The 288,358-nt window shown below is 49.2% G+C and overlaps 1 protein-coding gene across 1 annotated transcript; it reads right to left on the bottom strand.

Annotated features, from left to right (window-relative positions):
- Positions 1 to 533: 533 nt before the first annotated feature.
- TMEM132E (transmembrane protein 132E) lies at positions 534 to 196,825 on the bottom strand. Its single transcript, XM_084823015.1, has 9 exons — positions 196,753 to 196,825; positions 65,471 to 66,377; positions 58,352 to 58,492; positions 38,894 to 39,086; positions 35,523 to 35,666; positions 19,847 to 20,052; positions 18,403 to 18,682; positions 9,902 to 10,093; positions 534 to 6,919 (listed from the first exon to the last, which is right to left on the bottom strand). Exons 1-9 carry the CDS (start codon positions 196,823 to 196,825, stop codon positions 5,885 to 5,887), a joined length of 3,171 nt encoding a protein of 1,056 aa, XP_084679141.1. The 3' UTR covers positions 534 to 5,884.
- Positions 196,826 to 288,358: the final 91,533 nt, after the last annotated feature.

Raw genomic sequence — 288,358 nt, forward strand, 5'->3', positions numbered from 1 at the left:
GCAGTCAGCCACTGATTAAATTATTTGGTGGTGGAGATGGCAGGTCAGAGGGTTCTGATCACCTTTGCAGCAGGCATCACTCTGAAATTGCTCTGGTGCAGCTCAGAGACTCAGAAACCCTGGTTTCCAGCTGTACCTTAGGAGCAAGGTTGTGATTACCGTGGTATGAACATGCACGGAAGTGAGATCAGGGCCACTTTAAATGATGCACACGGCTGCCTTGAACCAAGAGGCCTATTTGGAAATGGAGCTTAAAAATAAAGTTATTGCACATATTACAAAGCAAGCCCCAGGGGAGACCTCCAAACGGGCAGCACGCAAATGCCAGCCATTTCCAGAAGTAATATGCAGCAGATGCTGTCAGATCGGAGCAAAACCTCATGGCATTTGTCCATTGCTAAGAGAATTGGGAGGGGAGATGCAATCTTTAAACAAAGCGCTAAGGTTCCCATATTGTTTCGATAGCTTGGAACTGCCCCGATCCCAAGATGCCACCTTACATTTGCATGAAAAAAGAGACCCAGTTTCTGGATAAGGCGACTTTATTTTTGGCAAAACAGACACGACTCTTTTATTTCAGGGAGAAATGCTCAAGCACAGCTGCTAGTGAAATATTCAGCAGCAGGCTCGACAGTGAGCTTAGGATGCGGGGGGTTCTTTCACCTTCCATCTATTTCTTTGGGGAGAAACCTACAGCATGAACCATAGTCCATAAAGAGCAAGAAACAGGATAGTCGGTCGCATTTCATTTTCTCCTGCTGGGCAGCACCATTTCCAAAGCTGAAACTGTTTTAATATTTTTTGGTCCGTTTCAAAGGGATTACTGAAAACATTTCCATACCCCTCCCACTTTTCAAAATGTGCATTTCCTGAAGAGCCCATATTTGATCTGGATAGAGGAAGGGGCAGTGGAGGCTGGGGGGGTCCAATTTCAGTGGGGCTGTGAATCCAATTCTGTGTTGCAGTCAGAACCAGCCCAAACTCCAAAGGAGGTATCCACGGTGCTGAACTCTATCCCCAAATAAGGTTCAGCACCTTGGATAGCTCCTTTAGAGTTCTGGCTGGTTCTGCCTGAAACCCAGAGTGAATTCACTGCCTCACTGAAATCAGAGTCACCAGCCCCCACTGGGAGGAGGGTGTTTCATCCAAGGACCTCATGGGCAGAGGACTAAAATGAACAAATGACCCACCCCCACGAAGGCTTCTCGTCCCTCAGCCGTTACCACTAGCCACCATTGCAGCACGTGGTACTGAGGGAGATGAGCTACAGTAGCCTGTGTGTGGGGACCGACTTCTTGAAAACACCCTAAAAACAATGCAGCGATTATTCGAAGCCAACATGGATTTGTCAAGAACAAATCCTGCCAGATGAATGTGATCTCATTTTTTGATCACGTAACCTCCCTTGTGGACTGTGGGAATGCTGTGGACAGAATATACCTTAACTGCAGCAAAGCTTTCGACAAAGTGCCCCATGATCTCCTGATGAGCAAACTAGCTCAAAGTTGGCTAGGTGAAACAACAATCAGGTGGATCCACAGTTGGCTACAGAATCGGACTCAAAGAGTGCTTCTCAATGGCACCTTCTCAAACTGGGGAGAGGTAACGAGTGGGGTACCGCAGGGCTCAGTCCTGGGCCCAGGGCTCTTCAACATTGTTATGAATGACTTGGAGGAGGAGGTGCAGGGAATGCTGATCAAATTTGCAGATGACACAAAATTGGGAGGGATAGCTAATACTTTGGAAGACAGAAACAAAATTCAAAGTGATCTTGATAGACTGGAGCGCTGGGCAGAAAACAACAGAATGACATTTAGTAGGGACAAATGCCAAGTTCTGCACCTAGGAAAAATAAACCAAATGCACAGTTACAAGATGGGCGATACGTGGCTCAACCACACTGCAAGCGAGAAGAATCTTGGACTTGTTGCCGATCATAAGCTGAATATGAGCCAACAATGTGATGTGGCTGCCAAAAAGGCCAATGCTATTTTGGGCTGCATTAATAGAAGCATAGCTTCCAAATTCTAGGAGAAGTACTAGTTCCCCTCTTCTCAGCACTGCTTATGCCTCATCTGGAGTACTGTGTCCAGTTCTGGGCACCACACTTTAAGAAGGATGCAGACAAGCTGGAGAGGGTTCAGAGGAGGGCAACAGAGATGGATCAGGGAACTGGAAACAAATCCCTATGAAGAGAGACTGAAAGAACTGGGCATGTTTAGGCTTGAAGGGAGATAGGATAGTGCTCTTCAAGTCCTTGAAAGGTTGTCCCAGAGAGGAAGGCCAGGATCTCTTCTCAATCATCCCAGAGTGCAGGACACAGAATTACGGGCTCAAGTGACAGGAAGTCAGATTCCAGCTGAACTTCAGGAGAAACGTCCTGACTGTAAGAGCAATATGACAATGGAACCCATTACCTGGGGAGGCGGTGGGCTCTCCCATGCTGGAGGCATTCAAGACGAGGCTGGACAGCCACTTGTCAGGGATGCTCTGACTTGGATTCCTGCACTGAGGAGGGGGTTGGACCCGATGGTCTTGTAGGCCCCTCCCAACCCTACTATTCTGATTCTTTTACTAAGCTGCTCTAGGAGCCTCTCTTGGCTCAGCAGTGGGATGCAAGTCCTTCCCTCAGGGTCAGGTTGGGGCAGTGGGCTCCCAGAACCAGACCTGGAATGCGTGTTGACCCCGGACCCCCAGGGTGCCTGTCATTGGTCGCTGAGGCACACCTGCTACAAGATGGTGCCATCTTGACCAGGCGGGGACGGAGTGCCATCCTCTCGATATTTATACTAGGCCCTGCCAATCCACAGGCTCCATACTGCCTGCCAATTGCAGGAGCCGATGTTGCACACAGTTCTCTTCTGTTCCTCAAGGGGGAGCTGTAGCCCAGGGGCAACTAACCTACTGACGGGCTTCTACACAGTGACCAACTACTGTTATAACAGTATATAATGCCAAGAAGCTCAGATCGGTTTGCTTTTAAAGGGGGTGAGTGGGTTACTCTTTGCATGGTATTGAAAGGCCCTGTTGGGTAAAGATATGGGCCCTCTAATCCTCAAAGCTTGCTTCCAACAGTGGACAGCTGTGCTTTGAGGGAGCCCAAAAGAGAGGGTGTGAAACTCTTCCCCATCACTTGTCACCCAGTATTCAGTGATACACTGTGTCTTCCCTTGGAGGTTCCATCCCAGCTCTCACGGCCAATATGAACGCAAGGGTCTCCTGGATCAGGCTGAGGTTTCGTGTCATGCCGTGTGCCATCTTCAAGACTGGAGTCAGCCAGATTGGACAAGAGAGGCATGGGGTCACCAGCATTCTCCTCTTGTTTCCTCATCCCTCAGCCATTCCAGCCGGTGGTACTGAGGGAAATGAGATGGAGGTGCAAGGCCATTCCGCCAGCCCTGCCGAAAGACTGATTATTTTCCTCCCCGACCCCCCACCCACAACCACACATTCACACACAGCTACTGGCACTCCGTGGGATCCTGTCTCAGAGGAATATTGCTATGGTCATTCTCAGCTGGAGAAACAGGTAGCAGTGGTGTGGTAGTCATTTTGGGAGTGCAGGCGCTCCTCATGACAGCCCCCCTAGCCACGCCCCCAAGGAGAAGCCCAAAACGCAGGCAGCGCTGTTGATCCACATCAACAACGCGCTGCTAGCCATTTTCGTCTCAACCACGAGCAGGTCTTCAGTGCCCATTCCAGACCAAGCTGCCCCAAAAGACTTTGCATGATGACAGGGAACGAGATATTGTTGCTGGGAAAATTCATTTTCCCCAGTGCCTGTGAGGAAGGGAATGTGGAAGTCTGACCGGGGGGGGGGGGCAGGGGGGAGATGACGTCAGCTAACAAAGGTGTTGGTGTTGTGTCCCTGTGAGCTTCACTAAATAGACAATAGATTAGATATGGATGGTTGATGGATGAGAGAGAGAGATGGATGGATGGATGGATGGATGGATGGATGGATGGATGGATGAGAGACAAAGATGATGGAAATACCCGGCACCTACATTTTTAAAATACACTTCTCCCCCCCCCCGCTCCACTTTTTTCTGCAATCTATGCCAGAGGGGCCTATAAACGTGGATGAGACTCTCCCCGCCTCACCCTCCCTCCCCTGACAACTCTTGCTCTGTGCTTCTTTTCTCCCCACCCAGCCCTCCCAGATCCCAGGTGGAGTCCCGGGGCCTTGGAGGGATAAATGCACACTGCCATGCAGGGCAGCATCACAGTGCGGCCAGCAGTGCTCAGCTGCCACCCACCACCACTCCCTGGGGCGGCAAGGGCGCAGAACCCCGGCTTGCGTGGCCCCCCACTGGAGGGCCAAGTGAGCATGTCTGCCCGCCCGCAGCCACTCTCCCTCTGGGGTTGAAGAAGAAGCAGATTGGACAAAAGAGGTGCTGGGGGAGGATACGAGGAACAGAGACCTGTGGAGAAAAATAAGAATCCCGCAGCCAGCCAGACTGGGCTGAATAGTTTTTGTGTTTTTTAATAAAAATGTGAATTCCGGCCCTTCTCATACATTTGCCCACTCACAGCACACCCCCACCCCTCTCCTTGTGCCCCCATCTTCATCAGGGCCCCCGACCTGCCTTTCTTATGCAAATCCTGTCTCCTTGGAACATGCAAGGGCTGCGTTCCCTATATTCCATGACATCACAGAGGCTCAGCCAATGAAATGGGGAATAGGGGAATGCTCCAGAGAAGGGCCAGCCGGCCAGCCGCTCTCTCTCTCTCTCTCTCTCTCACTCTCTTTATGAAAAGGGTGTTGCCTCAGTAAGGACTAGCAGCACTGATGAACAGAAGGGAGCAAAACACAGCTGCTAGCATGGCCGTTGATGGATGGGAAACCTTCAAACCCAAATGAACCACACCTGTAAACCAGACCCAGAGGGATTGGGACTCTGTTCCTCTTCGAAAAACTAAACCGTTTCTTCCCAAGGACCAGCAGCATTGAGGGCAGGGGTCTGCATTGCCTTGAGGTTCCCGACTTCTGTCCTTTGCACCTCAATCCCCCCCTCCCCTCCAGGAAGCAAAGTTGCATATCAGGTACACGAGGCCAACCCTGGGAGAACGGGGACTGGGACTATGGCCAAGGCATCGCAGGCACGAAACAGGAGATGGGCTGTTCAGAACGGCAAGGGGGCGGTACTGTCCCCCCCTCCCCGTGAAGCAGCAGTGAGATTAAACTACTTTGCGCAGCAGACAGCAATCCGGCACAGGCCTTGTGTTTTCGGCTCGTGTCCCCTCCCTTCCCGTGCCCCGGTAGCACCATTCCACATGGGCCCCACTGGGCTGGGCAGAATCCCTGAATGTTGTTTATTTTAAAGAGTCAACATTTATTGTGCAAGGAAGAAAAGAAAAAGGAAAGGAAAGGAAAGGAAAGGAAAGGAAAGGAAAAAAACAAACCAACGAAACAGCCGAGGGACCAAAGGCAGCAGCGGATGTCGGGAAGGCAAGAAGTAACGTTCCCCCAAGCAACCAATCAGCAGCAAGGACTGATTACGCAGCTCGGCTGGTTCTGTGCCGCAGCTCAGCCGACCCAACGGTGCCAGCCCCCCGCCCCCCTTGAACATTTGGCTACAGGTGCCGGCACCAACCGGCCAGGTGGGGCCGTGTCCCCGCTCGCTTCTGCAGCTGCTCCGCAAGCGGCCTCCTGAAGACGGCTCTCCCTCCGAGTAAAAGGCTCCATCCCATCTCACGGGATGTCATATTTCCCTTTGTACGTCGCTGGGCCTGCCGTCGTCGGGCTTGTCCGTGGAGAAGAGGGCCTGACGGGGAGCCCGACGAACACTGAAGGGAGGCGCAAGCCAGCCAAGCCGACCCAAGGAAGCACCCCACCCAGCTCTTCCCTCTCCTTGGCCTGTGAAGCATCGGGTCCACCCCGTTATGCAATCTCCTTGATCCTATGGACGTAGCTGTGCAGTTCCTCGGGGCCCTGGAGTCCCATGTCTTGACAGACCCACTCCAAGTCCTCCTCGTCTGCCACAGGGACCGAGTTGTAGGCCAGCTCCTCGGAGGGCATGGTGGCAAAGGTGGTGAACTTGACCCGCTTGCGCTTGGACGTGGGGGAGTTCAGCGGGTCCTCGCTCTGGTCCCGGGTGGAGCCCCCCGAGGAGCCGTCCCCCCGGCCATGCACTTGGCTCTGCACGCTGGTCTGCGAGGAGCCGCTGCTGTGGTGGTCGCCGTGACAGCAGGTCTGCACGTTCTCCAGCGGGTTGCCCGGACTCTCGGGCTGAGGGGAGAGGTCGTTCTGGGCCCGCAAGGGCTGCCCGTTGCCCAAGAAGACCCAGTGGTGAGAGTGGTCCATGTTGGTCTGTCCTTCTGGTGGGATGCGTTTGTGCCGGTATTTGAGGACAAAGACGATACAGTTGATGAGGAAAACCAGGATTGCTAAGCAGAAGACACCCAGGAGGGCATACATGCCTATTTCCAGGTCTGTCAGGCCCCGGGTTACCTGCACGTATCCAGTGGGGATGGTGGGGAAATCCTCCGTCGGGAGGATGGCACTTGGTGCCCGGCTCTCCTGGCTGGGCACCAGGTGCCACTCCACTTCCACCCGGGGCGTGGTCCCGGGGGTGCCCTTCTCCCGTCCGGGCCGGCTCGGGGTTTGGACGGGCTCATAGTCGTAGGTGGGCTCCTCCTCGGAGCTGAACTGCACGCGAATGCCGGCCAGAGCAGTGGCCAGCACGCTCTTGCGCTTGGTCTTCTGGCAGGTCTCACAGATCATCAGCTCCACCTTGACCAGCTCGCCAGCCCCCTCCCCTTCGGCCCTCACCAGCGGGAAGGCCCGATCCGGCATCACAGACACCACCGTCGCATCCTGGGTCGTCACCACCAGCGTGTAGTCCTTTGGGTCGTACAAGGAGAGGGGGACCGTGGTGCCATCACTGTATGACACCCAAAGACTCAGCAACGCCTCCTAGGAAGAGGGACAAGACAGTGTTGAACCCCCCATGCTGTTGATACCATTGGTCGTTCATGTTCGAACCATTGCTACTTGTGAGACCCCAAAGGAATTTACACCGGCGGCCAGATCTGATCCCTGTACAGAACAGACTTCCCCAGGCTGGCTGTGGATGATGGGAGTTGTAGTCCTGCACATCTGAAGAGTGCAATGCCACCATGACGTTACTGCCAAGAGACCCTAGCACAGGCTAGGCAACCTGGTACCCTTCAGATGTTTTGGACTACAGCTCCCAGAATATCCAGCCAGTGGGAACTCTGCCCTAGCATGTCTCCTGAGAAACCCCTCACCAGCATTGTGGAAGACAATGCTCTTCAAGTCCTTGAAAGATGGTCCCAGAGAGGAAGGCCAGCATCTCTTCTCGATCATCCCAGAGTGCAGGACACGGAATCATGGGCTCAAGACGCAGGAAGCCAGATTCTGGCTGAACATCAGGAGAAAAGTCCTGACTATCAGAGCAATGCGACAATGGAATCCATTACCCTGGGAGGTGGTGGGCTCTCCCACACTGGGGCATTCAAGACGAGGCTGGACAGCCACTTGTCAGGGACATCAGACTTGGATTCCTGCATTGAGCAGGGGGTTGGACTTGAGGGTCTTACAGGCCCCTTCCAACTCTACTAGTCTATGATTCTATGAAGAGTCCAGAACACTGCCCTGGTGTCAACGGACAGTGCAGAAGATCAGGAATGGCAGTCGAGGGAAAAGCCAGGAAAACATTTCCACCCTTACACATCGCCACTTCGTGGGACCACCTCAAAAGAACCCCAGAAGAGAGTTTGGAAGCCACTGTTCTATATCGATCCAGCCTCCCCTACCCCCTTCAGCACCACCCGCTGCTCTTGCACTCAGCGTGCCCTCCCACCACTCAAATATCCAAGCTTCCATATTCTACAAAAGCCTTCCCCAACCTGGGGCCTGCCTGGCGCATTGGACTACAACTCCCCATCATCCCCAGTGGAGATGATGGGAGCCATAGCCTGACACATTGGGGGGCAGGTTGGGGAAATCTGTTCCTCGGCAAGCCCCCTGCCTTGCCAACCTCCCTTCACTCATCAATTCAACCTCTGCTCCAAGCCACCCTCTCCATTTTTCCAAATCTGGTCTTCTCCGACTTCCTCCCTCCCTCTACCACGCATTCACTGACTTTCAGCCAGAGAGGCCCTGAATGGTCACAGAGGTCACTCTTTGTTGAGGATTCAGTCTCGCGGAAGATGCTTGAAGCATTCCCCACAGGAGATCTTCACCCACCCTCTTTCGCATTGCTTTGTCGCAAAATGCCTGCCTGCCATTTCACACATGGCGGCTTTTGATCGGAACTGCGGCACTTTTGATCGGAACTTTTCCATCATGCTGGCAACAAGCTCGTGAGCAACTGGGACCAACAGCAATGATGTGACGTCACTGGGGCCCAAACCTCCAAAAGGCAGGTGAGATGGTAAACCCCTTTCCAAACTTGTACCATGTCAGCCAGCAGGGCGAAGCTCATGGCTCCTTCTTCAGTGCTCCTGCCCACCATTTTAAGTGAACTGACTTAATTCACACTTCCTGGATTAACATGTCAATGGGAACACAGTTATCCTTTTGAGTGTGTACTTCTCCAAATTTTGTGATGCAGTTCTTGGCTACGGATGTATGAGAATTTCATCTTGTTCACAAAACATGCAAGCATTCCCTGTTCAAAGTCCTGAACAAGCACCTGTCTGGCAAAAATATCTGCAAATTGTCAATCATGTCACATGCTTGAATTCATCTCAGTCCTGATTCCCAGTTTGATTTGCACAAATTTCCTAATTTGCGCAAATTTCCTCAGTCGCCTGAATCAGCCCTGCTTTAGTCTGTGGAGGAAATTTGCACAAACTAGGAAATTTGCACAATTGGGGAAGATTTGCCCTCTCTCAACCCTCCATTTGATCATTGCCAATTTGTGCAAGTTTTAAATTTGCACAGAGAGAGCTGCAATTGCAAACACAAATGGGAGTCAGGTACAAGATGAGTAGCGAGATGATATTCAGAGGATCTTGGTGATCTGGATCATCGCTCGTTCGCCCCTCCCTTTACTTGGCTCAAACAGTACAAAATGCATATGTTAGAGAAAGCGGTGTACAAAACTGAGTATGTGAGGGAAGGTAGCACAGAAACATGTATATGGTAGGGAATGTTGTGTATGAAAAGAAATGCAAATTTCCATGCACTTTTTTAAAAAAATGCAGACTGATGTGGAAACTGGATGGAACAGACTTATGATTGCGTCCATGAGAAACTGACGTGGACCGGAAATGGATTGATTTGTATTGATTTGCCCATCCCTAGGGAGTTGTGGTGCAAAATGTCTGAACAGCACCACAGTGGGGGAGGCTGATGTCGCATTATCCCAAAGACATTGTGTGTAGGGGGAATGGTTTCCCCCATTAGCAGCTGCCTACTCACACACACAATGCCCCTGGAGTGACTGTATGTCATGATGCAGGGGAACCCTGGCCACCAGCAGGCAGTTGCTGAGGGGAGCTTCTCCATCATTTATGCAGCAATATATAAATAAATTGAAAATAAGCCACCCCTGCCGCTACTGATTCACCTCCCCCCAAATTTTGAAGAATTTTGCACCTCCCTGATGAATCCATGAAATGAACTCTTCCCCACACCTCAAAAAAATACACTGCTCTCAGATGGACTGGCAAATTTGGGGGAAGCATTTTTGTCCTGCCTTAGCCTCCTCTTCTCCCTGGCAACCTAGAGTTCTACATGCAGGGAAAGCTTTTGTGCAGAGGAGCATTCTGTCATGTCAGCCTCTGCCTGCATCCTTGGGCAGGGGGGAGTTGTACCATCTCACTGGCTGCTTGCGAGGTCATGGCTTGTCGAAATGGCCTTGTGTTGGACCTTCTGGGGAAGATCGCCTAAGACGTTGCTCCACTGGAGTGGGCCAGCTTGGATTACCTGCTTGGAGAAGTTGAGAGTCTGCTGGGCAGTCGTCTTGGCCACGATGGTATGGCTGCTCCCAGGACTAGGGTGTAGCGACAGGGAGAGGTTCGAGATGATCTGGGCCTTCAGTTCTGTGATGCTGACCTTCTCGTCAGCCACCGTCACCAGGGTCTCCCCGAGGACCGCCTCCATGAGGGGAGATACTACCTATGGGAGAGGAAAATGTGTACCCTCATTAGCGAGGAGTGGTGATGTGGGAGTGCACATGATCAGATTTCTTATGCAGGCAGGAGGGGCACCAAAATGGAAGGGCAGAAGAATAGCCCTGTTGAATCAAGTCCATCTAGTCAACCCATCTGTTACACACAGCGTGGTGTAGTGGTTAGAGTGTTGGACTGGGATTTGGGAGTCCTGGGTTCTAGCCCCCACTCGGCCATGCAACTCATTGGGTGGCCAGTCAGTGTCTCTCAGCCTAACCTACCTCACAGGGCTGTCGTGAGCAGGGATGTGCAGAGTTTGTTAAATCCGTTCCAACTACTTTTCACGGATCCTCAGGCAACTCCCACACTGGAGGCCTTCAAGACGAGGCTGGACAGCCATTTGTCAGGGATGCTCTGACTTGGATTCCTGCACTGAGCAGGGGGTTGGACTCGATGGCCTTGTAGGCCCCTTCCAACCCTACTATTCTATGATTCTATAACTTTCGTTCCATCACCCGCTCATTAACAGAACCAGATTTTTCTCGATTCCCTGACCTCGCGTTCATGTTGGAAAGTGTGCGTGTGAGCAAACATGCACTTCTGAAAATGCGCATTTCCACAATTGCACAAATGTGCGAATCCCCCCCGCCGCCCCCAATCCAGTTTTTCATGCTTTAGCCTATGGGGGGGAAATGAACATTGTCAGGCAGTGCTTTTTTAAAAAATAAATGTATTTTTTGTATTCTTTACGACTAATTTTGCATACAATTCCAGAAAGTAAAACACCAGTCTGCAAGTCCGTGGAATCCACACAATTTAGGAAAACTGGGTTTGCACAGGGGCTGCATTAAGCCAGCATAACAAAGAGCTGCTGATCCTCATCAGGGTATTCATCTAACCCAGGGATGGGCAGCTTCAGACTCGTGGGATCTACCTGGGTTTTTACTTGAACCCTGAGATCCACCAAACGCAGCCAGGAGCAAAAGATGTAGAGTGAGCCTGGAAAGACTTTGTTTGGAGTACCAGGACTAAACGGCGCTCACAAGCCCTCCTTCAGTTTAGCAGTATCATTTATGGCAGGCGTGTAGAATATCAGCCCTGCAGGGAAACCTGAGTTTCCAATCTGGCTCTCCAGGGATCCCCAAAATGTCACACCCCAGCCTCTAAGAGCTTCTCTGAAACTGAATTCAGCCCTCAGACTGAAAGAGTTTCGACACCCCAAATTTGGGTGGGGGACAGTTTTGGGGTTGCTCCTATTGTGAAATCGCTGGGAATCAGAAATCCTGGTGGATCTACTGCAAATCACCCAGAGATGTACGAGTCAAATCAGATCTTCTTTCTGCCCACCCTTGCCCTAAGCCTTTTTAAAACCTAAGATAATGGCCGCAACCACAACCCTTAGCGGTGAGTTCCACAGATTAATGATTCACTGTTGTAGCTGTTCTTGTTGTTATCCTAAAACTACTTCCCATTTGCTTCATGGCCTGATGCCAAGTGGTTGTATATGGTGCAGGCAGAGGGGGAAAATGCTCTGTCTGCATTTTCCAGGCTGCGCATCCATTTATAAGCCTCTATCATATCCCTGTTTGTTTGTCTTTCTCCTAAACCGAAAAGTCCCAAATGCTTTAGCCTTTCCCAGTCAGTTGGGGTGCCTGTTTCAGCACAGGATGCCCCTATACAAATCTATGGTGAGACCACACTTGGAATACTGTGTCCAGTTCTGGTCACCACACTGCAAAAAAAGATATTGTAGAGCTGGAAAAGGTGTAAAAAAGGGCAACTAAAATGATCAAGGGGTTGGAGCATCTCCCCTGTGGGGGAAGGCTACCATAGCTGGGATTGTGTAGCTTGGAAAAAAGGATGGTAAGGGGAAATATGATAGAGGCGTACCAAATTATGCATGGTGTGGAGAATGTGGAGAGGAAGACCTTTCTCTCTCTCTCTCTAAAAATACTAGAACCCAGTGGGGTCATCCCATGAAGCTGACTGGTGGGAGATTCAGGACAGATAAAAGGAAGGGCTTCTTCGCACAGTGCATAGTCATACTATGGAATTTGCTACCACAAGATGTAGTGATGGCCACCAACTTGGATGGCTTGAAAAGGGGGTTGGATAAATGCACGGAGGAGAAGGCTATCAATGGCTACGAGTCCTGATGGCTATGTGCCACCTCCAGTACCAGAGGCAGTGAGCCTACGTACACCTTTTGCTGGGGAACATGGGTGGGAGGGTGCTGTTGCGCTCATGCCCTGCTTGTGGGTTCCTGGTTGACAGCTGGTGGGCCCCTGTGTGAACAGAAGGCTGGGCTAGATGGACCCTGGGTCTGATCCAGCAGGGCTCTTCCTATGTTCTTATGGAAGTTGGCCATGAGATGTGGTCCCCCACCACCATGAAAAAACCTGCCATAGCTAGTTTTCAATAGGGACTTGACACTATTCTGCATGGACTGAGCACCCCCCAGCAGTACCCATCTGACATGGTCGGCTTTTTTGCAATGGGAAGTCAGCCATCCACATTAGGTGCGGGCTTCAGAATTCTTAGCATCTTGACTTCCATTTACTTTTTCTAGAAGTCTCTAGCCCTTATGAAAATGTGCAGACAATGCCTGTCGAAATCTCAGAAGCCGGACCGGGGGGAGGGGAGCAGGATTCAGCCAGGGATTGCGGGTGGCATTGCAATGCCCTCCCTCCCTTTCTATGACAGTCACAAGCACACTGAATTATGCAGTGCAGAAGCCATGGTGTCACTGCCAGAATTTATCCACATCAGCTTTTTTTCCTGCACTCAGTTAGCTGCAGGGTGGAAGATGGTTGTTTTTTCAAAATAAAAAAGGCAAAGTGGGCAACCTCTTTCAGCCCAAGGACTGAATTCAACGTGGAAGAAGCTCTCGGGGACTGCATTCCTGTGGTGGGCGGGGCCAAATGAAAAAGGGCGGGGCTAAAAAAGCCCTGCCTATTGTGGCTTAATGCTCATAAGGCCAATAATGCAGCCTTAGGAGAGACATTGACTAGCAGTCAGGAGAAACGGGGGTGACCAGAAAAAGGGGAGGGCCAGATTTGTCCTGCAGAAGAGGGTGAGGACTCGCCCCAACCCAGGGAGCGTGTGTGTTTTCTGGCCGCGGGATTCTTGATTGCAAAATTGCCTCCGCAGATCTCCAACCACATCCTCTATTTCTCTCCTGGGACCGAGGCCTCAAATGCTAATGAACCGATGCAAGGACCATCTCCCATTCGTAGCCTTGTGCGCGCGCACACGCGCGCACGCACGCACAGAAGGTTCTCTCCAAAGCACTTTTTGCCAGGGAAGGCACACCGACCTTGAGCTGCTCCAGTCTTTGAAGACAGCATCTGGGAGCCGGGGAGTTTTGCTTAGGAAGGCAATCCGTTGCCGAAGCCTGAAACTAATTGCAGCTACAGAGATGCCTGGCACAGGCTCAAGCCAAGGTTGAGCAGAGAAATGTTTCAGGGACGAAAGGCGCAAGACAGAGGGGAAGGAGTGCGTGTTTGCACATGCAAAGCAGAGGCGGAGGAAAGGCATGCATTAGCCTCCGCACATAAGAACACTAGTGCGTCAGGGAGAGGGGTGGTGGCCTAGGTTTCCCTTGGCATGCTAGATTTTTATTTGCAGGGAATTGTTTTGAAGATGGAAGAACATTTGTTCATGCCAGTCCTCTCACGCAGAGTCAAGTGGTATAGCCCTGACAAATATTGCCCCCACCCTCCTCAATGAGAACTGGGCCTTGTTCCATCAGGCAGATCGGCTTTTCTTTGCTTCTTATCCTAGGCTGGAACTCAAGCACAAGAACACCTGGACCAAACAGCACTGAGCTTTCTTAAGGGTAAAGCCATTTTTCTAGCATCCTGAGACATGTGCTCTGTTAGCAGTGGAAAAATGAGACCCTGAGCAGGGATAGATGAGAAATTTGTTTCAGTTCGGTTTTATTTATTTATTATTTATTTATTTACAATATTTATATACCACCCCACATCAGAAGATTTCATAGCGGTGAACGACAAAAGTAAAAGAAAATATCATCAGGTTAAAACAAACTGCTTTAACCTGATGATATATTCTTTTATCTTTGTTCAAACACGTTAAACAAACCTGATCAAGGTTAAAACACACTTTTGATCAAGATTTACCCAGTTTGCACCAAACACGGTCTGAACATGGACTCAGATGCAATCTGTGGTCAAAGTCTCCACATTTCCAAACTTCCACTGCTATTCATGGACCCTGAAAAATGCGTACATTTGAAAAAATGCTCACAAATGCACTTTAATCAATGGGAGAAGAATGTGTACGTTCCAAAAATGTACACAACTGATGCACAGATTTGGAAAAATACGTACAAAAATACACATGGATTTTCATTCAAAAAGCAAAAAACGAAGCTTGAAATCTGATACGGATTCGAATTGGAATGAGCTTCAAGATGGAATGCAGAGAACTCCGGCCAGCTCGAGTTTTGCTGATTTGCACAAACCTAAACCTGAGTGATTTGCCAAGAGAACATGCTGATCATAGCAAACACTCTTTTCCAACAGCACAAGAGGCGACTCTACACATGGACGTCACCAGATGGTCAATATCGAAATCAGATTGATTATGTCCTTTGCAGCCAAAGATGGAGAAGCTCCATACAGTCAGTAAAAACAAGACCTGGAGCTGACTGTGGCTCAGATCATGAGCTGCTTCTTGCAAAATTTCGTCTTAAATTGAAGAACGTCGGGAAAACCACTAAACCGTTCAGGTATGACCTAAATCATATCCCTGATGAATATACAGTGGAGGTGAGGAATAGATTTCAGGGATTAGACCTGATAGACAGAGTGCCTGAGGAACTATGGACGGAGGTCCGTAACATTGTTCAGGAGGCAGCAACGAAATCCATCCCAAAGAAAAAGAAATGCAAGAAAGCAAAGTGGCTGTCTGATGAGGCTTTACAAGTAGCTCACGAAAGAAGGGAAGCGAAAAGCAAGGGAGAAAGGGGAAGATATACCCAACTGAATGCAGAGTTCCAGAGAATAGCAAGGAGAGACAAGAAGGCCTTCTTAAATGAACAATGCAAAGAAATCGAGGAAAACAACAGAATGGGAAAGACTAGAGATCTCTTCAAGAAAATTGGAGATCTCAAGGGAATGTTTTGTGCAAAGACGGGCATGATAAAGGACAAAGAAGGCAGGGACCTAACAGAAGCAGATGAGATTAAGAAGAGGTGGCAAGAATACACAGAAGAACTATACAGGAAAGATCTGAATGTCCCTGATAGCCATGATAGTGCGGTCACTGAACTTGAGCCGGACATCCTAGAGAGTGAAGTCAAGTGGGCCTTAGGAAGCATTAGTAACAACAAAGCTAGCGGAGATGACAGTATTCCAGCCGAACTATTTAAAATCCTAAAAGATGATGCTGTTAAAGTGCTGCATTCAATATGCCAACAAATCTGGAACACTCAACAGTGGCCACAAGACTGGAAAAGGTCAGTTTACATTCCAATTCCAAAGAAGGGCAACGCCAAAGAGTGTTCAAACTACCGCACAATTGCGCTCATTTCACATGCCAGCAAGGTGATGCTCAAAATCCTACAAGCTAGGCTTCAGTAGTATGCGAACCGAGAACTACCGGAAGTACAAGCAGGGTTTAGAAGAGGCAGAAGAACTAGAGATCAAATCGCCAACATTCGCTGCATCATGGAGAAAGCAAGAGAATTCCAGAAAAATGTCTATTTCTGCTTCATTGACTACGCTAAAGCTTTTGATTGTGTGGATCACAACAAACTGTGGCAAATTCTGAAAGTGATGGGAGTACCAGACCACCTTACCTGTCTCCTGAGAAACCTGTACGAGGGTCAAGAAGCAACAGTAAGAACCAGACATGGAACAACCGAGTGGTTCAAAATTGGGAAAGGAGTACGACAAGGCTGCATATTGTCACCCTGCTTATTTAACTTATATGCAGAGTACATCATGAGAAATGCCGGGTTGGATGAATCACAGGTCGGAATTAAGATTGCTGGGAGAATTATCAACAACCTCCGATATGCAGACGATACCACCCTAATGGCAGAAAGCGAAGAGGATCTCAAGAGCCTCTTGTTGAGGGTGAAAGAGGAGAGTGCAAAAGCTGGTTTGAAACTCAACATTAAAAAAACTAAGATCATGGCATCTGGCCCCATCACTTCCTGGCATATAGAAGGGGAAGAAATGGAAGCAGTGACAGATTTTATTTTCCTGGGCTCCAAGATCACTGCAGACGGTGACTGTAGCCATGAAATTAAAAGACGCTTGCTCCTTGGGAGGAAAGCTATGGCCAACCTAGACAGCATAGTAAGAAGCAGAGACATCACCTTGCCGACAAAGGTCCGTCTAATCAAAGCTATGGTTTTCCCAGTAGTAATGTATGGCTGTGAGAGCTGGACTATAAGGAAGGCTGAGCGCCGAAGAATTGATGCTTTCGAACTGTGGTGCTGGAGAAGACTCTTACGAGACCCCTGGACTGCCAGGAGGTCCAATCAGTCCATCCTAAAGGAAATCAACCCTGAGTGCTCATTGGAAGGACAGATAATGAAGCTGAAGCTCCAATATTTTGGCCACCTAATGCGAAGAGAAAACTCCCTGGAAAAGACCCTGATGCTGGGAAAGACTGAAGGCAAAAGGAGAAGGGGACGGCAGAGGATGAGATGGCTAGATAGCATCACCGATGCAATGAATATGAACTTGAGCACGCTCCGGGAGAGAGCGCAGGACAGGAAGGCCTGGCGTGCTATGGTCCATGGGGTCACGAAGAGTCGGACACGACTGAACGACTGAACAACAACAACAAAACCTGAGTGAAATCGAGCTTGACAAGTTCACCCATCCCTGCCTCTGAAACCGGTGAATATAACCACTCTGCATTTATTTTTCTTTCTCTTGATATTGCTCCAAATCTGTCCATTCTGCCTCTTGCATGGACTACCCTACACCACTGAAACACAACGTACCCTGATGCTCTTAGGCCTCCAAACATCGCCTTGCCCTTTTCTAGTACCTTCTTCACTCCTTTGCTGCACTATAAAACCACACACACACACACACACACACTTGTCTTCTCTTGCTTGATAACTATTTTCATAATAGCCTGTGAGTCCAGTGCTTTCTGTGAATGTCTGTGGCACAGTAAAGCATGAATGTTTCAAAGGTAGCGTCCTTCTGTTCTTGAGCTCATTTTTGTCACGTCTCTAAGGAGTGGCAGAACCAGCCAGAATTCTAAAGGAGCTATCTCCTGTGCGTGCACTACATCTCTGCAGAAGATCCCACTATTCTCGCATCAGTAAAGTCCACACCTATAGATGTAAGTTCTCATACACATGCATGAAGGTTTGAGCCCTATGGAGGCGAGGAAAAAGGTCAGACATAGAGGTCCGAAGTTTTTTGTTGGGAGGGGGTATCCCTGAGAGGAGTAGTTTCATTTCCCTAGTTAAGTTTCATTTTCATTTCCTCAGTTATGTTTCATTCCTTCAGGTCTGAAGCAGTACTTTTGGTTTTGGGGGGGAGGGTATAAAAAGAGGGAGTCAGAAAGACCAAAGAGTAAGACCAGAGTCAGGAAGAGCAGAGCTTGAAAAGGGAGCAGGAAGAAGCAACCTAGAAAAGTCTAAGTGCAAAGGAACTTGTGTTTTGCAACTTTTATTTTCTCTTAAATGCCTTTTGTATCACTCAGCTCTAGTCTGTAAATGCCTTTAGTTGTGTTTTGCTTGCTTTAATTTACCAGTAAACTGTTGTGATTAAACCCTGTATTTAGAGTGTCAATAACCTCACGTCTACAGCCTAAACCCCATGTTACTGGGAAGGGGAAGTTCAAAAGAAGGAAGGTGGGACTCTTATGGAGGCAAGACATCCTTAAGGGGTTGCTCAGAGGGTCCAGGTCACAAGGGAAACCCTGACAACATGTGATCAGGAAGCACTGGCATCAGTGGCGACTGGTGGCACTCATTTTGGTGGGGCTGTACATCCATTCCATGTTTCAGTCAGAACCAACCAGAATTCTAAAGGAGCTATTCAAGGTGCTGAACCATATACCCAAAATAGATTCAGCACCTTGGATAGCTCCTTGAGAGTTCTGGCGGGTTCTGACTGAAACATGGCATGGATTCACAGCCCCACTAAAATCAGAGCCACCAGCCTCCGCTGACTGGCATCACGTAATCGTACAAGCTGTTCACAACCCTGTTGCTCCGTTTTGGCGCAGCTGAAGTTCCCAGGCTGTCTTCAAGGGCAGCCCCACAGGTAACGCACTGCAGTAATCCAAACAGATGAGCCTTCCTTGTGTTCTTACCTTGAACAGGGTGGTGCCTGGTTCCCGCCCGGCGAGCGTGTTGCTGTCGACCATGTGTGCCACCCGGGGGTCATCGACCTTCATGAAGTCACTGACAAGGTCCGTGACCTCGACCATCCACTCAGGGCCTAGCATGGTGACCACTTGGTCGGTGCCCTCCGAGGAGGTGGTGTGGAACTGCGTGAAGACCTGCAAGGTGGAATGCTGGTACTGGAGAGCGCAGCCCCGGCTCTGCCTCCGCTCTTCCTCCTCTTCATCATCCTCACTTTCCCGGACTGACCTGTGGGAAGCGGCGGGACATCCACGGAGCAAAAATAAAGCTTGGTTTGCGACTGCTTTGGAATTTTCCTCTGAAAGGGGGGATTTCTTGCTAGCCAGGAATCATGTACGATGACTCCACTGCACCCTGTAGCCAACCGGGTTTGAATGACTTCACAAAGCCAAGTCAGAGTGACGGCAATGCTTCCTGGCCTGAACCTGAGTGGGGGAATGCTTTCACCCCATGTTCCACCCCCATCCCACACCATCACTGGAAGAAGTTGGCTTTTTTCATAGCAAATGGTGGTGAGGATGTTTTAAGCAAACTGTCACACAACCCTCCACCCGCCCCCCTTGTCAGCTCAGCCCAGATATTAATGGACAGGATGTCTTTTTGCTAATTAAAAAAGTGCTATCTGCAGTTTCCTATGCTGCATTGGGAATACCCCCAAAGTTCTCCCGAGTTTTGGGTTGACTGTGGTGGCAGCATCCCCAAAGATGCTCCCCAAAATGTTCCCCAAGTGAACCTTTTCTTCCCAATCATGGATTTAAAGCGAAGTCCATAAATTAACAAGCCCTGGGTTGCCACAGATACTCTAGAGCTGATGAGAATGAACACCGAATATGGAAAGGCTGTAATGCCAGAGGTGGGCGAATGGGCCGTGTCCAACATCGCCAGCATTCTCCAAACATCATCTCGCCACTCGTCCTGGGCCCAATTCCCATTCAGGGAAAACTTCCGCAAATCGAGCAGTGGTTGAACGGGAAATTTGTGCACATCTCCCAAGATCTGGGCAAATGAGGCAATTTGCACGAATTGAACTTGGAATCAGGAATGAGGGGAATGTGAGCATGTGTTTAACAATGTTGCAATCTTTGTAATCTTTGTAAATCACCCAGAGACCTTTGGCTTTGATGATGATGCAGATTTGCTAATATTTTCGACACACGCATGCTCACCCTTGTGCTCACATTTGGAGCTTTGGGCAGGGCCTGTTCACGTGTTTTGTGAGCAAAAATGACATTCTCATACACCTGTATGCGATGAGCTGGACCTTCTGTGAAATGGGTCCAGGAAAAGCTGCTAGTCCTCACTGTGTATGCATTAAGGCTCTCCACCTTAACCCTTGAACCTACTTGGACTGACTTCAGACCATCCCACAGCCTCCCCCTCTAACTAGCCTACCTCCGATCAGGTAAGATAGGCACTCGCCAACCCTTCACTTGGCTGAGCTGTGGGTCAGACAGCTCAATGCGCAGCGGGAGTTTGGGGACCCAGACGGTCATCTCCAGGAGAGCGCTGAGGTGATCGTAGCTGAAGGACACGCCAGCATTCATGGAGCCCCTCGACTCCTTGCCACTCACAAAGACATAGTCGCAGCTACTGGACACCTGCAGGAAAAGAGGGAGAAGAAGCCATGTATACAGTGAGGGAGGACCAGTTTTCATTAGACTTCTTTGGAGCCATTGGGGTTTTTGAGATGCATCCCTGGATTTTTCTTAGGACAAATGCCAGCCTTTCAAGGGCATGTTTTGGAGGAAACTTCCTCAAGCTGGTTCTCTCTGGATTCTTTGGAGTATAACTCCCATCATCCATGACCATTAGGTATGCTGGCTGGGGTTTGTGAAAGTTAAGAACATAAGAAGAGCCATGCTGGGAAGACCATGGGTCCATTTAGTCCAGCATTCTGTTCACACAGTGGCCAACCAGCTGCCCATGAGAAACCCACAAGCAGGACAACACCACCCTCCCATCCATGTTCCCCAGCAACTGGTGTACATAGGCATACTGCCTCTACTACTGGAGGTGGCATATAGCCATCAGGACTAGTAGCCATTGATAGCCTTCTTTTCCAGAAATCTGTCTACCCCCCTTCTAAAGCCATCCAAATTTGTGGCCATCTTGTGGTAGCAAATTCCATAGTTTAACTCTGTGCTGTATGAAGAAGCCCTTCCTTTTATCTGTCCTGCAGAAAAGGCAAACGCTGTTTTTGGGCTGCATGAATAGAAGTATAGCTTCCAAATCATGTGAAGTTACTACATTCTACCCTCTACTCAGCACTGGTTAGGCCTCATCTGGAGTACTGTGTCCAGTTCTGGGCGCCACACTTTAAGAAGGATGGAGACAAGCTGGAGAGGGTTCAGAGGAGGGCAACGAAGATGATCAGGGGACTGGAAACAAAGCCCTATGAGGAGAGACTGAAAGAACTGGGCATGTTTAGCCTGGAGAAGAGAAGACTGAGGGGAGACAGGATAGCGCTCTTCGAGTACTTGAAAGGTTGTCGCAGAGAGAAAACCTTCCTGACTGTTAGAGCAATGCAACAATGAAACCCATTCCCTGGGGAGGAGGTGGGCTCTCCCACGCTGGAGGTGTTCAAGACGAGGATGGACAGCCATCTGTCGGGAATGCTCTGACTTGGACTCCTGCATTGAGCAGGGGCTTGGACCCGATGGCCTCGTAGGCCCCTTCCAACCCTACGATTCTAGGATTCTGTGATTCTATGTACTGCTTTTTTTAAACCCAACATGTTATAGCCTGCTAGGGCCTTCTTCAGGGGACATGCTTAAAAATACTTCCAGAGATTTATAAGTATGTGTTTCCAAAACTCAAAATTGGCAAATGAAGTTGGGCTTAAACGCATTGGGCTCAACAATATTTTTTTTTTTTACAAAAATATGTATTCTTCAGTATCTTGAGAGACAGTTTCTCCTTTTGGGGGGGGGGTGTTTTTTCAATGCATGCTTTCTGGGGGTTTGCATTTGTCCAATCAGAAACAATGCAGACATCACCCCCACCCCCAAGGCCTTGACAATGTACCTCCATTATATCCAGTATTGGCCATATGGGAGAAAAGTGACGTTTGACCTTGTCGGGGACATAGCAATATTTGACCATTTTCCACCTCGATGCCCATCTCACCTCAGTCTTGATCTCTTTTTTTTCCCAAACAGAAAAAGCGTGCATTTTTAACACAACAAATGCACACTTTTCCAAGCACACACCCAACATGCACATCCCCCTCCCATGGGCTAAAGTGTGGAAATGCAAGTTTCGGAGGGATGCACATTTCCGGAAGTGCGCACTTCTGCCAGTGTGCACTTTCACATGCTAACACAAGCTCAGGAAATTACGAACATTTCCCAAGAGCTACGCCGCTGCTCGCATTCGTGTCTGGGGTTGCGAATGGGATGTGTTCACGTAATTTGTGAACAGGATCGAAATTGTCATACGTAATGAATCTCATCCATATCCAGGGTTTGCTGTGAAAAGGATTGCTGCTGATCACGTTACAGGAAGTTAAGGATGCAACGTCACTCCACTTGAATTCGAGCCCCTATGTGGCTCACAGATTTAGCAGCTGCTCAGGACCAATTTTAGCCATTTGCAGACTGCTACTTCCCAGTGGAGAAGATGCAGGACCTACTGACCCCAGTACCAGTGTCGGGTTGGGTGGTATGTCTGGAAAGGACAGACTTTTGCTTGTACAGCTGTGTGCACACAGGTCACCCTTTTTTAGATCTGCCAAGGATGCATGGATGTCAGGGTGGGAAGGAAGAGCCGCCAGGGCACACAACGTTGGGGTCGGGGCACGGTCCCCTTCCTCCTCTCCCTTCACATGTTAAGTCTATGCTTGGAGGCAACTGTCTGTCAAGGGCTTGTTTACCGATTGAAACTGAACATTCTGATCTAATGCAAATTCTGGCACATGCAGAATGCGAAGTGCTACCACCCTTCCAAATAAAAGCACTCATGAACGCATAGCAATAATAATGGCAGCAGCAACAGCAGGAAAAAAAGCTGTAGCTACCTTTCGTCACCTGGTGGACTTGGAAGAACCATTTTGCCACGCTCACTTTCCTGTTGGGCAGGTCTCAGAGGTGAGGCCAGGTTGGCCCTGCTCTTTCTCCAGCCAATGTGGAGGGGAATTTTCAGCTCCAAATTTGAGAGGTTTTTTTGGAGAGTGAAACATAACTGAAACCTGCAGCCCCTCCATCCCCCCACCACAAGCATCGGGGGTCTGCCATTCCATGCCAGCCCTGAACAAGGCTACATCACACACCACTGTTTATGTGGTTTATCCCTACCCAGGGATATCTGCACATCCCTGGGCAGGGATGTGCAAATCAGCAAAACCTGAGCTCACCGAAGTTCTCCAAATTCCATTTTGAAACTCATTCCAACATGAGCCCGTATCAAATTGTGCGCTTTTTTTTTTCTTTTCGCATGGAAATCCGTGCATATTTTTGTGCATGTTGTTGTTGTTGTTCAGTCGTTCAGTCGTGTCCGACTCTTCGTGACCCCATGGACCATAGCACGCCAGGCCTTCCTGTCCTGCGCTCTCTCCCGGAGCGTGCTCAAGTCCATATTCATTGCATCGGTGATGCTATCTAGCCATCTCATCCTCTGCCGTCCCCTTCTCCTTTTGCCTTCAGTCTTTCCCAGCATCAGGGTCTTTTCCAGGGAGTTTTCTCTTCGCATTAGGTGGCCAAAATATTGGAGCTTCAGCTTCAGGATCTGTCCTTCCAATGAGCACTCAGGGTTGATTTCCTTTAGGATGGACTGATTGGACCTCCTTGCAGTCCAGGGCACTCGTAAGAGTCTTCTCCAGCACCACAGTTCGAAAGCATCAATTCTTCGGCGCTCAGCCTTCCTTATAGTCCAGCTCTCACAGCCATACATTACTACTGGGAAAACCATAGCTTTGATTAGACGGACCTTTGTCGGCAAGGTGATGTCTCTGCTTCTTAGTATGCTGTCTAGGTTTGCCATAGCTTTCCTCCCAAGGAGCAAGCGTCTTTTAATTTCATGGCTACAGTCACCGTCTGCGGTGATCTTGGAGCCCAAGAAAGTAAAATCTGTCACTGCTTCCATTTCTTCCCCTTCTATATGCCAGGAAGTGATGGGGCCAGATGCCATGATCTTCGTTTTTTTAATGTTGAGTTTCAAACCAGCTTTTGCACTCTCCTCTTTCACCCTCAACAAGAGGCTCTTGAGATCCTCTTCGCTTTCTGCCATTAGGGTGGTATCGTCTGCATATCGGAGGTTGTTGATAATTCTCCCAGCAATCTTAATTCCGACCTGTGATTCATCCAACCCGGCATTTCTCATGATGTACTCTGCATATAAGTTAAATAAGCAGGGTGACAATATGCAGCCTTGTCGTACTCCTTTCCCAATTTTGAACCAATCGGTTGTTCCATGTCTGGTTCTTACTGTTGCTTCTTGACCCTCGTACAGGTTTCTCAGGAGACAGGTAAGGTGGTCTGGTACTCCCATCACTTTCAGAATTTGCCACAGTTTGTTGTGATCCACACAATCAAAGGCTTTAGCGTAGTCAATGAAGCAGAAATAGACATTTTTCTGGAATTCTCTTGCTTTCTCCATGATGCAGCGAATGTTGGCGATTTGATCTCTAGTTCCTCTGCCTCTTCTAAACCCAGCTTGTACTTCCGGTAGTTCTCGGTTCACATACTGCTGAAGCCTAGCTTGTAGGATTTTGAGCATCACCTTGCTGGCATGTGAAATGAGCGCAATTGTGCGGTAGTTTGAACACTCTTTGGCGTTGCCCTTCTTTGGAATTGGAATGTAAACTGACCTTTTCCAGTCTTGTGGCCACTGTTGAGTGTTCCAGATTTGTTGGCATATTGAATGCAGCACTTTAACAGCATCATCTTTTAGGATTTTAAATAGCTCAGCTGGAATACTGTCATCTCCGCTAGCTTTATTGTTACTAATGCTTTCTAAGGCCCACTTGACTTCACTCTCTAGGATGTCCGGCTCAAGTTCAGTGACCGCACTATCATGACTATCAGGGACATTCAGATCTTTCCTGTATAGTTCTTCTGTGTATTCTTGCCACCTCTTCTTAATCTCATCTGCTTCTGTTAGGTCCCTGCCTTCTTTGTCCTTTATCATGCCCATCTTTGCACAAAACGTTCCCTTGAGATCTCCAATTTTCTTGAAGAGATCTCTAGTCTTTCCCATTCTGTTGTTTTCCTCGATTTCTTTGCATTGTTCACTTAAGAAGGCCTTCTTGTCTCTCCTTGCTATTCTCTGGAACTCTGCATTCAGTTGGGTATATCTTCCCCTTTCTCCCTTGCTTTTCGCTTCCCCTCTTTCGTGAGCTACTTGTAAAGCCTCATCAGACAGCCACTTTGCTTTCTTGCATTTCTTTTTCTTTGGGATGGATTTCGTTGCTGCCTCCTGAACAATGTTACGGACCTCCGTCCATAGTTCCTCAGGCACTCTGTCTATCAGGTCTAATCCCTGAAATCTATTCCTCACCTCCACTGTATATTCATCAGGGATATGATTTAGGTCATACCTGAACGGTTTAGTGGTTTTCCCGACGTTCTTCAATTTAAGACGAAATTTTGCAAGAAGCAGCTCATGATCTGAGCCACAGTCAGCTCCAGGTCTTGTTTTTACTGACTGTATGGAGCTTCTCCATCTTTGGCTGCAAAGGACATAATCCATCTGATTTCGATATTGACCATCTGGTGACGTCCATGTGTAGAGTCGCCTCTTGTGCTGTTGGAAAAGAGTGTTCGCTATGATCAGCGTGTTCTCTTGGCAAAACTCTATTAGCTTTTGTCCTGCTTCATTTTGTACACCAAGGCCATGCCTGCCTGTTATCCCGGTGATTTCTTGACTTCCTACTTTAGCATTCCAATCCCCTATGATGAAGAGGACATCTTTTTTTGGTGTTAGTTCTAGAAGGTGTTGTAGGTCTTCATAGAACCGATCAACCTCAGCTTCTTCGGCCTCAGTGGTTGGGGCATAGACTTGAATTACTGTGATGTTGAATGGTTTGCCTTGGATTCGTACTGAGATCATTCTATCGTTTTTAAGATTGTACCCCAGTACTGCTTTTCCCACCCTTTTGTTGACTATGAGTGCTACTCCATTTCTTCTAAGGGATTCTTGCCCACAGTAGTAGATATGATGGTCACCTGAATTAAATTCGCCCATGCCTGTCCATTTGAGTTCGCTGATTCCCAAGATGTCGATGTTCAATCTTGCCATCTCATGTTTGACCACCTCCAGCTTACCTTGATTCATTGATCTGACATTCCAGGTTCCTAAACAATATTGTTCTTTACAGCATCGGATTTTCTTTTCACCACCAGACACATCCACAGCTGAGTGTCCTTTCGGCTTTGGCCCAGCCGCTTCACTCTTTCTGGCGCTACTTGGAAATACCCTCTGCTCTTCCCCAGTAGTATATTGGACACCTTCCGACCTGAGGGGCTCATCTTCCGGCATCATATCTTTTAGCCTTGTGATACGTTCCATGGGGTTTTCTTGGCAAGAATACTGGAGTGGGTTGCCATTTCCTTCTCCAGTGGACCACATTTTGTCAGAACTCTCTGCCATGACCTGTCTGTCTTGGGTGGCCCTGCACGGCATAGCTTATGGCTTCACTGAGTTACGCAAGCCCCTTCGCCACAACAAGGCAGTGATCCATGAAGGGGATTTTTTTTTTTTGTGCATATTTTCCAACTATGTGTATCAATTGTGCACATGGATTAAAGCATCTTTGTGCACATTTTTCATCTGTATTTTTCAGATGTAAACATGTGGTTGAGCATTGTCTTTGGTCCATGAATCACATTGTACACTCAAAAATGTATGGACTTCAACTTGCAGATTGCGCCCAAGTCTGTGTTTGGCCTGGAAGGTGCAAATACGAACGTTGGAGGAATTCGAGGAGTAGAGTACGATGAGCTTCCCTTGGTCCAGCCCTCCCAGACATACGGGCTGAACCAAGGATGTGCATCGAGTCAGGCCAGTTCACAGATGTTCCGTTTTGGTTTTTTTTAATGCACAAATTGCAGCCACAGATTGCATAATTTGTGCAAATTTCAGCCATAATTTGCACAAATTTCAGCAGTAATTTGTACAAATCTCTATTTGTGCAAAACAAAACAAAACAGAAAAAGTTCCCAGATGAATTTCTCATACATCCTTACTTCTGGGTTAAAAAAAAAAAAAAAGATGGCACGCAAGGGCCATAATAAATAATGTTAATAAATAACATTACTAGGTTCAGCTGGCTTTCTCAGTCTTGCTGCCCGCAATCCTTAAACTGGAGAGTTGAGGGACTTAACTCGGATGCCCTGTGTTCAAAGCAGGTGCTATACTACTGGAGATTTCAAGCAAAGGACAAAACGAGTTGGAAAAACCTGAACACTCCCTCCCAAATAATGTGATCACCCCCGGAAAAAAAATTTTTAACTGGGCCTTTCCATCTACTCCAGTTTGAAATGGAGTGTGTGTGTGTGTGTGTGCACTCATGTGGTAGACAGTGCTGAGGACTGATTGTTTCCTCTTATTCCCATAGGGCTACTTATGCTTGGTTTTTACATCCAAAAGACATAAGCTCAGCATGTCTGCAGTGACAATCTTGGCTCAGCATCAGAATAAAAATGAGTTCTGAAACGCCATCTCTGGATTTTCTGTTGTTTGTCAAAATAAAGACACCACACCGTAATGCACATCCCCTACACTAATAACCACACCCACCAACACAAGCCTTCTCCAGCCTTCACCAGCTGAGTAATAATGACATCTGCATTCTAACACTACTAGAGAGCAGGGATGAGAGAGTCAGCGCAGCTCCAGCTTGGTGGAGGTTCTCTGAGATCCACCTCATTCCTGTTCCCAAATGAGAGCTTCTTCTTCCTTCCTTTTGGTTCGAATGGGGAAAGTGTGCATTTACCTGTGCATCTTTTTAACGTACACACCCAAATGCAGTGCAAAACCGCATATTTTTCCCCTACAATGTGCATTTTTAAAGTGCGCATTTTTCTAACGAACCCAGTTTGCAGACACGGTTTTCAGTTCAAGAATAGGTAGGCAAGCTTTGCCCAAGAAAGGCTCTTGTGTTCAAAGGTTGCAAATGGGGCATATAGTTCTGATGCTAACTGAACTGAACTGAAATTCCCAAATGTGTACTGCTGAAGACACGCTATTCCTGGATGCAAAGAAAAGGAAATTTGGGAAGAAGAACCAATGGCACATGGTTCTATCGTTATTATACATTCCTAGCAAAAAACTGAGCAACAGGGAGGTGCGTCCAATGGGGATGTATGAGAATTTTGTTCCTGTTCACAAATCATGCGAACATGTCCCATTTGCAAGCCCAGATGCAAATGCGAGCAAGAACATAATTCTTGGGAAATCTTCATAATTTTACGAACGGGTTCTCATTTGGAAATGCACACTTGCACAAATGTGCACTTCCAAAAGTGTGCATTTGCACACTTCTGAAAAATCACAAATGCACAAATCCCGCCAAATCTACACGTTCGTGCTTTAGCCTATGGGAAGAAATGTGCATTTTTGATTGGGAAAAATGCACTTCAAAAACAAAAAAAAGACGCTCATGTTTGGGAATGTAAATGAGGTGAGATGAGCCTCAACGAGTTCAAAACATTGACACCCATGCCAAGGGATGCCCATTCCTAGGCATCCAACTCTGGTAAAATATACAAGAGATTTTTAAGCAAATTCTAATCAGATTCATAGAATTTCTTGAGTCAGTTGTCACTCGCTTCCAAGGCTGGGATACCTCAGGGAGCAACATCTTCCATATTCAGCCCTTCATCACCAGCTAAGGTCCTCTGGAAAGACCCTGCTTCAGGTGCCACAAACATCCAAGGAAAAGACAACCTCTACCAGAAACAATGCCTTCAATGTGGTATCTCCACCGCAGGCCTAGGCAACATGTGACCCCGCGTGGACATCATTGTGGCATGTGCTGTGTTCCTCTGCCACCAAAATCGCTCCACTTGCAAAAAATTAATGGCAATTTTGCAGGGAAGCAAGGCACACACACGCCCTGTTTGCAAGTCAAATTGTGTTCATGGAAGCCTTCCAGAAGTGCAGTTCTACGTATGGCCACAGTGTGCATTCCCTACATGCCTTCTTTCCCTGCAAAATCACTGCGATTTTGCTACTGCCAGGGCTGTGGTGAATTTAGCAGTGGTAGGATGGAGGCCCTCTAGCCCCCTGACACCCAGAAATTGCCCATCCCTGCTCTACTGTGAAATGTCCTCCTCAGGAAGATTTGCAAGATCCACCGAGATCTTTAGGACAGGGGCAGGCAGAAGGCAGGTCTGCATCTACTGGTAGATCTCCAGATGATTTGCAATAGATCAGCAAGGGTTTCTGATTTCCAATGATGGAACAATAGCAATTATACTCCCCTTGTACAAATCGATGGTGCGGCCACAGTTGGGATACTGTGTACAGTTTGGTCACTGCAGCGAAAAAGGCTATTGTAGAGTTGTAAAAGGTGCAGAAAAGGGTGACTAAAATGATTAAAGAGCTGGAGAAACTCCCCTACAAGGAAAGGGTATGAGGTCTGAGACTGTTTAGCTTAGAGAAAAGATGAGTGAGGGGAAGTATGACAGAGGTCTACAAAATTATGCATGGTATGGAGAAAATGGAGAGGAAGACATTTTTCTCCCTTTCTCATACTAGAACCCAACAGGGTCATCCTATGAAGCTGATTGGTGGGAGATTCAGGACAGATCAAAGGAAGGACGTCTTCACACAGCGCAAAGTCCAACTATGGAATTAACTACCACAAGACGTAGTGATGGCCACCACTTTGGATGGCTTTAAAAGGGGATTGGACAAACTCCTGGAGGAGAAGGCTATCGATGGCTACTAGTCCTAATAGGTCTGCTACCTCCACTATCGGGGCCGCGGTGGCTTAGTGGTTAAGACGCTGAACTGCAGACCGGATGGTTGGCAGGACAGCAGAACATGGGCGGGAGGGTGCTGCTTGTGGGTTTCTCATGGGCATCTGGTTGGCCACTGTGTGAACAGAATGCTGGACTAGATGGACCCTTGGTCTGATCCAGCAAGACTCTTCTGATGTTCTTAACAACAAGAAGCTTCTTTCTCTCTATCCTATATTAGGCTGGAAAATCAAGAAAGCAGGTGGGATAGATTAGTGCAAGAAAGGATTTCTGTGCAAGCCCCAGATCTGTTCCTGAAAAGAAATTCCTGGCCTGAGCTCCGAGGCCCCCTTCTTCCACAATCCTATGTCTGCCATCCTGAGCTGCCATTCTGCACCCGGTGGACTTCACAATTTTAGAGATTAATGAAGTCGATCCTGCAAGCTGAAATCCTACCCCACCCTTGCTCTGGGAGAACATTTGAAACATTTCTTTGTTTTGTTTTGACAGGACTCCAGAAAACTGGGTCTGTTTCTTCTGTAAATGGGAGGATCTCATGATATTTTCTTCTTCCTTTTGTATTTTAATGAATAGTTCTGATGACTTCCTACGGGTTATTTTAGGATGAGCTACTGGAGCACAGCACAGCCTGTCAATTTAAATATCAATAAAAGAAGTACCTCATCGTTTCCCCTTGCATTAATTACAAATCAGATCCTGGGGGAGGCTTCACCCATCCCTAGTTATCAATGAAGGCAGCTGACACAGCTTCCACAGAGGTATGAAAGTGGTGAACATAAAGTACAATAGTATGTTAATAAAATGAAACATTGCCAAGTAGGACCTTTGGCTCATCCAGCTGAGTAATGTCCAGCCCAAATCCAGCCCTCTGGAATTCCTCAGTAATCCTGCGTAACTGGCTGCTTTAGAGCCGCAATTTGCATAAAATTGGCCTTTACGAAAACCATGGTGAGTTCGCCCATCCCTAGCTTCAAGCTCTTGCTGGTATTTCCGGGAGGTTTGGCCTGCCCCTTTTGCCTCTGACCCCACCCACCACTGGAACGCAGCCCCTGAGAGCTTCTCTGAAATGAAATTCCAGCCTCAGGCTAAAAGATGTTCAACCCTGGTCTACTCTGAGTGGCAGTGTTTTTCTCCAAATTCTTAGACAAAGAGGTGTTTTTCCCTGCATCTGCTACTTGGAGACGTCATAGACTGAAGCTGGGAGCTTCTCTATGCAAACCTACTGAGCCATGGCCTCTACCCAAGCAGCTGGCTTATACAGAATCTGTCCTTTGGTCCATCTACCCTAGTATCCTCTACTCCATGGGCGGGCAGGAAGTAGATCTCCAGATGTTTTTTATGTCAACTCCCAACATTCCTGATTACTGGCCGTGTTGGCAGGGGCTTCTGGGAGTTGAAGTCCAAAACATCTGGAGATCTACCTTCTCACCCCAGTCTACTCTTACTGGCAGTGGTTCTCCAGGGCTTAAGCAGAGGTGCTGGCCCGGACCTTAAGATCATCCTCAGCGGCCCTTCTCCATGAGCCCCTGCCAAAGGAAGTGAGGCAGATGGCTACTAGGAGGAGGGCTTTTTCTGCTGTGGCACCCTGGCTGTGGAATGAGCTCCCTAGTGAGGTTCATCTGGCACCTACATTGTATTCCTTCCGGCACCAGGTTTTTATTTTCCCAGGCATTTTAGCATTTTAGCTTTCTAGGCTTTTAGCTTTGCTGTTTTAAATCTGTATTTTAAATCTCTGCATTGCTGCTAGGTTTTACTCTGGTTTTATTCCGGTTGTGGTTTTAATGTTTTATATATTTTATATTGTTTTATTGTGTGCTCTTTGGTTTAAATTTTTGTGAACCACCCAGAGAGCTTTGGCTATTGGGCAGTATAGAAATGAAATAAATAAATAAGCAAGCAAGCAAGCAGAGAGCAGGGGGCAGTTTCCTAGCCCTGAGATCAGAACCAGGTACAGGCTATCCTAAATACTAGCATGAACATTTGAGGCAAGGGATGGACAATTTCAGTTTCTCTCAGTTTTCAGTTCTCTCCTCAATTTTGAGTTTGCTTCATTGCCAACTTCGAGGATTTCTCCAATCTTAAATTCAGTTCATCCCAAGCTTTGAGTGTTTCTTAAAGTCTGCACGACAATTCATACATATTTCGTGTGCATTTCTCCCAATGTGTGCCTTTTTGGCCAAAACTTTGCCCAATTTGGCGAAAACTTTGCCCATTGCCCAAAACTTTGCCCAATACTCGATGGCCTTGTAGGCCCCTTCCAACCCTACTATTCTATGATTCTATGAATATACAATTTTTGGCAAGACTTTTTCCCAAATAGCATGCATTTCTGAACATTATTACCAACATACGTATCTCTGCGTGCACTTTTCCCGAATAGGCCCAGCTCTGTGCCAAAATCAGAGATGTCAGGATTTTCAAAGGAGAACTGACTTCCAGTTAGGGAGGTGTGAATGAGCAAAAGTCAAGCTTGCTGAAGTTCTTTTTTTTTTTTCCTTGTGGTCCCCAAATCACCTTGCAAGCTCAAAAACGTTGACTGCAAATTGCATCCAAGTCTGTGTTCAGTCCGAAAGGTGAGAACTGAGTAAATCCTAATCCAGCCAAATTGAAACAAATTTCTCATACATCCCTACTTTCGGTGCCTGGAAAGTGCAGGCAGGTGCTCCATAGCTAACCCATGGATTTCCCTTACAGCAAAGCAGGATTGCAGCCCTTGTGGCTCATGACTCAAATTGCCAGAGGCTTGTTTCTGGCATCCCTCAAGCCCAGAGATCGATAGAGCTACCTCTGTTGTTTATGCCCCCGTCTGCTGTACACACCCCAGGAGAGAGGAGATGGCCTGTGGATGATGCCACTGCTCTCCTTAATGCTGAATTATTTATAGTAACAGATAGCGGGTGGCCTGATGGATGGTACAGGTTTATCACCTTGACAGTTCAATTGCCCCCCTCCCATTCCCTCCAGGTAAGCGAGATCCCCTGCCAAAGACACCTCCTCACAGCACAGTTGGCATAACTCAGTGGCAGCAGCAGGAGAGTCAAAGAACTTAATGGAAAATGGAAGGTGAGGGGCCAGATGACTGGATAAATGATTCATCCCAACATGCATCCTTTGGCCATCTTGCACCCACCCTTCACCAGATCCAGAGAGATTTATGAGCAGGGAAGTAACACGCTAACCTATCAAAGTGTCTCAAATCCCTCTCCGGAAGTACATGATGGCTACAGGGCTTGTTCAGGCTTCAAAAGAAGCATGAAAAACTGCACTGATAAATCAAGCAGATTATCCAGATTGGGGAAGTGAGGGGAGAGGCGAGTTCTTCAGCAGGGGACAGGTTGGCCTCTGCAGCCTTCTGTGCCAAGGTATGGGAGAACCACTGATGTTCGAGCTCACCTAAATTCTCTGAAAACCACTTCGAAGCTCATATCAGTTCACTCCCGTTTTTGACTTAGTACTTTTTTCAGCTCACTCAAATGGGAAAATTGATCACTTTGAGCAGGAAAAATGTGCTTTTTTGTACATATTTTTCAGAAGGGTGTGTTGTTTTTCAGTCGTTCAGTTGTGTCCGACTCTTCGTGACCCCATGGACCACAGCACGCCAGGCCTTCCTGTCCTCCGCACTCTCCCGGAGTGTGCTCAAGTTCATTCAGGAGTGTATTTTTTCCCTATTGACTAAAGCATGGAAATGTGCATTTTAAAAAAATGCCCAATTCAAAGTGCGCGTTAAAAAAAAGACCATTTTTTCAACCTGATTGCAAATTTGGGAATTTGTGAGCATTTCTCGAATGTATGCATTCCTGTTTGCATTCAGGATTGTAACTGGGGCATTTTCACATTAATTGTGAACAGAAACACAATTCTTGTATATCCTTCCCTGCACCATGTGTACGTTCGCAGGGAAGGCATGGCATCTGCCCAGTGAAGGAAACGGGGGGTGTCCTATTTTGTTGTTGTTGTTCAGTCATTAAGTCACGTCCGACCTTGGCGAAGGTGCAGGAACGGGCACCAGAAATGATCAGGGGACGAAAATGTTAGGGGGTGGAAGATGACTAAGCCAGGGAAGGAGACATGGCTGAAGTTTATAAAATTATGCGTGGTACGGGAATGTGGCCTTCATCAGGGTGGAAATTTGGCTCATCCAATGCAATCACATGAAGGCAATTCAGGACTGGGGCTGTGAAAATCAGCAAAACTCAAGCTCACTGAAGTTCTCTGAATTCCATCTCAGAGCTCGTTCTGACTCAAGTCTGTATCAGATTGCAAGCTTTGTTTTTTTTTCTTTTCTCATGAAAATCTGCACGTTTTTGTGTGTATGCATCGATTGTGCGCATCTTTGAAATGTACACATTCTTGTCCCATCGATTAAAGTATATTTGTGCACATTTTCCGAAAGTATACATTTTTTAATATGCATTTTTCAAATGTATGCATGCAGTTGAATGCAACCTATTTTGATCCATGAATCACATTGCACACTCGGAAATGTATTGACTTCGACCTGTAGGTTGCACTCAAATCTGTGTTCAGTCCAGAAGGTGCGAGCTGGGTAAATCCTGATCAATAATGAACTGAAAAGGATTTCTCATACATCTGTATTCTGGACGGAACAAAGGAACGATGTCTTCAGTATTAAGTGACAGGAATTGAGTGACGGGATTGAGCCAACAATGTGATGTGGCTACAAAAAAGGCAAATGCTATTTTGGGATTCATTAATAGATGAATAGCTTCCAAATCCCGGGAAGTACTAGTTCCCCTCTACACAGCACTGGTTAGGCCTCATCTGGAGTACTGTGTTCTGGGCACCACACTTTAAGAAGGACACAGACAAATTGGAAAAGGTTCAGAGGAGGGCAACAAAGACGATCAGGGGACTGGAAACAAAGCCCTATCAGGAGAGACTGAAGGACCGAGGCTTGTTTAGCCTTGAGAAGAGGAGACTGAGGGGAGATAGGATAGCGCTCTTCAAGTCCTTGAAAGGTTGTCACAGAGAGGAAGGCCAGGATCTCTTCTCGATCATCCCAAAGTGCAGGACACGGAAGAATGGACCAAGTGACAGAAAGCTGGATTCCGGCTGAACATCAGGAGAAACTTCCTGACTGTTAGAGCAATACGACAATGGAGCCCATTCCCTGGGGAGATGGTGGGCTCTCCCACACTGGAGGCGTTCAAGACGAGGCTGGACAGCCATCTGCCAGGGATGCTCTGACTTGGACTCCCGCACTGAGCAGGCGGTTGGACTCGATGGTCTTGTAGGCCCCTCCCGACCCTACTTTCTATGATTCTATCATTTTATGACTGTATTGCCATAGGTAACCACTAGATTGGAGGGCTTTAAAAAGGGCCTTTTGTGGGAGGAGGTCTGTTCATGGCTATTCACGCTGAGGATTCTACGGAACCTCTGGGTTTGGAGGCACTGTGCCTCTGGAAATGCTGGAAAGGAAATGCTGGAAAGCAACAGGAGAGGATCTGTTGCTGTAAAGCCTTGCTTGTGAGCTTCCCAAAGGCGTCGGGATCACCAATGCTAGAAAGCTGTGCTTTCTTACATATTCTTATGCACATGGCCAAGTACAACATCAAAGAAACGTTCCTATTCTCCATTCTGCCTGGTTTCATGTATCAGTCCTCTTACACTGAACCTGTGCGAGACGGAAGAAGCCAAAACAGAAAATGGTGGCACTAGTCCCCATGGTCTTGATGGGCCTCCATTGCCCACCTTGACCCAATCCCTGACCATTTGCCTGGGCTACAGGGCCAGGCGGCTCTTCTTATTCTTATCTGGAATGTACTGCCATAATAGTTCATGGGGTCTGCCCACCACAGCACAAGGGCAGGCTACTTGTGCCCGAATTTCTCCTTTGAAACAGGTACCTGATTTTTGCTCTTTCTCCCCCCTCCTCCCTCCCAATCCCTTTTCCTTTTGCATTGTGTTCTTTAGATTTCAAGCAGAGATGGTCTTATTATTCATCTGACGGAAGCCACCGTGCAAGCCTTCAGGCACTCCTCGTGAGTTTCTGGCTGTCTGCAGTTGCGAACAAAATGCTTGGTCTGATCCTTGGTGTACTCTTGGTGTATTCAGAATCTCCCTTGCTATCACCAGATCACCCAGCTTTAGTCCATTTTTCCCTACTCCCTGGCCACCTCACCCACCTTGATTATGTCCTCGTTGCTGGACTTGCACACAGCCGTGTTCGTAATGTCAGAGATAACACCTGTCATCTCGATGGCCATGACCTTCACTGGGATGGCTACCGTCCTCCCTGTGAGGATGGCCGTGTTGATGATCTCCGTGTCCTGAGGGTGATAAACGTTACCCACATTAGAGTGCCTTTTTATTTATTTTATTTATTATGGCATTTACATTTGTATCCCACCTTTTCCCCTCTTGCAAGGAACCCAAGGTGCCATACATGGTCCTTCTCGTCTTCATTTTATCCTCACAACAACCCTGTGAGGTAGGTGAGGCTGAGCATCAGTGACTGGCCCAGTCACCAAGTTGGCTTCATGGCTGAGTGGAGACTTGAACCCGGATCTCCCAAGTCCCAGTGCAACCATCCTGCATCTCCCACTCTCTTCTCATCAGCTCACTTCTGCAGGATAACAGACTGGTCTCTTTGAGACAGTTCACATTATGGTTCTGTGCAAATGCCCCCCTTTTCCCAGGAATTAGGGTGGGGGAACCATTTCACCAAATTTTGCCAGAGGGAGGAGAAATTCTACAACACTTCCTTGGAGTTAACAAAGGCAGTAGCACAATTACCGGGGTGGGGCAGTTACGGCAGCAGGGAACAACTGTGATTTTTTGATCTCCACAATGCCCTGGACCTAGAACCATTGCTGGGAGGAAAAGGTACCTGCCAGAAAAAATTGTGGAGGAATATTTGGGCTGGGAGAATCTGCAAATTGGCCTTCTTGTGTGTGTGTGTGTGTGTGTGTGTGTGTGTGAGAGAGAGAGAGAGAGAGAGAGAGAGAGCGAGCAAGAGAGACAGAGACAGAGACAGAGACAGAGACAGAGAGAGTCAGGTCTCAGTCATTTTCTCAGAAAAATGTCTCTCGGGGAATTTTGGTTCAGTGCTAGTTTGCATTTACAAGCAATAGTAGTGATCACGAATTCTACCAGCTGTTGGTGTTGGCTGCTATGATTCTATGCTTCTATGGATGGGTAAGAAATTCAACCAGTTCGAATTGTTATGTGAATTTATCCAATTCACACCTGCTGAATCAGTGAACAAGCCGTCTTTTCCTCCAGGATAGACTTTTTTGTGGTACCAAAAAAAAAATGGAAAAAGCAGTGGGAAAACACAGGAAGGTTACAAGTGGAAGGTGGCATCATCTGCAGACACGCACATGCACAGAACAAACTTCCACAAATGAGGCTGGATGATTGCAAAATAAATTCCTCAACTGGCAGTACCCAGAGACCTGTGCGTGTGTGTGTTTTCTATATAGCAATGACATAGTGTCTCATAGAATCATAGCATAGTAGGGTCGCAAAGGGCCTACAAGGCCATCAAGTCCAACCCCCTGCTCAGTGCAGGAATCCAGGTCAGAGCATCCCTGACAGATGGCTGTCCAGCCTCATCTTGAATGCCTCCAGTGTGGGAGAGCCCACCACCGCCCTAGGTCATGGGCTCCATTGTTGCATTGCTCTAACAGTCAGGAAGTTTTTCCTGATGTTCAGCCGGAATCTGGCTTCCTGTCACTTGAGCCCATGATTCCGTGTCCTGCACTCTGGGATGATTGAGAACAGATCCTGGCCTTCCTCTCTGGGACAACCTTTCAAGTACTTGAAGAGCGCTATCCTATCTCCCCTCAGTCTTCTCTTCTCAAGGCTAAACATGCCCAGTTCTTTCAGTCTCTCCTCATCAGGTTTTGTTTCCAGTCCCCTGATCATCTTTGTTGCCCTCCTCTGAACTCTCTCTGGCTTGTCTGCATCCTTCTTAAAGTGTGGTGCCCAGAACTGGACACAGTACTCCAGATGAGGCCTAACCAGTGCTGAGTAGAGGGGAACTAGTACTTCCCAGGATTTGGAAGCTATGCTTCTATTAATGCAGCCCAAAATAGCATTTGCCTTTTTTGCAGCCACATCACATGGTTGGCTCATATTCAGATTTAATCATGGAATAAAACTGTGCCCGAGACCCCAAACGTTTAGGAATACAGGCTTAGCTAGGGATGGATCTGTCAATAACATTTTTGCTGAGATCGTCAGATTCTTAAGATCAAACCTGGCCCATCCCATTTCCGCATATGTTTGCCATTAAAAAAAAATGCATACAAAAATTCAAATATCCCCCAATGTATGCATTCTTACGAACATTGTTTTTAATGTGCACATTAAAGTGGTATTTTCCAGTACTGCAATGTGATTTTCTGCACAATTTTCTCATATATACGCATTTTCTGCATGTGCTTTTCCTGGGATGAGTTGTGTCGCAAAGCTCAAAAAAATGTGGATTTTGGATACGCAACAGGCTTGGAACATGAGAATTGGGTAAATCCATTTTATATATATATATATATATATATATATATATATATATATATCAGCACAATGCATTTCTCACCCATCTACAGGCTTAACTATATGAACGAGGGGTATTTCATCACCCTTCCCCAACTAGGGATGTGCAATGCAGGGCGCTCTATTCTCTTTAGGCCCGACAGGATATCGGGGCTAATTTTAGCCTCTGCTGGGCTAAAGCATAATGCTATGCTTTAGCCCAGCAGAACCATATTCCCTACTTGTCAAATAACGTCAATTCCCCCGCCCCGCTTCCCTTTTGTTGGGAAGTGCAGAAGGGGAGGATGAAACTGATACATTATTCAACAAGTAGGGCATATGGCTCTCCTGGGCTAAAGGAAGCAGTGTGTGGAGAGGATGAAACTGATAAGGATATTTACAAGAGGAGACTATGCCTCTGTGGGGCTACCTAGTGGACAGGCGGACTTGCAATCATGTGCACTTGGACAAGATTGCCAATAAAAATATATATTTTAAAGAAATTATGAGTGTACTAGCACAAGATAACCAATTTTAAAAAAATTAATTACGACCTCATGTGTGGAAATTTAAGGACCTTAGGGGGGAGAGGGGAAGATCCAATTTCCACAAATTGTCACCATTACAAAGAAAATGGAATCCGCATATTGGATTGACTTGCTACAGATCAAGTCACTGCCATGAATGAAACAAAATGTACAAGGCTGAACCAGAAAAACTTTCACCCCCAAAGTGGGATTCTCATACATAAAATAAAATTTCATGACAAATACAATGGAATTCCCATACATCCCTGTTCCCAACTTGGTGCGCCCAGATGTATTGAGCTACAACTCCCATCATCCCCAAGTCAAAATAGCACAGCTGGCTGGTGGGATTTGTGGTCCAACATATCTGGAGTGCACAAAGTTGGGGGAGACTGAATTGGATCAAGCAGCGGGATTTGTGTCTCGGTGCTAAGATGAGAGAGAGAGAGCCGAGGAAGAGCCTTTTAGTCCAGCTACTGGGACACACTCACCATAGCCAGCGGAAGGATGGCACGGATGTCCCTCTGAATTACTGTTAGCTCCGTCACGGCCTTCTCCAGGTCAGGTGGTGGGTTGCGGCTTCGGTAATCTATATGCCACATGATGCGCCGAGTCACTGATGGGCTGGTGAAGTTCTCCATTTCAAAGTCAAGCTGCATGATCTCGTAGGGGGAGCCATCATCCCTGCCAACAGTAGACAGGGGGAGTTTATCGGATGCCAAGGGGAGAGGTAGCACACCTGACCACACAGCCTTGAGAGGGGCTTTCTTTGCACATGCCGAAGTTTCCAAGCTGGTTCTCCAGAGATAAAAAATAAACCTGGCCTATAGAAGCGGGAAATGCCACGGCATTTCAACCCTGGCAAATATGACAGGTGAGGATAAGTTTCTCTAAAAGAAAAGTGGGACACCTCTTTCAGCCTCCAGGGCCAAATTCTACTTTGGAGAAGCTCACAGGGGCTGCATTCCAGTGGTGGGCGGTACTGGAGGCAAAGAGGGTGGAGCCAAAGGCAAAAAACGGTGGGGCCCAAAATACAAAACAACTCCCCCCCAAAAAAAAATACCAGCATATTTTATTTAAACCCCTTTCTTCCAGTAACAAAGCTTCAGGATAGGCATTCCACGTTTTGATAATGAGATGCAAACTGCGCCCAGACCAGAAAACTGTCGGGGCCAGTGGAAGGGGAAGTGACCAAGGAACCTTGGAGGTTCAGATCTGGCCCACAGGTTCGAGGTTCAACACCTGTGCTCTCACACAAACGTCCCCACACTCCAGGTGTGTTGGACTGTAACGCCAGTGGAGGCTGGTGGTTCCTATGTCAGAAGAGCTCTCCAAAGAGCTGACCCCTATCCCCAAAATGGGTTCAGCACCTTGGGTAGCTCCTTAAGAGTTCTGGCTGCTTCTGACTGGAACCCAGGGTGGATTCACCGCCCCACTGACATCAGAACCACCAGCCTCCACTGTACAACTTCCAGAATCCCAGAGCTGTGGGATCCTGGGACTTGTCGTCCAACACATTTGGAGGGCACCAGTTTGGGGAAGGCTCTCATAAATGACAACAGGGACCGGGTTGGAACACCCCTGTTCTCATAGCAACAATCAATGCCTCAGCCCTATGCAGCTCTGATACACATTTCTGAAGGCTGGACTTTGAACTGCTTGGCCTGCACTGAACTGAAGGTGGTGTTTGTTGTTTGGGTTCAAGATCTGCTGGGAAAATGATCTGTTGTCCTACAAGTTGCCCTCAACAGCTCGAGATGAACCTTGCCCATCTGCAGAACGACAGGCCGTGCGCCCTACGGCTCCACCATATTTATTTATTTAGGAAATGCATATGCCACCCTTCAAGGCGGCCCACGTTGAAGCGACAGCATGCAAAAACACAATTAAGAATTCAGTCATATTAAAATTTTAAAACCGCAAGGGAGCAAGAATCCAGCAGAATAAAGCAAGCTGTGGACGCCGGGCTTGCCAGCTCTGTGGCAGAGACATCTCGGGCACAGGAAACAGACTAGACATCACCCCCTTGTCTCTGCTGGAGCAGTGGAGGCTGGTGGCTCTGATGACAGAGGAGCGGTGAATCTGCTCCAGGTTTCAGTCAGAACCTGTCAGAACTCTAAAGGAGCTCTCCAAGTGCTTTTCACACACAATGGAGCCCATTTTTCCAAGAGTTAAGAACACAGGAAGAGCAATGCTGAATCAGACCAAGGGTCCATCTACTCCAGCATTCTGGTCACACAGCGGCTGTTATAGTCCAGGCCTGGCATCCCTCAGAGACCGAAGCCTCCAGTGACAGTGACCCTGTGGAGGCATCAGAACCAGTCCCTGGTCCTTCTGAAGTGGGGCCCACTGCCTCCATCCCAATGTCTTGTCCACGCAACCGCCAGGAGGTGCCCCTACCCTCTGACTCTGAGGAGCGGTCTTCAGGCTCCTCTAGTGAACAGGGAGACCCCGGGGAGCGCTCGCCAACTGGCTCCCTCCTTCTCCAGCTGCCATTCCCTAGGAGAAGCCAACGCCTGCAGGAAAGGGCGGCTGGCCTTTTAACAGCCAGATGCAGCCCCTGACGGGGTGGAGTTTCCAGAGAGACTCCCCTGGCCTGACTACAAAAGCCTGCCAGTTGCTCCCAGACTCTGCTGGAGACACTGGTTAGTTCCTTTGTTTCAGGTTTGCCGACCAAGGTGCTGAAACCTAACCTTTGTTCCAGATGTGACCCAGCCATCTTGACCACAGACCCTTGTTGCCTGAGCTGTCGCTCAGGACAAAGGATGGATTCCTTGAAGACATATGTCAGTGGCCAACCAGCTGCCCACAAGAAACCCACAAGCAGGGCAGGAGTGCAACAGCACCCTCCTGCCCATGTTCCCCAGCAACTGGTGTACATACGCACACTACCTCTGATACTGGAGGTAGCACATAGCCATCAGGACTAGTAGCCATTGATCGCCTTTTCCCCCAGGGATTTGTCCAACCCCTTTGAAAGCCATCCAAATTGGTGGCCATCACGACATCCTGTGGTAGTGAGTTCCATAGTTTGCACTGTGTGAAGGAGTCCTTCCTTTGATCTGTCCTGAATCTCCCACCCATCAGCTTCATGGGATGGCCCCATTGGGTTCTAGTATGATGAGAGAGGGAGAAAAATGTCTCCCTATCCACTTTCTCCACATGTTCAGTGTGGACTAGCTAGAGTCATTTCATGTTCTTTCTTTTTTTCCGTGTAATTATTCCTGCTTTGCATCTGACTTCTTCTGCTATTCTCTTTCATCAACATTCTCACTTAACTTGACTGGAAGTTTTGGAGTGTGATGGTTCTGATCACAACCAAGGGAGGGGGGGCGGTTCTCCTCTGACTACTTCGCAACACTACCTGAGATATTTGGCCCTGTGTCACAGGGTCGGGGAGGGGACAGAACATCTAAAGGCGTCTCCCCAGTCAAGACACACAATTAGCTCATGTTCCTGGAAATTCTCCCAGCCCAGAGTTATAGGAAATATGGTGGGTGGTTCAGTCTCAGGCTGTGGGAAATTTGGGTGGGGGGTGTTACTGCACTGGGGGTGCCCAGTTTCTCCCAAATCGGTGTGGTCATCTCAGACCCCTGAAATGGTAAGGCTGCAATTTCAGAATGCGAGGGTGTGAGAGACAGACAAACCGGTATGCCTGCATCTCCACGCTGCGAGGTAGGGCAGGCTTCTAAACACCCTTTTGTCTCTATTCTTCAGAGGTAATGGCACCACCACTCCCAGGTCTTCTTAAATTATCCCTTACCCTGCCCAGTGGAGAAGGCAGGCTTATGGCTTTGATATATGGAGGAGAGGGCCCTTTTCCAGAGCTGGTTCACATGTTTACCATGGACTCCTAGTGCCTGAGTAAGCCAAGATCCTGGCAAGACGAAGCGAATCAAATCATCTCCAGTTTCCAATATATTTATGAAAGAACCAACCAGAGAGATGTTGAGAAATGGACACTTGCTTTTAAAAATAAAAAGAAACATTGCATCAGCTCCCTAAACCTTACTGATCAAATCTGCAAGGGTAACTCACCAAAGCTGTTTATGGGAAGGGGGACGGGGCTGTCCCCCTGGGCCTGCAGAGCATGGAAGGGTTTTGCCTTGACTCTTTGCCAACCACCCGAAAAGACGAAGGAAAATCTCAAAGACAACAAGTATTTCTATGGGGCTGGGCAATTCCCAGAGAGGGAGCTTCAAACTAGGGGTGGCACAGGAGGGGATGGAGTCCAACAGACTCCCCCTGCCCCCTCCAGCCTCCCAACCCCACTAGCCGAGCTGTGGGGCACTGATAGACCTGGTTGCGGAGAGCCTTGCAGTTTGGTGAGTGGCTGGGAGAGGGGCAAGGACTCATCTTGCCTCTGCCAGCTGTCAAGGAAGCCCTTGACACCCGGCGCGGGCAGGAGGGGCCTCGGTGGGGCCCAAGTGCTCTAGCCGTGTCCTCCTTGGGTGGCGGAGAAGACTAGAGCACTGGGGGGGGGGGTCACGACGAGGAGACCAGCAGCCCTTATGCACGGAAAGCACAAGGGGTTGACTGCTGGAGCCCTTGGTGCGGAGAGGACACACACACGCTATATACATGTGTGTATATATATGTATGTCTGTGTGTGTATATATATATATATATATATACACATACATACACACACACACACACACACCTATTTAGATACATACATACACACACACACACACACATATACACACACACACACACACACACACAGTACTCATCTGGAGTACTGTGTCCAGTTCTGGGCACCACATTTTAAGAAGGATGCAGACAAGCTGGAGACGTTCAGAGGAGGGCAACAGGGATGGTCAGGGGACTGGAAGCAAAGCCCTGTGAGGAGAGACGGAAGGAACTGGGCATGTTTAGCCTGCACAAGAGAAGGCTGAGGGGAGATAGGATAGTGCTCTTCAAGTACTCGAAAGGCTGTCACAGAGAGGAAGGCCAGGATCTCTTCTCCATCATCCCAGAGTGCAGGACACGGAATAATGGGCTCAAGTTCTAGGAAGCCAGCTTCTGCCTGAACATCATGAAAAACGTACTGACTGTTAGAGCAATGCGACAGTGGAACCCATTCCCTAGGGCAGTGGTGGGCTCTCCCATGCTGGAGGCATTCAAGACAAGGCTGGACAGCCACCTGTCAGGGATGCTCTGACTTGGATTCCCACATTGAGCTCTGACTTGGATTCCTGATGGCCTTGTAGGCCCCTTCCAACCCTACTATTCTACGATTATACACACACACACACACACACACACACACACACACACACACATATATATATATATATATACACACACATACACACTCTCATACACACACACACTGAAGCTGTGTGCAATACACAATACAATATGTGCACTGAAGTTATAACTCTATGGTAAGCAGATCTACGGTGAGAGTGGAACGAGTGGCAGGAGGTATGATGCGCTTGCATAGGTGAGACGACTGGCTGCGCGGGCAGGGTGCGTGAAATGGTGTGTGCTATAAAAGCAGAGATTTGTGCTTGTGTAGGGCAGACAGGGAGCAGATAAGGAACAGACAGGCTTGGGAGGAGAGGGCGAGATAGGGTTTGGATAGGGTCTGTGAAGAGGCAGCTTAAGAAGAGATAAATTGTGATGAGATAGAGAGCGGCTGGGATTTATGCGTACAGGACTGAAGTGGAAACTAGGTGTAGGTGCCTGTGAGAGGTTATACAAATATAGAAGCTTTAAAAGTTACTTATTTGCGCCTTAACATCTTAATGTTGTCATTAATTAGTATTTCCTTGATTTATAAAATCCTACACCCATGGTTCGTGGCTCCAGAAGGGTGAAGTGATAAGAGGAAACGTGGGTCAGAATAAAAGCCAGGGTGTCCTCGTACCTCACCAAGTAAAAGGGCTGGACCTCAGGTAAAGGTCCCAGGGGCAGCGTTCCTGCCTGTGAGAGAGGCCTTATTGAGGAGAAATTCCCACTGGCCACAGGCAGGAGTTCCCCCGCTGCAGCCAGGGCAGGACGGCATCCTTGGCCAATGCCCCATCGACTGGGGAATGTTGTACATTTCATTTTCATTCCATTTCTTATGTTTCTACACTGCCCCATAGCCAAAACTCTCTGGGCGGTTCGCAACAATTAAAAACCATGCGAGAAACGTTATTCGGAGTGTACAACCATTTACATCAAAACATATCCACAGACAGCACGCGCACGCAGATAACTTGTATCTATAAACAGCAATTGAAACAATCAATCAATTACTAATTCCCTGGGGAGGCGGTGGGCTCTCCCACCCTGGAGGCGTTCAAGACGAGGTTGGACAGCCATCTGTCGGGGATGCTCTGACTTGGATTCCTGCACTGAGCAGGGGGTTGGACTCGATGGCCTTGTAGGCCCCTTCCAGCCCTACTCTTCTATGATTCTATGAATCAAAGACAAGCCAGGACCTGACCAGCCAGTATTTCTGCCATAAATATGGAAGATGCAAGAAAGAAAGTGTCTGTATGTGTGTGTTTCAGTGTGTGTGTGTGTGTGTGTGTGTGTGTGTGAGCGGGGGGGGCAGAGGCGGGGGGGAATGAGAAGCCTTTTGCTGTCCATTCCTGACCTTGGTTTATATCAGGCACAGCTGAGGGCCAAATTAATTTCAGATAAGTTCTTAGGGGCTGCATTCCAGTAATGGGTGGGGCCAAATGCAAAAAAAAAAAAAAAAACCCACCCCACCTGCATAATGTAGCTTAAGGTTCTTGCAGCCAGTATCTCAGCCTTAGGAGAGGCATTTCAAACTTTTAGAAGGGGCGGGGGGAGACTGCACAAAAGGTTTGAAACCACCAAACCGTCGGTGGTTGGGAGAAAGGGGGTGGGGCCGGGGGAAGGGGCGGGGCCATCTGGAGAACCCTGGTGGGCTGGACCCTTCAAGTCCTTGAAAGGTTGTCCCAGAGAAGAAGGCCAGGATCACTTCTCAATCATCCCAGAGTGCTGGACACGGAAGAATGGGCTCAAGTGACAGGGAGCCGGATTCCGGCTGAACATCAGGAGAAACGTCCTGAATGTTAGAGCAATACAACAATGGAGCCAATGACCTGGGGAGGCGGTGGGCTCTCCCACACCGGAGGCATTCAAGATGAGGCTGGACAGCCATCTGCCGGGGATGCTCTGACTTGGATTCCTGCACTGAGCAGGGGGTTGGACTAGATGGCCTTGTGGACCCCTTCCAGCCCTACTCTTCAATGATTCTATGACCCTAGGTGGGGGGGGTTCTTCACCTGGTTTAAATGTTTAATCCAGACCAGTGTTAGAGGCTGATGATGTTTTTGTTTTTAAACACACACATACACACATCACCAACTCACTCAACTGAAATTGAGGGTGGCGACACAAAGGTTTTCAAAACACCACTTTCCTGAGCATGCACTCCATGGGGTTGGCGTCATATTTAAAAGACTTATTCTGTGTGCCATCCAGTTCAGATGAATTGTCTGCAAGGTAGCTTGAGGTCCACCTTGGCCATAGATCAGTGGTGTGAGCATGTGCAGGGAGTAAAAGGGTCGCTCAGTATGTCCACACACCAGGGACGCTCACAATTAGGGATGGACACAGCCGTTTCACTTTTCATGATGTGCGCATGTCTTTTTTCCAAGCGCAAGATTGCTCTGTCCCATTTCCACATCAATTTGCAAATATCCCCCCCCCCCAACCTGCACGATAATTCATGTGCCTTTTCAGGCACATGACCATTCAAACACATTTTTGTATGCAATTTCCTCTAATCTATGCACTTTTCCCCAAGCACTTACCCCATAGATGCCTTTTTGGATGGAATTTTCCTGAATGCATGCATTTTTGTATGTGATTCTTCCCTAATGCTGCAGGCACATTCTCCTGATATATGGCTTTCGGTATGCAATTTTCCCTAATGTATGCTGCTTTAAAAAAAAGAAAGGACGGAAGTGGTGCCCCTTGGTTCTTCCTTCAATCCCCTCCCCCAATGTTGCCCTCACAACTGGACTATTAGACTAAGAACGGGAGTCGGGTCAGGGAGTTTTATGGTCAAAGGCAGATTGAGCCAGGAAGTCCCCACTCCTAGTCAGAAACTCTAACCCAGAGGGTTGGCATTCCCAGTGCTGTCCAGATCACTGGGGCCACAACTCCTATAATCCTTGGATATTCGCCAGACTGGCTGGGAGTTTTATTATATTTATTGTTACATTTATTATTCCTTACGCATACATTTATATCCCATCTCTTTTCCACTTGCAAGGATCTCAAGGTGCCCTACATGTTCCTCCTTCTCTGTTTTATTTTCACAGCAACCTGTGAGGTAGGTGAGGCTGAGAGTCACTGACTGGTCGAGAGTCACCCAGTGAGCTTCATAGAATCATAGAATAGGTGGGTTGGAAGGGGCCTACAAGGCCATCGAGTCCAACCCCCTGCTCAGTGCATGGCCACGTGGGGACTAGACCCTGGATCTTCCAAGTCCCAGCCCAACACTCTAACCACTACACCACGCTGGCTCTCAGGTTTAGTCCAAAACATCCATATAGGATCAGTGTGGCACAGGATTGCCTTCCCCTGTGCCACACTGCCTCTTCTCGTATGGTTCTTGTGACCCATGATTGCTGGCTAGGAATTGAACCTCCCCATAGGAAGGAAGTATACCTCTGAGTAACAAATCCTAGAGAGGCACAATGGTGGGGGAATGGGCCCACAACTCAACAGCTCCTCTTACTGCCCAACTGCTCCCATGGCACTTCAGCCCCAATGCTCCTTCACTCTTTTCCATGCTCTCTGCAGAGTGCTTGGATGCACGGAGTTGAAATGCCAAGACAAAACCCTTGATGTCCAAATCCCCGAGTGGTGTGTGCCGTGTGTGTGTGTGGGGGGGTGTGCAGGTGAAACAGCCCTCCAAAGCCATGCCTCTTTTCCACAGCCATAATATTTGACTGGGGCATTTTCTTAAAAGGTGATCATAATCACTTGGAATTCATCGCCCGCCTCTAACCTTTCAAGGCTGCGTTTACTCTGCAGCATGTGCTAATTAGCCATTTCCCCCTGGTTCGTGGCTAGCCCCATAGATAGATAGATAGATAGATAGATAGATAGATAGATAGATAGATAGATAGATAGAGACAGACAGACAGACAGACAGACAGACAGACAGACAGACAGACAGACAGATGAAATGAGGAGTTTCTGTTGGACTGACATTTCTGCAAGCCACAGATCTCCCGGGCGCATAATGTTGGAGGGATAGAAAGATGCTTGGAGTTGAACGAACTTCACCACCATAGACAAGATGGGAAGGTGGGTAATGGTCCAACCTCTCCTCCTTCTGGCCCATCAAAGTGGACCACTGACAAATCATATGGCCACTGCTTCTTACAAGTAGAATCTGAACATATATTTAGGAGCATGTCAAGGATCTGAACCCAGAACCAGGGAGTCCTGGAGACTCCTGTTGCCACCAGAGCATGCTACCCGAAATGCAGAGATTTTCCGTCACTGCAGCAATGGGGCTGTCAGGCAGCCTCCTCCTCTTTGCATTTAATTAAAAAGCAAGCTTCTAGTCCTCATGTCTCTGAAGATTGACTTGAAAAGGCCCCTCTTTACCAGAAGGTCTACTTTGATCTAAAAACAAACCAACGCTCCCCTTTACTCTCTGAAAAGTGGTTTAATAAAATACAGATGCGGCCAACTCAGCAGTCTGAGACTATCTTTGCCTCGTCACAGACCTCTGCATCGCATTACGACCTGCATCTTCCCCAAACCCAAGAGCCTTCATCACAAGCCTTGTGTTTGAACAACTGGATCGCGATTCTGAGCTCGGTGTTTTTGAAGCCCGCTCACGCTGCCAGTGTCTGTCTGTTCCCTCCCCTGCCTGCTTCCCCAGCTTTCTCTCCCATTTATCTCGGAGCCTGAGAAATGGCAGCTGGGCATCTGGGCCCTTCCCTCAGCTTAAAACAAGCCCCCTACAAAGGCTTATCAGTCCCTCTCCTGGAAGCCTCCTCGGGCAGAGAAGCCAGGCCTTTAATCCATGCCTTTGGCTTCACATTGCTTTTCAAGACGGCTTTATTATTTTTTAAAGCACGGCTCGGGTCGGGGGGTTTCGCCTTCTCCAAATCTCAGAGCGAGTGCCAAGCCTCACATCAGATCCGATTGAGCCCCAGGGCTGTCCCCGCTGCCGAAACCTTCCTCCCAGTCAAGGTGGGGTGCTTACCATGAGGAGAGCATGGGAGCAGGAAGATGCCATCACCCGTGGTATCCTTCTGGCCAGGTCAGGAGCTGGAGGCACTGCAGTGGTTCCGCTCCTACTTGGATGGGCAATTCCAGAAGGTGGTGCTGGGGGATTATTGCTCTGTGCCATGGCAATTGTGCCATGGGGTTCCACAGGGCTCTGTTTCATCCCCCATGCTGTTTAACATCTACATGAAACCACTGGGGGAGGTTATCCGGAGGTGTGGGCTGAGGTGCCATCAAGATGCGGATGACACCCAGCTCTACCTCTCCTTTTCGTCAAACCCAGGTGAGGCAGTGGCTGTTCTGAATCGGTGCCTGGGCACGGTAATGGACTGGATGAGGGCCAATAAACTGGGACTCAATCCAGACAAGACGGAGGTACTGTGAGTGGGTGGTTCGTCTGCCCAGCTAGGTGATGTCAACCTGTTCTGGAGGGGGTTGCACTCCCCCTAAAGGGATCAGGTTCGTAATCTGGGGGTGCTCTTGGACCCAGAACTGTCATTTGAGGCACAGGTGAACTCAGTGGCATGGAGCACTTTTTATCAGCTTAGGCTGGTATACCAACTGCGCCCTTATCTGGACAGAGATACCCTAGCTACATTTATCCATGCTTTGATAACTTCTCGTCTGGATCACTGCAGTGCATTATACCTGGGGCTGCCTTGGAAAACGGAAGACTATTAACGGGGACTGGCCAATGAGCTCATATTATGCCAGTACTTTTCCATCTGCACTGGCTGCCAGTCCATTTCAAGGCCCAATTCAAAGTGCTGCAGACTTCTCCAGACTGCTTCTTCCTGCTCCCTCTTCAGGCTCTGGTCTCGACTCTGCTCTTACTGCTCTGGTCTTTCTGACTCTCTCTTTTTATACCTTCCTCCCTCAAAACTGAAAATACTATTTCAAACCTGAAGGAATGAAACATAACTGGGGAAATGAAACTGAAACTTAACCAGGAAAATGAAACTACTCCTCTCAGGGATACCCCCTCCCAACAAAAAACTTCAGGCCTCTAGGCCTGACCTTTTACTTTTCCTTGCCTGTCTAAGCCCCAAACCTTCAAAGGGGCCCTCCTGATGTGTTGGAGTACAACTCCCATCATCCCCACAGCAGGACCCTGCTGATGGGAGTTGTAGTCCAGCACATGTGGAGGGTGCCGGGTGGGGGGGAGGCTGGTTGAAGGAATTCAACGCCGCAAGATGAGGTGATGTTTGCTGCCAGCTTAAGATGGCTTTTAATGGGATTTAGACCAATCCATGACAGAAGACGGATCTCTTGGTGGCACCAGCCACCATCACTAATTGGGCTTCCACATTCAGGAGCAGCATGCTGCTGAACTCCAGCTGCTGCAATGATGCCGCCGTGCCCTCCTGGCCCCGTGGGGCTGGCTGAGGGGGGTGGCTGAGCGTCAAAAGGGCCTGTGATCCTTCACCCATCCCCGCTTCCCTTGTGTAGAAATCAAACTTGCCCGTTAGACTGTGGCACGAGACCTCTGGTCTCAGTTTACTGTGCAGTGTTGCTGACCCACAGGGTGGCCCACTCCACCCCATCTCAGTTGGTCTTGCCCCTCCCTTCCCCTAAAGTTCACACTACTCTATCTATTACCCCTCCACCAACTAGGGATGGGGGAGAATTTATCCCCGAAACTTCGGGGGGCCGAGCGCCAACGCATTCGGCCCCCCGAAATCGGCGGTGAAATTCTCCGCCACCCCCCCCCCCCAGGATGGGACTTACCTTTCACGAATGTCCCTCCCGGCGATGGGTCCCAGCGGCGGTTCATTGGGTCTTCGTCAGGGGCGGGGGCGGGGGCGGCAGCCGGTCTTTCGACCAGCTGCCGCCGCCGCCATTACAAAGAAAGTAAAACAAAACAAAAAAACACCCGTGATAGGCTACGTAACGATTAACGTAGCCTATCATGGCTAGATCTCAAAAGTCAGCCGTGATAGGCTACGTAAATCGTCACGTAGCCTATCACAGCTAGATCTGCAAAGTCAGCCGTGATAGGCTACGTAAATCGTCACGTAGCCTATCACAGCTAGATCTGCAAAGTCAGCCGTGATAGGCTACGTAAATCGTCACGTAGCCTATCACGGGTGACTTTAAAAAAAAAAAAAAAAAAGCACGTACGCAAATGGCGGCCCCCATAGGGAGCCGCCATTCACGTTCCTTATTTGGTCACTGTAGTCTACGTAAAGATTACGTAGACTACGGCGAAAATAAGGGCAACGCAAATAGCGTTGCCCTTATTTTCAGAAATAGCGTTCTGGAGCAGATCATAAAGCAATCCATCTGGAAGCACCTTGACAACAATGCCGTGATTACTCGAAGCCAACATGGATTTGTCAAAAACAAGTCCTGCCAGACAAATCTGATCTCATTTTTTGATCAAGTCACCTCCCTTGTGGACCGTGGGAATGCTGTAGACATCATATACCTCGACTTCAGCAAAGCTTTCGACAAAGTGCCCCATGATATCCTGATGAGCAAACTAGCTCGAAGTGGGCTAGATGAAACAACGATCCAGTGGATCCACAGTTGGCTACAGAATCGGACTCAAAGAGTGCTTATCAATGGGACCTTCTCCAACTGGGGAGAGGTAACGAGTGGGGTACCGCAGGGCTCAGTCCTGGGCCCAGTGCTCTTCAACATTTTTATTAATGACTTGGAGGAGGAGGTGCAGGGAATGCTGATCAAATTTGCAGATGACACAAAATTGGGTGGGATAGCTAATACTTTGGAAGACAGAAACAAAATTCAAAGTGATCTTGATAGGCTGGAGCGCTGGGCAGAAAACAACAGAATGGCATTTAATAGGGACAAATGCCAAGTTCTGCACCTAGGAAAAAGAAACCAAATGCACAGTTACAAGATGGGGGATACGTGGCTCAACCACACTACGAGCGAGAAGGATCTTGGAATTGTCGTCGATCACAAGCTGAATATGAGCCAACAATGTGATGTGGCTGCAAAAAAGGCAAATGCTATTTTGGGCTGCATTAATAGAAGCATCGCTTCCAAATCCCGGGAAGTACTAGTTCCCCTCTACTCAGCACTGGTTAGGCCTCATCTGGAGTACTGTGTCCAGTTCTGGGCACCACACTTTAAGAAGGATGCAGACAAGCTGGAGAGGGTTCAAAGGAGGGCAACAAAGATGATCAGGGGACTGGAAACAAAGCCCTATGAAGAGAGACTGAAGGAACTGGGCATGTTTAGCCTTGAGAAGAGAAGACTGAGGGGAGATATGATAGCACTCTTCAAGTACTTGAAAGGTTGTCACAGAGAAGAAGGCCAGGATCTCTTCTTGATCATCCCAGAGTGCAGGACACGGAATAATGGGCTCAAGTTACAGGAAGCCAGATTCCGGCTGAACATCAGGAAAAACTTCCTGAGTGTCAGAGCAATACGGCAATGGAACCAATTACCTGGGGAGGCGGTGGGCTCTCCCACACTGGAGGCCTTTAAGACGAGGCTGGACAGCCATTTGTCAGGGATGCTCTGACTTGGATTCCTGCACTGAGCAGGGGGTTGGACTCGATGGCCTTGTAGGCCCCTTCCAACCCTACTATTCTATGATTCTATGATTCTATGAAATAAGGAACGTGAATGGCGGCTCCCTATGGGGGCCGCCATTAGCCGTACGCGCCTTTTTTTTTTTTTTAAGTCACCCGTGATAGGCTACGTGACTATTTACGTAGCCTATCACGGCTAGATCTCAAAAGTCAGCCGTGATAGGCTACGTTAATTGTTACGTAGTCTATCACGGGGGTGGGGTTTTTTGTTTTTTGTTTACTTTTTTTTTCGCGGCCGGGTAGACGGGGCGCTTCTACCCGGCCTGAATTTTGCTGGCGAGGGATGGGGCGCCTCCCCGCCAGCCTGAATCTCGGCCGGGCGAGGTGGGGCGCCTCCCCCCCCTCGCATGAACTTCGTGGGGAGAACCGAAGCACCTCCCCCCCACCGCGAAGCAAGCTTCGAGGACAGGTAAGGGACTTTCGTCCACCCCTACCACCAACCGCCATGACAGGGCTACTTTCCTGCCCACGGCCCCTCTCCATTCGAGCTCCCTCCTGGTCCTCTCCTCCTCTGTCCACTGCTGATTGGTCTTAGAGTCACAGAATCCTAGAAGAGTAGGGTTGAAAGGGGCCTACAAGGCCATTGAGTCCCCCTGCTCAATGCAGGAGTCCAAGTCACAGAATCCCTGAAAGGTAGCTGTCCAGCCTCGTCCAGAATGCCTCCAGTGTGGGAGAGCCCACCTCCTCCCTAGGTAGAGTCATAGAATACTAGCGTTGGAAGGGGCCTACAAGGCCATTGAGTCCAACCCCCTGCTCAATGCAGGAGTCCCAAGTCGGAGCATCCCTGACAGGTGGCTGTCCAGCCTCGTCTTGGATGCCTCCAGGGTGGGAGAGCCCACCGCCTCCCTACGTCATTGGTTCCATTGCTCTAACAGTCAGGAAGCTTTTCCTGATGTTCAGCTGGAATCTGGCCTCTACATGTGGAAGCTCCATGCTTAGCCACTGATGGACCTCTCTTCCTCTAGGGTGGCAGCAAATCCCGTACATTCAATACTCATTTGACAGGCAAGGCATCGCGGCCAAGAATGACTGGCCAGGGGCCACATGACGGCTCTCGCATTCCGCTCGAGTCCCCTGCACACCGCAGTCAAGAGGCGCCAACAGGTCCGGCACAAGGTCTGCAATGGGGGGCTGCCTGGGCTTTTAAGAACTGCACGACGGGCAGAAATACCCCACTGCTGAAGCACTTTCCCGGGCACTGAGACGCAGCCATTCTGTTCAAGAACAGGTTGGTTAGAGAGCTCCCCATCACCCCACTTCCTTAATTGTTCCACTCTGGCACATTCTCAAAGATGGAGAGTTGCAGGGCGGGGGGGGGGGGCAACAGAGCAGAGCAGAGCAAGCTGCTCCAGCTGGTCCAGGGACTACAGAAGCAGGCAAGCTCCCAGAGAGCAAGCGACCAGAGCGAGTGGACAGTGGGAGCAAACAGGAGTTGGCCAGGGGAGTTCGGCAGGGGAGGCCGAGGGGGAGGCCCCTAACATTTTTTTTTTTTTATTTTTTATTTTTTTAACAATGCCAAGTTCTGGACCTAGGAAAAAGAAACCAAATGCAAAGTTACAAGATGGGGGATATGTGGCTCAACCACACTACAAGTGAGAAGGATCTTGGAATTGTTGTCAATCACAAGCTGAATATGAGCCAACAATGTGATGTGGCTGCAAAAATGGCCAATGCTCTTTTGGGCTGCATTAATAGAAGCATAGCTTCCAAATCCCAGGAATTACTAGTTCCCCTCTACTCAGCACTGGTTAGGCCTCATCTGGAGTACTGTGTCCAGTTCTGGGCACCACACTTGAAGAAGGATGCAGACAAACTGGAGAGGGTTCAGAGGAGGGCAACAAAGATGATCAGAGGACTGGAAACAAAGCCCTATGAAGAGAGACTGAAAGAACTGGGCATGTTTAGCCTTGAGAAGAGAAGACTGAGGGGAGATATGACAGCACTCTTCAAGTCCTTGAAAGGTTGCCACAGATAAGAAGGCCAGGATCTCTTCTTGATCATCCCAGAGTGCAGGACTCGGAATAATGGGCTCAAGTGACAGGAAGCCAGATTCCAGCTGAACATCAGGAAAAATTTCCTGACTGTAAGAGCAATACGACAATGGAACCAATTACCGGGGGAGGCGGTGGGCTCTCCCACCCTGGAGGCCTTCAAGACGAGGCTGGACAGCCATCTGTCAGGGATGCTCTGACTTGGATTCCTGCCTTGAGCAGGGGGTTGGACTCGATGGCCTTGTAGGCCCCTTCCAACCCTACTATTCTATGATTCTATGATTCTATGATCCTTTGGTACCGCTACCAAGGCTGCTGGCTACAGGGAAGAGATCTCCAGGCAGCGGCTGGTGGGAGGCAACAAGGAAGCCTGTTTCCTGGAGATCACCAGATCGCCTGCTAGGGGGGTGGAAATCCACTCCGGACAGGGGCAAGAGGGTTATTGGTCACGGCTGGCACAGCTGGCTGATCGGAAGCCCCGCCAGACCATGAAATAGGAAGCTCTCGGGGAAGGGAGCCAAAATCAAGAAGGAACGGGAGGGGAGGCAGGGAGAATGTTTAATTTGGAAAGCACTTCACGGAGGTTGAGAAAAAGGGATGTGGTCCAGTGAAGCGATTAGACAGAGCTGAGAAACAGGGGACCGTTGGCTGAGATAATGAACAGCAATGGGTTCCGTCAGGGATGCTCTGAAATGCGAACAGCGGTGCCGGACGTGGCCGCAAGGCACACGCTGCATCCACCATGATGGAGCGAAGCAGGTCTGGGTCTGGCCAGTTTCTGGGTGGGCGACCACACGGGAACCGTGTGCATGCCGCTGCCTTGGCTTCCATGAAGGGGGTGGGATCAAAAAGGCACAGATAAATAAGCAAGCAAGTGCGAGGAGGGAAACAGAATCTGGCGAGCTCCCCCAGGACACTGCCAGACCCCAGATAACCCCATCTCTGGACAGATGCCCCTTACTGTGAAGAAAAGAGAATAAGCCCGTGTGGAATAGTGCTTACAGTGTGTGGTGGGACCGGGGAGACCTAGGTTCTAGTCTCCACTCAGCCATGAAACTCACCGGAAGACTTTGGGCCAGTCACTGACTCTCAGCCTCACCTACCTCACAGGGTTGTTGGGAGGATACAATGGAGAGGAGGAGGAGCACGGGAGACCCCTGGCCTCTTTGCAAGAGGAAAAAGAGGCAGGATATAAATGGAGTAAAAAACAAATAAGGAGAAGCCCGCCGGATCAGGCCAAAGGTCCTTCACATCCGGCATGCGATTAGCTGCAGTGATTAGCCACGTGCTTTTGGAAACCCCGCAAACCCCGCTCAGTGGCAGAGCCCCTGCTTGGCATGCGGAAGGTCCCAGGTCCAATCCCCGCATCTCCCGGTAAGGCAGGGAAAACGTCTTTGTAAACTGCCCAGAGACCTTTGGCTACTGGCCAGCACATGGGGCGGTGAATCTGTTCCAGGCTTCAGTCAGAACCCGCCGGAACTCTAAAGGAGCTGTCCAAGGTGAACCAGTTCTGACTGTTTCTGACTGACACCTGGAGCGGACCCAGTGCCCCGCTGGCATCAGAGCCACCAGCTTCCACTGTACAGAAGTCTAACGAACGGAACGAAAGCGTGTGCCTGCACCACAGAGAGAACCTTCTTCCGGACGAAAGGACGGGGCTGTCCCTACTGCTGTGCCCTCTGTCCCGGGGACACCTGGTTCTGTCCAGCACTACTGTTTCGCAAGGCAGGCAGATGCCTTCCCGGTTAGTGACACCTTTGAGCTCTGTGCATTCAGCCTGGCGTAGACCTGTAACTCCCCTTCATGCTCCTTCTTTGACTCTAAGCCTGCCGGCGGAGTTCGCAGGCTTTCCCCTGGACTTTGCGCAGCGCCTCATGACTTGAGTAGCTTATGAAATAATCAACGGGAAGCCTGCAGCCAAAGGATGGTCTGGTGAGCTCAAGCCCCCCTCTCTCTCTCTCGAGGCCGCTGCCTGGACCTCAGCCTGCTCCGGCAATGGAGCGGCCGGCACCGCAAAGAGCACGGACTCCTCTCAGTGCTGGCTCATTCCCTGACTTCATGCAGCATGCGTCATCTCTGTGGCGGTGTTCGTCGCCGCTCAAGACGGCCCTGGAAAGAGAGGCCGTTTTTCCCACACCAGCAGAGCCCCCCGCCACTTGCTGTTATCTCCGAGGTAACAGTGGGGATTCCTCCGTGGGGATTCCTCCGTGGGGGTTTCTCCTAGGGGTGGGGCTCCATGGATATGACGCAGAACCTCGGCAGGACAGATTACACCCACGGGCCAGACGTTCCAGAGCCTTGAGGGAGCCTTTTCCCCTCACCCTAGCAGGCAGTTTGAAAACCACTTTTGCTTCTCTCCCAGCAGCAGGTCTGCAAATACTCGGGCAGCTTTGTCCCTGTAGCTGCTGGAATATCTGCGAACATTCTGTGTCACGGGACTCTCACTCAGCCAATGGGATTGCGTGGCTTCACCGCCGCCACTGCGACACGACAAGGGGTGACGGCAATGGGTCGACGTCATCTTACCTGTGCGACAGCGCTGCGGTTTTTTTAAAAAGCTGTTTTTAACTTTGGAATACTCTACGGTTGTTTTGTCCCTGTGGGAAGGGATCATCAGTTAATTGTCTTAAAAACAAGACGATACATGCGGAAATAAAAAAAAACCCATGCTAACATCGACCAGGCTGCTTTATCTCCCACACGTCTAGGGTGACGAGGGATGCTTGATAATTCGATCCTTGTGGATTTCGACATGAAATAACCTGAACCGCACCCCTTGGGCTAACGCAAGGGTGTCGAACCGCTTTCAGGGACGGCGTCCATTTTGGAGATTTTATTTTATTTTATTTGTATTATTAAATTTATTAATCGCCCATCTGGCTGGTCACCCAGATGCTCTCAGGAGCTGTATTCCAGTGGTGGGCAGGGCCAAAGGCATGATAAAAGGTAAAGGTGTCCCCAACCAGTCGTGTCCGACTCTAGGGTGTGGTGCTCATCTCCATTTCTAAGCTGAAGAGCCAGCGCTGTCCGAAGACGCTTCCGTGGTCATGTGGCCGGCGTGACTGAACACCGAGGTGCACGGAACGCTGTTACCTTTCCCGCCGAGGCGGTGCCTATTTATCTACTTGCAAGTTCTTGCTTTCAAACTGCTAGGTGGGCAGAAGCTGCGACTGGAGACGGGAGCTCACTCCGTCACGCAGCACTCGGGTCTCGAACTGCTGTCCTGCTGACCTTCCGGTCTGCAATTCAGCGTCTTAACCACTAAGCCACCGCCGCAGCCCCTTTAAAGGCATGATGGGGGGGTACAAAAAATACCAGCATAATGTAGCTGAAGGCGCTTACTGTCAGTAACTCAGCCTTAGGAGAGGTAATTCAACCTTTTAGAAGCTGGGAAAGACTGCAAAAGCCGGGAAAACACCAAACGATTGGTGGTTGGGGGAAAGGGGTAGGGCCAGGGAGAAGGGGTGTGGCCATCAAACAGAGAATGGATTGGGACTGCAGGAGGGCTGGATTTGGCCCACAGAGCTGAGGGTCAGCACCTCTGGTCTACTCCAACATCCTGTTTTCCACAGTGGGGAAAAAAAGTTGCTTCTGGGAAGTCCTCTGTCGTTTGTCTCCAGCACCTGGTACTCAGATGTAGACTTCTTCTGAAACTGGAGGCTCCATCTCACCATCATGGCTAACATCGTGTAGCAGTAAATTCCTTAAATTAATTGGGCATTACATAAAGAACTCCTGTTTGTCTGCCCTGAATCTATTGGCAATTATCATATTCCTCTCTTTACACAGGCTTTCCCTGAAGTGTGACCCAGCCAGCTTTGCGTGGTAGCATACAGCAGAGTGTATGGTTGAATTGCTGATTAATTTGTATGGTGTTGTTTTTATTGTTGTATTTATTGTTGTTTTGATGCCATTGATCACTGCTTGGATACCTTTGTGGAGAGCAGTATATAAATTAGGGAGAAGGAGAAGGGGACAGGGAGGAAAGCAAAACAAAACAAGCCTTTCTAAACTTTTATCATGCTTCTCCTTTAGTCGTCACTTTTTTCTGAACACAAAAGCACATGAATTTAAATGAAAAGACAAGTTTCTGGACCTCATTGTGCAAAGAAAAAAAAGGCTCAAAAGCATGTGGACCAAAATCTCAAAAGCCGGATGGGAGTCCTACCTGGGCAGTGCACCGCCAATCCAGGCCACATCAACGGTTGACGTGGAGTGTTTGCTGCCAGTCTGAAATTCCGAATTCACGAGCCACTGGGTATGCCTGGATCTGGTCATGAGCAGGTTCACCCCTTTCTTGGCCTTTACCCTGCCAAGCAGCAAGAGAGGGAGGAGAGCAACACCCATTTCTCAAGGACCCTGCAATTCAACTCCCCCCAACCGCTCCCCGAACATCCTCAGGCATTTCGCTTCATCTTCCTAGGCTCTGTTGACTAAACTAAAATGGCAGTGGCAGGCTGTTTGTCTTTGCTGGTGGAGACTTCTCATAGTGAGTGGCTAAACCACAGACAGGGCCTTTTCTGTCATGGCACCCCAATTCTCTCCTATGCATTGGATTTCGGTTCCTCAAGATCCAAACGAGGACTGTATAGGACTCTTGTTAATTGTCAGTCTACACGAGAGCTGCAGAACCTCTGGTCTAGGAGACAAATCCACCCCTTCTGGTCTCAGCTGAACCCTCTGGGATTCCCCAGGGGGCCATACCCCTTCCCTGTCCCCGACCCCTTTCCCCGACCCCCAATTGTTCGATGGTTTCCTAGTTTTGTGCATTTTTTCCCCATTCCCAAATGTTGAAATGCCTCTGCTAAGGCTGAATTGCTGGCAGTAAGTGCTTTAAGCTGCAATCTGCTGGCTTACCTAGGGAGGCGATGGGCTCTCCCACACTGGAGGCGTTCAAGATAGGGTTGGCGGAGAATTTCTCCCCGAAACTTCGGGGGGCCGAGCGCCAACGTGTTCGGCCCCCCGAACAGGTTTCGGGGAGAAATCCTCCGCACACACCCCCGCACCCCGCACCCCCCCCCCGGGACGGGCCTTACCTTCGCCGAATGTCCCTCCCGGCGGTGGGTCCGGCCGGCGGTTCAGCGGGTGTTCGAGCAGGGCGGGAGCGGCAGCCGGTCTTTCGACCAGCTGCCGCCGCCGCAATTGCAATGAAAGAAAAAAAAAAAGCTATTTGTGTTGCCCTTATTTTCGCCGTAGTCTACATAAACATTTACGTACACTACAGCGACTAAATAAGGAACGCGAATGGCGGCTCCCTATGGGGGCCGCCATTAGCGTACGCGCTTTTTTTTTTTTTTTTAAAGTCACCCGTGATAGGCTACGTGACGATTGACGTAGCCTATCACGGCTGACTTTGCAGATCTAGCCGTGATAGGCTACGTGAATCGTCACGTAGCCTATCAGGGGGCGTTTTTGTTTTGTTTTTTTAAACTTTCACGTTCGCGGCCGGGTGAGGCGGGAAGCCTCCTCCCCGGCCTGAATTTCGGCCGGGTGAGGCGGGAAGCCTCCCCCCCCGGCCTGAACTTCGCGGGGGGACCAGCGAAGCACCTCCCCCCACCGCGAACGTCCTTCGAGGACAGGTAAGTGACTTTCGTCCACCCCTAGTTCAAGACGAGGCTGGACAGCCATCTGCCGGGGATGCTCTGACTTGGATTCCTGCACTGAGCAGGGGGTTGGACTCAATGGCCTTGTAGGACCCTTCCAACCCTACTATTCTATGATTCCTTGGCCCCACCTCTGGAATGCTGCCCCTGAAAGCTTCTCCGAAGTGGAATTCAGCCCACGGGCTGAAAGAGGTCGTGCACCTCTGCTCTAATGCCAGTGCAATGCTGCTCCACTGCCAATTTTAGCAGTCCATATTGGGCTGGGTCCAGATTTAGTGGCATGCAACAGTTCTGGTGGAAGTGGATTTCCCCACCCTCTCCCCCATGCTGGCTGCAGGTTTTGGAGGGCAAAGCACCCTCCATGGGCCCCCTCCCTCAGTGAGTCTGTGTCCTCACCACCATGGTCACCAGCGGCTCTCGCTCCCCCTCCTCCTTGCCACAACCGTTGTCTGGCCCAGAGAGGGAGGCAGGGGAAGAAGCAGGTTGCAATGGCGAAGAGGAGCAAGTCCAGGGGGCACCAGTTAGTGGCCCCTGCTGGGGTGTGGGGCCTTGGCAATTGCCCAACCATGCCTACCTTTGACGCCGGCCCTGATACCTCTCCTATGGCAGCCCCTCCAGCCCCCTAAAATGCTACACAGAGGATTGGGGGACCCTGCTGAATGGGGTAAGCTGTGGTGCAGAGGAGAGGGGGGCTCCCCAAAATCAGACAGGGGCACCTTCTGTGAGTGGACCCCTTCCATCGATCGAAGGCAGATCCTGGATCCAACCCTCTCTGCCTTTCATTTGATCCGTGTATTGTTTTTAACTCTTGTCATAAGCTTCCTTAAGGATTCACTGGATGAAAAGGTTGGGGTGTTCTCTCGCTAATTAATTGACAGAAACAAAGGCCAGGGGCTCAAATTGGGGTACAAAACCCTGCCTGCTTAAAACCTTGCAGTTCAGTTCTTGGATAATTCCACAAAAAGTCCAGCCCTGCAATTTGATCAAACAGGAATAAATAACACAGTGCATTTGCATCTGTTTTGCAGAGCTCTGCATTCCAGTGCCTGCAATGTGAATTTCCTTTTGCACAGATTGTGTGCCATCCAAGTGTCAGGCACTAAATTCTCAGGAGCCTCAGCTCTCATTTGGCAAAAGCAGCAAGTGGCTAGATCTCATGGCAACAAAGATTTCCTTGGAAGTGTCAGCGCTGGCTGCTAAAATCTCTGAAACCAGACATCTCATCTTAAGTGTGGCAGAAGTCATTTGAATGCACGTTCGCTACCCGCAGAAATATTTACATCACAATTCCACAAATGCGTGTTCCCACACAATTTAAAAGGAGTGTTTTTCTTCACCCTGAGATTCCCAGCAGTTTGTGTAGACAGCATCAGCAACCCGCATAACTCCTTGTCCCTTTCCAATCCTAATGAGTGATGCCAAACTGTCAAAGTGGTGCAAAATAAAAAGAGATGGGGCAAATGTCTTTTCATGGGCATAATTTATACAGGATGCAGACATCAGCTGTTACGGGTGCAGAACATGGATTGCAGACAGACCAGTCAGTCTGACATCAGTCCCTGGGAAAATTCTGGACCAGATGATAAAGCAATCCATCTGGAAGCACTTTGAGAACAATGCTGTGATTACTCGAAGCCAACATGGATTTGTGAAGAACAAGTCCTGCCAGATGAATCTGACCTCATTTTTTGATCAAGTCACCTCCCTTGTGGATTGTGGGAATGCTGTGGACATAATATACCTCGACTTCAGCAAAGCTTTCGGCAAAGTGCCCCATGATGTCCTGATGAGCAAATTAGCTCAAAGTGGGCTAGATGAAACAACGATCCGGTAGATCCACAGTTGGCTACAGAATCGGACTCAAAGAGTGCTTCTCAATGGGACCTTCTCCAACTGGGGAGAGGTAATGAGCAGGGTACAGCAGGGCTCAGTCCTGGGCCCAGTGCTCTTCAACATTGTTATGAATGACTTGGAGGGGGAGATGCAGGGGATGCTGATCAAATTTGCAGATGACACAAAATGGGGTGGGATAGCTAATACTTTGGAAGACAGAAACAAAATTCAAAGTGATCTGGATAGACTGGAGAGCTGGGCAGAAAACAACAGAACGAAATTTAATAGGGACAAATGCCAAGTTCTGCACCTAGGAAAAAGAAACCAAATGCTCAGTTACAAGATGGGGGACACGTGGCTCAACAACACTACAAGCGAGAAGGATCATGGAATTGTTGTCGATCACAGGCTGAATATAAGCCAACAATGTGATGCGGCTGCAAAAAAGGCCAATGCTCTTTTGGGCTGCATTAATAGAAACATAGCTTCCAAATCCCGGGAAGTACTAGTTCCCCTCTACTCAGCACTGGTTAGGCCTCATCTGGAGTACTGTGTCCAGTTCTGGGCACCGCACTTTAAGAAGGATGCAGACAAGCTGGAGAGGGTTCATAGGAGGGCAACGAAGATGATCAGGGGACTGGAAACAAAGCCCTGTGAGGAGAGATTGAAAGAACTGGGCATGTTTAGCCTGGAGAAGAGATGACTGAGGGGAGATAGGATAGCGCTCTTCAAGTACCTGAAAGGTTGTCCCAGGGAGGAAGGCCAGGATCTCTTCTCCATCATCCCAGAGTGCAGGACACAGAAGAATGGGCTCAAGTTGCAGGAAGCCAGATTCCGGCTGAACATCAGGAAAAACTCCTGACTGTTAGAGCAATACAACAATGAAACCCATTCCCTGGGGAGGTGGGGGGCTCCCCCACACTGGAGACATTCAAGACAAGGCTGGACAGCCATCTGTTGGGGATGCTCTGACTTGGATTCCCGCATTGAACAAGGGGTTGGACTTGATGGTCTTGTAGGCCCCTTCCAACCCTACTATTCTATGCCTGCCTATCGATGTTTAATTAGTATTTTTAGAACTGCCCTGTTTAAATCCATACATAGAGGGGGAGAGGGAGACCAGATCCAAGTTGTATCACCAGAAAAAGTCAAGACATATACTTGGCTATGAATTTTTAACTTACACTGTTGGAGAGGGGTGGGAAAATGCCTCCTGTCAACTACGAAGTAGGAAATAAGATTAGAACACAGTTTAGCTTGACCAAAATGTAAGGCCTTTAGAAACTGTGGGCATATAAAAAGAGGAAGAAGCGTGTTTCCCCACTTGAATAAAATATTTCTGTGCACGTTTTCGTAAGGAGAGCCAGTGTGGTGTAGTGGTTAGAGTGTTGGACTGGCACTCAGGAGATCAGGGTTCTAGTCCCCACTCAGCTATGGAAGCTCACTGGGTGACTTTGGGCCAGCCGCTGACTGTCAGCCTAACCTACCTCCCAGGGTTGTTGTGAAGATAAAAGGGGAGGGGAAGGAGGAGGGGGAAGACCTTGGGTTCCTTGCAAGGAGAAAAAAGGTGGGATATAAAGGTAAATATAAAGAATAATAAATGTAACAATAACTATAATAAAAACTTCCAGCCAGTCTGGCCACTATCCAGGGATTATAGCTAGGGATGTCACAGGCACCCGACTGGGTCCGGGAATCTGTTGGGCCCCTCTGCCCGCAACCCCTGCACTACGCCTGCCAAGATGCTGTCCTCGCTCGCCCCCCGCTCACACCTGCTAGCACCCTCCCGGACTCACTGCGATCCTGTCTGATGAGTACCTGCCATTTTCCCACTTTTGATTTCTACGTAAAAAAGGAATTTTAAAAATGCACATATTTAAATATGTGCGGTTTGGGGCAGGGAAAGCTTACTATGCGCAATATCAGAGGTATAATCCCTGTAATATTGCGCTTGCTAAGCTTTACTTAGGGCAATTCGCCGAGCTCGTGGGCGGCCCGAACACAGGTCCTGGGGGGGGTGCAAGTGGGGTGCCACTTGAGTGGGCGCCCAGAGAAGCCGAGCTGGGCGAGTTCTCACATCCCTAATTATAGGAGTTGTGGTCCAACGACAGGTTTTTTTGTGAGGGTACAATGGAGAGGACCATGTAAGTCGCCTTGGGCTCCTTGTGAGAGGAAAAAGGCGGGCTATAAATGTCATAATGAGGATAAAGACAATAATAATACATATTCCATGTTTGTGCTCGTATTTTGAAATACGTAACCCTGTTTGTGCACCTTTAAAATGTACGCATTTTTCTACACTTTGAAGGGGGGGTGGAGTGCATGGCGAACTTTGGAAGCACACAGCTTTGGGGGACAACCTGCGCTCTGGTTCCTGCTTAGGTTCAGGAAATGCGCAGGTGCTAAGATGACATTAAAGTGAGGACCGAACAGCGGTGTGGTGGGGGCAAGGCTCGCAGGGACCCCGCACCGGCGCTTCCTCATTAGCAGGGATGCTGGCATCACATGCCGCCCCCCTCAGACTTCCCTGATCTCTCTGGGCTGAGCTGAGGTCCTCGCGACAGCTGGGAGAGAAATGAATGAGAATATCTTGCTCCCTGTTGGAATGCAAAGCTTTTTGGGACTGGCTTGGTCTGGAATGGGTAATTAAGACCCTTCAGCTCGACAAAAGACCTGCTCCCGGTGGAGAGGAAAACTGCTAGAGCTGGCTTGTCGATACGGATCAATGCAGCTGCCTGAATTGTTGGGCTCTCCTTGAGGGCACGGCTAAAGGGGCTGTCAAGAGTGGCTGTGCTTCCAAATTTAGTGGCTGTGCAGATTTAGTGGCTGTGCAGCTGCCAAATTTAGATTTAGACTTAGTGGCTGCGCAGCTTCCAGATTTAGTGGCTGCGCAGATTTAGCGGCTGTGCAGCTTCCAAATTTAGATTTAGATTTAGTGGCTGTGCAGCTTCCAAATTTAGATTTAGATTTAGTGGCTGTGCAGCTTACAAATTTAGATTTAGATTTAGTGGCTGTGCAGCTTACAAATTTAGATTTAGATTTAGTGGCTGCGCAGCTTCCAGATTTAGTGGCCGCACAGCTTCCAGATTTAGATTTAGATTTAGTGGCTGCGCAGCTTCCAGATTTAGTGGCTGCGCAGATTTAGTGGCTGTGCAGCTTCCAAATTTAGATTTAGATTTTGTGGCTGTGCAGCTTCCAAATTTAGATTTAGATTTCGTGGCTGTGCAGCTTCCAAATTTAGTGGCTGCGCAAATTTAGTGGCTGTGCTGCTTCAAAATTTAGATTTATATTTAGTGGCTGCGCAGCTTCCAAATTTAGATTTAGATTTCGTGGCTGCGCAGCTTCCAGATTTAGTGGCTGCGCAAATTTAGTGGCTGTGCTGCTTCAAAATTTAGATTTAGATTTAGTGGCTGCGCAGCTTCCAAATCTGTCAAGAGCGGCTGCACTGCCAAATTTACCACTCCATCGCTGGAACCAAAGGAATGTCTCCCCTGTATCTATCCAGAGCTGTGTTGGTTCTGGACAGTTTAGCAGCCATGGACTCGGTTGCCAGAACATGCTAACCCAGACTCAGTGGTTGAGTGTGGCCTGTAGTTGAGTCATGGGTTCTTTGTGGTCTGAACCCGGGGCTTTTTCCACAGGGTGGCTTGTTAATCATGCAGTGTGGCTTCTTTTTCTTGAACAAGTCACCTTGAGAGCCCATGGTTTGGTGTTGGGTTGTTCAGGGTGGTTCACAAGCCATGCTGCATGGTTAACAACCCACGGTTCAACGACAGGCCTGGGATAGTGTGCTGTGGGAACAGCCCCATGGAGTTCGCCTTCGTGCCTGCCGCCCACGGGGCAGTGCTTACCTGAGGGTGAAGTGCTCCACTGTGGAGTTGCTCATCAAGTAAAGGATGACGCTGAGCACCTCGCCGGGCTTAAGGGGCTTCTCCGGGAGGCGGATGAAGACGTTGTCGTCGAGATGCTGCTCCTGCAACAGCTGGGTGGGCAGCGGCTGAACCAGCCTCAGGCTCCCGATTCTGAGGAGCGGGTGCTGCGTCGGGCCCTCGGTCCGGGCCCCAGCACTGCCTCTCCGCCCCGCCTGCTCACTCCCGCAGACCCCCATCCCGTCGGGGGCGTGGAGTGTGTAATAGAGCTCCACCAGCTGGACATCCCCAGCCGGCTCGATCCCCTCCAGGACTTTCCGGCGGCCCGAGGGGACGGCCGAGGGTCCAAACCAGGCCTGAGGCAGCTCAGCCTGCGCGAGGCAGCTGGCCAGGCCGCCCTGCAGGCGGCAGGAGGCCCGGAGCTCCCGGGCTTCACGGAAGGCGTGGAGCCGGACACAGGGCAGCCGCTCGCTCACATCGAAGTCATCCCAGTCACGCCCGGCCACGTAGAACAGCACCTGGGCCGTGGGCTGGCTGGACGGCACCCGTGTGTGGACGATAAAGGCCCGGACCTTCCAGTTGACCGTCAGGCGTTCAGGGATCTCCAGCGTGCTGGAGGGCTGCAGCAGCTCCTTGGCCAGTGCCTGGCTGGTGCTGAAAGGCCCCAAGGAGACATTGAGGACCGGCAACGCCTTGGTCTGGAACACGACAAAGGGCTCCGAGCGGGCCAGGACGGCACTGCCGTTCCCGCCTGGCGCCGGCCACGTCTCTCTGAGGAAGAAGGCCAGGCGGGTGTTGGAAAGGCGGAAACTCACCGGGAGGGTGGGTGCTGCAGCAGATGGGTGCGTCTCGGGTGGCTCTGAACTCGTGGGAACCACCTTGGTCTGAGCTGGAAAACAGGAGGGGGAGGTGCCATTAGAACAACAGAATCCTAGAGTTGGAAAGACCCTCAGAGATCATCTGCTGGGGACGCTGGTGGCACCGAAGTCAGTGGGATGCTGAATCCGCCCCAGGTTTCAGTCAGAACCAGTTGGGACTCTAAAGGAGGTATCCAAGGTGCAAAACGCCCTTCGAGTTCTGGCTGGTTCTGACTGAAACCCGGGCGGATTCAGCGCCCCGCTGACATCGCAGCCACCAGCTTCCACTGGCCCCCGCTCAATGCAGGCTCTCCAGTGCAGGGTACAAGTACGGCATCCCAGCGAGGTGGATGCCCAGCCTGTGGTTGAAGGCCCTTAGGGTCGAGTGGCCATTTATGAATGGCTAAGGCAGACAGACAGATTTTATTACGGCCATTCATCAGCACCTTACGTGTCCAAACCGTACACATCATGTGCATAATTATACAGAAACTCAAAATAAAACCTCACATGACCCCAGAGTATCGGCCTGGTGGAACAATAGCATTTTACTAAAAGTTTGCAGCAGGCACTAGCCACTGCACAAAACCTGGCCGCCTAATCTGTCATCTGAGAGTCCTCATAAGAAGGAAGAACAGAAACAAAAAAATCATTTGATCTGCCTGGCATTTTTTGAAAAATAGGTGTAATAAAAACACAGCGCATTTCTCAATAAAAAGAGCAATACAATAAAGCATGCCCAATGGTTTCCACTCCCCTCCATCACAGGGCCACGTACGTTCATGGTACGGGACCTTTCGATATCTTCCCTCTAAAAGCACAGATGGTAAAACATTAAATCAAGCTATTATAAAGCCGCTTCTAAATTTGGAAATTGTTAAACTGGTCAGATAATTTGCAGGCGCAAGTACCTTACGCCCAGAGAAGTGATATTTTGTGACAGAACTCAAAGAGCGATGTAGTTCTGTATCCCATATTCATTGTTTAATAGTTAGTTAAGCTTTAAAATATCGAGGGGCTATTAAACTGCCAGTTGTAAACCCGTAAGCCAGTAATTTCTCTGTCAACAACCTTCTCCATGTTGACTGAAAAGCATCTGTTATATGTCCAATCCTATACGGAATAAAACAAGTTTGAGCCAGAAGTTTATCAAAGAAATCCATGCCCAGGCCTCCATAGAAATTTGCCACTCCTGCAGGCCAAGAAATAGGAAGTGTATTTATCACCAAAAAAGAGGACAAAAGAAGGCACCAATTTGCATGAGATGGGCATATGCTCATTTATATGTATAGACACACATCTAAAAATAACAATTATAATAGAAATAGAATTACAGTACATCGCACTCTACTGTAGAAGATGGCGAGTAGGTGACCTGTCTGCTTTGCTCAATCTGCTGTCCAGGTGGGCAGTTTCAAGTAGGGATGGACGGACCACCCTGCGCCTGCCCCGTGCAGCCCTGGCTGGATCCCCCAGCACTCTCCCGACCCAGGCGAGCAGGGTGGGGCGAGCAGGTGCTCTGCAGTGGCACAGGCGTCCACCCCCTCGTTGCGCTCCACTGGCCACTCAAATGGCCACTCGTTCATCTTATGCCTGTAACGTTGGGGACACTGCCCTTGTAAGGGCCCCATTTGCGCAGATGGGATGCTTACAAAAGAGATCGAGCACCCATCTGAGTGCTCGACAAGGGAGCAGATGCCTGCATGCTTGCCCGGAAGGCATGTGCCAAGCTAGGCAGGTGCTAGGGGGTACAGACTGGCATTCGGGGGCTGAGCTGGCAATTTCTCACCAGGCTTCAAGCCCCAAACAGGTGTCCGCACCATCCCTCATTGCAAGGCCTTCTCGTGGTGGGTAACCTTTAAAATGAGCTTGGACTGGATACTCCTTCAAGTAGGGGGTGCCTTCAAAATGCAGGTGTCAGGAGCGCCCTAGCTGCCTCTTAAAGTCCCCTCCAGTAGCCAAAACATGACACAGAGAACAGGGATTCTTTCCAAGGCTTTATTCCTTTACCACTTAATGACTCTTTCAGATGCTAATTGCCAGCGACTAAGCAAGGAACTGCAAAGGGTATCTTAACAGAGTAACCTAAGCTCCATGTACGCAGTTGGTCCCTGTTTGAAGGAGAAGGGCGGGAAAGCCCTGAAACTTATGTGCTAGGAGGGGAGGCTCCCCCCTTACCCGTGGGCATCAGCACGCAGCCATTGCCATAGCGCCAAGCGGGCTGAGCCCCTCCTATCGGTGCCCTCCACCTCCCGCCTCTCTCTGCGCTGGCGCCTTGCGTCTAGCAACAACCGATCTCCCGCTCTTTCGCTGCCAGGGTCACTATCTCTCTCAGGAATGCGAGCGGGGGGGCCTTTCCCTGCAGCTGCGCCTCTGAGAGACGAGCGGGCTCCTCTCCCACGGGTTGTAGCTCTTCCTCAGGATCAGAGCTGCTTTGGGGCTCTATGGGCTCAGTTCCAACCCTGACATCAGGCTGCCTTCAAAGTAGAAGACAGTCCTTGGGCAGCCCTTCCACTAGAGGACTGTCTTCTGTAAAAGAGGGCACCTGTCCCCCCACCCACATTAGTGTAGATAACCTTTGGTGCTCTCCCCAACCACTAAGCGGCTGCAAGCCATCAACATTAATCAGACACTGGCTCTGTTCACACATAATGCTGATGGTTGGGGAATCTGTGCTAACCACGGTGACTTAGCATGTTGTGGGAGGAAGAAAAACCCATCAACCATGGTTCTGGAACCACCCCGGGCAACCACCCCCCTTCAGCAGGGTTAAGGGGCCCCAGGGTGTCTTACCGTTACATGTGGTGGGCTCTCTGGTGATTAGAACAGGTGCCTGGTGGTTTCTAGGCCACCATAGAGATGACCATTGACATGGAGGCCTAGAGTGTCCCACACCCCTGGTCATGTGACAGGTGTGCACATCATGGTTTCGCTATCCCCGCCCCCTCCATAGTAACCCTCACCACCACCACCCTGTGAGAGTCTGAACAGGATCACTGACAGTCAAATATTGGAAAGCCGTCCACCACCCACTAGGTAATACTATCCAACTGGGCTTCTACTGGCCCTCTACCCAGTGCAGCAATGGAAAGTAACTTCTGGCTTTGCAGATAAAAGGACCACCTGGGGGTCTCCTTCCTTCTGTGTCTGGCAAAAGAGCCACGTTTCCATCTGGACTCAAGGCAGAACCATTTGAGATTTCCAGGAATGGGGGAAGAGCTGTTCTTGGTTCTTTGTCCCAGTAGCCTTGGGTGGACCCCCCAATCTCCCTGATGCCTAGTAAGGCTAACCCAGCTCCTCCTGCGTGCCCTCTTAAGGGTGGCACAGAGAGCCGATTTTGGAGACAGAGCGTCACGCCTGGCTTCTTCTCCTACTCACACACCACTTTGTTTAGCGCCCAGCCTCACTGAAAATCCTGGAGAACTGAGGGGCTGGCGTGGTGAAGGTTTGGTTGGCCCTGATAACCGTATGGCCATTGGGTGGCTTCTGGGTTTTGTCTGAAGGGTCAGTGTGGCTACCTACACTGTTTGAATGGCTCAAATAGTTGCATGCTGGCCCAAATCACACGCATGTGAAAACGCGCACGCACACAAACACACACATTTTAAAGTGCTTGTATTCACCTTCCCGAACTTCAGTGGAAGACACCGCCTCCATTCACAAGTTATGTTATTTCCACTTTCCGTGTCTCACACACACACACATCCCAGAGTGTATGGGCGAAGCTGCTGAACCCACTGGCCTACAGGAGGGGCCGTAGCTCAGAGACAGAGCCCCTGCTTTGCATGCAGAAGATTCCAGGTTCAATCCCCAGCAACATCTCCAGGCAGGGCTGGGAAAAATAATGCCTGAGGCCCCAGAGAGCTGCTGCTGCCGGTCAGTGTTGACAATGCTGAGCTAAATGAACCAGTGATCTGACTCGGTGTAAGGCAGCTTCCGACGTTCCTGTTTCAATCTGTCCTTAATTCACAACCATGAGGACTAGAGCCTTACTTTAGTTTTAGAGGAAGAAACACAGTTCACTAGTGGAGCACCTGCTTTGCAAGCAGAAGGCCCCAGGTTCAAATCCTGACTTCTCCAGGTAGAGGTAGGAAAGAATCCTGCCTGAACCCCTGGAGAGCCGCTGCTGCCAGTCAGAGTCAACAACGCTAGAGTAGATGGACCAGAGGTCTGACTCAGGATAAGGCAGTTTCCGATGATCCTGCCTCAGACACCAACCTGTACGGCCCTCGGACTGCTGTCCAACTGCTAACTATGGGTGGGCAAATTCACACCCTGCCGTCCTCTCTTGTCTTAGGGTTATCTTCAGTCGGACAGCCCTTCGAACACAAGATGGCTTCAAGTCATCACTCACCGCCTCCTGATGGCACTTCAAGCATAGCAGCGGTGAAGAGAAGGCAGAACAAGATCAACTGGGAGATCTCTGGGTGATTCGCAGTAGGTCAGCAGGGATTGCCGACATCCCATTGCTAAATGATTTAGCAGCAACGCAATTACTGCCCCCCCCCCGCTAAATTACACTATGCTTGTGAATAATGTAGAAAGCTTTGAGTAACCAGGAGTGGCATCTAAGATCCACTCCATTCTTCTGGTATTCAAAACAAATCCAGACTCAAAAACATGATCCCTTAATTCTAACTACCAGGTTCCAGCTGGGGGAATGTTGGGGTTATAGAACATAGGCGAACCCACAAGAAGGGATATAAGAATTTTGTAAAATCCATTGTGTCGGCATTCCGCAGTGCCTTTCGTTTTGCCACCTGCTCATTGATGGAATCGGATTTTTCCCAATTTCCCGAATTTACACAAATTCGCATTTGCAAAAATGCGAAATTCCCTTCCCCCCTGCACATTTTCATGCTTTAGCTTATGGGTGAAATGCAGATTTTTGGCCAGTGGGGGGGGGGGTTCATGTTTTTCTAGGACTAAATTTCCATAAAATTCCAGAAAGTTTAAAAGCGGGGGGGGGGTAAGTCTGTGGAATCCGTGCAATTTGCGGGAAAACAGTCTGCTGTGGAATCCAGACTGGATTCATAGAAATCTGAACTCATTATATTCCATTGCAGATTTCTCTGCCATCCCTAGCCACAAGCCTGACATCTGCCCACCCCTGAAATAGAGGACTGACCCCTGCTAAGTAGGGCACATGGCCACCGGATTCCGAAGGCTATTCATCACCCTGACAAGGGAAGCATTACCAGCACCCTGGTTCCCTCCCCTCTTTCCCAGCACCCTAACTGTTGCCATCCTGATTAGCAGCTGACCGAGATTTAATGGGGTAGGGGACAGGTTATCTGTGGGGTCAGAAGGATTTCTGCAGAACAGTCAACAAACTGAAACCCCTGCCACTTGACTCCTGGAAGCGGCTGTGCGTAGGTGGCCACAGGTTGTCCCAAGTGAGCTCCCAACCTCTGAGGAAGAGTTAGAGGTATTAATAAGCAATCACCTTCATTAACCCCGTTAATTGCATGCAGATTGCGTCCCCCAATCAGCCGCTCTCTGTATAAACGGAGATGTCCTACCGCGTATTTATAGCTCACAAACAAACGTCTGTCAAGCCGATCGGAACAGAGGAGAGAAGTTGCTCACATCTGAAGGGGCTCACAGCAACTTAGCCCTGGAGAGAATTGCAGCATTTGGAAGGGGGCTCGCCAGAAGATACCTCCCCAAATATTTTGGGGCTGCGGCAGAAAATCGGGAGGGAGCTGATTAAAAATACAATAAAAGAAAAGAAGGGCAATACGGGCTTTTTGTTAATGGGGGTGCAGAACAGCTGGACACAGACTCCCATCAGCACCGCACGGCCCCATAGTGAGGTTGATGGGAGTTGTAGTCCAGCAACACATTGAAGGCCACACATTCCCCACTCCTGGTTGAATGGTACCCAAAACTGGACCCTTAGGTTCCAGAACCTTGCCCAGTCTAACGATAGGAAAGGCACTGTTAATTTAGGGTTCCTCTAAGCCCGGAAGTTAGATTGACTTCTTCCCCCTTGACAGAATAATCGACACCTGGATCATCCATGGCAGAGGTTTGCTTGGAAACATCCAAAGAAGAAGATGGTGATGAATTGTTTGCATTGCTGTATAAACCAGGGCTGCAGAACCTCTTGAAGCCAAAGGGCCAAATTCCATTCTGGAGAAGCTCTCAGGGGCTACATTCCACTGGTGGGCGGGGCTGAAAGCAAAGAGGCGGAGCCAGAACACCCAGCATGCCAACATATTTTAGCTTAAAGATTCCAAGCTGGTTATCCAGAGCTTAAAAAAAGAAAGAAACCTGGCCTATCAAAGGGGAAATGCCCACTGCGTTTCAACCCTGGCGACGAGACATCACGGTGTTTCTCCAAAACAGGAGTGAGGAACCTCTTTCAGCTCGAGGGCTGAAAGCTATTTCAGAGAAGTTCTCAGGGGCTGCATCCCAGTGGTGGGCGGGGTGAAAGTCAAAAAGGGCAGGGCCAAAATACCAGAAGCGTCATCATACTTTAGCTTCAAGCTCTCACTGCCAGTAACTCAGCCTTGGGAGAGACATTTCAACCTTTTAGAATGAGGGGGGGAAAACTGCAAAAGCTGGGAAACCACCAAATGACTAGTAGTTGGGGGAAGGGGGTGTGGCCATCTGGGGAAACCTGGAGGGCCAGCTTGGGACTTCAGGAGGCCTGGATTTGGCCCCCAAGTGTGAGGTTCTGCAGCCCTGATATAAACAGTTATACTGATGATAACGAATGATGATGACAACAACATCTTTATCCCAACTTTCTCCCAAGTATCTCAGGGGAGCATACATGGCTCTCCTCGCCCACATTTCACCTTCACAACATCTCTGAGAGGTAGGTAAATTAGGCGAAGAGACAGCAGCTGTATGTACATAAAGGAAATACATCAACATGCAGCATTTCTGGAAGTCTTTTTGGCCCCACCCACCTTTGCTTTTGACACCACCCGCTACTGGGATGAACCCACCCACCCCAACCTTCTCCAAAATAGCCTTCATGATGGAGCTGAGTTTGCTGCCTTTTGCATTTTTTAATGGTCGGACTGAATTTGGGCTGTGCTGTTTGATGGTATCTAGCTTAACGTCTTCATCTTTTTTAGAGGGTGAACTCTTCTTGTTAGTGGCTGAATCATGGGTTCGTCATGCTTGCACCCCACTTCAGGTGCAGTCCTCAGGCGCAGAAGATGAGGTATATAAAACGTAAATGACTAAAATACATCAGCAGGTAAAATTACCCAGGAAAGGCCACGTCCGAGCTAGGATTACGAACCCAGATCTCTCAGTCACAAAACCAACTCTCTAGCCTCTACACCAGCCTGGCTTCCATGACCACCTTGCAATAAGAAATCTGAAATGTCACTTCCATGATATAGCTTAGGAATACTTAAAAAAAAATAACCCTGACATTGCAAGTATCGATAAACATTTAAGGCAGAGGTGTTGAACGTTAGGCCTGTGGGCCAAATCTGGCCCACCTGGGGTCCCCAAGGGCCATGCCCCCTTCTGCTGGTCCCACCCCCTTTTCCCAAACTGCTGATAATTTGGTGGTTTCACAGCTTTTGCAGATTCTTCTCCCTTTCTAAAAGGTTGGAATGCCCCTCCTAAAGTTCAGTTGCTGGCAGTAAGACCTGGTGAGGGGTCATGGGAGTTGTAGGCCAAAACATCTGGAGAGCCACAAGTTGTCTGACCCTGTGCTGGGTAGTTTTAGACACTGTGTTTAATGGTCTGTATCTAGTGAGGTTCTTTTGATGGCCATGTTTAATGACTTTGACTGTGAAGCAGGCAATGAATGCCCCCGGGACTGCAGAGCAGGAAGGAGCCTATATTGTTGTCTGTTCTAATGCAAAATGTTTTGGGGTGGCTTGGTCTTGACTGAGCCACTCGGACCCATCGGCTTTACGGAAGACCCACTCCTGGTGGAAATTAAGCTGCTAGAAATGGTTTCTTGGTATGGATCAGCTGCCTGACGTTCTGGATTCTCCTTAGGGGTGTGGCTACAGGGACTGTCACTGATTAGGCCTCATCTGGAGTATTGTGTCCAGTTCTGGGTACCGCACTTTAAGAAGGATGCAGACAAACTGGAGAGGGTTCAGAGGACGGCAACAAAGATGATCAAGGGACTGGAAACAAAGCCCTATGAGGAGACACTGAAAGAACTGGGCATGTTGAGCCTTGAGATTAGAAGACTGAGGGAGATAGGATAGCGCTCTTCAAGTCCTGGAAAGGCTGTCCCAGACAGGAAGGCCAGGATCTCTTCTCCATCATCCCAGAGTGCAGGACACGGAATAATGGGCTCAAGTTACAGGAAGTCAGATTCCAGCTGAACATCAGGAAAAACATCCTGACTGTTAGAGCAATACGACAATGGAACCAATTGCCTAGGGAGGTGGTGGGCTCTCCCACACTGGAGGCTTTCAAGACGAGGCTGGACAGCCATCTGTCAGGGATGCTCTGACTTGGATTCCTGCACTGAGGAGGGGGTTGGACTCGATGGCCTTGTAGGCCCCTTCCAACCCTACTCTTCTATGATTCTATGAATTTTGAAGCCTGCACTTCAAAATTGGACACCACAGCCCAGGGAGGCCGTTGCACCCCTGCTTCCCAAGAGCTACATCAAGCAAAGCGGGTGACCAACGTGGCCCATCCATCGGCCAGAGAAGGAGAAGTTGCCGGGGCGTTGTTTCCCCCTCCCTGCCAGAAAAAACTCCCAGCACCCAACTTCCTATAACCCTGGGACTGCAGATGGATGGGGAAAGTACGCTCTCGCACTCTCCACTGGTCTAAGGAACAAGGACACCAGCAAGGGAAAAACAGCCTGGCCTGAAGTGTATTTAAATGCCAACGTAGAGCTCACCACCTCGTCCTTGCCTTGAAGAACAGATCACCCTCCTCTTCCTTTTCCCTCCGCTCCCCTTCCCTTAGGTGTCTCGTCGTTTTAATTTGTAAGCCTGATGGCAGAGCCCATCTCTCGCTTTTTTAATTGAGGTGAACTGCTTTAGGGCACACTAATTGTCTGAAAGACAGGATAAAATTGCAGTAAATAAATAAACAAATAAATACATTTTCTTCTCCCCCACATGCAGCTATTCCGTGCTTTACAACTGCTCCTACATTCTGAATAAATTTAAGACAAAAATATCCCCCAACAACCCCAGAACAGAACAAAACATGTTTGTCAACCAGAATTTTTTAGAAAACAACCTTTGAGCTAGGCATGTGCAATGTTCGAAATCGTTAGGATTCTCCAAACTTTCTCTCACCATTTATTTTGTGCCCAGTTCCCATTTGTGATCCTTGCTCGCTTTGCAGAAATGTGAAATTTGCACAAATTAAGCAGCAGTCGAACAGGAGCACAAATTTCCCACACACACTAAGGGCGCAATCCTATGTACATTTGGAGAGAAAGACCTACAAAACAGTCCATGGCTGGCTGGGGAATGCTGGGAGTTGTAGGACTTTTTTTTGTCTAAACATGCATAGGATTGTAGGGCTTCGTTCTGTCTCAACATGCATAGGATTGTGCCCTAAAGTTAGGCTGATTCAGTCGACTGTGGAAACTGGCGTACATCAAACTGGGAATTGGGAATGGGATAAACGTTGAGCATGTGTTCAACAGTTTGCAAATATTGTTGGCAGTCACATGCTCATGCTTGCATTTACAGCTTCAAACAGGGCATCCTTGCATGTTTTGTGAGCAAAAAAAAATGAATTCTCATACGTCCCTACTCCGAACATGTGCAGCTTTGCATTTTAAACTCATTACTGTTACTGTCATTACTACTACACCTACTATTTTATTAAATGTATTTGTCGTGCCCCACCATAAAAAGTGACTTATGGACACATACAAAAATCCACGATTAATATAACAAAAAGAGGAAGAGGAAGGGGGTGGGGAAAGCATAATCAATATAAACTATACCCAGCACAATAATGCAAATTAAAACAAATACCATAAAAACATAATCTGGAAACAAAACAGCATGAAAAGTGTTCATCCAAAATTGCACAAAATCTCCCCCCACTCACAGCCTAGAGTGAACACCACCAGTGCAGGCTGGTGGCTCAATGTCAGTGGGGCCATGCATTCGCTCTGGGTTTTAGTTAGAACCAGTCAGAACTCTAAAGGAGCTATCCGAGGTGTGAAGCTCTGACTGGTTCTGACTGAAACCCAGGGTGGGCTCATTGCCTCACTGACATCAGAGCAACCAGCCTCCACTGAACACCACAAAAGCAACCCAAAGCAACTGGACCATAATGAATGTCCAAATGCCTGGGGGAAAAGTTTTATTTGTTTGTTTGATTGATTGATTGATTGATTTGTACCCCACCTTTCTACCAAAAAATGGCACTCATGTACATCTTTGCCGGGTACTCAAAAGATGACCGTGTCGTCACCAGATGAGTTCCTTTCACAGGAGGTCACCACAGAAAAGGCCCATTCCTGAACGGACACCCCTGGGCTTCTCTCAGAAAGGGCCCACAGGAAAAGGCCTCCAAAGCTGTCCTCAGGGACCGAGTAGGTCCACACAGGGAGAGGAAGTCCTTGAGGTATAGGGGTCCTGATTTAGACTTTATGGGTCAGAAGCGGCACTTTGAATTTTTCCCAGAAATACATAGGCAACCAGTACAGGTGAGCCAGGACTAGACCTATATAGTCACATCGCCTAGTCCCAGTCAACAAGCTTCACTGTATTTCATTTATTATTACATTTATATCCCACTGTTTTCCGCTCTTCCAAGGAACCCAAGGCCGCTTACATGGTCCTCGTCCTCTCCATTTTATCCCACATCAACCCTGTGAGGTAAGATAGGCTGAGATAGGGTTTGGTGGCTTGAGAGTTACGAAGGACTCTGGGCAATAGTTTTGGGGGTGGATAGGTTCCCTGGGGGCAAAAGGAGAAGGGGACGGCAGAGGATGAGATGGCTAGATAGCATCACGGATGCAATGAATATGAACTTGAGCACGCTCCGGGAGAGAGCGCAGGACAGGAAGGCCTGGCGTGCTGTGGTCCATGGGGTCACGAAGAGTCGGACACGACTGAACGACTGAACAACAGGTTCCCTGGGAGGCAGAAGGAGGTTTGTTTATTATTTTAAAGACTATTATTAGATGGGATAAGAGTACGCAAGGATTTAATAAAAACGTCAAGCAACCATTCTTTACCACATGTTACACCAACTAATTTGAAACATCTTATCCTTTGTAAATAAAGTTTAATTTTTATTTTGTTAAAACAAACCACATCATTGCTATTAACAGGAAAAAGGTTTGAGGATAATAGGAATGTAATAAGCTAGAGTCACAATATCTACACACACAGAAACGGAAGGTTCTCTCCTAGCGAAGAGGAGAGTGGTGGCAGCAACAGTTTTAAAGGTTTGTAAAAGAAAAGACGTTTTCTCAGCAGTAGGAGAAAAACACTCTGTAGTGGGTTGTGAGGTTATTGTGGCTGTATCCCTTCCTCACACACTCGCTCTCTGGTTTTCCCTAAAGGAAGAGGTGGAGGGAAAAGAAAGGTATTAAGAATTCTAGAGTTAGAAGTTGTACCCGATGCTGTGGGGATTTTCATGAGGAGTGGTGATCAGATAATAATCTCAAGTTGGGAAGGGGCGGATACGCCACAGATACGCCACTAAGTGAGCTTCATGGCTGAGTGGGGACTTGAACCCGGATCTCCCAAGTCCGGGTCCAACACTCTACACCACACTGGTTCTCAGTAGGAGTTGGTCTAAAAAATTCTCGAAATACCTGCTCTATGCGGGACAACTGGGTTAAGCTGGCCTTCTAATTTCCCACAAGGCAACACTTGGTCAGAGGCATTGTGGGTAATGCAGAACGTGTCTAGATCCAGCAGCCTGGTGCTGTTCAGGATGGCAGGCCAGGAAAAAGAATTTCATGGGTCTCCAGGCCGGAATCAAAAGTGGATCCCGTCAGGGCCCTGGCAGCTGACCTAGTGGTGCCAGAGCTGTGAGCATGTCTTTGCCTTCCTCTACAACATCACACACCTCCCAGATGTGACTGTCATAGAATCTCTGGGGAGGGAGCCGAGCCCCAAAAAATGACAACAGCTTTAAGCAAGTCACAGAAAGCAACAGCTCTAAGCAAGTCACAGAAATATTTAAAAGCAAAGGTAGATTATGCATTGGCCATAAACAAAATCCCAACCTCCGTATTAGTGTTATACCTTTATCAGGCCAACCAGAATGCATGCAAGCTTTCGAGAGCTCCAGATAAGTTCATCAGGCAAGATGATACAAAAGGCAGGCTTTGCGGGGTGGGGGAATAGGAGGAGGAGGACAAAAAAGCTGACGTGATGTTCATGTCATGGTGTCCGCAGGATGGGTCTGGAGACATTTCTGAGGAAGAGCTGGATTTTGTATTTTGGGCAGGGGGATCAATGTGTTATGCCTTTCTTCCCCACAGCCGTCCTGGTGAAACTTAAAACCATCACATTACCTGCTCTAACCTTAGTTAGAAGTCTGCAGGTCCTTCCTCTCCCGTTCAGTCTCAGGACTGGGATCATATAGACCCATCAAGTCCACCCGTTTTTCTCCCCACCCCCCACCCCACCCCAGCTTTTTGTAATGACTTTCCTGACAAAGAGATCTGGAGATCTCGAAAGCTGGCGCATTTTTGGCGTGACGGTTTGGCTGGCCCACCCGAGGTATTACACTAATACAGATAACAGAAAGAAGGCGTCCCCCGACAGGGTCAAAACGCAGACAGGGTTCTATAGGGAGACGTCCCGATAAATAGGCAGCCGTTGGAACAAACAGGCGTATCAAGTTGTCAAAGCCCTTTCAGGATAAAAACACAAGCAAATTCAGCTCAGGAAGAAACGACTTGAGAAGCAGCAGCCAAAGGAACAGCCAGTTCCCTTGCCAGCAACAGGCATTTGATGCTTAGCCCAAGGCCCAAATTTGCAAAGGCTAGCCTGTTTCTCCACGCCCAGGGCTGATTTTCAAACCACACTCGTGCGTGGTGGTGGTGTTTTCCCCTTCCCTTTTTTTAGAACAAGCAAGCTTAGCACTTCAGTGCTGGGGCCTTTGATTCGGAAGCAGGTTTGCCTGAGTGCAGACAAGCTCTTTGGAAACGTGTTATGGAAAAGAAGAACGTAAGAAGACGCCCACAGTGGATTGCAGCAACGGACTATCTCGTCCAGGACCCTGCTCCCGATGGTGGCCAGCCAGGTGCCTCTAGGAGGCCTGCAAGCTGAGCCTGAAGGCAGTAGCTCTCACCCGCTGTTTGTCCAAAGCATCTCCTTTTCTGAGGTAGACTTCGCCACGGCATGGAGGTTCTACTTAGCTATCGTAGTTCCTAGCCATTGAATCAGTTAGTAGTCAGTCAGTTAAACAGCCGCTGACTGGTCTATCCTTCATTAAGAACCCAAGAAGGCCTCGGCAATAGCAGATGAAAGAATCATTTTTCCCAGCATCCTGTTTCTGACAGAGGAGAGTAAAACCCTTCCAAGAAGCCCGTGACCAGGGCATGAAAGCAACACACCTCCACCCTTGCTTGCACATAGATACAACATAACATTGTGTACATTAAGGAACACTTTGCATAGCTTGACTGGATTTAGTATTTCTAAATATAGTAAATAATTAGTTTTATTCTGTACAGTGCCATCTGCATTGATGGTGCTATATAAATTATTATTATTATTACTATTATTATTCTCAGGGGCAGAATTGAGCAAAGAGGAAGCACGCAAAAAGAGCTGCTCTGGATGAGATCAGGAGTCTTTCTCACCCAGCATCTCATTCTGAACAGTAGCAGGGTTTTCAAAGGCAGACTGTTGCTGAACATGGAGGCACCACTATCAGGGCAAATAACTTTTCATATCCTCTATGAATTTCTCTAATTTCCATCAATAGCCATCTAAAAGAGTGGCCATCACCCAGTGGTAGCTGGTTGCTCCAATTTTGGTGGGGCTGTGAATCCATTCTGGGTTTTAGTCAGAACCAACCCTATGATTCTATGATTCTGTGTGTGTGTGTGTGTGTGTGTGCGCGCATGCATGTGCGTACCTCTCTCTCTTTCTCCCTCCCCCCACCCGAGCAATCTGGGCTGATCCAAAGCCACTTCCAATCTGTCTTGCAATTAGCATCTGGAAATTAAGGCACGGCAACGTGCTGCTTTGCCTGGTGTTAATCGGTGGATGGCTTTGCAGCAAAGACCTTGAGGAGAGCCCGGATTCTGCCGGTTGATGCTCGGGAAAGATGCACACGAGGTGCTTCAGTGGAGGAAAGGGAGAATTAAAACCTCACAGAAGATCCAAAGCGGAGCTAAGCTTCCGTTCTGGCAGCTATCTATGAGATGGGGGAGAAATTTGTTCAGTTCACATTCTGAATGGAAACGTAGCTAGTTTCGCATCTTCAAGCCAATTTGTGAACTGAAACTCAATTATCCTTCAGCCCTTGAACTTTGCCGAATTTTGCAGTGGAGTGCTCCAATCAAACGTACAGGCAAACATGTATGTTAAGGGAAAGCCCACACAATCATGCATGTATTATCGAATATTTATTTATTATTTATTACATTTATAGCCCGACATTTTTCCTCTTTTAAGAAACCCAAGGCAGCGTACATAATCCTCTTCCTCTCCATTTTATCCTCACAACAACAACCCTGCGAGGTGGGCTGGGCTGAGAGTCTGTGACTGGCCCAAAGTCACCCAGTGAGCTTCCATAGCTGAGTGGGGACTAGAACACGGATCTCCTGGCTCCCAGTCCAACACTCTAGCCACTGCACCACACTATACCACACTGGCTATATTGAACAATATAATGTTCAAAAATGCATTGAATTAGGAAAATTGTATGAGAAAGAGAGAGGGGGGGGAGAGAGAGAGAGAGAGAGAGAGAGAGAGAGAGATGACAAAAGTACAGATCCAAACCCATGTATTAGGAGTAATGCACACACATAAGCATACAAATCTTCATGCAAATAGTTAAAAAAAAAAACACCGCGTTCAAAACGAAGTGAATTTAAGATTGGGAAAATTCTCAAAAGTTCAGGATGAGCCAAATGTAAGTTTGAAAAAAATGAAAAGCTGAAAGTAACAGAAATGGAGACGGTTGTCCATTCCTAACCATCACCGCCCACCCCACATACCTGCCTGCCTAATTTAACCCTTCATGCACCTGGTGATACACTTGTCAGCCTTTAAGGGACCACAGGGCTCTTTAACATTTTATTGAGGTATCCACGCAAAAAAAAAAAAAACAGGGACATGATTTCCCCAGGTGGGGCAGAATAAATCAAAAATCTCTGACTTGGATTCCTGCACTGAGCAGGGGGTTGGACTCGATGGCCTTGTAGGCCCCTTCCAACCCGACTATTCTATGATTCCATGACTCTCTTCTCGACTGGGACAGTCAGAGTGTCTGCGAACATGGCAAAGGTTCAACCGGCATTCCCGCCACGGGAACATGCCGTAGAAAGACCACTTGGGCCCCCTGGTGGGTGAGGATCCCGGGGCCAGACTAAGACATTTTGCAAGGACGAGATTCTGTCCAGCAACACTCGGACCCCAATTCCATGTACAGAAGCTGACCGGAATGGTAGCTGAATCTGACCTTAGCATCAGTGATGGGGCTAGCGGAGGCTGGTGGGGCCTCCAATGTCAATGGAACAGTGCATATGCTCAGGCAGAACCAGCCAGAACTCCAAAGGAGCTCTCCAGGGTGCTGCACCTATTTGGGGGATAGGGTTCAGCACCTTGGATAGTTCTTTTAGACTTCTGGCTGAACCCCAGAATGGATTCACTGCCCCACTGACCTAGAAGACACCATCCTCCACTGGATGGGGCTGTGCCCTCCTTCGCACCCGAGGTCAGCAGGGTAGCAGGGACACACAGCTCTGTCCTCCAAAAATGGCTGGGGTGGAGGCCAGCCAAGGGGCCTGCCCCTACTGCCCCCCCCCACACACACACACCAGAGACAACTGCTGGCTGAGACAGCCGCCTAATTTTGCCTCATGGTAGGGCCGGCCCTGGTGGATTGCCAGGGTCTCTGGTGAAGCAGGCCATTCATTGCATTCATTCCTCAGAACCTCCTGTGAAAACTTGGTTGTTCACTCTCTTTTTTCTTCTGTTTCTAACCATTACACATCTTCTGCCGGGGTCAGTGCTGTCCGTGATACCCATATTGTGGGGTGGGGAGGGAGAAGGCGGCTGCGACAAGCAGAGAATAGCTTATGCCAGCCCTGCAATGTAGTCTGCTGCTAATAATGCAGTGGGAGCCGGGGCTGGTTTGGGGCACCCCTCAGATTGCACAAAGGTCAGGCTACAATCCCTCAGGTTGTACAAAAGTCAGTCTATCACACCTCAGGTCGTACAAAGGTCAGCCTATGCCTAGGGATACTGGAGAAATCCGCCGCGGACTCAAATGAGGCTGGATTCCCAGAAATCTGACCTCCAGACTCCGCAGCGGACCAGCCACACTCACCTCCAGGTCCGGGGGAATTCCCGCAGGGCAGCTCTCCAGCTTTGTAAAGGACGCAACACGCTAATGGCAGCTGCCATTAAATTATATCAGGAAAGTTACAGCCACAAATGGTGTCTTGAATTCCATTTGCGGCCATAAAGCACTTACTTTTACCTGAATGCAGCTGTAAACAGCTGCAATTTAGGTAAAAGTGCTTTACGGCCGCCAGTGGTGTAAAATATGCCATTTGCGGCTGTAATTTTCCTGTGATGGGAATTACCCTGCAGCAGAGACCCTGGACCGGACCGTGGCGGATTCATACATCCCGACCTATGTCTCGGGTTGTGCAAAGTTCAGTCAACATACAGTCAGGGCCAGAAATATTGGAACAAGGATAACTGTTTGGGCAGTTGGCCTCTGTACACCACCACATTGACGTTGAAAGGAAACACACCCAGATGGGGGCGAAGTCTGACTTCCAGCTGTAATTCAAGGGGTGTTACAAAAGTGGGGCACCAGCCATTCAGGAAGGACAGCCAGTGGCAGACACACACACACATCATTGGTGGCTCATAAGTGATGGAACAAACCAACATCATTTCAAACTTAAGGATCGCCTTTAATACCTGGATGAAAATCCTTTGCAGCCAATGACTGCCTGAAGTCTGGAGCCCATGGGCATGACCAAATGCTGAGTTCCCTCCCTCGAGATGCTTTGCCAGGCCTTTATTGCAGCTGCCTTCAGCTGCTGCTTGTTTGTGGGTCTTTCTGCCCTCAGTCTTGTCTTCAGTAAGTGAGAAGCATGCTCTATTGGGTTGAGACCAGGTGACTGACTTGGCCATTGCAGAACATCCCACTTCTTTGCCTGGAGAAACTCTTGGGCAGCTTTTGCTGTATGTTTCGGGTCATTATCCATCTGCAATATGAAGCGGCGTCCTATCAGTCTGGCGGCACTTGGCTGAATCTGAGCAGAAAGTACATCCCTATGCACTTCAGAATGCATCCTGCTGCTTTCATCAGCAGTCAGGTCATCGATAAACACCAGTGACCCGGTTCCGTTGGCAGCCATGCATGCCCATGCCATAACACCGCCTCCACGTTTGACAGATGATGTGGTATGCTTTGGATCATGAGCTGTTCCTTTCCTTCTCCATACTTTTCTCTTCCCATCATTCTGGGACAAGTTATTCTTGGTCTCATCAGTCCAAAGAATCTTATTCCAGAACTGGGAAGGCTTTTTAAGGTGTTTGCTGGCAAAGGCTAATCTGGCCTTTCGGTTCTTGAGCGTTACCAGGGGTTTGCACCTTGTTGTGAAGCCTCTGTATTTACATTCATAAAGCCGTCTCTTAACTGTAGATGTTGACAATGACATGCCTACCTCCGCAAGAGCGTTCTGGACCTGGCTAGATGTTGTGAAAGGGTTCCTCTTCACCATGAGCAGCATTCTGCGGTCATCCACTTTAGTTGTCTTCCGTGGTCTGCCAGGCCTTTTGATGTTGCTGAGCTTGCCAGTTAATTCCTTCTTTTTCAGGATGCTCCAAACTGTTGTGTTGGCCACTCCCACTGTTTTTGCTGTCTCTCTGATGGGTTTATTTTGTTTCCTCAGCCTAATGATGGCCTCCTTCACTCGCATGGGCACCTCTGTGGACCTCATGTTGGGAGTTCCAGTGAACAGCTACCAAATGCACATGTAACACTCAGAACCACCTCCAGGCCTTTCATCTGCTTGCTTGGTCAGGGGGTACCCAGGAAACAGGCCACACCTGGCCATGCAGCTGCTTGCCAGCCATTCATTCCATTACTTATAAGCTACCAATGATGGGGGGTTGCATGCCACTGGCTGTCCTTCCTGAATGGTTGGTGCCCCACTTTTGTCAAACCCCTTAAATTATGGCTGAAAGTCCTGACTTCGCCCCCATCTGGGTGTGTTTCCTTTCAACTTCAATGTGGTGGTGTACAGAGGCCAACTGCCAAAACAGTCATCCTTGTTCCAATATTTCTGGCCCTGACTGTACCCTCAGGTTGTACCAAGGTCGGTCTACTTCAATTGCCTTATTAACCGCTCAATTCTGTGCGAAAGCCTCGAGCCCCATTGACAGAGAGAGACAGAGATTTGCATGATTAGCAAACCATTTGCATAGCATGCAAAATTAGGCTGCTTGGATTAGAGGAAGTAAAATAAGGCAACCTGAAGGGATGGCACCAGTTGAGGGCACCATCACTGCTGTGGGTCTGGAGGCGAGCAGAAAACTAGCCAAACTAGCAGAAAGGATCTGACCCAGCCATGCTTTTGAAGTGCTTGCTTTTTCCTTGTGGGGTGCCAGCGTAACTTTAACATGTGGGAGCATTTTAAACACTGTGTCTCCCCTAACCCCGCCAGCAGTCAAGTGGTACAGCCCCCTCTACCAGCTCAGGACTCTACCGCCCCATGCTGCAGCCTGCGAAGATCCAGCCTGTTATCCAAAGCCACCCGCCTGCTGCCCTTTCCCTCTCCTCCATGAGGGTTCATCCAACCAGCACGGGCTCCACTCAGCATTCAGAGCCGCAGCAGCCCTCTCCATTTGTCTGGGCCTAATCTCACCCAGGCGGACCATGCTAATATCCTGATATTCTTGGCTCTTGCCGGAGCAACAGCAAAAGGTCCCGATGGCCTCCTCAGCGTACCAAGGCCAGGCCTGGGTTCACTTTGCACAGTGCAGGAGGCTTATGAGGCAGATGTGTGCCAGCACCTGCCCACCAGTGTGTGGGGGGGTGGAGGGATGGGAGAGATTTAATTAAAATAGCAGATTGGTGGACCTCCAGCAAGGTTCAGGGACGGGTGAGCTCCCCCTCAATGGAGGTGTCCAAGCAGCCATCTGTTCGGCTCCAGTGCTGGGTTTCCGGCATCGCATTTGAAAGGCTGTCACATATACGCCACTGCATATTTCTCCTCTGTCCCTCCAGAGAGGAGGAGCTGAACTAATGGGCTGGAATGACCCCCCCCCCAAAAAAAAAGGATTTGAATGACACATTCGGAAGAACTTCCAGATGGGACAAGCTGTTGGGACAGTGGAGCAGCCTGCCTCGGGGTGGTTGGACGCCCGCCTGCCCGCCCCTTTGCAAGAAGTTCTTAAGCAGAGACTGGAGGGCCAGTTAACGGGGACGGCGTAGCGGCAGATTTACTTATTATTAACGTTTCTCTGCTGCTCTCCCTGCCAAAGCCATCAAATCCATGCGCAGCCATTTGAAACACTAAAACCTTGAAACAATTAGAAAAGAGCATTTAAACAGTACAAGCATTATGAACTGCACATTTTGAAAGGCCAGATGGAAAAGATGTGACTTCACACACTTTCTGAAGGCCAAGGGAGTGGGGGGCAATCATCATTCTTCGGGGGGGGGGGGTATTCCATGGTTTGGGGGCAACCCAGGGGAAAGCCTGTCACACATGCTGACAAACAGGTCTCTGCAGGACATGATGCCCACAAAAGACCCTCTCCTGCAAATCCTAATACCCGTGCAGGTTCATAGCGAGACGGGCAGTCCCTAAGGCTTGATAGTGAGACGAGCAGTCCCTTAGGTCCATAGCGAGACGGGCAATGCCTTGAGCAGAGCCCAGGAAGCAGTACTGTGCATGATGTAGCAGCCTGGCTGCTGCATTTTGCACCCACTGAAGCTTCCAGACCCTCTTCAAGGGCAGCCCCATGTAGAGTGCATTGTAGTAGTCTAAACATGATGTTGGACTAGATGACCTTTGAGGGATCCTCCAACTCTGATTCTTTTAAACAGGGATTTGGACTAGAGGGCCTCCTATCTCCCTTCCAACTCTCTGATTTTGTACTGATTATCTGCATCTCTCAATATTCTGTACTGATTATTAATAGTAGAGAGAGGGAGAGAAGCAGGCAAAAAGGATCCCGGGGCCAACTCCAGCTAGACTCCCCCACTGATGGGGGCACCCACCATCAACTGAAGGAACAGTTTCAGTGGCCTTATTTTCGCCCTTCCCTGCCAGAAAGAAAACCTACAAGAACTTTGAACCTGGTGCCCCAGTTCTGTTTTTTTCCTCCTCCTTCCCAATCCCTTTTCCTTTTGTGTTGCACCTTTTAGTTTGTGAGCCTGAGGGCCACGTCTGTCTTATTATTAATCTCTGGGAGCCTTTTATTTTTTGGCTGAAGAACATGAGGTAAATACATAAATAAAGAATACCTAAATAAACTGCCCTATAGGAAGAATTCCAAGAGGGAGAAAGAGGCAGATGAGAAGAACGCCAGACAACTGCTCCTTTTCCAGCTGTACTCTCCCTGCCCCCAGGGCCATCTCCCACCAACTGCCCTGTGGGAAGGTTCCGCATGATTTTTTTTCTTTTAATTGTTAATATTACATATTGCAATTTTATTATTTTTATGTGACTCGTAAGGCTACGTTGGTCGGATTTTTATCCTGGAAGGTGGCGTATCAATAATTGTAACTGATCAAGTAAAATATTAATGTTCATGTTGATATTAACATCAAGGAGGAGGAGGAGGAAAATTATTGTTATTATTGTTGTTGTTGTTGTTATTGATAATAATAGGCAGGGCCGAGATCACATCTATTCCTCTGGGCAACTAAAGGCTGAGCAGTGGGCATAAAGATTTGGCTCTGACAGAGATGGAATGACAGGTAAGTAGGAGTGATGTGTTCATCATTAATGAGCCATATATTGCTGAGAATTAAAAAATGCTGTTAACCCCAATCGGGTGGGTTCATGTTTCTGCCAAAGGTTTCATCCAGAAGGATGAAATACAGACACCTCCCAGCTGGAACCAATAGTTACCATGCTTATTTCTGGATGCCAGAATACTGAACGTAGGGATGTCGGAGAAATCTGCAATGGATTCAAGTGAGATTGGGTTTCTGTAGTCCTACGGACCGTTCGTTTACTTTGGGGGCAAGTGCGCAAAGGCGCAAGCGTGCAACGGCGCATTTGCAAATGAACAATTTTTGTCAATGAGCTGATGACAGAATGAAAGATGCTTGACAATCCGCAAAACACAGATGGAACAGATTTAACAAAAAAAAGGATGAGATAGAGGAGGAGGCCCAATAGCAGCTGGTGACAATGGCGGACTCATTGAGGGAGGGGGCCCATTGACAGTGTCTTGCCCAAGGGCCCGCAAGACCAAGAGCTGGCACGGTCAGAAAGGAGCCAGATTTGGCAAGGGAGCAGCCTGGAGACAACGCAAATCTGCTTCTTGATGTGATCCCTCAACACACAAAGCAACTTCCTGGAAAGCAGGCAGGAGACTAGACAAACTCATGGAGAAGGCTCTCAGTGGCTACTAGTCCTGATGACTATGTGCTCCCTCCAGTACCAGAGGCAGTATGCCTCTGTACACCGCTGGGGAACATGGGCAGGAGGGTGCTATTGCAGTCATGTCTTGTTTGTGGGTTTCCCTTCCACAGCTGGCTGGCCATTGGACTAGATGGGTCCTCGGTCTGATCCAGCAGGGCTCCTCTGATGTTCTGATGGTCTGACAAACAATGTCCAAAAGAAAACTCAAAATTCCAGGTCCTGTTCACCCAGATGATACACTTGAACACCGAACAACCTGAACAAACTAGCCGGGTTATTTCTTGTATTGATTTAAATGTTTTCAGGCAGCTTATGACCAAATATAGGAACAATATATAGACAATCAAGAAAACCATTTGCAAAACTGCCCAGACAAACCGCACCTCCGCCACCAGCAGTAATAACCAATGAGCCCAAAGTCGATACTCTGAAAGCTTGAGAAAATAAGACAAATACTTCTGAGAAAGGCATTTCACCATCAAGGTGCTGCCAACAAATAGGCCCTGTCTTAGGTTCCCGCTTACCTCCTCTCCAAAGATGGAGTCACTTGCAGCAGGGCCTGCTATGAAGATCTATGTCAGAGGGGCAAAACCTTAAGCCTGGCAGCCAAATTCAGGGTCCCAATCCATCCCTCCTCAGTTTCTCAGTTGGCCATGCCTCCCTTCCTCTGGCTGCTCGTCATTTGGTGGTTTCTGGCTTTTGTGCGGGGGGGGGGGGTTAGAGCTCTATGCAAACGGCCTCTCAAAATACTCCACCTCATTTGTGGGTAGAGAAATTAGGGGGTCCATTTCACTGAATGTCTCTGGGGAGAGGAGAAATGCTCAGCCGTTTCTCACAGGCTGGGCTCACCATTCGCAGAAGTTGTAGCACAGCTTCTTTCTCTTTGTTTTTGCACTGCCAGCACGAGCGGCAGCAGCCTGAACAGCGTCTGCAGCCTGGCCCCCATCTTTCGTCCTCCACAATGCAGCTGGGAAGGGGGCAGTGTTGTGCCCCACTCCAGGGAAGAGGGGGAGCGAGTGCTGAGCCACCATCTGTCCTCCAAGTTCCTGAAAGTTTTCTTCCCCCCTGGAAAGAGGCTTCCATTGTTCTGCCTCCTTCCCAGGGGGTTTTCGAATTCATTTTTGTGGTGCTTTTGAGCTCAACTAATCTTTGCAAGGTGGCCGGGCAAACGGTGTGTGTTTTCTTTCTATTTCACACGTCTCCACGTCTCTGCAGCCTCCCGGGCTGCCTGCACTTCCTGATCTGAAAAAGCCCTATGGGAGGAATCACCCCATGATGTCCTCCCCTGGGCTTTAGTTGAAGTGTGGGAAGCCGAGGAGGCTACAGGCCGCAGGGGAGATGATTGTACAATGAAAAGCAGGAGACGTGCCTACTCCTTGGCCACCTCCTAAGTAAGGGAAGCACAAGAAACTCAAACCCAGCCTTTGAGAATTTCTCCACGATGTTCTTCACCATTGAATTCCAGTTAGGAAGCAATTTCTTTTCTATTGTTGCAGAAATTGCTACTACACTATGAAACTGAATGAGAATGACTGAAAGAAATGTGGCAGAAGGTTTTGGCAGAGTGCTAGCTGCCCCCCCCCCATTCAAAGATTGAAATGCCTCTCTTAAGGCTGAGTTACTGGCAGTATAAACTAAAATATGCTGGTATTCTTTGGTTTCTTGACTCCTTTTGCCTTCGGCCCTACCCACCACTGGAATGCAGCCCACATGACCTTCTCCAAAATAGAATTCACCCCTCAGGCTAAAAGGGGCTCAACACCCCTGATCTAAGTAAAGTTGCGGGTTCTTATGAGAACAGATGGTCCTTCAGATTAAGGAAATCTGTCATGGTTGTGTGCTATCTTGCATAATTTGATCTCTTCTCTGCTTTTTATGACATGGGGAGCTGAGTGCTAATCATGGCCGAGTTCTTCCTGGATGCAACTCAGATTAAGCCAAGCTATGTCTCCCCCAAAATTTGATTTGAACCCCACGATGGGGAACATTTGGAATGGATGAATCTGATAAATTTGAGTCCGTTTGGTTTCTCATTTTTCCTACATTAAGTTAGGTCCATCCTGTTTCTGCACTGGTGTGTGATATATTTTTTTTTATGACTCTGCACGAAAATTCATATCCATTTTTGTGTGCACCTCTGAAAATGTATGCATTTTGTACACATTTTTCAATGCATTTTTTACACATCTTTCCAATTAGATGCTTTATTTTCCACAGGCAATTTCCCCTAAGATAAAGCATTCTTCTATGGACATCTCTGTAATATATGCAGCTTTATGCATACTTTACAGTACTATATGGCTTTTTGTACACACTTTTTTGATGTGCAAACTTCTGGAAAGTCCAGATATCGATATTCTGGTTAATATAGGGGTTGCAGTAGGGCAAATTTGGTAAGTCCTGCATAAGCATAAAGGTAGAGGGCAGAAGGGGTTTGAAGGATTGTATGTGAGACAGAGGGTAAGAGAAAGGGAGCTTAGGAGGAGGAAAAATAAATCCATCTTTGGTTTGGATTAAAATTCAGCCAGAGAAAAATTCACAATATTCTGCTTGTATTTGCAGGGAGCATTACAAGCCCCAAAGCCCATATTTCTGACTCTTGGCAACATCGCAGGAGCCCCGAATCCTTCTCCCTTGACCATCCAAATTTTATTCGACCGTTCCCAGCAAGAGTCACATCCGCTCATTATGCTTCCAGCGTCACATCCTCCCATCCCATGTCCAGACAAGCTTTCCCTTCCGACACCCTGCTAGAGGTGTGAAAATCAGAGGCATGAATTATCCACCATCGCTCCTCGTGGCAATAGCCAGAAGCCAATTCCAAAGCGGCCTGCTCCTTGCAAATCCGACACGCATTGCAGCACATCGAATTCTGCCCACTGAGTTAACTAGCTGACCGTCCTCCTGCATTCTCTGCTGGCTCGGGTGCCGACGGCCGCCTTCTTCCCTGCCCCACACGCAGGAAGCGGATTCCTGATCTGTCACCTTCCTGATCTTTTAATCAGGATTACTTCGTGACCTCCCAGCTGTGCACTGACCTTCTAGATGGACCGTAGCACACCGAAATGGGTTCCTGGGGGTTTATGCTATCTCCTGAAACCAGCTTTTACACAAAGGGGGAAAAGATAAGCGTGCTTTCACAGTGGGGCAGAGTTCATGTCAGCAGAGTAAACACGCAGAAGAGGGTTGACGGTGTGGGGGAAGATGTTTCCAATCACGATTATACGTTTAACCAGAGACCGTTGTTTTCTGAGCATAATAAGCCTGAACTTATTTGAGAGGGCGCCGTGTTTAATTGGCACAGACAGCCCAGATCTTCAGAAGTTGTAGTGAATGTGCAGAGCATCCAGTTATTATGCACATGAACCACTCTGCTCACAGATGTTAGGGGTAATGTGAGTTAAAGGGCTAAAGTGCATAACAACTGCATATTCACGAAGCCAGAAGACGGAATTGTGCACATTTCCTGGTCAATGTACTGCCAATATGCTCATGTGCATCAACTAAAATCAAGTACTCTTCAAGTACTTGAAAGGTTGTCCCAGAGAGGAAGGCCAGGATCTCTTCTCGATCATCCCAGAGTGCAGGACAGGGAAGAATGGGCTCAAGTGACAGGAAGCCAGTTTCTGGCTGAACATCAGGAGAAACGTCCTGACTGTTAGAGCAAGACAATGGAACCCATTACCTGGGGAGGCGGTGGGCTCTCCCACACTGGAGGTGTTCAAGACAAGGCTAGACAGCCACCTGTCGGGGATGCTTTGACTTGGATTCCTGCATTGAGCAGGGGGTTGGACTCAATGGTCTTACAGGCCCCTTCTTCCCCTACTATTCTATGATTCTATTATTCTAAAAATAAAGGACACTTTTGGTTTTAGAACTACTGTTTTCCTTGTATGAAAATTTAATTGAGGAATTAATAAATTTTCAGTGCAATCCCATACACAACTACTCAGAAGCAGGGATGTATGAGAAATTTGTTTCAGTTCATTTTTGATCAGGATTTACCCAATCTGCACCTTCCGGTCTGAACACAAATCCAGACACAAATCTCTGGTCGAAGTCCATACATTTCCGAGCTTGTAACACGAATCATGGACCAAAATAAATGCATTTGACAGCATGTGGACGTTCGAAAAATGTGCATGAGAAAAATGTGCAATCTTGAAAAATGAGCACAAATATGCTTTCGTCAATGGGAGGAGAATGTGTACAATTGATGCGTACATTTAGAAAAAAATATGCACAAACATTAGCATGGATTTTCTTGCAAAAAGAAAAAGACAAGGGTGCAATCTGATACAGACTTGAGCTGGAATGAGCTTTGAGATGGAATGTGGAGAACTTTGGCAAGCTTGACTTTTGCCGATTCACATATTCCTACTCGGAAGTAAGCCCCATTGAGTTCAATGGGACTGACTCCCGTGTAAGTGTGTATAGCAAGTCTGGGGGGCAAATCTGTTCCCCTTGGGGTGCAATCTGTCTTGCCATGGTTCCCTTGATGGCAACACAACCTTCTCATAGAATCATAGAAGAGTAGAGCTGGAAGGGGCCTGTAAGACCATCTAGTCCAACCCCCTGCTCAATGCAGGAATCCAAGTCAGAGCATCCCCGACAGATGGCTGACCAGCCTCATCTTGACTGCCTCCAGTGTGGGAGAGCCCACTTTCTCCCTAGGTAGAGGGTTCTCCTGACCACGCCTTTTTCCCCCAGCCACCCTAACCCTACCTCTTCTCTCCTTCCAGCAAAATTCACACACACACCCCAGAACCACAATGCTTCTGCCTTCCCTCCCAACGTAAGAGACAGTATGTCCACAAATCAATCCCTGGCTCAAACACATTAATCTTTCCCCTTCTCCCATGCTTCAAGGCAAGCGGTCTGTCTTTTTATTTTTTCAAGCACATGTATTCATTTAAAGATTCATTTGTGACTCCCTGCTGCCTAAGGGCAGGGGCTTTTTAAAGGGCTGTGGCACTCCTCCGGATCGGGTTGACTCCTGACATCGTGCCATGCGACTGAACCGTGCTGGATAATGCTGGTTTCTGTTGTGAACGAGCAGAACCATAATCCTCCCTCACACACCCTACTGCAAGCTTATCTGGAGAGGTAATGGTTCATTTGAGTGGGACACTGTGAGAGATCATGGGACGGATCCAGACTTAGTCAGACTTAGAGGAGACCCATTTAAATCATTGGGACTTCAATGAGTCAGTGTGGTGTGGTGGTGGGACTGGGGCTCGGGAGACCCACTCAGTCATGAAACTCACTGAGTGACTTTAGGCCAGTCCCTGGGCCCATCTATACCCGGCTTTTACTCTGGGGCGGGTGTGAGTCGAGGTCCCTTGGGACAGATAAGGCAGTCGCCACTTCCAGCCATCCGTGGTTTTCGCCCGGGAAATGCAGATTCTCAGGGAGGCGTTTTGCTGTGAGGTTTTTGCTTTGCTGCGGGTTTCCCCGCAGTTGTGAGCCGTCCGTCCCTTCCCCAAACCAGCTTCGCATTTTGCAGTGGGCGTGTTGTAGCTGTGCATAGTGCTTGCGTCACCCTGTGACGCCCCTTTGCTCCTCCCATCCCTTTGCGGCTGCGCAGTTACGGAGGCACAGAGGGGCGTTTCCATATTTAATCGCAATTTCGCGCTGCTTTGCAGCATCGTAACTTTGCGACGGTTGCTTTTGGACTCAGTGCCCAAGGGCCAGGGGACAGGGTCTTGGGGGAGGGCCAGCATCTCTCTGGACACCATTTCTAAGCACTGGGTAGGCACACAGCTCTCACACTTGTGAGCGCGAACCATCGTGGGAGTCTCATGCTGGGCAACTGATAAACAGACGTTGCGGAAATCAAGGAGCACAAAACACCCACTTTTCACCTAAAAAGGGACGGAAAGACACAGAGGAGCCCCTCAAATACAAAACTGCACAGCTGCGCACTGAAGAATAAGGGGGGGAAGGGCACAGTGGAGGAGTCTGTTAGGGAAGCGTGCAGTAAATCGCAAGTGTATAGTACCAGAAGCTAATTCGGAGCTGCAATGCTGCGCAGTTCCTACGGAGTGGAGGGTGAAAGTGGTGCCTGACTCTCAGCGATCACAGGATCGTTGTTACGATAAAATGGAGAGAAGCAGGAGGAGGATAATGTCAGCCACCTCAGCGATGGAGGCTGGAGGCTCCAAGGTCAGTGGGGCACTGAATCTGCTCCAGGTTTCAGGCAGAACCAGTCAGAATTCTAAAGCAGCTCTCAACACAGGAGAGCTCCTTTAGAGTTCTGTCTGGTTGTGACTGAAATCCGGAGTGGATTCCCCGCCCCACTGGCACTGGAGCAACCGGCCTCCACTTCGCCTTGGGTTCCCTGCAGGAAAAGAAGGCAGGATATAAATATTATGAATAAATAAATGGCTACCTGAAGCACCATGGATTTCAAAAGAAAGCTCTGTGGGAAAAGTCAAAATGGCTCTTGCTGACCCTCTCTCCCAGAGCATGGAGGTACGGAGCTAGGGATGTCAGAGGAATCTGCCATGGAATCAAATGAGCCTGGATTTCTATGAATCTGACCCACAGATTCCACAGGGGACCGGCTTTTCCCAAGTTGCACGGATTCCATGGGCTTGCAGACCGTTTTTTTCACTTTCCGGAATTTTACACGAATGTAGTCATAGAAAAATATGTCAAATAAAAACACACCAGCTGAAAATGCACATTTCCTCCATTGGCCAAGGCATGAGAATGTGCATTTGGGGGAGAATTTGCCCATTTCGTGGAGGATTTTCCCATTTGGGGGAGGTTTTCACATTTTCGCGCATGCGAATTTGCACAAGTTTGGAAAATTGAGAAAAAACTGATTCCGCCAATAAGCGGACAATGGAATGAAAGGCGCCTGATAAGCCACAAAATGCAGGCGGAGCAGATTTTAGAACATCCATACATCCCTAACATGTGGGTCAACTCAGCCTGTCCTCGCTTCCATCCTTCAAGCTCCTTCTGTCCTCTGTTCTTTGGATGTTATTCCAAGAAATGTGACCACCGCTGACCAAAAGCTCTTCAGCTTTCCTACGCCTAAGGGTGGCATGGACAATGCAATCCCTCAAGGGCAGGGCTGTGTGCTGTGAGTCTGTGGAAGAGCTGGGAAACCACAGTAGGTTGCATTGCCTGCAAAATCCCGCTTCATTACGATTTACGGACTTATTTATTTAAAATATTTTTTTTAATCTGGCTCCAGAACTAAACAGACTCCTAGAGCAGCTTACATATACTCGGTAAAACAGAGCATTTCCTGACCGCAGGCTTGCACTCTAAACGGACATGACACACAAGTAAAAGAAATGGGGAGGGATGAGGAAAAATAATAATTAGTCTTTCAGCAGTTCCAGAGGAGACAGAGCTCTCCCACAGCCCCAGATCCTTAACTGGAGATGCCAGAGACTGAATTTGGGAGCCACTACAGGCAAAGCAGGGGCTCTATCTTTGAGGGGTGACCCCTCCCGTAAACACCTCCATCCTTCCCCTGAAATGCCCCTGCTCAGGTCAAAATACTATCCCTGGATCCAATTTAAAATGAAAAGCGGGGAGGAGAGATGAGGTCACAAATCTCCTATATCATGTGCTTTCATTTTAAATCTTGAATAAAACAAGTTCCTAGCCCCCATGGTTCCTAGCCCTCATGGCAGGTAGTGCTTGGCAAAGTCTCAAAAATGAGAGGCTTTTGCTGACGAAGGGGTTTTTTTTCAGCATTTGAGGGGGAGGCTTCAGTACCCCATAAATTTTATTTTTTTTCCCCACAAAGTACATACAGCCCCAATTGTTGGGTTCTGCAGGGTGGGGGGCTGGGAAGATGTCCTCCCCCTGCCCCCACGGTCTCATGCACTGAGCTGACAAAAATTCGCACCAGTCCTGGCTAAGACTTTGACTCCCATCCCCACAAACATGCACACCTTGCTGGAAGAGGCTTCATCGTCCGTCAGATAGAGGGAGAGAGCGAGAGCCGGTCTTCAATCAAACCTGTTAAATATCCCGAAGCATAAGACTGTTTCACTATTCCCGGGAGCCAGCTAGTAATTCAATTAAAAGCTTCATAAGAAAGCCGCCCCAGACGCTACCGGTTTATTTCGCAACAAGGGGCTGAGAATTTTCAATAAACCATTTGAAATTTATAAGCATGATAAACGGCCCCCACCATGACATGGGGGGGGACACACAAAACCTTTTTGCTGGGATTTGAATCCAGGATAAACAACCTCATGCCCTCCAGCTGTTTTTGACTACAACTGCTAGAAGCCCTGACCATTGGCCAGGCTGGCTACAGCTTATGGGAGTTGTAGTCCAAAGCATCCAGGCAGCACCCCTGGAATATATGAACCTGCCCATTAATGAATCAGACCATCTAGCTCAGTACTGACTGTGGCTAATGGCAGTTTTCTGTGGTCTCAAGCAGAGAAAAGTTTTCCCAGCTGTACTTCCAGGGGTCCTTTCAACCATCAATGCCGAGGATTGAATCTGGAACATCTGGCATGAAAAGCATACGCTCTGATCCAGGGCTGTTCCACATATGGATGTCGGACGAATCCAGTTATGGTGTGGAGCTCATCAGCTCAGCCCCCTAACTTTGACTCATCTTCCACTAGCTGGCTAATGGTCAGGGATTCTGACAGGGTTTTTTAATTTGCACAAATAGAGATCACTGAATCATCAAATCATCAATAGTACGGTTGGAAGGGGCCTACAAGACCATCAAGTCCAACCCCCTGCTCAATGCAGGAATCCAAGTCAGAGCATCTCTGACGGATGGCTGTCCAGCCTCGTCTTGAATGCCTCCAGCGTGGGAGAGCCCACCGCCTCCCCAGGGAATTGGCTCCATTGTCGCATTGCTCTAACAGTCAGGAAGTTTTTCCTGATGTTCAGCCGGAATCTGGCTTCCTGTCACTTGAGCCCATGATTCCGTGTCCTGCACTCTGGGACGATTGAGAAGAGATCCTGGCCTTCCTCTCTGGGACAACCTTTCAAGGACTTGAAGAGCGCTATCCTATCTCCCCTCAGTCTTCTCTGCTCAAGGCTAAATATGCCCAGTTCTTTCAGGCTCTCCTCAGAAGGCTTTGTTTCCAGTCCCCTGTTCATCTTCATTGCCCTCCTCTGAACCCTGTCATTTTTACATAAATCACACAAATTGCAGCCAAAATTTGGACAAATCTCAATTTGTACAATTTAATTTTTTTTTTAACAACGGGAAAAGTTCTGGATTGCGGGGGGGGACTACAGCTCAGCCCACAAACATGAGCTGAGTCAGGCATGCAAACGACATCCGTAGTCCCACAACGTTTTGCCTGAGGTGAAGAACAGACTTCACTCTTAGCTTGGCTGCAATCCTCACGGTAGCTGGGGGAGAAATGAATTTTCCCAGAAACAATAACGTGTTCCCTGTGGTAGTGCAACGTATTTTGGGGTGACTTGCTCTTGAATGGGCAAATAAGATCCATTAGCTTGACAAAAGCTCCTGCTGGAGGTGATCTCTCCTACATCTGGTTTCTTGACATGGTTCTTGTCAGTGGACTGCTTCTGGGGTGTGGACCCTCCGAAGGGGCCCAGCCCTACCTACCCTTGATGCCCTGCCATGAGGCTTCCCAGAACACAGAAGAGATGACTAACTAGAGAACTGACTGGACCGCCTTCTTTATTATTAGAACTTCCACTTTTAGGCCTGCCTTGCCACCCGGAAGGTTTCAGGGATGGTCTCCTTAATACCATCTAATTTAAACTGAGTTTGAATTTTAGTTAATTTTAGAGCTGTGCACAAATGAACTCTTGAAATTCTCCACTTCACTTGTGGGCAGAGAAATTTGGGAGACAATTTCACCGAATTTCTCCAGGGGGAGGAGAAATTCTCAACTGTTTCTCCCAGGCAGGGCTCTCCATTGGCAGGGATTGTAGCACGGCTTCTTTCTTTTGGGGTAAGGGTTTTGGGGGCCTTTGCACTGCAACAGCATCAACTGTCTTGGCAGGCCAGCCCCCAGTTTGCATCCACCACAATGCAGGTGGGGGCAAAGTTGTTCTGGCTCCAGGGACGAGGTGAAGCTAGTGCTCTCCCAAAATCTGTCCTCCAATTTCCTGATTGCTTCTCCCTCCATGAAAGAGGCCTCCATTGTTCTGCCTCATTCAGGATGTTTTATCATTTATTTTTGTGGTGTTTTTAGCTTACCTAATCAAGGTCAGCCTCCCAGGCTGCCTGCGTGTCCTGATCTGAAAAAGCCCTATGGGAGGAATTACCCCATGGCCTCTTCCACTGGGCTTCGGTTGAAGTGCAGGGAACTGAGGAGGCTTCAGGCTGCCACAGAGATGATCATACCATGAAAAACAGGATATTTGTGCTCACTCCTCAGCCACCTCCTAAGGAAGGGAAGCCCAAGAAACCTAAACCTAACCCATGAGAATTTCTCCGAAATTTCTCAACCAAGTTCTCTTCCATCAAATTGAATCAGACTGGTCAAAAAAGAGCAAGGGAGAATTTTTCGGCACAACACTAGTTAATTTGCTAGGTAGGCTGCTTTGGGGACCCCTCGTTCACTTTGGGGTACAACTACACTGTTTATTTCTGGGGCACTCACCCAGCCACTCCACTTTCTCTCCTCAGGTTGGGGACACTCTGACTGGGTTTGCATGATCACGGTGGGGAAATAAGCCATGATGGCTTATTTCCCTCCCCGTGCATGTGCTGGTTGCATGCCAGGGGGATTTGCATGATAATCCTTGGCAGTGCGGCTTCTTGTGTCATGCGAACCCAGTCGGGCGTCTTGTTGCCATGGGTAACAAGCCACCCAGAACCCTACAACTGCCCAATAGGGTCAGCCACTGAAACTCAATGGTGGAAGATTTGGGGCAGATAGAAGGAAGTCCTTCTTCATGTGGTTATGGGATTTGCGCAAGACGTAGTGATGGCCACCAACTTGGATGTTTTTGAAGGGGGATTAGACAAATTCATGGAGGAGGAGAAGGAGGCTACCAATGGCTACTAGTCCTGATGGTGATATATCACCTCCAGTATCAGAGGCAGTCTGCCTATGTCCACCAGTTGCTGGGGAACATGGGTGGGATGGTGCTGTTGCACTCATGTCCTGCTTGTGGGTTTCCCATGGGCAGCTGGTTGGCTGCTGTGTGAGCAGAATGCTGGATGAGATAGAACCATTGGTCTCATCTTCTTATGTTCTTCTTATGAGAGTAGTGGTTCAAGGGTTGGACTGGGAGTGCGGACACCAAGGTTCTAGTCCCCACTGGGCCATGAAGCTCACGGGGTGACTCAGCTTATCCTACCTGACAGGGTGGTTGTGAGGCCAGAATGGAGAGATGGAGGACCAGCCAGCCACTTTGGGTTCCTTTCCGGAGGAAAAAGGCTGGCACATAAATGGGATGCTGATGATGATCTTATGACTTCAGCCTGCGCTGGTCCCATCACTGGCCTACCCTTCTGACAGTGTCCATTTTCTCAAGACCTCTCACTGGGGTCACTGCCGTGTATCAGTGACGTGAATTATTCATCTCCATTACATGCAACAGCTCAGGAACTTCTCCTCTTGTGCCGGCGAGATTAAAAAGAGCCCTTTGCTATCTGCCATCTCCTCCTTGCAGCAGGGGGAGGAGGGGGGGTGCTCCCACCCTTGCTTGGCTTTCCATGTGATTCACCAACTCAACGGAATTCCCTCAGTGGTTTGTGAGACACAGGGACCTCCTCCACAGGGTTGTGAGAGAGAGAGAGAGAGAGAGAGAGAGAGAGACGCCCCATGGATCATGCAGCTGCTTGCAAGTTGCTCCCTGGAACCGAAAGCACAGCCTTTAGCTGTCTTGTGTTCCCCACCATACCGGCTTGGAACCAGCCAGGCAGAGCCTCAAAGCCAATGCGGGTGAGGAGAAATAACTGGCGGAGAGCTCCCCCCCACCACCACCCCTGCATTTGCATGGATGGATGGAGCTGCTGAGGCTGAGTGTTTAAGGTTGAGCGATAAGCCCATTACGACGGGGGCTAATGGCGCCGTCTGGGAACCCTCTGTGACACAGGCGAAGCAGTGTGATAATCAGATGCTCCACTCCAGCGGACACCGAGGTCGATCCATCACAGGCACGCTGCCCGCGCCCACCCCCTTTCACACCCCCGCCCTTCACGACCCTGGCAGCTGGCCCAGGCTGTGCCGACCCCCATAGGCGGGGACCGCGAGATGTTTGGGTGCCGGAGGCAGGAACTCCAAACAGCTCCTGCGTGCAAACATGTAAACACACACGCGCAAACCAGCAATGAATACAGAACACAATTCCTCCTGGGGCATGAATGCAAGAGAGAGACAGCGCAGTGCAGTGGTTACCGCTGGGGTGCGATTACGGAAATCCACTCAGCTGCAAAACTCAGTGGGGCCCACAGGCCAGTTTTTTTTGGGGGGGTTGCAAGGGTAAATATGAAGAGGGGGGACACTAGGCACATCACACCAAGCTCCTTGGAGGAAGGGTAGAATGTGAATGCAATAAAGAAATACAAATGTAGAATAGCTCTGCCATCGTGGCACCAGTATCTAGAATGTCCTCCCTCAGGAAGTTTGCATAGAGCCAACCCTGTCTTAACCCTCTTGGCAGCTATGTTGGCTCAATATTTTTAAAAGAGGCTACTTATCGTTGGCTACATAGTCCAGCCAATCAGGGATCATGTAGCCACAGCACCATGTGGGCAATGAGCTTTGGAGATGCGATGATGTCACCAAGTCAAATCAGAGAGACAGGCAATACTTCCTGCCCTTGTTCTGAAAGGGAGAATGTTGTTCCCCGTTCCCCTTGCTTGAAGGGTCAACCACTTCACAGAAGGGACAGATTCCACCCTAAACTTTGTCACAGCTAATAAAGCATAAGAAAGGCACTGGATGGGTTCTGCTTGTCCCTAAAGTGACCCAGTGTGGAGGCTGTATACGGGCGCATGGTCACCAATTATCTTCCCAGCCCTTTCGTGAGCCTTGATGGCATCGTCATGATAACCCAGGGAAGATGTAAAGACTGCATGCAGGTGTGGCCTTGGCCCTGTTTCCTCCTCAGGCTGAAGCTGCTGGACTGTGAAATAGCTTCTCCTTCCCAGCATCCCCTGCCAGCTCCTTCTTGGCTAACCTGATTTGCATATTTCTCTCTGGTGCATGAAACATAGTCAACCAGGAATGGCAAGGGTTGGAGGACAAGGAGGGGAACGCCACGGGGAAGCATTGGCACCCCACAGGAGGCAGGCGAGCAGCACTGAAGGGCCTATGTGGCTTTTCCTGGATTGAGAAAAGGGGCACCAAGAAGTGGGTGATTTGGGGGGAGGAAAGAGGCTACAATCCTCAACAGAGCCCAAATCCTTGGACCAGAGCTGGGTGGACTCTGCGAGAAGCCGTCCCAAATGCTGCCTCCACGTTTGTGCCTCGTTGTTCCAATGTGGCACATTTTCAGTGGGCGGACTGAGAAGCATGGATGCTCCCCCTCACCAAAGCTTGGCTTACACCAAACGGATGACAAAAGGGGTCGATATTGGGCCTCCCTCATTCCTGGGGTAGCACTGCTTAGGTTTGGTGGAGGCATGTGGCGGGCATAAGGACAGAAGAGCCATGCTGGGCAAGGCTGGCGTCAAGGGTAGGCATAGTCGGGCCACTGCCGAGGGCCCACACCTCAGCAGGGGCCCACTGACAAGACCCCCCTGGACTTGCTCCTCCTCTTCGCCATTGCAACCTGCATCTCGCTCTGGCCCAGACAAGAGCTGACAATGCAGGGATGTGTGAAACATAGATTCCCCATCCCTTGCCCCAGCTTGAAAAAGGTTGTTACTCAGCATTCTTCTAGCATTCCTCAAAAGTTTGTGCAAAGCTTTACACCGAGTGACACTCTCCAGATTAGCTGCTGATTTCGTCTCTTGGGGAAAAGTCAGCTACAATCCAACCCATACTGAACACAATGGGATTTACGTCCAGGACACTTGGAAATGACATTTCCCTGGGCATCCAAATCTTTAGTGGGGAGTTGGGCACCCTGCAAACTACATTTCCCATCGTCCCCCTGGTGCCTGGGACACTGTTGCTGCAGCATTCCAGGATTACCATCTGAGCCAGAGACGGGAGAACCAGGGATACTCAAGCTCAACAAAATTCTATGAACTTCACTTCAAAGTTCAATCCATCTCACTCCAGTTTTCATTTGCAAAGTTTAGGGGTGTACAAAACCCCGCTTACCTGGCTCCACCGGGTTCCACAGGTGGGGGGAGGCGATCCATTCCTCCCCCCAGAATCCTCGACGGGGGGGAGGCGATCTGTTCCTCCCCCCCAGAATCCTGCCCGGCTGGCTCCACTCCGTGGCCAGGCCGCAGAGCCGCCGGCCGGGCCAACCCACAGCGGGGCCTCCAGCCACTGCCGGGCTGGTGCAGACGCAAATGGCGTCCTGTGTAGGGACGCCATTTGCGTCCCTACACTGGCCCATGATAGGCTACGTAAATATTTATGTAGCCTATCACGATAAAAACAACAACAGCGAATGCAAATGGCGGCGGTTACGGCGGCCGCCATTTGCGTTCCATTTTTTTCCCGCCGTGATAGGCTACGTAAATATTTACTTAAGCCTATTACGGCAAAACAGAGGGGTGCAAATGGCAGCCACTACACCATTTGCGCCCCTCTGTTTTGCCATGATAGGCTATATTTCACCTATCACAGTGAAAAAAAAGGGAACGCAAATGGCGGCCGCCATAGCCGCCGCCATTTGCTTTTGCTGTTTTGTTTTGTTTTTCGTGATAGGCTACATAAATACTTACATAGCCTATCACGGCTTCTTCAGGGATGCAAATGGTGTCCCTGCGTTAGCTGTGATAGACTACGTAAGTATTTATGTAGCCTATCACGGCTATATGGAAGAAGCGAATGGCGGCTGCAGACGCGGCCGCCATTCGCTATGCAGCGCGGATGACAGCAGGTAGGTGCTCCATTCCGGGCCCATTTCGCGGGGTGGGGGTGGGGGGGCTTCGTTCCACCACGGATTTCGGGGGACCAAATGCACTGGCATTCGGCCTCACCGAGATCCATGGTGGAATTCTCCGCCATGCCTAGCGAAGTTGCTGTTTTTTCTTTGCAATCAAATGAGGAAGTGTGCATTTTGAATGGCAAAAGTGTACACTTTCCCCCCATTGACTAAAGCATGAAAATGGGAATTGTGCATTTTTAAAACTGTGGATTTTTAAAAGTGTAAATTTTAAAGTGCAGGTTTTTTTAAAGTGCAGTTCTTTTAAAGCGCACATTTTTTAAGTGCACATTTTTTAAAGTGCATATTTTGCAAATGCAAGTTTGGGAATTCACAAACATTTTCAGAGAACGTGCACCCCTTTTCACATTCGCTTTCGGGGTTGTGGATGGAGCATTTTTTAGTGGTTTGCGAACTGAAACGTGATCCTTGTACATCCCTAATCTGAGCCGGAGAAGAACCTCTGGCCATCTTCAAAACTATGCCTGATTCCTCCATGGAGAAACTGAATCTAATTCACTGGTACAGCACACCCAATGGCTGACAAGTTAAATGCAACATTTAACGAACAGGCAGAGACAGAAGGAGAGGAAGGAGAGGGGGAAAAACATTCATTTGCATATTCATTGATCCATTAATTTGAGGCTATTGCCTGCCCTGACTTGAAAGCAAACGGTGGGTAACGAAAGATTAAGAGGTGCAGAGAACGTATCTCGTTAAATTGCAGCTCAAATCCAATTAAAAACGGCTGAACACAGAGCGGTTTTGGAAGCCGCTGCCCCCCTGCTGAAGAGTAGCTCTCCCAGCTCCAACAGGATTCCGGGACAGTTCAAAAGCCTACAGCCAGTTCGCACACATCAAGTCCCCACCTGCTAGTTCATCCAGGTCTAATTCGCACATCTATGGTACTTGCTTGAGAACTGACCACCGCCGAGAGAGAATTCTCCTCTCCCCTAAGACACAACATATTTTCAGCAACACCAATTCAGCCAATTCAGGGATGTGGACGGCATGAATCTCCAGATGTTGCGGGTTTGCATCACCTATCATCTCTCACCACTGGCTATACTGGTTAAAGCTGATGGGAACTGCAGTCCAACAACAGCTACGGACCCACATGGCGCCCGCCCTGAGTTAGTTCCTTATTTTATTTACATTCCCCACACATACTTTCCTCCAAGAAGTTCTGCAGTATACCCAATGGTTCTCCCCCTCCCCTCATTATATCCTCACAACACCCCAGTAAGGTCGGCTAAGCAGAGTGAATAACAGGCCCAAGGGACTCCTGAACTTCCTGAAGTCCCGATCAAGAAAATGAGAAACGGAGTGAAACTGAAACAGAAGGATTTGCTGCATCCCTACAAGCTCTGGCTCCACTATCAATGGCTACTAATCCTGATGGGTCTATGCAGTAAGCCTCTGTACACCAGTTGCTGGGGAACATGGGTGGGAGGGTGCCGTTCCACTCCTGTCATAGAATCCTAGAATTGGGGTTTCCCATGGGCAGCTGGTTGGTCACTGTGTGAACAGAATGCTGGACTAGATGGACCCTTGGTCTGATCTAGCATCAGGGTCTTGTTATGGTCTTACCGTATCATTAGTGCACATGCGCATCAATGTGAGTGCACGAATGCTCAGACGCCACACAAAGCTCAGCCTGCAATTTCATACCCTGCAGCCACTTCATTGTGTTTTGGGAGTTTCTGATGACATACTGTAGGACAACTATATTTTCCTAATTATATATCTTTAACCTTGGAAAAACAAATGGACCCTTGGTCTGATCCAGCATGAACATAAGAACATGAGAAGACACATGCTAGATCTCGCATCAACCAGCTTCAGGAGATGGCCCCGGGTTCTGGTATTATGAGAGAGGCAGAAAAATGTCTCCTTATCCACATTCTCTGCATCATTGTGTACACCTCTATCATGTCTCCCCTTACTTGCCTTTTCTCCAAGCTACACAATCCCAGCTGTTGTAACCGTCTCTCATAGGGGAGATGCTCCAGCCCCTTGATCATTTCAGTTGCCCTTTTCTGCACCTTTTCCAACTCTACAATATCCTTTTAGAGGTGCCATGACCAGAGCCATACACAGTATTCCAAGTGTGGTCACACCACAGATTTCTATAAGGGCAGTGTGAAAGGCTCTTGTGTTCTCATGTTCTTATGAAAATGACTCCCCGTCTCTCTCCTTCGTTGTCACCTCTTATCCTCAGCTGCTGCTGGTGACACTCCTAGAAGGGCGGGAGTGGAGGACTGCAACACCCAAGGTGGCCGATATGGGAGAAAGTGATGCTTATCCCCACACCATGACAAGCTCCACGGGGCTGATTGCCGCACCAATCGCTGAAGTTTGAGGGATAGCAGCACACCAGGCTGGCTTTTCCTGGTCAGTTGGCAATAGTGTAATGGAGGAGGTTTCAGGGGCCAGAAAGGATGGAATACACATCGTCCAGAGACTGCCTGTGTTGAGCAGTGCAGCGGAACCAGGGCTCAAGGGACGCAGGGCCAGCACAAGTTTTAACTAGCAGGGACTCTGACTAGGGATGTTCAAGGATGTCATTTCTGCTTGCAAAACATGCGCGCATGCCCTCTCCGCAACCCTGAACGCAAGCGTGAGCACAAGACCGTGTCCACTGGAAATGTTCACAAATTACCAAACGTGTCCTCACGTTTGCTTTGCGCAACTTTCCCAACTGCAAATGTCCAGACTCGCCCAGGTTTTAGAATCAGCTCTGCTTCAGTCTATGGGAGAAATTGGCACGACTCTGGAAATCTGTTCGATAGCTGTTCATTTTGTGCAAGAACTTTGGCGGGCTTGAACATCGCTCGTTTGCCCATCCCTAACTCTGACGTCATCTGCCACCCCCCTCCAAATCCCCTGTTCCCTCTGAGCTTAGCTGCAATCTTTCCACTAGCTGGGGGCAGGAGGAGAAATGAATTTTCCCACCAAGAATAACTGGTTCCCTGTGGTAGTGCAACGTATTTTGGGGTGACTTGCTCTTGAATGGGCAAATAAGATCCATTAGCTTGACAAAAGCTCCTGCTGGAGGTGATCTCTCCTACATCTGGTTTCTTGACATGGTTCTTGTCAGTGGACTGCTTCTGGGGTGTGGGCCCTCCGAAGGGGCCCAGCCCTACCTACCCTTGATGCCCTGCCATGAGGCTTCCCAGAACACAGAAGAGATGACTAACTAGAGAACTGACTGGACCGCCTTCTTTATTATTAGAATGTCTGCTTTTAGGCCTGCTCTGCAACTCGGCAGGTCTTCTTAAGACTAAAATCGTTTAAATTTCATTTGATTATTTCTTAATGTGCTAAGTAGGCTACTTTGGGGCTCCCGTATTCAGTTTGGGGTACAACCACACTGGTTATTTCTAGGGCAGCCAGCCAGCAGCCTGCATTTTTGGCCTCTCCTTGGGGGCCTGGCTAGGGGGCCTGTCATAGTGAGCGTCTGCACTACAGAATTCACCACTACGCCACTGCATGCAACTGTCTGGCTGGGGATTATGGGTGTAATTCCACTTGGGGAAGGAGCTGTTAAGTGGTGCAACAGCTAGCGGGGGGGGGGGCAGGATTTAAAAGATGAGCAACCTGAGACTTCTTTCACCCATTCAGCCCAACTCTCTCCTGTGGGCACCTCCCAGGAGCGGAGGGAGGGAGGGAGGGATGGTAGACCTGGAATCTATTTACGATCCAGCCCATTAGGCAGCTTGTGAATAAACATGGTTCACTGGCATTTCTGGGAAGTCAGCGCTAAAAGAAGCGCGAGGAAAATGGCTGCCCGGGGAGATGCCATCAATCAGGAGCATTAATTGGAAGCATCCACATGCCTTGCTTCCTACAAGCAGGTGGGTCGCGAACGACGCTCATGGGGGACCCTGGGAGGGTCCTGGGAAGCTGATCGGCACGTCTGTCAGTACCAATCTCTTCCCCACCCTCACTCCCTGCCACCTGGCCAAATGCAGCTGTGAGAGGACAGGTGGGCATCTCGAGCAGCTTTCCCCAACCTGGTGCCCTCCAGATGCTTTGGACTGCAGCTCCCATCAGCCACAGCCAGCAGGGCCAAACGTCAGGGATGATGGGAGTTGTGCCCCCAGACACTTGGATGGCTCCAGGTTGGGGAAGGGTGCTCCAGAGCATCCTCCTGGCATGCACCAGGTGAAGATGAGGACCAACCAGTGGAGGCTGGAGACTCCAAGGTCAACAGGGTGTTGAAATCACTCCAAGTTTCCACCAGAACCAGTCAGAACTCTAAAGAAGCTATCCAAGGTGCGAAGCACCTTGGATAGCTCCTTTAGAGTTCTGACTGGTTCTGACTGTAACCCAGAGTGGATTCCTCACCCCACTAACATGGAAACCTTCAGCCTCCACTGGGACCAACATACCTCAAGGAGCAGTATCGAGGGCTGTTAGGCATAATGGTTAGATGGAGCCTCCAAATGTAGAGGTATTCTCTGAATATCGGAAAGCGGGGACAAAAAAGAAGGGCTGATTCCTCATGCTGTGCTTCCTGAAGACATCTGGTCAACAAGGATGTAAAGGATGCTGGGTAAGATCATGCCACCATGGAGCCACCTTCCTTATGTTCTCACATTCATGCGCAAACAGAGCCCTTCCCTAAAACACACACACAGCCCCGAATCCTCCATAATGCTCATGGAAGACCTGTAACCAGCAAGGCTTCCTCAGCATGCAACCATTCATGATGCAACTACTCATTGCAACTACTCATGAACTACTCTTTTGGGCAGCACCAAGAGATGCTGCCAAAAATGGTGTTCCCCAGGTAGACTTCTCCCTCCACCCCAGAACTAGGGATGAGGGAAGCAGGGATTTTTGTGCTCAACAACATTTCCCAAAATTGACTTCAAAGCTGGTTTCTTGCTTGTTCCTGTTTTTGTCTGCAACCTGATTTTGGCTCATTCAAATGCAGAAAGTGCACATTTCCGTGTTAATTTTTCAGTAATGCACACTTCCCTTCCCTTGAGTGTGTTGCTGTTGTTTTGAAAAGTGAGCATTTCAAAGTGCGCTTTTTTAAAAATGCATTTTTCTACCACGATCGCAAATTTTGGGATTTCCGGACATTTCTTTTTGAAAAGCCCTCCTGCCTGATTCAGGATTGGGAACGAGATATGTTCGCATGATTTGTGAGCAGAAACAAAATCCGCATACATCCCCAGAACAGTTCAGGGATACTTACCCCCACACTGCATACCTTCCAATGGTTCACAGATGAAAATAACAGAGGCTTGCTTGCAAAGCCTCAATTCTTATACCACGACACCTAGACACACACACACACACACACACAGAGTGATGCAGCATTGCCAAAAGCTTGACTCCAGCTGCCGTGTGTGTTGCGTTCATTTATTATGCCAAAGGTTGGCCTGTGCTTATCTTACAAACTAAGGAGGATGTTTGGTGGTATGTTTGTTTTTCCCAGTAAAAGATATATAAGTAGGAAAATATCATTGTCCTACAGTATGTCATCAGAGGCTCCAAAAAGACACCAAAGTGGCTGCAGCATATGAAATTGCAGGCTGAGCTCTGTGTGGCATCTGAGCATTCGTGCACTCACATTGATGCGCACGTGCACTAGCAATATGCTAAGAACATAAGAAGAGCCCTCCTGGATCAGACCAAGGGTCCATCTAGCCCAGCATTCTGTTCACACAGCAGCCAACCAGCTGCCCACAGGAAACCCACAAGCAGGGCATGAGCGCAACAGCACCCTCCCGCCCATGTTCCCCAGCAACTGGTGTACATAGGCTTACTGCCTCTGGAACTGGAGGTAGTATAGAGCCATCACAACTAGTAGCCACTGATGGCCTTTTTCCTCCATGAATTTGTCTCACTCCCTTTTAAAGCCGTCTAAATTAGTGGCCATCACTACATCCCGTGGGGGTGAATTCCATAGTTTAGATATGTGCTGTTAAATACATCTACCCATTCCCCCTCCTTGCTTGAATATTTAGCTGCCTGACACTAGTTCAGACTTCTAGTCTTACTCAGTATTGCCTACCCCAGGGAAGGGGGGCGGACTTCAGAGTTGCAGATTCTAGAACCCCAAGATTGCAGTCTGGTGCAAAAGAAATATACTTAGATTTAAAAATTTCTGAGCCCAGGAATTTGTTTTGAGGACCAGAACTGAAGGGGGGGTCATTTTGTTGTTGCTATTGTTAACTGAGAGTCAGAGATGCTTGAGGATCTACTGCCATCACCCGGAGATCTACCAGTAGGTCCGGCTCTGTCTTCTGCTCAACCCCTAGTCTACACTGATGGATAGCGGTTCTCCAGGGTCCTGAGCAGAGATCTTTCTGGTTCGGCTTCTCTCACTTCAGATCCTTTTAGCTGCAGTCTGAACCTGAGATCTTCTGCAAAGCTCCACCCCCTGCCCGGGGAAAGCTGAACCCTGCTGAACGTGAGTCTACCAGCCCACACTAGCAACTTTTGAAGAAGGCAACCTTCAAAGGTAAAAATGTGGGGAGAGGGGTTACAAAATCACAGTAGTTATTTAGCAAGCAGAGAGACCATAAAATCGGGACTGTGCCAGGCAAGCAAGAGCCAGTAGAGTTATGTGGTGCTGGGATGTTGTCACAGTAAGCCAGCCTTCTCTAAGCTGGTGCCCTCCATATGTGTTGGACTACAATTCCCGTCATTCCCAGCCAGCACTGGCCACGCTGGCTAGGGTTGTGGGAGTTGGAGTCCAACACATTTTGAGGGCACTAGCTGGGGAAGGCTGCACTAAGCATCCCCCCCCCCGCCATTCTGCCCTCCTGCCCCCTTCTCACTTTCCCAGTCTTCCTGTGGCAGCTAAAGCAAGAGCAGCAGCAGAGGAGGGCAGGCGGCTGGAAGACTTCCCTGATCCCTCGCACCTGGAAACTACATCTCCTTCCTAGCACTACATCTGCCTAGCACAACATTTCCCTTGCACCTCAAAACTACATCTCCTTCCTAGCATTATATATGCCTAGCACTGTATCTCCTTCATAGTACCTGAAAACTACATCTCCTTCCTGCCTGGCACATCTGCCTAGCACTGCATCTTCCTAACACCTGGAAACTACATCTCCTTCCTAGCACCTGGAAATTACATCTTCCTAGCACCTGGAAACTACATCTCCTAGGGTCTCTGGCACCTGGGATACTAACATTCCAGGGAAGATGGTGTGTGTGGGGTGGGGGGAATTCAGACCTTCAGATCTCCCCCTCCGCCTCCTCTTTTGCTGTTGTTTCCAGTGCCACCAGGACATCTGACAGGGTTAAGGGGCAGCCAAGGCAATGTCCAGGGGGTTGTGGGATTTTCCAGCTGGAAATCCCAATGCATGATACTGTCAGGCTTTCTGACACTGTCCGACAAATTGCCACAACTCACAGATAACAATGAAGCTCTTTACTGCAGTAGATCAGCTTACACAGATCAGCTTTCCAGAGCTTGTGGCAGAGCTTCAACATTTATAATCCCCGATAAATCAAATAGCCTAGGCAGAGGCTACTGGGACATCGCTTTGTTCAAGAGGCAGTCCCAAGGCTACAATTCATACAGAGTCAGAGTCCTAGCAATAGACTGCAAGTCAGAGATTTAACAATACAAGATTCAAGGCAGACAAGAGGTGAAGATAAGTCCAGGCAAGAAAGTATTCCCAGGAAATCAGAAGACGATGTTCTCAGCAAAGGCTCTTCAGCCTGAGCACCATCTTAAATACAGGGGAGGGGTGCTAAAGCTCCCCCTTTCATGCTCTCTCCTGACAGGGGCATCTGGCCCACAAATGCTCACTACATCTGAGGGGCCATCTCTGTCCTGCCCTTTTCAGTTGGCGTCATAACCTGGGTGACACACCTGGGTCAGGAAGTACAGATTGTGTGAAATCTGTCCCGTCTGTGTTTTGCAGGTTGTCAGGTGCCTTTTGTTCCATCATCTGCCCATCAATAGATTTGGATTTTTTTCGTTCCCAAATTTGCGCAAATTCACACATATAAAAATTCCCACAAAATTCGCATTTTCACACTTTAGCCTATGGAGGAAATGCGCACTTTCAACCAGGTTTTTTTTTATTTTTGCATATTTTTCTACAATAAAATTTGCACAAAATTCCCAAAGGTTAGACAAACAGATCACAAGTCCTCAGAATCTGCCCAACAGGAGAAAAGCCGGTCCTCTGCAGAATCCATGGGTCAGATTAATAAAAATCCAAACTCATTTGGTTCCGTTGTGCATTTCTCCAACATCCCTACCCCTGAGCCCCCCCTGCCAGATGGCAGGAGGTGGACACCCAGGTTTGCACATCACTGCTGCAAACTGTGTCCATATTCTTGCTAGTGTCTTCTTTTTCTCTCTCAAATCTGGCTAACAGCGCCCGCTTTGGTTCCACCACATTTAAAGGAAGGCACTCTCTTTATTATAGCCCAAATTTCAGAGCTAAGCCTGGGCCATAAAAATAAGCACAGAAGGCTAAGCCTTGGTGAATCCTGACTCAGAATTAAGCCCTCTTAGCCTAGTGGCAAAGTTCCTTGAACATCTGTTTAGAAGATGAGTTTTCCCCAATTTGCAAGCAGCAGCACAAGCTAAATCCCATGCATTGAGGAACTTTGGGGACTTAAAGAAGAACCAAGGGGGTGAAATTTGGAGTCCCCACAAATGTGATTCCTGCCTTCTTCCATGATTCCTGATCTCATCGTTTGCATCAGACAGTCTCTGATTCTCCAACAGACTGGGCAGTGGGAGCAGGGCTGAGGGGCCCTAGGCCCTAGATCCAAGCAAGATTAGTAAAGGAAAATCTGGATCATGGCACCAAGTGGACTTGATTTCCCTTTAAGAAGAAAAGGCATTTAAAATACACCCGTAATCTCTCTGCCCAGAAGAGGGCAGCTGGCAGGAGGGAGGAGGGGAGAGGGTAGAATAATAGAGGAAGGGGGACACAAAGCACCCGGGTAATCCAGCTAGGAAGTCGTCTAATCTTCCAACACCAAGCCATGCAGGGAACAAGGAACAGGAATCACGGCCGGGTGTCGACATAAGGGGCCGACAATGCAATTGTCGCCGGCGAGATCACATCACTGCAGTGCTGAAGGAGTTGCACTGGTTACCAGTTGTTTTCCGGGCCAAATTCAAGGTGTTGGTTTTGACCTTTAAAACCCTATATGGTTCCAGCCCAGCCTATCTTAAGGAGCGCCTCTAGCAGCACCAGACCGGCCGCTTAACAAGATCAGCCTCGGATGGCCTTCTCTCTGTCCCATCAGCCAGGACAGCTAGACTGGTGGGGATGAGGGAGAGGGCCTTTTCTGTGGTGACCCCCACTCTGTGGAACTCCCTCCCTAGGGAACTCCGCCATGCCCCCTCTTTAATGAGCTTCCATCATGCATTAAAAACGTGGTTGTTCAGGCAGGCATTTGGGGTGGGCTACGGTATTTTAGAAAATGTTTTTATTGTAGAATTTTATTGTTTTAAACTGTTTTATGGTATGTTGTACATCGCCCAGAGTGGCTGGGTGACCAGCCAGATGGGCGATTAATAAATTTAATAATAATAAATAAATAAATAAATAAATGCATATGTGCCCCGGGTTGTTTATGGAAGAATGCTGCTGCCCACGAGAAGTGGGGACTGGGCTGCACTGACGGCCTGGGATGTCGGAGAAATCTGCAATGGAACCCACGGAGTTCAGATTTCTATGAATCTGAGCTGCGGATTCCACAGCAGACTAAGTCGCACAGATTCCACGGACTTGTGGGCCAGTTTTTTTAACTTTCCGGGATGTTATGCAAACGTAGTCATAGAAAAAATGTTCTTGTTGTTTTAAAAGGGCCAAAAATGCATACTTCCCCCATAGGCTAAAGCATGAAAAAGCGCATCTCGGCAGGAGCTGCGCATTTTCGTAAGTGCGAATCTGCACAAATTTCGGAAATTGGAAAAAAAATCCAACTCCATCAATGAGCAGATGATGGAATGGAAGGCGCCTGACAATCCGTGAAACACAGATGGAACAGATTTCACAAAATACACACATCCCTGCTGAGCGCCACACACTCTGAGCTGTGTGCCCTTCCCCCCAGTACTGTGCAGTGCACGTTTGTATTTGGAATGGGCATGCAGGAGTCACTTGCCCCTAAATTACAGCTACATGCATCCTCCTGTTTTGCACACGAATAGGACCACAGTGTGGACTTTTACAGAGGGGAAATGGCCGTGCGCCATCCAGTGAAGGACAGGGGCCATGGGTGCTTGGCCGAAAAGAGTGCACAGGGCAAAGCAATATTTCTCTCAACCCAAAAACACCTGCAGCAGCCAATCCAGGAACAACAACCGCAATGCACAAAGATGGTCTTCTTTTCCATCTTTACAACAGGGGTGTTGGACCTCAGGACCATGGGCCAAATCCAGCCTGCAAGGGGACAAATCTAACCCTTTCGAGTTCCCCCGAGGGCCATGCCCTTTCCCCCAACTGAAGAACATTTCATTTCATTTGTTACATTTCCATACCGTGCAATAGCTGAAGCTCTCTGGGTGGTTTACAAAGATGAAAACCTTTAAAATACATTATAAAAACCATTACATACAAACATATAAACAGACAGCACTCACATATATCATAACAATTTTAAATGACAATAAATCATTTGACAGTTTCCCAGCTTTTGCGCAGGTTTTTCCCATTCTAAACAGTCAAAATGCCTCTCCTAAGGCTAAGCTACGGGCTGTAAGAGCTTCAGACTAAACTATGCTGGTGTTTTGGTCCCACCCCTTTGCCTATGGCTCCACCCCTTTTGCCTTTGGCCCCACCCACCACTGGAATGTTGCTCCCCCAAGAGCTTCTTCAAAGCTGAATTTGGCCCCCATGTTGAAAGTAGACACCTCTCCCTTACAACAACCCCTTAAGGTCGGTCTGGAGTAACCTCTCCACCTTGAATACAGAGGAGCAAAAGGGAGACTTGCCAAAAGTAACTGAAGCAAGATTTAAACTGGTGATCTGTGGTTCAGCCCCTGAGCCACTATGTCAGCAGCTATTCGCAGATGGGAGAAAGAACAGAGAGAGACAGAGAGGTTTAAAATGTCGTGGAGATGGCCATCAGCGGAGATGAGAAATGGAGCAAGGGATCAAGAGCCTTCTCGCGGAATGTGTCGCACACCCGTAACTGGGTTCAGCTATCTTTAGGGACTGCAAGATCTAGGCATCCGTGTTAGTTCCATTCAAGGAGGTCAAATTCGACCACCCTCGAGCATTTCTTGTCTCTGCTCCTTAAATCACCCAATACAGTGCAGTAACCGAAAAATGCTGCGTTGGTCAAAAGGGCACAAAGCCTGAAGTGAGCAGAAAGAAAGATTTACGGGTGCTGATGAAATCTTCCCTATCTTAATTTCCGCCAAATGCACACATTTCAGTGTGCAGTTTTGCAACTAAATGCATTTCCTCCACTGAATGAATTTATGGATTTTTGCGGGCTCCCCCACCTCTGTCCAAAGATCTGGTCCTGTTTGCGAGCAAAGAACAGCTCACCGTTCTTCCATTTCCAGTTTTTGCTTTTATCTTATTTTTGTGCAGGCCCCAGTCCATGTGCAGCCTGTCCCATGGGTTGCTAGTGCACATCAGTGCTTTAGTTCAGTCACAGGTGCTTCCAGGGAGTGAGGGTTGGCCTCAAGCCCAGCCCATTGGAGGAATGCCTGCTTGTTATCACCAATATCAGACTGGAGATAACAGTGGGGAGGTGGAGGGTGGGAGACTCAGCCAGCTCTGGGAAAAGCTGCCACTGCTTACAGCACCAGCTGAGTCCCTTTGGATGGAGTGCAGCATGCGTAGCCCCCACACCCACCCCAAAAGAGTCCTGCATCCCTGTCCTAGCTAGATATGCCAGGGACTGAACCTGGGACCTTTGGCATGCAAAGCATGCGCTCTTACCACTGAGCTACAGCCTCTCCCTTGGGACCAGGGTAGTGGGGGTGGGGAGTAGTGTACAACAGGCAGAAATCCCAATAGGAAAAGCACCTCCCTAAACTGCTCCTGCATAGAGGGGAAAAGCTTAAGCCACCCCCAAAAATAAAGACAGAGGAGCAGTGCTATGTCCAAGTTGCGGAGGGCCTTGGGCAAGGCACCCTCCATGGGGCCCTTCCCTCAACAGGTTGACCTTCTCACCGCCATGATCATCAGCTGCTCTTGCTTCTCCTCTTCCTCATCATTGCCCCCCCTTGCTTGCTGGACAGGCGGAGCGCCAGGGAGCCAGGGGGCCGCAGCATCTCCTGCTCCTCCTCCTCACCACCACCGTTGTCCGGGCCAGAGAGAGAGGCAGGGAAACACGCAGGTGGCCATGGGGACAAGGAGAAGAAGCATCTCTGTCAGCCTCTTGTCAGTGAGCCCCTGCCGGGATGCGGGCCCCTGGCAGGTGTCTGACCATGCCTACCCCACCCCTGCAGAGGAGCCCAGCTGGGGAAAAATATGTGGCACCCTCAGCAGAGTGACTACAGCCAATAAAGTTTCTGAGCTGGAGGAGAAGCGTGGCGAAACTAGCAATTTGCAATGGCCGTTGTGATTTCTTCAAATCAGGGCTTGGCCGAGATTCGTGATCCCTTCACGGCTTGACCCGCACGCTCGTGTCCCCCCCCCGAAGCGCCACAGTCTCCATGCCTGCCTGCCGGCCAGCCTTTGCTCTTCTGCTCTGAACCCAGCCGCCCTTCCCCCACTGCAGCCCACCCCGCAACGTGCACGGCGTACCAGCTGCCTTCCAAACAGCCCTTTGCAGCGCTTGGCTGTCTGAGTGGCGGCCTCAGCAGACTCAGTCTGAATGCTAATGCTGCTGCACCACTTCCAGGCAGGCCCTCCCCACCACCCCGCACACCAAGCCGCTGAGTCTCGCCGGCCTCGCCTTTCTTCCTGCCTTGCACTCACAGTTCAGTTCAGAACTGGGAGCCCTGGTGCCGAGCAAGAGCCGGCGTCCGAAAGTCCACATTGCTAGGCAAGTACTTTTCAAGGGATGTGCTCAAAAGCAGGTCTGAGTGGGGGCGGGCTCACTATTTTCAACAGCATCGAAATAGGCCCCCTGTTTGGCGGTCAGGAGCATCACCCTCACTCTGAAGTGATTTCATACAGGTTTGTGCCCTGGGGGCCTGGGAACCAAACCTTTCAAGTGCCAAGCAACACCTCTATATCTATCTATCCATCCATCCATCCATCCATTGGAAAGGCCAGCAAAGCAAAAGCCACAGAGCAGGTAGAGATGCTGGAGAAATTCGAGACGGACTAAAATGAGATCGGATTTCTAAGAATCTGCCCTGCAGCATCTGCTGCAGAGCGACCCCCTCCGGCTGCTCAGCGTTCGTGGACTTTCGGAAGCCTTTTTTACTTTCCTGAAATTTACACATATTTTTCCATAGAAAAATACATGCAGACGATACCACCCTAATGGCAGAAAGCGAAGGGGATCTCAAGAGCCTCTTGTTGAGGGTGAAAGAGGAGAGTGCAAAAGCTGGTTTGAAACTCAACATTAAAAAAACTAAGATCATGGCATCTGGCCCCATCACTTCCTGGCATATAGAAGGGGAAGAAATGGAAGCAGTGACAGATTTTACTTTCTTGGGCTCCAAGATCACCGCAGACGGTGACTGTAGCCATGAAATTAAAAGACGCTTGCTCCTTGGGAGGAAAGCTATGGCCAACCTAGACAGCATAGTAAGAAGCAGAGACATCACCTTGCCGACAAAGGTCCGCATAATCAAAGCTATGGTTTTCCCAGTAGTAACGTATGGCTGTGAGAGCTGGACTATAAGGAAGGCTGAGCGCCGAAGAATTGATGCTTTCGAACTGTGGTGCTGGAGAAGACTCTTACGAGTCCCCTGGGCTGCAAGGAGGTCCAATCAGTCCATCCTAAAGGAAATCAACCCTGAGTGCTCATTGGAAGGACAGATAATGAAGGTGAAGCTCCAATATTTTGGCCACCTAATGCGAAGAGAAAACTCCCTGGAAAAGACCCTGATGCTGGGAAAGACTGAAGGCAAAAGGAGAAGGGGACGGCAGAGGATGAGATAGCTAGATAGCATCACGGATGCAATGAATATGAACTTGAGCACGCTCCGGGAGAGAGCGCAGGACAGGAAGGCCTGGCGTGCTATGGTCCATGGGGTCACGAAGAGTCGGACACGACTGAACGACTGAACAACTGCTGAGGAAAGGCTGAATGGAATGGGGGACAATACGCTAAATGTTACATACTAAGGTAAATCATGTAAATTGTTGCAAAACCTCATACATAATCATTTGCGTATTTTTCCACATGATGGAAAAAAAACTGCATCCATCTGTGAGAGGACAATGGAACAAAAGGTGCCTGACAATCCACAAAACATAGACAAAGCGGAGTTTACACAGTCCGTACATCCCTAAGTACATCTTCATGTGATACATCAGAGGCCTCTGTGCAAATGCACCAACATACAGGAGTCACGCAGAGAGGCCCGCTGATTTATTGGACGTCGATGATGTTTTGGGGCCCAGAAGAGGGGTCTCGGAATCCAGTGGATCCCAAAACTCCGCCCAGATGCTTGGACAAATTATGGGGTCATGTCTCCTGAATGGAAGGTCAAGTCTCATAGAATCATAGAATAGTAGGGTTGGAAGGGGCCTACAAGGGGCTTGGGGGGGGGGCATGCACTCTGCATCAGGCAAATTCAAATGATGTGCCAAACAAACCTGGATTTGGGGACGTGCATGGAGATGCCACTGAGATGCCACTAGGTGATTTCCCACACACTCTCAGTATATCTTCCCAACCATAAGGACTAGAAATGTGTTTTTAAAAGAAAAAGAACGAAAGCTGTGATTCCCACATAGCTGGACCACCTTCTGCCGATTTCCTACAGTTATCTCAGATCTGAGACTCTCCTGTAAATCTCCAGTCCTACACAAAGTTGTCACTCAGCAAATGGGTGGTCTTGTGTTCTGGAAGGAAGGGGGCTCTCTTTCCCTATGGGGACAGCCTTTCTGCCCTCCTGGAGAGATGGAACTGGTATCTGGGCAGGTAACATCAATCAATTTCAGATGTTTAAACTTAGAAGTACAACCCCCCCCCCAAAAAAAAACCTCAATGCTCGTGGGGATTAAAAGGTGGTAATCTCAACAGACTGATTCCCATTCGCACTTTGGTGAGCCGACTGCCCCCACCCCAAACGCCTGCCCACCAGATGGTCTATTACACCCCACAGGAAATCGGCTTAGGCCGTCTCGACTCCCCCACCCAACACGCCCTTCGTATTCCATATGATCTGCATTGGATTATCCGATTACAGACATTAATGCTGGAAAGTGCCCCTTCCCCATATATAATAAGTATAGCCATCATAAGACATCCAACAGTTGTCACAGGGAGTTTGGGCTAATTGCTGATGGACCATCCATTCTGGAATTCCTGTGGGCTTTGGGGCTTGGAGGGGTATTTTATAGGGCTGGGCTGAATTTTCATGGGTGCAGAAAAAGGAGTTTCAGGAACCTCAAAATGTTCTCTGAAAGACCCTTTCCACGCACACATACAGAGAGACCACCAGCACCACCAAATGAACTCATGGGAACATAAGAAGAGCCCTGCTGGATCAGACCAAGGGTCCATCTAGTCCAGCATTCTGTTCACACAGTGCCCAACCAGCTGTCGACCAGGAACCCACAAGCAGGACATGAGTGCAACAGCACCCTCCCCCCGCTGCCCATGTTCCCCCTGCAACTGGTGTACCTAGGCAAACTGCCTCTAATACTGGAGGCTGCATATTGCCATGAGGACTAGTAGACACTGATAGCCTTTAACCTCGAGGGAGTTGTCCAATCCCCTTTTAAAGCCATCCAAGATGGTCCCCATCACTACATCTTGTGGAAGTGAATTCCATAGTTTAACTAGGCACTCTCCATGAGGGAAAGGCCTGCCCCTATAGGGAGAGAGAAGCACCTTCCTCCAGAACTCATCTTTTTTGCCTCATCGCACACCTGTTGCTGCCCCTCTTCACATCTGCTTTGGTGTCATTTCTTACCTTTTCTTAAAGAAAGAGGGTTTTTCTTTCTGGCTCTATGATCCAGCCAATCGGGGATAATCACTGAAAGATGATGGAATTCATCGTATGCCACATAGCCAATCAGATTGAGTTGCCATGAAGCCAAATCAGAGGAAAAGCCTGCAACCCTCACTCAAAATAGACATGTTTGTTCTCTTTCAAAAATATTTTGAACTTGAGTGGGAACTGGAGAAGGAATTTTTCACAAAACATTCCCTCCACCCACACACATGCTTAATTCATCTCTGGATCATACAGGTTTGGAGGAATCATTTAAAGAAGATCCTTTGTGCTCCTGTCCAGTCTTTGAATTCCAAGACAATGAGGGACATTGTACCACTAGAATGCAGGCTGCAGTGGGCTGAAAGAGACTCTCCACTTCTAATATAACGTTATAGCATAACCATGTTCGCCTTCTCTTTACAAATTCAAGGGTTACGTGTAGCACAGTTATAGACTAACTGTTTCCAATGTTCAGATAGTTTAATAAATTAGCATGAGCTTCCATGGGTTACAACCCACTTCAACAGATGCTATAAGTGGAACTGGAGGCTTTGAGTCTGAAAAGACTATTAAACAGGTAGAACTGCAGGAAACATCCCATTCTCTTAAAGCAACAATTACAAACCACAAGATGCACTAATAGTCTTAATAATGTGCATAGAAACCATTGTCCTTATTGAGGCCCTGATTAACACAATCACATTTCTGTATCATCTCTTCTTCTGCAATCTCACAGTCCAAACGAGCCCCTGATTTCAATTTCTCACTAGAACTGCCACCTTGAGGTCCAGAGAGGTTAAAATGTTCACTGACAGGTTTACTGATGCTCTTATGCTTGATGTCTTATTTGTGCCCATTTAATGTTTGCCTTAAAGATAGATATCTGAACAACTGAAACAGTGTATATTTGTGCCACACTTAACTCTTGAACCCTTAAACCCCCCAGACATGTTTTCTGCCTGGGAATTGTCCATAAGGATGTCCATCGGCAGATGAACAAAGCTGTTTGAGGATGCTGACGTCAAGCACGGGGATAAACCGAATTTCATTCCTGTTTCCAACCCCAAACATGAGCAGGACCATAATTAGCAGGATTTTTTTGCGATTTCCCAGGTTGCGTTTGCATTCAAAAGCACGCACTTCAGAAGGTGCACACTTTCCCGAAATAGCCCCATGTTCGCACTTCAGCCTATGGGGAAAAGTGCACATTGGCGGCGCACACTTGGAAAAGTGTGCATTTTTCATATTCAAAAATGCACACTTCTCTTGTTCGGGGAAAAAAGACGCCAGCATTCAGGAATAAGAATGACGATGAGATGAGCACTGAGGTGGAAAATGGAGAAACCTGACATTGCTCGTTTTCCCATTCCTAGCTGAGCATACTTCTTTGGAGGCCCTGAAGAAAAATCTGTCTTGGAGTGCTTCAGCTTCCATACCCTTTCTTGGCGCCAGAAGATCCAGGGGAGAAGGAAGAATTCAAAGGGATGTGACCACATGCAAAGGAATAATCACACACACCAGCAAGGACTAGACCAGCTTCCTCAATGGGTTTTGAGCTACAACTCTCATCAGCTCCAGCCAGCATGTCAAGTTTGGGTGCTGTAGTCCAAAACATCTGGCGGGCACCATGTTGAGGAAGGCTACACTAGACCAAGGGATGAGATGAGGCCTCCCTTTGATCCCCTTCAGGGGGAGATAAAGCACCCTCTGCCCTCCAAACCCAGTGTGGCTAAAGCAATCCCTGTAGGGGAAACCGTCTGGGTGATGGATAAAACTTGATCTCTTGATTACGGTGGTCTTATAATAGGGGGAAGGGTTTAAACCCTCAGGTCCCTCGTAGTCTTAATCAAGATCCTTGTGGGGTAACTGCGGGCTTGAGAGGGAGAAATACGGGCTTGTGTGGGGAGGGGAGATGGATGTTAGGGCTGGGAAGCATCAGAGCACGTAGAGTGAGCTAGAGAAAATACGAGAGGTGATCTGAAGTGCCAGTGGAGGACTGCAGGGCTGAGAGTCAGTAGGGATGGTGGTGGGATTGGAGGCCTAGCCCACTTCCTCCATGTTGTAAACTAATTCTCCATGCCACAATAAGGACTAGGAACGTGACTTTTGAGAAAAGTGCATTATGCCGGTCATCCCGATAAAAGCTCAGCCAACTGCCCAGAGAGCTTCAGTTATTGGGTGGTATCAAAATGTAATAATAAATAAATAAATAAATAAATAAATATTATAATCTCTCTCTCTCTCTTTCTCTCTTACACACACACACACACACATACACACACATTGAAAATTGGGTGGGACTCAGGCCAGTGGGAGAACAGCTTGCCCAAGGCCATTGGCATGACTATATTGTCATCCAGCTACCTTCTGCACCTGATTGTTGCTTCCCATTTCTTATTACCTTTGTCCTGTGCTCCAAACTACCCCACCGCTACCCTAGCTGGTTCTGTGGCTGCCTCCCTTGGGAGGGAGTTCCACAGCCTGGGAGCCACCACTGACTCGGCCCTCTCTTGCGTCACCACCAGACATGCCTCCAATGGTGCTGAGACCAAGAGAAGGGCCTCCCAAAATATATTTAAACTCTGCCAGGCTCATGCGGGAGAAGGCGGTCCCCCAGATAGCCTCGTCCCAAGCTGCATAGGGTTTTATAGGTCATAGTCAGCATTTTGAATTGTGCCTGGAAACAGGCCGGTAGCCAGTGAAGCTGTTGTTAATAATAAGAATAACAATAACAAACAACAACAACAACATTGCTATACCGCCCCATAGCCAAGGTCATGACAAGGGAGTCACGAGCTATTTTGATGTTATCCTCCATTCCCTTATAAGTTTGGCTACTTATTGCAATATCATCTGCAAATGCCAGGGAACACACTCTCCAGTCACGCTCTGTGACTCCTTCCCCACAGCTTTCCAGTTTATTTAAAGGTGGTTCTATTGCCTGTACCCGGCCCTGGTCAAAAGTCTGGCCACAGCATTCTCTTATAAGCATTTCCTTATATCTCCAACTCTCTCCCCCACTGGAGGCATCCAAGACGAGGCTGGACAGCCATCTGTCAGGGATGCTCTGACTTGGACTCCTGCATTGAGCAGGGGGTTGGACTCGATGGCCTTGTGGGCCCCTTCCAGCCCTACTCTTCTATGATTCTATGATTCTGGACTAGCTAAAATTTCCAAAGTGTTTCCAAGGGAGAGCCCCACGTAGAGCATGTTACAGTAGTCCAAATGGGATGTTCTTAGGGCATGAGGGACCATGACCTCTAGGAACAGGCACAGGTGATGCACTAGCCTCAGCTAATGCCCTTTTGAGAAACTGTGTGTGTGTGTGTGTGTGTATGTGTGTGTGTGTGTGTGTATCTATCTATCTAACCACTTCCCTGAGCAAATTTAAATTGGAAGCAGTGCAGAATCCCTAATAGGCAAAGCAATTCTGGTTCTAGCTGTAAAAAGACTTCCAGCCAGCACTGCCTCCCTCCTGTACTCGAGGAACAGAAAGGTCCTTGGCCCGAATATCCCAGCCCACAGCTGGAAATAACATCTGCCCTTCTAATGCAGCTCCCAGACTGTTGCCGGGGGGGAACGCCACCGGATCATTCCCTGGCAATTCCCAGGAATCAGACTGGAGCAATAATCCCCTTGTCAACGGAGCCGAAAGCATTGATCTGCACCCATCCAGGCTCTCCCAGACCGGGCCTGTCGAGAAACCCCATTCAAATGTCAGAGGGCCGCACGTGATGTAGAGTGCGCCAGACAGAGTGCTGAACGGAGCCCTGCTTTTCAGAGAGGGCGGCCTCTCACACGTCGCCAAAAAAGAGGCAATGCATCGCCAAAAAAGGAGATCGAAAGAGGACACCAATCTGCATATCTGCATATGCTAATTCACAATTTGCATATGCTAATTCCCATGTATAGGTGCCAATCTAGGAACTGTCATGATAATTTAAACGCAAATGCAATACGTCTCCCCATACAAGTATGGCCAGGAGACGCGAGTACCTTGCTCAGTCTGTTGTCCAGGTACTAAGTGTGGATGGGTAACCAAAGGCCCATCTGCCTGCTCTCCCTTCTGATGGTTGCTTATCTTCAAACCAGATTTGGACTGGAGAGCCCTTCATATACAGGGAAGTCCTCTGCCAGCTCTCCAAAATATAGGACTGCCCTCTGTAAATTAGTACACCTGGCCACCCTATTTTTGGAGCACGTGGCTGCCATTTTGTTCAAGCTGTGCTGGCTCCCAATTTGTTTCCAAGCCCAGTTCGAAGGGCACAGCAACCCTTGTGAGACGCTGTGACTGGTCCACAGTGACCCAGTGAATCCGATGGCTACGTGGGGATTGGAATGCAGGTCTTATTCCAGCATCCCATCAATAATTTCACGTTGGCACCTTAATTTCTGCTATTCCACAACGAGGGTTGCCTGGTGCCCAAATTGTTCATAAGAACATAAGAAGAGCCCAGCTGGTTCACACCAAGGGTCCATCTAGTCCCACATTCTGTTCACACAGTGGCCAACCAGCTGCCCATGGGAAACCCACAAGCAGGACATGAGCGCAACAGCACCCTCCCGCCCATGATCCCCAGCAACTGGTGGACATTGTCATACTGCCTCTGATATTGGAGGTGATATAGCACCATCAGGACTAGAAGCCGTTGATGGCCTTTTCCTCCAAGGATTTGCCTAACCCCCTTTGAAAGCCCTCCAAATTCAAGTCCATCACTACATCTTGGGGTAGCAAATTCCATTTTTTAACTATGCGCTGGGCATCAGGTGAACACCTTTTTTTTTCAACATTTTCCCAAGCTTTTCCATTTTAAAAACATGTTTCCTTGCTCTCTGGACCTCTGGGACTGCTATCACTGGTTTGATGTTGATGCTGTTCAAACATGTCTTTTAATTATACGTTCCTTTTGTATTTTTATATTTCATGGGTTTAATTATCTATCTCGCTCTCTCCACAGTCCTGAGAACTTATTGTTAATGAGTGATATAAAAACGCCGCAAATAAAGCAAATATATAAATATTACTCTGAGGCTGAACGCACACATCATCCTCTGACAACATGCAGGGCTGGATTTCAGCCATCAAAACGCAACCTTTCCTGATCTGCGTCGTTTCCCTCTTCTTTTGCAGTGCCTCCACGCTCTGCTCCATGTGGGTCTGTGCTGCACGAGAAGTAGGGGACCCAATGGGTCAGTTTAGAGGGGAAGGAAATGTGGATTGGAAACCCGGTTCACCTTTTTTGGCTTTATGATTCAACAAGAGCCACTCAGAAGAATTCACAACAGACTGTGTTTGCCCTACAGGGCCGGCGTCAAGGGCGCCTGCTCAGGGCCCACACCCCAGCAGGGGCCCCTGGCAAGAGCCCAGTAGAGTTGCTCCTGCAATTCCCCATTGCCACCTGCCTGCTCCCCTGCCTCTCACTCTGGCCGAGATGAGGGTGGTGGTGAGAAGGCGGAGCAGTAGACGCCGTGGCCTCCTGGCTCTCTGCCTGTCCAGCAAGAAAGTGGCTGCCATGAGGGGAGACAAGAGGAGCGAGAGCAGCGGTTGGCAAAGGTGCTGAGAAGGTAGATTCACTGAGGGAGGGGGCCCATTGATGTATTTATTTGTTTGTTTGCTTGTTTGTTTGTTTGTTTATTACATTTATATCCTCCTTTTACCTCCTGCAAGGAACTCAAGGTGGCTTCCATGATCCTCCTCCTCTCCATTCCATCCTCACAACAACCCTGTGAGGTAGGCTAGGCTGAGAGTCAGTGACTGGCCCAAAGTTGCCCAGGGAGCTTCATGGCCGAGTGGAGACTAGGACCCGGATCTCCTGAGTCCCGGTCCGACACTCTAAGCACTGCGCCACCTGGGTTCTCTCATACTACCCAAAGGCCCGCCAGAACCCAGAGACAGCACCAATCACCCTGTTCATTCACGCACAGAAAGCAGGGAAATCCATCCCCGCCTTCCCTGATGTGGATTAAGGCAGCAAAATCTCAGCCGCCGGCTGTCTGCTGAGTTCTTTCCTCCAAAAGCCACTAATTGGGGCCAGAGTTGCGCACCTCCCGCCCACCTGTGGAGAAGCCGTCTGTCTGCCCCCCCCCCGTCCACCCAGCTGCTGCTCCCTCCCCAGTGCCGGTCAGGTGCTCACCTCCACACCTGACCGCACCTGAGGGGATGGGGAGGAAAGGATGCAGAACTGGGGGAGCCCAAATGCAAAGCAAATTCTAAGGGGAAGAGGGCAGCGACACAGAGAGTCAACTCAAAACCTGCAGCTGTTGTGATAGCCCGCAGGGCTCAAGCAAACCCAGCAAGATTAAGAGGGGGAGATATTTAAGGGCCAGGCAACGTGGTGTGATAAAACATGCCTTCTGAAAAGTGTGTTTTTTTATTTTGGAGAAAAACCAGATGCAGGGCCCAGATGCAGTTTCTGTATGAAAATATCCCCCAACTGCTTTTTGCCTCCAAAGGTGCTATTTATTTCAAACGAACAGGAAATTTTGGAGGCGAAAAACAGCCCCGGGGGGTGGGGGAAGCAATTTTGCCAGAATCCAGATTGACAAGAACACATTCTGGCTTAGGGTTGTATGAGAATTTAGTTACATTTCGCAAATCACCCTGTTCGCAGACCCAAACACGAACAGGGTTTTCGTTTTAATGGTTCACACGTTCCTAAACTTGCAGTCTTGTTCGGAAAATGCATGGGTTTAAACCAAAAAAAAAAGTGCAGTTTAAAACGCACTTAAAAAAGGGACAGAGGGAGCATTTTCCTGCTTTAGCCAATGGGGCAAAGTGCACCCTTTTGACAAATATGTACAAAAATGTGCACTTTCCCCATTCAAAATGCACATTTTTCTTGTCTGAAGAAACCAAAAAACAGGTTGCAGATGAGAAGAGGAGTGAGACAAACTAAGCTTTGATGTGAAGTTCAGAGAACTGTGGCATTTCTCCTGTCCCTGTTCTGGATTGGAGCCCTGTTTTTCCTTCACAGTACAGACGTGGCTACCCTAAGCAAACTCCAGTCCTCTTTTCTTTCTCCCTCACTGCACTATATTCCTTGAAACTCCATCCCTTAACACCTCTGCGATGCTGCCTCTCTCACCTCTCTTGTTGTTTATTCGGTCAGTCGCTTCCGACTCTTCGTGCCTTCATGGACCAGCCCACGCCAGAGCTTCCTGTCGGCCGTCGCCACCCCCAGCTCCCCCAAGGTCGAGCCCGTCACCTCCAGAATATCATCCATCCACCTTGCCCTTGGTCGGCCCCTCTTCCTTTTGCCCTCCACTTTCCCTAGCACTTTCATCTCTCTTACATCCTTTAAATCCTTCCACAGTACGCACCTTTTCCTTTAAGGCTTTGGTACAACCCTCTGGCCCCCATAACCTAATTGCAGCTCTCCAGATATTTTGGACTACTAATTCCATCAGCCCAGCCAGTTCCATCCAGGATTATTCAAGTTGTGGTCCAACCCATCCGGGCAGCACCAGGGTGGGAAAGCCTGTTCTAAGAACTGGGAGGGGGGAAATTAGAAAAAGTGAATTCACATTTCTAATGTCCATTAAAACACAGATCATTGAGTCAGACTGAACCACTGGTAAAATGGGGGGGGGGGGAACGGGACACAGGAGAATGAATGAATTTTAAAAAACTGAAAGAAATGCTACCGTCCTGGTCTCCTGGAAGACAATACTTTACACGCTGATGCTTTGGAAATGTGCAAGGTTTTTTCCCAACCCTGCACAAAATTTGGCCCCTGAAATTCTGATAGCAGTGCTTCTAGATTTTGAAAGAGAGATACACGGGTTGACTGCACCTAATCCCATAGCCTTTGGTCACAAGTAAAGTCATAAGGAAGAAAAGTAATGACCACACTCCCAGAGTGCACCCCACTGAATAACACCCCCAGACATTATCCATCAAGGGCACAACCTCCAGGCAGGCATGAGTCGGAACACTTCTCATATGGGGGATTAAGCCCTGCAAGAGGGAAGGAGAATCATAGCATGCGGGGGGAGAATCGAAGCCCTCCAGTGTCAATCCAGCCCTCCAGGCCCCCTCACCAGGCCCCAGCCTCTTTCCCCCAACCACCGCTTGTTGGTTTCACAGCTTTTCTGCAGTTTTTTCCGCAGTTTTGGAATGTTTTGTCCCTTTCACATTCGGCACTGGCCATCACTGGAATGCAGCGCCCAAGACATTCTCCAAAACTGAGCTATCTAAGGTGCTTAATCCTACCCCCAAACTAGGTCCAGCACCTTGGATAGCTCCTTTGGAGTTCTGGCTGGTTCTAATAGACAGACAGGCAGACAGACAGACATGACTGACAGACGGGGGGGCAGGTTGTGTGTCTTAAAGCTACCACCCGGAATCATTCCATGAAACTAAGCAGTGAGAGATTCAAGATACATAAAAGACGAGACTTCTTCACATGGCACATGGTTAAACTACGGAACTCGCTACCACAGGATTAGTGATGGCCACCAATCTGGGTGGCTTTCAAAGGGGTTAGACAAATTCCTGGAGAAGGCTATGAATGGCTACTAGTCCTCATGGCTATGTCCTATCTCTAGTATCCGAGGCGGTATGCCTCTGTACACCAGTTGCTGGGGAACATGGGTGGGAGGGTGCAGTTGCACTCATGTCCTGCTTGTGGGTTTCCTGTGGGCAGCTGGTTGGCCACTGTGTGAACAGAAGGCTGGACTAGATGGGCCCTGGGTCTGATCCAGTATGGCTCTTCTGATATTCTTATGTTCATACTGTACCAAGCTCCTGCTGCAAGGAAGGGGTAAGTTATGTGCCTTTTAAAAGTTTTATTTGCCTTTTTATGTGCTGGCACCATTCTAATCGCACACAAGTAACCAAGGACAATTCCCCAGTTTTATTAAGAGGCTTAAATCAGAGCCTTTCCTTCATAGCCAACCACCCACAGCTTTATGATGGTGAATACAACTGCTTTTGGATACGCGCCTGCTTTCGGTTCAGAACAAGCCCCCCTTGGGTCCGCTGCATGGGAGGCAATGAATATGCTCGCCCAAGCCTTGACCAGACAAGGCAGGTGGGAAAGAGATGGTGACCCAAGAAATGTTACTGGCCTGATGGGCTGCAGCGCAGTCCAGGAGATTTATTCATTCAATTCCTAGGCCATCCTACAACATTCTTTGCATTCCAGAATCCCTTGCAATGCCATCCAAGTGAAAAAGGTATTTGTTTCATTTTATTTACTAGACAGAGCTGCTCCATAACACAAGTTCTCTGAGCAGCTCACAAAGTAGTATAGTAATAATGACGAGGAAGATGAATGCAAGAATTACTACAAGGAATAATAAAGGTGCAATCCCATGCATGTTTAGACAAAAAAAAGTCATACAACTAGGGATGTCAGAGAAATCTGCACCATGAGTTTGGATTTCAATGAATCTCACCTGCTGGTTTCACAGGGTGCCAGCTCTTTCTGAGTCATGCAGATTCCACGGACTTGCAGATCATAGAATCATAGAATAGTAGGGTTGGAAGGGGCCTAGAAGGCCATCGATCGTTGTTGTTGTTTTAACTTTTGTGGGGGATTTGTGCAAATTCATGCTTGCACTAATGCACAGATGTGCATTAGCGCTAATGTGCACTACTGCAAATGCGCACTTGCATTAAAGCACATTTGTGCAAGTGGCCTGAAATTCTCATATATCCCCACAAAAAAAATCAGATTCTGCCAACGAGCAGACAACGGAAGGAAAGACACCTGACAATCTGTGAAACACAGACCCAATGGATTTAACAAAACCCATACATTCTAACCTACAACTCCCAGCATTCCTTAGGCAGCCATGCTGGCTGGGGAATGCTGGGAGTTGTAGGACTCTTTTCTATATAAACATAGATAGGATCACACCCTTAATCATAATGAAAACCCATGTCCCTGTGATGAAAGGCTACCATGTTTGGGGCTTGTTAGCTTAGAAAAAAATATATGGGTGCTGGGGCACATACATGATAGAGGTATATGAAATTTTGAATGGTGTAGAGAAATTGGGTAGAGAGATCTTATTTCCACTCTTTTAGAAAACTAGAACTTGGGATTGCCCAAGGAAATTGATTTGCAGTAAATTCCAGGCAGGCAAAGGAAAGGACCTCTTTGACATGAGCCATAAGTTACGTGGAATGCACTGCCACCCCCTCGGTGGTAGACCAATCTCTTAGATGGCTTGAAATGAGAATCTGAGAAAGTCATGGAGGGAGACAGGTCAATAGCAGTGGGACAGAACCTTTTTCAGCCCCGGAGCCAAATTCAATTTCGGAGAAGCTCTCAGGGGCGGCTTTCCAGTGGTGGTTGGATCCAAAGGCCCACAGGCTAGGGGATGCTGGGAGTTTCTGTAGGGCACCAGGCTAGGTAACGCTGTCCAATGGTCCTCCAAGGGCCTGAGTCAAGCCTTTGAATCCACCCTCAGCCAGTCTTAGGGCAATTAGATGGGAGATTCACCAGTTCCCAGACTCCCCCTTGCCTCGAACACATTTAGTGCCTGTGGAGATTTCAGAGATAAAAACTTTCCTGCCAATAAATTTCCAGGGCCATGAAGAAGAAATTGAGCTGGCATCGGCAAGGCAACCCAGCCTGATGGATGGTCCCAATTTGTTCTTTCCTCCAAAGTAAATGCACTTGATGGATCTGTCCAAGGGAACACCGAGACACTCCGCCACGATAAGTACTGTTTTCTCTGCAGCGCAGCGCTGGTTGCTCACAGGCAACCTTCAAGTGACGCTTTTATCAGCCTGTCAGTAGCACGGCTCGCTTTCTTTTTGTCTCTCTTGATGACCCCACACACCCCAAAAAGATAAAATCCAGCCATCTCAAAGAAGCGGTCTCTTTTTTCCTTATTGATCCTTTCTTTTCACTGAAGGCCCAGGGCAGATTTCATCTCCATCAGAACAGCCTTTTAACATATCATCTCCCAACGCATCCAATGGCCGTCTATCACGCCCCTTGCCGGTGATAATTCAGAATGGAACAACCGGCGTTCTTGGCTGACAACAGCATCATGTGCGACCTTTACTGACAGATTCGCAAAGGGCCCCTCACCGACACACTGACAAGCCCTCTGGCTTTCAGGCACATAGGAGAATATCAGCGGTACAGTGTGAGGGGAGGGGTGTTCAGTTATTTACATTTTCTCCAGTGAAGAGATGTCTGCTTCTTTTACTGGTGCACAACAGGGAAAATTTCAGCACCTCCCAGCACGAAACTAGGAAGAGATGTCCCTTTTCATCTTATGCATGATATGGAGAGAGAGGACAGATGGACAGCTTCAAACAGGGTTGGGGAAACTCTTTCAGCCCAAGGGCTGGATTTGATTATGGAGAAGCTCTCACTGGCCATAAAAAGGTAAAGCTGTCCCCAACCAGTCGTGTCTGACTCTAGGGTGCGGTGCTCATCCCCGTTTCTAAGCTGAAGAGCCAGCGCTGTCCGAAGACGCTTCCATGGTCATGTGGCCGGCATGACTGAACACCGAGGTGCACGGAACGCTGTTACTTTTCCCGCCAAGGCGGGACCTATTTATCTACTTGCAATTTCTTGCTTTCGAACTGCTAGGTTGGCAGGAGCTGGGACTGAAGACGGGAGCTCACTCCGTCACGCAGCACTCGGGTCTCGAACTGCTGTCCTGCCGACCTTCCGGTCGGCAGTTCAGCGTCTTAACCACTAAGCCACCGCAGCCCTTCACTGGCCATAGAATCATAGAATTAAGACGCTGAACTGCAGACGGAAGGACAGCAGTTCGAGATCCGAGTGCTGCGTGACGGAGTGAGCTCCCGTCTTCAGTCCAAGTTCTGCCAACCTAGCAGTTCGAAAGCAAGAAATTGCAAGTAGATAAATAGGCACCGCTTCAGTGGGAAAGGTAACAGCGTTCCGTGCACCTCAGTGTTCAGTCATGCCGGCCACATGACTACGGAAGCGTCTTCGGACAGCGCTGGCTCTTTGGCTTAGAAATGGAGATGAGCACCACACCCTAGAGTCGGACACGACTGGTTGGGGACAGCTTTACCTTTTTAGGGTTGGAAAGGGCCTACAAGGCCATCGAGTCCAACCCCCTGCTCAATGCAAGAATCCAAGTCAGAGCATCCCTGACAGATGGCTGTCCAGCCTCATCTTGAACGCTTCCAGTATGGGAGAGCCCACCACCTCCCTAGGGAATTGGCTCCATTGTCCTATTGCTCTAACAGTCAGGAAGTTTTTCCTGATGTTCAGCCGGAATCTGGCTTGCTGTGACTTGAGCCCATTCTTCCATGTCCTGCACTCTGGGATGATCAAGAAGAGATCCTGGACTTCCTCTCTGGGACAACCTTTCAAGGGCTTGGAGAGCGCTATCCTATCTCCCCTCAGCCTTCTCTTCTCAAGGCTAAACATGCCCAGTTCTTTCAGTCTCTCCTCATAGGGCCTTGTTTCCAGTCCCCTGTTCATCTTCGTTGCCCTTCTCTGAACCCTCTCCAGTTTGTCTCCGTCCTTCTTAAAGTGTGGTGCCCAGAACTGGACACAGTACTCCAGATGAGGCCTAACCAGTGCTAAGTAGAGGGGAACTAGTACTTCCCGGGATTTGGAAGCTATGCTTCTATTAATGCAGCCCAAAAGAGCATTTGTCTTTTTTGCAGCGACATCCCATTGTTGGCTCATCTTCAGCTTGTGATCTACAACAATTCCAAGATCCTTCTCGCTTGTGGTGGTGTTGAGCCACATACCCCCATCTTTGTGCATTTGGGTTCTTTTTCCTAGGTGCAGAACTTGGCATTTATCCCTGTTAAATGTCATTTTGTTGTTTTCTGCCCAGCGCTCCAGTCTATCAAGATCATCTTCCAAAGTATTAGCTATCCCGCCATGTTCCAGTGTTCAGAGGCACCGGGACAAACATACAAAAGCTACCAGCATGTTTTAGCTTAAAGCTCTTATTGCCCAGTAACTATACCTTTGGAGAGACAGTTCAACTTTTTAGAAAGGGGGGGGACTGCACATACGCAGGGGAACCACCAAATGATCAGTGGCTGGAGGAAGGGGTGTGGCCAAAGGAAGAGCGTGGCCATTCGGAGAACTCCAGAATGTCGCATTTGGCCCCAGGTCTTGAGGTTCTCCCCGCCCCAGCTTAGCAAATGTCTAGAGAGCGGGGGGATATATTAGAACATCCCTACCCAACTTGGAGCCCTCCAGAGGTGTCAGACTACAACTCCTGTCACCCCAGTCAGCACCACCATTGGCCTTGATGGCTGGGGATGATGGATGTTGTAGTGAGGGACCCAAGGTTGGGGGAGGCTGTGTTAGAAGCTTATAAAATGATGCGTGGTGTAGAGAAAGAGAAGTTGCTACAACAATGCAGCCAACGGAGCCGCCTGGCAAGAGATTCAGGACGGACAAACAAATGGAACAGCTTGGTCATGCAACGACTAATAATTACCTGACAGAATTTGCTGCCACAAAATGTGGCACTGGCCAGTAACTTAGAGATGGCTATGGAAAGGGATTAGACCAGCCCATGGAGGGAGCAATGGCTCCTAGCTATATTAGCTTAACAGAGCCTCCATATTCAGTCGCAGTCTACTTGTAAATACCATTTCCCATGGAGCAATAGTGTGTTGACATGGAAACTCTATGGCCTTCATGTCTTGCCTCTGGTGAGACACAGCGAGAAGCAGGATGCTGGAAGAGATGTACCTTTGGCCTGATCCAGCCAAGCAATTCTTCTAGGTCTGTGTAGCCTTCCCTCGCCCAACCAGCATATTCCTGGAAGGGATGCTTTCACCCCACACCTAGCAGAGTTGTGACAACCAGTGTATTTTGGTGGCAATGGCAACCAGAGAAGCCCTGGGTTCAATTATCCATCCAGCCATGTAGCTCAGTGACCTGTAGCCAGTCTCTCGCTCTTCCCCTGCCTAACCTACCTAGCAGGGTTGTCCTCGGGATAAAATGGCTGGTGGGATTTTACATGTCCCACTCTTGAACTCCTTGGAGGAGACCTGCATTATAGACATGTTTGAGAACTATTAGGCACTTTGAGCACTATATTTGGATGGAAAGGTCAGATGTTTATCAATTGCTGTTTGTATCATATTGGGAAATGGAAAAAAAATTGAAAAATGCACTGCAAATTTAAAAAAAAACAAAACCTAAAATATAAAATTGCAGATTAACACAGACTTAGAAATCCAACTGGCATGGACTGGAAATAGATGATCCATCACCCACAGTTATCATCACTGCTCCCCCCACACCCCGGTCATCTCCACGCTACCCAAGTTTTGACTGCCAGCACTTCGGATCTTGCGGATGTTGCTGCATTAAAGAACGTCATGCGTCAACAATGCTGCATCAAGAAAGGTGCAAACCTGTACAGGTGACGCCTTCCTGTCGCAGTGCTGAGGACAGCGTCAAAATCTCCGCTAGTTGCGGAGAACTATCAATCCCATGCACACGGAGGACTGTTCAAGCAGCGCTCAATGCTATCTGGATACATGCCTGGCCAGCCACTGGGCTCCTCGCCACTTTGGCGGCCCTTTGGGCCCGTAATAAGATTCGTGCCAGCTCCGTCCCGACGCCATCCCATCGACTTTGCTGAGGAAATTGCGGGAGATGTATGAGCGAGACCTCTTGAGTCCGGCTTGGAGAGATCTTGGAGGTGCCTTTTTCTGAAGTTCGCGGAGTGTGTTGGAAAAATCTGTGCCATTGGATGCTAGGCGCCAGGTATGAAGTGACTGCTGTGTGTGACTGTACCACAGGAACATAGGGAACTGCCTTATACTGAGTCAGACACTGGATCCATCAAGCCCAGTACTCACAAAACTGCCTGGCAGTGGCTCTCTAGGGCTCCATGCAGGATTCGTACCTTGCCCTCCTTGGAGATGCCATCAGGGATCGAACCTGCGACCTTCGGCCTGCAAAGCTGGGGCTCTACCAATGAGACACGGCCACAGAGATCGTCTTTCATTCACTCCCAGCCCGTCCTTGAGCTCTCGGATGAGAATATGGATTTCACTGCCGAGTTACTCACAGTCTGTTTCCTGGAATCACGAAAACGCCGCTTCCTGGGGGGTCTGACACATCCCACGGTGCCAATCAACCCCCTCCAGGCTTTGATTGGATGTTGGGTTTTAGCTGTGGCAAATCCAGACTATGGCAAAAGGAGCACATGTCCCATCAAATGCCACCCGGCGCTTGATTCCCGCTAATTCTGCATTGTGTGAAGAAGAATGTTCTTTTGTCTGCCCTGAATCTACTGACAGCCCAGGTCACTGGGTTACCCATGAGTTTTCATGCTACTCAAGAGGGAAGGGAAAAGGTTCCCCATAGCAATTCTCTCTACACCTTCGTAATTTTATAAACCTCGGTCATAGCTCTCTCCCGCTGCTTCCCCCTTCAGGGGTTGGTTTTCAGAGGGATGCCATGGGAAGGAGGAGCTTGGTCAGATCCTGTGTTCTTATTCAAAGGGGATTATGCAAATTCGTGGAGAATTAGTCTGTTGCCCACAGTGGCTAAATGAAACTTCCATGCCACAAGGCAGTCTACCTGTGAACACCAGTTGCTGAGACAGATGACAGGAGAGGCTTGCTACCTTTTCTGATGCCCTAATGCAGGGACAGAGAACAGCCCCCCAGCGTTCTCCACATAGTCACCCCCTTCCTCTGGCCATACCCCCTTTCCTCTGACCACTGATGGATTAGGAGTTTCTGGGCTTTGGTGCAGTTTTTCCCCCATTCTAAAAGGTTGAAATCCCTCTCCTCTGAGGCTTAGTGGCTGGCAGCAAGGGTTGGAAACTAAGATAGGCTGGCAATATTTTTTTTCCTTTGGCCCCACCGACTTTGCCATAAGCCCCTCCCACCAGTAGAATGCGGCCCCCGAGAGCTTCTCTGAAATGGCATTTGGCCCTCAAGCTGAGAGAGGCTCCCCAACGTGGCCCTAGTGTATTTAGCAAACAACAAAGCTAAGAAATATGATTTACATTTTTAAAAAATGCATCTCTTAATGTGTTTAAGACAGCAGCCCTATGGCCCTGGGAGAGCGTCCCAGGAACTATACGATGGCTTGTAAAACCCCTCCAAGGTCAGAGACAGCTCTCCAACCCCAGAAGGGGGAGTCAGAGATCCGACCCCAGACCTCTCCCCCTCACAGCCAGCATGGAGAGAACTGTGCCGGCCGCCTGTTCGAGGTCGGAAAAGCGGCCTTGGAGCTTCCGGAAAGGGGGCGTTCCGGTGGGCTGGGAGGGGAGGAGACTGGAAATAAGTTATCCTGAGCCTTCTCCAGCCTCCTTCCCTCCCCTTGAAAAGCCCGTCTAGTGGAAATACAGGAGGACGGGGAGGTAGAGATCACCTCTGCCATCCCTCCCGCCCTGTTGGCTTCGGCCCAGCAGGGCACAGGAAATCCAGAAGCCTCCGAATTGGGGGGCTTCCGAGCAGCAAGGGTGAAATCCGTAAGACTGCGCTCTGAGATGTCATAATATGTAGGCATTTTTATTGGAATACTTGCAAAGGTTTCAAGACGATCGCATTTCAACCTTTTACATCTTTTAAATTTAAAGGGAAAGGGGTACTGAAAACTCTTGATGCACTAATACGATTTAGCAACCCCAAAAACTGTGCACGATACGCAGACAATCATTCATCTATTTCATCAGAGGCCAGCTCTCTTCCGCCAAGGTGGCTGGGGCACCATCAGTTTGCCTACCATTACGTACTGGTTCTACTTCACACAGAGACGTAGCGGTATTTCAATGACATGCATGCAGCCTCTCATATACTTGCTAGGGAAAATCACCTGAAAACCATGAATTAGGACTTTGAAACGGCCACGCTTGCCTACGACTGGATTTGCTGTGGGGACCCATTCGTTCACTGCCTTATTTTACTGGCGGATCGTAAGCCGCTCCTGTTGAGAGCAAGTTAAACATACATCAAATTATTATTATTAATAATAATTGGTACTAGTGAACTGATGAAAAGGAAAAAAATATGTGGAAAAATTAAGCAATTAATCCCAGAAAGTTTTCAATTTAGGAACATTTTACACCCCACCTTACTGCCCCCCCCCCCCACACACACACACACCTCCCATCCTGTTCCCCCGACAAGCATTTTCCCATTCTGGACTGCAGTGCGTAATGAAAGAGACCCAGGCTCTAAATCTGCCGGGAGTTGGCCGCTCACAGGTGATGGATAATAAAGTAACTCCCTCCCCATGCCTGCTGTAGTTTTCTCTCCCAGCGGCTCCTTCCAGATGAATTTATTGGGGGCTCTTCATCATGATGTCAGCTCCAGTAATTGCTTTGCAGACAACTTTTACAACTTCTTCCAAGAGGGACCAGCTGTTGGCAGGGACGGAAAGGGAGAAACAACTGTCCTTCAGGAACTGCTGGAGGTTATAAGACTCCAGGGTGAGAGGTTCGTGGGATCCCCTGCCGTCAAGGCCAAGTCTACAGCTCATGGCTAGGGCTGGGCAAACAACCGACGTTCCAGATGGCCAGGATTCTCCTAATATCCTCTCCCCGCTCATCTTGCGCTGGATTCCTGTTTGCGTTTGTGTCTGCTGCTCGCTCTGTGCGCACTGGAAACTTGCGCAACTTGAGCAGCGATCGAACGGGAGATTTGAGCAAGTTTCCCCAAATTTGCGCAACTTTCCAAATTTGCGCAACTTTCCCCCCTAGACTAAAGTGGGGCTGATTCAGTCTCCTGAGGAAATTTGTGCAAATTACAACATTTGCACAAATTGAATCGGGAATGGGACAAACATGAGCAAATTTGACCGTTTATGAATATTTTCAGCAGCCAGGCACCCACGCTCATATTCAGGGCTTTGAACGGGGCATGCTTACCTGTTTGACAAACAAAAACAACCTCTCATACATCCCTGCATGGCTTCCTTGGGTCACCAAAGGAATGAAAGCAGACCAGGCTGCCACCTTGGCTGCAATGGATGAGGCCATATATTACACAAAAGTGCTAGACCAACCATTTCATTTCATTTAGTATATTTCTATACCACCCCATAGCCAAAGCTCTCTGGGCAGTTCACAAAGATTAAAAACCATTAACAATGCATTATACAAACTGCAAAACTATTTAAACGGGCAGTACCCACACAGACAACACCTATCTAGAAACAATGTTTAAACAATCAACCAAAGGCAATCCAGGACCTGATTAAAAACTTATGATATGCTACCAAATGCCTGAAAGAAGAGGGCAGTTGTACCCTGGCGCTGAAAAGATAACAATGTTAATGCCAGGTGGGCCTCATCAGGGAGATCATTCCACAATTGTGGGGCCACCACCGACAAGGCCCTCTCCCTTGCTGCCACCCCCTGAGCCTCCCTCGGAGGATGTTGATCCTCCACTTCAGCCATTTTGCAGAAGCTCTCAGAGGCTGCATTCCAGGGGTGGGCGGGGCCAAAGGCAAAACAGGTGGAGCCAAAGGCCACGGGGATGGAAACAACATACCAGAAATCCCAGCATATTGTAGCTTAATGCTCTTCCTGACAGCTGCTAAGCCTTAGAAGAGGCATTCCAACCTTTGAGAATGGGAGAAAAACTGAGCCAAAGCCAGGGAAACCACAAACAATTGGTGGTGGTGCTGGGGAATCGCCAGAGATGTCTTCTCAGAGGCAGATCTCGATCTCCAAGACCACAGGCATGGAGAGGAGCTGCCCCTGCTAACGGGAAACGCCAGGGGTTGAGCTTGTGGCCTCACCCAGCCAGCTGTATCCCGCACTGGGGGGGGGCAGAATTCCAGGGGACCACCAAATTCCTGCTGATGGCAATAATAAAAAAAACTGGGCACAGTAGACAGGGCTGGCCTCAAGGGGAAGCACAGCTGGGGCCCTACTGAGGGCCCCCATCCCAGCACAGGCCCACTGGCATGAGCCTCTGCAACCTGCTTGTTCTGCTGCCTCTCGCTCCGGCCCAGACAACAGCGCTGGAGAGAAGGAGGAGCCGGAGAGGCCATGGCCCAGTTGCTCACTGGCTCTCTGCCTGTCCAGCAAGCAAGTGGGAGCCATGAGGAGAAAGAGGAGGAGGAGGCCGGAGCACTGAGGGAGAGGCCCATGGGGGGGTGTTGGCCAAGGGCCCCCCAAACCTACCCGGTGAGTTGTGGGCTTGAGAGAAGATCTGAACCCAGGGCTCCCTAGTCCGCTGCCCAAACACAGGCCCACCCTCCCTTTCTCCCCGCAGCGTTAGATATATTCATTAGCACTGTTCCGAATTTTTCGACCTCTTTCTTTCCGACCACTTGGGGGAGGGAGGGGCAAACAGAAACTGCGCCCGAAAACCGTGGGAAGGCGTGAGCATTCCAGAGACATGTCTCAGGGCGCAGGGCTCTGGTGCTGACCTTACTGGAAGGGGGGGCACACGGGCTCCTGGGTGCTCTTCCTTGTACCACCACCACCTCGCACCCCATTCTGTCCCTGCAGCCACCTGAGCTTCTTGGAAAGCCCCCGGGAGGACTCAGCCAGGCCGTCCCCCCGGGGGGCTCCCCTGTGCTGCTGCCTGCAGGGCGCCGGAAAGCAGAGGAAGGACTTGCTGGTATTCTTATTGTTCTTGCTGTAGTTAAAAGGACTTTTAATACCAACGCAGGAACATTTGAAGATGCCTCTCTTGGCTTCCAGGACTCAGCAGGCAGCAGCTCCAGGAAGCCCCCCGGGGCGACGGCCTGGCTCAGCCCTCCCAGGGGCTTTCCAAGAAGCTCAGACAGCTGGAGAGGCTGCAGGGACAGAACGGGGGGGAGTGGTAAAAGGAGGAGCACCCGGGAGCCCGTCCGGCCCCTTTCCGGCGAGGGAAGCCCTCCAGCTCCCTACCCTGAGAAATCTCGGGGAAATTCTCTACATCCCAGCAAAAGTGGCGGAAAAGAGACGGCCGCTTCCGCAGGGAAACAAAGAGGTCGTGAAAGGGCAGGTGGGCTTTCGGCACAGCATTCATATGCACGCCCAGACCCTCCCTGTCCGCACCGTGACGGTGTCGTGGTTTCATCCCACAGTAACCGCAATGTTTTCTAAACACTCCCCCCGCTTCCTTTTACACCCCGCTGGGCCCTGGCCCAACTTCTCTGGGTGAAAGTGGCTTCATCCCACCCCACTGCCAGAACGCGGAAGAAGTGACTGAAGTGGGATGTGAGGAATGGCGTTGCCTCGCTAACCGATATTGAGTGCACCCTCACCTACCCCTTGAGGGAAGCAATGTTCTATGAAATCAAGGAATCGCTCCGTCGAAATGCTAAGACTCTCTCGTGGCGAGTGGGAAGCCGCTCTCTTCCCCCGAACTGTGGCGCTTTATCTTGTCAAAGAAACAGCGTTTCACGTCTCATAGGCTGCCCACATCTTTCACACAGAGATAATTGGGTTTCCTTTCCCCGTCTTTTTGGTTCATAATCAAGGGATAACTTTGCACTTCCCACGGGCGAGACGGGAGGGGACGGCATGCTTTGCCGGGTTCGGAAATCCAGGAGACCGCCCAGTCGCCTCACTGGGCGTCACTCCAGAGCAAAGGAAACGTCAAAGGCCCAGATCCACGGCAAAGTCAGACTTCCCCTCCCCACCCCTAGCACAATTCCCTCAGTGGCTCCTATTGATTAGATGGCTCTCTGGAGTCCTGTGAGTTGTCATCCGTGATGGCAAAATAAAACCCCCATGGTTAGAAGCAGTGTACCTCTGCATCTTAATGTGGCAGGGGCAGGACAACACTGGAGAGCCCCCACGACATTGTTGTTAAGGAAGTGCTCTCCAACCTGGCACTACAGATGTAACAGAATTTCAAATTTGCTCACAAAACGTGCGAGCATGCCCCCTTCGAAGGGGCCCTGAACACAAACCCGAGCTCAAGCATGCCTCCGCTGAAAATACTCACAGCCTGCCAAACATGTGCGCATATTCGTCTCGTTCCTGATTCCCAGTTCAATTTGCGCCAATTTCCTAATGTGTGCAAATGTCCTAATTTGTGCAAATTTCCTCAGTAGCCTGAATCAGCGCCGGATTCCTCTGTGGAGGAAATTTGCACAAACCTGGGGAGATTTCTGTAAATTTGGGGAGATCTGTACAATTTCCCATTCGATTGCCGCTCGATCTGTGCAAGTTTCCTGTTCGCACAGAGTGAGCAAGAAGCACAAACGCGCCCGGGAACCAGGCACAAAATGAGCAGCACAAGAATGTTTGGAGAATTCGGGCAATTTTGAACATTGCTCGCTCACCCATGCCTACTCGGTGCCCTCCAGATGGGTTGGACTACAACTCCCATCATCCCAGCACAGACTGGGGATGGTGGGAGTTGCAGCCAAACCCGTCTGGAGGGTGCTGGGGGGCAGGCTGGCTCAGGGCCAAACAGACATTACTTTGGATGTGTCGAGCAACTATGTCTTCTCGATTTTACTCTAGAATAGGTACAGGGGTCTGATCTAGATCATAAAAGCCCCACCCCACCCCATGCTATCTAGATTTGGGGGCCCTGAAACTACTCTAGAGTAAAAATGAAGGGGAATAAAAGAAGTAACTGCTAGACACAGACTTACAGTCATGTCTTTTTTGATTTTTAGACTGTGCGAAGAAAGCTAAGCCATTGCTTTGATCAAGGACAAGGGAACCTTTGGCCCGGCGGACAACTCCAGTCTTCCTGGAGTCCCAATCCAGGGATCCCCAGCTGACCACGCCTCCTTCCCCTGGCCCTACTCCCTTTTCCGTAACTGCCAGTCATTTGATGGTTTCTGGCTCTTCTTGTGCAGTTTTCCCCCCCATTGTAAAAAACTGAAATGCCTCTCCCGAGGCTGAGTTCCGGCAGTGAGAGCTTTAAGTTAAAATATGCTGGCAATTTTGTTTATCTTTTGGCTGACCCCCTTTTGCCTTTGGCCCTGCCCCCTTTGCCACAGGCCCCACCCACCACAGGACCGCAGCCCCCAAGAGCTTCTCCGACATGGAATTCAGCCCCCAGGCTGAGAGGGGTTTTAAACACCCCAGATTATTAGCTGTGGCAGCTAAGTGGAACCTTCATGTACAGAAGCAGTCTACCTCTGAGCACCAAGTGTGGAGCGTGAATATCAGGGGAGGCTCTTGCTGGGCGGCTTCTCAGAGGCCTCTGGTTGGTCCGCTCAGCCTGACTGGCCTTTACCCTGACCCCACATTGCTCCTCTGATGCTCTTCTGCTTTCAATTTGATTCCAGCGCCAACAGCACCGGCCGAGTCACAGCACACCAGGACACACCCACAGCTGCCCTCGCAAGAAACCCGCGTGGCCGTGCTGAGAACAGCAGCTTCCTTGCAGCGCTGCTCCCTTCCGCCGCTCCCTCTCCCACCTGACTCTCTCATCCGCTGGAGCCCTGGCAGCTTCCTACCCTCGGGGCTCCTTGACGCGCGTCCGCTAGAGCAGCCCCGCTGCAGGGGGGCAACTGGCAGGTCAGCTCCCCGTCAAGCCGGCCTGCCTGTGAGTTGCCAGCAGTTAGCGCATCGGTGCGCCTCGCAAGGGTACGGTGCACAGACAGAACCAGTTCCATGCAAGGCGGCAGGGACGTGCGTTCCCATTAGAGGGAGAGGATGATGCTTCGCAGCCACAACAGGCCACAGAATTGGCAGAGGCGAGCTTGGGACTGCAGGCACTCGTCCTGACAGTGCCCAGAGCCACGCCACCAAGGAGAGTCGAGGAGTACCTGTCAGGGTTGGATCGGAGCCCAGAGAGCCCCAAAGCAGTTCTGGTTCTGAGGAAGAGAGAGAAACCGCGGGAGAGGAACCTGCACGCTGTTCAGAGGAGCAGCCGGGGGGACAGCCCCTCCCTGCTCACATTCCTGAGAGTGGTAGCGATCCTGGCAGGGAGAGGGAGGCGCAACAGCAGTTTCTGGACGCTAGACGCAGGCGCACCCTCAAGCACGAGATGGCGGGCGCTGAGAGGAGGCGCTCAGCTCACTTGGCGTAACGGCAACAGCGGCGCCCCGATGCCCCATGGGAAAGGGGTGGACTCTCTCCTCCTAGCTCATCAGTACAGAGGTTTCCCACCTTCCCCTCCAAATGGAGATCAAGCTGTCAAGGGGGTCGCCCCTGCTTCCTTCTGAAATCTTCAGGTAGCCAGAATCAACACGAGACAATAGGGCTCTTTTCCAAGGCTTTATTCCCATTCAACCTAATGACACTTGCAGATGCTAATTGCTTGATCCTACGAGTGAGACTTAAGAGAGCTGCCTACTCGGGGGTTCTAACCTTAGGAATCAGTCGATCTCCATTTGGAGGTGAAGGCGGGAAACCTCTGAACTTATGCGCTAGGAGGAGAGAGTCCACTCCTTTCACGTGGATCATTGGGGCACCGCTGTTGCCGTCGCGCCAAGCGGGCTGAGCGCCTCCTCTCAGCGCCCGCCATCTCGCGCTCGAGGGTGCGCCGGCGCCTAGCATCCAGACACTGCTGTTGAGCCTCCCTCTCCCTGCCAGGGTCGCTACCACTCTCAGGAATGTGAGCAGGGAGGGGCTCTCCCCCCGGCTGCTCCTCTGAACAGCACGTGGGTTCCTCTCCCGTGGTTTCTCTCTCTTCCTCAGAACCAGAACTGCTTTGGGGCTCTCTGGGCTCCGATCCAACCCTGACAGTACCAGCCGCATCAGTCAGTATCAACAAAGCAGTTCTAGAGGCTTAATCTGCACAAGAAGCAGGCCTTTGGTGAAGCTGATGCGTCTTAACTGCCCGTTCCAGAGCAAGACACCGCAACGGACTTTGCATCGCAAGAGGGAGCAATATGGCGCTTTGGAGAGTTCATTCCCCCACCAGCTACTGTGAGAATTGCAGCTCAGCTCAGAGGGAACAGGGAAGTCTGTGGTGGGGGGTGGCAGGTGACGCCAGGGTCCCTGCTGATAAAAAAAAGTGCCGGTGCTGTGCCCCCCTCTCCGAGCCCTGGCTGCGCTCCACCACTGGGAATAGGAGACAGGCCGGAACATCAACTTACAGTGCGACACAGGCAAACATGGACAGTCTCTGACCCCAGGGAACTTACAGTCTAAAATCCATAATGGAAAGAACAAATGGGAGGGAGAGGCAAGGTTAAGGAAGGCAGAGTGTGGACAATGGCAGCTGTGCATGGCTAGAGCTTGGAATGCAACCTAGAGGCAATCCCTTCAGCTTGTGTTCCAGCCCAGGCCACAATTCCACAGGAACAGGGCAACAACATGAAATGCAGAATCTTGCGTGGGGATCACGTCCTGAGAATCTCAGCTGTTAAAAAAAACAAGCTTCTAGTCCTCATGGCTGGGCCAAGATGCTGGGAAGAGTGTCGGCAACATCTTCTGATCAATCTGAAGCCAAAGATGCCCTTCAAAATATAGAAAGGAGACACTTTTGTGGGGCTCTTCCCAAAAGAAGCTTAAAGGCAGGGGTAGACAAGCCAGTGCCCTTCAGTTGCTTTGGACTACAAGTCCCATAATCACTGACCATCAGCCACGCTGAACCGATAGGGATGATAGGAGTTGTAGCCCCAAACATCTGGAGGGCACTTCCTTACCCCATCCCATTCTGGCAGGACCAGAATAAATTCTGCAAAACAGTACCAAAATCAGAATGCAGAATGAGAGTCGCTTTGCAAGCTGCCCTTATTTACAGAGGTCCCAGAACTCAGATTTCCCTGGCGCAGAATTTTAATGCTTTTCATCACTCCGAGAGAGAGATCCCTGCTCAAGCCTCAGTCAGATACAAGCCGAGTGCAAGGCCTCGTGGCGCTGCATCTGTTGGGTTTTCCCCGTATTATTATTCCCACCCACCCCTTCTTTTCGCAAACTGCTTGAATGGCGCTCCAAGCAGCCGATTAACTCAGGGTAGGCACGCTTCGGCTGACGCAGCTGCTACTCGCGCGGGCCTCATTCAAGCAGCCCGGTGCTGTGCAATGGCGGCAAAAGCTCCAGGGACCGCTCATCTGGGGGCATGAGTGCTCCAGCGTCCGCTTCACTTGGTTCGGAGCAGCGCGGCACATCTTGAAATCAGCCTCCTTATCGGGGTGCCTGGATGGGCTGTTGCAGCCAAGGCGCCTCGCCTCGGGCATGCCAGTCCCGCTCGCCGGAGTTAGGGAGGGGCTGATCTTTCCAGGCATTCCCAGGGAAGGGATTTAAAAGAGGCCAGCCTCTGAGTGACGGAGGGCGGGGGAGCCAAGGGACAAGTAAAAAGCATCTGCTTATGCTCACAGGTAAAACAGGCAAATCTGCTCATGTTACATCACGACTGCATCACTTCACGTGTTCCATGTGCAAAGCGCCTTCCTGGAATGCAGTGCTGGCACATCTTTATTACCAAGGATGCCAACATCATCTATCACACCCTCGGTCCTCCCTGTTCACTCTGAGCTCAGCTGCAATCCGCACAGTAGCTAGGGGAAAAGAAATTTCCCGGAAACAATATAAGATCATAAGAGGAGAACTGCTGGATCAGACCAAGGGTCCATCTGCTCCAGCATTCTGCTCACACAGTGGCCAAACAGCTGCCCATGGGTAGGGATGGGCGGCCGCCCCCCTCATCCAGGTTCTCCGGGCACCCACCCAGCCCCTGCCCCCATGCGCGTACACCTGGACCCCCGCTCCAGCTCATCGCTCGCCAAACTGCCCGCACTCACCCGGGTGGCCGTGTTGAGCTCCGCGATCGCCATGTTTGGAAAAATAAAATGGCGCTCGCAAAAATGTGCATATTTGCATATATGCAAATGTAGCCAAGAACCACCCACAAACGCAAGATTACAGGCATTCGCTTGCCTGTGATCTTGCGTATGTGGACCGATCACAGCCCCATTTTGCTTATATGCAAATATGCGCATTTTAGCCATCGCCATTTTATCTTTCCAAACATGGCGATCGCGGAGCTCAACGAGGCCACCCGGGCGAGTGTGGGCGGCTCAGCAAGCGTGGGCAGGGGGCGAGCAGGGGCTGGGGCGAGCACAGCTCAGGGGTGCAGGTGGGGGGGGGTTCCCCCGGATGCCCACAGGAAGCCCACAAGCAGGGTATGAGAGCCGCAGCACCCTCCCACCCATATTCCCTGGCAACTGGTGTCCATAGGCATACTGCCTCTGATCCTGGAATGGCATATAGCCATCAGGACTAATAGCCACTGAACTATTATTTATTATTATTCTCCAGGAATTTGTCTAACCCCCAAATGGGTGCCCATCACTACGTTTTGTGGAAGTAAATTCCGTGGTTTAACTCTGCGCTGTGTGAAAAAGCCCTTCCTTCAATATGTCCTGAATCTCCCACTTGTCAGCTTCATGGGATGACCCCGTTGGGTTCTAGTATTATGAGAGAGGGAGAAAAAGATATCTTCCTCCCCACTTTCTCCACACCAGGCATCGTATCTCCCTTCCTTGCCTTTTTTTTCCAAGATAAACAGTCCCAGCTGCTGTAACCTCCCCTCATAGGAGAGATGCTCCAGCCCCTTGAATTTTTTTTTTTTTTTGCCCTTTTCTTCACTTTTTCCAGCTTTACAATATCTTTGGGGGGGTTCCTTGTTGTCATACGTAGTATTTGGGGGTGTCTTGCTCTTGAATGGGCAATTAAGACCCACTGACGTTACCAAAGAGCTCCTCCCGGTGGAGATGAGGACTGCTAGGACTGGTTTGTTGATATGGATCAAGACAGCTGCCTCAGTTTCTGGACTCTTCTCAGGAGTGTGGCTAAGGGGACGATCAGGATGAGTGGCTGCACTTCCAAAATGACCACCACACCACTGCCAGTAACTATTATTCCTGCCTTGGCACTCTTTAAGATGAGGCTAAAAATGGAATTAAAACCTACAGAAGCAAATCGTTGGCAGGGAAACCCATTAGAAGAACGACCAGACCTGGCACCTTCCTCGACATCTGCTGAAATGCAGATCTGTGGACATGCAAGCATTCCTAACAAGATGGCCTGCGAGAGATTGCTGGAGGATGGCACTCTTCTCCTAATGCCCCAAGGTAGCTTTGACGGAGAGCACAAGCAAGCACGTCGTCTCCCCACACTCACTTAGAACATCCAAAATGGTGTCTTCGTATCTCCCACCACCTCCCCGCCCCAACACACACACTCACTTCCTGGGGACTTTCTCATGCACTTTTTAGCTTCGGGCTAGACCTGCCAAACTGTCTTTTTGGTTTTCTGGTCAATACCTCATCCTCAGGGCAGGACCGAGACATCTTGCTGCCTGAAGCAGAGCAGCAAACGGTGCCCCTCAACCACTTGAGCCAAGGTGCATAGGACACAAAAGGCAGGCACATTCTTTGAGCACATGAGGCAGAAAATCCCACAAGCTGTCAAGGGCTCCTTGGAGGCCTCTCTCAGTCTAATCCAGTAGCCAAGTCCAGACACAGACAAAGGGATTCTTTTCAAAGCTTTATTCCTCTTTTACAACTTAACTCTACTGTTAGCAACTAGATATGAGCAGCAGAGTACCTATGCCCTAAGTTGGAACTGTTGGTCCCCATTTGAAAGGGAATCACTTGCAGACCCTGAACTTAAGGGCTAGGGAGAGTCCCTCCCCTTTTCCCTTGGATCCTCTGGGTGCAACCGTTGTTTGCGCGCCAACCGGGCACTATGCCTCCTTTCCGCACCCTCCATTTGGCGCCGCTCTCTGCATCGTCGTCGCACGTCCATCAAGTCTGCTTCCCGCGCTCTCTCACTCCCGGGACTGCTATCTAAGCTAGGAATGCCGGTGGGAGGAATCTCCGTCAGCTGTTGGCCCTGGGAAAGAGGAGCGCGCTCCTCTTCCAGGAGCAACTCCTCTTCCTCAGAATCAGAACTACTCTGGGATTCTATGGGCTCAGTGTCCACCCTGACACAAACACCTTTCCTCATCTCTAGCAGTAACAATACAATATTAGCAAACTGAATAGCTAACGATTTGTTGCCCTTTTCAATCTGCTGCCTGAGGCGGCCACCTCACCCTGCCTCATGGTAGGGCCGGCCCTGCTCATCCTGTTTAGCTAGCTCTATCTATGTATCCATTCGTTCATTCGTTTAGCTCTGCATCCCATTATTCTACTTGAGTCCTCAAAGTAGACTTACAAAATACAACCAATACAGCACGAACTAGCACTGTGCCGAAATTTTCTCCCACGTTCTTTTCGACTGTTCTCATTCAGTGTCATAGAAATTGCTTCCTAACTGGAATTCAATGGTGAAGAACATTGTGGAGAAATTCTCAAAGGCTGGGTTTGGGTTTCTTGTGCTTCCCTTACTTAGGAGGTGGCCAAGGAGCAAGCACGTCTCCTGCTTTTCATTGTACAATCATCTCCCCTGCAGCCTGTAGCCTCCTCGGCTTCTCACACTTCAACTAAAGCCCAGGAAAGGACATCATGGGGTAATTCCTCCCATAGGGCTTTTTCAGATCAGGAAGTGCAGGCAGCCCGGGAGGCTGCAGAGATGTGGAGATGTGTGAAATAGAAAGAAAACACACACCGTTTGCCCGGCCACCTTGCAAAGATTAGGTGAGCTCAAAAGCACCACAAAAATGAATTCGAAAACCCCCTGGGAAGGAGGCAGAACAATGGAAGCCTCTTTCTGGGGGGAAGAAAACTTTCAGGAACTTGGAGGACAGATCATGGCTCAGCACTCGCTCCCCCTCTTCCCTGCAGTGGGACACAACACTGCCCCCTTCCCAGCTGCATTGTGGAGGACGAAAGATGGGGGCCAGGCTGCAAACGCCGTTCAGGCTGCTGCCGCTCGTGCTGGCAGTGCAAAAAATCCAAAGCCCCTTATAAAAAGAAGAAAGAATCCATGCTACACCCCCAGCCAGTGGCGAGTCCTCGTTGTGAGAAACTGTGGGAGAATTTCTCCTCCCGCCGCTGGAGAAAATTCAGTGAAATTGTCACCCCAATTTCTCTGCCCATAAATGAGGTGGAGAATTTTGAGAGGCCGCATGCACGCAGCTCTAGCAAGAACCATATGCTCTAAAAGCAAAAGCTGAATAACTCAACCAGCTCCACTGAAGCACAAGCCCATGTCCCATGTTCCTTCCCACAGGGCAGCTGATGTCATTTGGGGACAGTCCAAGCGGAGCAGGTGTGCTGATGTCCCTTTTGCCTGCTCCTGTCTCCCTCTACTCTTCGCTAGGGAGGTACATTTTTATGTTGTATTCTGTGGTTTTAGTTTTTGTGAACTGCCCAGACAGCTTCAGCTGTTGGGCGGTATAGAAAAGAAATGAATGAATGAATGAATGAATGAATGAATATACAGCTTTTAAGTAAATCCATTCTCTCCATGTTTTGTGAATTGTCAGGCGTCTTTCATTCTCTCGTCCGCTCACTGTGGAAATCTCCTTTTTTTAGGGATGTACAAGACATTCATTCCTATCCGCAAATGTGCATTAGCGCTAATGCAGACTTGCGCTAATGTACGGATGCATACTTGCACTATTGCTCAAAGGTGCATTTGCGCAAATCCCTCCCAAAAGTTAAAAAAGCATCCACAAGTCAGCAGAATCCACATGATTCAGAAAAAGCCAGCCTGCTGCGAAATCTCCAGGCTGGATTCATAGAAATCCAAACACATTTAAATCCACTGCAGATTTCTCTGACATCTCTACTCTTAGCAGACTAATCCATTCTGTTTCAATTCGCTGGCAAATCCCATTACCCAATATAGACTTGGAGGGTTACAGGCAAAGCTTTGGCTGGTTCATTCAGATCAATACATGAGTGTACGAAGCTGCCTTCTACCAAGCTCATACCCGCTGAGCCAACCTGACAGTGGCTCTCTGAAATCCCTAGTAAGAAATCTTTCCCCATCTGCCTTCTACCGCAAGCTGAACCTGAGATCTCCTATATGCCAAGCATGTGCTCTCTCCCTGAGCTACGGATGCTGCAATCATCACCTTCCCAGCAGCATCTGGCCACAACTATCTCTCCATCTCTGCTCTCTCCCCCTTTTCCTTTTGCATCCATCCCCATTCCTCTAGAGTACGGATGTATGAGAAATGTGTTTCAGTTGATTTTTGATCAGGATTTAGCCAGTTTACACCTTCCAGACTGAACATGGACTCAGATGCAATCTGCAGTCAAGGTCCATACATGTCCAAGCTTGCAATATGATTCACGGACCCCAAAAATACATTCAACAGCATGCATACATTTGAAAGGTGTGCATGAATAAAATGCGTCCTTTTGAAAAATGCACACAAGTATGCTTTAATCAATGGGAGAAGAATGTGCACATATTTCAAAGATGTGCACAATTGATGCATACAAGTGGAAAAAACTACTCATGAGAACATGCATGGATTTTCATGTGAAAAGAAGAAGAAAAAAGCTTGCAATCTGATATGGACCTGAGTCAGAACAAGCTTCCAGGTAGAATTCGGAGAACTTTGACGAGCTCATGTTTTGCTGGTTTGCACATCCCTACTCTAGAGCAAGGGCAGACACCCTGGTGCCCTCCAGATGTTTGGGGCTACAGCTCCCACAATACCTGACCATTGGGCATGATGGCTAGGGCTGATGGGAGTTGTAGTCCAGAACAGCTGGAGGTCACCTGGTTGCCTCCCCTGCTCTAGAGCAATCTTCCTGCTCATCCTTCCCGCTTCCCCTGCTTATCCCAGAGTGCAGGACACGGAATAATGGGCTCAAGTTACAGGAAGCCAGATTCCGGCTGAACATCAGGAGAAACTTCCTGACTGTTAGAGCAATACGACAATGGAACCAATTACCTGGGGAAGCGGTGGGCTCTCCCACGCTGGAGGCATTCAAGATGAGGCTGGACAGCCATCTGTCAGGGATGCTCTGACTTGGATTCCTGCATTCAGCAGGGGGCTGGACTCGATGGCCTTGTAGGCCCCTTCCAACCCTACTATTCTATGATTCTCCAACCTGGTGCCCTTCAGGTGTTCAGGACCACAACTCCCATCATCTCCAGCCAGCATGCTCTAGATTAGGGGTGCCGAACCTTAGGGCCAAGGGCCAAATTTGGCCTACCTGGGGTACCTTGTCTCAGCACTGCCCTGGAGCAACTGCCAAAGCTGTGTGGCCTGGGCTAAGCAGTCAAGACTAAAGCCTCAGGCCTTGGATGCTGCATGTGGCCAGTTAAAGGGCTGGTGGCTTTTGATGCAGTCTCCCTCACACAGACACATGCCACTCTCTCACCTTCTCACACACAGGGCCACACACACACACATATGCACAAACTCAGTGCATGGGTAGCTTTAATCCTCCTCCACCGGTGTTGTGTGATCTCGACATGTGCCTCTCCCTCATTGTCCCTCAACTAGGCAGCAGATGGGGGGGAGTCATGTGGTGATGGGATCCCCGAGATCCCCTTGCATGCCTTCCCCCCGCTTCCCTGATGACTGGTGCACTCCTCAGCTGTTTCCAGCACCACTCAGCTGGAGAGAGAACCACAGGTCACCTGGTGTGTTTTGTGCTGTAGACGGTGGGGTTTCAGGTTGTAGGGACTTCTTTGGGGTACGCTCCTCCAGTTTTTCCAGATCCTCCTTGGTGCCCTAGGTCCAGTCATCAGGGTCCAGAGGCAGTGGGCCCTCCTCGAGGTTCAGGAGATGAAGGGTGGGTTCTGGTGCCCACAGATCCACTTGAGAGCAGGCTGGGGCATGGGGCTGGCTCCTTCCCTGGAGCTGCTGTTGTGCAAGGGTTCCACCCAAGGATTCCTGGCCCCCATCTAGTCATTCAGCAAGTAGCAGCCATGGCCCTTTCAGCCTGCCTCACCCCTCTATGACATAAAGGCAGCCCAGCCAATTACTGCTAGAGGGTTTCATCTTTCCCACCACAAATATCCCTTGGCCCAGGGATGGGGAAACACTGGCCTGGGAGCCAAATCCGGCCCACAGAGGTTCCCCTCCTGGCCTGTAATCTTCTTCCATAAGTCCCAGCCCTTCTCCCTCCAGCTTGGTGAAGGAAATCCCCATTCTGATCTCTGATAACAGTGATTCAACGGCATTTAAAGTTGGAATACCCAGCTGGGTATTCCAACTTTAAATACCTTTACATTTTAGAACGTGGCTGTACTTTGCATGCCTGGAAGCCTTGGGGCTTCCTTCTGAGGAGACATGCACATCAATGAGCTGTGGCTTGGAAGCTTGGTGGGAAAATGTCCACGTTGGTACGAATTACATCTGGCCCTGCCTGCCCACTTGCTTTGACCCCAACCCACTGTCCTTGGCAACACCCCCAAGACCCCTCCCAAAATTGGAATTTGGGCCCTGGGCTGAAAAATGTTTGCCACCCTGTCTTAGCCCATGACAGTATCTATGTCATTTTATAGTTCCCCCAAAGGGAGAGATTTTTCTCCCTGTCTCATAATACTAGAACCCAACAGGGTCGTCCCATGAAGCGGACGGGTGGGAGATTCAGGGCAGGCAAAAGGAAGGGATTCTTCACACAGCACAGAGTTAAACTATGGAACTTGCTACCACAGGATGTAGTGATGGCCACCAATCTGGATGGCTTTCAAAGGGGCTAGACAAATTCCTGGAGAAGGCTGTCAATGGCTACTAGTCACGAAGGCTATGTGCTACCTCCAGTAGCAGAGGCAGTATGCCTATGTATGCCAGTTGCTGGGGAACATGGGCAGGAGGGTGCTGCTGAGCTCAGGTCCTACATGTGGGTTTCCAAGGGCAGCTGGTTGGTCACTGTGTGAACAGAATGCTGGACTAGACGGACCCTTGGTCTGATCCAGCGGGGCTCTTCTTATGTTCACCATGAAGTGTTCTCCGGGGAGAACATCCATGAAGTGCTTTGAACCCTGGGCGGGGGAGGGTCCATGTTATCTTGCCACAATGGTGGCTCCCCAAAGGAGAAAGCCTGGAAGATAAAACCAGCTTCATTTCCTGCCAGTTTTTACATTGACATGGCAGGGAACATCTTACTTTCCCTCTCTCCCCTTTTCCTTTCTGCTTTGTCTGCTGCTCCATTCAAGCCAGAGCAAGCTTGAATATCAATCCAGGGTTTGCCTTTGAAGGAGGAAATTCGCCAAGCCCACCGCTGAGCACTCCGTTGCCCCCTGATGCAAATGTATTGCATTCCAAGCACCATCACTACATCCAGATACAAATGGGGATGCTCAGCTGGGGCCGCATTTCAAATCCCTGCTCAGAGAGAGCCAGAGGATCTGAATAGTAAGAGTCCAGTACTGAAAGCAGCAGGGTGGGAGGGGCAACACAGGTCAGCCCTTGCTATACCAATCCATGCTTCCAGGCTTGACTACTGCCGTGTGCTGTACATGGGGCTGCCCTTGAAGGCATCTCAGAAGCTCCTGAAGCTATGCATCTTCTATCGGGTGTGTAACCACTATACCACACTGGCTCTCAATGTGCTTCTGCGCCTTCCCCTGTGAATCTGCTGCCAAGATTTGGAATATGGGTGGAATGCTCTAGGCCTCCCGCTTCAGAACCCCATACAACAAGTATTCCAGTGTATTCCAAAAACCCATCGTATTTCAGACATAGCTGCTTAGGAAGCATGCTCAGGCAAGCAAGTATTCCATAAACTCAGAACCTCTGCTCTCCAGCGATCACTCAACCTTTCAGGGCCAACCCACTGCAAAAAAATTGATCTTCTATGCATCACTGGCACAGTTTTGTCACTGTCAGATGTTCTGACACATGAGGCGGCAAGTACCCAGGAGTGGACACATGTCCAGGCACTCTCCTGTTGCACGGGAATATGTAATGGCCTCTCTCAGTGATTAGATGCCCAGACTGAAGGTGTAAAGCATATCTGAGCTATACTGGCAGAGCTCAAAGCAAATCACAGGCATTAGCACAGTAATCTTACCACAGCCTTGTAAGGTAGTCCACTATTTGTCCCCTTATGGCATATTGTGGAGATGAGGGGGCTCAGAATGAGAGAATACTGGGTGGCCAAAAGCCGCAAAGTACACTTATTTCCAATACAAGGGTTGAAATGGAAACTTCCACGCTCCCATTCTTAGACCCCGGCCACACCAGCTCCTAATCTAGGGATGTATACATTTTGTAAAATTTGTTCAGTCTGCGTGCCATGGATTGCCAGGTGCCTTTTGTTCCATCGTCAACTCATTGACAGAATCAGATTTTTTCCCAGTTTCTCAAATTTGTGCAAACTCACATTCACACAAATGTACAAATCCCACCTCTGTGTACAAATCCTCCCAAAATGCACATTTTCATTCTTTAGCCTATGGGGGAAATGCACATTTTTGACTGGTGTGTTTTTTAAATTTTACGTATTTTTCTATGACTCAATTTGAATAAAATTCCAGAAAGTAAAAAAAGTGGTCGGCAAGTCCACAGAATCCGTGCGACTCGGGAAAAGTCGATCTGCTGAGGAGGCTGTGGGCCGGCCTCACAGAAATCCAAACTCATTTGATTCCGTTGCAGATTTCTCCGACATCCCCATCCTAAACCACGTCCATATTTTATTTTATTTTTATTTATTTATTATTGCATTTATATCCTACCTTTTTTCCTCTTGCAAGGAACCCATTTTACATATGTATTTATCACATCAACCGTGATGGAGCCCAAAGCTTGAATTAGAACAGTGCCCAGGAGAGCCTCTTTTCTGTGACAATTCCCAGACCGCTTTTTCTGCACTTGGACGGCGTGTGCAGGCCTTGCATTTTGAGAACTGCCAGCGGACTGGCTCCTTGCCCTGTGCAATCTCACATCTTGACAGCTCCTAAATATTTGAGTTCATGGAACAAGAACGCCTTCTGGGCTCCAAATATACACACAGCCACAGAACACCTTTCAAACGCATTTGCTAATCGCGCTCTCTTTATCAGACGTTTCCACCAAGAGCACTCTCCCCTCACACTCGTGCCCAGCACTAATTCTGGTTTCAGTGACGCACTGAAGCCAGGCAGAAAACGACCACCACTCCTCCCTATCGGCTTTTTGCTAGGTCAAGCAACATGGGACCTTGTACAACTAATCCAGCCAGCCCAATATCGTCTCCTCTGTATGGCAATGGTCGTCCACGGTCTTGGGTAGACATTTTTCACTTCGTCTTCTGCCTGATTCCTTTAACTCAGGAGTGAAGGACATTTTTTGGCTCGAGAACCAAACTGGCTCCAGGCAAGCATGTCAGGGGCCACATACCAGCTACAGAACACAAACCCCACAATAATTCAGCAGGATTCTTTTCTCACTAGCAGATCATTGCCTCCTTGCTGGGAACATCGCTCCATTCCATTAACCTGCCCACCTGTTTTGTCTGAAAGCTGCCACAGCGATCGTCCCGGTGCAAGGGTAGCTGAGGGCACCCATAGCATCACAGCACCAGGGTTAGCAAGTTGGTAGATGCACAAAAGGAGGCAGACAAAGGCACGTTCAGCCAGCCCACTGCCAAATCCGGTAGAGCCAAGGGTATAGTGGTCCAATCCGATTCTAACAGGCACCAAAAACATGGTTCTGAGCTCCTGGAGAAGCCAAGAAGCTGGCTTCCCCCCCCCTCACCCCATGTGTGGGCAACCTGGCTACCACCTCCTCCTCTTACTTTCTGGACCCCTAATCCCAGCCCGCAGTCAGAAAAGCTCCTGCATCAGTAGCAAGGCTTTCCGGAGAGGTGCGGAGCCCCGGGCCTCTCAATACCAAAAAGAAGTGGCAGAAAGAGCTGAGAAGGTGCCGGCAAAAATCAGGCCTCTCTTCTTCCTGGTGCACTCAGATCTCCAACATTTCCAGCTCCTAAGCCAGATCTTTCCCTTTGAAAGATCAATTTGTCCCCCAAATTTTGCAACACACATTTGCGCCCCTGTGTGACACTGCGGCTGAGAGAGCAGCTAGAAATAGCTGCAAAGGCCCACAAGGAACAGACCTCCAGCTTTTCTTGCTGGCAAAGAATACAGTCAAGTCAGTTGCTCATGAAGGACCTGAAACTCTCTTCTGGAGCAACCTCAGCCCTGCTCAGCCTCACCTGCCCACAGGCATCAGAGATGGGAAAGAGAAGGAAAAGGCCTGGCTTTGTCTCCAGGAAAGAGGCTCAGTGGCTGTTACTGTTAAAATGATAGTTCCATCATCCGCACCTTGCCCATGCTGTACTGCCTTCTTCTGCAATGCAGACAAGCTGGAGAGGGTTCAGAAGAGGGCAACAAAGATGATCAGGGGTCTGGAAACGAAGCCCTGTGAGGAGAGACTGAAAGAACTGGGCATGTTTAGCCTTGAGAAGACTGAGGGGAGATAGGATAGCACTCTTCAAGTCCTTGAAAGGTTGTCCCAGAGAGGAAGGCCAGGATCTCTTCTCGATCATCCCAGAGTGCAGGACACGGAAGAATGGGCTCAAGTTACAGGAAGCCAGATTCTGGCTGAACATCAGGAGAAACTTCCTGACTGTTACAGCAATACAACAACGGAACCCATTCCCTGGGGAGGCGGTGGGCTCTCCCACGCTGGAGGCCTTCAAGACGAGGCTGGACAGCCATCTGTGAGGGATGCTCTGACCTGGATTCCTGCATTGAGCAGGGGGTTGGACTCGATGGCCTTGTAGGCCTCTTCCAATCCTACTGTTCTATGATTCTATGATTCAACTCCATGTTAACCACTGAAATTTCTGCACCAAGTAGGTTCCGTTCTGTGACCTGATTTCTGAGGGTTTCACCAGAGTTCCACACACTTCCAAGCTTCTCTTTGCAATCGTAAGGGCTAGAAAAGTCACTTTTAAGTTGTTGGGCTTCTTTTATTATGTCCAGGAGAATGAATGATTTTTTCTCTTGTTTGGCATAATTTATTCTGCATGTCCGCGCCATTTTGCATAATCTCCGATGCTTCTGCTGGTTGTTGCAATACCCCCTTCTCGCCACCCACTATGGTGGCACTGCTGTGCAGGTCAGGCCAACGGTGCCCCCCTCTGTACAGCTAAGATGTTGGGACAGAGAGTAAAGCACTCAGGTCCCGTCGCTAGAGTTCTCAGTTCGAGGCCCACAACATTTTACACTAGGGGTGTTGAACCTAAGGACAGAAGGACAGAAGAAGAGCCATGCTGGATCAGACCAAGGGTCCATTTTGTACACACAGTGGCCAACAACCGGGAAATCCACAAGCAGGACATGAGTACAACAGCACCCTCCTTCCTTTGATCTGTCCTGATAAACTTGGATAGGGTCCTGACCGGTTCTGACTGAAACCCAGAGCAGATCCACTGGTGGTAGGTCATGATGTCCACAAGTTGCCCACCCTGGCTCTGATTCATCCCTTGAGCATCTCAACAAAAGGACTCAAAGGACATTGCAAGAGGGCATCCAAAGCTCTGTGCACCTGATGATCGCCCTGTGCAAAATGTGCACGAGTGGATGTTGGCAACTGAGCTCACAAGAGGAGAAACAACAACAAAACACGTTTTTCTTCTGCAAAGGAAACTCAGGTTATATCCAAGGTGCCTTACCACTGTGGTGCCACCGTGCCATGCTCTGCTTCTTCTTTCATATCAGCAACAGTTGGATCATGAGAAGTGTGTGTGTGTGTGTGTGTGTGTGAGAGAGAGAGAGAGAGAGAGACTTTCACTTGAACAAACACCTCAGATTATCCACGAGAGCATCTGGGAGATCCCTTTGAGCCGATGTCAATGCCTGTCCCCTTTAAAGCGTTCCATGGGATTTCTCCCCGGAGTGAGGACTCCTCCTCTGGCACAGAGGCATTCAAAGCCTCTTTGTTACAATGGGAAGAGATTGCAGCTGGCGAGAGGAACCTCGTCACATTTCAGTTGGGAGACTTGTAGCCCTGTATCGGTTTTTTGCTGAGTCACCGAATGACTGGGCACAAATTCCCCTGTAATAGACTAGATCCCTTTGCCCTTTTCTTTTCTTTCAAATTGATCTTTCATAAAGTTTCCCAAAAGAAAGAAAGGATTGTAAATAATTATCAGTTCAAGAAACAGTGTGCACTCAGTCACCACAGATCAGCCTAAGGCAAAAGTCCTTTCTATCTTAAGGCCTGTGCTAGCAAATTCACGTCTCTGTGTGCCTCTGTGGCTGAGGGGCTTGCCTCTATCCTCTTCCCAAAATTCAACAAAACATTGCTGGCTTTCTAGAATCATCTCTCTCAGCCTTCCCCACCAGGTGTCATCCAGATGTGTTGGGACTACAACCCCATCATTCCTAGCTGGGGATGCTGGGAGATACTCAGGAAGCTGAAATCCGCAGCCAGCGACAAATTCTGCACCTTTTCTGAGCTAATGCAGAATTCGGGATGGATGATTTGGCCTCAGTTCAGTCCATTCCGATACCTAGTCTGTTCTGCTTGAACCAGCATGTGCAGATCTTTGCCAATGTGGAATTCTTTTTAAAAAGAGAGAAAAAAATGGTGCATTTGCAACAAGTTCACAAAGTGGTCCAAGGTTGCCTCTTAGCATTTCAAATTTTTAAAGAGTTCCTTAGGAGCTTGGAGCTGCCATGCGGGTTGAAACGGGGCCGGGAGGGGATGGTAGATGTTGATGCACCATTCCTTGCAAGGACATTGGAGGGGGGACAGGGGCTGCCTTTACGTAGCAATGGGGACAGCCTCTTGACTGGGGGGTCTTGCACTCTCCCTGTGAGGGATGGTCCCCAACCAGTTCCTCCAAGTTTCGCTCCCCAGGGCAAGCCAACGCTTGTGGGGGCTTCACAAGGGCTCTCCTGGCCTGACCATAAAGCTTGCCAATTCCTCCAGGCTGGTGCTGGGGCGACTTAGCGGTTCCCGAGCTCCAGGGTTGCTGTCTGAGGTCCTGAAAGTAACGCAAGTCCCGGAAGGAGCCCAGCTGCCTGAGCCTCGTCGCTCCTCCTCGCCTCAGCCATCGCTCAGAGCAGAGGATGGATTCCCCAACGGAGCAAGACAACGCCTTCAGGAGGGGGGAAACGCCAACGCACTCACCAGTCAGCCCAGGGCTGGGCTCTGCCAGGACGTTTTCCTGCACATGAAAAATAGCCTTCACGAGTTGCACAATCTAACCTTTCCTTGCAAGGGGACTTGCACCGGAGAATGCCCGGTGGATTGTGCCCATGCATCAGATCTGTTTTGGCTGTTCTTCATCATGCAGTGGCGTCTTGAGATGACTGCAGCCTGGACTACGCATGCAGTAGAACAGAGTACTATATCACTACAGTGGGAGTGAGGAACCTCTTTCCGCCCGAGAGCCAACTGCAATTTCAGAGATGCTCTCAGGGGCCACCTTCCAGTGGTGGGTGCAGCCAAAGGCAAAGGGGATGGGGCCCAAAATTCAAAAAAATACCCCCAAAAAACAACATAGTTCAGCTTAAAGCTCCTACTGTCCACAAATAAGCCTTCGGAGAGGCATTTCAACCTTGTGGAATGCAGCGGAAGCTGCACAAATGCCAGAAAGCACCCGATGACTGGCGTCCAGGGAGAGTGGGTGGGGCCAGGGGAAGGGGGCATGGCCATCTGGGGAACCCTGGAAAGCCAGAATGGGGCTCCAGGAGGGCCAGGCTTGGCCCTTGGGCCCCCAGCTCCCCACCCCTGCAGCACAGACTGCAGCTGTGGGGTAAGATTTTTGCATGCTCCCTCTGTGTATTTATTTTAAAGTCTTCCTGCAAATAGTATAAAACTAGCTGGCAGAGCAAGGAGATTAAAATCCTGTTGTGCTGGTCTACTTGCAAGTGTCTGGGGGGCGGGGGTGTAGGAATGTATGGATAGTTCATCCGTTCCATCTGTGTTTCATAGATGGTCAGGCACCTTTTGTTCCGTCATCTGCCCATCAGCAGAATCAGAATGTTTTTTAGTTCCCGAATGTGTGCAAACCTGCACATGTGAAAATGCACAAATTCTCCCAAAATGCGCAAAAATCCCCCAAAATCTTTGCTTTCATGCATTAGGATATGGGGGAAACGCTTGGCCACGGTTGACCATGCTCTGATCCCTTCCCATTTAGATGCTTGCAGTGTATTGTATGCGGGGCCAGCTTGAAAAATGGTCTGGAAAGTGCAGTTGGTCCAGTGGTTAATACCACTGAGCCAGCATGGTGTAGTGGCGACAGTGTTGGACTGGGAGCTGGGAGATCTGGGTTCTAGTCCCCACTCGGCCATGGAAGCTCACTGGGTGACTTTGGGCCAGTCACAAACTCTCAGCCCAACCTACCTCACAAGGTTGTTGTTGTGAGGCTAAAATGGAGAGGAGGGGATTAGAATCATAGAATCATAGAATAGTAGGGTTGGAAGGGACCCACAAGGCCATCTAGTCCAACCCCCTGTTCAATGCAGGAATCCAAGTCAGAGCATCCCTGGCAGGTGGCTGTCCAGCCTCGTCTTGAACGCCTCCAGTGTGGGAGAGCCCACCACCGCCCTAGGTCATTGGTTCCATTGTCGTATTGCTCTGAGTGGCTTTCCTGGTGCCTCCTTCGGCTCCAGCTGAAGATCTTTGTATACTCTCAGCCTTTAAAAATCTATGATTTTGCGCTCTGTATTTTTACCCCAACTCCACATAAATTGTGTCATTTTAATCCACTGTGTTTGGTTTTAAATCCCTCTCTGCTGGAACTTTTTAGGCAGCATCTGCTTTTATGAGTTTTTGTTTTCATAGAATCATAGAATCATAAAATAGTAGGGTTGGAAGGGGCCTACAAGGCCATCGAGTCCAACTCCCTGCTCAAGGCAGGAATCCAAGTCAGAGCATCCCTGACAAATGGCTGTCCAGCCTCGTCTTGAAGGCCTCCAGTGTGGGAGAGCCCACCGCCTCCCTAGGTCATGGGTTCCATTGTCGTATTGCTCTTACAGTCAGGATGTTTTTCCTGATGTTCAGCTGGAATTTGGCTTCCTGTAACTTGAGGCCATTATTCCATGTCCTGCACTCTGAGATGATCGAGAAGAGATCCTGGCCTTCTTCTCTGGGACAACCTTTCAAGTACTTGAAGAGTGCTATCATATCTCCCCTCAGTCTTCTCTTCTCAAGGCTAAACATGCCCAGTTCTTTCAGTCTCTCTTCATAGGGCTTTGTTTCCAGTCCCCTGATCATCTTTGTTGCCCTCCTCTGAACCCTCTCCAGTTTGTCTGCATCCTTCTTCAAGTGTGGTGCCCAGAACTGGACACAGTACTCCAGATGAGGCCTAACCAGTGCTGAGTAGAGGGGAACTAGTACTTCCCGGGATTTGGAAGCGATGCTTCTATGAATGCAGCCCAAAAGAGCATTTGCCTTTTTTGCAGCCACATCACATTGTTGGCTCGTATTCAGCTTGTGATCGACAACAATTCCAAGATCCTTCTCACTTGTAGTGTGGTTGAGCCACGTATCCCCCATCTTGTAACTGTGCATTTGGTTTCTTTTTCCTAGGTGCAGAACTTGGCATTTGTCCCTATTAAATGTCATTCTGTTGTTTTCTGCCCAGCGCTCCAGTCTATCCAGATCACTTTGAATTTTGTTTCTGTCTTCCAAAGTATTAGCTATCCCACCCCATTTTGTGTCATCTGCAAATTTGATCAGCATTCCCTGCACCTCCTCCTCCAAGTCATTAATACAAATGTTGAAGAGCACTGGGCCCAGGACTGAGCCCTGCGGTACCCCACTCGTTACCTCTCCCCAGTTTGAGAAGGTCCCATTGATAAGCACTGTTTGAGTCCAATTCTGTAGCTAACTGTGGATCCACCGGATCGTTGTTTCATCTAGCCCACTTCGAGCTAGTTTGCTCATCAGGAGATCATGGGGCACTTTGCCAAAAGCTTTGCTGAAGTCGAGGTATATGATGTCTACAGCATTCCCACGGTCTACAAGGGAGGTTACTTGATCAAAAAATGAGATCAGATTTGTCTGGCAGGATTTGTTTTTGACAAATCCATGTTGGCTTCGAGTAATCACGGCATTGTTGTCAAGGTGCTTCCAGATTGCTTTATGATCTGCTCCAGAACGCTATACTTCAACGCTATACTTTCAGTCTTCCCCAGCCTGGTGCCTTGCAGATGCTTTGGACTACCTGTCCCAGCATTCCTGACCACTGGCCATACTGGATGGGGTTGATAGGAGGTGTAGTCCCAAACATCCAGAGCCACCAAGTTGGGGATGGCTGCTGTATCTTATCATTTTATCTTTCTGAGCTGCCCAGAGATAGGCGTTCGGGGGCGCCCTATATAAACACCCTTGATAAATAACTAAGATATACATTTCATTTGTGGGAAAATAGTTCTGGCCCCACATTTCAAACCTTCCATGTTTTGATGGCCCCCCTGTTTGGAAGCTGAGTTGCTTCAGGAACCCACGTTAGCAATTCACCTTCCCTTATCCTGCTGTTGCCAGAGTTCACTGCTGGTCTCATGGGACCCAGCGCGTAGAATTCTTCAGCTCTGACTCATCTGGAATTCAGAAGCACCAGTTCCCCTCCATGCCTTGGTGGAAGGTAATTATTACGTTTGTAACAATTATTCACTTAATTGAGTTCCAATTAAAGAGGAGGTTTTTCGGCACATTAAAGGGAGCTCTTTGCCATGTTGTCCCTTGTATCACATTTCTAATTGGCTTGCTTCCTCTCATTAAAGGGCATTTTAGAGGGCCCAGGAAGGGTCCTGAGGTTGATTCTTTTCATCCCTTCCCAGAGGCAGCCTTACCCTGAGGCCAGGCGAGAAGGATCTGATCTGGTCTGTACATGCCTTGAGAAGAGAAGACTGAGGGGAGATATGGTAGCGCCCTTCAAGTACATGAAAGGTTGTCCCAGAGAGGAAGGCCAGGATCAATTCTCGATCATCCCAGAGTGCAGGACACGGAAGAATGGGCTCAAGTTACAGGAAGCCGGATTCCGGCTGAACATCAGGAAAAACTTCCCGACTGTTAGAGCAATATGACAATGGAACCAATTACCTGGGGAGGTGGTGGGCTCTCCCACGCTGGAGGCATTCAAGACGAGGCTGGACATCTGTCAGGGATGCTCTGACTTGGACTCCTGCACTGAGCAGGGGGTTGGACTCGATGGCCTTGTAGGCCCCTTCCAACCCTACTATTCTATGATTCTATGATTCTAGGCATCACAGTGAGGTGGTGGAGTCCTGATGTGGTACAGTGGACTGTACCACTTTAGACTCTGTGTGTGTGTGTGTATACAGTGTTAAACAAATGTAAATGTAATAAACAATGTAATAAAATGCAAATAAACTATACTGTATACCTACTAAGAAATGGTTGAATTGAGAAGGGGGGAGCCAAAGAACAAGGCAAGGCAAGGAAACTAAACTACTTCTTACATTGTTCTTTTTTTATATAAAGAATCAAAAGAAAGAAAGAAAGAAAGAAAGAAAGAAAGAAAGAAAGAAAGAAAGAAAGAAAGAGGAAACTACTAAGAAATGGTTGAATTGAGAACGGGGGAGCCAAAGAACAAGGCAAGGCAAGGAAACTAAACTACTTTTTACATTGTTCTTTTTTTTATAGAAAGAAGAAAGAAAGAAAGAAAGAAAGAAAGAAAGAAAGAAAGAAAGAAAGAGGGAGGGAGCGAACGAACCAATAAGAATGGTTGAATAATTCAGAAGGGCACAGGGGGGAAACAAAGAACAAGGAAAGGAAAGGAGGAAACTAAAGTACTTTGTTTTTGGTTTTTAAAATAAATAATCTAGAAAAGAAAGAAAGGGAATAGTTGAATTGAAAAGGGCTGGGTGGGGAAGAAGAAGAATAAAGCTGCAGAACAACACACACACTCACACACACACACACACACACCTAGCCAACAAACTAATCAATAACAGCTCTCTCTAACCACCACCTCTAACAGCACTCTCTCTTGCAAGGAAACAAATGCAGGCTTTTCTCCAACATATACAGTATTCCCCCCACCCTCCTCCACCACTGTCACTGAATGGAGACTATTGGGTTAAGTTCAGCCCTAAATTGGCAACTAGAGTTGTCATTTGCCAAAGCTCACTCCCTTCTCCCCCTCCTCTCCCACTCCCTGATCTTTCACAAGTTGATACATTTAGAGACAGGCTGTCTGGGCTTCAGAAGGCATCAGAGTAGCTCCAAATCTCTGAGGCAGACCGAGGCGCTTTGGTGGTGACCCACTTTGCTTTGGAGGCAAACCGAGGCGCTTTGGTGGTGACCCACTTTGCCTCTGTGCTGGTCTGATCTGCTTCGGATCTCACCGAGGCACCCCCGAAGCACCCCGCTTCACTTTGGTATTTGGATTCGGCACCGAAGCGATGCACAGCCCTAACTGTATTCTCCATTAGAAAAGCAGCTTGCAGGAGGGAGGGGGCAGAATGGTGGTGGGTAAAGAGTTAAGCCCTCTACTCAATGTGACACCAAATGGCAGAATATTTATATTGTAATATTTGTATATTTGTATTTATTTGTTTAAGTACTTTGTACCCTGCCTTTCTACCAAGAAAATGGCACTCAAGGTGGTTTACAATCCTAGATAAATAAAAATGGATTCAAACACTAATAAAACAAGTACAATAAAACCTAATGAAAACATAACAGTAACAGAATAAAAGCAGCACCCAACCCAATAGACTCACTTACATGCCAAAGGCCTGCTTAAATAAAAAGGTCTTTGCCTGCCAGCAGAAGAGCAACAGAGAGGGAGCCAATCTAGCTTCCCTTGGCAAGAAGTTCCACAGGCTGGAAGCGGCCACCAAGAAGGCCCTCTCTGGCATCACCACAAAACACACTTCTGATGTTGGTGGTACCAAGGAAAGGGTGTCCCCTGAAGATCTACGGCTACGGGGTACAGCTACCCTTGAAAGACCAGGTCCGCAGCCTGGGGGTCATTTTGGACTCCCAGCTGTCCATGGAGGCTCAGGTGTCAGCTGTGAGCCGGACAGCGCTGTATCAACTCCATCTGATACGGCGGCTGCGCCCCTTCCTTCCCGACCATCTGCTCCCATCGGTAGTACATGCCCTGGTCTCCTCTCGTTTAGACTACTGTAATGCGCTCTACGTGGGGTTACCCTTGAAGACGGTTCGGAAGCTGCAGCTGGTACAGAACGCGGCGGCTCGCCTGATTAAAGGCAGCTTAAGGAGCGCCTCCAGCAGCACCAGACAGGCCGCGTAACAAGATCAGCCTCAGATGGCCTTCTCTCTGTCCCATCAGCCAGGACAGCTAGACTGGTGGGGACGAGGGAGAGGGCCTTTTCTGTGGTGGCCCCCACTCTGTGGAACTCCCTCCCTAGGGAACTCCGTCATGCCCCCTCTTTAATGAGTTTCCGTCGTGCATTAAAAACGTGGTTGTTCAGGCAGGCATTTGGGGTGGGTTAGGGTATTTAAAAAAAAAAATATGGTAGAATTTTATTGTTTTAAATTGTTTTATGGTATGTTGTGCATCACCCAGAGTAGCTGGGTGACCAGCCAGATGGGCGATTGATAAATTTAATAATAAATAAATAAAAATAAATCTTAAGACCCAGGCAGGCTCGTATGGGAGAGCACACTGTTTCAGGCAGCCTGGTCCCAAGCCGTATAGGGCATTATAGGTCATAGCCAGCACTTTGAATTGTACCCAGAAGCAGACCGGTAGCCAGTGCAGCTGTTGTAACAAGGGAGTCGCGTACTCCCTGAAACTGGTCCCAGACAACCATCTGGCTGCAGCATTCTGGACCAGCTGAAGTTTCCAATCAGTCTTCAAAGGCAGCCCCGTGTAGTGTAGTCCTGCTTTTTATTTTTAAAAAACACACACACAGCTGGGCTAGATGAACCCAAGTATATATATAGACTCAGTATATAAAGTCACAGTGCCCCTACAACATTTCATTCAAGATCCGCCGCTTCCCCCTCCCCATGCTCAATTAGCATCTTCATGCCTCAGTTCCTGAGCGCTTTCATCTTTTCAGCCCCCTTCCATCTAAGTGCCTTGCCCTCCAGCTCCCCCACTTCCTGGGACCACTTTGCCAAACTCACCCGAGAAAGCTACAGTTGTGCTGTCCTTAGCGCCTGCATCAGGCTTTAATACCAGCCAAACAGATGGCTTTCCCTTCACTCACAGAAGCTGGACTGCAAACATTTAGTCAGCTTTGTTCCTCTTGAGCAGTTGGAATGTCTGCGACCATTCTGTGTCATCGCATCAGCACCTAATGAGTGTGAGAGGCTTTGCTGCGACGCCTGCAATACAATATAAATGTGTAACACTTTATAACCCTGGTGTGTGTCAATTCATAGCTTTTCTGCTGTGGACACAGCAGCCAGGCCTCCAAGACACCTCCCGAATCACGCTCCAATGGACGACCTTAAATATAAAAATACAGCTGCCGTTTTGCTTCAGTTCCCCCAGTTGCACTCCCTGCTTCCAGGGCCTGTTGGTGCTCAGAGAGCTGTTTTATTACTAATTACTAATAAAGCCAAAGGGGTGGAGAGAAGCAAGGAAGGGACAATGCATTAAAAAATAAAAAGGAACTCCAGCAAATATATCCTGTTCATTGGCAAAGCTTTTATTTGCTAGCTACTTAGAGCAATTTACACAAATCATTCTGAGGGCAGAGATTAAAAAAAATAGAGAGATGCCTTTTTTATCTTAAAAAAAAAGAAATCACAAGAGTCTGGGCTCATATTAAACTAAATAGGCTGGTAAACAGTTGTGTAAGTGGCAAATGAAAAGGGTGGGGGATGAGAAACACATTAATGCCCTTCCTTTCTTTACAAAGCAGCAAGACAGCAAGGAATGAGCCCTGCGGGCCAGGAAAAGCGAGCCTCGGCATTCCTTGAATCAGGCTAGACCAGGGTGGGGGACCTCTTTCAGCCCAAGGCTGAATTCCATTTTGGAGAAGTTCTTGGCGGCTGCATTCCAGTGGTGGGCAAGGCCAAAAACAAAGGGGTGGGGCCAAAAATACAAATAGCTTTAAGCCTATTGTAGTTGAAAGCTCTCACTGCCAGTCACTCAACCTTAGGAGGGGCATTTCAACCTTCGAGAATGGGGGCGGGGGACCACACAAAAGCCCGGAACCCACCAAACAATCAGCAGTCAGGGGGAAGAGGGTGAGGCCAGGAGAAAGGGCATGACCATCTAGCGAACCCCAGAGGGCCAGATTTAGCCCCTGAGACTGAAGTTCTTCACCCCCAGGCCAGACGTTACCGATTGCCCAACCTTGCTGTCTGCCATCACAGTAGCTCAGCCAATCAGCATCACAGAATCATAGAACAGTAGGGTTGGAAGGGGCCTATAAGACCATTGAGTGGAACCCCCTGCTCAATGCAGGGATCTAAGTCAAAGCATCAGAGGCTTCACCTCCACAACAGCAAGACAATGCAATGGAATTGCCAAAACATAGCCCTTTGGGTTCCCTCAAGGAGGAGATCAACTAAAATAACTGATTAAGTCATGACTGAAAACTCACTTGAAAAAAAAACTACACTTGTTTATTTCACTACAGAAATTTCTATCCTGAGCCTTTTATCACACTGATGTCCACTACAGCTTTATTTCTATCAAGGTTCCAGGACTTATTATGCCTTGATTTCCTTAACAAATCCACATTCTGATTGGCTTCCGTAATGAAGCAAAGCTCTTCGCACTATGATCCTTCTTTGGTTCACTCCATATGCATGCAAGAACGCTGAACAGGATCACTTGCTTGAAGCCCATGTGCCCAGAACTTTCCAGAAGTTTACTTTAAAATACCAAATCCAGGAAGAGTCGCTCAGTCTGAATTCCTGGCTATGCCCCCCTCAGCAATATCATCACCTAAGACTCTTTGCCCCCAAACAGTTCCAAGAGGTTCTTGCAGCTACTCAGGAACCCCCAGACCAGCACACTGGTGCTTTAAGTTATGCACAAATTGCAGCCAAGGGCCGGATTTCTGACAGTCATCAGCCCCCAGCATTAGCTTCATCAGACCCACAAATCTGCTACACATGGAGAAGTCCAAGGTGCTGAAGATGCTGCCACTGAGCAAAGGATCTGGTCATCCTGCTTCTGTATCACCAGTACGGCCACCTTGGTGGCAACCCCTTTCTCTCTGGCCGTTTGGCCTTCAAGTAACTAGTCCTCAGTGCTGTGAATGCTGGAAACATTAGGAGCAGCTCGGATTCAAATAAACAGACAACATATGAGAAGCCACCTCTGTCTCTGCAACCTCCTGAGGTCTTACCAAGTACCCAGGTCTCCCAACCGCAGATGGTAAGGCAAGTGAAGACAAAACTAGGCAAACGGTCTCAGCTCATCCTAATTTTGGGAAAAGGCAAGTTTTCATGCTCCTCCCAAGGAGACCACAGATTCGCCAACTCCAGTTAGCCAGAGGGGGTGTCCGCTGGATTTTCTGCCTTAGGCACCAAAGGGTTCTAGGCCGGCTTCAACTCCAACACCATCCCCATCCTTGAGTTAAGGAACGGCTTCTTTTCCTCCTCTTCCTCAGATCTCCTGGGGAGGACACATCTGCTGCTGAAAGACATGCAGCCGGTGGAGAACTGCAGCCAAGCCGCTCCACTAACAAGCTCCAGCTCAAACACCCCGCTGAGAAAGAGACAGCCTGCACAAGCACGGGGAACCTGAAGAAGAACCAGGCGGTACAGACTCCCTCTCCTCGGGAGATCAGGAACTGCAACTGAGCAAATTCCCTATGGACCTGCTCATTCAGAGTACACAAGAGAAAACTTGGAGGGGAAACCCTCTCCAGGAGAAGAAGCTGAGAGGACGACCTATGGAACAAGCCATTGAAAGCAATAACAGGCACACCTACCAGGACTCAATTTTAAAAAAAGAAATAGATGCTGGTGTTCAGTCCAACCTAGAAGTCATAAGTTTGGGCCAACACCAGCTCTTTCCCTTCTTCTCCCCACCTGATTCTTCCTTTAAAAAATGAAGTGTGCATATTTTTGTATAACAACGTACAACTTCCTGTTTGCATTAGGGATGCACATCCGATTCAGACAAAGTCCAAAGCCTGAGCAGAACTGAGCCACTTTAGTCTGGTTCTGTTTGGTCCCAAGGTGAAGCGGGTTTCCCTCCGAAACCAACAGAAGGAGGCGTTGGAGACACAGCAGACTTTATATCTCCAAATGGTGTCTTTCGCTTTCATTTCTCTAAACACGGGGGGGGGGGGGAGAGGGAGTGCAGATGAGTGACTGACAGGTCCATCTTTCAATCACTGTGCTTTAGGAAAGGGCAGGGATGGGATTGTGAGATGGCAATTCCTCCTTTGACTATGAAAAATCCTTAAACTGGCTTTTAAGCATCATAACTCCCTACCCCCTCCACCTCTCCTTCTGAAGCTTTGCAGGTTTCTTGCCTGGAGACATCTGCCATTTTCATACAAACTGACCAAAAAAAAGACTTGGGGGGGAGGGAAGGAAAGGCGAATCACTGCCCCTCGCAAAAAAAAAAAAAAAACAGGAGAGTTTCAATTTTCACATGAACTGTTGTGAAACTATCCTTCTGAAACTTTGCAAGTTTCTTACATAAGGACACCTCTAGGCTGCGTGTAATTCTCAAAGAAGTGGCGCACAGGGAACATAGATAAGCACATCCTCTTTTGGAGACCCTCAAACTGTCAAATCTGCTCTTGCACAAAAACCCCTGTGGCTATCATTCTGAAATCTGGCAAGCTTTCAGAAGAGGCAACTAGACTTGCGAATTCATGCAATTCTGCCAAGAAATAAAATTATTGGCACTTGCTTTTGAAAAAAATAGAAAAGCAAAATATAAAGGTATGTAACACAAAAACCCCTGAACCTATTTTTCTGAGGCTGGGCAGGCCTAATTCCCTCCTAAAGGGCTACTATGCCTGCCACCATCATCCAATTCTGAATGAGAGAGAAGAAGTCATAGCTGTATTTTGATATCTCATGTTAGTCAATGGGAAGCCTCGGTTTTCCAAACCTAAATTTGGGTTTACTATTGAGTCAAAGCAGACTGACCCCAAATCTCTAATTTGCATAGATGCTCATTTTCAGCTTCCCCAACCTGCCAACCTCCATATGTTCTAGACTACAAGTCCCATCAGCCCCAGTCAGTATGGTCAGTGGTTATACTGTGGTATGGCCATTCCTGGTTACCCCAAGCTTTCTTCATTTCAACAGTATATTTTTGGTGTGATGGGGGGGGTCATTTTATTGCTGCTGTCTTTAAAGAATTGGGAGTCAGAAATCCTTCCCAATCTACTGGAAAACACTCAGAGATCTACCAGTAGATCCAGATCTACCTTCTAGCCACCCCCAGAATTATGTGATATCTGAAGTCAGACGTAGTAACCTACGAAGTGTTTTCTGCAGACATGCAAAACAGTTATCTGTAGAAGCATTCCAGGGAGAGAGAAAGGCATTGATGAAACTCACTCTTTTTTATCTCTGGGGTCTCAGGAAAGAGGTTGCTCGGGAGTCATGTGGGAAGGGGACCGATCAACCAATCAGAGAGAAGCCAGCTCTCCTTGGCATCCCTAAGAGTCATCACAGTGGTGAAATTGACCATTAACACTTCCCAACAACCCAGTTAGGCGGTACAAGAGGTGTGAATGGGAACCATCTCCTCCTGGCTCACTGTCTGGCAGAATGTAATTAGAAACTGGGGGAGGTGGACTATGTCTCAGCCCCCTAGCTCTGGGGGAGGGACAGAACGAGGGACAGAATGAAAGAACGGATGGGGCTTTGGGCTTCCGTCACAGCTCCACAGCCAGATGAGACAACAAAGAATCTGGTGGCACCTAAGGCCCAATCCATAGCATCACCGATGCAATGAATATGGACTTGAGCACGCTCCGGGAGAGAGCGCAGGACAGGAAGGCCTGGCGTGCTATGGTCCATGGGGTCACGAAGAGTCGGACACAACCGAACGACTGAACAACAAGGCCCAATCCTGTGCATTTTAAGCATGGCTGGCTGGGTCATGCTGGGAGTTGTAGGACTTTCTTCTGTCTAAACGTGCACAGGATTGTGCTTGTAAAGGCCAACACATTTATTCCGGCATAAGCTTTTGTGAGCTATATAACCCACTTCATCAGACGCATGGAATATTATGGAGAGTGTCAGGTTGTTATACCGTATATATATATATATATATATATATATATATATACACACACACACACACACACACACACACAATTGCAAACAGTGAGGTCAGAAGGAAATTCAGTGCAAAAAGTACTGAGACAATCCCATTATTAACGCTGGTCATTTACAGCGTGGCTGTTGCTGATAACAAACATCCTGGCATGAGGTAAGCCAATTAACACATATAGTATGATTTTTTTTAAGCCATTATCGCAATTCAAGCCTCTGCCAAGAGAATGAAACCTGTTGATGAGTACTCAGCAGCCAGATTTTTTTTTTAATTGCATTTATATCCCGCCTTTTTTCCTCTTGCAAGGAACCCAAGGCAGCTTACATTTCCCTCCTCCTCTCCATTTTATCCTCACAACAACAACCCTGTGAGGTAGGCTGGGCTGAGAGTCTGTGACTGGCCCAACGTCACCCAGGGAGCTTCCATGGCCGAGTGGGGACTAGAACCCAGATCTCCCAGCTCCCAGTCCAACATTCTGACCACTACACCACACTGGCTCTCAGTGTGAGATGAATATATCTACATGACAAAATCACGGAGTCCGCCCAGTTGGCACGGAGCTCAAGGATGAGATCGCTCCACCTGCTATTTTGAGTAACTGTCTGTAATGGAGTGGCAGGGAAAGAATTCCCATCAATCAGACCTTGTCCACACATGCAGGGTTACTCAGCACTTAATGACTCTTGACTGAATGTGTGAACAGATCCCTTTCCAAAAGCACTTGCTTCAGGTTATATGAACACAAGAAAGGATATCATGAATTATTGTATTCAGCGATTGTATCTGGGGCAGGGAAGGTGTGGCCCTCCAGATGTTCCTGGACTACAAATCCCATCATCCCTCCCTGTTGGCCATGACGGCTGGGGCTGATCAGAGCTGCATTCCAACAAAATCTGGAGGTCAGCATGTCTTTCCCCCACCCACCCACCCCAGTTAATATAAGGCTTTGCAGCGCTCAAAGCGTTTCAAGTATATTATTTCGGGATGGTCTACAACAACCCTGTAAGTTAGGGCAGGATTATTATCCCCTTCTTACAGAAGGTGACTTGAGCTGACACAGAAAGAGGCTTCTCTGCCACGGCATAGATGGGATCTGAAACAAGAACTTTCTGGTTAAGACACCTCAGCCTTTTAGCCACTGTGCTATGTAGTGTATTTGATCCAGAGTGACCTGTCCTAACATGCTGTTCACCATACCCTACAGCAAGGGTCCCAACCTTTCTGGTCCCATGGGCACATTTGGGAATTTGAGACCATGCTGTGGGCACCATCACGAAATGCTTCAATGGATCATGGCTTTGGCATCTACCTGTCGCATCTACAGATCTTAGGGTGTGTCTTATTCAGAAGAAACTATTGTTTCATGTCTACTGGACACTGCAATGTCTCTTTAATAGGGGATTATCTAATTCAGCTAATTGCTGGCGGTGCAATGCAGCTCATGCTTCTTTTAAACACATGTTTTGGCCATGTCCAGTAGTTGCTTCTTTGGCGGGAGAGGTAATTACACAAATTAATGTTGTACTGGAACAGTCTTTAATATTCACGGATGTACACGCCCTTTTAAATTACATACCTGCTTCACAAAAATTAACAAACTGTCAGTGTAAATGGATTCTCTGCACCCTTTTGAAGGTAAAAGACTGACATTAAAACATTGGGAGGATAAATGCTACCCTCCTGTAATGCAGTCGATTGACGAACTTAGACTTTCGACATTTGAATGGGTGGCATATAGATGCCACCTTCAAATGGATATTTATTTGGTCCGCTTTTGTTGAAGCCTACGTCGAATTGCTAGAAAGTTGTATGCATGTCATCTTTCTTCACTGCTATGGGTATATACAGATCCATGTACATACATTAAACAAAGTAGGAAAATGAATTAAAAAATAAGTTTTGTGGGAGGCTGCAGGCACTGTGTTGGGTACCCCTGCCCTACAGGGAGGGGTCCCCAAGAAGCAAGCCAAGCTTTGGTGATGGCAAAAGCATTTCCTCATGTGTTTAGGGAAGCAAGGGAGAAATAATCTGTGTGTGTGTGTGTGTGTGTGTGTGTGTGTGTGTGTCTTTGCAAATCCGTCTTGAAAAAGTTTCCACACACACCCAACCCTGTTCTGCTCCTCTCCGGACTTAGCTGCATTTCCACAATGCTCTAGGAACTCAGCTTGAACAAAAAGCCCAGATCAAAGAAGCAAATGATTCCTCCATCCCTCGGGATTTGATGTTTCTGCCACTCATGCATGCGCATGGGAACTGGGGGCAGCATGTTGCTCGTAATAGTTTGTCATCCTACCAATTTCATGCTGTTTTGGTGATGCGATTGCAGACGATGAAATCAAGTTACGCCATGTAAGCATCCCAACAGCCCCCAACCATTCATCTTTTCATATTTCGCTGCAGATGCAGAGGAAGAGGCGTTGCCTCTACTGTTCACCACCCATTTAATCCTGTTTCGGATGTCAGAACCGTAATCCTGGGGAGGCAAAAAGGATCTTTCAAGGAAGAGGAAACGCAAACTGGGTTATTGTAGCCAGCTGCGGACGGAGCAGGGTGGTTTTCACAGGCCTTCAGCCCCATAAGAACACAACATCTCCACCTCCCACCTGCCTCCGAAAGACAAGTAATGCGCTTGCACACCGGCACTGGAGGATGAACGAAGGGGAGAAAAACCTACATTCTTCTCCCTGTGGGAAAAGGAAGTCCCTGGGGACATGAGCACATCAGAGGAGGTGGAGGAACGAGTGACTGTTGCCAAACATTGTGTCTCAGAAAAGCCAGAATCTCAGCTGGATCCTAAAAGGGGCGGGGGGGCAGGGTTTGTTGTGGCAACCATGGTTGTGGTGTGGAATATGCCTTTTGTGGAGCAGCCCAGAGAAAAAGCAGTGCGGGAACAAAGTTAAAGACAGGGTCAGGAAAGGAAGGTAGGAAGGAAGATAGGCAGAACGACAGAAAGATGCTGTATTGAGATGCTTTAATTCAGCCTTCCAAGTAGAGGGAGAGACTTGGCAGAGGTACGCAAAATGATGCATGGTGTGGAGAAATTGGATAGGGAGACATTGTCCTCCCTCTCTCACAATACTAGAACCCAAATGGGCCATCACTACATCTCGTGGTAGCGAATTCTACAGTTTAATTCTGCACTGTGTGAAGAAATCCTTCCTTTTTCCTGTCCTGAATCTCCCACCAATCAGCTTCATGGGAGGACCCTGCTGGGTTCCAGTATTATGAGAGGAGGAGAAAAATGTCCCCCTATCCACTTTCTCCACACATCAGATTTCCCATGTGTGTGTTGTGTTCAGTGATGCTGACAGGTATGCCTAATTCCCGTGCATAATGGGAAACCCGTCCCATCCTAATTCCAGCTAGGAGTGCCAAGCTCAGACAGCACAGAAGATAAACTTAACAATTCTCTCTCTTTTTTAACATTTTAAATATTTAATTTTCCAACCATATTTGCTAAACATTTGCCTGCCCACCAAATGAGGCAAGGAGGGTGGCTACAAAGGAGAGGGCCTTTTCAGTGGTGCCCCCCCACATCTGCAAAATGTTCTCCCCAGAGAGGCTTGCCTGGCCCCAACATCGTAGTCTTTTCAGCAGCAGGTCAAGACCTTTCTTTGCAATTCTCCTAGGCACTCCATGCAGAGAAAGAGCTGGATGCGCCTGATCTCATTCGATCTCAGAAGCTATGCAGGGCCAGCCCTGGTTAGTACTTGGATGGGAGACCGCCTGGGAATCAGGCTTCCTGCATTGAGCAGGGGGTTGGGCTCGGTGGTCTTGGAGGCCCCTTCCAACCCTAGGATTCTATGAAATTCTATGAAATTTAAGAACATTTAGATAGTTGGACTTTTATTTTGCTCCATTTTAAACTTTGGTTTTATGTGCTGGGCTGTGGCGGCATCTCCTGCTCCTCCTTCTCACCCCCGCCATTCTCCGGGCTGGAACGAGAGGCAGGGGAACGACCAGGTGGCCATGGGGAGGGGGAGAAGGAGCAGCTCCAGGGGGCCCCTGTTGGGGAGTGGGTCCTCGGCAGGTGCCCAACCATGCCTACCCTTGACCCAGCCCTGTCTTTCATATCATCATCATCATTGATAATAATACTTTTTATCCCACCTTTTCTCCTCTTGCAAGGAGCCCAAGGCAGCATAGATGGTCCTCCTCTCCCTTTAATCCTCACAACAACCCTGTGAGGTAGGTTAGGCTGAGAGTCAGCCAGTGAGTTTTGTGGCCCAGTGGGGACTCAAACCCAGAAATGCACTTATTGATTATTGCATTTATATCCTGACTTTTTTTCCTCTCTCAAGGAACCCAAAGCAGCACATATAGTCCCCCTCCTCTCCCATTTACCCCTGCAACAACCCTGGGAGGTAGGCTAGACTGAGAGTCAGTGACTGCCCCAGAGTCACCTGGCGAGCTTCATGGCTGAGTGGGGACTAGAATCCCAGTCCAGCACTCTCACCACCGCAGCACTAGTTAACCAAAGCAGCAAACACTGCCTTGGATTTTAAAATGTGCAAGGCGAGAAGACGGAAGACGGAACGAATACGAGACACCCAACCCAGGGCCCTTCAAATGTTTTGCACCATGACTCCCATCTGCCCCAGCCAGCATGAGCATTGGTCAGGCATGATGGGAGTTATAGTCCAAAGCATCTGGAGGGCGCCAGGTTGCCTACCCTATCAGAGCCTTCAACAGCATGTAATTATTTATTATTTATTATTTATTATTTCCTTCTAGCATTTTTACACCATTGAAAAAAGGTGTTTTTTCACCAAAGCAGCTTGCAAAGGAAGACAGTCCCTGCCCTGAGGCTTAAAGTCTAAAAGATAACAACACAAAAGAAAAAGGGGCTGGGAGGGCAGAGGAAAAGAGCAAGCTCAGGCACTGGTCCTTAATTACAGATTGAGTTCATTCCCAGCACTCCAAAGACCTTCTTGGAAGTAGCTAATGCAGCAGGGTAACAGTGAGGGTGAACACTGCCTCGCGTGAACTGAGCATGCCCCCTCAAACATATCCCAGAATACTCCACCACGGGGCTTGACTTCCTTGGCAGAGGTTCGACATCTCCTTCAGAGCCAAATTCATTTGGACAGGATGCCCCCCAAACCTGGAAAATCACCTGATTCCTCATTTGAGGAGGAACGCGCGCGCACACTTGCTAGAAGAGCGTTGCCAAAAAAAACCTCCACAGACCTTCAAGGCAGTGCAAGAGAACATATATTTATGGAGGAAAAGCAGCCACGCATGAACGTAAGGAAAGGCCAGATTTTTGGCTCTCCTTGCGCTGGCTGAGGATGATGGGAGTTGTAGTCCAGCACCTCTTCAGGGCCCCAGGTTGGGGAAGGCTGCTTTACCAATTTCATCGAGGCAAGCTGCAGCCCCAGCCAACTTAGACGGCTTTGTGAAAAGAGTTTCACCACTTAAGAGCTCCATGCAATTAATGAATAAATAAACCAGCCTCCCTGCGACCTGACATCCTCCCGATGTGCCGGACTGCAACTCCCATCGTAGCATGGGCCTGGCTGGGGTGAAGAGACGTGGAGTCCAACCAGGGCCAACCTCAGGGGCGAGTGCGCTGGGGGCTCCCCCTGGGTGCCAAACTGGAGGGCGTGCTGAACAAATCACAGAGTCACCGAATTTGCCGAGTGAACTGTCTGCAGCGAGCTCTGGCAGAGGAAGGCAGCACGTGCTCGTTCTACAGGTTGCTTGGGCACTGGCTGTAAAAATGAACTCCCATCAATTAGTTTTGAAAGACGTTCCTTTTCCAATTTCCAGTTTAACGTCACTTGTTCCAGATAGAAATCAGCACAAGGCGGTTTTACTTAGAGGCAACATTACCAAGCGCTCTAAGAACGGCAAATAAAGGAAGCAGGGCCATTCTGCCAGCCCTGCTGAAAGACTGCTCTTTTTTCCCCTCTTCCCTCCCCACCCCTTTTTCCTCACCTGTCATGTCTTTTTAAATTGTAAACCTGTGGGGAAGGGCTGATTGCATGTCATCAAGGCTCTGGAAGCCCTTGTTGGATGATGAGAGGGATAAAAATACTCCATGGGCGCAATCCTGTGCACATGTAGACAGAAAAAAGTCCTACCATCCAGTGCACGTGTAGACAGAAAGAAGTCCTACCATCCTGTGCACGTGTAGACAGAAAAAAGTCCTACCATCCTGTGCACGTGTAGACAGAAAAAAAAGTCCTACCATCCTGTGCATGTGTAGACAGAAAAGAAGTCCTACCATCCTGTGCACGTGTAGGCAGAAAAAAGTCCTACCATCCTGTGCACGTGTAGACAGAAAAGAAGTCCTACCATCCTGTGCACGTGTAGACAGAAGAAAAGTCCTACCATCCTGTGCACGTGTAGACAGAAAAAAATTCCTACCATCCTGTGCACGTGTAGAGAGAAAAAAGTCCTACCATCCTGTGCACGTGTAGACAGAAAAAAGTCCTACCATCCTGTGCACATGTAGACAGAAAAAAAGTCCTACCATCCTGTGCACGTGTAGACAGAAAAAAAGTCCTACCATCCTGTGCATGTGTAGACCAAAAGAAAAAGTCATATAACTCCCCGTTGGGAGTTTTGGACTTTTCTCTGTCTAAACCTGCATTGGATTGCACTCTAAATAAATTAAACAAATCAATACTACAAAGGACTATAGATAATAATAGAAGAAATTGCTGGCCAGGCAGCATACTGGGAGTTGTAGGACTTTTTTCTGCCTAAACATGCATAGGATGGCACCCTAAATAAATTAAATAAATAAATACTGCAAAGATCATAATAGAAGAAATTGCAAACTGACCGGAGGGCGCTGATGGCAGGGCACTATTGATTCTAGGTCCAGCTCTGAGCCCAACATACCTGGAGGCTGGTTGAGGCTAGATTGGGCATATTCATGGAAGGAAACTCCTAACAGCAGCTGTCAGGAGTTTCCTTCTATGAATACAGGGGCTAAATAGGTAGCCTGCCTCTGAAAACCAACCCCTGGGGCCATACAACGAAGGAGCGCTGTTTGCTTTGCACCCTGCTCAAAGGCTTCCAAACTGGAGGCATCTGGCCGGCTAATGCTGGGCAAGATGCCTCTTGGCATCTGGTCCTTATGTACCCACCACCCGCCCTTCCCTGGAGCTGCTCTACCAATTAAATCAGGGGTGCAGGACTACTCTTGGGTGAGGGGCCGGACTGCCCCCACACACCCGAGGCCCTCCACAGGCCAGACGATGTCAATGAGCACAGCCACGCCCCTTGGCAGCATCACAAGCTCCGCCCCCTGGAGGAACCCAAGGGCCTCCGGGGGCCAGTCTCAAGAGTCCTGCAGGCCATGGGGGTTCTGCATCCCTGAACTGAATCAGCTGGCACAGAGGAGGACAGAAGGAAAGATTTTGCAGGAGGAGCGCGCCAGGGGAGGTCGCTACGGCTCTTAGTGCAACCTCGGAACACGGACCAGCAGCAGCCTTGCGGTCCTCCCACCTCTTGCCTCAGCAGGAGGCGGGCAGCTGCCAAACGGCTGACCTGGCAGAGACTAAAACAAGCGTCCTTCCAGGCCCTTCTGCTCAAGGAACGCTTGGCAGCAAGGAGCAGACTTCCAGCAGCTGGGGGAGGCCAGCCCTGAGCGCTCAGGAAGGGAGGCACAAGGCAAGCAACCTTGGGCAAGTGAGAGCCCAGGGAAAGGCGAGGTATCGCGCTGCCTGGCTGGGACGCACGCACGCACGCCCACACAGTGGAGGCTGGTGGTTGTGATGTGGCTCTCCGGGTTTTGTTTCCAGCCTTATCTGGAGATCCTGGCAACTGAACCTGCGAGCTCCTTTCTGTTCATTTGCCAGGGGGAAGGGAAAGGAAGATCTTTCATATAATCATAGAATAGTAGGGTTGGAAGGGGCCTACAAGGCCATCGAGTCCAACCCCCTGCTCAGTGCAGGAATCCAAGTCAGAGCATCCCTGGCAGGTGGCTGTCCAGCCTCGTCTCGAATGCCTCCAGAGTGGGACAGCCCACCACCTCCCCGGGGTCATTGGTTCCACTGTCGTATTGCTCTAACAGTCAGGAAGTTTTTCCTGATGTCCATCCGGAATCCAGCTTCCTGTCACTTGAGCACATTCTTCTGTGTCCTGCACTCTAGGATGATTGGGAAGAGATCCTGGCCTTCCTCTCTGGGACAACCTTTCAAGGACTTGGAGAGCGCTATCCTATCTCCCCTCAGTCTTCTCTTCTCAAGGCTAAACATGCCCAGTTCTTCCCATCTCTCTTCATAGGGTTTTGTTTCCAGTCTCCTGATCATCTTCGTTGCCCTCCTCTGAACCCTCTCCAGCTTGTCTGCATCCTTCTTGAAGTGTGGTGCCCAGAACTGGACATGGTACTCCAGATGAGGCCTAACCAGTGCTGAGTAGAGGGGGACTAGTACTTCCCGGGATTTGGAAGCTATGCTTCTATTAATGCAGCCCAAAATGGCATTTGCCTTTTTTGCAGCCACATCCCACTGTTGGCTCATCTTCAGTTTGTGATCGACAACCATTTCAAGATCCTTCTCTCTTGAGGTGTTGTTCTCCGAAGGGAAGATCTTATTCGTACAGCGTCCATTGGCTCAGGTCATTGTAAGTTCTTATCCCCTCCGCCTCCCATCACTAATCTCTACCCTGGTCTTCCCAGCTGAGAGTGCCCAGAAAAATTCTGTTGCGGGTAAGCCGGGGTCGCATCTGCCACCACTGCTCTGCTGGAATATCAGGTGTACAAACGGAAGCCTTTCCCCTCTTATCCAACCTCCCTTTTTCCCTTTAGCGCTGAGGCTGGCTTACGAACAGTGGCGGCTGGTGATTCCGATGCCAGTGGGGCAGTGGGGCTGCTCCGGGAGCCGAAACCCGGGGTGGATGCACCACTCCAGTGACATTGGAGCCACCAGCCTCCACTGTGCGCACGTACACACCTAACAGAGGATCGGCGAGTGCCTGCCCTCTTGATGCAGCGCAGTCTGCTAGAGGCCTGTGGCAGGAAATGGGCCTGATCCACCAACAGCTGAGCAACAGCAGCTAAGTGGGACCTCCGTGTTCACTTGCTGGATGGGATGGGATGATGCCATTCTGACCAGGGTGTTGCAGCTCAAGCCTGTGGGCCAAACCCGTCCCACTCCCCAGAAGACCACGCCCCCTTCCTCTGGCCCCGCCCCCTCTCCCCCAATCACTGATCCTTTGGGGGTTTTCCAGCTTTGATGCATTCCCCCCCCCCACATTCTAAAAGGTTGAATTGCTTCTCCTGTGGCCGAGTTCCTTGCAGGAAGAGCTAAAAGGGGCTGGTACTTTGCCCCTATGGCCTTCAGCTTCTGCCCACCACTGGAATGAGGCCCACCTAAGAGCTCCCCTGAAATGGACCTTGGCCAGCCTCAGGTGGAAAGAGGTTTAACAGGCTGCGCTCTACACCCTCCTCACACACTTCCCAGGGCCAGCAGGCAGGATCAGGCCGATGGGCTGGGATGGATCACTGACTCCCCCAGCAAAGCAGCTCTTTTGCAAGGCAGAGATTGCAACATCTACCAGTGATGCACCCAAGAATCCATACAACTGGGGTAAGCGCCCCATTCATTTACAGCGCCAGGGATTGCAGCGGGTCCAACGGTCATGTCACCCTGGCCCCACCCTGGCCTGCCGCCCCATCTCTTGCAGGGAACGGGTCCTTGCTCCTTTCCCTTTCTGGAGAGCCTGAATGGTTTCCCCATCTCCTCTGGAAGCTTCTTCTCCTTCCAGTCCTCCTTTCTAGGGCTAAATTGGCAGGGGCTGTGGCTCCATGGAGGAGGCCCTGCTTGGGCATGCAGAAGAGACTGCTGGACTGGATGCACCCGGGTCTGACCTGGCACAGCTCTTCTTAGAATCATAGAATAGTAGGGTTGGAAGGGGCCTACAAGGCCATCACGTCCAACCCCCTGCTCAATGCAGGAATCCAATGCAGGAATCCTTATGTTCCTACGGCAATTCCAACCAGGGAAGGCTAAACACCCACACACACACACACTTACTTTAATAGGTGAACATGGTTGGGAGGATCCACAAAGAAAACTTCACACAGGGCTTAAGGAAAGGAGCGAGCTCCTAGGAGAAATGGAACGGACAGGTGTATTGGAGGGAGAATGCTGAAGAACCAGAGGGGGCAAAAGAACCACCCACTGCTCAGAAATCCACAGATTCACCAGGATCAGTGACAAACACTAAGCACGTCTCTAGTGCACTCAGGGCCCTCCTCATATGTCACCTCAGGCACCGTGACAACAGCCCTGTGGGGTGGGCCAATGCTGTTACCCATGTCCTTCAGAGAAGGGCCAGCACTGAGAAAAAATCACAGCCTGCTTAGGGCTGCCTACAGAGTTTGCAGCCGGGACGGAGGGGTGAGATTCGAACCAGGAAGTCCCAACATCAAGCTCTCACCCACCCTGCCAGAAGCAGGCAGGTTGCTAATCATTTGTTTGACATCGAGGGTCGGAGAGGAAACAGAGACCCGGGGGTGGGGGGGGGCCTTGGAAGCATCCGCAAGCCATCGGCCTGCCCGCCACCGCCACCCCTCCCTTGAAGAGCCGTCTGTTCCGACAGGCCGCTCAGGCTTCTATCCAGCCAAGGGCACCTCTGCTCTGCCTCACCAGCTGGACTGCCACCCAGCGTGGCAATCCCTGCCGGAACGGAAAGCAGCACGGCGGGGCTGCCAACCGGCTCCTGGGGGTGATGGTCATCCCTCGATGCCAGTGCCAAGACCAGAGCCAGACGGAGATGTGCGTCCCCTGTTGGAGAACCCCCCCGGCCCCTCCAGCCCACCGGGGAAGCCACAGAAGGGCAAGCAAGGTTCTTTGGCAGTCCTGACATAGCCGCCGTCACGAGGAAATCCTGGCCCTTGGCCTCTTCCGGGATGCCACTCTGCCCAGCCTGGCTCAGCACCTGTGATGCGTGGGCATCCATTCCAGGCAATGAGGCCTCGCCAGAGGGAGGGTGGCCCCTCATGATGAAAGCACGTGGGGCATTCTCCCTCGAGGAAAACAGACTGAAGCAGATGTGATCGAGGCCAGACGTTCCCAGCCGGGTGCCCTCCAGCTGTGTTGGACAACAACTCCCAGCATCCCCCAGCCAGCACAGCTGGCTGGGGGATGCTGGGGGTATAGTTCAACGCAGCTGGAAGGTGCCAGGTTGGGGAAGGCTCCTATAGCACCTCAGACTGTGCTGGGATGAGTATGTCATACAGCTGAATGGTCCCTCACATTAAAAACACATACGTGTGCGCACGCGCACGCGCACAGAGACTGCAGACACAGACAGAAAGAGACACGGATACAGACAGAGAGAAGCAGACAGACAGACAGACAGACACAGAGAGACAGAGACAGACAGAGACGCACAGAGAGAGAGACACAGCGAGACACAGAGACAGACACAGAGAGACAGACAGACACAGAGAGACAGAGAAAGAGACACAGAGAGAGAGAGACATAGAGAGACACAGAGACAGGCACAGAGAGACACACAGAAAGACAGACAGAGACAGACAGACAGACAGACACAGAGAAAGAGACAGACAGAGTGAGACAGAGAGAGACACACAGAGAAAGACACAGAGAGACACCCACACACACAGAGTGAGAAAGGAAGAGACAGACAGAGACAGACAGAGAAAGAGACACAAAGAAACAGAAGGACAGACACACACACACACACAGAGAGACGCAAACAGAGAGAGAGAGAGATGCAGGCAGAGTGAGACAGACACATGTACAGAGAGTAAGACAGAAAGAGACAGAGAGACAGAGAAAGAGACACACACAGAGGCAGTCAGAGACAGAGAGACAGACACAGGCACAGAGAGGCAGGCAGGCAGAGAGAGACAGAGGCACACAGAGAAACAAATACAGAGAGAAACAGACAGACAGACAGACAGACAGACAGACAGACAGAGAACGAGACACACACAGGGACTGGGGGATGCTGGGAATTGTAGTCCAACACATCTGAGGGTCCCAAGATGGGGAGGGCTGATCTAGTGATATAATGGTGAGCAGGGAGTGGAGAGAGAAACAGAGAAATCCTATCCACAAACATTTGGGGTCAGCCAGTGAAACTGGTGGGCAGGAGATTCAGGAGAGATGAAGGAAGAACGTTCTTCTTCACGCGACCCCACGTCATGAACTCACGGACCTCACTGCCCCAAGGCGCAGCAACGGCCCCTGGCTGCAACCCTTCCAACAGGGAGCCGGGTGAATTCACAGGAGGCGCGTCAATCAGCACCTACGGCAACACAGTGGCACCTCCATGCCCAGAAACAGTGCGCCTCTAACCATCAGATGCCAGGGACAGACAGCCAGGAATGGCGGTTCACACCCTTCCCAGTGTCATCCGATTGGCCAATGTGAGAGGAGGAAACGCTAGGCAAGACAGAATCATAGAATCATAGAATAGTAGGGTTGGAAGGGGCCTACAAGGCCATCGAGTCCAACCCCCTGCTCAATGCAGGAATCCAGGTCAGAGCATCCCTGGCAGATGGCTGTCCAGCCTCATCTTGAATGCCTCTAGGGTGGGAGAGCCCACCTCCTCCCCAGGTCATTGGTTCCATTGTCGTATCGCTCTAACAGTCAGGAAGCTGTAAACAGTCAGTCACGGAGAGGGCTTTCCCAACATCTGGAGGGTGGAACCCCAGTGAAGAGGAAACCTGGTGGGACATAGCTATCGTGTCCACGCTGGGTTAAGGCAAGAGCTGGGGGCCTTTGGACAGACTGCACAATGCAACAGCTGGCTTCTGACCTCTTCAAAGTGAGGTCTCCAGTATGTTGCCCATGGGCCACTGTGTGTCCACAGAAGCATCTCTTAGCACCTCCCCCCCAGACATCCTGCCCCTCCTGATTTTTATTTTACTTCTTAAGGTTTTTTAATGTATTTATTTATTCATTCATTCATTTTAACTGGGAGGCTGGTAGGATGCAAAGCCAAGTGCTGCCCTCCAGCACCATCTTTATTTGGGTTCAAAAGAGCGTGTTTGTGTTTTGGAGCTCACAAACCACCCCAGCCTTGTCCTGAGGTCTTTTAGTCCCACCCGTTTGCCTTCTGGGAGATGCGTGTTTTGTGACTGGCCAGCCCCCTCGTGGCAGCCATTTTGTGAGAGCACCCACCATGTTCTCAAAAATCCCAAATCCACCCACTGACCCACAAAGGTCAGAGACCCCTGTCTTAAAACCATCCAAAATAGATTTTGAATTTTTGAACCTTTCCATGACATCCCACAAAGGATGGGGATCCCTGTCTGAAAACAATGGAATATCGTTTTAAAATTTTTTTGACTGTTTTCATGACATCCCCAAAACGTTCCCTGCCTTAAAACAATGGAATGTGACTTTTACATTTGTATAAGTTTTTATCCCTGTTGTAAGATGCCTTGGGTCTTTTTCTGAGAAAGGCATCTAATGAATTCAAATTACCATCACCATCCATTCATTCATAGAGAGCCAATAGTTATGTCTGTGCTCCTGTGCAAACACCAACAGGTTGTGAGGTTGGTCTGGCTGTCAGCAAAGAGATTTCTATTGCCCAGGGTGGTAACTCTATTGCCACCGGTAGTAACTCTGAGAGGAACTCACTCACCCTGCTAAAGATCATCTGCTGAAGAGCATTATTAATGGCAACATGGCAGAGTAACGGGGAGAACAGCAGTGATGGAGAACTGGCCACCACATTTAATGCACACCCCTGTCTGCAAGCCTTAACATGCAGGCTTCCTCTTTGGCTACAATCAGTCCCATTTCCAGGTATGTGAGGGCAGGTGTGGGGAGGAAAAGCAAAGCACAGACAGGGGAGCAACGCATTTTCCAACAGATCTTTCCAACAAATAACATCCATGCTATTACCTTGCCCCATGCTCTACATCAGTTCCTTCTCTCCCCCGCTGCTCCGAAACACACACCTCCCTTCTCTCTCCTCTCCCCCCACCGACCCACCCACCCCCACCCCCAGTACACAGAGAGCTCTGGGCTGGAAGGAACCTCGGCAAAGAAAGTGGGCAGATGTAATATTTTAACGGCGCTCTCGGAGGGCGGGTGAAATACAGCAGCGGCGATCTCATCAGAGGAGAGCAATTGCTGGCACTGTGCCGGTGCTTTACGATGCGCCCGTTTGATAAAGATGACAGGTCAGTCTATTTCTCTACCAGCCATGCCATGTTCTCACCTACGCAAGTGGGGGAGGAGAGAGGGAGAGAGAGAGAGAGGAGAGAGGGGGAGGGAAGGGTTTACCAGCTGTTAGGCGAGATCCAGCCAGCAGTCCGTTTCCAGCACTGCCCAGCCGTACGCCTCTGGAGAGGGAGAGGTTCACAAGCGAAGTATGAAGGTGAAGCTGTTTTCCCTGTTCTTTGTCTCTGGCCTTGGATAGTCACAGATATGCCGCTTCTAAACATGGAGGTTCTGTCACAGAAGGGTTATGCTAAACATCCCTTTCTCTTTCTGATAGGAAATTGTGCTTTGGTCTGGAGAGAGAGAAAGAGAGAGAGAGCGCCTGTGTGTGTGTGTGTGTCTGTGTGCGTGTGTGTCTGTTTGTGTGTGTCTGTGTGTGTGTTTTTAACATGAGAGAGCATTCAACTGTATGATGCAATCAACTTTCACCCACCCCACTCCGGCTGAAGTGCTACAGGACCCCAACCTGATGCTGCCAGCTGTGTCGGACTATAACTCCCAACATCCACAGGCTGGACTACCATACAGAATGCCACCACTTCTTTCCAAACCATGCATAAAATGATGCTAACTTAACCAGCAACCATTACTGCACCTTGTGGCAGTGAGTTCCATTTGCTAGATATAGATTCCACGAAGAGAACTATATCTAGTTCTTGCTTTCTTGCTTTCCTTCCCAAACACTTTGCCCAAGTTTCTGTCAGTGTCCTTGGGTGACTCCTCAAGTCTTAGCAATATGAGGGAGAGGGGGGCAAAAACTCCCTTTCCGCATCATTCAGAATTTTATAAACGGCTACTAAGCACTCCTTCCTTAGGCCAAAATCACGCATACATTTTTAAATACTTTAATGATTGTTGAGGAATCTTCCCCCCATTTCAGTTAATTCCCCCATTTCAGTTAATCTTCCCATTTCAGTTAATTCCCGCATTTCAGTTAATCTTCCCCCCATTTCAGTTAATTCCCCCATTTCAGTTAATTCCCCCAATTTCAATTAATTCCCGCATTTCAGTTAATTACTGTTTACATCAGCAGTAGACAACGTTGTGCTCTCCAGATGGTTTGAACTACAACCCCTGTAATCCTGCACCATGCTGGCTGGGGATGATAGGAACTGTAGTCCAAAAACATCTGGCGGGCACAAGGGTGCCAGCCCCTGCTTTACAAGTTATGCCTTCCCTACTTTAAAATGTCGCCATGCCCCCTTCAGCTAGTGCAGCAGAAGACACACACACACACCTCCCTGCCCCCAGAATACAACGCAGCAACTAAATCCAGATGTAATCCCACCACAACGTGGCTGGCCACAATCTGACAGTGTGTAACATCCCCTCCCTCTCTTTCTGCAGTGCCTTTCTGGCCATCCTACCATTCCTTCACCACCACCATCCCAACGGACTCCAGTGTAGCTGAAAAGATTGGTGGTGAACCTTGCCAGTTTCAATTCTGCCCCTCCACACCGGGGAAGCTGAAAGGGCCAGGGAAACTGACAGAGAAACTGGCAGGGAAACACCTTGTCACTTTTATTGATGTAGATTCCCTTCATCGCTGCCCCTTACACACAGACACAGACACAGACACACACAATCTCTCTGAAACTAACAAAACTGGAAGAGAAATCCTGATCAATTTGTGCAACACTTCATCAGCTGGTTAGCTTATTTGCTTAATTCAAATCTTACTCTGTGGACCAGTGTCTGTGCATATACATGCCGCTTTTGAAGAAACAACACAAGCCAATGAAATTAAAGAGACTTTCCCCCAAACCTTGTCACTTTCAGCACAGACCAATGAGGAGGGATCCCTGAAGGAAATGGCTGCACTGCTGATAGAAAAAGGAGGAAGAAGCAATTGAGACAGCCATGGCTGTCGAAAGCAAGATACTACCATAAAGTTTGGCGAGGTGCAGATATTTATTTATTTATTTACTTACTTACAACACTGAGATACTGCTCAATCTAAGCAGATTCTGGAGCAGCGAACAATAAAAGATAAAAGGAATAAAACACCACATTAAACGTTGTTGTTTTAAATAGAATACTATTTAAAAACGGTAACTAGTCAATTGAGGAAGGCTTCTTGAAATAAAGATGTCTTCAGCAGGCACCAAAAACAACACAATGTTGGTGCCTGCCTGACCTCCAGTGGCAGGGAGTTCCACAGAAAGGGAGCCACCACACTGAAGGCTCTGCTCTTCAACTGGGCCATAGGTCCACCAGGAGCACGCCATCTGATGACTTCAGTGGCCAGGCAGGTTGATAAGAGAGAAGGTGCTCTCTCAAGCCATTTGAAAGAAAGCCATGGCTTTAGTCTACAAAGGACTCAGAATGCACTTCGGACTGAGGACATCTGATAACAGGCAAAGCCAGGAAGGCTGAAAAGCAATTGTAAAACCACCTTCTTGCATATGGCCCTCGATCTGCTTCAAAACCTGTTTCAAATACATTTGAAACAGCAATGCTGCCTGTGCCATGTGCAAACCAACAGCTAGAAAGCCCTCAAAAGCACTTTAAGATGGATTTCACACAGACCCAACTTACTTGACTGTCAAGCAGTTGCAACAGCAGCCAGACAGATAGCTCAAAATGTGTCAGATGCAGGAAAATTAGACAAAGGAATGACACTGGAACACAAGGATAACAGCTTGCCTGGGAAGTGGCTGTCCTCCAGGGACCAAAACCTTTCAAAAAGCCTCGGAGGGTCTATTGTCTCTTTGCTCGCAACCATTGCAACATCCTGCAGCATTGAGTTCCACAGTTTTGCACAGGGAGAACGACCTGGTTTTGTTTCCTTCTTCGACCCACTGCCCTTCCATTTCCATAGGTCACCCAAGGGCATCTTTTGTGCTGGGTAACGAGTTACCAGGAGAAGATAAGGCTGGAATGACAGCCCATGGCAGTGCTGGCTCGGGATCATGGGAGTTGCAGTCCAACACATCCAGAGAGCACCGGGTTGGGAAAAGCTGGTCGACAGTAACAATGAATCCTGTGGTCCAGTCCTCACAAGCTCTTTGTCAACTGCCTGGCACCAATTGGGTGTGACTCTATATTCCTATGAAACTATGAGTTCCACCTGGCCAGAAAAAAATTTTAAAGCCTTTACAAACTTTGGGAACACACATCCCTCACTGATCTGTCTCCTCTGCACATCGCAAAGAATTCTGAGAAGTATTTGCGGTGCGCACACCAATCACACCGGTGTGCTGGGCCTCACTCTGGCGCCACAGGGCCAAGGCAACCTGGCGCTCCCCCAACGCTCCGGCACAGCTGCGTACCGCCAAGGGAAACCTGCAGAGCAGGGTGTCTTTGCAGGAAGCTGGTCTGCCATTTGTGATCTTCTCCTTGAGGAACTGATAAGCTCCTGGAAGATCAGGGGGTAACTCCCCACTAGTGATGTTGTAGTCAATGCTGAAGTGCAGGCAATCCTTGTGGCAGCCCCCCCAGCCACACCCCAAGGAGAATTCAAAAATGTAGGCTGCTGTGTCACTCCACCTGTGCAATGCCGGCTCTAGGTTTTGGAGGGCGCTTGGGCAAGACACCTTCAATGGCCCCCCTCCCTCAGCGAGTCGACCTTCTCATCACCACTGTCCCCAGCTGATCTTCCTCCTCCTCTTCCTCATCATGGCTCCCCCTTGCTTGCTTGGCAGGCAGAGAGCCAGGGAGCCAGGAGGCTGCAGCATCTCCTGCTCCTCCTTCCCACCACCACTATTGTCTGGGCCGGAGCGAGAGGCAGGGGAACAGGCAAGCTGCAATGGAGGAGAAGCAGCTCCAGGGGGCTCTGGTCAGTGGGCCCCTGTTGAGGCGTGGGCCCTGGGCAGGTGCCAGCCATGCCTACCCTTGACAAGGCCTTGCATCTGTGTGTCTGTCTATTATATGTCTTTTCTAGGTCCTTGGTAAAGCTAGTGGGTCTTAATTACCCATTCAAAACCAAGCCGCCCCAACCATATATTGCCAAGCACCTTGGAGAGCTCCTTTAGAGTTCTGACTGGTTCTGAATGAAACCCAGAGTGGATTCAGAGCCCCCCTGTCATCGGAACCACCAGCCTCCACTGCATCCAGCTCTCATGGAAATGAGCAGGCGTTGCGTAACAGTGCTACTGCTCATTGCTAGAAAGCACGGGCAAGACAAATTGCATGACTCTGTGTCCCCCGCCTCCACCACCCTTACTCCAGTTCCTTGCCTCACCACATGGGACGACTTCAGTTCTGACTTCAGTTTGGTTCCCCTTCAAGCCCCCATCTGCCCCATCCCAGATCATTGGAAGAAGCCAGAGCACGTCCACAGGTTGTCAACCCAGCATAACGGAATGTATAAACAGGATGTTCCATTGATTCAGCTTAAACCCCAAGGCAAATTCTTTGCAGTTGCATAAGAGACAAACTGATGGATTTCCAGGAAGGAGGCAAACTACACTTCTTCCCTCCCACCCCAGCTCCACCGCCAAGGCCTTACTGTGGGGGGAAAGAGCAGCCCATAGTGAGAAAGACGGAGCACAGAGCCTCTCCAAAATGAAAATTACTTTGCCTCCCATAGATAGATAGAGTACTGGGACTCGATTAAAAGCTATTATAATTGTATATGGATATTGAGCATTCTTTCCCAGTAGCAACGTATGGCTGTGAGAGCTGGACTATAAGGAAGGCTGAGCGCCGAAGAATTGATGCTTTCGAACTGTGGTGCTGGAGAAGACTCTTACGAGTCCCCTGGACTGCAAGGAGGTCAAATCAGTCCATCCTAAAGGAAATCAACCCTGAGTGCTCATTGGAAGGACAGATACTGAAGCTGAAGCTCAAATATTTTGGCCACCTAATGCAGAGAGAAAACTCCCTGGAAAAGACCCTGATGCTGGGAAAGACTGAAGGCAAAAGGAGAAAGGGACGGCAGAGGATGAGATGGCTGGATAGCATCACTGATGTAATGAATATGGACTTGAGCACGCTCCAGGAGAGAGCGCAGGACAGGAGAGCCTGGCGTGCTATGGTCCGTGGAGTCACGAAGAGTCGGACATGACTGAACGACTGAACAGCAACAACAAATTGAGCAATCACCTGAAATGATAGCAAACACAACAGAGAGTCCTGTAGCACTTTGAAGACTGGCTGACCTGGTTAACACAATCACCACAGCCCGCCATGGGTTGTTGTGCTGCGCAGCTCTTGAATATTCAAGCCCCAACCGCAGCTTCTTGTGTCGTCCCAACCCACCAAAGGTGGGTTGCGCAAGGGTTAAACAACCCTCACATTGTCCTAAACAAACCATGGGTTGTGTGAGGGTTGTTTAACCCTCACACAACCCACCCCTGCTGGGTTCGGACAACACAACACGCTGCGGCTAGGGATGTTAGAGAAATCCACTGCAGATGCAAATGAGGCCAAATGCTTTGGAATCCGGCCTCCGGAATCCGCAACGGATCAGCCCCACTTACCTCTGCTCCAGGAGGATTCTGCGCAGAACAGCTCCAGCTCCTTGCTCCTGGACCCATCCCATTCACCTCCGTGCCAATTGCCATTTTTTAAAAAAAAATGGCGATCAGCAGGATGTGCCCATAGACTTATACGCAAACTAGAACTGTAAATCTTGCATATAAGTTTATGTGTTTAAAAAAATGGCAGTTGGAGGAGAACGGGACAGGTCCAGCAGGTGAGCGGCCCTTAAGCCAGGCGGATCCACGGAATCCTCACAGAGCGAAGCCACGCCCGAGGATTCCGGGGGGGGAGGAATGGATCGCCTCCCCCCCCCGGGCAGATTCCCCACCGGAACAGACAGTGGGGAATCCGTAGATCCCTAGCTGCAGCCACAGCTCAAATATTCCAAATAGCTGCCCGTACATGCTGCAGCCCACCGTGCCTTAAATAAGCCACAATGGGCTCTTTGATTGTGCGAACCAGCCCATAGTTTCATTATGGCTTAAGCTTTTGTGGACTGCATTCCACTTTATCAGATGCAAGATTGCTAGCATCTTGCGTCTGACAAAGCACAAAAGCATATGTATAATAAAATGTTAAGTCTTCAAAGACGCTATATCACTCTGTCGTTTTTGCTGCGACATGCTGCTACCCTTCTGGAAGCTAGAAACTGTAGACAACACAATTTGTTCTTCCACATACGAGCATAAGCGCATCAGAAGAGCCCTCCTGGATCAGACCCAGGGCCCATCTAGTCCAGCATTCTGTTCACACAGTGGCCAACCAGCTGCCCGTGGGAAACGCACAAGCAGGACAGGAGTGCAACAGCACCCTCCTGCCCACGTTTCCCAGCAACTGCTGTACACAGGCAGACTGCCTCTGATACTGGAGGTAGCATCAGGACCCGTAGCCATTGATAGACTTCTCCTCCATGAATTTCACCAGAATACTGTTTTGTGGAGCTGTTCCCCTATGAGGGAAGGTTACAACAGCTGGGATTGTTTAGCCTGGAGAAAAGGAAAGTAAGGGGAGACATGACAGAGGTGTACAAAATTATGCATGGTGTGGAGAAAGTGGATGGAGAGACATTTTTCTCCCTCTCTCATAATACTAGAACCCAAGGGGGTCACTCATGAAGCTGATTGGGGGGAGATTCAGGACAGATCAAAGGAAGGGCTTCTTCACTCAGCACAGAGTTAAACTACAGAATTCACTTCCGCAAGGTGTAGTGATGGCCACCAAGTTGGATGGCTTTAAAAGGGGGTTGGACAAATTCCTGGAGAAGAAGTCTATCAATGGTTACTCATCCTGTTGGTTATATGCTACTTCCAGTAGGAGAGGCAGTGAGCCTCTGTACGACAGTTTCTGGGGAACATGGGCGGGAGGGTGCTGTTGCACTCATGTCCTGCTTGTAGGTTTCCCGTGGGCAGCTGGTTGGCCACTGTGTGAACAGAATGCTGGACGAGATGGACCCTTGGTCTGATCCAGCAGGGCTCTTCTTATATTTCTTATAAGTTCTTATATTTTCAAACGTTCACCCAAGTTGAACTATCTCATCGGGGGGAAAGTTTAGCCTAGTTCTCTCCTTGATTTGCTAGCTTACTTCATATGGGGAGCTTTCTATGTGACGGAGCAATTAAAAATACTAAACAAAAAGACACACACACACACACAGACCAGTATTCTGAAGTAGTACATGCTAGAATTCCAACTCACTCTGAGTGGCATGTAAAATGGATATGAGCTATCACAGATCTAGGACCACCAGTTGAACTTTCATACCACTCAACATCACCATCCCTCTCATCAGCCCAACCATCAGCATTATAAGGAGAAGACTAAACCACCTTACAGGGTGGTTGTGAGCATTAGTGGGTGCTTTGAACACTCTAAAGCTTTCTTAGTGTGTGATCGCTCCCTCTAACAGTGGACTCAGATGGTGAATGCCAACAGAAATAGAGCCAAAACAGGGCCGTTGAGAAACAAGAGGCACGCACAGGGGTACGGCGAGGTTTTCAGAAGTATATATTTAAATAAAAAGAAGGGGTGAAAACAAAAAACCCTCATCAAGACTGAATATACACAGTAACTACAGAACGCTGAGTGTCAGCAGGAAAAGGGAAACTTGGCAGAGGTAGGTGTACCCTGCTTGAACGTTACAGCTTATAGTATCCTGGTTACACAGTTACAACACTGAACAGAAGTGCTTCTACTAGGAGGTGATGCGATACTGCAAACTTTTGTTGCAGGACTCACTTGTTATTATCCCTGCATAATCCTTGGTTAAACCCTGGCAATTAAAAGCCCTTTTCTGTTCCTGCCCTGCTGGAGCAGACTAACGTCTGGCATTTTCTGTGGCCAGCAAGAAGCAGACACCTAAAAAAAAAAAATTCAGTGCATTTCAAGTGAGCTGTCTCTTCTCTGGGGGAAACTCAGTCAAGAGCTACAACCCTGCTCTCTTCCTCTCATTGGTTCCCAGCATCTGGTATATTGTCTCTGAACATGGAGGTTCCATTTCCACATTGGGGCTAATTGCTGCAGATCAGCATATCCTCCATGAATTTGTCTAATCCTTTTTTCCCCCCTTCCTTTCCTTTTCTAAAGCCATCTCAGCTTGCAACGTTACCACGTCAGGTGGCAGTGAATCCCGACCACCAATTAATGCTTGTGCAAAGTACCAATCGCAGTTAAAAGGTTGGCACACCGACAAGAGATGATCAAATCTATCTTGGAAGCGGCCTTCTCTTTATCCAGATTATCAAGTGCTGTGATAACAGAGGAAATATGGGTGATTCATCTGAAAGACAGAAAGGACAAGGAAGGGAGGAAAGAGCAGGGAATATGCTCTGATTTCCAGCTCCTTTGGTCCTAAAAAAATCAGGACCATAAACATTAAATATAGCACTCTTTCCACACACACCCGCCACCAGGCCACTCCAGTTTTCAGCCAGCTCTGGTCCCTTGTCATCCAGCCTCATCTGCCATCTGCTGGGGGGGGGAGAGACAAACGAGCGCCTGGCTACTTGTAAACTTAAGCGCGTAGAACAAGACACAGCAGTAAAACCCAGCGCTCCAACCCAGAGCCTTTTAACGCTTCATCGTGATATATTATTAATCGTTTTTATAATGTGATTCCGTAGATTGCAGTTGCTCTGGGCTTCATTCCATTCCTGAGGTTGGCTAGGGAAAGAAAGAAAAAGGGGGAAGGCTGATCCCCCCCCCCACCGCCTTTTTTCCATGGTGGAATCAGAGAAGGCAGCTGTGAAAAATCTCACACACACAGTCTGTGTCATACTAGAGGGCTGCACACATCGCACACTGCAGGCTGAGCAGAAAAGCTGCAAGGGAGAGAAGGAAGGAAAGGTTTTGGAAAGGCAAAGTTTTCACGTCTGGCTCGGATCAGCTGCGAAATCGCCGCTGGGAGCAGCTTTTGTTCCAGGTCAGAGAAAGGGGGCAAACAAAGCCAGACGCTTCTGGCAAAAAGAGAGACAGACACAGACACACCACTCAATTTACACCACTTTCCCAGACCTCTGTAAATCCAGTTTTCCTTGAATTGTGGAGACACGAGAGAGAGAGAGAGAGAGAGAGAGAGAGAGAGAGAGAGAGAGAGAGGACACTCAATTCCCTTCAATTCCGATGACATCACCAGGGACCCAAACAGAGGTCCTTTCCTCTGTCCCCCCCCAATTCACCCAGATCTCTCCCCCGCCTCAAAAGAAGCATGGGCAGGAAAATGCCCCTAAGCTCCAGTTTCTAAACCACAGTCAATTAGCTCTCTTGACTCACAAGACCAGAGTTTGCCAACGCAAGACAGCACAGAGTCTATATGGAGCTACAATACGATATTCAGGGTGGAGCGAGCATTAATTCCAAGGAGTCCTGGAAGCACCACCACAAGCGGGCACAGCCATGATGAAACACACTTAACTTCCAGTGACACCTTTTTTTAAAAAAAGAAAAAATTAAAAAACAGAGTGCAACACGCCCCCGCTGAAAACAAACAGCGAGACGTTACATCGACAGTCCATACAAAGCTTCCACAACCCGGCACCCTCCAGATGTGTTGGATTACAACTCCCATCACCCGCAACCTGATAGCTGGGGGAGATTGGAGTTGTAGTCTAAGACATCTGGAGGGTGCCAGGTTGGGGCAGGTGGCTCGGGACCGTGTCTACAGATTCTAGGCAGGAAACATTATCATCAACATCTCTCTCACGCACCCTTGCTGAAATTTTCCTTTTGCGATCGAAGTTGCTTCTTCTATCCACCCTTCCCCAGCACAAAGGACGGGGGCACTCTTGTGACCCACCGAAGAAAGATCAGAGGACCCACTGCCTTGATAGAAGATGGCCAAAATGATACCAGGATGTCTAGCGGCTATGTGGGGGTTTGCAATCACAGCTCTTGATTAAGAGACACAATTGGGGGGAGAGAGAAAGGGGAGGCATCCGCTCTGAAGAAAATTGGCAAAAATCGAAACAGGAAGAGAAAATAAACATTGCCTAAGGAGCAAAAGAGAAAGAGAGACCCGCAAACCGCTCCCAGGGCAGACATGAAGCCTTGAAAGCACAACCTCAGTGTGGACAAATCCAGGCTGTAAATGTTGCAATCTAAGCCAAAGGTGACATTTTTGGTGAACACTCAGGCTGCCAGTGACTTAGCCGCCCCCATGAGGTTTTTAAGCGCCAAGTGCATTAAATCCCTGGGCATGTGGAGAGTACACTGCCTTCAGTAATCAGCTACAGACTGTGATCCATCCGTCCCAGTCCCCCACACATCTTGGGCAGGGCTTCCAGCCAGCTGAACCCCCGAACCTATCTACTCCGAACTTCCCCCCACCAGGTCCCCTGCCATTCAGACGGTGGGCACTCTTCCTGGTTTGGGAGCATGCAGCAGTGCGGCAGGGGGAAGAGAGATCTGAAACAGCTCTAACACTCGCCGGCACAGAGGTGGACGTGATTTCGGATGGATGAATCTGGAGCGCGAGGCTGCGCTCTCCGGTTTATCTATGTCTGCACTGAGGAAGCAGGCTGAGCGCCCTCCTCAGCAACGCCCGGTCCGTCTTCCATTCAGAAGGAGGATCTGTGGATCTGTCATTATGCTAAGCTTTAAAGAAAGGCACGCCTCTTCCTTGGGGATTGTGGGGAGGGAAGAGGGGGAGAGAGGGAGGCAAGAAGAGACAGGATGTGGCAATAAGCTGTGCCAGGGGAAAGGAGAAGAAAAGGATTAGGGGAGCACACCAGGCAGTCAGAGGATGAAGTAGGCATACCAGGAGGCAAGGAAGAAAAGGAAGAGGCAGACTTCCGTGTAAAACCTCCATGTTCAGCAGCAGTGTACCAGACGCTTGAGAACAACAACAAGGACAGACTGCTGACTTCATGTGGACTTCCGAAAGGCATCTGGTTGGCAGGAAACAGGACCCCGGAAGAGCTGGAGACCTGGGTCTGAGCCTGCAACACTGCTTTCTGTCCTGATCACTAAATCAGGCCTCCATGTTCCAAGGCAGTTTAGCTCCAAGTGCCAGAGGATGTGACACAAGTAGGAGGGTTGTAGTCGTGTGCTACTGAAGGGCTTCCCAGGGGCATTTTGTTGGCCTCTGGGAGAAACGGGATGATGACCCAGTGTGGTGTAGTGGTTAAAGTGCTGGACCAGGACGCGGGAGATCCGGGTTTGAGTTCTCACTGGGCCATGAAGCTCACTGAGTGACATGCATCCTGAGAGTGCCCTGACTCTCAGCCTAACCTACCACACAGGGTTGCTGTGAGGATAAAATGGAGAGAAGGAAGATTATGTAAGCTGCGGTGGGTTCCTTGCAAGAGGAAAGAAGATGGGATATATATTCTAGACAGACTGCTGTTCTACATGGACCTACTTTGGCCTGATCCAGCAGGACTCTTAAGCACATCAGCGGTGCCCTGCTAGATCAGACCAAAGGACTCTCTAGTCCAGCATTCTGTTCCCACAGTGGCCAACCTGATGCCCCAGTGGGAAGCCCATAAGTGGGACATGGGTGCAATAGCATCCTCCTGCCCATGTTCCCCAGAAACTGGCATGCAGGGAGATACTGCCCAATACAGGAGGCAATATATAGTCATGGTGACTATTCCTCCATGCAATCCCTTTGTCCACCTTTAAAGCCATCCACGTTGGGGGCCATTGCTACACCGGGTGGTCACAAATTCCACAGCTGAGCTATGCACCAGAAGCCAGACACCTGGCAAACCGGAGAGAAGGACGGGGGGGGGGGGACACCTAGAGTCATGTGCTGTTTGTGGCTGGTCAGCAGGTGGTTCTCCGCATGACCCAAAATGTGGGAGTCCAAGTGGCCTGCCATCATTTGATGGTGAGGTAATACACTCCACTTATGCTCAGAGGTGACACTTCAGGCAACGAGACCAAGCACTAGCATTGAAAACAGAGCTTGGGGCTGAGCGGGGCCTCAGGCGCGCCCAGGTCTTCACACAGGCGAGCACCGAGCTGTCACCCCAAAATGGCAGGGCAGGGGAACCCATCTGTGATGAGGAAAGGGCACTCTGCGCATGCTCCATGCTCCTTTTTCCCCTTAATCCCAGGGAGCTACTCAACCCTAGCTGCTGCCCGTTGTCAGAGACGCTCTTTACAATCATGTCTTCTGCAGCAGAACTGAGCTGCAGCCTCCAGCTCAGTCCTGCCTTCCGACTTAAATTAAGCCCTGCAAGTCGGCCCAGGAATTCATTGCGGCAGCCTCCCTCGACCTGGTGCCTCCAGGTGAGTTGGACTAACACTCCTATCATCCTCAGCCAGCCCGGGAGGGGTGTAGCGGGCTGGGTAAGATCAATGCTTGAATTAGCTCAAAAGCCTTCCCTCTCCCTGGAAGCCCCAACTTTGCTAACTTCAAATCTATAGGAGCAGCGGGGATGGAGATGGCACTCTGCACATGCTTACATGCCCTGGCACCAGAACAGTTAAAAGGCTACCCACCCCCCAACAGGCTGCGGTTAACTCAAGAGAGAGGCGCTTTCTACATATGCTAAGGGACACCCTCGGTTGTTTCCAGGTGCACTCTGCACATGCTTAAGGTACACACGCATACAGCTTTTCCAAACATTTCTGGTGCTTAACCAGAGTGCTAAAGGACAGTTAGCTGGCTGGAGTTCTACGGAAGCCCCCCCACACACACACTCAAAAATGTGTGGCCAGCTTGGTGCCTTCTGCATATCCTCAGAGACACTCTCGTCTGTTTGCCATTGCTGGAGAACTCGCAAAACCTCTTCCACACGCCTCAGCGTGAAAGCCCAGGGCTCTTCCCTTCCCCCGCCATCAGCGGGGACTCACCGTGGCTGAGCAGCGCCCCGATGCAACAGAGCAGGGCCGCGGGTCCGGAGCGGGTCCTCCTCTCCAAGGCCATGGCGGAATCCGGGGCGAGGCCGGGAGAAAGCCGAGTCCGCGCACGTGGGATCCGGAGCGGGAGCCAACCCAGCGGGGGGGGGTTCTGGCCAAGATCTGGGGCGGGGGGCGCCCAGGGGGCGATGGGCAAAGGAGGGGGGACCCACCTACCGCTCCCTCGAGTCGCCCCAGGTTTCCACCCAAGGGGGGCTGCCCCCCTCGCCTACCGAAAAGCCAGCAAGCTTGGACTCCGTGTTGGCCGGGGGGGGCGCGGGGGGAGATGTCAGAAAATTCAGAGGCGGGGTGGGCGAAGAAAGCAGCAATGCCGGGCTAATATATATTCGATCCAAATGGGCGTAGAAAGCAATCGGGGAGGGGGCGGGGATGGAACCGCGAGGCAATACCCCCCCTCCACACACACAAAAAACAGTTCCAGAGGGCGGGGGAGCCAGAAGAGAAGGAGCTCTTGATGCAACCCCCCCCCTTTAAAAAAATTGGGGAGCAAAGGCAACCAAGTGCGGGAAGGGGCGCACCAAGAAAGAAATCTATGAAATAACTGAGATTCGCCCATCCGGGGGGGGGGATGAAGAATTGGGAGCAAAGGAAACCAAGAGGGAGGAGGGGGGCGCCGTCAGGAGGAAAGATGTAAAATAAGAGACCCCCCCAAAAAAGAGGGAGAGGGAGAGGGGCCGCTGCTGTAATCCCAGGGCGGGCGGTCCGTCTTGGCCGGGGCGTCCGAGGAGGAGCGGGCACGTCGGATCCGGTGATGGAGGAGGAGGAGGAGAAAGTTCGCGGGGAGGGGCGGGGGCGCCGCCGCCGGAAAGCCCCCGCGGCCGACTCGCGCCGCCGCCGCAGCCCGCCCTCGTCCGGCCGGCCCGCGATCGCAGAGGGCCGCCGCCGCCGTCCGTCTCCGCGGCGAGGATGCGCCGATCTGAGCCGCCCCCAGCCGGGCGCAGCAGCCGGGCGAAGCTCCCTCCGCCCCCTCCCGCCGGCGCCCCCTCCCTCCGCCTCGTCACGTGTCTTCCCGGGAGTTTCCGAGCCGCCGCGCGCGCGCCCCCGGCCCCCGCCCCCGACACGCGGCGAAAGCGGCCGTGCGAACCAGCGGCGGCCGGGATGCGCCTCGCCCGGCGCCCGTGCCGGGCGAGGGAGCGAGCCGCGCGCGCGCGAGCTAGGGGGCGGGGCAGGCCCGTGGCCAGCCTGAAAGTTTTGCGGGGGGGCGCCCAAAAATGGGGGGGAGCCCATCTGGTTCGCAGGCAGCATTATAACGTGTTTTTGCAATGGTTTGTGTAAAAAAAAATGGAGCATTTAGGAGGGGCGAGCCCCCCCAGCCACAGGCCTGGATTGGGGGAGTCAGTCCTTGGGTTGTGGGAGCTGTAGAAGAGAGTGCCAGGATCAGGCCAAGGGGGGGTCATCACAGGCAGGCCCCTGCCCCCCATGGCTGGACTTGCGTAGGACGGCTCCAGAACCAATACACTGTTTTCACAGACCGACTTCACGCGCACGCAGGATGTATCATCCGTGTAAAGTGAGGCGGAGGGAAGTTAACTGGTTTGAAAAGTGAGCTCAGTCGGGGGCCAGCCTTTCCACACGCGCGCACCACGTCCCCTACATCTGGCACCCTCCGGATGTGTTGGACTACACGTCCTATCACAACATCCAGCAAACAAGGTTTTGGTCGTGGGAAAAGAGGTTTTAGGGTGGGAGTGCAGAGCAACCCTGCTTCAGAGAAGGGAGCCCCGCCCGGACTGAAGGGGCTGAGCAGGACGGTCCAAGAAACCGTGCTTCCGGAAGGCAAGGTGGTGCGCACAGAAAGAGAGGCAGAGAGACGTTCCTTCCCATTCCATCTACAGAAGCCAACTGGACCTGCAACAGGAACAGGGCAGCCATGGGGCACACACAGTTCTGTCCTCAGTCGCTGGGGTGCCGTTATGCTTAGGGCCACAGAGGCCCAGGCCCCGACCCTTTTCCCCACGGCCCTGGGTCTGTTCCAGACAGTCCTAAGTAGGGGGTTTTGCTTTACTTAATTTCTTTGCAGAGGGGAGTTTCCTGGGGGTCACATTGGGGAGGGAAAGGTCATCCCTCCCCTCCCTGTGCACTGTGCCCCTTTCCATCCCACCCCCCAGGGCAATTAACCATAGGAAAGCACCCCAGTTCACGTTTCACCTCGGCGGTGAGCCCTGGCCTCGGGCAGGCCTCGCCTACTCTCTGCCTCAGCTTTCCTATCTGCAGTACAGGGGAAAGAACACTGGCCTTCCTTGCAGGGTGGTTGTAAGGATGAGAAGAATAATGCATAAAATGCTCTGGACACTCTGAAGCAGGGCTGGGGGCCCTATTTAAGCGGGGGGCGAATTGGCCTCTGCAGACCTGATGACATTGGAGGGCGTGGCTGCACTTACTGAGGCCATGCCCATGTTGCGCAGATGCCTGTCTCGGCGCAGAGCGAGGCACAGAGCATCCTACCTCTCCCAGCACAGAGAAGGGACTCAGCTGGCCCTTGGAGCGCAGCTCAGAGGCGGTGAGCAAAGGCCAGGACCTGGAGGAGTGGCGAGCCCTGGCTTCGTGTGCTGGACATCTCCTGATGGGAATGGCGGATGGTGTGTGAACAAGCTCTGTGGCTACTAGTTGACCTTGCACGCCAGCCACAGCCGCATCACCTCCGATCTATGATCCTGAGGGTGAGTGGGGAATCCTCGCTCTTGTCTCCAATCACAGATCGGAGCGGGGACTGCTCCGGAACATGGAAACAGCAGGGATTCCTCCAGGGCGCAGGGTTGCAGGCCACACTTTGCCCCCCGGAGGAACCCAATAAGGCTAGATGGGGAACCTGGGCAGGCCGGAGTTGACCCACGGGCCAAACATTCCTCATCTGTGTTCTAAGGCCCTGTATAAATGAATTATTTATTTAACTTCTTTATACCCCATCTTTCTACCAAGAAAATGGCACTCAAGGCAGCTTACAATCAGAGATAAATAAAACCTGGCTAACACAGTAATAAAACAAAGATACTGAAACAATTAAAAACACAACAATAACAGAATAAAAACAGCAACCAACCCAACAGACCCACGTACACGTATTATTATTAATAAGAATAATCATAACAACTTAACAAGAGTGATGCTAAGTCAGACCAAGTGTCCATCTAGTCCAGCGTTCTGTTCACAACCAGATGCCCCAATGGGAAGCCGACAAGCAGGACATGAATGCAACGGCACCTTCCCGCCCATGTTCCCCAGCAACTGGTATACAAAGGCCTCTGATACTGGAAGTAATATATAGCTTTCATGACTTAGTAGCCATTGATAGCCTTCTCCTCCAGGAATTTGTCTAGTCCCCTTTTAAAGCCATCTAGTTTGGTGGCCATCAGTATGTCTTGTGGTAACTAACTAGGTTAACTGTGTGCTGTGTGAAGAAGAAGGAGAAGGAGAAGGAGATATGGTTGCTGCATGGATGATCACAAATCAAGCATCACATAGAGAATGTTGTCATATCACTGCTTTGGTGTGTTCACACAGCCAGCTGCCATGCAAACAATAATGAAATGCAGAGACACTGAGAGACAGTAAAGTGTAATAGGTACAGTGTTGGATTGGGAATTGTTGTCGTTCAGTCGTGTCCGACTCTTCGTGACCCCATGGACCATAGCATGCCAGGCCTTCCTGTCCTGCGCTCTCTCCCGGAGCGTGCTCAAGTCCATATTCATTGCAACGGTGATGCTATCTAGCCATCTCATCCTCTGCCGTCCCCTTCTCCTTTTGCCTTCAGTCTTTCCCAACATCAGTTCAAATCCCTCCAAGTATGCATGAACCAGCCCCAGGAATTTGTTTGTTTATTACATTTCTAATCCACCCAATAACTAATGTTCTCTGAGCAGATAACAACCAGTTAAAAAACTGAAACACCATTTTAGAACACAGTTTAAAATATAAAACACAGTACAGATATTTAAAAGAATAAGATGCAAATACAATATCATACAAAACAACAAACAGCACAGGAATCAATAAAGCAGCCACAGCAACCTAGAACTAGATCTCTAAAATGCCTGGGAGAAAAGAAAGGTCTTTGCCTAGCACCAAAAGGTAATAACGTCACTGCCAGGCGAGCCTCTTTGGGGGTTTTATTTGGGAAGTGGGGTGCCACCGCTGAGAAGGCAGCCTTGTAGCCACCTGCCCAGCGTCCTTTAGAGTGTCAGTCTCAGTGTGTGGATGTCATTCACAGGTAAGCAACTTTTGACCCTGAAGTTCTGTCTAAGGCAATTGATCTGCACTGGCAGTTTCACACATGCAAATCATCCCTTGAGTTTACAGCTTCTGGCCAGTGAACCTGCATTTGTGAATACACCCAGAAATTTTGAAAGGGGGTCGAGTGGCAGGTAGATCTTGTTTTTGCTGTGTTGCTACTGCCGCAAGTGGGAGCAGGCTTTGACAGTGGCTCATTTGTAAACCGAGAGCGCATGGCGCTTGAGCGTGTTCCTCGAGCACTGAATGAGGAAGTGATGAGCAGAAGAAACTCACCGTTGAGGGCACTGATGGACTCTGCGCATGCTCTGGAGCAGATGTTACTTCCAGAGCCAGCCCAGCTATACAAACAACCCAGCTGGTTGCTCAAGGGATCAATATATTTAGTGTTGCTAACGAAGCAGCCTGTTCAAACCCCAGCAACTCACTTTTCCTTTCCTTCCGTTGCCACCAAATTAACTGCTATTGGAATGCCTAATCGCGGCTGCCACTTGTAAAACTTCCCGATGTCAGCACCATAAAAAAAAAAGTCCAGGATATCAGAGGGCGGTCAAACACTCACAGTGACAACTTCCATTCAACCCAAATCTTGTTTAGGTAATTGGATGGTTCCAAAATTAGAAGATGGGAAATTTCACACTGAATTTGTCACGTCACACGTATTTGTTGAATCTGACAGCTCCTCTCTATGCGGCCCGATGGAAAAACCACTTGGCTTAAAGCCAGTTCTGATGTCACCTGTGCAGGGAGGGGGCTGGTCATGGACCAGTTCCCACACGACCCCAAGAGCATATGGCTGTATACGTGAGCGTGATAATACTTTAAAGTTTGTGAAAGGTGTTCAAAGTGCTTTTCAGGCATTGTGTCAGTGAACCTTAGAACAAGCACCCTTTAAGGAAGGCCAGTACTTTTATCCCCATATGTAGCTGAGGGGATATGGTTGTGAGACAGTGATTAGGCTAGTGAAGTCATTGCAGAGATGAGGTCAGAACCAGATTCAAAGCTTAGGCTCTTGACCACTGTGCTATATAGATCACCTGTGGTCTGGAAAGACGATGATATGAGTATAAATAAAATTTGTATTTTAAACTCCTGCACTGCTGCTAGGTTTTATTGTGGTTGGATTGTTATATTGTGGTTTTAATGTTCTGTATATTTTAAATTGTTTTATTGTGTGTTGTTTGGTTTTAATTTTTGTGAACCGCCCAGAGAGCTTCGGCTATTGGGCGGTATAGAAATAAATAAATAAATAAATAAATAAATACCACGTTGCCTTCTCCTGGCTCAGACCACTGGTCTAACTAGCCCAGTATGACTCTTCAGTGACTGGAAGTGGCTTTTCAAAGGCCGCAGGGAGAGAAGGATGTTTCCTAGCCCTCCTGCACAGACCCTTTCAGTTGGGATTTCCATCCTAAGACGACTTCTTGTGTGAAACTGATATGGTGGAGGCAAAACCATGTCATAGAATCATAGAAGAGTAGGGTTGGAAGGGTCCTACAAGGCCATCGAGTCCAACCCCCTGCTCAGTGCAGGAATCCAAGTCAGAGCATCCCCGACAGATGGCTGTCCAGCCTCGTCTTGAATGCCTCCAGTGTGGGACAGCCCACCACCTCCCGAGGGAATTGGTGCCATTGTCGTATTGCTCTAACAGTCAGGAAGTTTTTCCTGATGTTCAGCCAGAATCTGGCTTCCTGCAACTTGAGCCCATTCTTCTGTGTCCTGCACTCTGGGATGATCAAGAAGAGATCCTGGCTTTCTTCTCAGATCCTGGCCTTCTTCTCAATTCCATCGAAGCTCAGGGCATCATTTAGGGGTGCTAATGAAATAGCCTGCTGGAACGCCAGCACCTCACTTTTCCTTTCCTTCACTGGAAAGGAAGGTCCTTCACTGTCCCCTTTCTCTGCTGTGTGGTGAAACTGGGTCAATATCTAGGGTACGGATGATGGAGAAATTCAAGACAGACTAAAATGAGCTCAGATTTCTAAGAATGAAACCTGTGGACTCTGCTGCAGACTGGCCTCCTCAGGCCGTGCGGAGTCCATGGATTTTCGGATCCTTTTTTTTTTTTACTTTCCCAAAATGTATGTTTGTTTATAGGAAAATATGCAAGTTTCTGCTGAGACTGGTAAATATACATGGGGGGAAAGTTGAATGGAATGGGGAACAATATGCTAAATGTTACATACTAGGGTAAATTATGTAAATTGTTGCGAACCCACTTACGGAATTGTGTGCGTATTTTTCAGCACAACGCAAAAAAAATTCGGATCTGCCTGTGAGCAGATGATGGAAGAAAAGGTGCCTCACAATCTGTGTAACACAGATGGAGTGGGTTTTACACAGTCTGTTCATCCCTAATCTATGGTGGGCAGGTAGAGGGATGCTTCCTCCCTCCCACACTAGCTGCAAAGGGACTTGTGATGTTTAGACTACTGCAGTGTGTTGTAACTGGGGTGGCCCATGGAGACAGTCCAGAAACATCAGTTGGTACAAAATATGGTGGCTAGGTTAATGACTGGCAATGAACAGTCTCCCAGATCATTGCCAGGCCCAATTCAAGGTGTTGCTGTTAACTTATAAAGCCCTTCATGGCTTTTGGAACCAGTGTTTGAAGGAACGCCTCTTCCCATATGTTCCTACCCATGCTGTGAGACTATCATCTGAGGCCCTGCTCCAAGACATACTGACACATGGTAGGTGGCTACTTTTGAGCAGGTCTTTTCTGTGCTGGCACCCAAATTGTAGAATGCCCTCCACAAGGAGGCACCTACTTTGTTGACTTTTCAGTGCCATGCAAATAAGTTTTTACTCTCTCAGCCCTTTTAATTGAATGTTTTTGCTGCTGCTTGTTTTACTTTTCACAATATCTTCGAAATTGCATTTTCAAATTGGCCTTCTTTATGTTTTTAGCTGCTCCAGGCCTTTTAAGTGCTTTGATATTTCTGCTGTTAAAATTATTGATTTTAAATTCCTTATTTTTAAAGTGTTATTGGTGGAGTTATTGGTCTGATTGTGTTTGCTTTTATTACGATTGTGTTTGCTTTTATTATGACGTATGTCACCTTTAGTGCTTTGGCTATGGGGTGACTCATGAACTGAATAAAGGAAGGAAGGAAGGAAGGAAGGAAGGAAGGAAGGAAGGAAAAGAAAGAAAGAAAGAAAGAAAGAAAGAAAGAAAGAAAGAAAGAAAGAATAAGGGGGGATATCATAACTTCTCGGCAGTGTCACACGTTAACTGAAGCTGGTGGGGAAGATTCCCAAGTAATCACTACGTGTACACACTACACTACACATGCACAACCACACACACACACTTACACTGGCTGCACAGTTACAAGATGGGGGATACATGGCTCAACAACACTACAAGCAAGAAGGATCTTGGAATTGTTGTCGATCACAAGCTGAATATGAACCAACAATGTCATGTTGCTGCAAAAAAGGGAAATGCTATTTTGGGCTGCATTAATAGAAGCATAGTTTCCAAATCCCGGGAAGTACTAGTTCCCCTCTCCACAGCACTGGTTAGGCCTCATCTGGAGCACTGTGCCCAGTTCTGGGCACCGCACATTAAGAAGGATGCAGACAAACTGGAGAGGGTTCAGAGGACGGCAACAAAGATGATCAGGGGACTAGAAGCAAAGCCTTACGAGGAGAGACTGAAAGAACTGGGCATGTTTAGCCTTGAGAAGAGAAGACTGAGGGGAGATAGGATAGCGCTCTTCAAGTACTTGAAAGGTTGTCACAGAGAGGAAGGCCAGGATCTCTTCTCGATCGTCCCAGAGTGCAGGACACGGAATCATGGGCTCCAGTGACAGGAAGCCAGATTCCAGCTGGGCATCAGGAAAAACTTCGTGACTGTCAAAGCAACATGACAATGGAGCCCATTCCCCAGGGAGGTGGTGGGCTCTCCCACACTGGAGGCACTCAAGATGGGGCTGGACAGCCATCTGTCAGGGATGCTGTGACTTGGATTCCTGCATTGAGCAGGGGGTTGGACTCGATGGTCTTGTAGGCCCCTTCCAACCCTACTCTTCTATGATCTGATGATTCCATGTATACACGATTAGACAGAATGTTCATATCCAAGGATGCCAGTCTCAGACAAACAGCCATCAGAAACGTCACACCAAGAGAATAAACCCCCATCAACTGGCCTTATGACCAGCATCCCCTGCCAGCTACTGGAGTCCAGCCAGGTAGATAATGAGTAGGGGTAGGGGTAAGTTTGTGGGATCACCTTGACCTTTTTAGAGGGTGCAAAGCACACAAGACTTTTCGTCTAGCATTGCTGTGGCATCCGACCGTAAGTCCCCTGTATGACCAGATTGGTCTTTTTCAAGCTGGTGGAACATGACCAGCAACATGCATAGCATCCTACTCTAAGGCCAGTTGCCATCAGCTGGGCTGCTACCCATTTTTCCTCCTTATTTTTATTTACTTACCTTTTTATTCAAGCAGGCCTTGGCGTGTAAGCTGGTCTGTTGGGCTGGCTGCTGTTTTTGTTCTGTTATTGTTGTATTTTTATTGGGGGTGGTTGTTTTTTTTATTAGTTCCTACGATAGTTAGCTGCCTTCAGTGCCATTTGGCTGAACACTAATCAAATACATAAATAAATTTACATGAGGAAAGAAAGAAATGGCAGATTGCCAGAGTCGGAGGGGTGGCTGTCATTGTTCACGATAAAAGAAAGGCGCTCTGAGCATGCTCAGAGGTCATGTGAAATAGGATAGGTTCAGAAAGCACACCTCTCACAAGGTCACCCAGTGACCTTCATGGCTCAGCAGGGATTTGAACCCAGGCCACACTGATATGAGTCCAATTCTCTATCTACAACGCCACGCAATCTCTCTGTGTCTACCATTGATTTTTCTGCTCAAGTTGCGGTGATTGATTTACCAGACTGGGTAGCGGTTGGAATTTCGCTCAATTGGAGGTTTTAAGTTTTGCTGCCGGGATCCAGTTCCCCTTTTCTTGCCTGTATGTTTATCTTTGGCAGCTTCCTGGCACTGCCTGAAGGGTAGCTTGATTATTTTTCCAATCCTCTGATAAACTACTATTTCATGTGCGCGCATACACTCAGGCCACCCTCAGATCTGGATGTTATTTATGGCTCCTGTTTTGACAGCTGCTGGAACCGGCCTGAGACTAAAAGGGAGGCCCAACCCACTGCTTTCTTGGGCACTGATAGAGATCTTCCAGTCACCCCTGATTTACAGAGATCCCAGGCTCCAGCTTCAGATTCTGTGACCATAGTGGGCATTGCATCTAGGATAAATGATGGAACCTTTAAAAAATAAAAACTAAGGTCAAATTCCAGTGCTTTCTTTGAATGCTCACTGTGTCATGTTTGCCTCACAATGATTTAGGTAGCTCTAAATAATGAGAGAGAGAGAGAGAGAGAGAGAGAGGTCACGGGGTTGGCTATTGTGCCAGGCCCACCTGCATCTCAGCCCTATTTGCATGTCCAGCAACCAACACACCTCATCTAAGGAAAGAGGCAGAAAACTGCTGGGCTTAACCAGCCTGGAAGCAAAGAATGAACACAGAGAGGTGAGCAAGAAGTATGGTGTGTGTATAGAGTAGGGATGTCAAAGGAATCCAGTTGCGGGTGGAGTTCAATGAGCTTTTGTCAGCTTGGCCCCCCAGACCACATTCTGTCTTCCGTCAGCTGGCCCAACACAGTGTGCAATGAGTCAGGCCAACTGGCAGAATTTCCAGAAATTATTATCCTTTGCACTGTGCACATTTGCACAAATTATGGCCATAAATTGCATAATCTGCATGAAATAGGGCTGCGGTTTGCGCAAATTACGCAATTTATGGCTTTAATTTGCGTGGATTATGCAAATTTGCAGCTGTGATTTACGTGAATCTCTATTTATGCAAATTATGGCTGGGACCCCCCAAAATGTGTAAAACGTCCCCGGAACCTGGGGACACTGCATGGCTTGGCTCGCAAAAGCAAGCCAAGTCGTTCGTGCCATGGAAGTCTGGTGAGCCCAAAAAGGGCCGGATGTCCCAGTGACAGACATCCCCAGTATAGAATGATGTAGGTGTCACAGCGCTGGACTAGGGAAGCTTGAGTTCAAATCTTTACTCAGCCACAAAACATGCTGGGTGACCTATCTCATAGGGTAGGAGTCTAGGTAAGCCACTGGGCTGGCATCAAGGGTAGGCCTGGCCAGGCACATGCCAAGGGCCCACACCTCAGCAGGGGCCCAGTGACAAGAGTCACCTGGACTTGCTCCTCCTCTCCCCCTTGTTCACCTGCCTCCTGCTCCAGCCCAGACAACGGTGGTGGCGAGGAGGAGGAGCGGTCCTTGCCACGGCCTCCTTGCTCCCGGGCTCTCTGCCTGTCCAGCAAGCAAGTGGGAGCAAGGATGAAGAAAAGTGATAAGGAGCAAGGCCAGCTGGCAGGAAGGCTGATTCACTGAGGGTGACATGCCTAGAGGCCCTCCAAAACCCAAAGCAGCACTGGAAACCACCTTGAGTTCCCTAAAGTAAAGATGGGGCAGAAAGTGAATCCTATAATTGTGACCCTCGGGCCACCCATGGGTTCATCAGTTGCCGCAGGTTTTTCTCACTCCCCTAAGGCCCACTGCAGACAACCTGGGAGCCAACCTGACAGGGCATCTTGTCCCACCAGGAGGATATAACGTCAACCGTCTCTTCACACCAACACAAGAAATAAAAGAGAACCACGTTAAAGTGGTAAAAGAGTCATTCTTTCCTTCCTTCTTGTGCATGTGTGCGCGCACACCCAGGTCTCACAGAGTCTGCTCGTTTTCTTGCAAGCAAACTGCTGCAACCACATGGGGGTGGGGTGACTGAGAAGCCAGCAGGCTCAACCCCTTCAAGAACACGGTTCTCCAGTCAGCTGGAGACCATGGTGCAGGGTTCCCACTGGCACCTTGGAAGCTGCAGAAGGGTCCGGATTCCAGCTTGCTCTCCAGTGATATCAGGGAAAGGAGAGAATTCCAGTCAAGTTGCCCTCCTCTCCTCATAGTCTCTGGGGATGTCGGAGGAGTCCATCTGGGGGCGGAGCTCGCCAAGCTTTCATCAGCTCAGCCCCCTTGGACTTTGGCTCGCTTTCCCGCAGGCTGACCTGATTCAGTCTGCATTGAGTTGGGCCAGCTCACAGATTTTGTTTCATTTTTTAAATTTGCATAAATAGCCATTTGCGCAAATTTCAGCCAAAATGTGCACAAATCACACAAACTGCAGTTGCAATTTGTGCAAATTGCTATTAACGCAATTTTTAAAAAACCTTCAGCTTCAGCTAGGGATGTATGTATCCCCTACCTGCCGGGGGGGGGGTCCGCAGGGTGGGGAGGCGATCCGTTCCTACCCCCGGAATCCTCGCTGCCCGGCCGGCTCCGTACAGCAAGCGATACAGCCACTATTGCCGTGCCGTATCGCTGAGCACTCACTGCGGGAAAGGATCCGGACGCAAATGGCGTAGCAGACGCATCCCTGTTTTTTCACGCGATAGGCTACGTATTTGTATTTACGTAGATATTTGCATAGCCTATGGTGTGAAAAAACGTCCACCCCTGCAGAGTCAAGAGGCAGAGCTGAGCCTCCACCACCCTCGCCCCAACTCCCATCCCTGATCTGGGATCAGATAAACACAGGGCTTCCTCCAGGGGTGGATTCTTCCATGGGGGAGGGCATGGAAGCTAGGGGTGCTGGAGAAATCTGCTGCAGACTCAAATGAGGCTGGATTCCAAAGAATCTGACCTCCAGAGTCCACAGCAGACCAGCCGCACTTACCTCTGGGTCCGGAGGAGCTCCCACGGGGGTGGTGCTCCAGCTTCCTAAAACACGCAATACACTAATGGCAGCTGCCATTAGCTTATCGCAGGAAAGTTACAGCCGTAAATGGCATATTATATGCCATTTGTGGCCATAAAGCACTTCCTTTTACCTAAATACAGCCATAAACAGCTGCAATTTAGGTAAAAGTAAGTGGTTTATGGCCACAAATGGTGTAAAGTACGCCACTGATGGCTGCTATTTTCCCAGGATAGGCTAATGGCAGCCACCATTAGTGTATCATATTTTTTAGAAAGCCAGAGGGCCGCTCCACCAACTCTGGTAGACACAGCAGGGCTCCGGAGGACACTGCGGGGGGCCAAGTGGCCCGAATTGCCCCACAGTTGCCCCCTCCCAGACCACACAGTGGGGGGTCTGTCCATCCCTATTGGAAGCTCATCCCTGCTCACCTGGGCTCCTGCCCAAGAAGGCTCCACGTTCCAGATACTGAACGTCCCTGGGCCATATGAGGTCCACACCCCTAATTTAGGCTTCCTCAGACAGACCCCTCTCTAGGGAGCACAGCCAGATTCCGACATGCCAAACGGATTTTCTGAAACATGGCTCACCGCTAATGGGCAGCTTCCAGCTTCCTGACTGAAGTCTTTTGCATTCCCTCCCAGGGTGCAAACAGAGCCTTCCCAAGACTGCACACCTTCCTCTCACTGGCTGCCGCTCAGACTTCTCCTTCCTCCTTCTCTCAGAGGGGTGTGCGCACTTTCACCAGGTGGGAGAATGGAAAGTGCCACGGCCCAAACCCTTTGGCCTACACAAGCTCTCAAATGGTCCTACCTCCTCCTCGCCAGGCAGCTGGAATCTGTGTCACCAGAGGTTTCATAGAAGGTGCAGTGAGGACACCAGACTCTCCTTTGTCCAAGGTCAACTCAAGTGCAGCCAGAATATCTCTCCAGAGGCCAGAGTGGAAAGGGAGCAGGAAATCAGGAGAACGCCCAGAAGCACCAGTGAAGCAGGGGGTGCAGGAATGACTGGGAAGGAGGAAGGATGGGTGTACTAATGAAATGGAAAGAGCGGGTTGAATCGAGACTTAGTTGTACTTCAAGTAGACCCGCCTTCCCCAACCCGGCGCCTTTCAGATGTGCCTAAGGGGCGCTGTGCAGAAACGTCTCTTGCATAGGCCGCATGAAGTCTGGCATGGTGTTGGCAAAAATCATGGAAATAGGAATGTCATGGCTGTTCTAACAAACCGAGAGCCCCAGGTGAAGCAAGTCTGGGGATGTCAGAGGAATCCGTCTGGGGGATGGAGTTCGTGGAGCTTTCATCAGCTCACCTCCCCAGACTTCAGCCAGTTTCCCCACAAGCCTTGATGCAGACGCGAGTCTTGCTGCAGACGCGATCTGCATCCGGTTCAGCCAGCTCATGGATTTTGCATTTTAAAAAAATTGACGTACATAGAAATGTGTGCAAGTTCTGGGGCACAATTTGCAGATTTATGCACATTCTGGCTGTAATTTGCATAAACTGCTGCCAAACGTGCATAAATCATGCAAATTGCACCTTGCAATTTGCACACATTTCTATTTATGCACTTTTTTAAAAAAATTGGGAAAGTTCCTGAAATTCAGGAAAAGCCTTGCAGCTCGGCCTCCAAATGCACGCCGAGTGGCATGCCTGCCAGAAGTCCATCGAGCCCCTAAAGGGCCAGATTCCGCAGCAACTGACATCCCTAAGCAAGTCGTTCTGCCAAAGCCCCCTTTCTGCGCACTCACTGCTTGTGCACCACCGTGGATGCGTGCATGGGTGGGTGCAGGGGGTAGTTCCCCCTGCCAGTTCAGCCCAGCCCAGCCCTGGGCAGGCCAGCCATAATTGCTCCCTCCTCCCTAGACAGCTCTTTGCCAATATCTTCCAGGCAAGTCACCACCGGATGGATCTCCAAGGCCAAAGAGGGGCACAGCGCCCCTGGCTGCCAACAGAAGCACTGCAGGGGAAAGAACTTCACTGCTGTTGCTGGCTTAGGCCGAGGCTCACGTGTTCTGTCTCCAGAAGATGCAGCTGCCATCCAGATACACCTTGGAAGCTCACAGGCAGAGCAAGAAAGTGGTGTTGTTTGTCCAAAAAAATCACATATACTTCTTCAGTACATGGGGGGCCCATCCAATTGCTGAAACTAAGAGCTATTAGTTGACTGATCCTCCATGAATTTGGACATAGGCTCCATTTAGTCCATTTAGTCCAGGAGTGCAGGACTTCAGGCCCAGGGACCAAATCCAGCCCCTGGGGCTTCCCAACATGGCCCTGCCCCTTCCCTGGCCCTTTTGCCTTCAGCCCCGCCCACCACTGGAATGAGGCCCCCAAGAGCTTCTCTGGAATGGAATGTGGCCCTCAGGGTGAAAGAGGTTCTGCACCCCTGTCGTGTAGGGCCAGGCCAAGACTGTTTGCTGCCTGAGGCAGCAAACCCCCCAAATCAATAGTGCCCCTGAACATGAACAGAACTGGCTTTCAAAGAACATTGGATTTCAGATCAGCAGACAGAGCAAACATCATCCACACTGTGATCCACCTGGCTGGCTCTTCCCCTAGCCTGAGGCCAAAGATACCACCACCAGCACCCTGCCCACAAACCCAAAGAACTGAGGCAGGAGCAGAGGTAAATATTTGATGCAATGCTTCCCCCACCCCACCCCCAGTTTTTGCTGCAATCATCCATGTGCAATCAAGTGTGCAGCCTGATTCTATCCATGATAGGTGGGGGATCTGTAGGGATGTCCAGGGAAGGGGCTGCAGGTTCAACTCCTCCCACCTGAGGCAGCCACATCACTTTGTCTCCTGGTAGGGTTGGTCCCATAGGAATGGCCAGGGAAGGGGCTGCTATTACAACTCCCACCCTGGCAACTCATATCTGAAGGTAGGCTGCCCCTTCATCGAGCTATTATAGCTAACAGCTGATGATTGACTTCTTTTTCCCATGATATTATTGTTGTTGTTGTTGTATCCCGCCCTTTTTCCTCTTGCAAGGAACCCAAGGAAGCTTACATAATCCTCCTCTCCACTTTATCCTCACAACAACCCTGTGAGGTAGGTTAGGCTGAGTGTCACCGACTGGCCCAAGTGAGCTGCAGCGTGGTCGGATAGCCGTACCAAAGGGCCCCTGCTTTGCATGCCAATGAACCCATGCTCACTCTCTGGCATCTCCAGGTAGGTCACGGAAAGAGCCCCATCAGAAACCCTGGACAGCTGCTACTCCCAGTCAGTGTAGACAAAACTGGGCTAGATGGAACCAGGGTCTGACTCTGTATAAGGCAGCTTCCCACATTCTTATATAATGTAGCGCTTTATTCAGAACAATGAGGCCTGGAATCTTACATTATTTTTAGGGAAAGGACTATATTAGCAATAGACAGCTTTTCTACATGAGGCTGTTAATTGGCTGTTAATCCGCTGTATCTACTTTCGATTTCGTCGCAGAATTAAGATTCGTGCGCTACACAAGAGCATTTCCTTTCCTGCTTTTCTACATAGCCTGTGTGGTATAGCAGAATAGCGCAAATACACAAGTGGAGAAAGCATTTTCTTTCTCTTTCACAATTAAATGCTGCATTTTCCCTGCTCTAGGGATGTACGAATCCTTTACCTGGCTCCGCACCTGGCAATTTGCGGTGGGGGGGAGGCACTCCATCCCTCCCCCTGGAATCCTCGATGGGGGGGGAGGCGCTCCGTCCCTCCCCCCAGAATCCTGCCCGGCCGGCTGCGCTCCGCAGCCAAGCCACGGAGCTGCCGGCCAGCTCCAGCCACCCGCAGCCGGACATCCAGCCACTGGGCAGCCCTGCAGGGACGCAAGTGGCGGCTGTCGTAGCTGCCACCATTTGCGTCCCTGTATTGAGCCATGATAAGCTACATAAATATTTACGTAGCCTATCACGGCAGAGGGTAAAACCCCATCGTATGCAAATGGCAGTAGCCGCCGCCATTTACGTACGCTGGGGTTTCCCCCCCCTGCCGTGATAGGCTACATAAATACTTACGTAGCCTATCACGGCCTCTGCAGAGACGCAAACGTCCCTGCGTTAGCCTATCATGGCTATTGAGAGGAGGAAGCGAATGGCGGCTGCAGGACGGCCGCCATTCGCAAAGCAGCGCGGACGGGAGCAAGTAAGTGCTCCATTTCGCACACCTTTCGTGGGGTGGGGGCGGCGGGGACTTCATCCCGCATGCCTTTCGTGGGGTGGGGGGGCGGGGGCTTTGTTCCGCAACAGATTTTGGGGAGCCGAATGCACTGGCATTCGGCCTCACCGAGATCCGTCGCGGAATTCTCTGACATCCCTAAAAAAGGTAAAGGTGTCCCCAACCAGTCGTGTCCGACTCTAGGGTGCGGTTCTCATCCCCGTTTCTAAGCCGAAGAGCCAGCGCTGTCCAAAGACACTTCCGTGGTCATGTGGCCGGCATGACTGAACACCGAGGTGCACGGAACCTTTCCCGCCGAGGCGGTGCCTATTTATCTACTTGCAATTTCTTGCTTTCGAACTGCTAGGGTGGCAGAAGCTGGGACTGAAGACGGGAGCTCACTCCGCCACGCGGCACTCGGGTCTCGAACTGCTGACCTGCCGACCTTCCAGTCCGCAGTTCAGCGTCTTAACCACTAAGCCACCGTGGCCCCTGACATCCCTACCCTGCTCTAAAAAAAAAACTAGCCAAAAGGGCTCGTAAGACACAGAAGTGAAACTGGAGGGTTATCCGTCATTTAAAGAACCCATAAACCGCTGTGAGTAGGGAATGACAAGCACACGATAAATGCCTCATGTAGAAAAGCCCAGAGTCACCTTGAGCGCCAGTTATCCACGCACTAGTCACATCCAGGCTGGACTACTGTAATGCACTATACATGGGGCTGCCTTTGAAGACGGTTCAGAAACTCCAGCTTGTGCAGAATGCGGCCGCCCGAGTATTGGTGGAGGAGAGGTGATTTGATCATATAACGCCTATACTGAGCCAGCTGCACTGATTACCGGTGCATTTCCGAGCCCAATTCAAAGTGCTGGTTTTGACCTTTAGAGCCTTAAACAGTTTGGGACCAAGTTACTTGAAGGGCCTGCAAACCCATATCAGCCTGCCCAGACTTTAAGACCAGAAAAAGAGGCCCTTCTCATCTGCCCACCCATGAGAGCAGTCAGGTGGGTGAACACACGTGAGAGGGCCTTCTCTGCAGCAGCCCCGCAGCTTTGGAACAAGCTGCCATCGGAGGTCCGGCATGCTCCACCATTGCAGACTTTTAAGAAGGCCTTGAAAACATATTATTTTACCTTGGCCTTCTCGTGATATGACTGCTACTGTTACTGTTGCTGCAGCTGCTTTACATGCAGGAGGTCCGCAGTTCCATCCCCAGCATATCCAAGCCTGGCCGGGAAATATGCCACTGTGAAACTGAGATGCGGCCACTGAATTTAGGCAAGAGTGAATTGATCTGGCTTTTTAGCCGGCAGCTTCCGATGTTCCTAGAGCTACCTGAAGTACCAACACCTCTACGGTTCCAGATTTCTAACAAAAGTTCTCAAGTTTGCCAGCAGGTCACCCTGACTTGTCCTTGAACTTCCTTCTCTTTCAAAGCTGCCAGAATGTGCCAGCTTTGGGTTGTGATTCCTTAGAGGGCAAGGGGAAGGCACTCTGCACATTCTCAGGGGTGCTCCTTCATGATTACGTTATGTATTTTTAAAAATTTTATTAATTTATTACATTTGTATCCCGCCTTTCTTCCTCCCTGCAAGGAACTCAAGGCCTTTTTTCCTCTTGCAAGGAACTCGATCCTCCTTCTCCTCTCCATTTTATCCTCACAACAAACCTGTGAGGTAGGTTAGGTTGAGCACCAGTGATTGGCCCAAAGTTGCCCAGTGAGCTTCATGGCCAAGGAGGGACTAGAACTCAGATCTCCTGTGTCCTGGTCTGTCTGACACTCTCACCACTACACACACTGGCACTTAAAATATCCCCAAGCATTCAAAGAGGTTCCGGGGTGCCCCACCACAACTGGATCTGGCACCGTCACAACGCCTGTGCTTTGCAAAAGCCAAAAATAGCAGGCTCCCAGCAAAGCCGCTTCCCTTTCCAGAAGGAAGCTTCCACAGAAGAGCCCTTAAGGAGCAGATGGCTGCTTGTTGTGTGTTCGCCTTGCCAAAGATATCCCCCACCTCGTTCCACCCGCAGCTTAGCTGTCCTACCCAGCCAAGTTTGGCCTGGATTCATCACATCATCTGCTTGCTGGAAAAAGGGGGAAGGATTTTCACACACATACACACACGCATTGCACTTTTGGAAGGCAATTTGAGCTGGGTGCTGCAGTTCCAGCACAGCTCCCAAAATTTCAGCCAGAGAGCACCCAGCGTTGTTCTCTCTGGCTCTTGGGGCCTAGCTGAAGACGTGGTGGTGGCCATTGGCTTAGATCAGGGATGTCCAACCTCAAGCCTTGGGAGCCAATCCAGCCTGCCTGGGTTCAGCAGATGGCCACGCCCCTTCCCTGCCCCACCCCTTTTCTCTGTCAACCAGTCATGTAGTCATTTCCCAGCTATTGTGCCATTTTTCTTCCCTTCTAAAAGGTTCAGATGCCTCTCCAAAGGCTCAGTTCCTGGCCATAAGAGCTTTAAGATGAAATATTCTGGTATTTGGGGTCACTTTGGCCCTGTGCTTTTGCCTTTGGCCCCACCCACCACTGGAATGCAGAACTTCTCAGAAGCATAATTCAACCCTCAGGCCGAAAGAGGTTCTACAGCCCTGGGTTAGATGGTTTTCAAAGGGGATTGCACATCTTCATGGGAGGAGACATCTAACAAAAGGCGGTTGGCCAGACCTTGGCTCCCAGCGGTGAGGGCTAACACCACGAGAAGGTTGCTGGCTCCTTACCCAACTCATGGGCTTCCTGTAGGCATCTGCCTGGCCACTGTGAGAAGGAAGATACTCAGCAAGATGGACCTTTGGTCTTTTCCAACAGGCCTTTTCTTGTGAATATTCTGGGCTCCCCTCTGAATTACATTTTATGTATATTTAGAATCCTAGAGTCAGAGAGGACCAAGTAAGCCATCAAGTCTAACGCCCAAGCGGGTGCAAGAAATCCAGAGCTAGAACATTATTATTTATTTTTATTTGTTCAATTTATAACCTGCCTAAATACAAATACTCTAGGTGGTGTACAAAGTTAAAAACAATTTAACAAAAACCCCAACAGTAAAAACAATCCAGCATAAAAACAGTATACAACAGTCAACGAAAAGGAGTGAGAGTTCTCAAAAGGGAGGGCCTGCCAGAACAATAGAGTCTTTAATGCCCACTTTAAAACCTCCAAAGAGAACAGCAGGCACATTTCAGCTGGCAGGTCATTCCACACCTGAGGGGTGGCAGAAGAAAAGGTCCTCTTGCATGCAGCTGCTAATCTCAACATGCCTGAAGACCTCCAGCGAGGGAAAGCCCAACCAACCTCCATCAGGACAGGGGTTCCGTTTTTGAAACGCTCTTACTATGTGTGGAAAAAACAGTACGTTTGCACCTCCACCCTGCGAGGTAGGACAGGTGGCAAGACACCCTTTTGCCGATATTCCTCAGATGTAACTCCAGCACCAGTACTGTGTTTTTTCTCAATATCCTCGATCCTGCCCAGAGGAGAGGACGGGCGTATGGTTTTGATATATGGAGACGGATAAGCCCCTTTTTCAGAGCTTGCCTTCAACTCCTCAAGGACCTGGTTAACATGTTTGCCAAGCCTCATCAGCCTCATAGAATCATCGGTCATAGAATCATAGAATGGTCGGGTTGGAAGGGGCTATAAGACCATCAAGTCCAACCCCCTGCTCAGTGCAGGAATCCAAGTCAGAGCATCCCCAGCAGATGGCTGTCCAGCCTCATCTTGAATGCCTCCAGTGTGGGAGAGCCCACCGCCTCCCAAGGGAATGGGCTCCACAGTGGTATTGCTCTAACAGTCAGGATGTTTTTCCTGGCTTCCTGTCACTTGAGCCCACTATTCCGTGTCCTGCACTCTGAGATGATCGAGAAGAGATCCTGGCCTTCCTCTCTGTGAAGAAACCTCCAGGCTAGACAAAGCACATCCAATCAACTCAAGTTTCCAATCCAATATATTTATGAGAGAACCAAGCAGAGAGATGCTGAGAAATAGACAGTTGCTTTTAAAAATGGCATCAAGCATCACACTAGCTCCCTAAACCTTACTGATCCTGACTGTAAGGGTAACCCACCAAAGCCACTTATGGGGGGGGTGTCCCCCTGGGCTGGGCCTGCAGGGTATGGAAGGGTTTTGCCTTGACTCTTTGCCAGCCACCCAAAAAAACACAGGAAAATCTCAAAGGGAACAAGTATGGGGCTGGGGGAATGAATCTCCAAGGAGGGGAGATTCACACTGACCCATCCGTGGCCTGGGAGGGGCTGGCCAGGATTTCTACAGAACTTCTTTGACATCAGCTGAGCTATGAGGGAAGTGAAGCCAGTCAGCTGGGAATGGGTAGAGATGCAGCTTTGGGTTTCTCGCAGTGGTAGCCTAAGGTTTTTGCAGACGGTTGGGCAAGATGCCCTCCATGGGCCCCCTCTTCCCTCAGAGAGTCTTCCCTCACACTGCCAGCTGCTCTTCCTCTTCCTCCTCTTCCTCACCAGGGCTCCCCTGGCTTGTCAGGGAGCCAGGAGGCCACAGCATCTCCTGCTCCTCCTTCTCACCACCACCATTGTCTGGGCCGGAGCAAGAGGCAGGGGAAGAGCAGGCTGCAATGGAGAAGAGGAGGAGCAAGTCCAGGGGGATCTTGTCAGGGGGGCTCCTGCTGGGGGGTGGGCCCTGGGCAGGTGCCCAGCTGTGCCTACCCCTGATAGCTGCCCTGGTGACTGGGCTGGCCATGTTCTTTAGTCTAAGTTGCTATCTAAGGTGCCAGGCCCTATCCCTAAAATAGGTTCAGCACCTTGGATAGCGCCTTTAGTGTTCTGACAGGTCCCAACTGACACCTAGAGCAGATTTACTGCCCCACTGACATCGGAGCCACCAGCCTGCACTGTCTTTATTCAAAGATATCTCGAAAAAGGTGGTGCTGACGGGGCAGAGTGCTTGGTCCATCACACCGTACAGGAGACGTTCTTATCGTGCTTTGCCGAGGCATCCTCGCCATAACTTTTACAGCAATGGAATGAACTGGACTAAGGGGGCTTTCCAAGCCCGTTTGTACCTGCGCATGTGTTGTGGGGTTACTCAAGAGTTGGTGGGTGGCCACTGAGAAATGTGAAGCAAGTCATCAGATGAATAACTCCCAAAAGGTGGATGGGCTTCCTGCATCCCACAAGAGAACCAAAGCATGAGAAATAAAGCCCCCTGCCCACTAAGGAGGCTTTCTGCTGTGTCTCAGCGAGACTCTCCAAAGGAGACAAGGCCACAGCCATCAGCCTCCACAGGAGGGAAGGGATCTGGCTGCATCTGTGCATTGGGTACAGTTGAATTGTCCAGTCAGTCAAGGTGCAACGGGGTTACCTGTTCGCAGCAGGGCAGGCAGACATGGCGGCCGAACTAGAAATAACATCAAGCGATTATGACTGGATTGCTTGCTGTTTCCCAGATACTTAACAGCAGCTCTAAGCTGTCCTCCACCAGGACTGCAGCCCAGGTCAGATTCTTTCTCCTCCCCCCCCACCCCGCACCCCATCTCTCTCTCTCTCTCTCTCTCTCTCTCACACTCACACACACACACACACACACACACATGGTGCCTGCTCTTAATCTTTTTAAAACCAATGGGGAATCCAGCACATGTCTCCCAATGTTACTCTTGCTCATAATCTGGAAGGAAACCACTTCCGGTGAAAGAGCAAAGCATTGAATAGCGCAATCCTATGCATCTTTAGACAGAAAAAAGGCCTACAATCCTATGCGTGTTTAGACAGAAAAGAAGACCTACAACTCCCAGCATTCCCCAGCCAGCTATGGGAGGTGTAGGACTTTGTTCTGACTAAATAGAATTGAGGATTGTACCCTAAATTAATTTAGTTTGTGTACTTTTTGCATGCCATGGCAGCAAACCCTGGCCAACAGTTTGGGAATGCCGGGTCTATGTCAGGACTCCCCAAGCCACCACCTCCAGATATGTTGGACTACAACTGCCATCATCCCTGGCAATGCTAGCCAGAGATGATGGCAATGTAGTCCAACACATCTGGTGGGCAGCGGCTTGGGGAAAGCTGACGTATGTACATCCTTGGAGAAGATAAACAGACCACCCTTTTTTTTTTCTCCACCCACATTCCTGTGCATATGTGCCAGGAGTATGCAACCTGACGATTGGTCATGCTGGCTGGGGCTGATGGTGGTTGTAGTCCCAAACATCTGGAGGATGGCAAGTTGGCTCCCCCTGATACAGGCACTCCCATGATGGCACTACATCGCATCCCACTTCCCCGAAAAGAAGGTCTTGGTGCGTCCTTTCTGTTGCCCTTGGGGAGCCTGGCTGATTCCTCTCAGCCGTCGGAATACGAGGAGGTGCAGACATGAGCTTCGCACCCGATAAGCCTCCACCAGCGTCCTTTCCCTGGGAACATGGGAAGTGACTTAAAGGCTTCAAAATAGAGGCCTGTTTCACACCCAATTGGATTCCCTCCCTCCCCCCCTCCCACCACGGCTCACAGATCAAGATGCTTTTCAGGGACAGACAAGTCGAGGCAATGCGGGGGGGGGGGACACCAGAGAAGAGAAGCCCTGCTGGATCAAACTGAAGGCCCAGCTAGTCCGGGCAAAAGTCACCTCCTGGCCTTTCTTCTTTCTTCCCGTCACCTGGTAGCCAGAGGTAGACTCTCTCTGAACATGGAGGTATCATGCTCTAGTAGCAACGGATAGATCTGTCCATGTGGGACGGAAAGGGGTACTTTCCCCCCAGACTTCTTCTGGGGCTGAGTCTGGGGCAAGCCCCAAATTAGCTGAGTTGAGAGAAGCCCATTCTGAGTTTATTTTATTTTATTTATGTAAAATATTTCTTGGCTGCCTTTCAGGGCAGAAGCCTAAAAACAGCAATAAAAACAACAACAACAAAACTGACAATAAAAACAGCAGCAGCAGCCATCGTATCCAGAGAAGGCCAGAGTAAAACAATATGTTTTCAAGGCCTTCTTAAAAGCCTGCAGTGATGAGGCTCCAGCTGGCAGGCTCCAGATGGCAGGCTCCAGATGGCAACTCGTTCCAGAGGAGTGGGGCCACTGCAGGGAAGGCCCCCTCATGGGTGGTCACCCACCTAATTGCTCCCCCAGGTGGGCAAATGAGAAGGGCCTCTCTTGAATTCAGATGGGGTGGCGTTTAGGAAAATAGGCAGCTGTCCCGTCAGACCCTTGGTCCGTCTAGCCCGGTACCGTCCACAGTGACTGGCAGCGGCTCTCCAGCATTTCAGGCAGGATTGTTTCCCAGCCTGGCCTGGACATGCTGCTGGGGATCGAACCTGGGACCTTCCGCAAGCACAGCAGGGGCTCTGCCACTGAGCCACGGCCCCCTCCTTGCCTGCTGCTAGACCTGGCGGGGACTGACCTTCTGAGGGAGTCATTCAGTGGCAGATCTACAGTCAGTGACTAAACAAACCAGGATGAAATCAGCACCTGAGAGAGCTCCCTGTGACAACTCCCAGAAGCCCCAGCCAACATGGCCAGTAGTTAAGGATTATGGGTGTTCTAATCCCAAACATAGGGGCCACGGTGGCTTAGTGGTTAAGACGCTGAACTGCGGACCGGAAAGTCGGCAGGACAGCAGTTCGAGACCCGAGTGCCGCGTGGCAGAGTGAACTCCAGTCTTCAGTCCCAGCTCCTGCCAACCTAGCAGTCGAAAGCAAGAAATTGCAAGTAGATAAATAGGTAGCGCTGCAGTGGGAAAGGTAACAGCGTTCCGTGCACCTCGGTGTTCAGTCATGCCGACCACATGGCCACAGAAAGGTCTTCGGACAGCGCTGGCTCTTCGGGTTAGAAATGGGGATGAGCACCACACCCTAGAGTCAGACACTCTTCGGCTTTACCTTTAATCCCAAACATGTTGCCGATCCCTGAGCATTTACATCCCTCAGCAGGACCTGGGGGCTTCATGGAGCCTTTCTAGCAGCATTGCCTGAGTTCAGGACTGGTGCCTGGGTTTGCTTGCTTTCCTCTTCCCTCCTTGCCCCTTTTTCCTTTTGTGTCATGTCTTTTAGATCATAATCCAATGAGCTGGAATATGTTGTTTGCTACTGATTGTACCTAAGCTCTGGAAGATTTCATGGCTGAAATCTCCCAGAGTTTTGCAGGGTCTAAAAAGATGCTTTAAACAAAACAAAAAGCCCATTCACACAGAATTGCAGAGGCTTTTAAAATAGCAGCATTCCAACCTGAAGCTTCCCTGTCTGACTCCACTGAATACCCCACCCCTTCCTGACTGTGACTTTCCTCTGAGAACAAACCACCTTGATGTGTCAGATCTGGGTTTACAGCTGGTTGTTTGAACTCTTCTTTGCAAAGTCATCCAGAAAACCCAATCACAGGCTTCTAGTCTAGGGATTTGGGGCCCATCATATGTCCTGGGCAGACTGGTCTTGGCTTGAGAGATGAGATTAGGAAGCGAAGAGACACTGACAGTAGGGGCCAGCTGAGTTGTAAGAGTAGCAATCAAAATTGCCTTTTGCTCTGTGGAAATCTGATGCATCGTAGGAATTCTCCAGGATTTCATTTCCTTTACACATTCTAAGTGTTTGCAAATCCACCCTTTGATAAAGCCAAAGCTGTATCCCTTGTTACTTGGAAAGACTGAATTGTCACGGGGAGCTATCAATTGTTCTCCACATGGTTGTCTCCTTTGATAGGAAAACCCGAAGGCTTTGTAGTTTTCCTTTCCTGCATGTTCTAGTTGTGATTGCTAGGTGTGTGTGGCGGGGTGGGGTGGGGGGTAGGAATCGGGGAGAATAATCAAATGTCTAAAAGTAAGAGGTGTCTGGAATTCATGTGTGGTGTAGTGGTGGGTTAGGGTATTTTTAAATAATGTTTTAATGTATAATTTTACTGCTTTAAATTGTACCATTGTACATCGCCCAGAGTGGCCGGGTGACCAGCCAGATGGGCAAATAAGAAATTAAATAAATAAAAGAAAGAAAGAAAGAAAGAAAGAAAGAAAGAAAGAAAGAAAGATGTGTGGTGCAGTGGTGAGAGTGTTGGACTGGGAGCTGGGAAAGCCAGGTTCTAATCCCCACTTGGCCATGGAAGCTCACTGGGTGGCTTTGGGCCAGTCAGAGACTCTCAGCTCTACCTCACAGGGTTGCTGTTGTGAGGATAAGATGGAGAGGAGGGGGATGACGTAAGCCACCTTGGGTTCCTTGCAAGAGGAAAAAAGGCAGGATATAAATGCAATAAATATTTTTTTTAAAATGTTCTGTGTCTTGAAAACTGCCACCTCTAACCCTAGGATGTGGAGAGAGTCTCTGTGCAAAGGAAAAGCCACTCTACTTATAGTCAGAGGCACTCTGATTCACAATTTCTTTGCAAATGTCAACCTTTAGATTTCATGCATTTAATGGGTCAAATGCCAGTGGAAGAGACTTGGGTTGTCGCATGACCTGAGAAGGGACTCTGAGCCCCAGAACCTATTTCCCTGTGTCAGTGCAGAGTCTTGGAATTTGAGAGGTTCAAGGAATGAAAGCCTCATTTCTCACTGAACTTGTCAACCTGTATCTGGGCTGTGAAATGTCAGAATTCTCCTCCAGAAAAGGAATCCCCACCAGTAGGAAGGCAGCATCTCAGGGGAAAGAGTGCAAGCCTAGTCTCCTCCCTAATGTGCTGGCTTTCTGTGTGCAGGGAAGTGTATCCCTGGAGAGGAACACTCAATCAGACGAGCCCACACCTGTATTCTTAATCATACAGTCCTTATTTGTTTTTTTATTTGTTACATTTCTATACTGCCCAATAGCTGAAGCCATTCAGCACCAGGTTCAGGTTCAGCACCATGGTGAGAACTAGGCAAAAGGCAAAAATGTCTGACCATGTACAGAGCGCCTTTTTCTTACCTGCGCACACACACACACACATTTTAATGCTGCCCCAAACCTACATCACTCTGCCTCAGGGGCCCATAGCTCAGAGGGTAGAAGCACATGCTTTAAATCATTTAAAAATTATTTATTTAAAGTAGTGTGTGTGGTAGGGGGTCAATTCTATATCTTGTCTGATCTCATATGCTAAGCAGGGTCAGGTCTGGTTAGTATTTGGATGGGAGACCACCTGGGAATCAGGCTTCCTGCATTGAGCAGGGGGTTGGACTCGATGGCCTTGAATTTTTTATTTGTTTGTTTATTTGTTTGTTTATTAAATGTCTTAATTGCCCATCTGGCCGGTCACCCCCGGCCACTCTGGGCGATGTACAATGGTACAATTTAAAACAGTAAAATTCTATATTAAAACATTATTTAAAAATACCCTAACCCACCTCAAATGCCTGCCTGAATAACCAAGTTTTCAGTGCGTGGCGGAAGCTCATTAAAGAGGGGACAGCCATCTGTCAGGGATGCTCTGACTTGGATTCCTCCATTGAGCAGGGGGTTGAACTTGATGGCCTTGTAGGCCCCTTCAAACCCTACTATTCTATGATTCTATGATTCTAGGGGGCATGGCGGAGTTCCTTAAGGAAGGAGTTCCACAGAGTGGGGGCCACCACAGAGAAGGCCCTCTCCCTCGTCCTCACCAGCCTAGCTGTCCTGATTGATGGGACAGAGAGAAGGCCATCCGAGGCTGATCTTGTTGAGCGGCCTGTCTGGTGTTGCTGGAGGCGCTCCTTGAACTGCATAGGGTTTTAAAGGTCAAAACCATCACCTTGTATTTGGCCTGGAAAACAACTGGTAACCAGTGCAACTCCTTCAGCACTGCAGTGATGTGATCACGCCGGTGGCTGCCTTTAATTGTAGGCCCCTTCCAACCCTATGATTCTATCCATTCTATTTTTACCCTCTTCTTAAGGCAAAAAGGCTCCCAGACCAGCTTAGCTTGATCCGCAGTGCCCTCAGGCTTGCAATCTAAAAGGCACAACACACAAGGAAAAGGGGGTTGGGAAGGGAGGAAGAAAAGAAAAAAAGAAGGCAACCTAGCACCAGTTCTTAAAGGTATAGGTATAATGACCAGCTAGGATGGAAACAGCTCGAGCTGCCTGGTGAAATGGCTAACAGTTGTGGGAGTGCCAAAGGCAGCTGGTGTCTCAGCAGAGGTGATGGAACAGCCCAGCTCGGTTGCTGGCATCTCCAGTTTAAGGATCTTGGCCAGCACAGCTGGGAAAGCCTTTGGAGGAATGCCACTGCCAGCCAGAGCAGGTAATACTGGAATAGGTGGCCCAGGGGCCTGAACCAGGAGAAAGCTGCAAGGTCGGTTCATAGAACAAAACCAGGGCTTCCCTCTGCATTTACAAATTCAGTCCTTCTCATAACTCAGGGAGTTCCCCCTTTTCACCAATTCACATCACATATTTCTCAAAGTGAGCTCCAAAGAAGAGATTTCAGGGGAGGGTGAAAGTGAGAGAGAGATGAATAGCAATCTCTCTCTGCAGGAAATAGCATTAGACACCCTCCAAGCAAACACCATCTCTCTCTCTCTCACACACACACACGCACACTCACACACACACACCAGTGCCAAGCAATGTAGTTCATCTTCAAAGATAAGATGTCCCAGAGTTTATCTTCAAGGCCCACGGACACACTCCAGACCTGTGACCTCCTGCCCTGACATTCACCTGTGTTTAGTCCCTGAGCAGATAGAGAAGCTGGTAGGCAGCAATTCCTAGCTTTGAACAGCCATCAAGACTAAGTTAGATTCCCTGCCCCCTGCCTCTCAAGGACGACATCTACCACACCACACCTAAGAGGGGAGGGGGTTAGCTTTCATTGTAACACACCTTGGTTTTGGCCCAGAAAAAGTCCTCCCGAGCAGCTGAATGCTGAAAATGGTGCCCTCCCTGGTACCTGGGCGCCTGGGAAATGTAGTTTTCCCACAGCACCTTCGTATAGACTTCATGCACCATGGAAACGTCATACCTTGCAGATGGGAGGTGGTCATGAAGGCAACCAGGGAGGAATTGGAACTTCCCTCCTTATCATCATAATCTCCGTCAACACTGCTGCATCAACAGATAAGTTTGGGGGAAGGGAGGGCAAGGCAGGGTTCCGGGGCTTACCGCATTAACTTAAGGAAAGCAACTGCCATGCTTCTGGCAACGCAATCTAAATTTCAGAACGGGTCCAGGGGAAAGTTGAGTCATGGTCTGAATTTTGGGGAAATTGCTCTTATTAACCAAGCTCATTCCAAATTGAGCTGACACCCATCATTAATATCACCTATCATGAATATAGGTATATCAACTGCACAAATGGTATTGTGATTGCCAAATGTTTGGTTTACCATCTTTCCATCTCACTAGAACTTTGTGAGCAGGGATTCATTTAAGCTGGGGGCTCACTAGATATTATTTCCCATAAACCTGTTTGAAAATCCAGGACATATCTAGAATCATAGAATAGTAGGATTGGAAGGGGCCTATAAGACCACTGAGTCCAACCCCCTGCTCAGTGCAGGGATCTAAGTCAAAGCATTCCTGACAGATGGCTGTCCACCTTCATTTTCAATGCCTCCAGTGTGGGAGAGCCCACTGCCTCCCTAGGTAATTGGTTCCATTGTCGCATTGCTCTAACAGTCAGGAAATTTTTTCCTGATGTTCAGCTGGAATCTGGCTTCTACCTAGGAGGAAAAGAAACAACAAAGATGACTGTCCCTTCCTCTGGTTCTTTGAACCTCACAGGGGAAGCTGGTAGCAAGATCAAGGCAGAAAGTAGGACTGTGGATAGCTCCAATAGATAGGTTCTGCTGGCTGGAACTCTCTTCTAGTAGGACAATAGGAGGATGTTGTCTCACCAAGGAGCTAAAGCCAACTGAAACCTTATGTACGCAGACAGGACCTGTAGTGTGGTCAGTTCCACCCCTCTTGGAGGAGCTGACTAGATTGTTAAAGGGCCCTCACTTGAGGCTTCTGCAAGGCTGGGGAGATGGAGGTTCTAAGCCAGAGGCCAATGGCAGGACTGTGTCCTCTGGCTGGAAGAGCCCTGAATAAGTCACTGGCTGTCCCACCCATGGAAATGAGTCACTAACTGTCCCTCATCCTCATCAGAATCCTTTGCTGCAGCTGGAAGGGCTGAGGGCTGGGAGTCCTGACAAAAGTGCCTTTGAGCATGACCCAAAGACCTTTCTTTGGCCCTGATTACCCACACACATCTGGGGTGAAGGTCCAGAGTTTCCATGTCAAAGAGTACAGTTACCCTGCTAACCTCAGAGTCTCATCAGAAATTAACCACAACACAGCACTCTGTCTCCAGGAAAGGCATACAGAATCCAAGCATCTCATCTACTAATGTATCCACTAGATCTCTGCTGAGCAATATCTGAGGAGGTAAATCGTTGCAAAATGTTTACCACTGCGCCATGGTGAGAAACGTGGCGCCATCTGTAACCCACTGCGTCTCCATGGTGGGACACGCTGGCAACACAAGCCCCAAGTGATAAATGCGGGATATTTGGCAATACAGCCACAGAGATGTTCACAGGCATCTTTGATACAAATGACACTCTGAAAGCGCCGTGGGTCTCCAAAGACTCTGCACAGCCTGAAACACAGCTAAAAGGCAGTAAATAAAAGATCATGACTGAACTGGGACCACCAGGGAGCCAGCAAGAGTTAAGGAGTGTCAAAAGCCAAACATGACAAACAAGTTCGGATTCTGGACAGCTTCAAAATAGACTTCCTCATTGATGTGCATGTGTGGTTGTTGTCGTTTTTTTAAGAAAATTGGATTCTGGTTCAAGCCATGCTAAACTCCACCACCCCTCTTTCAAATATCCAACATTTTGTACTGAACTATCTGTATTCTTACCATGTTTTAACCTTTTCCTAAGGATATGTTAATCCTCCCATGCCAACCTGGCTTCATTCTTTTGAGCGAAACATCCAAGTGTGAAAACTGTTCATGCAGCAGAAAAACTACAAAGCCTGTGATTCAATGTAACTACGGGTGGAACACATTGGTAGCAGCATCCAGGACCTTTAACAGTACCAGTCATCTAACACCCACCCATGTGTTTGAAAGCTTGTTTTTCTGAGCACAGGCTCCTTGTTAATCACTTTGGTAGAACAGCCAGGGGAAGTCCCGTTAAAAAGCTCAGAGGAGGAGGATGGAAACCTACAACCTTTCATGTGGAAAAGAGCCTCCCACGATGCACTTCCCCCTAGGAATTACACAAGCGAATATCACAGCTTTCCCCTGATTTAGGGAGCCATCTGTGTCTGAATATCAGCAGCCATTTCACCAATCCCTATGCTCATCTCAGCCCTATTTCCATGCCTAGCAACCAATGCACCTCACAGAAACTGCAGAAACTGCTCTGCTGAAAAGGCGTAGAAACAAAGAATGAGCATGCAGAGGCAAATGGCAATAAGCACAACAACTCTGTACTTATTCTCCCCATTTGGTGAGCATTCTGTATGGGTAGAGTGGTATAGCGGTTGGAGTGGGTGCAGGCAACCAGCTGTAAGTATACATTTGTGGGATGGGAGAGAGCTTTCTCCTTGGTTGCCGCCAGACTAAGGAATGCACCCACTCAAGAACTATGACTGAGCCCCCCTCGCTTGGCCTTTCAAAAGGATGTGGAGGCACATCTTTTCTATTTAGCATTTCAAAATGTGTAGTTTTCGTGTTTTCACTGGTCTGGTTTACTGGTCTAGTGAGAGCCAGTGTGGTGTAGTGGCTAGAGGGTTGGACTGGAAGTGAGGAGTTCCGGGTCCTAGTCCCCATTCAGCCATGGAAGCTCACTGGGTGACTTTGGGCCAGTCACAGACTCTCAGCCCAGCCCACCTCACAGGGTTGTTGTTGTGAGGATAAAATGGAGAGGAGGAGGATTATGTATGCCACCTTGGGTTCCTTCAGGGGGAGAAAAGGTGAGATATAAATGTGATAGATAAATAAACACCAGATAGATAAATAAACACCAGCAACACCAAACAGGCCACTCAACAAGATCAGCCTCGGCTGGCCTTCTCTCTGTCCCATCAGCCAGGACAGCTAGACTGGTGGGGATGAGGGAGAGGGCCTTTTCAGTGGTGGCCCCCACTCTGTGGAACTCCCTCCCTAGGGAACTCCGCCATGCCCCCTCTTTAATGCGCTTCCACCACGCATTAAAAACGTGGTTGTTCAGGCAGGCATTTGGGGTGGGCTAGGGTAATTTGAGAAATGTGATGTTTTTAATGTTGAATTTTATTGTATGAACTGTTTATATTGTTGTACATCGCCCGGAGTGGCTGGGTGACCAGCCAGATGGGCAATTAATAAATTTAATAAATAAATAAATAAGTGTTTTTGCTTGTTTTAAGGTGTTACTTTTTTAAGCTGTTGTACACTCCCTTGATCACTTTTTAGACAAAAAGGTGTTATATAGGTAATATTATTATTAAATGATGATGAAGATGGTGATTTTTAAAAACCACCTCAAGCTCCTTGGAGGAAAGGCAGGGTAGAAATGTCAAAGATTAAATACAGAAATATATCACAAAAAGTGGGGGAAATCGCAGCTCAGAATGTATCCACTGCTCAAAGGCAGGAGAAAGACATTTCTGCCCACGGCGTCTTTGCTCATGCCTATTAGAAAGCAGCCCACCACAACCTCCTCACACAAGCCACCCGGGCAAAGGACCTCATGCTGCCCCCGTGGCCTCTTGCAAATCAAATAGGGTTCCCGGCCCCCGCCTCTGGCAGCTCGTGGCAAGGAAATGGCATTAGTCACGCCAGGCAAAGATCCCCCCAGGGCAATGGAAGCGGCGCTCAGCCTGCACTGGGTGTCAACTCCATCAGTCACAGACTGATGCCCTGCTCAGCACGCAGCCTCAAAACAGAAGTCTATATTTACTTATTGGCAGCGAGGGGGGGAGAATAGGAATTCCAAACACCACCAGTGGTTGTACCTGTAACTCCACACTGTGGAGCAGGGGCTATCAACCTGGTGCCCTCTGGAGGCTTTGGACTGCAACACCTATCACCCCTGGCCACAGTGATTGTCAGACATTTTGTGGGCGAGAAAGTAAGATGACCCTCGGTCGGTCAGATGAAGGGTCCTCCACCCACACTGTCCAGCCAGAGACTTTGAGGGAGCCCATGAGTGGGGCAAGAAGGCAACAGATTCCCCAGAACTGGACATTTCTTTATTACAGCATTTTCACCCTGCTCTTCAACCAAAAACCCAGTGTAGCTTACAAAGCTACTTAATAATAAGACAATCCCTGCCCTTGAGTTGACAATCTAAAATACACAGCACAAAAGGAAAAGGGATTGGGAGGGAGGAGGGAAAAAAGCAACGCTCAGCCATCAGTTCTGAGTGTCAAAGTTCTTACTGTCTAGTAAGTGTGCACAGGATTGCATCCCAGACCACTATGAACACTCAGCACTGCCTTAAATCAACTCAGATACTCTGGTCCCTCTAGCACAGCCTTGTCTATTCCAGCAGATCAGTGGAGGTCCTTTCTATCACCATCTATGTGCCATCTATGGACATGGCCCTAGGAGCTCCTGCATGCAAAGCAGTTGCCCTATCACTGAGCCTGTTGATTGGTTCATGGTCCATTGGCTACACATGCAACTGGGAGATGAACTAGAAAGAGAAGAAAGGAAGGGAAGAGTTGAGAGACAAGTGGGCCCCTAAAGACCAGGGACACTGGTGATGTCCTGAAGCCCTGTAAGTACAAATTGGCACTATGATCAGAGACCCAATGGGTTGGAGAAGTTGTCTTGATTCTTTTGTACTGACCTTGAACTCCTTCACCACAATCCCCAATGTGAACCTAAGCAGTTACTCAGTGGGGAGGGGTAGGCACTCTGTGGATGCTCAGTGGTGCTCTCATCTTTGCTATGTAATGCAGATCTGGTGCAAATAGGTTGTACAACTGAGTGTTGGCCCTGTTCAGGCCCTGGCTAAGCCTTCTGCCCAGATGTCTCCAAAGGACGGACACAGGGTTCCTTGGTGGACAACCTCTGGCAGTGCATTTCTGCTCTTGTTGGCATGTATATCTAGAATTTGCTGGCATTTCCACAAGGATCCATTGTGGTTTTGGATTTGCTTTTCAAATCTTGAATACAAGGTGCCATTTCTCGAGCCCCTTTCAACAGTCCAATAACAGGAGTCCAGCCAGTTGGCTCCAGAGATGGGCTGCACAGGACATAGAACTGCAGGCACCAGTACCTATCAAGGGCAACCCAGGGTCTTTGGCCCTGCCAGTGACTCAACTGGATGCCAACCTAGATTTCATTTAGTTGAGAGCTGCTATGCAAACACAGGTGGGGCTCTCAGCAAGGCCCAAACTGCCCCCACAAGAACACACACACCCTGAGTCAAAATACAACCCAGGTCCCCCTCCCCTAAGCATCCTCATCCACATGAGAGCTGGACAGCATTACTCCAAAGTGCAGAGCAACTCACAGGCCTCGCTGTCTCCAAAGTGGTCGTCTCCTGTTCTATTTCTTTATTTGTATTTAATGGATGGATGGATGGATGGATGGATGGATGGATATCTGGCCTTTCCACCCAAAAATGCCACTCAAGGAACACAGATGAAAAACAAAGCCTTAATGAAAACATACCATAAAAACAAATAAATTAACAACACCGCGATAAAAGAAATGAACAGCACCCCACAAATTGAAACCCCATTCAGCAACAGACCAGCTTATATGCCAAGGCCTGCTTGACAGGGCGATCCAGGACCTGGGAGTGGTCACCAAGAAGGCCCTGTCTTGCATCACCACCCAGCACGCCTCTGATGCTGATGGCAACGGTACCGAGAGAAGGACATCATCTGAAGATCTTAAAATCCAGGTGGGCTCGTGTGGGAGAAGGTGGCCTTTCGGGGAACCTGGTCGGAAAGTCCCATTGCAGATCCCATTGTCCCTATTGGCAATGGCAGCCGATGTAGTTCTGGGGCAGAACAGGCTCAGGACCCTGGACAGCGCTACGGGCAACTGTGGGCTGAGTTGCAGCACCATGGAGAGCAATCCTGCGTGGGCTTCAGGCCCCACATCTGGTTTTCTTAAAGGGCCAGTGCCCTTTCTCCCAGTTGCTGGCTTCCTCTGGGAGGTGAGGGTCTGAGGAGTGAGCAGCTGGTCGGAGATGCTCCCTGGAACCTTACTGCTCACTGGAGGAGACAAGAGTCCACCTCTTGGAGTCAGAGGACAGCAGCACCTCCTGGGAACGGAGTGGCCAGGGTGCAAGATCCAAGGCAGAGGGCCCCACTTGTGAAGGTCCAGGAAATGTTTCCAGTTCCCCCTCAGAGCCATTGCTGCTGGAAACCTCAGAGGGCTCTTGGTTTGGGGCCATGACAGGTCAACCTGTGTCTACTCAGCTGCACCACTACAGACTGCAGACAGGGGCTCATATGCTTGAACGTGCCTACATACCAAAGCACCTCCCTGCACATAGAAATCTAGCATGTCAGAAAGAAGATATAGCCAGCCCTTCTGTCTGATGTGCTAGTTGTCTACGTGCGGGAATGATTTTGTTTAGGTAGGAGCATGCAAAACCTGAGAGCCCCACCTGAAGAATGAAGCGGTAGAGCCCATTCTACCATGCCTAGACTCTACCACTTCATTCTGCCCCGTGTGTAGATGGGGCCCCAGGAGCCACAAGTACTAAGGGAGGTCACTTGGGATGCCATTTTAGGGTGTCACAGCCTCCCTGAAATGCACACCGCAATCCCCTCTTGTGGGGCCAGCCAGTTAAAAAGCTTCCCTGCTGCCAGTTTCTATTATCCTATTTGTTCAAGTCTTCAAACAGTTTTGAAGCCGGTTTTCCCCACTGGGTATTTAATTGGGATTTATTGCTGGCTGTTATTGTATGTTAAATAAATTCCCTGTGATTATTAAACACAGAATTATTGAGCTTTATCGCTGCTGATCAACCACTGCTGGAGGAGTGCCACCAGAAATGCTGCCTCAGGCCACACGGATCCGCGAAAGGAGACCTTCCACCCTGGGCTTACTCCCTATTTCAAATAGCCCTTTTGAGCAGTGCTCAAATTATTGGGGAGGGGGGAGCTAGCAGAGTCCTTACTGAAATCCACAAGCCCCACCTTCCAACTCCCCCCCCCACTGTAACCTTCTGAAAGAAGTAGCTAAGGGGGGTGGCCATAAAACAGTAAGGATCTGTCCCCTGCAATTCAAGCACTGGTTTGGAGGAGGGGGCTGCTCTCGGTCATATATTTCCTCTCTCCTAACCCATCTGTGGGGCATCAGGTGTTCTCAAACCAGCAATCCAGCAGCCAGCCTCCTGCACCATCAGCACTGGGTTAACCACAAGCACCTAGCAGACCAAACTCTGTGCTCCAAGGGTGCCGCCTAGGCTTCAGTACCAGGCATGTCCCCTGGCAAAGTCAGCTGACCTCAAGGGTCAATCTCTGTGCACCTGGCCCTATAAAAGTCCCAGTCTCGGAACGTGCTCCACAGTTTGAGCAATGGCCACTTCCCAGCTGGAGTTCAGGTTCCAGCCAGGCCAAAGCAAGGCAAAGCTCGGTTTTCAGTAACACCATGCAAGGCAAAGCAAAGTCCAAGTTCCTGATAGCACCTTGGATAGCTCCAAGGGGAGTTTAGGTTGGAGATACATCCAAGCCGGCTCAGATGTTGTTTCAGCAACAGACAGCCCCAGAATGAGCTCACTCCTGCTGGGACAGCCTCTTCCAGTTGAAAGGGCTGTTGCCTGCTTCAACAGCCAGTGGCGCGAAGGGTTTCTGGGATGGAGTCCTCTGGTTCAGAGGATGGCAGCATGACCTCCTCAGCCCAGGGAGGTGGTAGCGAAATGGGGTCCAGGAAAGCGGAGTCATCTGGGGTCAGCATTGAAGGCACATCTCCTCCCTGTTCAGACACTTCTTCTGAGTCCATTTCGTGAACCTGAAGGAGTCTGGCCCTGGGGTCATGACACCAATGCCTCTCATCAGAGAAGAACATGCCTGGCCAACCTCCTACTCCCTGGCCCTGTACTCTCTGCCTGTTGGAACTCACCCCTGTCCTGCTTGTCCTAGGCTACATTATTTACCTCCGGCCCTTAGGACCTCCAGTTGCTGCCTCAGGGCCTTGACCCATGCTCGTTGCTTGCCTCTGGCCTCTTGGACTGCTCTCCCTTGAAATCTGGCTGCTTCGGGCCTAACCCTCACTGATACGGTTTTCCCTCTAGAACCTCACAGCTATTGCTAGAAGACAGACTTCTCCTTCGAGGTCACACCATTAGTGCCGAAGATCTGCTGTTCACACCATTAGTGCCACAGGTCTGTTGCCATCTGCTTGTCTTCTATGCGGGTTGGGTGCCAGGAAGCTAGAAGTGGTAACTTTGTCAGGTGAGTCCAGGCACTTTACTCCCTGCGCCATCTGTCAAGCAGAGGCAGCCCAAGCTATTATGCTGCCCAAGGCAAAGAACAAGATGGCTCCCCCTCCCGTTCCATGTACAAAAGCAACCTGGACCGGTAGTTAAATCTTCCTTCAGCACTGGTGATGGGACAGTGTCCTCCACCAGTCCTGAAGGCATCAGGCTAGCTTAGGAGGCACAGGGCAAGCTGCAGGGCACACAGCCCTCTCGTCTTCACCTTGCTTCCATCTCCTCCCGCTGCCTGATGGTAGGGACAGCCCTGAGCAGAGGGAGTCATCAGCATGATCTCCGCTGCACTGCAGCACCATCCCTATAATGGACAGAGGGGGCCTACGCTGCTGCTTTTCCGGCCATCCAGACCAGGTGACCTAATGAACCAATAGGAGGCCTATGCTGCTGCTTTTCCGGCCATCCAGACCAGGTGACCTAATGAACCAATAGGGGGCCTATGCTGCTGCTTTTCCGGCCATCCAGACCAGGTGACCTAATGAACCAATAGGGGGCCTATGCTGCTGCTTTTCCGGCCATCCAGACCAGGTGACCTAATGAACCAATAGGGGGCCTTTTGTTCAGTTGTTCAGTCGTGTCCGACTCTTCGTGACCCCATGGACCATAGCACGCCAGGCCTTCCTGTCCTGCGCTCTCTCCCGGAGCATGCTCAAGTTCATATTCATTGCATCGGTGATGCTATCCAGCCATCTCATCCTCCGCCGTCCCCTTCTCCTTTTGCCTTCAGTCTTTCCCAGCATCAGGGTCTTTTCCAGAGAGTTTTCTCTCCGCATTAGGTGGCCAAAATATTTGAGCTTCAGCTTCAGTATCTGTCCTTCCAATGAGCACTCAGGGTTGATTTCCTTTAGGATGGACTGATTGGACCTCCTTGCAGTCCAGGGGACTCGTAAGAGTCTTCTCCAGCACCACAGTTCGAAAGCATCAATTCTTCGGCGCTCAGCCTTCCTTATAGTCCAGCTCTCACAGCCATACATTACTACTGGGAAAACCATAGCTTTGATTAGACAGACCTTTGTCGGCAAGGTGATGTCTCTGCTTCTTACTATGCTGTCTAGGTTTGCCATAGCTTTCCTCCCAAGGAGCAGGTGTCTTTTAATTTCATGGCTACAGTCACCATCTGCGGTGATCTGGGAGGCCAAGGAAGTAAAATCTGTCACTGCTTCCATTTCTTCCCCTTCTATATGCCAGGAAGTGATGGGGCCAGATGCCATGATCTTAGTTTTTTAATGTTGAGTTTCAAACCAGCTTTTGCACTCTCCTCTTTCACCCTCAACAAGAGGCTCTTGAGATCCTCTTTGCTTTCTGCCATTAGGGTGGTATCGTCTGCATATCGGAGGTTGTTGATAATTCTCCCAGCAATCTTAATTCCGACCTCTGATTCATCCAACCCGGCATTTCTCATGATGTACTCTGCATATAAGTTAAATAAGCAGGGTGACAATATGCAGCCTTGTCATACTCCTTTCCCAATTTTGAACCACTCGGTTGTTCCATGTCTGGTTCTTACTGTTGCTTCTTGACCTTCGTACAGGTTTCTCAGGAGACAGGTAAGGTGGTCTGGTATTCCCATCACTTTAAGAATTTGCCACAGTTTGTTGTGATCCACACAATCAAAGGCTTTAGCGTAGTCAATGAAGCAGAAATAGACGCTTTTCTGGAATTCTCTTGCTTTCTCCATGATCCAGCGAAAGTTGGCGATTTGATCTCTAGTTCCTCTGCCTCTTCGAAACCCAGCTTGTACTTCCGGTAGTTGTCGGTTTGCATACTGCTGAAGCCTAGCTTGTAGGATTTTGAGCATCACCTTGCTGGCATGTGAAATGAGCGCAATTGTGCGGTAATTTGAACACTCTTTGGCGTTGCCCTTCTTTGGAATTGGAATGTAAACTGACCTTTTCCAGTCTTGCGGCCATTGTTGAGTGTTCCAAATTTGTTGGCATATTGAATGCAGCACTTTAACAGCATCATCTTTTAGGATTTTAAATAGCTCAGCTGGAATACTGTCATCTCCGCTAGCTTTGTTGTTACTAATACTTCCTAAGGCCCACTTGACTTCACTCTCGAGGATGTCCAGCTCCAGTCCGGCTCAAGTTCAGTGACCGCACTATCATGGCTATCAGGAACATTCAGATCTTTCCTGTATAGTTCTTCTGTGTATTCTTGCCACCTCTTCTTAATCTCATCTGCATCTGTTAGGTCCCTGCCTTCTTTGTCCTTTATCATGCCCGTCTTTGCACAAAACGTTCCCTTGAGTTCTCCGATTTTCTTGAAGAGATCTCTAGTCTTTCCCATTCTGTTGTTTTCCTCGATTTCTTTGCATTGTTCATTTAAGAAGGCCTTCTTGTCCCTCCTGCTATTCTCTGGAACTCTGCATTCAGTTGGATATATCTTCCCCTTTCTCCCTTGTTTTTCGCTTCCCTTCTTTCCTCAGCTACTTGTAAAGCCTCATCAGACAGCCACTTTGCTTTCTCGCATTTCTTTTTCTTTGGGATGGATTTCGTTGCTGCCTCCTGAACAATGTTACGGACCTCCGTCCATAGTTCCTCAGGCACTCTGTCTATCAGGTCTAATCCCTGAAATCTGTTCCTCACCTCCACTGTATATTCATAAGGGATATGATTTAGGTCATACCTGAATGGTTTAGTGGTTTTCCCTACGTTCGTCAATTTAAGCCAAAATTTTGCAAGAAGCAGCTCATGATCTGAGCCACAGTCAGCTCCAGGTCTTGTTTTTACTGACTGTATAGAGCTTCTCCATCTTTGGCTGCAAAGGACATAATCAATCTGATTTCGATATTGACCATCTGGTGACGTCCATGTGTAGAGTCGCCTCTTGTGCTGTTGGAAAAGAGTGTTTGCTATGATCAGCATGTTCTCTTGGCAAAACTCTATTAGCTTTTGTCCTGCTTCATTTTGTACACCGAGGCCATGCCTGCCTGTTATCCCGGTGATTTCTTGACTTCCTCCTTTAGCATCCCAATCCCCTATGATGAAGAGGACATCTTTTTTGGTGTTAGTTCTAGAAGGTGTTGTAGGTCTTCATAGAACCAATCAACCTCAGCTTCTTCGGCATCAGTGGTTGGGGCATAGACTTGAATTACTGTGATGTTGAATGGTTTGCCTTGGATTCGTACTGAGATCATTCTATCATTTTTGAGATTGTACCCCAGTACTGCTTTTCCCACCCTTTTGTTGACTATGAGTGCTACTCCATTTCTTCTAAGGGATTCTTGCCCACAGTAGTAGATATGATGGTCACCTGAATTAAATTCGCCCATGCCTGTCCATTTGAGTTCGCTGATTCCCAAGATGTCGATGTTCAATCTTGCCATCTCATGTTTGACCACCTCCAGCTTACCTTGATTCATTGATCTGACATTCCAGGTTCCTAAACAATATTGTTCTTTACAGCATCGGACTTTCTTTTCACCACCAGACACATCCACAGCTGAGTGTCCTTTCGGCTTTGGCCCAGCCGCTTCACTCTTTCTGGCGCTACTTGGAAATACCCTCTGCTCTTCCCCAGTAGCATATTGGACACCTTCCGACCTGAGGGGCTCATCTTCCGGCGTCATATCTTTTAGCCTTGTGATACGTTCCATGGGGTTTTCTTGGCAAGAATACTGGAGTGGGTTGCCATTTCCTTCTCCAGTGGACCACATTTTGTCAGAACTCTCTGCCATGACCTGTCTGTCTTGGGTGGCCCTGCACGGCATAGCTTATGGCTTCACTGAGTTACGCAAGCCCCTTCGCCACAACAAGGCAGTGATCCATGAAGGGGAATAGGGGGCCTATGCTGCTGCTTTTCCGGCCATCCAGACCAGGTGACCTAATGAACCAATAGGGGGCCTATGCTGCTGCTTTTCCGGCCATCCAGACCAGGTGACCTAATGAACCAATAGGGGGCCTATGCTGCTGCTTTTCTGGCCATCCAGACCAGGTGACCTAATGAACCAATAGGGGGCCTATGCTGCTGCTTTTCTGGCCATCCAGACCAGGTGACCTAATGAACCAATAGGGGGCCTATGCTGCTGCTTTTCTGGCCATCCAGACCAGGTGACCTAATGAACCAATAGGGGGCCTATGCTGCTGCTTTTCTGGCCATCCAGACCAGGTGACCTAATGAACCAATAGGGGGCCTATGCTGCTGCTTTACCGGCCATCCAGACCAGGTGACCTAATGAACCAGTGAACCAAGGGCCTTATATAACTGTTGCTCTGGGCTTGTTTCCACAATCAGGACAACGAATCTGAAAAAGAAGGTGTTCGAACAGCCTGGCACTTGCCCATGGTCCACTTTAGGCCACCTCATTTGGTTCTGGCTCTCTGGATCCTTAGCTGCCTGCCCCAGATCCTGATCACCTATACAACTGGACCACAACACTGGCTGCTGATCCTGCTGGGCACTGCGGAAAGTGCAGGTCTCAGTCCAATGGTATCATGACCTGGCGTAAGAGTCTGAAAGCCAAACACACCTATTGTTTACACAACCAGGGGTGCAGCGAGGTAATTCTAGACCCTGGACTTAGTGATCTTACGGGGGGCCCTTTTAGATGGCCATCTGTATTGCTTCAGTTGTGACGCAACTACATAGCCAGCTGCCTTATAGTGAGTCACACTGTGAATCCATCTAGCCTGGTATTGTCATCTGTATTGACTTGGATTCCCGCATTGGGCAGGGGGTTGGACTGCATGGTCTTATAGGCCCCTTCCAACCCTACTATTCTATGATTGTCAACACTGACCGGCAGTGGTTCTCCGTGGTTTTCTTGGATAACAGGAACAACTCCACATGCTTCCAGACACCAGGGGGCGATGGAGAATGTCATGTAGTTTGATCAGTTCCTTTTTCCTGCTCCCTCCCCTTCCTCTTCCTTCTTCTTCTTCCTCTTGCCTCTGCAGCAAGTGCCACGCAGTCCCTCCAGAGAGGAAGCAAGTAACCCTCTCTCATGCCTTCATTTAATTGCACTCGTGCACCCAGCTTTAGTGGGTGCTTGTAGTTACAGCGTAAGATTGCCTTCTCCAATGTTGTGTATAAAAGCACTAATAAAATAAGTTGATTTGAACTTCTTTCTGAACTGGCTCTAGCCTGTGTTTATTGCCTCCAGTACTGAATGCTGTGTTGCCATGCTTTCTCTATATAAGGCAACCCTGCTGTAAGGGTTGCCTTACATAGACTTTCCCAGACTTTCCAACAGGTTTCCAGCAGGATTTTTTAGTAGCCCTGCCTGAAGATGTCGGGGTTCGAACCTGGGACCTTCTACATGCAAAGCATGTGCTCTATCATGTGCTTTATGGGAGGGGCCATAGTTCAGTGTGATAGTACACTAACATTTCTCCCCTTCCTGCCATTCCATGCTTCACAACCGATGGTGCTTTCCCGATATGTTAGAGCAAAAAAATATGAAAATAAAAGGAAAGAGAAAAACAGTTTGCCAGAAAGAAATACTCTGAGCATTTGCAGTTTTGCATTTTAAACTCACTTCAGTCACAGCACCACCATGACGAATAAAAGGGAGTTTGCGTCTGCTGCCCAGATGCTAAACACATTTACTTGGAAATAAGCACCGTTTTGCTGAAGGAAAGGATAGCATATTTTTAAAGTAAAAAATAATAATAACATGAGAATCTGTGACTGTACATGCCCAGCTGGCTGCCCCTTAACTCTAAAATGTTTAAACTTAAGAAGAAAGGGTACGGTGGCAGGCAGTGTCAGCCCTACCACTGTGACCCAGGACTTCTTTGCCACTGGCCCCATCAGCCGCTGCTCTCTGCATGGTCATTTGGAGAGACTGTGGGCTGCGGGGTCCCTGGACTTCAGCCTTTCAGTCCAGTCCTAACTGCACCACTGTAAACAACTTTACAAAGAGACAGAGCATGCATACTCTGCCCCAGCAAGCCTTCCCATATGCTCTTAGCCACAATATCGCAACAGAAGCTCCATGTTAAGAGGCAGTTCGATGCTGGGGAAGAAAACATTGGGGGAGCTCTTGGTTTGCCTTGATGCCCTCCTCGTGCATTTTCCATGGTCGTCTGCCTGGCCACTGTGGGGAATAGGGAAGTCAGAGGAATCCAACACAAAATCAAATGAGTTTGGATTTGAATGAATCTGACTTGTGGATTCCACAGCAGACCAGCTTTTCCCATCACATGGATTCCACAGATTTGCATACTGGTTTTTTTGGTGGTGGTGTTTACTTTCTGGAATTGCACGTAAATTTAGTCGTAGAAAAATACGTAAAATTAAAAAACCAGCTGAAAATGTGCATTTCCCCCATAGGCTAAAGCATGAAAATGTGCATTTGGGGGGGAAATGGCACATTTTCACGAGTGCAGTTTTGCACAAGTGCAGATTTGCACAAATTGGGGAAATTAGAAAAGATCTGATTCTTACATTTATCATGTCAGCATTTCTTTCCTCCCACCCACCTTTTAAGCCATTTTTCACTCTGAAAAGAGCAATAACTGAGAAAATGAAAAGCCCTCAGCCTTCTGCCTTGGCCTGGCATTTTGTCAGAGAGTGGACCATTCCCTGATCCAATAAGAAATCCCAGGTGGGAAGGAGAGAGTCTTAGCAAGATCCGCTCTCTAGCCACCTCCCTCGGGAAAGCCATAATGGTCCAAACACAGTAATTTCGTTAACTCAGCCTCTGAGGAGACATAGCCATCAGGTCTCCCTAAGAGCCAAGTGCCTGCAAAGCTGTCTCCACCCAAGCTGCAGCAAGGAGGAGGGGGAGGAGGCCAGCAAAGAGATGGCTGAGTGCCGAGGGAGAGGTGCAGCTGGGGTGCCAGGCTGCAGCTGGCTCGGGAGAAAAGGCAGATGAGAGATGCTGTGGGATGAGCAACCGTCTTGGAACAGAAACAGTCACCATTCCATTTGGGGAAGAGATATTATTGTTATTATTGCTATTGTTATTATTACTATCATCATTCTTATTATTAATTTACTGCATTTTTATCCCACTTTTCAGACAATTGTTGTCTCCCAAAGCAGCTCACGTCACTAAGGGGGGCGGGGGAGACAGAGAGAGAGAGAGAGGCCCTGCCATCAGGTTTACAAACTAAAATGAAAAAGACACCTGAGGAAAGGGGAGAGGAGGGGAAAGTAAGAAGATGAGGTAGTTTTTCAAGCCTAGAACACAGCAGTGAGCTAGAAGCAGGCATTTAAATGTACTTCAGGCCCAGCTGATCTTGCCTTTGCTGATGTTCTTGCATTGAATGACAACTGCTGGCTCTGGTTCCTGTGGCCAGTGGACTGAGGCCAGGGTGCCCTTTCCCCTTTCTTCTGCAGTCCCAGCAGCGCAACTGTCACTTTGAGCCAGCCCCAGCCCAAGGTATCTCACCACCTGAGATGAGACCACGCACTACCACTGCCTGCTGATGCCTCCTCCTCCTCCTCCTCCACTTCATGCCCATTCCCGGCTGTGGGGTTCTTGCAAGAGCTCACCTATGCTCTCACGGGGCCCAGCCGAGCTCTCACAAGACCCGCAGCTACAGGAAGGGAAAATGGAGGCATGCAACAAGGAGGGCAGGCGGCTGCTCCAGAGAGCCCCGCCAGCTGCTTTCTCACTGCAGCAAATGCCATGGTGGGATTGCGGCTGGCAGGGCTCTCCAGAGCACCCGCTGGAAGTATTGGGGCAGCAGCAACAGGCCCTCCTTGCCAGAGGGAGCGGTGCAATTTTATGCTATTTGGCACTCCTCCCACTCTGCCACCTTCTCTGGGGTTGATGGATGAGCCAGGTTGGTCTCCCCCTTAGCTTGATGCTCTTTCCGGGAAGCAGGAGGGTGCAGCCTCCCAGTAGCCTCTGGTCTCCTGGCTGATGACAAAGCCAGAGTGTGCTTCATTTCTGCTCTCCAGTCCATGGCCAATATTTATGAGATATCTACTGATATTTTATCTTCAGATAGATAGATAGATAGATAGAGCTGGAAGTGCCAAGGGGGTGGGAAAAGGAAGAGAATGCCTGGATCAGAGCAAACAGCCATTTAGTCAAGGGTGAGCAAACATCAGACTTGCTGGACCAACTTTGGTTTTTTACTAGAACCCTGAAATCCAGCAGAAAGTGCCAGGCACAAAAGACATAGACTTAGAATCCAAGAACAAGGGTGGCTCGGAACTCATTCTGATTCATTTTGATACTATTGTTAAATAATTGGGAGTCAGAAATCATTGCAAACAACTCAGAGGTCTATCAGCAGATCCTAATCTGCCTGCCTCTGATCACGTCCAACATCGTAATTGCATCAGGGGACAGCCTGACGGGTCCTGTCCTTCAATAACTGGTATTTAGAAGCATACTGTTCTTGGGCATGGAGGTTCCATTAGTTATTGTGGCTAGTAGCCCTTGACAGACATCTCCTCCATCTACTCCATCATCATCTATTGCTACAGTGAATCTGTTCAGTGAATCAGAGCCTATCCTATGCATGTTTAGACAGAAAAAGTCCTACAACCCTATGCATGCTTAGACAGAAAAAGTCCTACCATCCTATGCACGTTTAGACAGAAAGAAGTCCTACCATCCTATGCATGTTTAGACAGAAAAAGTCCTACAACCCTATGCATGGTTAGACAGAAAAAGTCCTACCATCCTATGCATGTTTAGACAGAAAAAGTCCTACCATCCTATGCACGTTTAGACAGAAAGAAGTCCTACCATTCTATGCATGTTTAGACAGAAAAAGTCTTACTATCCTATGCATTTTTAGACACAAAAAGTCCTACCATCCTATGCATGTTTAGACAGAAAAAAAAGTCCTACAACTCCCAGCGTTCCCCAGCCAGGAACACCGGCTGGAGAATGCTGGGAGCTGTGAGACTTTTTTCTGTCTAAATAGGCATAGGATTGGAACCTTAATTATTCAATGCCATCAGCAGTGGTGTAGTGGAACCAGGGCTCAGAGGCACACATCACTGGCAGTTTTATATTAGCAGGGACGTTGACGTCATCGACCACCCCCTCAGATTTCCCTGTTCCCTCTGAGCTTAGCTGCAATCCTCACAGTAGTTGGGGTGGAGGGATATTCTCAGCAACAGCAGATTGTTCCTTGTTGTAATGCCAAAGATTTTGGGGTGGCTTGGTCTGGAATAGGGAATTCAGACCCATTCGCGTTACCAAAGTCCTTCTCCTGGTGGAGATGAAAACTGCTAGAACTGGTTGGAGATGTGGATCAATGCCACAGCCTGCAATTCTGGACTGTCCTTAGGGGCGTAGCTGGGGAGGCACTGCAAGGAGCAGTGTAGTTCCATATTGACAAACTGCCCATCAATAGATGTATTTCCAGGGATCACAGAATTCAAGCGGCATAGTGCTCTTGAATATGGAGGTTCCACAGAATCGTCATGGGCAGTACTAGCCCCTGAGAGGCTTACCTTCTCTAAGTTTGTCCCACATGGATGCCAAACGCAGCACAGAACAACGCAAAGCAGAACTGTCTCAAACAATGGGACATTTCAGGGCACATTTTTGCTCCCGGCCAGCTGGAGTCTGATCTGAAAATCAGCCTCTGCAAGCCCTCCAGAGCCACCCAGCATATGGGTGCAGCTGTATGGTGACAGTGTTGGGGGGAGGCTATCATTACCTCACAGCCCCCGCACAGATGATGGCCCCCAGTTGGATCAGCACCAACCAGCCAACTCCAACGCAGTGGATCGGGAAGTGGAGCCAGCCTAAAATGGCTCCCTGTAGAAAGACTAAAACGCCGGTACAATTGGATTATCTCCCTTAATGGCTTTGCAATGCTTCCCTGGCTGAATTCCAGAAGGTGGAGCTCAGACAGGACGACGGACTGTGGCAGGAAGGCAGGACCCCTTCTCTCCTCTTCCCATCTCGCCTTCAGGATATGATCAGCAGAATTAACTGAGACAGAATGAAGGATCTCTGGACTGCACCCTGCCCCGGCTGAAAGGCTGTAGATGCCCAGCATGGACTTTTTGAAAAACTGCCGGCATGCTTTGCAAGGCGACTTGATCAACATTTGACAGCCAAAGATGGTTTGGAGGCCAGTTCCACGGGTTCGCTGGCCACCCCTGGTCTAGAGGGCCTAGGTTCAGCCTCAAATTCATTGGCTGAGCTGCTCTTCACCCCCTAGGTTGCCCTGTTGCCTTCAGGTGCAGGGGAGGGTACTCTGGAGAGCTCCTTTAGAGTTCTGACTGGTTCAGACTGAATCCCGGGGCAGATCCACTGCCCCACTGACATCGGAGACACCAGCCTCCACTGCCAAGGAACCATCTAGCCCAGTGTTCTCTCTTTCCACCAGCAGCCAGATGCCCCCAGAGGCTCCTCAAAAGGTTGCTTCCCAGCAAGGGGAATTCAGCGGTACAATGCTTCTGTCGATGGAGGTTCCATTTAAGCATTTCTTTAGTCCCTCGGTCGCATCTCATCCAAAAGTGTGTGTGGGGGGGCAAGTTTTGGAAACCATTCCATAGGAACAGCCCAAGCTGCCTTATACCGACTCAGACCCTGGGTCCATCTCGCCCAATATTGGTGACACTGACAGGCAGCAACGGCTCTCTGGGGTTTCAGGCAGGATTCCTTCCTAGCCTTACCTAGAGATGCTGCCAGGGATCAGATCTAGGGCCTTCTGCATGCGAAGTATCCAGCCCTATGGAAAAGTTGCATCTGTCTCCAGCCACAAGGGCAGAAGCAGCCCCGTTCTTGGTCCCCAGCCTGGCCTAGACATGAAGGGCCTTCCCTTCCCAATCGGCCAGCAATGACATCAGTCACCAGAGCACCTCGGCCAGGCAATTTTCTTCCCCCATCAGCAGATGCCAGGTCTGAATAATTTATCAGCCAACGAGCTTTGAGTGCCTCTTAACAGACCCCCTCCCTCCCAGGCGCAGCCCCTGCTCCCCCCAGTGGAACCCACAACCGCTCGTCAATTATGCAGGAGCCGTGCTCATCGCCAGCAGAAACAGGAGCCGGTCAAGTTGCATTTCCAGCAGTGCTGCGGACCCCACAAGTGCCCCAGACCACCCCAGCTGGAGATTGGTTCATGGAGAAGGCCGGAATAGGCACACTCCAGCCTGCAAACGCACAAGGGGCCTGCAGGCTGAGAGGCCGCCTTGGGGGGGGGGCAGGGGAAGGTTAAGAACATCAGAAGATCCCTGCTGGATCAGATCAAGGGTCCATCTAGTCCAGCATTCTGTTCACACAGTGGCCAGCCAGCTTCCCATGGAAAACCCCAAGCAAGACAGGAGTGCAACAGCACCCTCCTGCCCATGTTCCCCAGCAACTGGTATACAGAGGCTTACTGCCTCTGGCCCTGGAGGGGGCATATAGCCATCAGGACTAGTAGCCATAGATCATAGAATCATAGAAAAGTAGGGTTGGAAGGGGCCTATAAGGCCATTGAATCCAGCCCTTGCTCAGTGCAGGAATCCAAGTCAGAGCATCCCTGACAGGTAGCTGTCCAGCCTCGTCTTGAATGCCTCCAGCGTAGGAGAGCCCACCGCCTCCCTACGGAATGCGTTCCATTGTCATATTGCTCTGACAGTCAGGACGTTTTTCCTGATGTTCAGCCGGAATCTGGCTTCCTGTAACTTGAGCCCATTATTCCGTGTCCTGCACTCGGGGATGATCAAGAAGAGATCCTGGCCTTCCTCTCTGTGACAGCCTTTCAAGTGCTTGAAGAGCACTATCATATCTCCTGGAGGTAGTCTTCTCCTCCAGGAATGTGTCTAACCCCCTTTGAAAGCCATCCAAATTGTTGGTCATCACTGCATCCCGTGGTAGCAAATTCCATAGTTTAACTCTATGTGAAAAATTCCTTCCCTTTGTCTGTCCTGAATCTCCCACCAATTAGTGTCATGGGATGACCCCACTGAGTTCTATTATTATGAGAGAGGGAGAAAAAGGTCTCCCTGTCCACTTTCTCCATACCATGCACAATTTTGTACACCTCTATCATATTCAATGCAATAGAGAACATGGGAAGAGTGCCTTACACAAGATCAAGCCCATCTAGGTAATTACTTATTTATACATTTTTATTTAAAGTATTTTTATTCCACTCCTCAGACAAAAAAAAAAAAAAAGGCTCTTGGAGCAGCTTACAAACAATCAGCACAACAAAAAACAAAACAGTCCTTTCCCGAAGGCTTAGAATCTTAAAAGACATGGCACAGAAGGAAAAAGGGGTGGCGAGGAAAGAAGAAAAAATTAAGCAGGCTGTCTGCTGGGCTGCTGGAATGGCCCTGCTTCCCCGATCCTCTCCGGGGGGGGGGGGCAGTCTAAGGAGAGCGTGCCCTGATATTCCCTCAGCCTTCTCCTGTCTCCCTCATTCTTTCTGACTGGCAGCAGTAGTGAGGAACTAATCTGTTGGCTTTGCTTTCTCCTGCATTGAGATTTTTAAAAGGTTTTTCCATCCTGTATATTGCGAACTTTGGTAAATTCTTACCAAAAATGAACCAAAACGAGGATGCCGTACCTGCTTGCCATGTAGCTTTTTAAGTTGAGGAGCTCGTCAGAAAGAAAAATAAGAGGTGGCCATCCTAATTCAGCCCCTCAAACACGGATTCAAAGCCAGGCTTTTAAAAGTGAAGCACTCAAAGCCCTGAGCCTGGATGGACGAATCGGTCAGTTTTGGTTTCTCCCAGATTCAGGGTTTTTTAACGCTCGGCTTCTTTCCCTCCCATTTATGGAGAAAGTTGCACATTTGGGAGAGTCCTTATTTTAAAAATAAAAATAGAAAAACCCAAATGAAATTCTCACCCTTCGCTAGGCAGGGGGTCTCCAAGACTTTCCCATCACCTCTTCCCTCAACCGTTTTTTTTCAATTGGAGATGCCAGGGACTGGCGTGGAGTTTTTGGCCCTCCCATAAAAGCACCGTTATTCTGTCCTGTGGGGGGGGGGGGCATAGCTCAGTGGTAGATCCCCTGCTTTGCATGCAGAAGGCCCCAGGTTTGATCCCTGGCAGCATCTCCAGGTAGGGCTAGGAAAAAACCCTGCCTGGAACCCTGGGGAGCTGCTGCTTCCAGCCTGCGTTGACAATAGTGAGCTAGATGGACCCAGAGCGTGACTTGGTATAAGGCAGCTTTTGTGTGCCTTTGTTTCTTTCCCTTGGAGCTCAGTATGTGGAAGAACCCTCCTGTACTCCTATGTTGTCCTAACAAACTTCCCACTCAACTCAGAACAGCCTCGCTGAGCCAGGCTGAGAGTGGCAGTTGACCCACCTGCTTCATTTGTGCATATAAAAATATATATTATTTGTAACATCTTCAGAACCGTTTGCAGCCTGCTGTTCTTGTTTGACTCTGTAATAAGAATCCGAGTGGCTGGGAGAATCATTCAGGATGGGAGGCTGTTGTGGGAGGCTACTGAACCAGCCCCATCTGGCAAACCAGAGAGGCTCCTTGGTTGGTGGAAAACAGAAGCGGAGATGAGTGAGGCTGTCCATTTCAGAGAAGCTGTCAGGGGCTGCATCCCAGTGGTGGGCGGGGCTGAGGGCAAGGGGCAGGGCTAAAAATACCAAAACTAGCAGCATGTTTTCACCTAAAACTCCTACAGCCAGTAACTAAGTTTAAAGAGAGCCCTTTCAACTTTTTAGAATGGGGGTTTGGGAAACCACACAAAAGCTGGGAAACCAGTGTTTGCTTCTGCACCCTTGGACTAGCAGCTGGATTTTATATTTTCAGAAATGGAGGATCAACAGTTATCTGCTACTTTCTTGTTCCTAGGGGCACTGAAACCTGAAACCATCACATCACCAATTGGCAGAGCCCAGTTTGAATGTCTGCAAACCTCCCTCCTCCATATCCTCTGAAGATGCTGACTATGCAGGCATCTTGACTACAAATACAGTCAACCATTTATTGTCTCCTATTCCCCCCCCCCCCAGACACACACCTGCAAGATGTTGCCTGATGAAGGTTCTGGAGATCTCAAAAGCTTGCATATTGATTGATTGATTGATTGTGGTTTTTGAATTGGCCTAATAAGGTATTACACTATATAGGTTTGGGGATTATTATCCATTTAGAATCACATCCCTTGTATTGCCTGTATCAAGCACATGTAAGCTTCTTTTGTGGTTGACAAGTATTTGGCTGGAAACAGAAACAGGGCTGCAGAGGTCTGGGGCAAATGGAGGAAACCCGAGGCCACGAATGGAAGCAAAATCATGAGCCATGCCCTGCACCCCTCACACGGCCTCGCGATCATCAGCTCTCCAGCTTAGCTTGTCCCAGAAGCTCATTGTCGCTTGTAATGAGAAGTGACGTTTGGACAGCTGAGCTAACGAGAAATGGATGCTTTTGAGGGGCCCAGTTCCTCTCTCCCAGAATGTCACTTTAGCAGCTGGCTTGATTTCCCTACATTAGCATCCCATTAGCATGATGCAGCTCACACCTTAGAGGAGGGCATGGGACGGAGGGAGAGGCTGGAAGTGAACAGTTGAGTTTGGCTTGTTATGACTATCCTCGTTTCCCTACAATTCAGGGGGAAATGGAGGAATATTTCACCAGATTCAGCAGCCCGCAGGCTGCTGAATCAATTAAGCTGTGGAACTGCCCGACACAAGATGGCCTTTTAAAAGGGGATTAGACAAATTCACGGAGAAGGGGCCTTTCGGGGGCTGTCATCATGTTCAGAGGCAGTGTACCTTGGGTGGTTTATTTATTGAAAGTGGGTTTTTTACCCTGGCCTTCAGCCCTCCCCCCAAAAAGACGCCCAGGCAGGCACCCTAAGTGAGTCTGGCTCTGTATAAGGCAGGTTCCGATGTTCCACTGAGAGGGCACCCCACTGCAACTGAGGGCAGAAGGCAATGTCCCAGCCCTAGGCATGTTGCTAGGCCTGGCCTCATGAGGACCCAGTCCCAAATCGATTTCCCAGGGCCCCCAGATCTATTCCACAGAGCCCCGAGTGCCTGTTGGCGGCAATGGAAGGGGTGGCTTTTTTCCCTCAGCCCAACTGCTGTGCAGAGAGCCATTTTCAAGGGGGGTTACAGCTGGGGAGAGGAGGGTTAACTCTCCCTTTGCCACATGCTGCAACACCCTCAAAAATCTTCCTCTGCAGGGCAATTACGCTTGGAAACAATCTTTCTCCATTGCTTTGGGATGATCTGTAGCAGAGTGCAAATCAGCTGAAGAATTTATTGTATTTAAGATGATTTGCATGACAAATTAATCGGCTGGCTTTGCCGCCTGTGAAATTCTCATATTTCTAAATTTGCATACATAGATACAAATCAGCATGTGCAGATTTCATGCAGAATTCTGTCTACAGACCTGGGCCCCAAATCTTTAAGTGCCTAGCAACACCCCAGCCTGACCCTGTGGTCCACAACAGCCCCTGCCTTCCACCACCCCATGGATACATTGCTACCACTCCACCTGGCTGCTGGCTGGCTGCTCAGACAATGCAGCAGTGCGCATCACAGGTGCAGAGCAACACGTGCGTGCACATCATGCCTGCTGGAGTGTGTGACTTGCAAGACAGACAGACAGACCAGGACGGCAGCAAGCAAGTAGGCTGCCACTGGGGCCCCAGTTGAGGAGGATGGGTATAGGTCAGGGGAATGGCCAGAGGAGGAGCTGACATGGATGCCCCCCTCCAAAATCTGCTGCCTGAGGCAACCACCTCGCCCTGCCTCATGTTAGGGCCGGCCCTGCCTACAGCATCCATTCCCTTGTCAACTCCCAAATCTAGATTCCTTCCCTTCCCTCCACCGAGTCTGGGTTTTCTCTGCGGGGCGGTGTTCTTTGCAGCCACGCTGTTGTAGGCCTCTGTTCCTCGTGTGCCTAATTGTTCCTAATGAGTCATAAACCACGGATCCATTTTCTCACCGATGGCTCCGCCGCCATCTGAGCTCCCAGCCACCACTCGGAGGAGACAGCCAGGCAGCGACCAAATATACGAGGGGGGGGAGAGAGGGAGTGGGGCAGGCGGGCAGGGGGGGAGGAGAGTGTATGTTCGGGATCGCAGTGTTCTTTTCCTGCCAGCCCTCCTGCTAGGAACCACAAAGGCAGCCAGCCCTACCAGCTTGCCTCAAGGCATAAATTTGTGGATTCCTTTAAAGGGCAGCAAGAACGGATTCACAACCCCACTGACATCAGAACCACCAGCCTCCATGCTCTTACTAATTGCCACACCCCCTGACCGAGACGTCCGGCCTCTTAGGGTGTGGTTAAGCTACAATGTGAAGATAACACTCTGCACATGTTCAATAGCACCCTCTTCTGTACTGCATTCCCTTTCATCAGAGACACACTTGCAGTACCCTTATTCTCAAACTAAGGATTGCTGTGTGTGCACACGCACACACCCAAACATTGCCAAAGGCAGAATACCACACTTAAATTAGTGATGATCACTAATGGTGCAGAAAATGAATGCAGCAGATGGAACAGATTAGGGGTAGGCCACCCAGTCTGTGTCTCCCAACAGCCTCAGCCAGCATGGCCAATGGTCGGAGCTTATGGGAGTTATAGTCCCACTAATTGAAAAGCAAACTCTGTTGTTCTGTCAGGCAGGCTGCTGAGAGTATGATTTAAATGGGAATTATTTTTATTTCTTTTTTCATGTAAAATAGTTCCGGGACCCTCCCAAAAGTAAGGAGCCCTTCCAAAGCAGCTTGTGACAATAAAAACCCCATCTAATAAAAACTGATGCAGTGATAAAAATAGGGGGAAATTCATAAAAACAACCAACATCAGCGATAAAACACCTAGTTTAGACAGTACCAAAACCCGGCAACACCATTGCAGCTGCAAACCAGAACAGCCCAGTAAAATATAATCAGTTCAGTCATAGGCTGTTTGGTGGGCTGTCAGGAGCGCAGCTGCGCTGGCAAAGGAGTGCAGCTGCGCTGGCGAAGGAGCGCAGTTGCGCTGACAGAGCAATGCACTGGGCTGACCCTCCTCATGCACTGTCTTCCCCAGCATAACTGCAGTGGCAGCCACAATGGAGGGGGTGGAATTCCACAGCAGGGACAGTGGTAGATTGTGCACCCACAGCAGGCCACCAAGGGCCATATGAAGCCCATAGGTTGCTCAAATGTGGTTTAGAAGCAGGCAGAAAAAGGATGGGCAGCTAAGTCAGCTCTTGTTGCAACATAGGATGCTGTCTGTCCCTCTAGAAATCTGAGGTGGGAGCAGTGAACTTCGGGTGTCTGTTGGTTTATTTAGGGCTGTACTCAACCTCTGCTCAACCTGCATGTTTTTAAATATTAAATGTTTTTAACTCAGATATTACAAAATTCCAGCAAGCTTTCCAAAGGAAACCAAGCCCAGGGCAAGCACTGCACCCCTGAAATGTCTCACCGCTTGCCAAAATGGAGTGCCCCAAACACAAAAAAAGGCTAACAAAAATGTCTATTGGGAACAAATTAGGTCCTGCCTTTATTCCTAGCTCAGTTTTCCCCAAACTGGCAGCCTCCGGATGTGTTGGACTACAACCTCCATCATCCCCTCCTGGCTGGGAATGACAGGAGCTGCAGTCAAACACATCTGGAGGGGTCCAGATGTGTCCAGCAACACAGTTGGAGAAGGCTGTTCTAGACGTTCAGTCCCTTTACTGAAAACTAACTCACACCATCAAAAAGGTTATTTTGTCCCTTCGACATAGCCTCTCCATTAAGGGTGCCAGAATTTTCTTGGCCCAGTTACATGTTCATTCTCCTGCCATAAAGAGTGGATTTAATCCCCCTGGAAGGGTGGGGGTGTATTTTTCTAGTGTCACCTTCATAATTTCACCTTAAATTAAAATAGAAGCAAACCTGGGAGTTGCTCATCAGGCAAAACAGTCACGGAATTTCAGAGACACTAAAAGGGTTTAAATAGGATGCCAAAAATTTCCCCAGGGGTGGGGTGCTCACAGATATTCTTATTTATTTTCCATTATTTCCCTCATTTCTAGAACAAACATTATAAATAAAAGATGACAACTCTTGAGGAACGTACTCTGCGCATGTTCAAAGGCACTCTCTCCTACAGTGATTAAAAAGAAAAGGGGGGGAAAGCTGCTTCCTGTCAGAGGGGAAAGGCACTCTGCACATGCTCACAAGACTTTGCCTTTGGGTTCTCTCATTTCAAATAAAGTTTTGTTCAGCTCAAGGGGAGCACACTCTGTGTATGGTCAATGGCATGCAGGCAAGGGTGCCAGAATGTTTGGAAATGGGAAGCAACAGCCCTCCTTTCCAGAAGCTTTGTCCAGAGAAGGGTTCCTAGATCCGCTGGAGGGGATTGCGCCCTTTCCCAACTGAATGGAGACAGCCACCCCCACCCCATCCCCCAACCGACATGTCTTGTCGGGAAAATGTCGTACTCCTCGTGTGCTGCTGTGATGCCCCATTAGCTGTCTCCACTCTGCTTGTCTTGAAACCATTTAAGTGCTTGCCTGATGCTCCATCTGCTTTACAAACTTAATGGAACCATCACACCCTAACCCTCCACCCCACCCCATCCAAAGATGGCCCCTGGCTGGGAAGGCAATTTGTCCCCATGAATTTTTAAGAATCTCATAAAACTTTCAGCAGAACTGCCACCTTTAGGGCAGTGGCGGCTGGGAGCTCAGATGGCCATGGGTGGTGCATCCACTCCATGCTTCACTCAGAACCAGGGAGAACTCTAAAGGAGTTATCCGAAGTAGATTCAGCACCTTGGAAAGCTCTTTCAGAGTTCTGACTAAAACCCAGAGTGGATTCACTGCCCCAACGAAATCGGGGCCACCAGCCTCCACCGCTTTAGGAACAATATTTGGCCTCCCTTTTTTAAAAACAACAACAACAATAACTCGGGGGGTGATGGGAGAGAGGGGGGTGCAAGTGAAGGCACCAAACAGGGGTCTGAGGAAAAAAACAGGAAAGGACAAGTCACAAGGGGATGTGCTGAAAGGATAAGCAGTTCTTGCCAGGGAACCGTGTGTCCTACTCTCCATCTTAGACTGTGGCTGAAGATGGCCAAAAACATCCAGGCCGTGACTCTCTCTTCCTCTGCCTGAACCGCTTTGCTTAATACTCAGCCTCATCAGGAGTTCTAAAGTAACCAGAGCTGGAAAAGGCGTGGAAAGGGGCAACCAAAAAGATCAAGGATCTGGAGCAACTCCTCTTACAACAGTTGGGGCTTTTTAGCTTACAGGGGGAAAGGCAGGGGAAATGTATACAATTATGTGGAGAAACTGGACAGGGAGGGTTTTTTTCTCCTTCTCACATACTACGAGAGACGTTTTGGACTACAGCTCCCAGCATGCCTGACTGCTGGCCATGGTGGCTGGGGCTGGTGGGAGTTGAAGTCCAAAACATTGGAAGGGTGCCAGGCTGAGGAAGGGTGTACTAGTTCCTGAGGTCATCCAATGAAGCTTTGGGGATTAGACAAATCCATGGAGGAGAAGGCTACTAGTCCTGATGGCTCTGTGCTACCTCCAGTATCAGAGGCAGTCTGCCTAAGTACATCAGTTGCTGGGGAACACGAGTGGGAGGGTGCTGTTGTGCTCGTGTCCTGTTTGTGAGTTTTCCGTGGGCATCTGGTTGGCCCCTGTGTGAACAGAATGCTGGACTAGATGGACCCTGGTCTGATCCAGCAGGGCTCTTCCTATGTTCTTATGTTCTAGTGGGAACTGGGAGTACGCGTGTTGTGACCTGACTCCTATGGAGTATAGGAGGCATCTGATGATGATTTAACCAGTGTCATGGTCCAGGAACCTGGTACCTGGGGCATCTCACTGGCCACTGGCTTCACCCAGACAAGGAGCAGCTGCAAGGAACATGCTTCCTCCCGACCTGCCAGCTAGAACCGAGAGCGAATGCCTGGATGTGCTTTTTTTTTCCTCCACCCTCCAACTCTCTTTTCTTTTAGTGCCGTGCCTTCTTTAAAAAAAAAAAAAACTGTCCCACACGACAGTTCTGATCCGGCTGCTCCTCACCCTGCACTCCCACCTTGGCAGTTCAGGTTTTTTAAGAAAGGCACGTGCACCATTATACCTTTGTGGAAGGCTCCATCAGAGGTGGTCCTGGGGGGCAATCAAGGCAACCACTTCTGATTACAGATTTTGAGCATATTAAGGATGGAGAGAGAGAGTGAGAGTGAGAGTGAGAGAGAGAGAGAGAGAGAGAATGAATACAACCCTGGCTCTCAAGAATCGATGCTTTCGAACTGTGGTGCTGGAGAAGACTCTTACGAGTCCCCTGGACTGCAAGGAGGTCAGATCAGGCCATCCTAAAGGAAATCAACCCTGAGTGCTCATTGGAAGGACAGATACTGAAGCTGAAGCTCAAATATTTTGGCCACCTAATGCAGAGAGAAAACTCTCTGGAAAAGACCCTGATGCTGGGAAAGATGGAAGGCAAAAGGAGAAGGGGACGGCAGAGGATGAGATGGCTAGATAGCATCACCGATGCAACGAATATGAACTTGAGCACACTCCGGGAGAGAGTGGAGGACAGGAAGGCCTGGCGTGCTATGGTCCATGGGGTCACGAAGAGTCGGACACGACTGAATGACTGAACAACAACAACTCAATGAGGCACTGAGTGCATGCTCTTAGTGTGTGCTCACTAGTTTTGGTTCTCTTACCAAGCTATGAGCACTCAGAAGAACATCAACCTCTCTTACTTCCTTGCTGGGAGCTCACTCCCCCATCCATGCCGGTAAGGACACTCAGCATCAAGTGACAGTTGTGCTGGGAGACCGCAGAAGGATGGACGAAGGACGATTTGGCCCCATCCATCAGCCAAAGGAACGAGAGCCACCGACTGCTAGAACACCAGCAAGGGGAAATCAGCCTGAACTGAACTGGGTCTAAATACCCACTCGCAGCTCACCACTTCATCCTGGGCCTTGAAGAACTTGTGCGCCTTGCCTTTTTAGTTTGTGAGCCTGATGGGAGGGTCTGCCTCTCCCTGCCTCCCTCCCTGCCTCCCTCTCTCCCTCCCCCTCTCCCATCAGCATGAGATGCTTTGGGGTGCAATAATTGTCTGGGGGAAGAGATAGAAAGTACACAAATACATTTTCTGGTCTCCTGAGAAGAGTGGTTGGCAGTTGCTCCAGGACAGACAGAAGGAGGTAAGTCCTCGTGCCCTGCATAATTCACCTTAGGGAAATCACACAAATTGAGGGCACCAGTGCTAAGCTGCCACTGTAGTTGTAATGGAGCCTCCATGTTTGGAGGCATTCTACCTCTAAGTGTTAGATGCTAGGGGCAAACAGTGGCAATGGGGTGTTACACTCATGCTCGGCTTGTGAGCTTCCCAGAAACATCTGGCCAGTCCTGTTGGGATCAGAATTGCCAGATTAGACGGGCCCTCGGTCTGAACCAGCAAGGCAATTCTTAGGAACATAAGAATTGCCCAGCTGGATCAGACCAAGGGTCCATCTAGCTCAGCTTTCTGTTCACACAGAGGCCCATGGGAAACCCACAAGCAGGACATGAGTGCAACAGCACCCTCCTGCCCATGTTCCCCAGCAACTGGTGTACATAGGCTCACTGCCTCTGGTGCTGGAGGTGACACATGGCCATCAGGACTCGTAGCCATGGATAGCTAGGAATTTGCCTAACCCCCTTTTAAAGCCATCCAGGTTGGCGACCATCACCATATCTTGGGTAGCGAATGCCATAGTGTAGCTATGCACTGGTTCTTCCACATAACGGGGTTCCCATCGGGCAGCTGTCCCCAAGCTGTCTCCAGATGTGTCAGGCTAAATCCCTCATCGTTGTCCATGCTGACTGGGGGTGATGGGAGTTGCAGTCCAACACATCTGGAGAGCAGGAGGTTGGGAAACCCTGGCCCAGCTGCAATTTAGGAAGGGAGAAAGGGAGAGAATGCTAACCAAGGGAACGGAACATTTCCGAGTGGGTGCAGCTGTGAGGATCAGGAGCTTTATGGGCAGAGACAGGAACTGACTTTTTTTTCTTCTTCATGCCAACAGTCTCAAAAAGTGACAAGAAAACGAAAAATTTCCCTTTACAGGAGATGGGAGGAAAGGGCAATGTTTGCTGTCTCCTGAGAGATTTCCATTTCAACCAAAGAAATTGAGCACAAGGGTTGGCCAAAGCAGCATGGCCCATGAATGAACATAAGCTGGGGCGGGAGAGGTGTGGGGCAGGGAGGCGAAAAGGACCATACCACTGAAAATGCAGAGTAAGGTTGCCAACTGATCAGGGGGAAATGCCACAGACTGCTCCTCTGCATTTAGCAAGAGCTTGGTCTGCAGACATGAGCAGGTGCAGCCTGGAAATAAGCGTGCTTTTTAAAAACATAGGCTAAAGGTGAAATCCTATGCATATTTAGGCAGAAAAATGTCCTACAACTCCCAGCATTCCCTAGCCATTGGGGGATGCTGGGAGTCGTAGGACTTTTTTCTGTCTAAACATGCCTAACTTTGTCACACAGGGGCACCTTTAACCCACTCTTATTTATAGCTCTCTTAACTATGAACCCCAAAATTTGGTATCCCCTCAAAAGCTATGCCAAATGTTTGTACTATTTTTTTGGTGTTTTGCATCTCCAGTTCCAAGTTTTGTACTGCCAACCACAGGTTTTGAGTGAAAACGACACTGCCGTGTTTGAGGGTGTTAACTAGGAATCCCAACTGGATATGACAGTTACACATTTGCAGGTCATGGTGCAAAATGCGGGGGGGGTGTGCAAAACATGACACAACTAGTATGAATGAATCAATCATTTTTGGTTACAACAAAACAAAAATAAACAAAGAATACGATAAAAGCACAATACTATAAGAGCAATTAGTAAAGTCAGTTTAAAATCAATAAACTTTGGCATGGATTTTGAGGGGATACTAGATTTGGGGGTGTAGTTAACAGAGCTCTTATAGATCCCACTTCTACCCTTTCTTCCTCCAAAAGAGCTGAGAATGACTTACACAAGCGTTTTCCACTTTTATCCTCCCAACACCCCAGTGGGGCTAAACAGCATTATGCTTGAGCAAGGATTTGAACCCAGATCTCTGCAGCCCAAATTCAGCAGTATAGCCATATGGAACCAACTTTGAACCCTCTTTGTATGGATCGGTTCAGCCCAAGGATGTTGGGGTGATGTGGTGCATAATTTTGTGGGAAGTTCAGCTTTTGGGAGGCATGTCTGACCTTGCTGTGTGTGATACACACATGCACGCACCCGTGCTGGGCAGATGGAGAGGTGGGTGTCAGGAATGGGTGTCTGCTCAGCTGATCTCTGTTCTGTTTTTTAGCACCTGTGCAGACACGGTAGGAGGAAGCAGGCATCTGAGTCTCCCCCCAACAATCACCAGGTGCTAATAGACTCTGAGTTTCTGGCCATTAATTTGTAGCATAATTAAGAGTCAATTGCCTACATCCCCCCTCCCTAATCTAGTCATTGCAGACCATTTGGATCTAACTGAACAGAGCTCAAGGTCCTTGCAACAGACCATGCAATGGCAGTTGCCCCCTTTTCTCTCCTTGTGCTTAGCACTCAGGTGTGCGTGCGTTTCCCAAATTAAATAAAGCAGCCTTCCCCAACTGGGTATCCTCTGAATATTTTCGATTAGAACTCCCACGATTCTTTACCAGCCATGCTGACTGTGGCTGATGCGAGCTGAAGTCCAATACATCCAAAAGTAGGGATGTGTGAATCAGCAAATCTCAAGCTCACTAAAGTTCTCCAAATTCCATCTCAAAGCTCATTCCAAGTCCATATCAGATTGCTTGGGTGGGGGGGGTGCTTTTCACATGAACATCCATGCATACTTTTGTCCATAGTTTTCCAAATCTATGCATCAGTTGTGCACATCTTTGAAATGGAGTCATTCTTCTCCCATTGATGAAAGCATATTTGTGCACTTTTTTTCTAAAATATGGTTTTTTTCTTGGGCTTTTTTCAAATGGACTCATGCTGTCAAACACATTTTGCGGGGTCCACAAATCACATTGCAAGCTCAGAAATGTACGGACTTTGACCACAGATTGCATCTGAGTCCATGTTCGGTCTGGAAGGTGTTTGCTGGGGAAATCCTGATGTAAATACACACTGAAATGAATTTCTCAGACATCCCTGTCCGAAAGGCATTGTGTGTGGCAGCCTTTGCCAGCCTGGTGTCTTCCAGATGTTTGGGACTACAACTCCCAGGATTCCTGACCATTGGGCATGCTGGCTGGGGCTGATGAGAGTTGAAATCCAAAATATCTAGATGGCACCAGATTGCCTACCCTTGGTAAGAACATTGACGTAAGACTGGGGAGACCTAGGTAAACATTTGGGATGGATGAATCTGTCAATTTCATTTCCTCCCAGTTACTTACTCTTCCCATTTTAAGTTCTGTTTATCCTGAACTTTGAAATTTTTTCTAATCTTAAAATTGTTTCATCCCAAACTTTGAGGAATTTTTTTAAAGAAAGTTTTTGAGTGCATTTTTCCTAATACATTCATTTTTATAGGCAATTTTTCTAGCTTACACATTTTTGCTAGTGATTTTCCTTATCTGATGCATTTTTAATGTTATTTTCAGGAACATACACATTTTTGCTCTCTGGGTGGTTCACAATGTTGCCTTAATGTACATATTGGTATGCATTTTTGACTGGAGAACTTGGAAAAGTGTTCCAAAAGAGTTTTCTGGGGGGAAGCTCAGAAAATCTGAAAAAGTGTGAATTTGGCAGGATGACTGAGTTTTAGTTCTCATATTCAGCACAAGAACAAAAACTCAGCAATTTTTCAAAATTTGGCATATTGGTTCAAAAGTGTAAAATTAAGCAGGTTTGCATAAAAATGTGAACCAGATGAGTTTCTCCCCACCAAGACCACCACCATCTCTAATAAAAATAATAGAAATAATAAAAATCCACAATCAACCATTCAACTCACTGGGTGACCCTGGGTTCTCAGCCAAATCAACCTTGCAGGGTTGTTGAGAGGGTAGAAAGGGAGGGAACTCTGTACGCCACCATGAGCTCCTCGAAGGAAAGGTGGATACAAATGTAATCATGCATCATACATACATGCACCTCTAGATTAAAATGGTGTCAGGTAGCACAGGGCTTGAGATGGCCCCTCTCTGCCGTGAAGACCCATCACCAAAACAGACAGTCCTGGGAAAGTCTCTTCATGTTTTGATACCACCAAACACAAACGGAGAGCCAGTATGGTGTCGGGATTAGAGTGTTGGACTGGACTGAGAAGACATGGGTTCAAGTCCCCACTTGAGGCTCCCTGAGTGACTTTGGGGCCATTCAGTAACTCTCAGCCTAACCTGCCTCGAAGGGTTGTAGTGAGGATAACAGCGACGTTTCCCATCGCTGCTTGCAAGGGGAGGAGATCTACAGCCTTGCAAGGCAAGTGAGACCCAGTACTCCCACTGCTGCTGCCTTGCTGGGGTTCAAGCTCCACCTGTGGGACCTCTGCTCTGCCTCCTTGCAGACCCAGGTCCAGCCAAGTGCCTCCCCACTCCCAGCTGCAACACCTGTGGGAGCGGGGGCATAAAATCCAGGCCCCAGCAGGGGCAGGGCCGTCAATGGCAGGAGTCACCACCGAAGGGGGCAACACCAAAGGGTGTTGCCCAGATTTCAGTGGTGGCCGGGAGTGCATTTGCACAGCTAAAGAGATGCCTGAGTTGGCCACAGCAACACATGCTTTAGTTACATGCCATTTAGATTACTGCAATGAGCTCTGAATGGGGCTGCCTCTCAGGAGTGCTCGGAAACTGCAGCTGGTCCAAAGAGGTTTGAGGGTTGGACTCGATGGCCTTGTAGGCCCCTTCCAACCCTACTATTCTATGATTCTAGAGCTGCTGCCAGAGAGTTGACTGGGGCTGGCTACAGGGAGCATACCGCTCCCCTGCTAAAGCAGCTTCACTTGCTCCCAGTCTGTTTCTGGGCACAATTCAAAGCGCTGGTCATATCATAGAGTCATAGAATCACAGAATAGTAGGGTTGGAAGGGGCCTGTAAGACCACCGAGAGCTAGTGTGGTGTAGTGGTGAGAGTGCTGGACTGGGAGCTGAGAGATCCGGGCTCTAGCCCCCACTCAGCCATGGAAGCTCATTGGGTGACTTTGGGCCAGTCACAGACTCTCAGCCCAGCCTACCTCACAGGGTTGTTGTTGTGAGGATAAAATGGAGGAGGAGGAGAATGTAAGCCGCCTTGGGTTCCTTGCAAGAGGAAAAAGGCGGGATATAAATGCAATAAATAAATAAATAAACCCCCTGCTCAATGCAGGAATCCAAGTCAGAGCATCCCTGGCAGATGGCTGTCCAGCCTCGTGTTGAACGCCTCCAGTGTGGGAGAGCCCACCGCCTCCCTAGGTAAGGGAGGTAGTGGGCTCTCCCACATGTCCTATAAAGCCCTATATGGCTCGGGTCCAGGTTACCTGAAATATCGTATTCTCCCCTATGAGCCTACTCGTGCCCTGAGACCCTTCTCACGGTCCCGCCACCATCACAGGCTCGACTGGTGGGAACGTGGGAGAGGGCCTTCTCGGTGGCTGCCCCAAGGCTCTGGGACTCCTTTCCCAGGGGGGCAAGAATGGCACCCTCCTTGGTATGTTTCCGCAGGCAGGAAAAAACTTTTTTGTTCCGGCAGGCCTGCAGGGATAGATAGTCTGGACCTGTGAGAATATGATGGACTAGTACTATGGTTTATATAGGTGTTGTTTTTAAAGTTATGATATTTTATACCATTTTAATATTATTGATGATTTAATTATATTTTTAACTTTTGTATATTTCTATGTATATGTTTTAACGGTACAAGTTTTAATGTTGTAAAGCCGCCTTGAGTCCCTGTCCTGGGAAAAGGCAGGAAGAAGAAGAAGAGGAGGAAGAGGAAGAGGAAGAATATAATGGAGGAAAGGTGGGATATCTAAATGTAACAAACCAACTAACCCTGAGCAGTCAAAGTGAAAAATGAGCCTGAGCACGGCCCCCTGCTCCGCCCATTCCGGGAATCTCTCCGCTGGCAGTCTGGAGACTGAACTGCCGTGTTTCTGCTCCGCTCGGTGTCTGCAAAGATCGAGGATGACGGTGGCGACAAGAAAGAGAACGGCTGGCAACGGGGCGATGGAGCGAGCATCTGCTCCTGCCTGGTGGTCCTTATCAGCCCCAGACACACGGGGCGTCCTCCATCCAGAACAAGGAACGCCATCGCCTTGGGATCTCACAGCACAGGGAGCGGAGGGCTTCCCGCACTCAGGCAATGCCCCTGCTGCTGGGGCCGTCCCTCCCACACAGACACAAAGGAGTCCACTGGATCTTTTCAAATGGCCTTTTCTCGCTGCATTTTGTCTGTGGACAGGGAATCTAGAGTGTATTGACACCACTGCAGATTTTACAAGTGGGGAAAGCGAGCATGTGTGCAACATGTGTGCTGCTGATTTATAAACTTCTCACACATGGCGTGGCCGCCATCCCAGAAATCAAGGTGCAGGGAGCACCAGCAGCTCCCTTGGTTGGCATGGGGATCCCTGGTTAGCATCCAAGAGCAGAACGTGGCTGACGTAGAGGAGACCCCTGGGAAAGGAAATGTCCCAGAGTCCTCCTGGGCAGAAGTGGGAAATGTTCGTGCACAGGAAGGGAGGTTGGGCATGCGTTGGCAACGAATCTCCAGAAGGCCTGGAGAACCTAAAGGTGTTTGAGGCCCATAAGATCCCTCTTTTCCACTCTTTCAGCAGAGTCTTGCCTTTGCTAAAGCCCATGGGCGGTTAAGGCAGCCCACGAGCTGGGTTCACCAAAGAGCTGAGTTGTATGGCCAAGAGCTTTGCTTGGAGCTGGCAAGTCACACTTTTGCACTGTAAGGACCCCTGAAAAACCTGTACTATGAGCTCAACGCAGAGCTCTTTTTCTTTCTTTCTTTTCCTTTTTCCTTTCCTTTTTTTGGGGGGGAGGGGCACTTTAAGGCATCAGCTTACTTTGTGAATCAGGGTAAAGGCTGCTAAAGCTGAGATGCCCTAAAGCTGAGCTACTCCAAAGGTCAGCTCTAGAGTCTCACAACAGATTTTGCAGGAAATATATCTTCCATTGGAATGAAAGAAAAAAAGAATAGGAAAGAATTCCCTCTACCTGGAACACCCAGGCAATGTGCAGGTGGGGGGTCCGCCCCTTTCCTGGCCAACTTCTATCCCACCGCCTCCACCACAAGATTTCTTCTGTAACAAACCTGTTGTGCATAAGGTCTGGCCTTCACAGTGGCGCACAGTGTGGCCAGGCGCAGTAGGACTTATGTGCCTCTTGGAGTTACGTAGGAGAGAGGATTTCTGCCAGTTTGCTCACCCCTGCATTATGGGGGGCAATTCCTGCTAAAAGTCCCCTCTTCCATAAAAGTATGACCTCTTCTACTTCCTGTGCTCCCTCCTTTGCATCTGGACAACTTAGCGGCACAGTTCAGCTTTCCCCAACCTGGCGCCCTCCGGATGCTAGGGACTACAACTCCCATCATCCCTCACCACTAGCCATGCTGGCTGGGGTTGATGGGAGTTCAAGTCCAACTCATTCAAGGGGGCTGTTCATAGAATCATAGAATAGTAGGGTTGGAAGGGGCCTACAAGGCCACCAAGTCCAACCCCCTGCTCAGTGCAGGAATCCAAGTCAGAGCGTCCCTGACAGATAGCTGTCCAGCCTCGTCTTGACTGCCTCCAGGGTGGGAGAGCCCACCACCTCCACAGGGAATGGAATGGGTTCCATTGTCCTATTGCTCTGACAGTCGGGAAGTTTTGTAACTTGAGCCCATTATTCCGTGTCCTGCACTCTGGGATGATCAAGAAGAGATCCTGGCCTTCCTCTCTGTGACAACCTTTCAAGTACTTGAAGAGTGCTGTCCTATCTCACCTCAGCCTTCTCTTCTCAAGGCTAAACATGCCCAGTTCTTTCAGTCTCTCTTCATAGGGCTTTGTTTCCAGTCCCCTGATCATCTTCGTTGCCCTCCTCTGAACCCTCTCCAGTTTGTCTGCATCCTTCTTCAAGTGTGGTGCCCAGAACTGCACATGGTACTCCAGATGAGGCCTAACCAGTGCTGAGTAGAGGGGAACTAGCACGTCCTGGGATTTGGAAGCTATGCTTCTACTAATGCAGCCCAAAAGAGCATTGGCCTTTTTTGCAGCCACATCCCATTGTTGGCTCATATTCAGCTTGTGATCTACAACAATGCCAAGATCCTTCTCGCTTGTAGTGTTGTTGAGCCAATCATCCTGATCTTGTGTTCAGTTCCCATGAGTTGTTTGGCTAAATGCTCCTTTGTTCTAGCAAGGTGGCAAGGGAGGGTCTACGGCAAGGTGCGTTGAATCAGCAGGGGAGCTGTCCGGCCAAGGAGCTGCACAAGACAAGGTTGCCCCAGCAGCAGCTAGGGTGCAAGTGAGTGCTTGGTTGGGTGTGCCTGTTCCCCACCCTTTCTGGGAGCTTCAACAGGGCCCTGTTCCAGAGCACGTGTTAGTCCTTGTTCCCTCCTCCTGCGTAGGGGGCCAGAGACTGGGCGGAGGATCTCGTGCTGCCAGACACGCCCCGTTCCTTCTAGTCTGGGCTTCAGCTTGTTCTTGTTGCTGTCTCTGCTCCTGGGGGTGATGGTGGAGGGCCTTGAGCTGGACTAAGTGTCCAGTTTGCAGGCGAGCATTTGCCGCCTGGCCCTGCAAATGCCCTGGGCAGGGGGATCTTCTGGGACGTCAACCTCAGGAGGTCCATTAGGGTCTGCCAACTCCCACTGTGTGCTGGTCCTGACACCCAATTCGCAGAGGGCGGGGGTTAAGCCAGGGGTGGAGGAAGCAAGAACTGAGACTGGCTTCGGATCAGGGCCCTGTGGGTCAGCAAGGGCAGCTGTATGGCAGCAATGGAGCTGAGCCATCTGGAGTCAAGCTACTGGCCTGTCTAATCCAGGACTGTCTGCTCTCGCACGCAGCAGCTCAGCAGAGCCCTAGACAGAGGGAGACCCTCCCCGCAGCGGTGGCCCCTCTCCCAATTTCATCCAATAGCAGAAAGGCTGTGCCACCAGGTACTGGGAGCAGGGACTACTGTCCTGAGAATCTCAGCTTCCTTTCTTTTTTAAGAAAAATCAAGTTTCTAGTGACTGCTCTAAAATGAGCCATGCTTGACAGAGCCAGAGGAGGCACGAGACGATTTCCAGTGGGTGAGGGCCGGGGCTTCAGCGCTCTGCCTCGCTTTTCTGCATGACTAACAACTGCAGAATAAATTATGCAAAATGGCTGTCTTTGCATAATTTATAAGGTAATAAAACAGGGGGGATCAGCACACAATTTTGAGTTTATTTTTAAAGCACAGGGTATACACAAATTCACAGCTGCATTCCAGCAGTGGAATCGCCCAGCCAAGAGACAGTCGTGGTTTCAGCTGGAAGAGCCCACCTTCTTCCCAAAATCCCCCTTACCATTGTCTACAGCTGTAGCTGCCATCCTAACACACATTTACCTGGGAGTAACTCCAAATGAACTCAGTGGGGTTTCTTCTGAGTAGACATGCCTAGGAGTGTAACTTAAATCTCCTTTTATTCTGCTTCTCTACACACACACAGAGAGAGCAAATTCTTCCCCATCTTGTCAAGCAAAACTCACACCTGCCACTACGCCAAGATACACAGACTGAAAATTAACCACCCACTGTTCTCTCCCTTTATGTCTCCAGGCTGCCTTCACAGCGGTGCGACACATTTCTGACATCAAACATGACAAGCGCTGTTTGTTTCCCCATGCCAGGCTAAGCCGTAGCCCATCCAACCCAAGCCGCCCTGCCCCCCGCAAAGGAACCGGCAACAGAAGCTGGCAAGCGAGACTTAAAAGCTGTATAGGAGACACTCCTTTTAAAAGAAAAAGAAAGATCAACACCAACATTTCAACACTGTTTCCAAAAATAGAGAGCGTTATTGGAAAGATCCCTTTCTCCCTCGCAATGTTCCGATAAGATTCTAATATGTTGAGAAATTTCAGCTTGTCTCCTGATTCAGGGAGCAGGAAAATATCTCTGATCAACACACCTGCAGAAGAAATCAACTCTACCAGATACCATCTTTTCTTCATTATTGGGGGGCGCTTAAAAATGAGTTGCCTCCCCACACACACGCCTCAAATTTCCTCCTGAAGGCTCCAACTTAGGAGTTACCAAATCTCACAGAGAATCAAATAAATCTGAGTAGGGAAGAAAATCATATTGAATGTTCAAAATCAGGGGGTACGGAGAATAGAAAGAAAGAGAGATATCAGTACAGTGATCTATAGTGTAATGCACTAAGGCCAGGATGGGGTCCTCAAGCGCAGGGGTCATGACCAGCCCTCCTGGGCTTCCCCAAAAGCTCCTGCCCCCTTCCCCCAACCACCGATGGTTTGGTGGTTTCCTGGCATGTGAGCACTTTTCCCCCTATTCTAAAAATTTGAAATGCCTCTCCTAAGGCTTAGTTGCAGTAAGAGCCGTAAACTAGAATATGCTTGTGTCTGTTGTATGTTGGCCCCTCCCCCTTTTGCCATTGGCCCCGCCCACCACTGGAATGCAGCCCCTGAGAGCTTTTCCGAAACAGAATTTGGCCCTTGAGCGGAAACAGGCTCCCCAGCCCTGCACGAGGGACTGCATCGTGGCAGGGATTCGCTGAGCTGCCCAATGTCACAGAGAGGCGAGGCGGACCGAAAAGCCTCCCGCTGCCATTGGCGACGCTGCTGGGCTCCCACAGGGGATCCTCGAAAAGAAAACATGGGGGAGAGCAGGGGCCAAAGCGGGCGGAAAAGCTCCCTGGGAAAGAGAGGCTGGAAAATGGTTGTTCGGGTGAAGACAAACCAGAGGGAGAGGTCTGAGCAGGGAGGGAAGTGGCAGGGGGAGAAAATGGGCAGAAAGGAGACGGGGGGGAGAGGGTACCCAAGGCGGGAACATGGACACCAAAATGTTTTTCAGGAGGTAGGCCTGATCAGACACAAACCTTTGGAAGGGAGGGAGGGAGGGAGGGAGGGAGGGGTGGAGGGAAGGGCGGAGGGAAAGAAAGAGAGAGAGAGAGAGAGAGAGAGAGAGGGAGAGAAGATGGGAGGGGAGATGGGAGGGAGGAAGGAAGGAAGGAAGGAAGGAAGGAAGGAAGGAAGGAAGGAAGGAAGGAAGGAGGGGAGATAGGAAGGAAAGAAAGAAGGGAGGGAGGAATGGAGGGAAAGGAAGGAAGGAAGGAAGGAAGGAAGGAAGGAAGGGAGATAGGAAGGAAAGAAGGGAGGGAGGAATGGAGGGAAAGGAAGGAAGGAAGGAAGGAAGGAAGGAAGAAGGAAGGAAGGAGGGGAGGGGAGGGGAGATAGGCAGGCAGGCAGGCAGGCAAAAGGGGGAAAGAAGAATGGACGGAGGGGTGGACGGACGGACGGACGGACGGACGGAAGGTGCCACAACTCCTAGTGTCTTTTTCCCCCACAATCTCCTGCACATGTCCCATAGAAATTAATGGGAGCTACATAAAGGGGTGGAAATCCCCCCTTCATTTCCAAGAGGCTGATGATCCATGCAGCATGACTGTGCAGCTCTCACCTCTTCCCAGAAAGACCACAGGCTTCGACCAGAAGCACTTTCCTCCCCCCCGCCCGACCCCAGCTAACCCAGCCAACCTCTTGCGGCTGAGTTTGTGGCCGGGCCCTGGGTCGCCCCATCAGTACCGCTGAATCGCTTTCCCCCGTTCTCCCGCTGTCGAAAGCTTTAATGCATTGGGCCACTCTGGTTCTAGATGCTCTTTGGTTGGATGCGGCCGGCCCAAAAAGAGCCCACGCTAACGGGGCATGGTCGCATTCACGGCCAGCCCTGCCATGTGGGAGGGTGGAGCAGCCAGCTTCAGGCGGTTCCGTGAAAGGGGGCGGCGATACGTGAAGGCAGGAACTCCTGTTTGAATGGTGTTTTGGCCCTAATGCTGGGGAAGCTATTTGGGCTCTGCTTCGGGCAGTCAGCTGCCCGAAGCCAAGGCTGGTAGAGTTGCCATGAGAAGGAAAGCAGGTGCTACAACAACAACACAGGTGTAAAGCTGTTATTAGGGCTTGTGGCATCTAGCAAACTGGTGATTAATAGTCCATGGTGGTCCATAGAGAACTGGAGCTAATGGCTAGGGCCACCTTGCCCAATCTGGTCCCATCCAGATGTGCTGAACAACTCCCAGCATTTCCCTGGAGGTCACCCAGTCAGGAAAGGCATCTTTAAAAATGGCCAACAGTGATTTGGCCTTGCTGGCTGGGTATGATGGGAGCTGTAGTCTAACACACCTGGAAGGCACCTGATTGGGGAAGGCTGCTTTAAACATCACCAAGCATAGATTGTCCGTGCTGGCTGGGGGTGCTGGGAGTTGTAGTCCAACACATCTAGAAGGTGCCCAGTTGGGGAAGGCAGCTCTAGAAGTTATATCTCTGAATGGAGAACAGCAGGGGTGCCAAGAGGGCATTGGCCCAGGCCCCCATGAGCAGTTATGAGGAGGAGAGCCCCCAGATGCAACAGGGCTGGCCGGCCACATTTCGAAGTCCACAAGCATTCCCATCTCAAGAGGTTAATCTCCACCCACGCCAATAAGACCATGAATCTCAGTGTCTAAAATTAATGACCCAAAGACACGACGGGTGAACAAATGGACACCTCTTGGTCTCTTGTGTGTATGCATGAGGATGCACATCATGCACTCTAAGGTGCGGCGATGTGCTCAGGCTGCCATTTGACACACACAGCAGTTGCTGGGTGGGGGGGAGATTTCCACAATGTGGTGGCCTCCAGGTGTTTTGGACAACCGGTCCCATCATCCTTGCCCATTAACCTGGTTAGGAGATAGCCAAGAATCTCTGTGTGAGTGTGTGTGAGTGTGTAAGAGAGAGAGAGAGAAGGGGGGCAGCTTGCTGTTTGGGGAAGCGTCAGAGGACAGGTGAGCTGGAACTTGGCAGCAACGAGCTCCCAGAATCATAAGAGGTGGAAGCAGGTCAGCCACCGCTGCCCTCGGCACTGCAGATCTGCTGCCTTGCAGCGTGCTCCCAGAAATGCACCGCTTGTCTAGCTGTAAATACAGGAAATGTTTCCCTGATGCCCTAAGTCTCCTGTGCTCGTGCATCCAAAAACGTTTGTCACTTTTTGCCATCGTTGGGTTCCCCTTTTTTCATGACTTCGTGGTTATTGTGAGGACACCTTCTTTCCCCTCCTTTTTGGGCCAGTTCTGTCCTTCTAGCAGAGCAGGGTGGAGGGGCAGGGTGGAATGCTTCTGGTCCCAAGTTCATATCCTGCTTCACACCCTATGCCAGACTTCCCACACCTGTTGCCCTGCAGATGTGTTAGACTGCGACTCCCATCAACCCCAGCCAGCATAAATAATGGGAGCTGTCGTCCAGCAGATCTGGCAGGTGTCAAGGTGGGGAAGACTGCTCGCGGCCCCTTGGTACAGCACCAACAACCTCTGCCCAGATGTTTCACCAAAGATTAAGAGTGAAATCCTACTCGTGCTAACTTGAAAGGTCATCTGACTGGTGATAGTGGAACGTGCTTCTGAGTAAGCATACGATCAGGATCAGGCATCGACCTCTGTTTATAAGGGCTGTCTCCTGATCAAAGAAACTGTAGTTGATTCATCAGGTGAGTTTTCATCAATTAATGAACAAATTACATCTGCGTACGCTGATGCATATGAGATGTGTTATCACAGGCATCATTTTAGAACAAGTTTTCCACCTTCTTCCTGCCACAGGAGATAACGCCCCTTCTAAATCCATCTTAAATGGTTTATAAATACTTGTGCACATACATACATATAAAAATCTGGTGTCTGGTTAATCAGAGCAATTTTTAAGTCTGTCAGAAGTGTTTGTCATAGAATCCTAGAGTTGTAAGGGTCCTGAAAGGTCATCTAGTCGAATGAGGGCCAGTGACAAGGGTCGACATGGTCAGGCACCATACCCCAGCAGGGGCCCACTGACAAGATCCCCCTGGATTTGCTCCTCCTCTTCACCATAGCTACCTGCCTTCTTCACCTGCCTCTTGCTCCAGCCCAGACAACGGTGATGGTGAGAAGGAGGAACAGAAGATGCCACGGCCGCCTGGCTTTCTGCAAACAAGTGGGAGCCATGATGGGGAAGAGGGGGAGGAGCAGATTCCAAATCCCGTGAAGTGCTAGTTCCCCTCTAATCAGCCCTGGTTAGGCCTCATCTGGAGTCCTGTGTCCAGTTCTGGGCACCGCATTTTAAGACGGATGCAGACAAGCTGGAGAGGGTTCAGAGCAGGGCAACGAAAATTATCAGGGGACTGGAAACAAAGCCCTGTGCAGAGAGACTGAGAGAACTGGGCATCTTTAGCCTTGAGAAAAGAGGGGAGATAGGATAGCGCTCTTCAAGTACTTGAAAGGTTGTCACAGAGAGGAAGGCCAGGATCTCTTCTCGATCATCCCAGAGTGCAGGACACAGAATCATGGGCTCAAGTGACAGGAAGCCAGGAAAAACTTCCTGACGGTTAGAGCAATACGACAATAGAGCCCATTCCCTAGGGAGGTGGTGGGCTCTCCCACACTGGAGGCATTCAAGATGAAGCTGGACAGCCATCTGCCAGGGATGCTTTGACTTAGATACCTGCATTGAGCGGGGGGTTGGACTCGATGGTCTTGTAGGCCCCTTCCAACCCTACTCTTCTATGATTCTATGTGACCATGGCAGTGAAAAAGTCGACCTGCCGAGGGAGGGGGCCCATTGAAGGTTTGTTGCCGAAGGGCCCTCCGAGAGCTGGAGGCATCAAGAAAGTTATCCCTAAGGTTTGGTAGAAAACTCCTTCCTTGTAATTTGGACTTGATGGGTTGCGTCCTTCTCTCTGAATCAAGCAGAGGACAAATTTTCTCCATCATCCATATGACAGGCCTACCAAGACTTGGCATTAGCCATCGTATTACCTCTTAAGTGTCTCTTCTCCAAGGGAAACATACCCAACCCCTTCAAACATACCCATTCTCCTTATGAAGAATGGTTGATGGCAGGCAGGAACTCCTTCAACCCTCCTTCATAAGACTTGGTCTCCAGGTCCCTCCGAACAGTGTGGTTGTTAGTTCTGGAGAGCTCATCATGACATTCCCCATAGAATGGCCCCCAAGGAGAGGCCAAATGGTGGGCTGCTGTGTTGATCTATATCAGCAAACCCGTTCTAGCAGTTATACAACAACCTGTATAAAGTTGTTGGCTCTTAATTGTCCATTCAAGACCAGGCCACCCCAAAATTATAAGAACTGTAAGAACTGGTGCCCGCATTTGGTCTCTTTTTTTCCTCTTCCCTCCCCATCCAGTTTTCCTTTTGTGTCATGCCTTTTTTATTATTGTATGCCTGAAGGCAGGGACTGTTTTGCTTTTTATTGATCCAGAAGCCCTTTTGGCTGAAGAGCAAAATGTTTGAAATAAATAAATGAAATAAAATACTTTGCATTACAATGGGGTACAATATGTCATTGCTGGGAAAATCGAGTTCTCGCCCAGCTCCTGTGAGGATTGTAGCTAAGCTCAGAGGGGAGAGGGAAGTCTGAGGTGGGTGGAAGGTGACATCAGCATCCCTGCTAATAAGGAGGTCTTGGGGCTGCATCCCTCTGAGCCTTGGTTCCACCACACCACTAGTCTCTCACCATCTCTTTTTTATTTGATGAATCTGATGAATCGACCAAATGTTGCAGCCCTCCTATCTGACCAATTCAGTTGATAAATTCCAGAGGCTTATTACCCCAGATCCTGCTTGCAGCTGGATTTGAAGGCAAGAGAGAATGAGAACTCTCTGAGATCAGCCCTTGGCTGTGGTGGCCAAGGGGAAAAAAACAACAAACCTATTAGGATCAATGCCAAATGAAAATGGCAAGCTGGGACTCACACTGATTTTTCTAGTAATTTGGATTCTGCCAGTGCTCCTATTCTCAAGGTTATTGTTGGAGTTTGGACCTGAGAGGAGATTTTAAAAATAAAGGGAGAGAATAGAGCAGTAGTCCAGAAACCATGCCCTGAACTGTATCTGATGTACATCAATTATTTGACATACATGGGCCATACTACAAGCGAATAAAAAAAACCAGACGCACAACAGATCCAACAGATTTAAACCCAACTGGTACGAAGATATACGAGGCAATCAACATCAGTATTGACAAGGCAGGGAGGGGAGGGCTGTTTTTTAAAAGTTGTAATTTTAAGAAATCCAAGGAAAGCACAGCGACGATAATCAGAGCTATAAAAGGGGCACTGCAAAACTTCCGCATATACTTTTATGTGGCATAAAAGTAACTGGCAGTGGTCTGGAAAAAAAATGGTATATTTGAATTGTAAAGTTGACAGCTACAGAAGGGAAGTGACACCAGTACATGTAAAAAATAAATAAAAATCCAACATATTTATCCAAAACCTTCAGAATCAAAAATGCCACTCATATTGTTCCATGAATCACTGTCAGAAAGAGAGAGAGAGAGAATTTGAAGCTTGAATATTGCCAGCAAAGGAGACAGGTCTACGTTTCGCAGCTAGAGGGGTGCCTTCAGGGGTATGCTATTTGCTTTGGGGAACAGTGCTTCTTTAAAGACTAGCAGTGTCTGTCTATGACTCTGCATTCTCTTCCTTGTTCTCAGCTTGTACGAACTACCCAGGGAATTCATGAAACAGTATTGCTATGGGTTTGGGTTGTCAACAAAGATGATCAGAGGACTGGAAACAAAGCTCTATGAGGAGAGATGGAAAGAACTGGGCATGTTTAGCCTTGAGAAGAGAAGACTGAGGGGAGACAGGATAGCGCTCTCCAAGCCCTTGAAAGGCTGTCCCAGAGAGGAAGGCCAGGATCTCTTCCCGATCATCCCAGAGTGCAGGACACGGAAGAATGGGCTCAAGTGACAGGAAGCCAGATTCCGGCTGAACATCAGGAAAAACTTCCTGACTGTTAGAGAAATACAACAATGGAACCACTTACCTAGGGAGGCGGTGGGCTCTCCCACACTGGAGGCCTTCAAGACGAGGCTGGACAGCCATCTGTCAGGGATGCTCTGACTTGGATTCCTGCATTGAGCAGGGGGTTGGACTCTATGGCCTTGTAGGCCCCTTCCAACCCTACTCTTCTGTGATTCTATGATTCTGTGACTTTTCAGGGGTCCCTTACATCCCAGAGATCTCTGATTGCACAGAGGACAATGCAACCAATTCCCTGGGGAGGTGATGGGCTCTCCCACGCCGGAGGCTTTCAAGACGAGGCTGGACAGCCATCTGTCAGGGATGCTGTGACTTGGATTCCTGCACTGAGCAGGGGGTTGGACTCGATGGCCTTGTAGGCCCCTTCCAACCCTACTATTCTAGAATTCTAGGACTCCTTGGCTCTTAAGATAACTGTACGAAGGAGGGTGTGGGTGCTTTGCAGCAGGGCTGGCCCAAGATTTTTTGCTGCCTGAGGCAAGGAACAAGATGGTGCCCCTCCCATCCCACCTCCAAAAGCAGACTGGACTGGCAGATTAACCCATCTTCAGCCCTGATGGTGGGATGACATCTTCCACCGCCTCTGAAAGCAGCAGGGTAAGGTAGGGGGCACAGAACAGACTGGATGGTACACAGGTCTCCCTTCCGACGGCTTGCAGCTGCCTCCCAACGTCTGCTGCTCAAGGCGGCTGCCGCTCTCTGCCCAGCGGGAGGGCCGGCCCTACTTTGAGGCAGCACCTCTAAAGACCTGACAAAGGGCAGCTGATGGTCCATAACCGTCTGGCTCCCCAGACTTTAAAAGGCAACGGCTTCTCCTTCCTCCTCCTCTTTAATTACTGATCAGTCTTTGGGGAGCGAATCTGAGACAGAAAAGAGACAGAAAAAGCTGTTGGCCTCATTGGGGGGCAGCGGGGGGAACTATAATCACTGTTGGAGCAGTGTGCCTGCCTCTCCCACCCCCACCCCAGCAATCTGTTCTTACCACAACAGAAGCTGTTGTTTTCACTTTGTATGGAAGGATATTTATTATTTATTTCAAAGATCACCCCCTCCCATGAATTCTCCTACCTTGAGGGGCTGTGGAGAAAGGCATCTTTGGCTTCCTCTCCCTTTTCCCAAGCTGAGGAAAACTTAGGGTTTTAAAAGGCTTGCCTGCTGCACCCGCAAATTTGAATTTCGTTGGCTTTTTGTCCCTCAACATCCCAGAATTAACCTTTTCGTGCATGCCAGATGCACACCGTCCTTTTGAGAAGCCAAGCTCTTTTTCCCTCTTATTAAATGGATTTTCACATTCTCTCATCCATCTGCCTGTGCCAGGTTCGAGTCCCCACTCGGCCATGGAAGCTCACCGGGTGACTGTGGGCCAGTCACAGACTCTCAGCCCAACCCACCTCACAGGGTTGTTGTTGTGAGGATAAAATGGAGAGGAGGAGGGCTATGTACGCCACCTTGGGTTCCTTAAGGAGGAAAAAAGGTGGGATATAAATGTAATGAATAAATAACTAAATGTGATGCAATGTGCTGTAAGGGGGGGAGTTTTATTTATATATTTTTAGAAATACCCCACCTTTCTGGCCAGTTGGACCCTGGTGACAGCTAATCAATGCATTCAAAGCCACAGAAACAGCCCTGAAATATGCATTGCACTGACCAAAAATCATCATCAGTATTCAAGTTTCAGCAAGAGCACGCAGCAATAGCAAAGAAAATACGGCAGGGAGGCAGAACCTCTTTCCGCCTGAGGGCCAAGTTCCATTTCAGAGGAACTCTTGGGGGTCGTATTCTATTGGTGGGTGAAGCCAAAGACAAAATCAGTGTGGCCAAAAACATCAAAAAAAATACCAGCCTATTTTAGGTAAAAGCTGCTGGTGCCAGTAACTGCGCCTTAGGAGAGCCATTTCGACCTTTTAAAATGGGGAAAACCCATCACAAAAGCCAGAGAACTACCAAAGGATTGGTGGTGGGGGGGAAGGGGCCAGGGCCAGGGGAAAGGGTGGGGCTTTCTGGGGACCCCAGGAGGGCCGGCTTTGGCCCCTGAGACTGAGGTTCTGCACCCCAGCCATAAGAGGAGCAAGCAAGAGAAGAGCCATAGCACATTGGAAGGGCACGTGCTCTGCATTATTCTTTACTATTGTAAACCACTTGGAGTACCAGGAAAAGCAATATACAAGTATTTGAAATTAATTCAAGCATCACCAGCATCTCCGCTTTCACAAAAAAAGAAAAAGGAAGAAAAGAGTCAGGGCACACCATGCTGGGGAAGTTGCCTTTTTTTGTTCATTGATTGTAAACGGCTCCTGGAGCCTTTTTGGACTGAGGAGTGGGATTTAAAAAATACTCTAAATAAACAAACAAACAAACAATAAAACAGACCAATAGTACCCATAACTCAGGGACAGAGTTTCTGCCTTGCATACAAAAGGTCCCAGGTTCAGTCCCTGGCATCTGCAGTTCAAAGGATGTTATTGTTGTCGTTGATGATGATGATATATCCCATGTTTCTGCCAAAAAAATTGTGCTCAAGGCAGCCAACAAAAAAATTCAGCTAAAAAACAAAATGTATTTAAATCATAACATAAAAACAAAACATTAAAAGCACAATAATAGAAGAAATAAACAGCACCAACCACTAAAAATAACCTTCAGGAACAGAGCAGCTTCGATTCCCCAGGCCTGCCTGTGTAAGGACATCCCTCCCTGAGAACCGTGAGTGCTCTTGCCAGCCAAAGCTGATCATTCTGGGCTAGGTAGACCACTGGGTTCAATCGTATAAAGGCCACTTCATATGTTTATCTGTTCATCGGTTACCATCTAGGCCACAAAAAAAAGTGAAAAAATAGTGTGTGAGGGCTGGGAGGCCGGAACTGACCAAGATATTCCCAGGCCAAAGAATTCCACACTAGGGGCCATTACCAAGGGGGCCCTGTCCTGCATTCCCACCCTGCAAGACTCTTTCACTTGCAGGACACAGCTCAGGGACTCACGTGGAAGATCTAAGCATGAGTTTGTAGAGGGGGAGGAGGCAGTCCTTAAGATATATAGGTCCTAAAACTATTTAAGGCAGGGGTAGGGGAACATGTGGCCTTCTTGATGTTCTTGGACTACAGCTCCCATCAGCCCCAACTAGCATAGCATAGCTGATGGTGAGGAATGATGGGAGTTGCAATCCTACACCATCAGGAGGATCACACATTCCCCAGGCTTTAAAGGTCAAAACCATCAATTTGATTGTGGACTCAGAAACAGAGTAAAGACACTATCTACATTTCAAAGCAAGGTGATAAATTAGCTGCATGCATTCCAGATCATCAGGTAGCAAGGTTATTGGTTTCTGGTATTAAGCCACAACACTTTCCTACTTTAGATGGAGGGTATCTTGCTTTGGGGACAGGGGTTCGATCAAATATAGTTGCTCCAAACACAATATGCCATCAAATACGCATGACAGAGGTTCATTGTCTAGCAAAGAACAAGCCACGTTGAGAGCATAAATGGCTCCTTGAGGGAGACTCATCCTGTAACCACCATTAGAAGAGAAGGTTCAGAGACCTTGGCAAATGGGCAAATGCAAATCATTTCACAGCCAATGCAGAACAAACTGGCAATTCTATTTCATAATATATATTTTTCTCAAAGGGACATTGAGATTAGAGAAACAGAGAATCAGAGAATAGTAGGGTTGGAAGGGGCCTGTAAGACCATCGAGTCCAACCCCCTGCTCAATGCAGGAATCCAAGTCAGAGCATCCCTGACAGGTGGCTGTCCAGCCTCATCTCTAATGCCTCCAGCGTGGGAGAGCCCACCACCTCCCTAGGTCATTGGTTCCATTGTCGTATTGCTCTAATGGTCAGGAATTTTTTCTGATGTCCTGGCCTTCCTCTCTGGGACCACCTTGCAAGGACTTGAAGAGCGCCATCGTATCTCCCCTCAGTCTTCTCTTCTCAAGGCTAAACATGCCCAGTTCTTTCAGTCTCTCTTCGTAGGGCCTTGTTTCCAGTCCCCTGATCATCTTCGTTGCCCTCCTCTGAACCCTCTCCAGTTTGTCTGCATCCTTCTTAAAGTGCGGTGCCCAGAACTGAACACAGTGCTCCAGATGAGGCCTAACCAGTGCTGAGGAGAGGGGAACTAGCACTTCCCGGAATTTGGAAGCTCTGCTTCTAGTAATGCAGCCCAAAATAGCATTTGCCTTTTTTTGCGGCCACATCACATTGTTGGTTCATAGTCAGCTTGTGATCGACAGCAATTCCAAGATTCTTCTCACTTGTAGTATTGTATCCATCTGAAAGCGGGGATACACTAAATATGATGCAAAATATTTTTAATGGGTTTAGAAACTTAAATCACATGAGAGCACCTCAACTCTGCCTGTGCAGATGGTTGAAAGCTCCATCCCAGACAAATACTGGTGGAGCAGATCCTGAAGACACAGGTCTCCTGATCTCTCTCTTTGGGGCAGGTAATATTCTGTAGCAGTTGGGAGGCGGAAGAGCGGGGAAAATTAGCTGCAACAGAGAGATAATTGGAAACAAACAGCAAGATGAAAGAAGACCAGGCAGGGGTTCCATTTTCCCTGTGTGTGCGACTTTAATCACATACACACACACACACACACAAACCAGTTTCTTCACCTTGAGTTGGATCCAGAGTTAGACCCAATGGAACAAGTTAGTCATCACTAATGTAAGCCCTATTGATTTCAATGGGTCTCCTCTAACTGTGACTAAGGGTGCAATCCTATGCATGTTTAGACAGAAAAAGACCTACAATTCCCAGCGTTCTCTAGCCAGCCATGCTTGCTGGGGAATGCTAGGAGCTGTAAGACTTTTTCCTGTCTAAACATGCATAGGATTGTGCCTTTAATCTGGATCCACTTGACTCTGATATGTTCATATTATAGTAACCTCTGGTTACCTTTTTGAAGAGGGGCCCAGTTGTATCAAATAGGTCCCCATCCGTCTCTTTCAACCACATTCGAGGTGGAACACCAAATCACAACCACACATCACCATCAATTTATATGCCACTTTTCCATGCTCAAAGTGGCTTCCAGCAACATCGGGGGGGGGAGAGGATTCATAAAATATAGCAAGATTTCCAGATGTTGACACTTGCAAACAAAATTTAAATTGTCCTACAAATAAGCTAAGCATCTCACAATAAATATAAACAATCCACTAATAAGTTGTGTCAAGGTCTAACCAAAAAAAGAAATACAGTACTCCAGAGGAGGCCTAACCAGTGCTGAGTAGAGGGGAACTAGTACTTCTCAGGATTTGAAAGCTATGCTTCTATTAATGCAGCCCAAAAGAGCATTGGCCTTTTGTGCAGCCACATCCCATTGTTGGCTCATATTCAGCTTGTGATCGACAACAATTCCAAGATCCTTCTCGCTTGTAGTGTGGTTGAGCCACATATCCCCCATCTTGTCACTGTGCATTTGGTTTCTTTTTCCTAGGTGCAGAACTTGGCATTGATCCCTATTAAATGTCAGTCTGTTGTTTTCTGCCCAGTGCTCCAGCCTATCAAGATCACTTTGAATTTTGTTTCTGTCTTCCAAGGTATTAGCTATCCCACCCAATTTTGTGTCATCTGCACATTTGATCAGCATTCCCTGCAGCTCCTCCTCCAAGTCAGTAATAAAAATGTTGAAGAGCACTGGGCCCAGGACTGAGCCCTGCGGTACCCCACTCGTTACCTCTCCCCAGTTTGAGAAGGTCCCATTGATAAGCACTCTCTGAGTCCAATCCTGTAGCCAACTGTGGATCCACCGAATGGTTGTTTCATCTAGCCCACTTTGAGCTAGTTTGCTCATCATGGGGCACTTTGTCGAAAGCTTTGCTGAAGTCAAGGTATATTATGTCCACAGCATTCCCACGGTCCACAAGGGAGGTGACTTGATCAAAAAATGAGATCAGAGATCAATTCCTTCAAACCTGGAAGGATAAACACCTACCACCTATCATTCAGTGGCCTGATGATTTTACTGCCTTTGCTACATTTGAAGGTACAGTCATCAGTTTCATTTGGATGCTTATTTAGATATACAGACTGCTTATATTAAGGTGTATATCTGAAATAGGAGTGTTGAAACTTTTTTCATTTCTCTTTATTAATGTTGTGAATGATTACTTTGGACACATATTCTTTTATGTCATGCTCTCCTTTCTTTCCTTTTTCCCCCTTTGGTTTCTGTTTTTTGTTTTTTATTTAATTATTCATTATATTTCTAATCTGCCCAATAACTAATGTCCCCTAATGTAATGGGCAGACAACGAACAGTTAAAAAACTAAAATGCCGTAGAACAGTTTAAAATATGTAATACAATACAGATATTTGGTTTGTAGTTTGGGGGCTCTCCTAGATCCAACTCTCACTTGAGGCTCAGGGGCCCCAGTGGCGCGGAGTGGCTTCTACCAGCTTGGTGGCCCAGGTACGCACCTATCTGGACAGGGATAACCTGGCCTCAGTTGTCCATGCTCTGGTAACCTCCAAGTTAGATTCCTGCAATGTGCTCTACGTGGGGCTGCCTTTGAAGACGGTTCAGAAGCTGCAGCTCATGCAAAATGCAGCGGCCAAATTGATAACAGGGACCAGAAGGTCCTAACATATAAGACCGACTCTGGCCTGCTGCCTGGATGTTTCTGAGCCTGATTCAAGGTGCTGGTTGTAACCTATAAAACCTTACACAGCTCGGGACCACAATACCTGACGGAGCGCCTCTCCTGGCACAAACCTACCCATACACTATGCTCAACATCTAAGGCCCTCCTCCAGCTGCCTACTCCGAGGGAAGCTTGGAAGACAGCAACAAGGGAGAGGGCCTTCTCAGTGGTGGCCCCCCAATTATGGAATGATTGCCCCGATGAGGCCCACCTGGCACTCACATTGCTATCTTTTCAGTGCCAGGTTAAGACCCTTCTCTTCTCCCAGGCATTTGGCAGCATATGATACATTTTAAGCAATCCTGGATTATCCTATGGTTATGGTTTGGCTGTTCGCTTGAGACTGCTGGTTTGAAGTCATTTTAGATATATGTTCTCTTGTGTATATTGTCTTTCATAGGGGGGGGGTTATGTAAATGGCCTGTAATCTCGGTATACTGTATTTTTAATGTTTTTGATCTTTGTAAACTGCCCAGAGAGCTTTGGCTATTGGGCAATATAGAAATGTAATAACATTATTATTATTATTTAAAAGAATAAAATACAATCTAATAAACAATAAACAGCACAGGAATTAGAATCATAAAATCACAGAATATTGATAAAAAGTGGGGTGCCACCCCTGAGAAGTCCCTCTCTCTTGTGGCCACCTGCCTAGCTTCCTTTGTCAGGGGAACCTGGAGGAGGGGCTGTGAAGATGACCTAAGGGTCTGAGCAGGTACATGCGAGAGGAAATACATGCCTTTAGATACCTTTTCCCCTTTCTCCTTTTTTTTTGTTTTTGTCATATTTGCAAATAAAATAAAAGGCACAGGGCCAACAACAGAAGGCACCCATGAATTAGCCTTCCCCAACCTGGTGCTCTCCTAATGAGTTCCACTACATCTCCCACCATCCCCCGCCAGTGTGACACACCCGCCATGGTGGTGGTCTTGAGGATGGAGTGGGAATTGTCAGTGTCTTACTGGAAAAGACCCTGATGCTGCGAAAGATGGAAGGCAAAAGGAGAAGGGGACGGCAGAGGATGAGATGGCTAGATAGCATCACCGATGCAATTAATATGGACTTGAGCACACTCCGGGAGAGAGCGCAGGACAGGAAGGCCTGGCGTGCTATGGTCCACAGGGTCACGAAGAGTCGGACACGACTTAATGACTGAACAACAACAACTGTTTCCCCTTGATCCCTGGATGGGTCTCATCTAGTTCCAATTTCTGATCTCTGGGAAGTCCCTGGCTATAAAAAGAAATAGGTTCTGGGTCTACAAGACATGCCACACCCTGTTTAACAAGACGCAGCAAAAGCCGGCCACACACCTCGCTCATCTCTTCCCCCTGTGGGCATTTTTAAATGTGAATAAATTATTACTTGGACCGACTCGAGAGCTCTCACCTAAGGAGCTTTAGCCGAAGGCTGAGTGCTCCTCAGCTTCTCCCTTTAATGCATTCAATAAAAGTTTATTAAGATATTAAGTGCTTATTAAATGGGAAAGCACTAGTAAGTGTAATGGAAGTTGCCTTGGGCAGGGAGGTGCTGGGCTGAGAGGCATTTCCCGGCTTCGGTGTGGTGGGAGATGTTGAAAGCAAACTTGGCAGAGCTGAGGGCATCATGGGCTGGAGGGGGCAGTTTGAGAAGGGCAGAGCCTCGTTCGAGCCATGGTGCACGCGCAGCCGAAAGAACAAAGCCGCGAGCTTGGTGTCAGGGGGCCCTTGCTGGCCTCTTTCAGTCTACTCCAGTAGCCAACTCCAGACACAGACAAAGGATTCTTTTCAAGGCTTTACTCCTTTTACAACTTAATAACTCTGTCACCAGCGACTAAGCTATGAACAGCAGAGTAACCTGTGTCCCGGGCTGGAAACAGTTGGTCCCCGTTTGAACGAGAATCATTTGCAGACCCTGAACTTATGGGCTAGGGAGAGTCCCTCCCCTTTTCCCTTGGGTCCTCTGGACGCAACTGTTGCTTGTGCGCCAAATGGGCGCTACACCTCCTTTCCGCGCCCTCCATAGCTCATCACTCTTTGCGTCTGCATCGAGCATCCAGCCAGCCCTCCTCCCGCGCTCTTTCACTCCCAGGACCACTATCTATGTCTGGAATGCCGGCAGGAGGAATCTCTGCCAGCTGCAGGGCCTGGGAGGGATGAGCGCGCTCCTCTCCCACAGACGGCTGTTCCTCCTCAGAATCAGAACCGCTCTGAGGTTCTATGGGCTCAGTGTCCACCCTGACACTTGGGGCCTTTACGTCCCTGGCAGCGAGCGTGTTGTGTCTTGGCATGGTGCAGCCTTTTCCAACCTGGCTCCCTCAAGATGTGTTGGGCTCCAGATCCCAACTTCCCCCAGCCAGCAGGGAGGAAGCTAGCCTAGTGGGGAGAGGCTGGGGGAGTCCGTTTGGAAAAAGCCAAGGTTGCCATAGTGCCTTCTAGCTTCCAGAGGGAAAGAGAGAGGCACACCAAACTATGAAATGCAATTTCAGTCTTCTGGGTCTGAGCCGGGGCTCCTTTGTGTGGACAGAGACACTTTTTTCTAGGGAGGGACAAATCTGTCAGTTTTGCTTTCTCCCACATTCGATTTTTTTTTTTTAATCTCAAGTTTCTTTCCCCCACCCCACCTGAAGCTGTCAGACTTGGCTCTTGTACCACTACGGGCAGGACAAGACAGGGAGAGGAAGGCAACCTGGTAGAATAACAAGAGCAACTGGCCCTTGTGCAGTCCAATCCCAGGCATGCCTGCTTGGAAACAAGCCCCTCTGAGTTCAACGGGACTTACTCCCAGGTAAGAATGTATAGGGTTGCAGCCTGGGTTGTTCAGACCACATGCTTGGTGTTTCTGAAGAAATACGCGACTTTGTTCTGATCAAACAATGAAGTGAATGAAATTCTCACCCGCCTGCACCAGCCAAAATCAGTATCTGCAGCTATTCCTAGCATGGGAAAGACCTGTAGGGATGCATGAGAAATTCATTTCAGTTCATTTTTTATCAGGATTTTACCCAGTTCACTCCTTCCGGACCAAACACAGACTTGGACTTAATCTGTGGTCAAAGTGCATACATTTCCAGGCTTGCAATGTGATTGGCGGACCCCCCCCCCCAAAAAAAAAAAACCTTTTGAGAGCAGGCATACATTTGAAAAATATGCATGAAAAAATGTGTCCTTTCGAAAAATGCATACAGATACGCTTTAATCAATGGGAGAAGAATGCACACGAGATGTGCACAATTGATGCATACATTTGGAAAAATATACACGAAAGTACGCACAGACTTTCATGTGAAAAGGATAAAACAATGCTCACAATCTAATATGGGCTCTAGCTGGAATGAGCTTCGAGGTGGAATTCGAAGAACGCGAGCAAGCTTGAATTTTGCTGATTCGCACAGCCCGACCTACTTACTTCCCATGTACCTGTGAAAGATGAAAAACCTGTCCAGAAGAAAAGAGGTGGCAACTCTACTTCAGTACCACAAACGTGGCAAAATAGACAGGGATTCAAATCCAGACTTGTCAGAGCTAAGCATCAAAAGCCCTGGATGGATGCATCTGTCAGTTTCACTCCTCCCTCCGCACCCACATTAGATTTTTCTTTTAATCTCAAGTTCTTTCCATCCCATTTATGGAGAATTTATTGAATTTACTAAGTTCTTATCAAAAGAAGGCACTCAACCACCTGTACCTTCTCTCTCTCTAGTGATGGTGGTGGACAGTAGATTCAAGATGGATAAAAGGAAACACCCCTTCATGCAACGCAGAATTAATTTCTGGAATTTGTTAGTACCAGATGTGGCCACCAGCGTATGTGGCTTTAAAAGGAGATTTGGTGTGTTTATGGAGGAGATGCCTATCAGTGGCTACCAACCATGATATCTAATGGAACCTCCATGTTCAGGGCCAGTAGGCCAATGAATGCTAGATGCCGGTGGCCAAACTGGTTGCTGACTGGGACAGCGAATGGCGTGCAAATGGACTCAGATGGTCATTGGAGAAGCAGCTCCTCCAGATGCCAGCGAAATCGCTGGCTTCCCATGCCTCTCATCATCCTGATTGGGCCAGATTCGGCCTACAGTCCAGAGGTTCCCCATCTGTGCATTACAGGACACATGCAGGAGTCACCTGGAGCATGCACGATCCGGTCAATGACCAACCCTGAGAGTTTCCCACCTTTTATAGAAATACTTCTAATGGTGAAATAATCAAGTTTTATCTTTAACCATCTGCTAGACTCTTCCACCCTCCACCTGCAAGTTGCTTCATTCATTCATTCATTCACATTTATATGCTGCCTTATCTGCTTACAAGCCATAAAGGTGGTGTACAATAAATTATTGTACACCACCTTTATGGCTTGTAAGCAGATAAGGCAGCAATCCTATGCAAGTTTAGACAGAAAAAATCCTACAATTCCCAGCATGCCCCAGCAAGCCATGGATTATATTATTAAGGATTATATTAATGCTGAACTCTGATTGAAGAGGGCAGTACCAGAGAAGGCTGGTGGATGCGATTTCAGTGGGGTGGAAATTCCATTCTGGGTTTTGCTTACGAGGAAGGAGACTTAAGGAGCTATCTGAGGTGCTGGACCCTTTCCCCACCCCACCAAAATCAGATCCACCTGCCTCCTCAGGCAGCATGGGAAGGGCAGGTCTAATTCCTCAGCGAGGGGGGATTATAGACATGTGCAATGGGCTGGGAGGGGGGAAGCACCCCTATTTCAAAGGCAAGAAAGTAGGGAGGGGGAAAACAATTATTCTCCCTGGCCATTTAAGGACTCTCATAGGTGTAAAATATTATAGGCTGTGCTAGATTTATGTGAAAGGGAGGTGTAAACCCAAATCCCCATCTGTGATATGGTGGCAGAAATACTAGCCTGCCTTACTGGGATGTTGTAATGACAACGAGAATGTATTCAAAGCCCTTGTAACTGTTTTCAAAGCCCTTTGTAAATGTAGTTTTTGATAATATTATTATTATTACCATTATCATAATTATTATATTTATTATCTGGCAGCTGCTCTTCAGGGGATCAGCTGAGTTCTCCCCCCCCCCCCGGTATCATGAAACCAAGCTGGAACCCCAGGAGTGACACAAGACACTAGTCCTGAGGAAGGTCACGGAGAGATGGCAATGAGCTCATTGGGCACGGAGGGGCCTTTGGAGGATTCTCCTCAACACAGAGATCAGTTGCTGACAAGCATCGGCCGAGCCAGGGCAGAACCTGAGCCACTGAGCAGGGCCACGTGAATTTGCAGGCTGGAATATTGACACTCCCAACCTGCATTAAGGAGATTAAATAATTCATTGCTGGGAAGCCCTGGCCAGGAATCAAAAGTGAAAAGGGGAGCTCGGTGGGGATGGGGCTTGATTCTTTCCCCCACCCCACCCGAAGCTGTCAGACTTGGCTCTTGTACCACTACGGGCAGGACAAGGCAGGGAGAGGAAGGCAACCTGGTAGAATAACAAGAGCAACTGGGCCACGTGCAGTCCGATCCCAGGCATGCCTGCTTGGAAGCAAGCCCCTCTGAGTTCAACGGGACTTACTCCTGAGTGAGAGTGTATAGGGTTGCAGCCTGGGTTGTTCGGACCACAGGCCTGGCTCGGGGGCCGGAGGGTGTGACCTGCCCTGGCCTGTCGGTGTAAAGAGGCAAGGCTGGGATCAAGGCCAGGCATGGCAGGGCACCTACTGAGGGTCCGCTCCCCGACAGGGTCCCCCCAGACTTGCTCCTCCTCTTCCCCATTGCAATCTCTTTGTTCCCCTGCCGCTTGCTCTGGCCCAGGCAACGGAGGTAGCGAGAAGGAGGAGGAGACGCCACTGCCAACTTGCTCACTGGCTCTGCCTGTCGAGTGAGCGAGTAGGAGCAAAGACAACAGAGAGACGATGGCCAAAGCAGGACCCCAGGATGGTCAGATTTCGCCTGCAAGCCTGTCCTAGAGGTGTCTTGCCAGCCACCTTTGGAAACAGGAGACTGGGCCTGATGGGCCTTCGGTCCAATCCACCTATTCCTACGTGCAACCCTCTCTCATCTCTCAGGGTCATGAACAAAGGTCCTGTTTCAGGTGCATCAGGAATCTGTCCGTTGGCTTCTGGGCCTTCTCCATGGTGGCAAAACCCCTGCATGGAACTCCTTCCTGAACGGCGTTCACCCAGCCCTCTCCTCTCCAGCGCTCAGGAAGGGAGTCAAGACATTACTTTTTTAGCACAGCACCGATGCTTTCGAGGGCCGCCACTGAGCAGGTTCCACTTGAAGTGGCAAAGTGCTTTAATCCCTCCCGCGCTGTGGCCTTAATAGGTTGCCTTTTGCTTTTTGGCTTTTTAGGGCTGTCACCCGATTCAATAAATCCCGGTCAATTAATTGGATGAATTTTAATGGATGGTTAATTGATTAAATCTGCATAAATTTGCTTATAAACAAAACAACTGTTCTGGTGGAGGGGCGGGGAAACATCCCCCGTTTTAAGATGTGCACATATGTATAGCAGAAAGGATAAGCTTCTAAAAGGCATGCTCTCTTCTGTGTAGGAAGGAGAGAGAAATCATTCTTCTCAGAGGGTGCGACAGCCCACCATGCTGTCTTTAATTCTGTATTTAACATGATTGGATTGACTGATTTTAAGATCTGCCACTCAACTAGTCAGGGGGGCATAAGAACATAAGAAGAGCCCTGCTGGATCAGACCAAGGGTCCAGGTAGCCCAGCATTCTGTTCACACAGTGGCCAACCAGCTGTTGACCCACAAGCAGGGCATGAGCGCAACAGCACCCTCCTGCCCATGTTCCCCAGCTACTGCTGTACATAGGCTCACTGCCTCTGGTTCTGGAGGTAGCACACAGCCATCAAGACTAGTAGCCATCGATAGCCTTTTCCTCCAGGGATTTGTCCAACCCCCTTTTAAAGCCATCCAAATTGGTAGCCATCACTGCATTCTGTGGAAGCAAATTCCATAGCTTAACTCTGTGCTGTGTGAAAAAGTCCTTCCTTTTATCTGTCCAGAATCTCCCACCAATCAGCTTCATGGGATGGCCCCGGGTCCTAGTATTTTGAGAAAAGGAGAAAAATGTCTCCCTCTCCACATTCTCCGCACCATGCATAATTTTGTACACGTCTGTCATGCCTCCCCTTCCTTGCCTTTTTTCCAAGCTAAGCAATCCCAGCTGTTGTAACCTTCCCTCATAGGGGAGATGCTCCAGCCCCTTGATCATTTTAGTTGCCCTTTTTGGCACTTTTTCCAGCTCTACAATATCCTTTTTGAGGTATGGTGACCAGAACTGTACACAGTATTTTACATGTGGTTGCACTATAGATTTGCATAAGGGCAGGATGATGATTTATTACATTTCTATATTGCCCAATAGCCAAAGCTCTCTGGGCAGTTTACAATGATTAAAAACATTAAAAATACAGTATTTGAAGGTGTAAAAGCCATTTACATTTTAAAAAAACACATGGACAATATATACAAGAGAACATATATCTAAAATGACTTCAAACAAGCAATCTCAAGCAAACAATCATAACCATAAGACAATCCAGGATCGATTAAAGCTTATCATATGCTGCCAAATGTCTGGGAGAATTTCAGCCGTTTTATTTTTGATTCCTTTCCTAATTATGCCTAACATGGAATTTGCCTTTTTTCACAGCAGCCATGCACTGGATCGACATTTTCATCAGGCTGTCCACCACAACCCCAAGATCTCTTTTTTGGTCAGTCACTGCCACCTCAGATCCCATCAGCTTATACTTGATGTTGGAGAGTTTTGCCTCAATGTGACCTTTTGAACTGCTCCCAAGCATTTTAATAATTGGTGAATCATCGATGTATCGATTGGGGTTGGACTCAATGGTCTTACAGGCCCCTTCCAACTCTACTATTCTGTGATTCTATGTATCACTTGGATCTCTGTTTCACACTTTTTATTATACCAGCCTGCTCAGTTGCTGTGGTCATCAGGAGATGCCCTCCTCGTGGCGCCCCAGATTTCGGAGGTCCAATCCATCACGGTTCGGAATAGGGCCTTTAGCATCATAGCTTCCCTTCTCTGGGACTCCCAGCCATTACAAATTAGTTAGACACTGACCCTTCTGGGTTTCCAGTGCCTAGTGAAAAGATATGTTTTGGCATCCCCGGAAAACTTGTTCCCTGTACATCACTCAGAATGTATTTTCTAACAGAAGCAATTCATAAATATGGTTATTCTATAGAATCAGTAATATTGGCAACTGATTTCAGCTGCTGTTCTGAGACACTTCAGGGGGGCAATTCAGGGGGCAGAAAAGTGAATTAAAAAATTAAATACACGGAGTTGGATGCAGACTTAATTGTGCTTCAAATAAACCCACTAAAATCAAAGGGGCTTCAGTTGCTCCTGAGTAACTGAAGTCACATTAATTTCAGTGGGTCTCCTTTAAATATGACTATGACTGGATCCAATCCAAACACTCTTACAGGGCAATCCTCTACATGTCTACTCACAAGTATGTCCCAGTGAATCCAATGAGACTTACTCTCAGGTAATTGCATAATAGAGGGGTGTTTAACCTCGTTCAGCCTGAGGGCCAAATTGCATCTCAGAGAAGGCCTCGGGGGCCGCATTCCACCTTCATTCCGCATTTTACCTTCAAGCTCTTACTAGTCATAACTCTGCCTTCAGAGTGGCATTTCAACCTTTGAGAATTGGGGGGGGTGCACAAAAACTGGGAAACCACCAAGCAATCAGCGGTCAAGGGAAAGGGAATGGAGCTGTGGGAGCAAGACAAGGCCATCTGGGAAACCATACAGAATTGCAGCCTGTGAGAAACATTTAAACATGTTAGCAGAGAAGCAGTACCCTGGGTCCTTGGACTCCCAACTCCACAGTTCTACATGGCAAACTAAGTAATCCGGTATGCGAGCCCCATCTCGATGACTCGATGGCCTTGTAGGCCCCTTCCAACCCTACTGTTCTATGATTCTATGATCTCCGTCCATCCCTCCTCCGCCCCATTACACAGAGCTCTTTCATCCCTCTTCTCCCACCCCTTTGCTTCCCCATACACATATATTCTAGGTCACTGGGTCACCACTTCTGCTCAAGACAGCCCCAGGTATGAAGCGAGAAACAGAAATCCATTCACCAGTTCTTTCTTTCGTCTTTCTTTTTCTTTTTTTAATCCCAGCGTTCCTCCTTGCCTTTTCAGGAAAGAACAGAAGGAATCACTGTAGCAGATCTGCATATGATAATTCATTCAGATATAAAGGTGACTTCAACATAGCCCACAGTCACACAGGGCAAAACAGGGAAAAGTGCTGGATAAAACACCGGCCTTTGAGAGCTTAAAATTAAGCTGGCGATGACCCTCCAGGTCAGACTACTGCAATGCCCTCTACATGGGGCTGCAAACCCAGAAATCCCATCTGCACCCCTGCAAAACTGCACTCCTGCAAATCCGCCCTGTAAAAAGGGCAGATACAAATGCAATATGCAGGGTAGCCTTTATGGTGCCACAAGCATTTTTGTGTTTGCTGTAACAAAAGAGAAGCTGTGGTCTGGTGTGTCATCTTGCACGCACACACAGCATGCTCCGGTTCTGCTGCAAGCTTTCTTCCAGCGGGACCTCATCCTGCTCATCCTGATTGCAGCCCCAGGGTCAAAGAGAAACACCCCTGTCCATAAGAGGAGCTAGCATGAAACCTTTCCCCACATTATTATTGCCTCTCCCACATGCTTTGCATTCAGAAGGTCCCAGGTTCAAATCCTAGTTTCTCCAGGCAGGGCTAGGAAAGAATCAGGCCTGAAGCCCCGCAGAGCCGTTGCTTCCAGTCCATGTTGACAATACCGGGTTAGATGGATCAAGTGTCTGACTCAGGATAAGGCAGCTTCCTAGATTCCCATTTCAATCAGCCCTTTATTTGCAATCATGAGGACTCGAATCTTAGTTTATTTTTAGGGAAAGGGCTATAATGCAGTGGTAGAGCCCCTGCTTTGCATGCAGAAGGTCCCAGGTTCAATCCCCTGTAGCATCTCCAGGTCGGGATAGGAAAGGATCCTGCCTGAAACCCTGGAGAGCCGCTGCTGCCAGTCAGTGTTGACAATACTGGGCTAGATGGACGCATGGTCTGACTCAGTACAAGGCAGCTTCCTATATTGTTTGTTGTTGTTGTTGCTGTTGTGCTTTCAATGTGCCTGGTGCTATATCACTAGGCCAGGTCCCTGCTCCTAGGGGCTTACAATCTAAAATTCAACATAGGGAAAACAACAGAGGACAGGGAAGGAAAATGGACATAGTAGGGTAAACAGGTTGCATATTAATTTCTGCAGATATGCCTAACGTCTCTCTTTTGTCTCTTCGATTGCATTTTAAAAATGAGGGTGGGGGTGCTGCCCCTTTATAGCTGACGTTTCCATTCCCCCCCCTGCCCCCGCTCCTTATTATTTTGCCATATGATGCTGTGGCAGCAAAGGACCCATTAGATATTCCTTGATGGCCTCTCAGCTCCTGGAGCCTTCCTGGCGCTCTTTTCACAATCGTTAAGCTGTTATCTGTTTGACTGCTGAATTGGGGACTCCACTAACTCCAGAAATAGCCAGGAAGCTGAAAACACAGGAAGCTCCACTTAGGCTGGGATCCTAATCACACTTACCCAGGAGCAAGCCCCATCGAACACAGCAGGACT

The sequence above is a fragment of the Heloderma suspectum genome, chromosome 16 (genome assembly GCF_057233095.1).
Source record: "Heloderma suspectum isolate Gila_16-S chromosome 16, 16-S_ref, whole genome shotgun sequence".
NCBI lineage: Eukaryota > Metazoa > Chordata > Lepidosauria > Squamata > Helodermatidae > Heloderma > Heloderma suspectum.

Bases quoted from the DNA above. Each gene is read 5' to 3' on its own strand.
- TMEM132E (XM_084823015.1), bottom strand. From the start codon at position 196,825: ATGGCCTTGGAGAGGAGGACCCGCTCCGGACCCGCGGCCCTGCTCTGT. The intron at 39,087-58,351 runs GTAGGACTCCCA...TACTGTTGGCAG, and splicing joins ATTGGCGGTGCACTGCCCAG to GGATGATGGCTCCCCCTACG. The intron at 20,053-35,522 runs GTGGGTGAGGTG...CTTTTCCTGCAG, and splicing joins GCAACGAGGACATAATCAAG to GTGTCCAGTAGCTGCGACTA.